This window comes from Sciurus carolinensis, chromosome 5 (assembly GCF_902686445.1).
Source record: "Sciurus carolinensis chromosome 5, mSciCar1.2, whole genome shotgun sequence".
Taxonomy (NCBI): domain Eukaryota; kingdom Metazoa; phylum Chordata; class Mammalia; order Rodentia; family Sciuridae; genus Sciurus; species Sciurus carolinensis.
In genome coordinates this window covers 111391618-111679975 of record NC_062217.1, presented here as the reverse complement: position 1 = coordinate 111679975, position 288358 = coordinate 111391618, and the positions used below count along the sequence as shown (strand labels likewise).

Sequence of the window (288358 nt, the reverse complement as noted above, 5' to 3'; positions counted from 1 at the left end):
TCCCATCCAGTTAGGTCTTCTTTTGGTTGTGGCAGTTTTTCATAATTTTCGTGTTTTGGATGACTGTGATAGTTCTGAGGAGCACTGGGCAAGCATTTGCTAGGAGGATCTACTGTTATTCATTTGTCTAAGAAGAGGAAGCCCATAGAGTGACATTTAGTCACATCTTATCAAGAGTACCTATGGTCAACATGACTTCTTGTTGTTGATACTGACCTTGGTCACCTGACTGATGTCATGTTTTTTAGGCATCTCCACTGTAGAGATAATATTTTCCTGTGTCTTATTTTTAGAGTAGGTTTCTTACAGACAGTATATAGTTGAGTCTTATTATTTTTACCAACTCATGATTATCTTTGACTTTTAATACAGTGTTTAGAACATTCACCTTTAACATACTATTTATGTAATAAAACTAATATGAACCATTTTGGAATTATATTCTATTTGTTACACTGTGACTTCTTTTTTTTCCCTTCCATTCTTTTTCTACCTTCCTCAGTTTTACTTGGATATTTTATGTAATTCCTCTTTCACCATATTAATTATACTTTTCAAAAAATTATTTGTTATTGCTCTAAAGTTTGCAATATAATTTGCAACTTTTGAATGACACTGAACCAATCCTCAGGTAGTATAGGTGTCTTAGAATATCCCCAACTTATATTTTCTGTCCTTTATAAAATCACTATCATTTATTTCACTTATACATATATAATAATTACCCAATACTGTGTTACTATTATTACTTTGAAGCAATAAATTTTATCTATTTGATCAACTAAGAATGAGAAACATAAGTTATTTTTATTATTTCCTTTTTTGATGCTTTACTTTGATAAATGTAGATTTAAGTTTCTGATCAATATCATTTTACCTCTCTGAAGATTTTTTTTTAAATTTCTTGCAAAGCAGATCTGTCAGTGATAAATTCTCTCAATTTCTTTGTTTTGTCTGTGGAAATATTTTTCCTTTACTTTCGAAAACTAATTTTGCAAGATATATAATTCTGGGGACATGGTTTTTCCTCTCATTCAATGTTTTAAATATTTTCCTCTACTCTCTTCTTGCTTGCATGACTATTGAAGAAACTGTTCCTACAAAATTCTTAACTTTTTAATTGGTAGGGAAGGTTTCATTCTCCTCTAACTTCCTTCAGGATTTTCTATTTGTCTTGGTTTTCTGATTTGGAAATGATATTTCTAATTATAGAGTTTTGATACTTATTTTCTTGGTGTTTCTGATTCATAGATATGTGGTTTGTTATCTTTCATTAAATTTGAAAAGTCATATCAAATATCTTTTTTTAATATTCTGTTGTCTCTTTCTTCTTCTTCCTGTATTCCATTTATGCATGGTACAGCTTCTGAAACTGCCCCACCATTCTTGGATATAATTTTTTACTTTTATATTGAAAAGTTTCTATTAACATATCCTCCAGTTCAATTGATTCTTTCATCAGCTGTGTACATCAGAGTTACTCTTAACTTTTGTTACAGTATTTTTTTATTTTTAGCACTTTTTTCTTCTTTCTTAGAGTTTTCATCTCAGTGTTTATGTCCCTCTGCTGTTGCAGGTTGTCTCCCTTCTATATTAGAGCCCTTAACATATCAGTCAGAGTTATTTTAAATTGCAGGTCTGTTAATTCCAAAGTCTGTGTTCTGATGCTTGCTTTGTCTCCTCAGAGTTCCTTTTTGTATTCCTTCTAGGTTCTTTTGGTTTATCCCACTCCTCGGTTTATACCCAAAGGACTTAAAATTAGCATACTACAATAATGCAGTCACATCAATGTTTATAGCAGCTCAATTCACAATAGCTAGATTGTGGAACCAACCTAGATACCCTTCAACAGATGAATGGATAAAGAAACTGTGGTATATGTACACAAAGGAATGTTATTCAGCCATAAAGAATAATATTATGGTATTTTCAGATAAATGGATGGAACTGGAGAATATCATGCTAAGTGAAATAAACCAATCCCAAAAAACCAGAGGCTGAATGTTTTCCCTGATAGGTGGATAAGTGGGGGTGGGGGGATGGGGGGGTGAGAGAAGATTGGAGGAACTTTAGATTACATAGAGGGAAATGAGAGGGAGGAGGGGGCGGGGGTATGAAGGATGGTAGCATGAGACAGACTTCATGGTCCTATGTACATGTATGATTACATGAATGGTATGAATCTACATTGCGCACAACCATAGAAATGAAAAGTTGTACCCTCATTTGTGTACAGTGAATCAAAATGCAGTCTGTAAAAGTAAAAACAATAATAAAAAAGAAAATTAGCCTCACATAGCCCTGCCTGTGAGCTGGGCTATATTTAATGTCTTTTGTAGCCTTAGGTTCCATGGACTTCAAATTTCTCTAGTGGACTTGTTTTTGTTCCCATAGCTATCTTTGAGTTTCTCTAAGAACTCCTTCTTAAAGGAGTTGAAACTCTTGAAGTTGCCACCCACCATTATACTGAGGGCTATGTTAAGGAGTGGGTGAGGCTATACTCTGCAGTCTTATCTCAGTTTTTGGTGGGTCTCTATCTGTGGGTTGTGAGTTCCTTAAGAGTTTCTTATATTTTTTCCTCTCTCTGCTCCTCATGTGAGACAAGAGGCTAAGAGGATTAGAGTTCAACAATTGCTTTTCTGCCTAGGTTAGATAAAGCTCATTTTTCCCCCCAGTGGAGTGTAGTATTTGGTTATAGAGAACATACTGAATGTATTTCAAAATGATTATTTTCCCCTCATCCTTGTCAAAGACATAAGGTGATTTTTCTTAGTTCTAGTTTCTGAGAACCTGTCAAAGTTCCTGGAGGTAAAATCCTCATTAGCTTATATTGGTGAGTTCTCTAACACAGGAGTCTCCAGGATATTTTCCTTCTTATGTTAGGCTACACTCAGCATATAGCAACTCACCCAAACCATTACTTAAGTGTTCCCACCAACTTATGGCTCAGGAGGCCTCTGTTTGGGTTAAGCTAATCTTACCCATGTTTTTCTCTGTCTCTCCAGATGTTACAGTGACTGTCTACTCTGCAACCTCAGTTCTCTGGTGGTCCATGAAGCCACCAGTTTGTTCAGCTCTTTTTGTCCTAAGGATAGGATTGACAACATAGAAACACTTTACCTGTGTGAATTATACCTAAAAGACTCTTTACATTCACTTTGTAGCATTCAAAAACTTCTTCAAACAAGAGTCCTTGACAAATGATCCTCTGTAAATCTAAGGTACAATTATTGTTAAAATTTTGTGAATTTGATAGACTGTTGGCATCTTGATAAAGGAGGAAAGGGTTTACATCATTTTGCATGATGAAAGAAGAGATTGCTTCTGCTCTCTGGTGGACTGGCTGAAGATGTGCTCCCAGTATAGATGACTTTTAGGTCTTCTGAATCTGAACTAAAGCAAATTGGGAACATATACTGTTTTGTCACAATTAGAGTGTAAATGTAGCTACATGGGTCATTTATTCTCCCCTGCTTGCAGAGACAGGTCATTAAAAAAAATCTTCCACTTTTGAAAAAATGCACAGCAAATAAAATGACATTTGCCTGGCCCTTCCCCAATATGCAGGCATCAAATCAAAGGCAGTGAAAATGGAAAATCACAGCATATCTGAACTCAAGGAAATACACTCAAGTTTACTGGCTGGAAAATTACCACAAGTGTGCATATGCAGCCCTAGACAGGACTTTAACAGGAGAAAGGACCAATGTAATTTGTTTCAAAGTGTGTCTTCAGTCCTATCAGTGAGACATTAAGCATGTCCACATGATGTGATTAGTGGATATTCAACTAGGCTGTGATATAGCCATGAAATTTCAGACTGAAGATCTATTGGGGAATATGGCTCTGATTTCTTCCATTAGATTTTATCAGAAGCAGCCAGAGGGCAGCACAGCAATTTGATTTTAAATGCCAAAGAGCTCTCTAAACAGATCTTTATGCCAAAGAAATGAACCGCAGATGGTGTTTCTTATTCAAGGTTCACAGACGCCTCCCACAAACACCAGACAAAGATATAGTCAGGCATTCAAATGAGTATAAGAATAAACATCTAGAATTTAGAGAATCTGTTTGAAAAATGGCAGCAAAACCTGTATCCACTAATTGTAGCAGGCAAGAAAAAGATGGGCATACACAAGGTACAGAGATTTATTGTGTAACACCCTTTTATAAAGAATCTCTAATTGTGAGCAGAATTGGAATCCTTTTGGAGGAAAGATAAATAACAAAGTACTTCACAACATGTGTATAGTTTTTTTCTTTTTCTTCTTCTTTTTTTTTTTTTTAGAGAATAAAACAAAACCCTCACTATCCCAAACACCTTTAAGATATTGTTTTAAAGTCAGGCCAGCTTTAGTCCAAAGACTTTCACTGACTGTCTATTTTCAGAAATGGCCCCTGAAATGTTAAATTACAGAATGATGACCCCAAACCCACAGAGACAGATGTATTTCCATTCATCATACTCTAAAGAATGACTCATATATTTCAAGAAACTTGTTTCTGCAAGTTATTTTTTCTTAATCTCTAGGTAATCAGAAAATTCGATTGAGAAGAAAATTCTATTATTGTTAAGTATTGTAGCTAATGCATTCCTTTTATCTATTATTCTTTAGTATAGACCATAGTCTGTTCTATTCAAGGGCATTTAAGATGTAACATTCTTTCTATGAAACGAAGTGAGTTAGCACCAAGATTAATTCTCCTTACTTTACAGCAATATCATAAATTTAAACTAAGCTAACAATCTTATTTCTCATTCTATAGTTATGAGTTCTTGTCCAGAGCTCCTGGTCCACAATACATGGCCCATTTTTCTTCTGAATCCTAAATCAATATACACGAAAAATGAAAATTCTTTTGTGGATTGATGATAGATTATTTAAATGTTAGGTTTTTCTAATAATTTCCAGAGGGAGTCACTTGATTCTCCATTGTTCTTTTCCATCGGATTGGAAAAGTTTGGAGACCTTTCTAAGAGACCACCACATCCACTTGTTCATCTGAGCTTCAGTTCTTACAGCTAACAATGCATTCGAATACAGCAGAATGTCATCTGGTTTGAGTTGCTTGGTTTTCTGCAAAATACATGCGCAAAGCATTTTTTCTGAATAGAATATGTGGCTTTTTAATACTATGTGATGGAGCGGTATGTTTTTCCTTTTCTGACAGATCCCTCTCTTAAGTCAGGGTCATAGACTTTCCACCCACTGGCCTTGCCTCAAATGAAGTTTTTGACCCGTCCAGAATCTATAATTAACAAAAACAAAAAGCCTTGATTGCTTCTGATTCATGTTAAGGTCAATCAGTGGAAATAATAGTTACAAGCCAATTTATAAAGGCCCAGAATGTCAGTAGTTACTCATTTTAGAAAAGGGAGTAGATAAAAATAACACAGATAGAGGTGAGGGTTCAAGACTTGGTATTTTGATTTGTTTCTAAGACTTTTTTTCCTCTTTAAGACAAGCTAGTGTGTTTGGTACTCTTTCAAAACATAAAACACAGATAATAGTGTGTTTGATTTAACGTTATATGGAAAATTGCTTATGGAATTTTATCCTTTTTTACTTTAAATTTGCTATGGCTATTATTACTAATATTATCAGTCTGGCATCATTTTTTCACTTATTCAATTCTTTCATTCAATACCTATTCCTTAAGCATCTTTAAAAAGAATGGACAACATGATTTCTCTCTTCTTCCCCTGCACCCCTATTTTACTGTCTTTTTTTTTTTTTTAAGAGAGTCAACTCCTTTTTATTTTTTATTTTACAGACTGCATTTTCCTATGTTCCCTTTTCAAGTAAATTTTAATAACCACTGATCATTTTTGGCATTCACTATTAGCTATTAGATAACAAATGTTTTCTGGTAAAGTAGAAGGGAATGTAAGAGACCTTTCAGTCTCCAGTCAGTCCTGGGCATAATCCTGAGCAGGGGTGGAGTGTGTCTGTACCCGTATGTGCATTTGCATCAGTCCCCCTTTGCTTTCAGCATCCCCATGTAAACCTTTTGCTACCCCATTTCTTCTTTCTTTCTTCCAAGTAGTTTCATGTGTTTATATGTCAGGCAGAAACCAAGCAACTTGAACTATATGACCTTCTGTTCTATTTGAATGCATGGACATCTGAGAATACTGAACTTCAAATGAATGAATGAATGGATCTGGTGGTCTCTTAGTGAGATATCCAGACTTTCCAAGCCAATGGAAAAGAACAATGGTGGATATAGGGAGTATCCATCCTGAATTCCTAAGGAAAACCTAACATTTTAAACAATCTGTCTTTAACCCACAGAAGTATTTTCACACTAATCATATACCATAATTTAGAAAATGGCCCAAGTATTTACATCTTTTCAAGACTTAAGCTAATAGTAGCTTACCTATTGTCACTGAAAGAATGTTTTCCTCTTCATAGGAAGAATTGAAGGGTAAAACTTCTTCAAGATCCAAAGCAATAAATCTTTAGTACTGAATTTCGGGTTACTTGAGGTCTTGGTGGAGATAAGATTTCTTTTTGGCCTGAGGATGGCCTGGCACACCTCATTTCACACGAAGCAATCCATCACTCATTCTGCCTGCAGTTAAGGTACAACTGGTCCTCTTTGTTTACAGTGCTTGACAGCTGATCATTTCTTCAGACTCTGGCAAGTACACTCCTGGGCACAGTATATTCAATGGAGGTAGAAGGAGAACAGAAGAATTGCTAAAGTTGTAAGCTACTTAAGAGTCCAGGTGATCTTTTGGGAGTAGATCCTCTTGGGTTAGATTCTGCCCCAGGAAGTCTATATAGTACTTACAGAGAAGAGGCTCTCTTATGAAACTAAGTATCCTTCAATGCACCTTATATACACTGGTGCTCACTAATGTGTTAGTGATGGGAAGTTATAAAAACAGTGGTCGCTTTGTTCATACATATCTGTTCATATTTTTGACTCTGTGAATCTAAATATCAGGGAGGGTAAGGATTATTTGGGTTAAGGTCTTGAACATTCAAATAGAGTATATCAAGATAGACACAAATAAATGCATTAAAATAAAACAATTTTTATTTTTATACTTTTGGTAAAACATAAATAAAAACAAAAGTAGAAAACTGTGCAATACTAGTGTTGATATAATAGGATCTATATACTATTTTTTTTCCTGACTGTAGAAATAGCACATTCATTGGAAAAAAAATTTTGTAATGCAGGATAAAATTTTTAAAAATTACTATCTAGAAATAACCACCATTGACATTTTGGTAAAGAGTCTTTTTTTCCCCAATGAATATTAACATATAAATTTTTGTTTGTTTTGTATATAGATGGAAACATACAGTTTTGTAACTGCCTGACCTGACCTTGGCATCCCATGTTAATATATAACAATCTAATGTCCATGTAAAAAATTCCATGCCACAAATTCACTAGGGCTGATAGACATTTCTGCTGTTACTATAGTTTTGCTACCACAAACTTAACAATGTTGAAATTGCTTACATTCCACCAGTTTTCTAGAATATACTTTCAGCCTCTGAAGTGAGGATGTGAACTTGAGTGATTGCCACGTAGGTTGGGCCTGAGCTGCTGCTGAAATCTGTCTCCCTATCTTTAGGAGGGAATATGCTATCCCTTGTAAATGGGGCAATGCTCTATGAGAAACAGAAAGAAGCTTCTTAGGCAGCTTGAGAAAGTATATATCTTACTTACTACCTCCTTGCTTCATATCTTCATTACCCTGAAGGATGTGGAAACATTTTTACCTTTATCTGTATAGCTCTTACTTTTCCTATAGAAACACAGCACTTTCCAGAAATACTAAATAAATATTTGTTTACATCCATGTTGTGATGAGTTTTCTGTGTACTAATAATATTATCTTATGTGCAGTAGGAGTGGGATACTTCAAATTTAGGAACAAGGATTTTTCTGCAGGAGAACTTGCCACGTGGGTTTGGCTTGTGGGTTGTTCTTCAATTATCTTTTTTTGGAAATAAATCCATTTACTGATTTAATTCCAACTTGCATTACTCTGATTTTGCTGCTGAAGCAGGAAGAAAACTGGTTTCTCTAAATATCATCATAAATACTTTACTTGATTCCTTTTAGACATCACAAAAACTCTAGCATTCTGGAATTTGAAGGAATTTAGAGACTACATAACTGTGGGTCCTTAACCTGAGATACTTGAATGAATGTAAGGAGTCCATCGATCCTTAGAAATAATCTGCAGCTGTATGTGTGTTTAAGTGTTTGTATCCATTTTTCTTGAGGACTAAACGTCCTAAGTTTTCATTAGATTCTCAAAAGAATCTATGATGGAAAAAAATGGCTAAAAATTATTCAGAAGTTCTCATTTTGAAACAAATTCAGAAACTTCACCCAAGATCAGATCTATAACTATTCAAATTACTTACATAACCAAACTAAATATAAATTCAATGCTCTTAAAGCAGATCAACACGATTTTAGACCATTTTTGTTGTGCTAGAAGGATAACTGAGGTTGGAATAAGAAATCCTATGTTTGTACTCTGGTTCTGCTATGTAACTTGCCAAATATTTGAATTTGCTTCCTCATCTATAAAATGGAAGTTAAAAATATCTCTTATAGAGTTGTTTTAAAGTCATAAGGAGTTTGTGGGATATAAGCTTGCCTAGAATATGAATAGAAAAGACCTAAGTGTTGGGAATGAAACCTTGCAATGGACTATTAAGGCATCGTTAAGAGAGTCTTATTTTAGCAAGTAGGCAGTCCTTGCATGTCAGTTTCCATTTCCTTGGTTATAAATTAGGCCTAAGCAACAGAACCTGCCTTATAGGGGTTATTCATCACCTTTTTGTCATTATAATGAAGACTAGTTATAGTTTGTACACAGCTACTTATAAAGAAAGGAAGTTTAATTTGCTCATAGTTTTGGAGGTGTAAAGTTCAAGATTTGGTGACCCAATCGGTATGGCTTCTGATGGGATCCTAACCATAGATGGCATCACATCATGACAGGAATACAAGGAGGGCCAGAGATCACACTCTATAAGAAACCAGAGAGAGAGAGGGGGAGAAGCTAGGCTTGCTCTTTCTGAAACCACCCTTTGATGAGAATTATCAAGGGATTGCACAGAACTACCTTAATCCCTTTCAAGGGTGGTCCCCAGTGACACAAGGACCTCCCACCATGTGTTAAAGTTTCCATCATCTCCCAGTGCTACCACACTGAAGACCAAACCTTTAACATATGGACCTTGAGGGCTAAGCAATAGCAGGGTTGTTATGAGGTTACACTAGACAATCATTCATATCACTGGGGACAGATCAATGTTTTAGTATTTAATAAATGTTAGCTATAACTATTAATATTTTCTCATCAAGAATTTTGTAGCATTATCACTGTAGTATATTATTTTGGATCATAATAATGACCTTATGAGATATTAAATAACTATACACATAAACACATGCATAAAAAACTGTGAAATAAGCACATTCATTGTAAAGGATTAGATAAAATTATTTTCTTCTTTTGCATTTTCCAACCTTATACATGGCACATGTACAATTTCATAATGAAAAGTCACATTAACTTTTATTTAAAAATCAATAAACACAGTTTTATAGTCTACTCTTTTCTGACAGGATACTGTTTTAGTCAGATGTTTCATCACTGTGACCAAAAGATGTGTCAAGAGCAATGTAGAAGAAATAAATATTTAATTGGGGCTCACAGTTTCAGAGGTCTCAGTCCATAGATGGACTTCATTGCTCTGGCCCCAAGATGAGGCAGAATATCATGGCAGAAGGGCATGGCAGAGGAAAAGCAGTTCAGGACAAGACAATCAAGAAGCAGAGAAAAAAAGAGAGAAAGAAATAGAGGGAGAGAGCTCTGCTCACCAGGCACAAAATATAAACCCAAAAGGCACACCCCCAGTGACCTACCTTCTCCAGCCACATTCTGCCTGCCCACAGTTACTGCCCAGTTAATCCACGTTAGTGTATTAATTTCACCTCTGAAAATTCTTGCATTGTCTAATATATGAGCTTTTGGGGGATACCTCATATCTAAATTATAACAGGTGCCAGGACAAATCAGCAAGGGAAAGAATTATTGTAAAATAAATAGTCCTGGAAAAATTGAGGGTCCACATACAAAGGAATGAGGTAGAACTCTCCATACAAGCATGTAAAATTAACTAAAAATGGATCAAAGACCTAGACATGAGAGCCAAAGCACTTCCCTACCCCACTTGTATTCTTATGGTACTGTAGGAGCTAAGCCCTGTTTTCAGCAATGAGATAATGCAGAAGACAGCCACCACCACACATGATTCCTGAAAGACCTTTTGGTTTTCTTTTGATCATCCTCTTTCCCTATGACCCAATCGGATTGTTTACCACTATTTCTACCATTGGAAAGAAGAAACAAGGAGAAAAACCTGAAAGTCCAGAATCTTATGGACGCTCCCCACTTCCACTGTTACCAACCTCTTTCACCTGGACTATTGTGCCAACTTCCCATCTGATTTCTTTGCGAGGCTCCCACACATTATGCCACAGCCTCCAGTGTTTCCTTTAAATGTAAAATCCTGTCATTTCTTCCCTAGAAACTATCCAAGACTTCCCATCTTAGAATAAATGCTCAGGCCTTCAGGGCTTAAAGGTCTACATTATACTCACCCCACCTTTCTAACCCCTCCCCCAACAATTTCTCCCTCGCTTTCTCCAGTCCCACTAGACTGGCCAAGATTCCATCTTCTTCCTGGAATATTTGCTCCCCAGATATCATCTCCGAACTTCATTCGAGTCCCTGTCACCTTTTCAGAGAGATCACAAACACACCTTGCCACCATCACTCTCCATTCTCTTTGCTTTATTTTTCTTCAAAGCATTTATACAACCTGAATTACCACATACTTGTTTCTTTTATTGCTTATCTCTTTTCAAGTGAAAGGAAGTACAGTAAGATCAGGAATTTCAGATAGTACCCAGTTTACAATATTTCAACTTAAGATTTTTTGACATTTTGATAGAGCAAAAGCAGTAGACGTTAAAGTGAGGAGACTTACAAGCTTATAAATTTTTGTGTCCTAAATTCCTGTTCTTTCAGAATTCCTTTTCTTTGCACAAAAAGAAAAATCCAACTTTTTAGCAAAGAGAAGCCAAGGTCAAATAAATGATCCAATAGAGGCAAGTTTGACAAAGGAAGATTCAGAATTGATTGCATATCAGAAAAGAAGAGTGCTTCTTGCAAAGAGGAGCAAGGGAACCAGACAGTACGCATTCAAAGGCAGAAACCCAAGATCTCAAAGGTCACTAATTTATAATGGTTCGAACATGTTGGGAAAAAAACCAGAAAACTTTTGCAATTATTATAACCATAAAGACCAGGCTATTTCTTCAGACATCAGATTGTTTTCTTAAACAGGAAATGTTCAATGCTTCATTCATTTTAGTGAGCAGGACTCGACAAGCTGACCTGTTATTTTTGATCTATTCCAGTGTTCTGTGTGTGTGTGTTTCCCTTCTGTAGGTGGATCATGACATACATACTTTTTTATAATGGCAGTAGGGTAGTGTGCCTGTTTTGCTTCCATCCAACTGAACAAACAACTCAGAACAATTGATTGTAAAAGAATAGCAAAGAACAGCAACTGCAAATCAAAGCAAACCACCTGTCACCTTATGAATATCAGAAAATGTTTGATTCAAACGTATGCTGATACTGGCTATTGATCAAACAAAATGGGAGAACAAATTAAAACCCTCAGAAAATGTTCTTCTGATATAAACCAACTCTTCAGAAAGGATTAGATTTTGTTAATTATTAATTATGACTTTGATTCAATCGTTACCTTTTACAGAGTTCAGATTTCAATAATCGAAGGAGGTAAAACATTTGTTAAACTTGGACATAATTTAAGTATTAGAGTATTTGGTAAACTGAAAAATTTCTTTAAAACAGTCCTAAACCTTTCTGCATAATACATGTTAGTATTTTGGCACTTATCCTGTTGCATTTATTGTTTTCTAAATGGTGAAAAAGGTTCAGAAAGGAAAATAATGTTGAGCAATTTGTAATTATAAAAGCTTGACCAAGAGTTGCCAGTATCATTACTCTGGTGCTCTGGGGCCATTATTAAGGCACAAAGTGCCTTAGTTAGTTTTCTCTTGTGGTGACAAGATACCTGAAACAACTTAAAAAGAGGAAAGATTATGGTTCCCAGTTTCAGAGGTTTTAGTTCATGGTTGCTTAAGTCCATTATTCCTGGGCCTATAGTGGGATGGAACACCATGGCAGGGAGCACGTGGTATAGCAAAACTGCTCACTTCATGGTGGCCAGAATGTAGAAAGGAAAAGAAAATGGAAAGTGTCAGGGACATATAGAGCCTTCGAGGCTCCACCCCCAAAGATCTACTTCCTGCAAGTAGGCCCCACTTCCTAAGTTAATTCCATCTTCTAATAGCACATTAAATTAATACTCCACCAATAAATTAATCCTTTGATGGAGTTAGAGCCCTCATGATCTAATCACCTTTCAAAGGCCCCACCTCTGAACACTGCTACCTTGGGGCACAAGCCTTGCTCTCATGAGCTTTTGGGTGATTTTCAAATCCAAACCATAACTAAGGATTACTTGAACACAAGCACTACAATACCATAACAGTTGATCTGCTATCTGGGTTGGCTACTAAGTGACTAATGGGGGTGGTGTATACAGCGTGGATGTGCTGGACAAGAGGATAATTTATGTCCCAGGTGGTTAGAGCAGAATGATGGGAGATTTCTTCATGCTATCCAGAACAGTGTGCCATTTAAAACTTATTAATTATTCATTTATGAAATTTTCTATTTAATTTTTGGACCTTGGTTAACTATGGATAACTGAAACCAAGGAAAGGAAAACTGCAGGTTGTGGGCACAACTCTACTGGATTATTCTCACCTGTGCTCATCTCTGGGAGAACCATGACTGACTCTTAGCTTAACCTAAGTGAAATATGCTCTATCTCCCATGTTGGTGTCCAAGACAGACTGGGAAAACCTGCAGCAGTTTATCAGCCTTATTTATAGAAAATGTATGCAGGGATTATTTGCACCTGGTTTATAATTTATAAATATATATATATATATATATATTTGTTTTTTTTTTTTCTTTCTACCATTGAGTCTTTGTCAATGGGCAGGATTTGATCAAAGGATTATAAAAGACTCATCTTTGAACAAGTGATTCTTCTGAAACCAAGTGGTTCCTTATGTATATCTTCATGATCTGAACCTAAAGATAGAAGACATCCTATGAAACTGAGAAAGGACGAAGGAATCTGTGCCTAAAAGTATCATTCCTCTCTGATATTTTCTATTTCTTTATTATAACCCCTTATCATCATTAACCTATTAAATCTGTTTTAAATTCTTTGAGCATTTCAATGAAATTAACATAAGTGCATTAAAATAGATTGAAAATCATAATCTAGAGCTTATCCATTATTATGTTAATTAACATTTATTGACAATAATATACCTATATAATTACATTACAGGTTATATATTATATACTATATACTTTCTTTGATATTTTTATAGGTGCTCCACATCTGGAATAATAGGACAGAATGAGTTAAGGCCTTTCATCAGTGCCACCTCAGGAAGCCACACGTCTTTTCATTTGTTTGCTTCTGCATAACTGCTGCAGCAATGCATCAGTTTTTCTAAACAGAATGCCTCAGAAAGATTAATTGTTAAAGAATAGGCAAAGATACATCTGGCAACTGCAAACACAAAGGCAAGAGGCATCACATGATTAATATCAGCCCCTGATTCATGAAGAAAAACATTTAATGGGATAGAGATGAGTTTATAATGAAGAATAGCACAATTCACAATGGCAGTGTAACTGTGAACCTTTTTGAAAAATAACATCTTTATGTGAACATGAGTCAAACACAAAACTTGGAACTAGGACGGAAGATGGCATGTGATCACTGGACACGCAGCTCTCAATGTGTCCTCTCTTGGTCCTCATGCAATTGTGGCACAGAGTGATTGTGTGCTCAGGCTCTGGAGAAGAAAGTCAGGCTTCACATTCTAGCTTTTTATTCTCACCTGTATGATGCTACTCTGGTTAACTAATCTAATTTTGCTTCCATATAGATAAAACATGAATGATAATATTATACACCTCACTGGTTATTATTTGGGTTTAATGAGGCCAGTGAGGCACTTACATATAAAAGTGCCTGAAATTTTATTAAAGTCAAATAATGGATACCATTATCATAATCAATCATTATCATCATCATTATCACTTTAACAGCCTAGTTCACAGGGTAGCATCTTATCCCCCACAATCTTTTAGGTTATGTTTGCCATTGGGATTGAGGAAACATCCCTGTGTTAGTCTGCTTTTCATTTATGTGATGAAAATACCTGACTAGAACAACTTAGAGGAGGAAATGTTTATTTTGGACTCACAGTTTCAGACGTTCATCCTGTGGTCATTTAATTCCATATCTCAGGGTCCCAAGCAAGGCAGAGTATCATGGTAGAAGGACAAGGTTGGGTTGTAGGGCATGCCCCAGTGACCCACCTCTTCCATCCATGCCCTACCTGCCTACATTACCATCCAATTAATCCATTTAAATGAGGATGGACTAATTAGGTTGCAGATCTCATAATCCAGTCATTTCATCTTTGAATATTCCTGCCTTAACACAGAAGCTATTGGAGGACACCTTATATCCAAAACAAAAATCCCATAATCTATAATTTAAGAATTCCATCTCATAAAGGGAGTTTCCAATAAAAGCAATTTGTGACTCTTTGACTGCATGATTAAAAAACAAAAATTATAGAAACTTTGTACCTGAGAATGATGGTCACCCAAAGATAATTTCTTCTGTCATATTTCCATTCTCCTTTTTAAAAGGACTAATAATAATATTTTACATAAAAATATCTGTGGAGCAGAGTAACTTGATTCCTTTGACCTTTTCCACTTTCTGCCACCTAGTTAACAGAAACAATTAAAAACCAATTATGAGTATTTAACAATTCAAATTCTGGAGTTGGACTCAAGGCAAAATATCAAAGGCCATAATTTATTACCCAGATATTTTCATAATCTCATTCACAACTGTTTTATTGAACAAAAGTATTCTGCTATGAAAATGTAATACTACTTTTAAATGTTTCCTTAGAGTAGAAAACGCTAACCTCTTCTACTTCGCCCTAGTATTTTATTTGCTTGTTTGCAGTATGAGAAAAATGCTTACCACTGAGCTACCTCCTTAGCCCTAGCACTAGTAATTTGAAACTCCATCTACAAATCATTTCCAAGTGAATTCATTAATTTTGGAGAACCACATATGTAAATTAAATGCCATCATTCCATTTTGCTACATATAATGTTGTTGCCTCTTTCATTTTTCTTTGGAGACCTATTAAGCAAAGTCTTTGGGGGAAATTTTTAATTTGAGATAAAGCTTGTATTTCCATTCACACACAAAAAATAATTTTATGCTGACTATGTCTCAGAGGAACTAGAATAGGCTTAAAATCATTATAGGAAAAGCAGTGTTTGATTTTTATGTGAACTTGATTTTTTATGCCAAAAAATGGCAAGAACTCTGGGGAACTGATATCATAAAATATTTAGAAATATTTTAAATTAGCATAGCAGAGTCATACAAATTAAAATGTCAATGGGTTGACATCGATCCATCATTTTATCCTTTTTTACTTTTGGAGGCACATGAGTGAAATAAGGACACTTTATTTTACAAAAGTCATCATTAAGTAAGTTAGTATTTGTAGCGCTTCAAACAGGTAAAGTTCTTCAATAGATTGAGTAGTTTCTGATAAAAATACCATATGTAGGATGAAGTGAAAGGAAGAAAGATGTAAGAGGTAAGGAAGTGTTCAGGACAGTTAAGAACTTTATGCAGTTAGAATAAGCAAGACCTTGTATTATGAAGGTCAAATGAGGAGTTAAAAAGTATAAATGAGGTTATATTTTATATAAATTTGAAAATGAAAAATTCAAAGTTATTACTAACACTCATGTTTTGCCCTCGACATTATAAAAATTGTCCAAATATCACAACCAGCCATCTGAGTGTGTTGTAAATTGTGTTTCCACTGTGGGAAAATGTTGGTACCACTTTAGCTAGTAAACAGAATTGCCCAATGTTCTTTGTCAGAATTACTTACTATTGTTTATATACATGTGATTTTAATGACTGTTGAGCTATTATTTTAAGACTCCTTATTATTATAATTTAAATGTTTTTTTTCCTGTACAAAATCATCTAAGTATTCATTACGTGGTAGTGCTGGGATAAATACTAATGCTGATGTTAAAAATCATGCCCGGAAACCAAGAACTCTGGTAAACAACGTAGAAATGTTGAATAAAATACAGAAAACTCAGTAAAGTAGTCAGTACCCCTCAAGAATTTCTGCTAAAGATTAGGGACAATGTTGAAAAATAAAAATAAAAGCCATTTACAGTAGTTATAGATTTACACAACAAAAAAGTATTTCTCCTCTATGAGGATATCCCTATGAAAATATATCAGCTTTTAATTTTATGAGGTCCTCAAATAAGTTCTCTTGAAGAATGACATGCCTAGAAAAGGCATATCCGTAGAGATGGAAAGTAGAGTGGTGGTTGTCTAGAGTAGGAGCTAACAATAGGAATTAACTATTGTAAGCAGGATGAGGAATTTTATTGGGGCAAGGAAATGTTCTAAAACTGGATTGTAGTGATGATTTAGCAACCTGGTATATCACTAAAAATTATAGAACTGACCTCTTAAAACAGGCAAATTTTGTGCTATGTAGAAAAATTATTTATAGGAAGGGAAATGACCATGGCATTAATTTATTGGCACAGCTAGCCATGTGATGAAGTCGATTTCATTTGAGTCCTGAAGAATGATAAGGAATTAGATAATGTATTGATTTTCTATTGTTGCTGTAACAGATTTCTTCAAACTTGGCAATTTAAGATACAAATGTATTATCTTACAATTCTGGAGGTGAGAAGTCTAAAATGAGACCTATGGGGCTAAAATCAGGATGTTCCCAAGACTTTCCTTCTGTAGGCTCTAGGAGCAAGGCTTTTCCTTGCCTTTTTCCAGTTTCCAGAGGTTTCCAGTCTTATCTGGCTTTTAACATTTACAGTATCACTCCAACCTGTTTTCATCGTCACACCATCATGCTGTGTCTCATTGGCCCTCCTGCCTCCCTCTTATAAAGATCTTTGTGATTACATTTAGGGCTTCCCAAGTAATCCAGGATAATCTCCTCAAATCAAGATGCTTATCTTAATCACATCTGCGAAGACGCTCTTGCCATATAGGGTAACACATTCACACGTTCTGAGATTAGGACATGAACATCTCTGGGGCTATTATTCAGCCTGCAACAGATGGGTAGAAAAAAGAAGACAGGAACTTTGATGTATCATCTTTGTTCTTTGCATGATTAGTACTATACCTGGCCCATGGCCAGTATATGCTTTCCAAAGCAAGGTAAGATACAAAGATGGGCATGAACAATACGTGTCCCAGTGACTCTGTCTGGATTGTTAGATGTGGACTAGGGGACCACAGCATCTAGAATGGTAGCAAGTGGAGGGGAAAGGCAGTTTGAGGCCACATTACTGAGTGTCCTAAATATCAGACCATGTTGTAGACTTAAACTAGTGAGGAACTATTATTTTGGTTTGAAAATCATTAGGAAGAAATGATTGCAGGGGGTTTTGCTAAAAGATTAACCTGAGAGGAAATACTGGAGGTGGATGCACATTAGGAAGCTATTTCAGATTTCCAGCTATGAAATGATAGAGCACAAGCTTTAGTTGTGATGGTTATTTAAAAAGGAAGGCAGAAGAAAGAATAACCAGTTCTTAATAGCCAAGTTATAAGGAGGGGGTATATATGTAAGATTGTGTTAGTGCTGCAAGGAATTAAGATAATTAAATAAAAATTGTTTATTTTCTCAAATAACATAGAGAATGAAGGTAGGTGGCTATAAATTTACATAAAGTAACTTTCCCTATGATCTTGTAGCAAAATCCACATGGGAATTAGCTCTGTTTTCAAAATAAACAAGTGAGAGACATGAAGACAAATAACGTTTTCCTTCCAAAAGGGAAGGGTCTGACAGAATACTTTTCTTAGAAAATTTTCAGAGTTTCTCAACAATAAGTAACATGTGGCTAGAAGTTCACTCTCCCTTGAAAGACCTTGAGAGAGGTCAAACAATCAAGTCAGGTCCTGCATAAACCTCTCAGCCTCAGCCCACTACAGATCCTTTGTTATCTATTGATTATATCTGCAATTGAAGTTGGAGAGTATGAAGAATAGGAAATGTATTTTGTAATGACTACTTAATGCCTTAAAATAATGATTTTTGGCAATGTTTATTTCTCCCTTCTTACTGCTATCTTAAGAAAAAATACAAGAGATTGTTAGGTCATCTTTGGTGGTCACAAATAGGCAGGAAGCAAAGTAAAAAGCTCTTTGATATCAATTTCCTTCCTTTATAATTACACACAGCTATCTGAAAATCTTTTAAAGTTCTTATTGCAGCAGAAATGACATTGAAGATAGACTGAACTAAGCAGTTCATGGATAACGAGAGAATATTTGAAAACTGGCAATTATCAAGGAATAGGAAGATATAAACCAATAATCCTAAAATTAACCAAATAGCAGTTTGTAAAATGAGGCTAAATGACCTTCAAGATATTCCAGGATTATATGTATTGTAACAATAAACATTAATGCCACTTTTTATGATTACTTTTAAAAAGGAAGCTTCCCAGAGTGGCACTTGCTTCTTTTTTGTGACATTCACTCTGGTCCAAAACTTCTCAATCAATCTCTTCTGTCATTATGGTTTTTATAATTTTATGAGGGAAGAAGTCATGTGTTATGGTTTGGATCTGAAATATCCCTCAAAGGCTCATATGTTGAGGGCCAGTCTCCAGTGCAATATTGTTCACAGGTGGGGCTTTGGAAAGTGACTGAATCATAAGGGTTCAGCCCTCAGGGTTAATCCACTGATAGCTGAATGGGCTACTAGGAGTCAGGGGAGGCTGTGGGAGATGGGACATAGCTGAATGAGTGAGTCCTTGGGGACATGTCCTGGGGGACTATAACTTGTCCCTGACCCCCTTTCCCCACCTCTGCTTCCTGGCTTCTAGGAGTTGAGCAGCTTTCCTCTGCCTTGCCCTTCCACTCTGAAGGTCTGCTTCACCTCAGGCCCATAGCAATAGAGTCAGCAGGCTATGGACTGAAATCACTGAAACCTTAAGCCAGAGAAATCTTTCTGTCCTCTAAATTATTTGGTAGATATTTTGGTCACAGCAATGACAAGCTAACACAAAATGAAAGTCTCAGTTATTAACACACTTTTAAGAAAACTTTTTAAAATGTTGATTGTCGAACTTATCAATGGGGTGGCAAAATCAAATAAATTGATTGTCACACAGGGGCTCAGCCTTTTTAAATTCTGCAACATTTCCCCAACACCACACATGGGCTCTTTTTTCAGGAAGAAGCGGTTTTTTTATCTTACAATTATCAAGCCACATTTGCCAGAAGTTGGCTATTTTGCATGCTCTTACTCTTCCCTCTTCTCCATGTGGATGTGCCATGGGTGAGTTGAGAGGTTTTGTCCTCCAGACTTTAACACTTCTTTTTGGGCCATGTGGGCCCAGGGCATATCCTAGAAACTGACTCTCTGCACATGGGTGTTAGAGAACTCAGGATTGAATAACAGAGCAGTGGAATTGTTCCAATTCTGTTTCCCCACCTCGGCCTCAGATGTCATCAGACGCTGACTCCAAGGATACATTTTTAAGTTCCATTTCCACTTTTGTTCTTTGAGTAGGGACTTGTAAGTGCAGGAGGGAACTGTTGATCCATAAAGCATCGGTATGTTCCTGGATGCACTACCATGGAATACCTTCCAATTTAATTATCCTCTGTACAATTTGAAATGAGCAGTTTGGAGAGTCATGTGACAACATTGAATAAAGAGAAATGTGCACATAGCTTCTGGCCAGCAATTTCACTCTAGATAAAGAGCTAGAGAAGCTTTCTCAAGTACCACAAGAAGACATTTTTGGGAAAGATTGTTGCAACCTTGAAATCACAAAATAATGAAAGCAATCTAAATATCCATTGGTTGTAGAATGGAGAAACTGGCTAAAGCTGTGTAAGATGCAGAATAAAATATTTTTCAGTAATAAAAAAAAAATGAGCTAGGGATCCTCACTTTTCATGTATTAAAATGCTATGTATGTCATGAAAACCATGATATACATTGCAATGGGTGCATCCATATGATTTGAATTGAGTTAGAGCAAGAGATAGCAAGTTCTTGGTAGGGGTATGGAGAAACAGGATTGTGGAGAGGTACAAAAAGGCTTTAATTGCATTATTTTCATGTTTTAGGCCACATGTGAAAGGATATATGTGTTCATCAGATTATTCTATGTACTTTTCCACATGCTTGAAATATTTTATTTCTAAAAATCTTCCAAAAACCCTAGGAGAAGCCACTAACATCACATATTGACGTTTTGCAAAAAGAGAGGTTTATTTTAAAACTGAATGCAAGAAGTAACTTATTTCTCCTGAGAAACTCTTGCATGTATCACTTCATTAGCCAGGTAAATCAGTCACTGACAATACTTCACTTTTCCTTTGCGTACCTAGAGACTCAGAAGCAAATTTGAGGTTAGTAACCAAACAGAACCCTGTGTATCTGAACTTTTCTCCTTATATTAGATTTTCTATCAAATATGTATTTATTTGGGTCCTGCATTTATATATTCTATTTTTATGGTTTTATAAGCTGTTTTACATTGTTAAAGAACTAAAGAGTTATGAATAAATATTATTTTTTATGTTCTTGTTTTCTCTTTTGTTTATATAACTCCAGCATTTACACAAGGCAGGACTGTATGTTGGTTTTTTGTTTCACACAGTGTCTGGCACATGACAGACATTGTACTATTTGTTGATCAAATTAACTAAAAAAACCTGCAAATTTGTGCTTAAACATTGTGATTCTTGCACATATTGGAGATGTCCAATTTGTCTTATTGTAAATATAGTTTTAATAACCATGTTGATGAATATAGTTTTAGATTATTTCCTAAGGTTATTTTTCGAGGAGTAAAATTACATGGGTCAAAGGATATGAGCACTTAATGGCTATTGAAATGTTTTTCCAAACTGCTCTCCAAAAAAGCTTTTACCAGTTTCTACAGTTATGAGCAATGTATGAAGGTATTATTTCACTATAACATTGTGTTCAGAAAGTATTTTGTTTTGTTCTGTTTGCAGTTCAAAAGATGTAAAATTATAGCTTGATGTAGAGTTAACAATTTTTAAAATGTAGTTTACCTACCATTTGTATCATCTCCTATTTTAAGTCACTACTATTTTTATGGTAAATTTCCTGGTTCTGATAAATTAACTTGCTTGGCTTTTCCAGCCTAATCATAGATTTTCATTATTTAATATAACCCAGCAGAGAAAAATAACCCATGCAAACAACTGAAGCTTATTAATTTCTAAAAACTGCCTTTATAACTGGTAGTCACTATACTTCTTTGGACTTAAAATTCCTCACCTTTAAACTGGAGATAAGAATTCGTACATTGGATGCAAGCTGTAAAGATTGTGAATCATATAAAATGCTTATTACCATGTGACACATAAAAGATATCTGGTAAAATTATTACTTATAAAATTAGGTTCATAATCTATATGAACATTGACTTTACTTCCTGGTTTTTGTGCATAAGGAACAAATAATTATTTATGGACTCTTTTGGTAACTGCTCTGGTTTGGATATTGGTTTGAGTGTTCCATAATGGTCCATAATTGTAAGCTTTGTCTGTAGGATGACACTATTAGGGGGAGATTGTCCCTCTAGGAGGTGGGGCCTTGTGGGAGAATCTGAGGTCATTAGGGCATACTCCTGAAGGAGGTTGTGAGACCTGGATTGTCCTCTCTCACTCTGCTCTGGTGTGAGATTACTATAACTTTCTTGCTCCTAACACATGCACTCACCATTACCATCAGTGCAATGAGGTGATACAGTGAAGGTTCAGCCCTTGCCAGGCCTGTGTTATGCCATTTGGACTTGGGACTTCCAAAACTATGAGTTAAATAAACCTTTTCTTATTGTGAGTTAGTTGCCTCGGGTATTGCATTATAGTAATGCAAAGTTGGCTAACACAGTAGCCCATCTTGAATGACTTGAAGTAAAAAATGGAATTTACCTATAGAAAGGTAGAATATTCAGGAAGAGGAAAAGAACAGATATTCAGCTGGGTGCCAAATCAAAGAATTCCTCAACTCTGATTTTGCCAGAACATTCTCTTACCAACTTTAACCTCTAGTTCTCTCTGCACCTAAGCTCCATTCACTCTTTCTACAGGTGGACTTTCCCCACACAACTGTCAGAAGTGCTGAAGTTTTAGTTTTACTCTAATATCAGTTTCTGAGGAGAGCTTCTCTGGACCATCTTAGAACCTACTTTCAAATACTTTGGGGAAGTTGTTTTTTTTTTTTTTTCCATAACAGAGATTGAAGTCAGGGTAGCCTAACCACTGAGTCAAATCCCCAACCCTTTTTAGTTTTTATTTTGAGACAGGGTCACACTAAGTTGCTTAAGGTCTTGCTAAATTGCTGGGGCTGGCTTTGACCTTGGGGTCCTTCTGCCTCAGGCTCCTGAGCCACTGGGATTACAGGTATGCACCACCATGCCTGGCTAGGGGAAGATTTTTTTTGACCCAGTATGACTAGAGGGCCCCTTTCCCCAATTTCTGATCATCTCTGTCAAAGGGAGGATGTAGCTGAGTGACATGAGAATATGGCAGCTTCTATGGGAACTATCAAGAAAAAGGGGAGTAGTAGAGTAGTATTTCTAGAAGAAATGAGGGATGGACAGAACAGTTCATGCAAGAAACCCTTGCTAGGGAGCAATTGATTCTTTGGGGATCGATAAAACCCTTTTTTGGCAAATCCAAAAACTGGGTTAGTATGGAGCATAAAATTCTAAATGTGGAACACACCTAAGAAGTAGGAAGAGTTGGTGCTATGTCAGAAAAAAGCCTGATTTGTGTGTGTGTGTGTGTGTGTGTGTGTCTATGTATGTCTGTCTGTCTATTTCAATGTCTTTCAAGTTATCCTCCCTCAAGGTGCTCAATGAATAACTGGAATGAGGAAAAAATTGACAATTGCGAAACAATACCTAGGCCATAATAAGGGTTCAATGAATACTTGTTGAGTTAATGAATAACTAAAAACCTGGCTTACTCTCTGGGTATAATTCTAAAAACATAAGTGCAATAGTACCTTGATGATAACTAGAGGAGACAGTCCAAGAAATGCATACCATAGTAACCAATAGAATCTGGGCAAAAAACAATTCCAGTTAAAAGTTCTGTATGTGTTGAGACAGTGTAACAGAATAGGTAGAATCTAGTCTGGCAAGTCAGGAAGGACAGCAAGATAAACTCCTTGAGGTCATTTCATTATGTTGTTTCTAGAGACCTGAGAGTCCTGAACCTTGTAACCAGGAGAAACTCAGTAACAATGGATCCGCAGGTATTTACTTGCTATCATCAGTACTAAATACTTCCAATATCCCTATGAAGAAATATTAATAATAACAAAAAAGTCTGTATATTTGAGTGCTTTTTTCATTCCATCTCCCTAAACTTTTTTTTTCTATCTAGACTACATTGGCTACAATCCAGACTACACAAAATGTCACTTCACTGACTCATTTGTTCCCTTTGTCCTTCTGCCATTTCAACCTTACCATGTCCATCCCCAGACAAATTTTTAAAAACCATATTCTTTTTTCCATTCTGATGTGCAGGTGCTCTTAGGGAACATCACACAATGAAATTAGGGCACCCAAAAGTTAAGGGTTTTCAACTCTAGCTGACCCCACTGGTCTGTTTTACAGCCCTCTTATATTTGATTAGTTTCCTTTCCCATTTTCCTATAGTATTTTTCTTTTCCCATTCTCCTTCAGCACTGAATCCAAAGCTCACCCATGAGTCTCAACATGTGTCCTAGGCAAATAATTTCTACAAGAAAATGGCAGCCTTCTACTGTGAAATATCTACATATCCTGGCTTCCCCATTAACTTGCCTCCTCTTGTATCCATACTTGTTATCATGGAGTACACATTGAAATCACCTGGGGATTTGTTTTCAAATCTGTGTTTCATTCTGAGATTCAGAATTAATTTTCAGGGATGAGTACTGGTGTTTTTAGAAAAAGCTCCTCCAGTGATTCTGTGTTCAGCCAGTACTGAGAACCACTAACCTATGTTCATCCTTCCCTCATTTTTCCCAATCTCTGAAAAAAAACATATCTTACCAGGTCCAACCAACTTCTTAAACTGTGTTTTCAGTCCATCTTTTCTCTGTTTGGGCTCCTGAAAGGAAATCCCTGACAGGAATACAGGAATACTAGACCCACAGGCTTGTACTTATCCGGTCTTAGGAGCCACTAAGATGAGTAACCTGAAGAAAATATGACTAGCTGTAGATGAAAATTGTTCCAGAGAAGGGAAGTTGCGGTACACAAGTGCAATCTAGGATTCAAGATCACTCAGAGTTAGGAGCACTGACTTAAGAGTCCCTCAATGTTTCTTTGGTTCCTGTTCAGCAGCACACCAGCTGTGAGACCTTTGTGAATTCTTAAAGCTCTAAGCCTAGGTTTCCTTCTATGTAAAATAGCAATATCTTCTTCACTGGTGCTATGGGTATAATTGAGATAATGAGAATAAAATTCTTCACATGGAGTTCATGGGACGTGCTCCATTAGTGTTTGATGATTATGGACAGATTTGTTGGCATTAAATCATCTTTAAAAATTTTTTCACTTTCAGAGCATTCCATAGGTGAGTTTATCTGCTTCCAGGGTTTCCCAAATACAGATGGTGCCTGACTTATAATAGTTCAATTATGGTCTCTTGACTTTAATCATGTGAAAATAATAATTGAAAAGAAATCATACTTTGTCATCTTTTCCTGGGCTAACTATATTCAGTACAATACTCTAACGTAATGCTGAGCAGTGGCAACGACATACAACTCCCAGTTTACCACGTGATCATGAGAGTAAATGACTGATATTCTACAGTGTACTGTGCTGTCAGTACTTTTAATATTCTATTATGTTTTAACATTCCATTGTGTCTACTAAACCATTTGTATATGTATATCAAATATTAAATACTTTATTACAAAATGGGCTTTGATAAGGAGTTGTGACTCTCAGGCAGCCACGTGGACCAAGGGACAGACATTCCGAGGGTCTCCAGCCATCCTAGGAGATGGCCCCCAAATTTGCAATTCTTTCCCCTCCCTTAGAAAGAAGGTGACTGGAGGCATCCCCTTCACAGACACAAGCACATTAGCAAACCCATAAAGCAGAACTTTTTAGCAAAATAAACTTGTTTGTTTTATCTGTTTTCTGTGATTTTTGCTAAATACTTTACACATCTTTTGAATTTAAAAAGCTGTGACACCTTCCAGCATCCCTTACTCCCAGTATGATGTCTCCTACCAGCATCCCTTACCCCCAGTATGAATGTGTTTACTTCACATTGCATATCCTTCCATCCCCTGGCTGCCTAGATCAGTAAATAAAATTGATGTTATATTAAAATAAAATAAAATAAAATGGTTTTGCCCAACTGTAGGCTAATGTAAGTGTTCTGAACATTTTTAAAGGTAGTCTAGTCTAAGCTATGATGTTTAGTAGGTTCGTTGCATTAAATGTGTTTTCCATTTACAATAGGTGTTTTGGGATATAATACTATTATAAGTCAAGAGAATCTGTATATATCTCTTGTCTAAATTTAAGTTTCAACTCTCTACCAACCTATGTAATTCAATATATGTTTCTAATCTCTCAACTAGAGCATGTAATCAACCAACAAGTGACACATTCACTAATTCATTTGCCAATTTCTATTGATAAACTACTGTATACCAGACACTTTTTTTTTTTACCACCAGAGGTTTGAAAATTAATAAAGTAAAATATATGCCCTCAAGTATTTATAGTTTACTGCTTCCATCTTCATAGCTATTGTGTTATCCAAATCCATGGTACCAGTTGAACCTCATAGATTCCTAACTAGCTTTCCTGCCCTTAATATTGCTTTCTTATAAACTCTTCAGTATGCAGCAGTATAATAGTAATTCTGAACTAAATTTTTCCTAGCTAATCTCTTGCTTAAAACTCTTCAGAACTTGCAGGATTTAGTTTAAACTCCTTTGAAAGAATTGATTCCTTTCCAATTTGCTTATTTAACTTCATCTCTTTCTTGACTCCCTTACAAACTTTACACCCCACAAGTACACCTAAACCTTTCTGGTTCCCTAAATATTTCATGCTTCTTCATATGTCTGCATAGACTTCCCTTTCCATAGATCTGGCAAAGTTCTATCAACTTGTCAGATATCCTGCTTTCCCTGACTCTGAAAGAATTAGTCATTAATTCCTTTCTATAGTTTTGTGTCTTCTAAAACTCTACTCTTGTGTATTTCCTGTGACACTATATTAATTTATTTATGTGTGTGTCTTCTACTAAATTAGGGCAAGAATGCAGTCCTCCACTCAACTGAGTATAGTGCTTATACAAAATATGGGCTTAACCCTTACTGAACTTTATAAAAATATAATGATAATAATGTAAATAATAGAATGTTCAAATGAGGTTTGTTCTGTCCCCAGTTTTTGTTGAGTCTCCAAAGCAATAACTGTCAAGAACTTCCATTACTGATTTATGGAACACTAGACTTGGACATGAAAAGTGTAGAAAATCAGTTTTGGAACCCAAGGAAACTCATTCCCACGAAGGTACACACAGGTACAGATAAAGTATCAAAGCGATTGGAAATTAGAGAGAAGACATCTTCAGAGGGAAATACATTGTGTTTCTATGAGAAGGAAGAGGAGAATGAGGCTCTCATAATAAACAAACTTAAAGGATTAGATTTTAAGGAGATAAAATGAAAATCTTGACCTATGGTCTGTGGAGGCTGTAGGACAACAGTGTGATGGAAATCTCTTGGTAGGAAAAATCTACAAAACAGAAAGCAATGCTGTCCAGCAAAAAAAGATTGTTCCTTAGGAATGACCTGCACTCCCAGGGCTCATCAGAGTGAAAAATGCATGAGGAAGCCACTTCAAGGAACAATGGATTTTTAACTTTTTCATGATGTAGAAGACAAAAAAAAAAAAAAAAAAAAAAAAAAAAAAAAAAAAAAAAAAGACTGATATTCATAAGCAGCCAGCTGTAGGATAATATCACCCAAGTATAGTAACCTAAGTAAAAGATGAGATAGCTCCAAAAATGGAGGACTCTGAAGAACCTGTATCCTGCCCCAAGAAAGAGAATTCTTTTAAGAATCCAGAAAGCTCATAGAATGAGAGCTTACACTGCCTGCTACAGTCAGAGGAAACCAATGTCAGGTATATCTTTGTTTTACAAATAACATAGTGCCTGCTCTTTTCCTCTTAAGTTTGGGTTCCCATGGGAGCAGACTCTAAACACAGATATGAGGGTAAATATTTTACTGCACTTAGAGATGATCTCCAGAAGCACAGGCATGAGAATAGTTAGAAAGAAAGGGAAGGAAGCTAGGAGCATGCAAGCAACTGAGTAGATTGAAGCTATGGGAACTGGAGTGTCAGCCTCTGTTCTGGGACACAGTAAAGAACGTGCCATGGAGTGATTCCAGCTGAAGGAGCTGGGCCTTCTTCAATTCTTGTCAACCATCGGTGGAGAGCTCCTTCTGGGAGGATTAATTCCTCAGCAGTTCTGGCCTGCTACGGATGCAAAAGGAAGGAGCTCCATGGGTCAAAGAAAGCTCTCAGCTGGAGTCCTGGCATTGCAGGTGGCAACCTTGGGTACCCTGGGCTGAACGTGATGGGTTGTGGGCAGGGCAATGACCGCAGTTGCTGGACCTCTCTTTCCTCTTCCTACTTAAATCCTAGAGGTGTCAAAAGCAGCTTTGTAAGTGGGAAGAGAGGAGTAGAAACACCATCTTGGAAAATAAAGAAGAATCCCACTGGGTCCTTTCCATTGAGGCTTCCCATCTGTAGAAACCTCAAGTTGAGGGAGGAGAGAAGTAAAATCTCATAACTCTATACGTTAAAACAGAGTTTTGATTTTTTACTTTTGGGTGATGCCTGAAGTGAGTATTCTTAACACTAAAAGTAACCAGAAAACCAGAGGGTGATTTGTTATCTGATATTCACCAGGAGTCATGGGACCTGCCCAAGATTTTATTGAATAAATGGGGAAGAACTCTTTGTAGAGAAAAGCTGATCAGAAAAAATTAATATGTCATTCTCATTGTACAACTACTCATCATTGTATTTACTACTCATCTGAAGAAATGAAGAGCAAATATTCCTAATAATCTTACTCCAATTAGAATGGCTATTATCAAGAACAGAAACAATAATAGTGTTGGCATGGATGTGGGGGGAAAAGGCACACAAAAGCAATGTAAAAACATTGCTGGTGGAGTTGCAAATTGGTGCAGCCACTCTGGAAAGCAGTGTGGAGAATCCTTAGAAAACTTGGAATGGACCCACCTTTTGACCCAGTTTTATACCCAAAGGACTTAAAATCATCATACTACAGTAACGCAACCACATCAATGTTTATAGCAGCTCAGTTCACAATAACTAGATTGTGGAACCAACCTAGATGCCCTTCAACAGATGAATGAATAAAGAAACTGTGGTATTTATACGCAATGGAATATTACTCACCATAAAAAATAATAATAATATTATGGCATTTGCAGATAAATGAATGGAATTGGAGAATATCATGCTAAGTGAAATAAGCCAATCCTAAAATACCAAAGGTTGAATGTTTTCCCTGATAAGTGGATGATGATATATAATGATGGAGTGCAGATGTGGGTGAGAGAAGAATGGAGGAACTTTAGATTATGTAGAGGGAAATGAAAGGGAGGAGGGTATAAAAATGGTGGAATAAGATAAAAATGGTAGAATAAGATCATTACCCTATGTACATGTATGATTACATGAATGGTATGAATCTACATTGTGCACAACCATAGAAATGAAATGGTGTCCCCATTTGTGTACAATGAATCAAAATGCAGTCTGTAAAAATAAAAAATAAAAAGCATTAAGTATAAAATTTCTGTGCAGCTAACTCTATGCTAAGAACTATAAGGGGTATTGTATAGTCTCAATCCTGGTCCCTAAGTAGAACTTTCTACAGTTTAGATAGTTGGCATAATTTTTCAGCAATGACTGAGCAATTTTATGATCTCATGACTAATTTTTCCATTTACAGCTTGCATATTTTATCTTTTATAATTATTAGTCATCTTCAAATAGTACCTTTACTCCCTTTTAATTCACCTAAACATTTTTTTATTATACTTTTTATTGACTTCTTAGGGGAAAGAGGCTTGAGATGAAATAAAATCACAAATACATATGTAAAGTTGTGCCAAGTACTGGATATATTAATTGACTAATTTAAGTTTATGGTGCCCTTACATCATTATATAGCTCAAAATTCCAAAAGCAACTGAGATGTCTGTTAGCCCCAAAAGTATCATGAGGTCAATGCATGCAAAGATTATAGACGTTTTTTCTTTTATTTTCTTTTATTTATTTTATTTTATTCTTAGTTCTGGGATTGAACATAGGGGCATTTAACCACTGAGTCATATCCCCATCCTTTTTTATTTTTTATTTTAAGACAGGGTCTTGCTGAGTTGCTGAGATTGGCTTTGAACTTGCAATCCTACTGCCTCTGCCTCCAGAGTCATTGGAGTTACAGGTGTGAGCCACCATGCCCAACTACAGCCTTTTAAATATTTTTTTCTTAAAATTAATGTCAACACAACTTTAATTAAAACAAAAGTCATTGACCTTAAGAGCTTGTTTGGAGGTTCTAGCAGGGGAGTGCATCTACCCATGTACCCTTGATAGAAGAAAGGTCCTCCTCTACGTAGTTTCAGGAGGGACATACATGGTGAGGTGAGGGAGGAAGGAGGGACACCAGTATAGTCAACCTGATCAGCCAAAGCAACCCTGGTGATCAGTGGGTTTACAGATGTCACAACCAGACCACCCTCACATACAAAAACAAGTCACTGAAGTTAAAGAATGAAAATGAGACAAAATACTATTCTTCGAACTTATTAGACCAACAGATACTAAAGTGTCCATTAGAAAAACAATCCTGATTATACGTGTGGAGGTCCTTGAGAAAAATCTGTGGGACAACATAGCCCTTTTCAGTGGCTGCTTCAGAATGTTCCGACATTTTCCTCAACAGTCTTGAGACCACATTGGTAATCCATGGTGGTAACAAGTGGGAATTAGGCACAGGAGAAACAACTTCTCAGCCCTCCCAGGTCAAATGCCTTGTCTGGAAGAAAGGCTTCTGACATTTTCATACAATATAGGAAAGAGGAGGGATTTGCAACTTGACAATCTGAGTTTGAGCCCTACTTTCATCTTGTTCTTTATCCAATCTTAGAAAATTCACTTAACATCTCTTTTTCCAGTTCCACACCTGTAAAGTAGAGTTAATAGTAATAAAACCAAAAGCAATGCTGTAGGTTCTGGTTCATGGGCTTAATGTACTTGTCAAATTGGGTAATAGGGAATAAATAGGTATTTGATCTGAAGGGATGAGAAGTATATCCTGAATCATTCATGAACTAAAAATCTGGATTGTGCATGGTTGCCCCACTTTGAGAGACCCTCATGTAGTAGGTTGGGAAAGGAATCCAAAGTCCATGGTAATTTCTGATACACAACTTTTGAAAACCTCTGAGTTGGGGGATAGAGCAACTAGGAAAGGTCCTTCGAACAAGTTTCAGAATTTGACATGAAAGCAGTGTAAATATTTAGCTCTGATATCAAGGAAGCAGAGAGTATAATTCCATTAGTGTAAGAGGTTCACTCAAATCTTTAGTAACTATGACCATATGACCTAACTGATAAATCCGACTGCACATTTAGAAGATATACTCTCGCTTCCTTTCGGCTGGAACCCCCATCTTCCAATTCACCAAAATGACGAACACAGAGGGAAAGAGGAGAGGAACCTGGTATATGTTCTCTAGGCCTTTTAGAAAACATGGAGTTGTTCCTTTGGCCACATACATGCAAATCTACAAGAAAGGTGATACTGTAGACATTAAGGGAATGGGTACTGTTCAAAAAGGAATGCCCCATAAATGTTATCATGGCAAAACTGGAAGTCTACAATGTTACCCAGCATGCTGTTGGCATTGTTGTGAAAAAGCAAGTTAAGGGCAAGATTCTTGCCAAGAGAATTAACATTAGTATTGAGCATATTCAGCATGCTAAGAGCGAGACAGCTTCCTGAAACGTGTGAAGGAAAATAATCTGAAAAAGAAGGAAGCCAAAGAGAAAGTTACCTGGGTTCAGCTGAAATGCCAGCATGCTCCACCCAGAGGAGCACATTTTGTGAGAACAAATGGAAAGGACCCTGAGCTGCTGGAACCTATTCCCTATGAATTCATGGCATAATAAATGTAAAAAAATAAAAGCCTGTGGACTTAAAAAAAAAAAAAAAAGAAAGAAAGAAGAAGAAGAAGAAGATATACTCTCTCATGCCAAACAGTTTTTCTGAAATATTCTCAAAGTTTTTGGAAGGTAAATATAATGAGTAAGAGAGTTACCATGTCACCAATAGTTCCTCCTGTGTGGAAATGTCTCTGGAAGTTTTAATGAATAGTGAAGTTTTGCACAGTTGCAGGTGGAAGGATCAGCCCCCTGCAGAGCGTAATGCACTGGATGTTAGTATCTATCAACAAGTTATTGTTATGCAATATGTTATATTTTAATTTTACTGAACAATCAACTTTGCTATCAGCTGAATAACATTGTTATGCTCGTTTTCTATGTGAGGAAACTGAAATCCAATGAAGTCAAGGTCTTGCTTAATGTCACAAAACCATTGGTAACAGAATCCATGCCAGGATCAGGATTTAATTCTGTTTGTCTCAAATCTCGTGCTCTTCCCTTTGTATGAGCATTTTCTTTGGAAAGGGATTTGGACATATCCAAAAGCAAAGTCAGGATCTTACTCAGGACAGCACAAATAACTCCATGTGACTCTGGGTATTAAACTTGATATTGTAGAAGATCCTCACCTTCACCTAACAATCCACCTAACAAAAATTTGCTACCTAATCATGGTTACTATAGCTAAATTCACTGCATTATAGAAAAAGGACAGTCACTCTATTGAATAGAAATTATGTAGAAAAGTTTGATTACCTGATTTTTTTCACTTTTAAATTAAATGCTTGGTGTTATGCAGACAAAGCCTATAGTTCAATATATGTCACTGTCTTATTATTCAGCTCCTTAGGAAGTAATATTTAAGTACATAATCTTAATCAAAAAATAAATAAACCATATCCATTAGCTATATGATTTTGTCATGGATATGATCTGAGTTCAGTGTAGATTTTGGTCCTGTATCACATTCACAGAAAAATGAAGTCCCAAGATATTCAGCAATCTATTCAGAACCAAGAGTTGAACCTATAATTCCAGGCTCTCCATGTTAACTGGTCTTTTATTCTTCCATGTCAATTAAATAAGTCCTTCAGAAAAATAGATAGGTTATTGTTGGAGTTTTGGATTATTTTAAGAAATTCTTCTTGATGTAAGTAAAACATGCAACTGAAGACAACCTTATTATAAATGTGTTCTCTGTTGGGGATAGTGATTCATAGGTTCATTTTGCTTCATGACTCATAGCTCTTAGAAAAGAACAAGATTCCAAGGAAATATTGGTTCTTATTCAAAACTGGTCCCTCTCAATAACAACAACAAAAATAAATCACTGTAGATAGACCAGTAGAGCTCTTAATAAAGTATCAACAAGTTAATCTTTATTACTAAATTACATGGTAGTGGAATTTCTTTGCTGTGCTCATATGTGTAAGAAAATTGATAATAGTTATCTATAAAGGATAACTATAGATGAAAGGCTTTAAAAAAAGAATTAGGGGCATATTGTAATAGATCACCATTACCCATGAGCTTTCTCTTGCTATGATTCAGTCTTAACTCAGGTGTTGTTCAGAACCTACAGTATATTTTGAAGATGAGACTGTCATGACATAAATTGAAGTGGGCATCTTAAAGTATTAGAATTCGTTCAAACTGAGATGTACTAGATGATGGGATGAGTAATAAAATGTGCAGGAGTAAATTCTTTTGAGATAATCATCTTCCCCCAACAGCATCAAGGGAAAGAAAAACAACTTGCTATTTAAAAAAATACATCTGCACTTGGTTTCCCAAGTAGGAGATGATTTGAAGGATTCCTGGTATTTGACACCAATGTAACACCTCTCCTAAGCCTTTTCCTATATTTTTCCTTGTGTCACATTCCTATTGTAATCCAGGGTAACAGTGAAAATAGATATTGTATATAAGTAGGATCAGTTGAAAGAAATTAAGTAAAAAAAAGAAGTCAATAAAAACTCAGGTCAGGCTAGATTACAAAGTAGAGAATGTTTTAAAGGTTTATATAATTAGGACATCCCAGAGAAACCAGGCATGGTTTGGTTCAGAGACTCAAAGAACACTAGTATCTTTATGTGCCTATGAGTGCCAGTCACTCAGGTCTATTTTCTCCCTATCATATTGGTCTCTTTCTGAAGTAGCTTCTTCCATGAAAGTAAGAAAGTTTACTGCATCTAACCTCAAGTCTACCAGCTTACCCATCTGAAGAAAAATAGGGACAGATTTTTTTGGACCTTTTCTAGTAAGTAGACCCAAGAAAGCACTGAGGCATCTTTGAAATGTCTTGGATTGCAGTCCAGCCCTGATAATTCAGTGAAGCTAAGTGAATAGATTCTGTTAAGGGTCAGACCTGGAGGGTCACATGACCATAATGATGTGTGGGAGGTGGGACAGGGAGGTAAGATCAGCCCTATGTGATCCATGTGGACTGAAAGCAGGGGAGGAGAACCACATTGGAAGAAGAGATGGGCAGGCAAACACAATAAACATCAATTGCATAGCTTGCTGATTGTCATCATTTGAGTCCCAGAATGCTCCCTGGTGCCTAGAGCAAACCTTCTTTGATATGGTATTGCTCCTGAGGCACACAATATATCCTAGAGGAGCTCTTTCTCTTCCTTTCAGCAATCCTTTTTGTCTCTCTCTTAATTAGGTCTTAGACTCATATTCCCCCTGATTTTCTTGCTTCTTGCTGATTTCATCTTAGTCCATTCAGTCTACAGAGAAACTATTTACTCTAACCTAGGGTGTGCCACCATTAAATTTGAGAGGAAAGAACCTAAGCAAAGAGTGAAGCAGAAAAATGATTTTTCTTGCCAAGACATAACAGGAATTCATGTTGATTGCATTTCCTTTTCTCAGAGTCTAATTCCTTCATCAGTGTGGAGCACAAATACAAGCGTAAGAAACTGTAAGTAGCTGAAGGATTAGATACAGGGCTCCAGATGACTTACCTTGTTTACAATGCCAAGGAGCCAGACTTTTCTCATAGGTCTTAAAATAATTTTCTTAGATTTAAAAGAATTACATTCTTTTAAGAAATGTCAGAGCTCAAATCCAAACGAGACAAGTGGAAGAACTGAATTAATAAAAGCTCTGTTTATGGTTATACTTTTATTCCTAATGAATTTATGTGGCACTGAAATTCTGGAGTCTGGAAATTGGAAACACATTGATGACAATTGGCATTTATTTAAAATCTAGTTCGTGTTTTCTGTACAAACCAGAATCGAGTTCACTGTTCAGCTAAATGTCTGCTTTGTTACATCCCTGCTGTTTTAAATGTTTAGGAATTGGAGTGAATTCACAATGAAGGTGCTAAGGCATTTTGCTCATCTGGAAACTGAATACAAAACTATGCAGATGACAATTTTGAATTTATTTTGGATCTAACTCCCAAGGTTGTCATGTTCTATGCATACAGATGTCAAGTACCTTCTCCCAAAGTAAAGGATGAACTCGGCAGGTGGCCAGCGGGTTGAGCTGAAGATTCTTTCTGAGTGGAGCTAAGGCCCCAATCACTGGCATGACATTGACACTTGATTTGAGTGATAACTCATAAAGAGACAGCATTATGCAACCGACTCACAAAGTGAGTCACCCTTGCTGAACTGTGCACTTTCATTATTCTCAGAATTCTATATAGAAATCCTCTCATTGCTTGCCCAATGCAAATGGAAATGCCTGGCGTATTGAGTCTACTCTCTGTTCATACTTTGGACAGAGATCAGTCTACACCTGGGAAATGTGCAGGTATCCTACTGGTAGCACAATTGTGAAAAGGCAGAAATTGTCTTCCAGCCCCTCTTCTCAAGTCCTCTTTTAGTATATTTTTCCCCCTATCTTGAAGGCTAAGCATTCCCTCCCTCCTCTTCTCCTCTTCTCCTGATTTGTCCTCCCTTCTCTCCTTTTCTGCTCTTCCTTGTCTTCTTTCCTGCTCCCACCATACACATATATGTGTACATGATCACCCATGATCCCAATCACTTTCTGGGCCCTGATGGTGAGACATTCTCTCTCACTAGGGGACACCTGCTCTGAAGTTTTCTCCCTACTTTTCTGCCTTCTAACACTAAACTAATCTGCTCTCTAACTTCCTCTTCCTTGGGTCTTGCTAAATGGTTGAAGTTAGTTTGACAAAGATGGAATCAAGATGACTTTGAGGATTATGGAAGGCTCTAAATTTTCCATCAGGTTGGTGTACATACACACTTGGGACCTCAGGAACTACTATTTGGAAAGATATTTTAGTGCACTAGAAAGTATCAGCAAGATGTTAGACAAATCATGTTCACCATCCAGGAAATTTAATCCTTTAGCTTTTTTGAGATTAGGTATTATTACCTCTACAATTGAAGTGACAAATTAATACCTTCCTTTCTTTCTACAGTGGTCATCTACTGGCCTTGTGTGCTACGCAACCATATCTCCTCCTTCCTAATTTTTTGTTTCAAAAACAACCTTACCCACACTTAGCCCATGTATATTGTTTTGTGGTACCAAGGGCTATACTCAATCCAAAACAGGCAGAGATAGCTGCCTGCAAGAGCCCAAACTTAAATCTGGTCATGTCTGTTACTAGATCTACTCCTAAGCTACATGATTCAATAAATTCTCCTACTTGCTTTATATATGTGTACACACACACACACACACACACACATACACACAAATATATGTATATTCATATATTCATTCTGGCAAACTTTTTCTCTAAAGGATCAAATAGTAATTATTCAGAATTTATTGACTACAGGTTCTGTTACAGTCACCCAACTCTCCCACTGTAGTAAGAAACAGAGACAATATATAGATGACTAAGTGGCTATATTCTAATAAATCCTTATTTATGAGCAGTGAAATTTAAATTTCTTATGGTTTTATTATGTTTTGAAACATTCTGCTGTATTTTTCAACTACTTAAAAATGTACAAATCACTCTATACAAAAACAAAAGGCTCATCCTACAGAATGGGAGAAAAATCTGCCAGCTACTCTTCTGACAGGAGATTAATATGCAGAATATAGAAAGAATTCAAAATATTCAACACCAAAAAAACTAATAGCCCAATCAGCAAATGAGCAAAATATATAAATAAACATTTCTCAAAAGAAAAAATACTAATAACCAACAAACACCTAAAGAAAATGCTTAACATCCTTAACAATCAGGGAAATGTGAATCAAAACTACACTAAGGTTTCATCTCACTAGTACAATGGCAATCATCAAGAATTCAAATAACACCAATTGCAGGTGGGGATGTTGGGAAAAAGATATACTTACATATTATTGGTGGGAATTCAAATTAGTACAACCGCATTAGAAAGAAGGATGGGAATGGAACCTCCTTATGACCCAGCTATGCCACTCCTTGATATTTATCCAAAAGATCTAAAATCCTCATACTGTAGCAATATCTGATATATACATACATACATTCCATCAAATGTTACTCAACCATAAAGAAGAATGAAATTATATCATTTGTGGGTAACTGGATGAAATAGGAGAATATTATGCTAAATAGAATAAACCAAACTCAGATAGTAAAGGGTCAAATATTTTCTCTCCTATGAGGAAGTTAGAAAAAGAGAGAATGAGAAAGGGAATATTTTAAATGGGGTGGGGGATCTCACAAAAATAGAAGGAAGGTAAATAGAGTAGAGGAAGGGGATTGAGAGGAAGAGAGGAGAGGAGGGAAAGGGAAGGTACTAGGGAAAGAGAGTCATCAAATTATGTTAGGTGCATGTAATATTGTGGCATAATGAATCCCACAATTATGTATAATTATAATGTAACAATTGAAATATAAGAAAAAATAAAATGCTTATAGTGATTTGCTCACTTGGTCTACAGGAATACTTAACCAAGAATCCTGCCAACTCTCTTTCTGGAGATAAAAATTTCAATTAATAAAGAACATTTAGAGCCTATTTGCAATCACTGACTCAATCATTTTTCAGTGACTATTTTTTTGGCCATCTTTACAGATAATGTCTGCTCAGTTAATAGGACTGGCTACACAGTGAATTTGATTTGAATGTTAAATGACCCAACCATTAGGTTTCTATGTAGTTGTTGAATAATATTTTCCCCTAAGGAGACTTTTAAATTATATAATCTACCTAGACAGTGAATTGAAGAGATCCACAGTTAGAGAATTGATCAATGTGGTAAATAAGAAATAAAGATTCACTATTAGAGAATGCATTATCTTAGCCATAGAGAGGAATGATTTATAATTTATGTCTATGATCTAAAGAGCAAAGAGAGTGGCTAAAAAAGGAAGGCAAAATGTAGGAGAAACTTCAAATACCAGCTAAGTATCAGATATACCAATGTGAAGTGTCCACTGTCATTAACTCTCTTATCTTGCAGGCAAGGTTATATGCTAGCATCTATTTGCTACTGTCTGTGTCTATCCACCTCTGTATCCATCATTATCTATTAATATCTATTGATTCATAAATACAAATTGATTGATATATATATAGATAGTGATGGATACATTGGTAGGTATATGTTCATGGTACGTGTTAAAAAACTATTTATTCTTTCTATCCATTTGGAAATCAATATAGAAGTTACAAAACAAATTATGTGAATAGTTTTATGTGTTAGTAAATCAATGCCAGTTGAAGATTGTTCAGGGACTTAATATGGGGAGAAAGAAATACATTAAGATTTCCAGATAACATTCAGATATATGAGAGTCTGAATTTCATAATAAAGTAAGTAATTCAACATTTTATTAGCTCTCTTTTCAAATAGTTCAATGATTATTTTAATACTTATATAGAAGATTACCCCCAAACAATCATTGCTCATGGGTTACTAAACAAATCTGAATAAAATTAATTGAAGCTACAGAAAATACTTGAAATGACTTAGAAATAATCTTCAAGACCCTAAGGTCTTCCTTTCATAGAGATGAGTTCCTTAGCTAAAATATATCTTTAGAATGACCCGTGAGAAGTGAGAGGTGCACAAATACCTGAATGTCCAAACACCCTGGCGCCAGAATAAAAAGCATTTCCATTTAAAAGTAAATGCTCTTTTTCTTCTGTACAACAATTGAATTTTATGGAGATAAAGATATTTTGCACACTAAACCCACCTTAATTCCATAAATAAAGCAGTGTGTGAACAGATTCTGTTTTCTTTTGTTGCAGAAAAAAAGACTGATTCCTGAGAAATTGGTGGGTTTTCCTCTTCTTTTGATTTGGTTTTTCCTGTTAGAGGAGCAGAGTTTTTAGGCGCTCAAGCCTACATGCCTTAATTCCTGTTGGGGCAGAGGGGCTTAGGTCAGACAGCAGATCAATAATACCAGCATTAAGCTGTAGTGTCTCTAAGTGAAGATGGCTTACAGTTCTTTGATGCATGGTAAAAAAAAAAAAAAGTCATGCCCTTTCTTAGCAAATAGGATGAAAACAGAGTGATAAAATAATTCCCAATACCAACATTTTTTTCAACTATTTTTCTATCATTTATAGATCTAACTGCCAAAATTGTTTTTTCAAGAAAAGAAGCTTACCTGAAGTTGCCTTCTCTATTTTCAATTTACTTGTGTTTTTCTATTCTACTACTCAGACCTTATTACTTCCCTGTTGAAAAGCTCTCAGAGTCTCCCCAAGGCTACAGGGCACTGAAAGTTCAAATTCCCAGCAATGTTACAAGGCTCTCCACAAGAAATGAGAACCTGCCTTCCCATGCAATCCCACCAGTGCTGTCCAGATATTAAGAAAGCCAATCAGAAAATTTCACAATTTCTGGTTCATAACTTTTCTTTACTTTTCTCCACACTTTTTTCCCAAACTGTTTCCTTCTAATACCATATGTTAAAATTCTACTTCTTCAAATTTAGTCACTTCTCCAAGAAACACACAGAGACTCCAAACAAGACTTCTCTGTGGTCTCAGTGCACTTTCTTTTTTTTTTTTTTAATTATTTATTTTTAAATTTTTTACAGATTGCGTTTTGATTCATTGTACACAAATGGGATACATCATTTCATTTCTATGGTTGTACATGATGTAGATTCATACCATTTGTGTAATCATACATGTACATAGGGTAATGTTGTCTGTCTCATTCCACCATTTTTCATACCCCACCTTGTTTCCTTCCACATAATCTAAAATTCCTCCAATCTTCTCTCACTCCCTACCCCCCCACCCCCAATATATATCATTCTCCGCTTATCAGGGGAAAAATTGGGCCTTTGGTTTTTTGGGATTGGCTTATTTCACTTAGCATGATATTCTCCAATTCCATTCATTTATTTGCAAATGCCATAATATTATTATTCTTTATGGCTGAATAATATTCCATTGTGTATATATACCACAGTTTCTTTATCCATTCATCTTTTGAAGGGTATCTAGGATGGTTCCACAATCTAGCTATTGTGAACTGAGCTGCTATAAACATTGATGTGGCTGTATTACTGTAGTATGCTGATTTTAAGTCCTTTGGGTATAAACCGAGGAGTGGGATAACTGGGTCAAAAGGTGGAACCATTCCAAGTTTTCTCAGAATTCTCCACACTGCTTTCCAGAGTGGCTGCACCAACTTGCAACTCCACCAGCAATGTAAAAGTGTGCCTTTTCCCCAACATCCACGCCAACATCTATTATTGTTTATGTTCTTGATAATAGCCATTCTAATTGGAGTAAGATAGCACTCGTTACAATCTACATTGGATTATATTTATGCATATATTTTATATGACATTTCTCTTTCTAGAGGACAAAAGTTTTTGAGAATAAGCAGATTTTTTTTGCCATTGTAGTTCTAGAATTTTTTGCCATAAAGTAAAGAGCCAGGACACAACATGTTTGCTGCATTGGAGACTAAAATAATACTTCTCTTGTCTCTTTCCTTCTTCCTTTTCTTTATTTTCTTCATTTATTCTCAGTTTTCTCTTGAGTCTCTTTTTCCCTTTTGCAATTCTGTGACTGACCTTTCCCCCTATTTTTTCCTTTCTTCACTTCCTGTCCATTTCTTCTTCATTCAAGTTTTTACTCCTTCACTTCTTTGCCTCTTTTTTCTTCATTCAATGACACCATCCAGCAGAGTCAATTTGGCGTGGGAGATAAACGAATAGCAAGGCTCTTGAATTCCGAATGGTTTATTGTAGATTCAGGAAACCCAGGAACCGGAACCTGGAACCTGGAACCCTGGCGCTCGAGGAGAACTGTCTTATATCCCTCCAGGAGGTGAAGGGTAGGGCTGACGCCAATTATGCGAAGATCAGGTGAGGAGCCAGCTGCCCAATCATGGCAAAGGTCAAAACGAGCAGGCGGCCAATGACAAATCACCTGAGTGAACTTATGTTAATTAATCTCCTCACTGTCATGTGACCAAAACAACTTCTGGCTGGCTGCCAGGCACCATCTTGGCATAGTCCACATGGCATAGCCCCCAACAATTCAATACTGTGGTTTTATCATAAAATTTCTACCATTTAGTCAACTATCCTTTTTTATTTTTATTGTAAAATGTTTAACATGTTCAGAAGCAAATTCTGGCAATGCATATTCAATAACTCATTCATTTGTTTTATTTCATTTCGCTAAATAAATATTTATTGCTGAATCACTAGTATAAGGCACTTTTCTAAGCAATAGAAACTCAATTTGAGTAAGACCGATAGAGTTGCTGTTCTTTTATAAAAGTTATTGTGGAGGCATCCAGAGAATTAAAAAAAAAAAAAAAAGAAACAAAAATAATTCTAGAATGATGGGTATTAGATACAGAATTTTAAAATAGACCTAAAATGACAAATTCCTAATCTAAGCATTGACAAAGTTATAACTATCAAAGTTACCTTCATTCATAAACAAAGGTAAAATTTAAAAAAATAGTAACTGTTTTCAGACATCTAAGATTAGACTACAGGACTGTTATCCTTCAAAGAAAAGAAAAACATGAAGTGAGCAAACCATTTGCTCTAGCTTTTGAATTAGGAGTGCAGTGAAATAGAACCCCAGACAGAGATCAAAGATGTCCAAAGTAGGAATTAAGAGAGTCGTGGCAACTGGAATATGTGAAGCAAGTTAGTAGAAAGGAAGTAACTGTTTAGAGACTAAGCCTCAGAAATCTTCACCAAGGTTCCCTTGGGTCACTACTAGGCCCTACGCTTTCAGGGTAAGACTCCATGAGGCTCAGAAGAGAGAGCTTGATGGGTAAAATGAACAGAGATTTGAGTGGTTGAATTGTACTGACACACACTGGAAGTTGATGAGCACAAGAAGTGGGATATTGCTGACACGGGGAGTGTTGGACATTCAGCTGAGATGCCAAACAACCATCATCTTTGGTGTAATCCTAAGGCCAACCCTCAAGAGGATCAGGTACAGCTACTAGTGAGGTAACTCCCTGCCAGAAAAAAAAAAAAAAAATTCTAAAAAAAAACAGAGAGAGAACTTTTTTAAAAACCACAATTAAAAAGACATAGAAATTTTACCATCTTAAACATCTTCACATGTGTGATTAAATTGTGTTTACTATATTCACATTGCTATGCAAAAAATACCTCTAGAACTTTTCTATCTTGCAAAACTGAAATGTTGCACTAATGAAATAGCAATTTATTTCCACCTCCCCCAGCTCCTGACAAATACCGGTATATATTGCATAAAAGTGGACTCATACAGTATTTAGTTTTTGTGGCTACCATCTATCTTATCTCTTAGCATAATGTTCTTAAGGTTCATCTATTTTGTAACATGTGATGAGACTTCTTGCTCTTTTTAAAAGTGTATAAAATTGTATTATATGTGCATACCACGTTTGGTTTGTCTACTGATCCATAGGCAGACATTTTGGTAGCTTGCACCTATTGGCTATTTTAAATAATACTGCAGTGTGTTCACATCTCTTCCAGATCCTGCTTTCAGTTCTTTTGAATGTACAGTCAGAAATGGAATTGCTGGATCACATGGTAATTCTATTTTTAATTGAGAAATCTCCATACTATTTCATAGTGGCTATACTATTTTACATTAAAAAAAAATAGTGCCCAAGAGTAATAATTTCTCCACATCTTTAATCAACATTTCTTATTTCCTGCTTTTTGATAGTGACTGTCCTAATGGGTATGAGATGATATCTTATTGCTATTTTGATTTGCATTTTTCTAATGGTTAACGATATTGAGCATCTTTTCATATCTTCATTGGCTATTTGTATTTATTTATTCTTTGGAAAAAATGTCTGTTCAAGTTCTTTGTTCTTCTTTCAATTGGATTATTGATTGTTTTTGTTATTGTTATGTTAGAAGAGTTCTTTACATATTCTGCATATTAATCTCTTATCAGTCATATGATTTGCAAATATTTCTTTCAGGAGGAAATACACAATTTAAGTAGATAAATTTCAAGTAATGGAATAGAAGAAGTCATCAAAAGCCTACCAACAAAGAAAAGTATGGGACCAGATGGGTTCTCAGCCGAGTTCTACAAAACCTTTAAAGAAGAGCTCATTCCAATACTTCTCAAAGTATTCCATGAAATCGAAGAGGAGGGAACCCTCCCAAACTCATTCTATGAAGCCAATACCACCCTGATATCTAAACCAAGCAAAGACAAATAGAGGAAAGAAAATTTCAGACCAATATCCTTAATGAACATTGATGCAAAAATTCTCAACAAAATTTTAGCAAATCGCATCTAAAAACTGATTTTTATTATGTCCACTGCTTCCTTTAATGTATGGAAGTTTAAAAGTTTGATGTAAACCAATTTACCTATTTTTTTGCCTATGTTTTTGATATCATATCTAAGAAATAATTGCCATATTCAAAATCCTGAAGATTTTCATCTAGGAGTTTTATAGTTTTAGGTCTTATATGTAGGTCCTTAATCTATTTTCAGTTAATTTTTTGTATATGGTGTGACATAAGAGCTAAACTCCATTCTTTGGTATTTGAGTATCCAGTTTTTCCAACACTATTTGTTGAATAAACTGTCCTTTGCCTAATGTATGGTTTTGGCACTCTTGTCAAAGATCGTTTGGCTAAAATGCATAGGTGTTTACTTCCGGGCCCTCTATTCTGCTCCCTTGGTCTATATATTTGACTTTTTACCAGTCAATACTGTTTTGATTACTATGACTTTGTGATATGTTTTTAAATTAGGAAACATGAGGCTTCCAACTTTGTTCTTTTTCAAGATTAATTTGTCATTTTGGGGTCTCTTGAGATGCTATTTGAATGAATTTTTGAATTGTTTGCTATTTATGCACACATAAAAAATGTCCTTGGAATTTTGATACAGATTTCACTGAAGCTTTAAAAGATAATATTGACATTTTAACAATTTTAGGCTTTCCACTGCACATGGTATTACTTCCATTCATTGGTATATTCTTTGATTTCTTTCAGCAATGTTTATAGTTTTCAGTGTACAAATCTAAGTATTTTATTATCTGTGATGATATTTTAAGTGGGATTATTTTCTTAATTTTCTTTTCATATTGTTCATTGTTACTGTATAAAAACACAACAATTTTTGAATTGATTTTATATCCCATGACATTGCTGAATTGATTTATTAATTCTGTTTTTTCGTGTGTGGAATAGTGTTTTCTACTTGATTTCTACTTTACTATGTAATGACATCTATGTACAGACATAAGTTTACTTTTTCCTTTCTGATTTGTATGTCCTTTATTTATTTATTTATTTATTTGTATCTAATTGGCAGGAACTCCTAGTACTATATTACATAGAAACGTTGAGAATGGGCATCTTTACATTTTTCATGACCATAGAGAAAAACCTTTGTCTTTTACCTTTGAATGTGATGGTAGCTGTGGACTTTTCAAATATGGCCTTTATTGTATTGAAGTAATTTCTTTCTAGTTCATTAAATTGTATTAAATGCTTTTTTCTGCATCAATTAAGATGATACAAAAGGGGTTTTCTCCCTTCCTTCTGTTAATTTGGTGTATAACATTGATTTTAATATGTGCAACTATTCTTGCATTGAAATAAAAATTAATCCCACTTTCTCAATGTATGATCTTTTTATTGTGCTGATGAATTCTGTTTAGTTGTATGAACTTTCCATTGATAGTACAAAATACCTAAGAAAATCAACTTAGAGGAGGAAATGTTTATTTTGGATCATGGTTTCAGAGGTTTCAGGTCATGGTTGCCTGGGTCCATTGTTTCTGGGTTTGTGATGGCAGGGGGCATGGTGGGGCAAAACCACCCACCTTGTGGCACTCAGGAAGGAGAGGAAGAAGAGAGGGAGGAGGAAGAGGAGGTTTTGGCAGCCAGATACAAAATATAGTGCCCTAAGAACATGCCCTCAAGGATATATTCCTTCAACTAGATCCCATGTCCCACAGTTTCTACTACTTTCCAAAAATGCTATTAAATTATTAACCCACTAATGAGGCTAGAGCTCTCAAGATCCAATAACTTTCCCAAAGTCCCACTCTTGGGAAGCAAGTCTCCAGCACATGAAACTTTGAGGGATATTCTAGATCCAAATCATAACATTAGTATATTGTTGGAAATTGTTTACATCAAATATTCATGCAGGATACTACTCTCTGATTTCCTTTTTTGTAGTATCTTCATCTAACTTTAGCATGGGGTTGGAAACTTTTTTTGTCCTCTTCAATTTTTTGTAATACTTTGAGAATGGTCTTAATTCTTCATTAAATATTTGATGAAAAATTTCCTGTGAAAAATTTCCTGTGAAAACTTTGGTGCTGGCCTTTTTTCTTTTCTTCTTAAAATTTCTTCTATGTAGTTATACATGACAATAGAATGCATTCTGACACATTGTACACAAATGGAGCACAACTCTCATTTCTCTGGCTGCACATGGTACGGAGTCACATTGGTAGTGTAATCATACACGTATATAGGGTAATGATGTCCATCTCATTCCACTATCCTTCCCACCCCCACACCTCCTCCTCTCCCCTCATTCCCCTCTGCGCAATCCAAAGTTCCTCCATTCTTCCCTATCCCCACCCCGCCCCCATTATGGATCAGCATCCACTTGTCAGAGAAAACATTTGGACTTTGGTATTTTGGATTTAGCTTATTTTGCTTAGCATGATATTCTCTAGCTCCATTGCAGGTAGGACTGCAAATTGGTGCAACCACTCCAGAAAGCAGTGTGGAGATTTCTCAGAAAACCTGGAATGGAACCACCATTTGACCCAGCTATCCCACTCCTTCGCTTATACCCAAAGGACTTAAAATCTGCATACTACAGTGACACAGCCATAGCAGTGTTTACAGCAGCTTAATTTACAGTAGCTAAACTATGGAACCAACCTAAATGCCCTTCAGTGGATGAATGGACAAAGAAAATGTGATATATATATATATATATATATATATATATATATATATATATACACACACACACACAGAATGGAACATTCATTACTGGGCTTTTCTTTGTTAGTAAGTTTTTCTTGTTGTTTTGCCACACTTTTTATAAGTGCATTATATTGTACATAACAATGGGATTTGTTTTGTTGTCACATATTCATATATGCACATAATATAACAATATAATTTGGCCAATATCACCATTGGCAGGTTTTTACTTACTAATTTAATCTCTTTACTAGTTATAGATATATTTTGATGTTATATTTCTTTGTTATTCCATCTTGATATGTTTGTTGTATGTTAGAATGCAGTTGTTCATACTACTCTCTTAACATTTTTTTTTAACTTTCCGTGACACCAGATGTAATGTCTCCTCTTTCATTACTGTTTCTATTTGTGTTTTTTCTTTTTTTCTGTAGTCTAAGAGTTTATCAATGTTACTGATCTTGATAAAGAGCTAGCTTTTTATTTTGTTGATGTTCTATAGCTTTTTTTGGTATTCTTTGTTATTTCCACCTTGCTCTTTTAAATTTCCTTCCTTCTTTGAACTTTTAGTTTAGTTGTCACTGCATCCTGCAGAATGAGGATTCAGTAAACCCAATGGAGGTGTGAACCAGCTGAAAAATTAGAAGTCTGAAATCATTAGTAAGAAACAAAAGATAAAAGACATAGAAAAATCATTTCGCAGTGGGAACCGATGGGTGGAATGGGCTCTGGGTCTATTCCCTAACAGAGCAAGAGGCTCTGTGTGCTTCGCTTATAGGGAGACACATCAAAGGAATTTATGGTGAAAAAAAGTTTTTTAAGATAAACAAAAATCAAGAGGTGGTGGGGAAGTTGGTCTGATTGGAGGCTTACCACCTGCGCAATAATTCTTCCTCTCCAGGCCGATGGCACCTCAAGGCTATTTGGGCACACTGGTATTTCTTTCCACCTCTGGGGAGTTGTTTTTGAACCTAGGGCTGTCTGAACCAATGAATTCCACGGTACCACACAATTCTCTTTGAGCAGGAAGTGGACAAGGGAACGGAGCAGTTTCAGATCGTTGAGATGATACCCAGAGTTCTCGGAGGGGCACACCTCCGCTTAGAGATGCTCAGACAAGCCCACAATTCATTCCTGGATCCCAACATTAGTTTTCTCTTTTGTTTCTAGTTTCTTGAAGTTACATGGTTTCTTGGAGGACAGGTATAGTGGTGATGACCTTCGTTTCTCCCTCAGCTTTTTGTTTATCAGGGAGAGTTTTAATTAAACCTTCATTTTTGAAGGATGATTTTTCTGGATAGTTTGTTGGAAGTTTTTTCTTTGGGCACTTTGAACATATAATTTCACTACTTTCTGACCTGTAAGATTTCTACTGCTAATCTAACAGCTCCTTTTCATGTGACAAGTGACTTTCCTCTTGCCTTTTCAAGGTTTTTTTTAATCTATGAATTTTGACAGATTATAACAGTGCCTTAGCATACACTATTTGGGTTTTTCCTAGTTGTGGTTCATTGAGCATCTTGAATTTGTATGTCCATTTACTTCCTGAAAATTATGTATTTGGCCATTATTTTTTGTACATATTCTTTATCCCTTTCTCTCTCTCTTTCCTCATTCATCAACTCTTTATTCCTATATTGTTCTGCTTGATAATGTCAATGTCCCATAAGTACTTTAGGGTCTCTTCACTTTTCTTTATCCCCTTCTTTTTTTGTCCCCCAACAAGATAATTTTAATGAGTTTTCTCCAATTTGCTCATTCTTTTTTCTGCTTGGCTGAGTCTTCTATTGAACCCCCTAGTGAAGTTTTCAATTAAGTTATTGTATTCTTCAGCTTCAGAATTTGTTTGGTTCTTTTAAAGAGTTTTTAATCCCTTTGTTAACATTCACATTTTCTTCATGTATTTTTTCCATTTTCTTAATTAGTTGTCTATCTGTGTTTTTTTTGTTTTGTTTTGTTTTGTGGTGCTGGGGATTGAACCCAGGGCCTTGTGCTTGCAAGGCAAGCACTCTACCAACTGGCTATATCCCCAGCCCTATCTGTGTTCTCTTTTTATATTCATTAAGCTTTTTCAACTGGTTATTTTAAACTCTTTGTAATGTATTTTATAGATCTCTGATTTTTTTAGTTTTTTTTCTGGGTTTATTTAGGTCTTTTGATCGGGCCTTGTTTCCCTGTTTGTTGAATGTATTGTGATCTTTCATTGACACTTGGGCAATTGAAAAAATAACCATCACTCCCGGCCTTCATGGACCAGCTACATACAAGGGAAGAGTTGGCTAGAGATTATGGGGACTTCTCAAACCTTTTCCTGTATGCATCAATTCTGAACTTGTATGTGTGAATTACCTGTTAGAAAGGTCTGCCATGTTTTATCTGAAGAGTCCTGTGATGGCTAATTTCTGAGTCACATATGCTTAAATGTTCAGTCAAACATTGCTCTAAATGTTTCCTTGGTGAGTGATTTTTGGTGAGATTAAGGTCTAAATCAGTAAACAGAATAAAACAAATGGCCCTTCCTAACGTGGCCGAGCCTCATCTACTCAGTTTAAAGTCTCAATAAAACAAAAAGGTTAATCTTCCCCTGAGTAAGAGAGAACTTTTCCAGCCTTACTGCCTTTTAGCTCATCTAATCAGCTCAAGGTCTTAATAAAACAAAAGGCTGACCTTCCCCTGAGTAAGAGAGAATTTTTCCAGCCTGATTGGCTTTGAACTAGAACATTGACTTTTTCCTGCCTTTGGATTCAAGGTGAAACATCAGCTCTTCCTGGCTTTTGAGCCTGCTGCTCTTCAGACCAAAACCATATCACTGGCTCTCTGATTCTCAGGTCTTCAAACTCAGGCTGGAACCATATAATCAGGAATCAGACATTCCAATGAAAAGTTGTAAATTTTGACTGCATAAAAAAGCAAGATTTAGTTGTGTTCTGTTTAGAAGAAAGAAATACGGAAAAATAATTTTTTTTAGAATGATATATCATGGAAACACTAATAACCGAAAAACTATATTTGCTAAATTAACATCAGACACATTATTTGATGGCAAGGAGTATTACCACAGAAAAAACCAGTATTTCATAATGAGAGCAGGGTGGATTCATGAAGAAGACACAATAATACTTTGTACATGAAATAAACCTACTAGCAAAACTTCAAACTTTCTGAAATAAAAATTAAGAGAACTAGGCCTGGGGTATAGCTCAGTGGTAGAGCTTGCCTAGCATGCATGAGGCCCTATATTTGATTCCCAGCATCCCAAAAGAAAGAATAAATTGAGAGAACTAGAGAGAGACACATTAATACCATGGATACGTCATAAGATAATTATGCTAAATAAAGTAACAAGTAGTAATTATTTCACCCATTAAATTCTAGGAAATGTTTATAGCCTATATTGACAAAAAGCAGAACCTTAGTATGAGGAGTCTGGAAAGGGAGCAAGAGATTTCATAGGGCACAGGGGTTTAGTGATTATTATGTTGATTATAGTATTGGTTTTATGAGTAGGCACATACATAAGCAATTTACAAATTTTAGACTTTGAATATGTGCAGAGTACTGTATGTTCATTATACATCAATAAAACTGATAAACATAAACAAAAATAACTTATTTTCAAAGAGTCTTTATTTCTCTTTAATCCCTGACAGATGGTTACACTGGGTATAGAATTCTAGATTTACATTATTTTCATTTAGTTTGATCGTTTCTATTGATGGGTCAGGTGAAACCATTATAACTGGTCCTTCAGAAGGTGATCTTTTTCTTTGTCCAATTTATAATGTCTTCTTATCGTTAGTATCAGAAGTTTACTTATTACTTTTGTACATTTCTCATTTTAATTACTTGGATGTATTTACCTTGTGTAAAGTTAATAGTATGTTTTGAATCTGTGTCTTAATATCTTTTACTTTTGCAGGAAAATTCTCATGGTTATCTCTTAAAACATTCCTTTTGCTTCATCTGCTTTATCCTTTTCTTCTGGTACTACAATTACAGGTATGCTTTCAATTTATCCCATTGTGTATTACTGTTCTTTCCTGAATTTCCCATTCTTTTATCAAAATCCATACTTAATCCTAGATATTTTTCTACTGATCTATATTTTCTTCCATTAGTCTTTCCTCTGAAATATAAATTTTAGGAACTACTTGACTGTTTCTACAAAGCTTGCTGGGATTATGTTTGTGATTGTGGTTCTGACTTATCAGTTTGATACATTGAGCATTTCAATCTATAAATCTGATAAATTTTCACTTATTTAGGTCTTCTTTAATTTCTCTCAGCAATGTTTTAATGCTTTAGCAATTCTTATCAAAGATATCTTAGCCAATTTATATTAGGTTTATTTCCAGAGTTTTAAAATGTTGATTTCAGTAGAATTTTCTTAATTTATACACACACACACACACACACACACACACACAAACAAATATAATTGTTTTTGTGTGTAACTCTGTATCCTGTGATCTTGCTAAATTCATTTGCTAATTTTGTTAGTTTTTTTTTTTTTTTTTTGTAAATTCCTTGAAACTTTCTCTGTAAGCAATCATTATCAACTGCAAATGGGGGTAGTTTTAATTCTTCTTTTCCAAACTTACTCTTTTCCCCTTTACCTTATTGCAATGCCTAGCATGCTAATCAGTGTCAAATAGAAACCCTCAATAGGCATTCTCGTTTCACTTCAGTTTTAAGGTAGTGAATGTTAACAAAATGTTATTAACTGGAGAAGTTTCTTACCATTTCAAATGTGCTGGAAGTTTTCATTATGTAAAATCAAATTTTTTCACATAATACTTTTTCTTACTCTATTGAAATGATCATATGATTTTTTTGCCCTTTATTATATTATTATAAACAATTACAGTGATTTAGTTTTAAGTAATATAAACCAAATGTGCATGCATAGGATAAATCCTGCTTGGTCATGATATAGTATACTTTCTCTGTATTGAGGAATTTGATTTTTTAATACCTGATTAATTCCTTGTTTTTCAGTGTCTTTATGAGCTTATAGTGAAATGGCTTCTCCATAAAATGTTCTTTTGATATCATTATAAAATGTGTCTCTTTTATGTTTTTACTTTTAGTTGATACATAGTTATCATACTTTTTTAGGGTACAGTGTGGCATTTTAATCTATGAATACAATGTGTAAAGATCAGAAGAGGGTAGCAGGGTAACTGGTATATGTATATGACCTCAGACATATATCATTTCTTTGTGTTGGGACTATTCAAAATTCTATCTACTAGCAATTTTGAAGTAATTACTGTCAACCATAATTATTATTCTTACATATACTAATATGTTAATTAGTATATAAATAAATATATAAAATATACTTTATATGTAAAATAATATATACATGTGTATAAATAATATCAAATTGTCCCACAGGTTTTTATTGTTTTATTTTTTTAAAAATCTGTTTTTCATATCAAATAGCTCATACTAATTTCTATTAATTTATTTTCACCATTCTATTTCCTGTGTTGAACAATCTGCTAGTAAGTCCATCCAGTGAATTTTAAAAGTGGTGAGATGTACATTTAATTCTAAAAGTTTCATTTAGTTCCTTCTAATATTTTGAATTTTTTGTAAAGGTAATCCTACCTTTTACTCTAATTGTGTTTTCCTTTACCATATGAGCATATTTATGATCAGTTCTGTAGAGTATTTATATAATTATTTTGATAAATAGGTCACCTTAGTTTTTGTTGATTGTATTTTCCCTTGAGAATTGTTTATATTTACGTAGACTTTGAATTTTAGTTAATTTTTAATTGAGTTTAAACATTGTTAATGTTATGTGACATAGACTTCGGGTCCTGTTATAATTATTTGGGGAATGTTGTTTTTGACATAGCAGGAAATAATTATGGTTAAATCTATACCACAAGTTCTATCTTCTGTTTTTTGGAAGAAGTTTAAAATCTTAGTTAAATTCTCCAAGACTGCTTTGGTGGTCTGTCTCACACATTCAAAACTTAAGAGAACCTAAGATTTGTGTAGGTCTATAAAAAATATTAATTAGGGGATCCCTTTTTCTGATTCTCTCCTCTTCTCTCTCCTAAGTAGTTTTCCTTCAGTCCTTCAATAAGGCTCTATTCCATGATGAAGATGGAGCCTTCATGACTTAATCACCCTGAAAGGCCCTACATCTTAGTACCATCACTTAGGATTAAGTTTTAACATGAATTTTGGAAGAAACACCATCATTCAAAACATAACAACACATTTCTCTTAGTTTCTCAGAAATTTTCCTACATAGCTTAGGGACCAGTTCTGTGCCACTTTCAGTGGACAAACTAGAGAAGACAGGATTAAGTTTGGGGACTTTGGCTGGGGATGGGTGGGAAGGCACAAAATAAGGATACAGAAAAAGGAAGTGTAAAGCTTAGGATAAATTTCTTTCATGCGAATGAGGACAACATTTTCTCTGGGCTATTTTGGCACTCTGGATAAAAGGGAGATTGCCAATGACTGGGTTGCTCAATTATCAAAGACATTACAGATTGCTCTGTTTTCCCTATCTTGGCTACTCCTGTGTCTTTGGCTTATCCAATTTTCCCTCATGAAATGAGGAAATGTGTTCTCATGAAATTTATTTACTGAGAACAAACTCTTAGAGGAAATGTAAACAATTATGTAAAAGCACTTAGAAGACCTGGAACAAAAGAGAAGCCCAATAAATGTCATTTTTCTTAATCCCACTCTCTCTTGAGTTATACCAGAGTCACGTATTAACTAGCACTTTTGTTTTGTTTGAACCATAATGTTGTTGCTATTATTATTATTATTATTATTTTTAATTTATTATATTAGAAATCTACTTTCCTTAATTCTCTTCTTAAAGAAAGGGAGTTGAAGAGACCTGGAAACCTGGATGTGCTTTCTCACATGCCAATAACTGGCTGGGAGTGGAACAGGGTCTGCCCATATGCCAAATTACAGGCACTCTAATTCATCAACTCCTCACTACTTCTTACTATCTCTTATCAAGACAGTTTCACTAAAACCAGCTTGATTTCTGTAGGCTTTTCTTGCCAACTAGTGATGTATATTTCAAACACAGATTTGGCTCCAAATTCCCTCATCACCAGCTGTCATTATCTATTATGGACATTAACCACAGGAGAAACTATAAACCAATACAGAATATTGATTTCAAATTTATACTCATTGAGTCGGGCATGGTGGCCCATGCCTGTAGTCCCAGCTGCTCGGGAGGCTGAAGCAGGAGGACCAAGAGTGCAAAAAGCCAGCCTCAGCAACTTAGCAAGAACTTAAGCAACTCAGTGAGACCCTGTCTCTAAATAAAATACAAAAAAGGACTGGGGATGTGGCTCAGTGGTTAAGTGCCCCTGGTTTCAATCCCCCATACCAAAAAAAAAAAAAAATTATACTCATTGAGATATGCCTCGAATACTATTGACATCTCAAAATGTGGAATTTGTAGTGAAACTTTTAATGGAAGCAGTTTCAGCACTTGGAAAGAGTCTTGGAGATTCAGGTAGTTTTGCTCAGGCCCACCTCTCTGACAATGGCAGTTTGAATCCAGTAGGTGGGTTTCTTAGCTTTCTGTTATACTTCACTGCCACTATTTAAAAATGATGATTTTAAGACTTCTCTAAGTGTCTACAATTTTTACATAACAGTGATTTAGTTGGAATTTTGGACAGTTTTAGCAATGATTTTCAAACTCAGAGGCAACATGAACAGTGGCTTGAGTAAAAGCTATTGATTCATATTACCTGCATTAGAATCACTGCTACATCACTTATATGCTGGGTGCTCCTTGGCATGTTATTTAACTTCTCTACTATTTTATTTCTGCATGTATAAGATAGGATAATACTAATAATACTGACCTTACAGAATTGTTGTGAAGAATAATTAGTTAATATATGTAAAGTACGTAAAACAGTTTCTAATACTTCATAAATGCTTTATAAGGATTAGTAATCATTATTTTTAGTGACTTATAGTCACACATTTATTATATTAATAATAATTAATTTTTGAACAAAAATCTTCTCTTTGGAGTTTGTTTTACAATGTAAATTTTTAGGCCTCACACCATTGATTTTCATATCCTAGGTCTGTGTCAATCTTTTTATTATGTCACAGAATGGTTTAGGCTTCAAATAACTTTCCTTTTATTTATTTATTTTTATTTTTATTTTTTTTTTTGTGGTACTAGGGATCGAACTCAGGGCCTTGTGCTTGCGAGGCAAGCACTCTACCAGCTGAGCTATCTCCCCAGCCCTCCTTTTATTAAGATAGTGTGATTTTTTTAAATTTGAGACAGAAGAAAATAAGGAGTCAGATTTTTTAAAGATATTAACGTAAAATTTTAAAAATTATTATTTTTTGCTTGCGGAATTTATCATTCATCAATCTGAGTAGCAAAATGACAAAATCAAGCATATTATATATGTTTGATTGAATCTAAGTCATCAATTGTAAGAACATTATTTTATATACCTTTAAAAAGGAAAAATTTCTTAATTCTAATACTCACTGCTTCTTTAGTTTCTTTTAAATTTATACTATTTTTAATTTACAAATAAAAATTGCATTACATTTATGGAGTACAATGTGATGTTTTCATACATGTGTATGATGTGGAGTGATTAAATCAAGCTAATTACAACTCCATCGACTCACTTGCTTGGCGTTCTTTTGTGGTGAGGCATTTGAAATTTACCCTCTTAATTATTTTGAAATATATAATGCCTTATATTGACAGCAATCCCTCTTCTGTTCAAAAGTTCACAAACTTACTCCTTCTGTGTAGCGCAGTAACTCATTTCTCACTCTCCCCAAGGCCTCTAGTAAACATCATTCTACTCGTTTCAATAAATTCAGTTTCTTAGATTCTACGTATAATGAAGATCACACAGTATTTGTCTTTCTACACCTAACTTATTTCACTTAGTATAATGACCTCTGCATGGATCCATGTTGTCCCAAATAAAAGTTTCATTATATTTTCAAAATTTAAAATTCATTGTGTGCCTGTGCCACATTTTCTTTGTCCACTCATCTATTGGAAACTTAGATTGATTCCATATCTTGACTATTGCAAATAATACTATAATGAAGGTGGGAGTACAGATATGTCTTCAATATATTGATTACAATTTCTTTGAATGTATTCCCAGAGATATGATTACTAGATTATATGGTAGCTCTATTTTTAGTTTTTTTGTGGAAAATTCATACCATTTTCTATAACGGCTATACTAATTTACATTCCCAAAAATAGCCCACAAATGTTCCTTTTTTTCTTTACCTTCATCATAACATATCTTTTTGATTAAAAATAATTCTAAAGTTTGAGTGATGTCTCATTGTGATTTTCATTTCTCTAATGCTTAGTGATACTTAGCATTTGTTCATGAGTCTATTGGTCATTGGTATAATCTCCTTTTGAGAAGCGTCTATAAAGAACAAAGCTAGCAGTATCATAGAATATCCAAAAATAAACTCATGCATTTATAGTTAAATTGTTATTTGATGAAAGTTCCAAGAATATACAAGGGGAAAAAGACAGTCTTGTCAATAAATGACATTGACAAAACTGAATTTTCACCTGCAGAGGAGTAAAACTAGACCCTTATCTTATACCTTGCACAAAAGTCAACCCAACATAGATTAGAGACTTAAATGTGAGAGCTCAAACTCCAAAAGTGCTAAAAGAAAACATAGGCAGGAAGCTCCAAAATATTGGTTTGGGCAGTGATTTTTTTTTTTTTATCTCACCCTGAAAAGCTCAGGTTTGAAATAAAAAATAGACAAATGGGATTTTTTTTATTAAAATATTTTTTTATTTTTACAGACACATTTTGATTCATTGTACACAAATGGGGTACAACTTTTCATTTCTATGGTTGCACACAATGTATATTCACACCATTCATGTAATCATACATATATATAGGGTAATGCTGTCTGTTTCATTCTACTGTTTTTCCATTCCCACCCCTCCCACACCTTTTTCCTCTATACCATCCAAAGTTCCTTCATTCTTCTCTTCTCCCTGTCACCCCCCATTGTTATATATTGTCATGCACTTATCAGAGAAAACTTTCAGCCTTTGGGTTTTGGGGCTTGGCTTCTTAGCATGGTATTTTCCAACTTCATCTATTTACCAGCAAATGCCATAATTTTACTCTTCTTTATGGCTGAGTAATATTCCATTGTGTATATATGCCACAGTTTCTTCAGCCATTCATCAATTGAAGGGCATCTAGGTTGGTTCCACAATCTAGCTATTGTGAATTGAGCTGCTATGAACATTGATGTGGCTGCATCACTGTAGTATGCTGATTTTAAGTCTTTTGGGTATAAACCGAGGAGTGGGATAACTAGGTCAAAAGGTGGGTCCTTTCCAAGTTTTCTGAGGAATCTTCATACTGCTTTCCAGAGTGGCTGTACCAGTTTGCAACTCCACCAGCAATGTATGAATGTGCCTTTTCCCCCACATCCATGCCAACACTTTTTATTGCTTGAGTTCTTAATAACAACCATTCTAATTGGAGTTAGATGAAATCTTAGGGTGGTTTTAATTTGCATTTCTCTAATTACTAGGGATGATGAGCACTTTTTCATATATTTCATATATTCACCTGTATATCTTCTTCTGTGAAGTGTCTGCCCATTTCCTTAGCCCATTTATTGATTGGGTTCTTTGTATTTTGGGTGTGAAATATTTTAAGTTCTTTATAAACTTTGGAGATGTGTGCACTGCCTGAAGTGTGTGTGTAAAAGATTTTATCCCACTCTGTAGTCTCTCTTTTCACATTATTGATTGTTTCCTGTACTGAGAAAAAAAAAAAAAACCTTTTTAGTTTGAATCTATCCCATTTATTGATTCTTGCTTTTATTTCTTGTGCTATGGGGGTCTTGTTAAGGAAGTCTGGTCCTAAGCCAACATGATGGAGATTCGGGCCTAATTTTTCTTCTATTTGGTGAAGGGTCTCAGGTCTAATTCCTAGATCCTTGATCCATTTTGAGTAGAGTTTTGTACAGGGTGAGAAATAGGGGTTTAATTTCATTTTACTGCATATGGATTTCCAGTTTTCCCAACACCATTTGTTGAAGAGACTATGTTTTCTCCATTTTAAGTTTTTGGCACCCTTGTCTAGTATGAGGTTACTGTACTTATGTATGTCTCATGTCTTCTATCCTGTACCATTGATCAAACTGTCTATTTTGGTACCAGTACCATGCCATTTTTGCTACTATTGCCCTATAGTAGAGTGTAAGGTCTGGTATAGTGATACCTCCTGCATCACTCCTCCTGCCTAGGATTGTGTTGGCTATTCTGGATCTTTTGTTCTTTCAGATGAATTTCATGATTTCTTTTTCTGTTTCTAGGAGAAACGTCATAGGGATTTTAATTGGAATCATATATAAACTTCCGAACAGCAAAAAAAAGAGAGAGACAACCCACGAAGTGGGAAAACATATTTATAAACCATATATCTGATAGGTTATTAACCAAAATTTCTGAGGAACTCAATAACTGGAGGGGAAAATGGACTTTAAGATTGGGTAAAGAGTGTGAATTTTCTTCAGACACCTCAGTTGATACAGAGGCAGGTGATCTTTCCATGACTTGAAAATCCTTAACCAACTTCTGCATTCAGGAATTGACTTAGGGTCATTTTGCTGACACTAAGATATTTTCCAAAATAAGTTGATGAAGAATCAATCAAATGAGAAACCTCCATATGGGTGACTAGGAATACTCAGTTGAAAATAAAATTTCTCATGAATTTTATAGTAAAATCAGATTAACAATTGGTCTACTTTTGCTACTGAGCATTCTGGCAGGCCCTTTTTTCACTGAAACCCCTTTCCTCTTCTTCCTGTCTGACTTGGAGTACCTCCAATAGTAGAATGGCATCTTTACCTGCAAAGACTGACATTTTCCACATAAAGTCCTTAGTTCTTTAGTCTGATGACCTATAAAAAGGAAAGTTAGCTAGTCCAGACCTGAGGTCCTGAAGGAAATAAGTAAAGATCTTTATTTAAAAAGAACATTGTAGGTTTACAGTCATCAGATATAAGAAAGCATGAAGAAAGAAATTCCGAGAGACAATTGAAAGATAAAGTTAATATGGCAAATGCTAATGGAACATCTTGTTTTGGATAGAGTTTCTAAATTTTTTTTTAAATCCCTGAGTTCAACAAACATGCAAATCATATTGCTGTCTTTGATAAACATAAAAGTCCAACCAAATGGAGAAACAAGGTTCAAAGTTTCCTTCCTTCCTGAAACAACCAAAATTTAGTATAAAATATGTGAATGGTTTCTAAGTTTGGGACTCAGTGAATGAAGGCCAGTGATTCTCCAGAGACAGAAGATAAATGAGGTAAACTCCTAGGATGCCCCATTCTGCTAACACATTTAGAGAATTTCTAGACTTATATGCAGGCAGGGGATCCTATGTGAAGCCTGTGGACTCCATGAGTTGAGAAGTCAGAACTGGGGATCTTGGGAGGTCAAGACGCTTTGCAAGTCAAAGAACTAGAAAGAAGAAAATTACATAAAAAGAAAAATCAAAAGATCTACAGATTCTCTCTTCTAGGAATTAGCAATATACTAGTAAGTATGCACATTCTAAAGAGACTACCTGAGTTTGGGAAAGGAAATACCTTGAATAATTAGAAAATATTAACTAATTTTCTTACAGGGCAAGTAATAGTGCCTATTCCCCCAAGCCAACTGGAAAACTCAAAATTTGTGGGTCATTGCTTATAATACTCAGAAGGATATTTGTTGGGACTAATGACATGTTAACTAACTCAGGCTGACTCCTTACTCCCTGGCGAGTGAGCAAGATCAAGGCCTCAAAGGCAGTTTCAAAAGTTAATGACGATAACTCAGACCACGGTCAGGGATTGGTTAACAACAGTTCCACAAACGTGATCAGCTCGTGCTTGCCATATAGTCCTATGGGACTCTCACCTGTGTGAACCCACCCCCTCCTTGCCGACCTTTAAGCTGATTGGTTCCCGCCTAGCCCCCACCCTACATAAAAGTTGTGTGACTTCCTCAATAAATGAGTTCCTGCTGTGACTGGTCTCCCTGACACGTCTGATTGTCCTCCACCCGGAGGGCTGGGTGCGGGCAGTCAGTCGGCCCTACCTTTCCGGGACTGACCTTGTTGGGGAGTGCTCCCTTCCCTTGTCGCTGGTCAAGAAGAGCAAGGGGGTCTAAGACCCTGACGAATATTGCCTTAGTCATGAGGAATAATTAGCTATGAGATAAACACTCCTCTGATCCCTGCCTAACAAATATTAAAACCAAGATCCAAAATTATCAGACTATTTCTAAGTCAATCAACAGTATCTCAGAACAAAGTTCAAGCATTTTAATAATAAAAAAAATAATCAAGCACGCAACAAGGTAACATTCCCAGTGTTTGGTAAATAATCTAAAACTACCAAGTATGAACAGAAGCAGAAAAATATAAACCATAATGATAGCAAAATTAAGCAACTGAAACTGGTGTAAATGTTAGAATTAGTAAAAAAAAAGTCAGTAAAACATTTATGACAACTATGGTTTATATGTTTAAAAAATAGGTAGAAATGTGGAAATTTAAAACCGAACTGCTTTTTGAAAACTACCCTTTTTCCACCCTTTCCTTTTCATATTGAATGTTCTAGGACTATCTCACCCTCCTAGATTCAAATAACTCACTGATCTACACCAATCTGGTACAACCTGTCTTCTCCTATCTCCTCTCCATAGTTTTACATAATGTGTAATCACATCAATTACCCCTTCCTCTATTCCGTTTTAGTTAGTTGAGAGTGTTTCTTCTATTTCCTTGTTGATCTTTTGCCTATAATTTGAAAAATAATAACTGGAGACTTCAAAACCCCACTTTCAGTAGTGAAAGTTCCAAATTATTATTGTTCAACATCTATTTTTAATCTTCAATTCTGTGTTTTCATTTTGAATATTTGGGGTTCTTTTTGTTATACATCTGTAATTGTATCATTTTGATGAGGTGACCCATTTATCATTATAAAATATCTTACTTTGTCATTTAACATTTTTGTCTTAAATTCTATCTAAATTACCTTCTTCAACTTTTGCTTGGGATTATATAAAAGTAATCTGTGTTCAGTGACCTCACAGTGTTTCCTCTTCTTCTAGCAGAGTATCATCTTCTCACCTACTCTTAGGAGAAGTGAAGAGGTAAAACATGGAAGATTATTCCAAGTGATTTAATAAAATAGAGAAGAAAAAAATTACAAAAAATAAATCAAAATTTGATTCCTTGAAAAGATCAACAACATTGCCAAACCTTTGGGTTAGTGCAGATTGATCAAGAAAAAAGAGAAAAGGCCCCAAATTACCAAAATCAGAAATGGAAAAGGAGACATTACTTCTGATCTTACAGGAATAAATATAGTGATCAGAGAAATGAAGCTTCCATAAGTTCACTTCTGTGGTGGGCCACAGCTGCTTAGTTAAGACCTGCCCTGGGTATAGTAACTAAGGCATTACAGATCAGTGAGTTGTGAACAGTGTTCCACAGACCAAACTAAATAGGCAGATGTTTTTCAGTCATCTCACCTAGTACTTTTATAATCTTTAAATAAGTTAATGATATTTGATCATCAAGGAATTTTACTTTTAAATTTTTCTGACTTCTCTAGAAAAATCTGAATATTTGCCTGCCTATATACCAACGGGACAGCATCAGTATAACAGAGATGTACCATTCTCTTGAGAGGAGACACATATTTTCAATTATTGACAGTATCATCAGCCCCTGTTGTTTTATGCCTGGCCATTTCTCTCATTTATTCAACTTTCCAGTTCTTCTAAGCATTTTATCTTTAATTCCTGTTTACAGACCCAGATCCATGACCCATTCAGCTTATGACAGTGTATGACAGAAGCTCATTTTTCCTAATATCATGTTCAAGTGTTAGTTTCAGGGAATATCAAACTCTACCCTTTTTATTCCTCTTACATATGCATGTACAAAGTAATATGCAAAATCATCAAATGCTTTCCTGATGTCACACAGCCTGCTTATGGTAGAGCTGAATATTAAGAACCCAGGTGAGCTTGCCAATCCTTTTCCACTATGTGTGCTAACTTTACATGTCTTCTAAATTTCTTTGACAACATTTCAAGTATTATATATACCAATTCTCTGAGCTGTTTTTTCCATTTTCATTAACCTCTGTGTGATAATGCCTTTCAGTAAAAAGGTCCTAAATTTGCCACTTTCCCATGGATAGTATGAGATTTGGTTCAAATAATAATCCATATTCACCCCTTCTGTATGGCCTCCCGTTTCTTAGACTTTAGTAATTTCTCCCTTAACCTTTGTCTTTTGGAACAAAGAATGCTAACTTCTCTGTGGGACTTGGCTTAGAAGTGTTGAGAGGCCAATTGATTACAGATTTTTCTGTTTTCTGTTTTAGGGAGATACAAGGGATATAAGTTGTAAGAGTCCTCTCCAGTCTTAGTGCCCCACCTGCACTTACAGGTAAGTCCCTTATGAGGGAAAGAGGTTCAGACCCAGAGCTGTTGACCCGGTCATATCACCCTCCACTGTAGCCCACCTGAATGTCCTACTATTGTTTTCAATTATTCTCTAAAGTTTAACTTTTCATTTTTAGACCCTTAAACCTAATTTTCTTTAATTCTCCTTATATTGATTTTTTCATATATGTTTTACTTTACCTGTTTATCCCTTAATTCCTGCTCTTAATCCTTGATCTCTTATATTTACATGGGTTTTACCTAAAATTTTATTTCATGGAGGTTTATCCTTTATCTCTTTTGCTTTTAGGTTTTTAGTGTTTAATCTCATTGACCTCTAGGCTTTTATACTTTATTTTAAATGTCACATATATTCTTTCATTATTTTAACTGTTCATCTCTTGTCTTCTTTGGCATATTTATTCTTCCATTTAAATCTGTGCTTCATTCTTTTTACCATTTTACTCCCTTAATTTTAGTATTTTTATGTTACTTCCTAATCTCCTATTCTTCCTCAATATTCTTGTTCTTCTTTCATTAACTTTTATCATGACTGACAAGGAATGTGATCACAAGGCAAGTAGCCACAGAGGGGAGCTGTGCTAGGAACGGGAGGAAGTGGAAGATTTCTTCTCTGCACATCCTGTCTTCACAGACCCTCTGGTAGTTCTGTTATTTGTCCATCTTTCAACTGAACTGTTTATATTTTTGTTCTGATGATTTTATGACAGTATTTAACATTTATTTAAACATTTACCAAAGTGGGGTTATTTATCTTTGAGGACTTGAGTTTGGGGCTTAGCAATGGTCTGAGGGGTCCCGCCCAAAACCAAGAAGATAAAATAGATCAGTTATGAAATATTATTTAAATGAAAATTGTCTCACAAGAGATGTACTTATGAACTCGGATGATGCTGGTTGGTGTATATGGTGGCTTAAAAAATATTCAAGAGAATTTCACTCCAGGGTCTATGCTGCAGAACCTTTCAGGGTGAGTCAGTCACACAGGCTATTTACGATGTCAATTATGCCTCCTAGGTTTACGCAATTCCTATAATCAGTCTAACTTCCTTTATTAAGATTACTTCTCTAAGTATCACCATCCTCAGTATAGTTTATTTGTTTTCCATTGAACAATAAATACACCATTTTAATATGTAGCCTAGTTGTCCTATAGTCCATTACTCATCCCCAGACCAGGAGCTTATCGAGCTCAGAGAAGCTTTAAAATCCTGTCGTGATCTACTGTTATTCAAAACCTGTTTAAAACTCTGTGTCTGATGCCCCAGTAGAAAATTTATCCCTCCCTCTTTTATCAATGTTTTATTGGAGCTTAAAATAAAAACATTTTTAGTGTGTCATAGCAACTGTGAGGCTCATGCAAGGGCTTGTTTCAAAATAAACCTTTGTCAGTTTAGAAAAAATCCAAGTTTTTGCTTTAAATCAAGTTTCAATAATTTTTTGTAAATTTTTATCATCCTAAAAAATTCCTCTAAACTATTGACTTAGGAAGAAATGAATTTGAATAGCATATATGATCATGAAGGTAGTGTATGTGGAGAAGGTTCTGGGATGTGAGGCTAAATCTTAAGGGCCAGGAGGGAGTTCAGTCTCTTAGTTTTAAAATTAAGACTTATCACTCCAAAATTGCTTTGATAATTTGAAGCTGCTTGTGAATCAGCTCTTTTGGTACATAGATGATCAAATGAACAAGTGAATAAACAGAAAATCTTGCAACCTAGATAAAACACCTGGGATAAAACACATGCTGTGCCAATGAACTCACATTTATCAATGTAATGGCAGAGTATTGTTTGACTAAATCCAGAATGTGGATTACTTCAGTGTTTCTCAAACCACACCCAGAAGCATAATCTAGGTTTATAATTTTACTGTGAGAACTTAAAGTACTTTATTTAAATTAAAATCTTTAAAACATAAAATTAAATAAACTCTCAACATAAGCCCTATCTGGATTGTCAGAATGATATCCTGAAACGGAAGATTTCCAGCAGAGTCAGTGGTCGTATTGGCATTTGTATTCACGTCCTTGTGGAAGGATATTAAATTGGGAATTTACATGGAAATATCAATAGGTGATAAAATCAGATTTTAAAAAAGGTATAAGAGGGGTGAATCACCAGGATTCAAATTTTCAAAGACAATATTTGAGAATTGGTTATGACTTTAGGGTCTTTCATACAGATGGAGAACACCAGTGGATAGAAAGAATGGAAATTCAGTGAGACTATTTTGAGTCTTCATTTGGAATAAACTGAGCTGAGAAACAGTGGGGAAGGGAGAGAGGGAGAGAGGGAGCAAGAGCTGCTTCTTTCATCACTACAAGCATTTTGAAGAATTGGGGGGTGCTATAAAAGCTTATGTAGCTAACTAAATATTACAAGATGGATGCAAAGTAGGCTGATATATGTCTCATACCCAAGACAGCCCATTAAACAATTTTTCTTTAATAAAGAACACATCTATTAAGTAAGCTATTTGGTAATAGTATTTAATTTTGAAAGGACATAATTCTGTAAAAATTAAAAATACTTATTACCTTATTTTACTTATTTGTGTAAAATATGTATTTCTTGATTGCAAGCTTTTGGGGCCAGGATTCTAATCAAGGTACAAGTAAATACTGTTTTACTCATCATCGTCTGGAGGAGGATTTTATTAGAATGAACTGAAGTAAGTTCAATGCTTTTATCTATTTTTTCCAAGTGTTTGATTCAAGGCAACAGATATCAGGTATGGACTGAGTTGATGAGCTTAAAATAAACCCTTGTTTTTGTTACTTATATAGACTTCATATGACTGTAAGTATCAAGATTTATTGTTATATTATTCTGATTAATCACAAAGCAATTTTCATCTCAGGACTGTTTTCTGTCCATTTTCCTTTTAAATCAGACTTCCTGACCTGAATTTCCTTTAGGTGAGATAGAAACACACTGTCTTGTTTTCATAGAATGCAGAAAGATAAACATTTTTGAAATGCAAATGTCATTATTTTATTATCACAAACCAACAGTTTTCCTGATGGATAACAAAACCAGTTCTGTAATTACTGCCAAAAAAGAAGGGATTCAAATAAAATATTTTAATATCAAAAATATCATATTGGAAGGTTGAGATTTATCCTAATGTTTGTATTCTAGCCAACATTTCTATATGGCAAGTTTTAACTCTTCAATTATGTTGTATTATATTTTTAACTGATTTATTTTGAAGGGTATACCAAAGTACACAATGAAGAATATTATCTGGCTTTTCTTATGGTTATATTTTTAGTGGCACAGGTGGGTATTTGATGCCATACACATTCTCCAGTCTAAAACTACTTTGGCTATACTCTGTGGTTTAGAATATGTGGCTCAACAACTTTTCATGTGTGTACTAAATGTGAACTAAAACCATCTCCTGAGTAGCCACACAGTGATTGCAAAGGCAGCCTCTCCACTCCAACATAGAATGGTGTATTGTCAGACTCCACATTTTTAGTGAGAAAATATTAACCCCACCTTATTTCTGTTGGTTGTTGAAATACACATCTGCACATTTAACTAGAAATGTAGCAACTACAATTCAGGTCTTGATAGTGAGTATTCAGTCCATCTATTGCTTTGTCCAGCATTGCTCCCTATCCTGGTAGGAGTAACTTTTGTCATTAGATAATGGCCAACCTTCCTTGTTATAGATTGAATGTTGTGTCCTCTTAAAATTCATGGTTTGAATCCCTGTGTAGCTGTATTTGTAGATGGGTCCTATGAGGGAGGAATTAAGGTAAAGTGAGTCATAAAGGTGGTGCCCTGATCCTGTAGGATTTGTGTCTTTGTAAGAGGAGACACCAGAGAGCAGCTCATTCCCTCCCTCTCCATACACAGGCCCTGAGGAGAGGCCATGTGAGGACATAGCAACATGGCGGCTGTCTATAAGCTAGGAAGAGAGCCCTTGCCAGAAATACAAACTGGGTATCTCTACCCTTCAGAACTATGAGAAATAAATTTCTGCTGTTCAATCCTCACAGCCTGTGGTAGTTTGCTACATCAGCCTGAACCAACTAGTGCAGATCTCTTACTCCTTAGTTTTTCTAGTGGGCACTCCCTTGTAAAATGCCCTCCCATCCTGACCAAAATCCTAGCCATTACTCAAACTAAGCCATCCAGAGTTTCTCTTAAGATGTTTCTCATTGAGAGAAAAGGGAAGAAGGTATGGGGTAGTTGAAGATGCCATTCTCAGAGTTGCCAGTGGTCAGGATCTGAGTAGTGCCAAAGAAGTCAGTCTAAGAGAATGAAGAGAATATCCAAGAAAATATCCAAGAGAAGCAGAGTCTTAACAGGGGGAGTCCTGCTTGTAGTCTAGGCATTGATTATAGTTGTTGGTTGTAGGTAAGTTGCTTTTTGGTAATTTTAAGCTAAACCTGTTAATTCCTTTCAACCAAAGTAGCTAAATTGGGTCTCTCAGTCATTCACAACTTCCAGTGATTCTTAATGCAGGTAGCATGACTTTCAAGCTTAATGTAACTCAAGACTCAGAAAAATTTGGTGGGACAAGAAAATTGCCCCATGGACATTCAGCCCATTCATCCTCCCAGAAAGCTGCTTGCATGAAATCATGCTTCAGTATGGCATTAGCATTCTGTATTGATACTTAATATTAGAAGCAGCCCTATAACACTATTACAGTTTTCTTAAGAATTTGGGGATGTTGTAACATAGTTTCTTCTTTTTAAAGATGAATAAAATAAATATATGTCCAGTTGGAGGCACTTTTTAACTCATGAACTAATACAGTTTTTGAGGGATAATAGTATGCATAGGGTTGGATTCACTCTGCTGAAGTTCAAGTCAGGTTCAGCCACTCAGAAAAGCTGTGAGGACTCAGGAAAAGCAAGTACGTTTGCAAAGTGAGTAAATAATGCATGTCATACACATCTCATATTGCGGTTGTGTAGGACAGTGCATGTGAAAAGTGCTTTGTAAAGTAGGAACCCTAAGTCATAAATCATAAATGTGATACATCCATTTCAATCCTACTTTTATGAGAATTTCAAAGTAACTTGTTTAAATCTCCTTTTCCTTGCTGAACTGGAACTCTGAATATTGCTTCCTGGAGAAATCTGCACATTGAGAACTGCATTTGGTTGTGGGAAAAGGCAAGAATATCTGTGAGATGGGTCAACACTGTTGGCCTGAGATGATGCAAATCTTTTATCTGCCATGTAGCACCAAGCACGGAGCTCTGAGTCTTCTGTGTAGATAAAAGGTCAGCCAAGGGTTTGACTGTTTACAGCAGACTCATCTAATTTGGCTCCCCCAAAGGTTTATTTGGTTATCAGCATGTTTTCTGCTCCTATGTCAAATCTATTTTGATTCAAACCTTGGATTTCTTCCTTCGTGTGTGTGTGTGTGTGTGTGTGTGTGTGTGTGTGTGTGTAGGAAGAAGCTGGAGGAAAAAGGTTTTTAAATTTTTATTTTTCCATCTGATGAATGCTCATTGAAAAAATTATAGGACATAGAGAAAACGTGCATACAAATAAAAATTTATTCCATAAGTCATTTATGCAGAAATATTGTTAGGGGTTTCTTTTCTGTGCATAATATATTTTTATCATTGAGTTTATGCATATGTGCACTTCTGCATCCTGGCTTTTGTATGTATGAGTTCTTTTTAAAAATTAAATTAATTTTTAATTGGCGAATAGTAATCATGTATATTTATGGGTTTAATGCAGTATTTATTCATGTATATAATATAGAAAGATTTAATCATGCTAATTAACTTATGTCATCTCACCAGTTTATCCTTTTTTTGGTGTTGAAAATATACCCTCTTAACAAATTTCCAGAACATGTAGGTATTAACCACAGTTACCATGTTGTACAATAGATCTCCTGAACATACTCCTTTTGTCTACCTGAAGTCCTGCGTCCTTTGCCTAAAGTCCTTTGACTTCTCCTGTCCCCTACCATCCTAGCCAATGGTTATCATTATTTTTCTCTTTGCTCCTTTATGTTCAGCATTTTCAGATTTCATATGTGAGAATTTGTCTTACTGTATCTGACTTATTTCACTTAGAATAAAGTCTTCCATTTTCACCCATGTTGTCACAATTGACAGGATTACCTTCTTTTTACAATTGAATAGTACTGCATTGTTTGTGTGTGTGTGTGTGTGTGTGTGTGTGTGTATCTCACATTTAACTGTCCTCTGATGGACAGTTAGGTTGCTTTAATAGCTATTGTGAATATTGCTTAAATGGACATGGTAGTGAAGATATTTCTTTGACATATTGGTTTGAATTTCTTTGCATATATACCTAGTAGAAGGATTGTCAGATTATATTGCAGAACTTCTTTTAGGTTATTTTTTATTTGTACTGATTGCATTCCTACCAACAGGGTACGAGAGTTCCATTTTCTCCATGTCCTTGCCAATGTGTTATCATTCATCATTATTGATAATAACCATTCTAAGAAGTGAGATGGTGTCTCATTATGGATTTTAATATGCATTTCTTTGATGATTGGAGATGAGCATTTTTAAAATATCTGTAGGCCGCTCATATTTCTTCCATTTCCTGAACAAAGAATTATCTGTTCAAATTCTTTGCCCATTTTGTAATTGGGTTTTTTACTTTCTTGCTATTGAGTTGAGTTCCTTATAATATTTGAATATTAGCCCCTTATAAGATGCATGGTTTATAAATATTTTTTACAATCTGTTGGTTATCTCTTTGTTAATTATTTCCTTTGTTGTGCAGAGAACTTTTAGTTTTATATAATCCTATTTATCTATGTTTGCTTTTGTTGCTTGTGCTTTTTAATTTCTAGCCAGATTAATGTCATGGAGCTTCCCTCCTATATTTTCCTCTAGTAGATTTATAAATTCCAGTCTTATATTTAAGTCTTTTATCCATTTTTGGTTGATTTTTTTCTATGGTGTGAGGTAAGTGTCCAATCAATATATGTGGATATTCACCTTTTCTGATATCATTTATTGAATTGTATAGTTTTGGAAACTTTGTTAAAAATTAATTGACCATAGATAATGTGATTTTATTTTTGAGGATTCTACCCTATTCCACTGACTGATGTGTCTGTTTTCGTGCTAGTACCATGCAGTTTTAATCACTAAATTCTTGTACTACATTTTGAAATCAGGGAGTGCAATGCTTCCAGCTATGTTCTTTTTACTCAAGATTGTTTTGGTTGCTTGAGATCTTTTATGAGTCCCTAAAAATTTAGAATTATTTTTTTAATTTTTGTTTGAAGAATGATAGTGGAATTTTGATAGCAATGACATTGAATCTGGAGATTGCCTTGGATAGCATGAACATTTAAAAAAAAATTCTTCCAACCCATGAATATGAGTTTGTTGTGTCTTCTTAAAATCTGTTATCAATATGTTATGATTTTTAGCATACCAATATTTCGAGTCATTGGTTAAATTGAATGCTAAAAGTATTTTGTTCTTTTTGACACTACTGTAAATGAAATTGTTTTCTTAATATCTTTCTTTTTTATAGCTCATTGTTAGTGTATAGAAATGCTTTTGATATATGTTTACTTTTAATTTGCTATTTTGCTGAATTTGTTTATCACTTTTAACAGCTTTTTGGTGGATTCTTTATGTTTTTCTATAAAATCATGTTATCAGCAAACAATTTCATTTCTTTCTTTATTGATGCCTTTTTATTACTTCTTCTTGTACAATTGCTCAGGGTAGAACTTCTAGAATAGTGATGAATAAAAGTGGTGAGAATGGGCATCTTTGTCTTGTTCCTGACTTTAGAATAAAGCTTTTAACTTTTCATTGAGCATGACACTACCTGTGAATTTTTCATATATGGTCTTTATTGTATTGAGGTACATTCCTCCAATAATTATATTTTGAGAATTTTTAGTATAAACACGTTGAATTTTGTAAAATGCTCTTTTTATACTTATTGAGATGATTATATAGCTTTTGACTTTGATTTAATTAATATAGGGTATCATATTTATTAACTTAGGTATATTGAAATATCCTTGCATCTCTCGGATGAACCCCACTTGATTTTGGTAAATGATCATTTTAACATGCTGTTGAAGATTGCTGTTATTTTATTTCAGATTTTTGCATCTGTGTTAACCAGGGATATTGGCCAATAGTTTTCTTTCCTTGTAGTGTCTTTGTCTAGTTTTGGTATTAAAGTAACATTGGTAATGAATTTATATAATGCAAAAAGGGCAAATTCATCAAGAAGATACATTTTAAATATATATGCATCCAACACCAGAGCATCTAAATATTAAAGTAAACATTAATAGATTTGAATGGAGAAAAAAATTGCAATACAATAATAGTAGAAGATTTCAATACCCTATTGTCTACACAGGACAGTTCATCTAGACAGAAAATCACCAAGAAGACAATATATTTCAATTATACTTTATACCAAATGGACCTAACATATTTACAGAACATTCCTTCCAACAGTAGAATACACATTTTCTCAGGGATTCACATAACATTCTCCAGAATAGATCATATGTTAAATGGCAAATGATCCTTAAATTTAAGATTGAAATCATATACAAAGTATCTTTTCTGACAACAGTGGCATAACACTAGAAATTGATAATAGAAATAAACTTGGAAAACTCACAAATATGTGTAAATTAAACAACATGTTCCTGAACAATCAATGTGTCAAATAAGAAATTAAAAAGGAGATTTAAAAATACCCTGAGACAAATAAAAATGGAAACCAACTTACCAAAACCTATGGGATACAGCAAAAGCAGTTCTGAGAGTGAAGTTTATAGCAGTAGACATCAACCTTAAAAAAAGAAGAAAGATCTCAAATAAACAACTTCACATTATATCTCAGGGAACTAGAAAATGAAGAACAAGGTAAGCCCATGCTTAGCCACTTAGCAGTTTGGCAGAAGGAAGAAAATAGCAAAGATCAGAGCAGAACCAAGGAGAGTAGAGATTAGGAAAACAATAGAAAAGATCGACAGAATTAAAACTTGTTTTCTTTGAAAAGCTAAAGAAAGTTGACAAATCTTAATGTAGAGTAAGAAAGAAAAAAGCAAGAACATGCAAACAAAATGAGAAAGAAAAGAAAACACATTACAGCTGATACCACAGAGATACAAAGGATCATAGGAGAACACAATGTTCATATCAACAACTAAACACTAACACACTATAACCTAAAAGGAATGAATGAATGTTCAGAAACATGCAAATGACCAACACTGAATCAGAAACAAACCCATAAAGAGGATGGTGATTGAATGCTGAATAATAATTCTATCAAAGAAAATTCTAGGATCTGATCACTTTGCTGCTGAATTCTACCAAACATTTCAGAAAGAACTAATACGAAATTCAAATTCTGCCAAAAATTGAATCCAGGCTTTTTAAAATAACTTCACACATTGATAATTTCCCCAAATCTTTAGAGTTCTGTGTAAATATAACCAATAGCTTGGGAGTAATCCATTATACAGATGTACTGTTTAGGTCTCATTAGTACCCCACTTGTACATATTTAGCTGAATTCCAAACTTTTACTATTATGAATAATGCTGCAATTAATATATTTGTTTATATAAAACAGAACTCTTTAAAAAGAACTTCCCATTTATCTGTGGTATTTCTTTCACTATGTGTTCTCTGCATACTAATAGTTTAGTTCTGAAGATTAGGTGTAAGTTCATTTGTTTCTAAGTCTAAAAGAACCAGGAAGTCTGATTTCATTTATTAGTGGTGGAAGAAGATGAAGGGCCATTATCATTACCTAGGTCTCTAAGTTGAAAATTTATAAGAAGATGAATTCCTGGGCTAAATTCTTAGATGCTGGATCTATTTATAATCTATTACACAGAGCTATTCATTTGTCCAATTTTATATCTAGTATTTTTTTAAAACATATATTGTTCTCATTATATGTATTTGTTGTAAAAATATGAAATACATAGGAATTTATGAAGAAGAAAAAGTTACAATGATATACAACTGTACTGTGCAACTGTACTTTAGCATATATATTTTTTTTCAATGTATGATTTCATGTGTTACCCACTCCCATAATTAAGCTTATACTATACATGCATGTTTTATGCATATCTCCCTGTGAATCAGTCCTGATGGTGCACATTTCAAATCTGGGTGTTTGAGTCACTCTTTAGTTTTCTGTGGGTCATTTTGTACACTGTATTCTCTTACCTTACCCGGTTCTATGACTGAATAGTAATAATAATGAACTTACTGGTATATCAAGTACATTTTGTGGTCCTGGCGGAAAGTAGAAATGAGGTCAAACTTCATCCCATGTCTACTAACCCTTAGCAAAACTTATCTTCTCTTATTTTTTAGACTTATAAAGCAAAACTGATAGTATACCTACTTCACAGTATGAGGCTCAAATGAAATAACATGAAAATCAATGTGTATTATCTCAATAGATGCAGAAAAAGCATTTGACAAAACACAGCATCCATTCATGCTTTAAACACTAGAAAAACTAGGGATAGGAGAAACATACGTCAACATTGTAAAAGCTGTATGTGATAAACCTGAGGCCAACATCATTCTACATGGGAAAAAATTGAAAACTTTCCATCTAAAAACTGGAACAAGGCAAGAATGCCCTCTTTCACCACTTCTATTCAATATAGTCCTGGAAACCCTAGCCAGAGCAATTACACAGAAGAAATTAAATAGATACAAATAGGAAAAGAAGAACTCAAAAAACTATCACTATTTGCTGATGCTATGATTCTATATTTAGAAGACCTGAAAAACTCCACCAAAAACCTTCTAAAACTCATAAATTAATTCAGAAAAATAGCAGGATATACAATTAACACACATAAATCAATTATGTTCCTATATATCAGTGATGAATCAACTGAAAAAGAAATTTGGAAAACTATTCCATTCACAATACCCTCAAAAAATATTTGGGAATCAATCTAGCAAAATAGGTGAAGACCTCCTCAATGAAAACTACAGAACACTAAAGGAAGAAATTGAAGAAGACCTTAGAAGATGGAAAGATCTCCCATGTTATTGATAGGCCGAATTAATATTGTCAAACTAAAAAAAGTGTCATACAGATTTCATTCAATTCCTAGTAAGTCTTCAATGACATTCTTCATATAAATAGAAAAGACCCAAATGAAATTTGTTTGGAAAAATAAAATACCCAAAATAACCAAAGCAATCCTCAGTGAGAAAAGTGAAGCAGGAAGCATCACAATACCAGAACTTAAACTATACTAAAGAGCTACAGTAACAAAATCGGCATGGTATTGACACCAAAACAGACATGAAGACCAATGGAACACAATGAAAACACAGAGACAAACCCACATAAAAACAGTTATCTCATACTAGACAAAAGGGTCATTAACATACATTGGAGAAAAAAGAGCCTCCTCAACAAGTGGTACTGGGAAAACTGGAAATCCACATGCAGCAAAATGAAATTAAACCTCTATCTCTCACCCTGCACAAAACTCAACTCAAAGTGGATCAAGGACCTAGGCATTAGACCAGAGACTCTATGCCTACTAGAAGAAAAAGTAGGCCCAACTCTCCATCATGTTGGCTTAGGAGCTGAATTCCTCAACAAGACTCCCAAAGCACAATGAGTAAAATCAAGAATCAGTAAATGGGATGGTATTAAATGAAAAACCTTCTTCACAGCAAAGGAAACAATCAAAAACACAAAGAGAAAGTCTACAGAATGGGAGAAAATCTTTGCCACCTACACCTCAGATAGAGCATTAATCTCCAGGATATTTAAAGATTGAAAAAAAAAAAAAAATAAATAAACACCAAAAAATCTTCAAATAACTCAGTCAATAAATGGGCAAGGTAACTGAGCAGACACTTCACAGAAGTAATTCAATTGGTCAACAAACATATGAAAAAATGTTCAACATCGCTAGCAATTAGAGAAATGCAAATTAAAACTACACTCAGATTTTATCTCACTCCAGTCAGAATGGAAATTATCAAGAATACAAATAGCAATAAATGTTGGTGAGGTTGTGGGGGGAAAGGTACACTCATACATTGCTGGTAGGACTGCAAATTGGGACACCACTCTGGAAAGCAGTAAGGAGATTCCTCAGAAAAATTGGAATGAAACCACCATTTGACCCAGTTATCCCCCACCTTGGCAAACATTGAAAGAACTTAAAATCAGCACACTACAATGATACGGCCACATGAATGTTTATAGCAGCTCAATTCACAATAGCTAAACTATGGAACCAACCTTGGTGACCTTCAACAGATGAATGGATAGAGAAAACGTGGCATACATACACAATGGAATATTACTCAACAATAAAGAAGAATGAAATTATGACATTTGCTGGTGAATGGATGGAACTGGAAACTCATGTTAAGTGAAATGTCAATCCCCAAAAACCAAAGGTGAATATTCTCTCTGATAAGCAGATGCTGATTCTCAATAGGCAGAAGGGTGGGGAGGGAGGAGTGGAGATTCACCAGATTGGACAGAGTTGAGCAGGGGGAAGTGAGAGGGGATGAGAATGAAAAAGACAGTAGAATGAACTGCACATAACTTTCTTATATTCATATATATATATGAATATATATAACTCCACATTAGGTATAACCAAAAGAATGGGAAGTTGTACTATATGTATGTATGATATGTCAAAATACATTCTACTATCATGTATAACTAAAAAGAACAAATAAATGTTTTTAAAAAACATCAAAATGTGACCTAAATACTATATCATTGTTTACAAACATTAAAAATGAAAAAAAAATGATGAATGGGACATCTGAAAAGACCTATCTATCCAGTTTTGTATTACAAAGCCTAAAATCCAATACTATGTTCCATTTTGGAAATTATGTTTGCTTTTACATCTTGCCAGATCAGCACTGGCATAGAATCTTGTGGAAAACTTACCTTTTTTAAGTCATGGCAATGGATTTATACAGTTATACATTTACTCATTACTTCATTAATTAAATAAAATGTTAGTAAATATTCTACTGTATGTCAAGTATTATATAAAATCCTATGGTTAAGATGTAAATAAGGTGTAAAAATTGAACTCAAGGGCACACAGTCGGTGTGGAAAATAGAGGTATAAGCACAACCTTCCAACCACTGTGCATACAACTTACTGAGGGAACACAGAAAGGAGCAGTTGATTCTGTCTGGTTTAGGTGGTGAGTTGGATCACAGAAGATTACAAAAAAGTGGTACTCAAATAAGTCTAAATAACAAAGGATAGGGAATGTTCCTTCTCATCAAGAAGAACAATATATTCAGAGGCCAGAGAAAGTTGGCTTAGAGAAGAAAGAGGGAGTCATGGGTAAAGCTGGAGCAGGGCAGATAAAAAGGGAGTTTGTAGAAAATGAGGGAATTTAGAACAGGATCTGTGGGCTTTGTTTTTGTTTTCCTTCACCTAACCAAGTGAGAACTTCCCCTCTCCCTTTTTATTACAAGTCACTTTAAATAGAGTTGACCCTACCTTCTGCCTTGAATGTCAATAGACATCACTAATAATTGGAAAAAATAAATATTTCATGAATATATCTTTTTGATTCAAGTATTTTATTTTTAAAATTAATGGACTTTAATTTTCTCAGTTGTTTTAGGTTTATAGAAAAAGGAATGGAAAGTACAGTTTCCATATGCTTCCTCTCCCTGTTTTATTCTAATATTAGTGTCTCACATTAGTGAAGTATATTCCATTATAATTTATGAACCAAGATTAAAAATAGCTTGTTGGATTGACAAAATCTTGCAAGATGTAAGTCTTATGGACAAAATTAATGAAAGGAACTCCTGTCCTTGACCAAGTTTGGAAAGCAATAATCCATACAAAGTGGAACACACCTCCAACTCTAATTTCAGTTCAGTCACATATGAATTAGGAAATGCATGCACTCCTAGCAGCAAATGTAAGATATTTATTTATAAAAGAAGGAGCATAAATTCATGTAGACTAGATAATTAGAGCATTTGGTCCTGTGTGAAGAAGTCTTCAAAAAATTAGGCCAACCCATGGCAAGTGTGTGGTTCTCAAAGATTATGTATTTATATTGGCTGTCAACTGTTTAAAGAATTTGGGTTAGAATAATTCCTTTTCCTGGAATATTTGTGCCCTAGAGTAAAATACAATTCTTTAGTCTTTGCTTTATTTTGTGGTAGTAGACAGCTGGTTAGTAATTAATTGACAATGTAATTAGGAATGGGGAAATATATTTCTAACAAGTATTCCTAGATTCACTTAGTTTGACTAGTCCTTCAAACTCTGGTTCTAACAATTGTGAAATAGGGAAATTGCAAAATTTTAGAAACCCTTCAGTATTTTGATGCCATCTTAGAAGCGAACAAGATTGGGTAGTACTTTCTTAGCTTTGCCATTCACATTAAAATGTAAAATCATTTTCTCACCTTACAACAAGGACAGAACAATGGAAAGAACAGAGGCCAAAATAACATCAGCAGCTTCTGAACGGAGGGAAGTATTTTGAGGCACAGAGTCCAAGCTAGATGGGAACATCCAATGCATTACATAAAAGAGTAAAGAGCTTCTGGCCTGGAAAACTTGCTTTTTCGTTAATAAGGTAAGTTCTGATGTCATCATTGTCACTCCTTTGGCCATGGTTATTAATCTTAAGGTTCCTCAACCATAGACTGGAAGTGAAAAAATAAATGCAATGGTTCTTTTTGTGTGGGATTGAATATAGGACTTAGTTCAGAAGAACCATTTCTAATGACATCAATCTGAAGTCAAGATGAAAGATTGTCTAGGCATCTCACCCAGCAGCTACATGGCACTAGAAATGTTTTAGTGAGGAGAGATGTGAAGCTAGAAAAAAAATGTATAGGTATAAAAAAGTACTTTGTTAGAGATTTGGATGGGAGAAAGAGATGCTCTGTGTTTGTGTGAGTCACACTATTCTGCTGAAAATGGGACATTCTAGCCTGACACAAGTGATGTGAAATCAGCTTGATCCAGCTGTCTGAAGCATCAGAAATGATTGCAGCTGGTTAACATCTAATTATAGAATCTCTATTATTGGTGACGTAAGTGGTTGAATTTGTGGTTTGACTTCTATGATCCCTAGCTTTGTGAAAAGCTGGGATTTTTAGGTAATGTTTTTTCCCTCTGCATAATAAACTAAACAAATTTAAATTAATTCTTAGGGCAAATATAATTAAGGAGCTGCAGATGGTATTTTTGTTCCTTTTGCTGACCAGAATATGCCCTAACTGTGATTTTGGATGAAACTATTAAATCCCGTTTCCATGGGACTCAATCCAGAATGTTCAGTTCTGACGTACTAAGGTATTTGGAAAGGGCAAGGTCAACATCAGCAACTCTGAGTTTCAGAGAAAGTTTATTTCTTTAGTGGTTTGTGTTTAGAGAAGATTTCAGACAGAATTATTACATTTCAACTTTACTCTGAACTCTTTATTGATCTTCCTTTCTCGTTCTCACTCTCTCCACTAATTCTGCTTTTGCTGACTGGTTTAGATAGAAAAAAAGTGTCAAGCTTGAATCTAAGTAAGTTATCAGTGCCGACGTATTAGTCTGTAGTCTACTATAAGGAAACACTATAGACTGGGTGACTGAAACACAAACACCTATATTTTGTAATTCTGGTGACTGAAAAGTCAAAGATCAAGGTGCTAGCCAATTCTGCCAATTCTGTTTCTAGTGAAGGCCCTCTTCCTGGCTTGCAGACAGCCAGTTTCTTGCTATGCCTTCACCTTACATGGCAGAAAAAGAGTGGATAGCATTCTGGTCTCTTCCTGTACAAGCACTAACTCATTCATAAGGACCCACCAGCAAAGCCTCACCTAAACCTCATGACATATAAAGGCTCCTTCTCCAAATACCATCACTTTGGAGATTAGGGCTTTAACATATGAATTTGCTGGGAAGGGAGAGGAAAACAAGCATTCAGTCTATAATGGTCAGGAAAAGCTTTGGTTAATTGGGATTTATCAGACTATAATCCTGAACTTGTCTTTTTAAGAAAAAGAGGCAGATCATAAGATGTGTTTGTTTAAAGGGATCCTAAGCAGTCCCAGAATGGTCATTCACACAGTCTCTTATATTGTTTCTGAGCTTGATATGCCTCATGATTTATATTGGGAATATTAAAAAAAAAAACACTAAAAATCTTTAGATACCAGAGTCAATATACACCATTCATTTATAAACCTGTGAATTAAGGTTTTCATTTATTTCAAAGTAAAAAGATTTGAATGAGAAGAAAGCTGGGAAGTTCATGTAATTGGTATTCTCCATCCCCTAAATATTTTAGCATGTTATTCTCTATTATAAAAATAAATAATACAACTTCTATTTTGATTTTTACATAGACAATTGTGGGATGAATTTAACTATCCTTCGCTTCCTAAGTCTATCCTTTATTAAGCTATCAGCAATCCTAACTCAGAAAGAATGCCTTTTTTTTTTTTTTTTCCTTTCCACGCCCACTAGAAAGCAAAGATTAAAATGCTGCAGCTTGCAGCCGGGCATGGTGGCACACTCCTGTACTCCCGGCAGCTCAGCAGGCAGAGGTACCAGGATTGCCAGTCCAAGGTCAGTCTCACCCATTTAGCGAGAACCTGTCTCAAAGTAAAAAGATTTGGTAGAGAACCCATGGGTTCAATCCCTCAGCATGCCTTCCCTCCCACACAATGAAGTTTTATTTGAGAGGTTTGGCCATGGGTAGGTAAGGTAGGAAAGAGGAAGGTGAGTCAAAGAAAAATGAAATGCTAAGTGATGTGATATGTTCCCATGCTGGTTAACATATCCCAATGAAGCACAAAGAGAAATACCTAGTTATTCTAGAGTAAGGTTCACTAGCATGAAGGACTCTCCAGAAGGGCTTTGAGGAGGACATATCCTTCAGTGCAGCACATGGATGTGGGAACTTCCTGTTTCCTCCATTTCTTATTGGTCAAGCCTAACTGCCATAAGAACCCCTTTCCCCAACACTTCTGGATTGTGTCTTCAGGCCTGGCCCCTTGGCAGTTTAGAGAGTCACTTCAGTATCTGAGTCCTGAAGCACAGGGTGATTTGGCATGAGAGACATGGGGGCCACAGAGACCTGAGAATTTGTCTCATGCCTTCCATCTTGGAGATCCTTGTGAAGGCAGCAGCACTGTTGTCCAGAAACCATAAGTTGCCTTAGAAAGCAGAAGGCAGTTGAGCCAGTCCTAGCTGACCAAAAAGGTTCAATGTGATACAAAATACAATTCAGAACTTTGTAATATCAGAAATATAGAAAAAGTAAAAAAGAAAAAAGGAGTATTTGAATAATTATTGTATAGGAAAACTGATCTAATATTTGTGTGAAGAAGGTTGTATTAGGGCTCTTCAGAGAAATAGGAACACAGATTTATTATAAGGCCTTAGTTCACACAATCATGGAGGCTGGTAAGTCTAAGGTCTGCAGTGTGAGCCAGTAGCACAGAGTGCCTACAGAAAGCTGATATTCCACTTTAAAGTTCATAAGGCAGGAAAGGCTGATGTTGCAAAGTCTGAAAGCAATCTGCTGGGAAATTCTCTCTTACCTTTGTGAGGGTTAGTCTTTTGTTGCATCTAGACCTTCAACCAATGGAATGAGGCCCACCACATATGGAAGGCAGTCTACTTACTCCACTGATTTAAATGTTAATTTAATCTAGTGTTCAAGTCTACCAATTTAAGTGTTAATGTCATCCAAAAACACTTCCATAAAATCATCCAGAATAATGTTTGACCAAATATCTGAGTATTCAATGGCCCAGTCAAGTTGACACAAAAATTAATTTTCACAAGGATTGCCTTCCATAACGTAGTGGGCCTCATTAAATCAACTGAAAGTCTGGTTACTACAAAAAGACTGAGCCAGTCACAGGTAAGAGAGAATTTCCCAGCACAAAAAAGTTTCTGTCTTGCATGAAAATTTGATTTGAAATAATAGGAAGTTTCAAAAGCTAAGAAGGTCTGAATCCAAGCCCAGGCCCTGCCAATTTTTAGCTTTTTGATCCTAAGTAAGTAAATCAATTGATATATGTGGGCCTTGGGCTCCTCATTTATAAACCATGAAGGGTTAGATGTCTAAAGATTTTACAGGGCTAAAATTCACTGTTTATATAATTCTTTAAACCCACTTACCAAAAGTATATTATAGAGAAATGACAGGTCATTCTCTAGATGAAGTTGAATTTTAGAAGCTAATTTACAGCAAGATTGATTGATGACAGACATATAGAAAATTTTCCTGATTTACTGCAGGAGATGAGGGAGGTTGAAAAAATGGTTAACTGGTTAAGATTATGGAAACAATGATACCCCTGTTTTCTGATTTCATATACTTTTTACTTAAAGTAAGGCCCAACTTTTTGGGCTTGCAGTTCAAGATAGCACCGCAATTCCTCATGAATAATTACACAAATTGTATATTTGGGGTTGCAATGTTTGCTGTTTTGATTATTGTTTGACATTTTAAATATCTAATCTGTGAATAGTTGCTTAGAACAAAGAAATGGAACTCCTACAATAAAAATAAAGGTTTCTGAGAACAAATTGGAGAGACCAGTTTGGAAAGGTCAATTTCTGGAACATCAAGCAAAATGCAGTTTTCCAATCCTGTACAGTCTTTTGTGACTACCCTGTAAGACCAGTGGTGTTTAGCTTGCCAATTCTCTTACTGGGTTCTCTGTTATGATTTATTTAGCATCCTTGTCTTCTTGCCCCAGTTATTTTCTATCCCAGTGCTTTGTGTGGGAATAGAAGTGTTAACACACAGAGTCCAGCTCTAAATGTACTCAACCCTGCCAGGTATAAACATGGAAAGTTTATTAAACTCTGATAATTATAATCTGGTTTATCATGCACCAGTTATGACTGAATTATAATATATAGTCTGTGTACAAATGAATAATTATAACTATTATTAACATCCCAAATGGACTTTTGTTATTCCAATATGAGGGTGTGTGAGGTTGAAAAGTTTGGCAATGTTCTATATGAAACAGGAACTATTTGGTCACTTGGTATAAAATATTCCTTCAATTTTTGCCCAAATATGCTTCCTCAAGTAGTTTAATGTTGAATTAGTCAACTTGCCATCACTGGGGGATGCCTATGGTGCTCAACCATATTCTCCAGGAACTCCTTCTCCTGTTCAAAGGCAGGTGGTGTGAGAGACTCTCCCTTAGCTAGGCGGTTTCTAATTGGTGGTGGTAGCTATGATTCACCATGAGAATGTACTTTTGAGAGTGAAGTGGGAGAGGGAAAGAGATGAGAGGGAAGAAGGCAAGGAAAGAATGGCAGATGAGGAAAGGAAGAGGGAGTAGTGGAGGAGGAAAGAAAAGGAAATAAAAGAAGACAATAGATACCCTTGGAGGAGAGCTAATGAGAGATGCAGAGGAGTACAACATGTATTAGTCCATGCTCTTGTTACCTTAGAGAATGCAAAATGGCATTTTATTGGTTTAATCTGCCCCACAGACACATTCAACCCATGTAGTTAAAAAAATCATGTCAAACTGAAAAATTTTATGTAATCAATATGCATATTTCCAGCTTCTCATTTTAAAAGTATAAACTGGCAATCCTTAATCCACATTCTCACATGGCAACAATAGCTGAACCTAAGCAGTGGGTATCCCCTCTAGACACAGCATTAACTCTGCCCATTGTGTCCAAGTCTCCACCACTCCACACTACCTTCCTTCCCATTGATTTCACTTGTTTATGACATCTGTCTGTGGTTTATTGAGTAAAGGAGCTTTTCCCATGGTCTAATCACCTTCACATATGTATCTTCTTCAATTTACTTATTACATCATTGGTGCCAATCACTAATTGTGATCAGTGAATAAAGATATTTCTGGAAACAGACCTGCCCTGATTTCTGAGAGGCTTAGGACAAGGGTAGACAAGGGTAGACATATAGGGTAAAAAGCAAGTCAACAAAATCTTAAGTAAAATTTTTTCTATCTTACTGCTGTGGCAAATACATCTTTATAACATAAAAAAGCATCAAGAATGTCTTTGAAGCTGTAGTTTTAATAGAATTACAATATATATTAATATATATATTACTGGCAAAGTGTCATAAATTACTGAATTGATTTTTGGATATGTGAGGTTTGTTTTTTGAACAGGCTACTGATGTTTATACAAGTAGTAAAATAAAGACCTACATAATTTATAAAATGTTATATATTTAAAATGTATGTTTCTTGTTTGTATTTTAGCCAAATAAATGTTAATACAATCAAGATTTTCAAAGAAAATTTTCTGCAATGCCACCCTTGTGTGTTATTGTAGTTTTTACATAGTTTTTTAAATTGATTTAATTTCAGATAAACTTTACTCTCCCAAAACAAAAGCAAACTGAATTATTAAAAAAAAAGAAAAAAATTCTTAAGAGCTGGTGATATAATTTGATGGTAGAGTCCTGACCTACAGTGTAAGAGGCCCTGGGTTCAACCCCCAGTATCACAAAATAAATAAATAAATAAATAAATAAATAAATAAATAAATAAATAAAAATTTAAAAGCAATATTTTGATTTGAAAACAATCATGCGCTTTCTATATTATATCAAAATCATCAATGTGCTTTCTATATTATATCAAAATCATCAATATATGTATCATATCTAAAAACCATAATAGGATTGCATATGGTAAAATATGATCACAAAATATATTGCAAAATAATTTCATTATATAAGTCTATGGCACACACTCCTCAGTTTTCACCATCTCTTAAACCAATTTTAGATCCATACAAGAATATAAAAACAGTGTTACCATGCTTAACATGTTACTCCTTTAGGCATAGGGGTGTGTGTGTGTGTGTGACCCATAAAAGCTATCCTACAATGAAAGGGCAGCTTTATATCATTCAACTTAATTCATATTTTAGAGTTAAATGAATTGAATCATATTGTAAACTATTCCTCAGCTGCCAACACCTCACTAATTTGTGAGGGTCTCCAGAACTCAGAATAGGAAAGAAGAAAGAAACACAAAACAAATACTCAGCACTCTGGGGTATACTTCATAATGCAAGAGCCTAGTATATTTATGCTCTCTGAGAGGGAAGATTGACAAGTTAACTAATTTGTCTTTTTACTTCCTCAAGCTGTTTTGTCAATCAGATCCTCCCAGCATTCTGGAGCATTGTGGAGAAACACTAAACCACGAGGGCATTTGGACACAGTTGTCTTTCTTTCTGAGAACACAAGGCAAGCCTTAGGAAGACTGTGTCCCTGGAACCAAGACAGTATTAGACACAGAAGTTGAGGGCCACACTCTGCCAGTCCTTAGACCAGGTCCTAAAAGCAAGCATCTCCACCAGTTTGCTAATGATCTTTTAAAGGTTGGTGCCAAGCAAAAAAGAGGCCCTTTTTTTGAGCGAAGGGTGACATGGGCTATGAAATTCATATTGCTAAAGTATGGTTCTAATCATTCCAGGAAATATTCATTCATGCACAGACTACAGTTAAATATGGCATTGTGGACCACAGATGATCAGACCCCAACATAACTCACTGTCCTTCGCTCCTACTCTTTAACAGTTTCCTCAAGGGCAAATTGCAATAGAAATATTAGCACATTCGAGATATCAGACTTTACAAGTACATGACTTATTCCTGACTTTAAAAGCTTGAAAGATCTTGTATAGTAGATTTTGAAACTTAAGAGACGTTAAGAAATTAGATACTAAATAATTCTTTAAGGATTCCCACCCAGGTAAACTCCCAAGGTTGTGTTTTCTCACCGAGGCAAGCTTTTCCCTTCTGCACAGGCTCTCCTTGCCGTGCATTTAAAACAGATCCAATTAATGTTTGTGGCCTGAATTCATTTAAGATTTACCAGAACCTCAAAGGAGCAGAGTTCAAAAGCTATCAATTTACTATTCCACTGCTTTCATTAGTGGACTTTGCTATTCCTTAGTATGCTTGCCCAGGAGATAAACATTGTCAAAAGTTTATCTTTCTGTTAAGGCTGTTTTCCTCTTTAGAACAATGCTTAATTTACTAAAAGGGGGCTGACTTCACCCGGCACGCTGCCTACAAAGTCCACATTGAATTGGTGCTGGCTGGTTCTCTCTGCTCCTGGTATCATGGCTTAGCCTGGCTGTTTGCCTAATAAGGCAAGGATTTCTGTTTAGAGCTTTTTGAGATTCTGAATAGTCTTCAGAATTTTTATGCCAGAGTGTGACAGTGAACTTCTAGCATGAGAATTATTTCCTTGGACTTTCTGATAAACCTAAGAATAGAACAACTGGGAGAAAAAAAGCAAGTATGTAAGGTTCTGGATATTAGAGATTTTATGTAATTATGGAGTATGTACAAGAGTTGGATTTCACTGGCAACTTAAAAAAATAGACAAACAATAATTATATATATTCTGGTAAAGAACAATAAAAGAGAGGAGAGGCTAGATGATACTGAGCACCCAAACACATCACCCATGGAATGAATGTGTACATTAATAGGATGTTAGCTGAAAAACGAATATGATTTTACTATTCCATTGCCTTCATGGATCTGATCTCACTATCTGAGGGTACCCTTGCCAGGGAAGATAAACATTGCAAATAAATGTTTTGTTTGTTTCAGGAACTTCCCATAAAACTCTCCAACTCTTCAATACCTAGTGCCAAGACACTGTTTGTGCTTCAAGACTCTTTGAACCCTTCGCTTCAAAATCCTACTCTTGTTGTGTCTACAGATCATCCATTATCATATCATGATCTGTATTTAATCCTAATTGTGCTCCCTTTAATTGATTCACCTTAAAGCAGACTCCGCAACTTCATAAATATCCCAAGTTTGCCATATTCACTTCAAGAGGGTGCTAAGTCTCTGGCAAGATAGCATCTAATCAGTTGAGAATAAACTCAACTTTCTGTTGTCAATAGTTTTTTTTTTTTTAAAGACATTTTGAGGGAGCTGGCATTTGGCATAAGAGGAATGGCTAAATGCAGATAACCATTGAAGCTGAGTGATGAGCACATGAGGGCTTATCATACTAGTCTTCCTACTTTTGTGAATGATGGAAAAAAATTTAAAAAAAAAAGAAAGAAAAAAAGCAGCCCCAAATCCTTGAGTTAAAACCTCTCTGGGCTGGAGGCCAAGGAAGGGAGCTTCGGTGATGCTCTCATCACTCAAGACAATGTGATAAGTTGACTGGGAAACAGCCCTATCAGCTCTCTGTGGTTTCCCTCACTTTAACAACTCATTTTTAACTATATACAGAACAAAAACTCCTCCTTGCCCACTGGCCAGTGCCACAAGGTGAACCCCAGCCTGCAGCACCGTTCCTAGGAGATCATGTTATCACTCAGTGGGTCATGTTCATGCCAGCCCCTAGAGAGTGTGAAGTGAATCCCTTTCTACTGTGTCACTTCTCATAATATTAGGAAGAAGGTAGATTTATATACACAAGATGGGGGTCCTTCGAGTGTGAAATAACACAGGAGTCAGGCAGTTGGAATAATCCCAGGGCCTGACTGAAAATCCAGATATCCCCATTGTCTCATAATATCCATGCATCCTTTGCCAGCCACTTCTTCCCTCATGCCCTTTGGTACTTCTCATTACCCTTAGTTTTCTCCTTCTGAACCTTCTTCTTGACCTCAGTATCCTCTAAGTTCTCTGCCTCCTCTCCTTCTACTCCTAGACCTTTAGTGACTCTAATGGAGGGAGATGTCATCTCAGTCCCCTCATCTTCCACTGAAACAACGTCATGAATGGTAGAATCTTAGCTGGCCAGGCCAGTCCACTGAAGACAATTTACCCATCATGTTGCAAAAATTCAAGTCATTTTTCGGTGGAAAACTGAAGCAAACATTACTGAAGTAGTCCTGTTTTATTTTGAAAAATAGGATTCAATTTTCTGATTAGGTTTTTGTGGCTTCTTAGAAGTCTATAAATAGAACCCACAAGTTAACAGTCTGTCTATTGAGCCGATAATGTTTAGCAGTGCTTCCATTACTTCAAATTTGTAACCACTGACCAGTTCTTTACCATGATAGTTTAAGCTATTAATTGTGTTAATATCATTACCTAGATAGAGTTTTAATTTTAAAGTTTCCCCATATATAGTTTTCTTTTATTTCTCCTTCATTCCTTTTTCCTTCCTCCATCCCTTCTTTTCCTCTTTCCCTTCCTCTTTTCTTTCTCTTTCAAACATGGGTCATACAACTCCATTTTTACATTTCTCCAAGAATCACAGAAATTTTAAAGCTATTAAAAGCCATCAAGTCTAGCTGTCCCATATCTAGTGTCTCCTAAGACACTAATGTCCAGAAAGGTTTTAGACATTCACCACTCAAGGGTGAGGGTGTGAATGGTAGAACCAAGACAGCTTCCAGATCCCAGAATGCTCTCTGTTGTATGCTTTTTCTTGTATTATGCTGCCCTTTCAGGATTTTAAGTTTTCAGCATTGTAGAGATCAGATGAAAAGTATTTCTAACAGATGATGCACATTTCAAAATTTGTATTTCTTTATAAGCTAATTCTAAATATTTAGTTTTGCTCACTAGATTGACCATTTCTAATCAATTTTGTGGCAGTAATTTATATTCTACTGACTCTAGGACATGCTATTTGCTATTGGGTTGAAGTCATAACATTGCACATGAAGTTTCAATTACTTCTTGAGGAACATTAAGAAGCTAGTTGGTTTCTGTGGAAAGAGAAACTGAGTGAAAACAGGCCTAGCAGTGATCTGAGTTGAATCCTGCACTGAGGGATTGGTAGGTACCAAATATAGAAGCACGGTTGCCCAGAGTGCCCCAGGGCCCGAGGGAATGCTGCTGTCTGTGGATGCACATAAACCACCTACATGTCGAGCAGCTTGCAAGGCCATGGAAGACAAAGCAAAGTCATTATCTCAAGGAAGTGATAGGAAAATTATTTTGTATAAAAATATACTTAGTAAATAGAAATAGTTGCAGAATAAGACATTATGCTTTTGGAACTGTATTTTGTTGTATTTAATACAGTATTCCTGACCCAATTTTTCCAAAGTATGACACTGAGTTATTTTTGCAATATGGTTGGTAGCTCATACATTTTACCAAGTCTTGTTAGTCCACATTTGTGACCCCTTAAAGTAAAAGGATAGGAAAAGAGGAGAAAGGCTAAAAAGAGAAGGGAGGACAAAACTATGTTTCTCTTTAACAAACTTCAAAGCTACTTCATATTTGGATTTGATACAGCTTTTATTTAGCTAGTTAATACTGGCTCTGTAAGTAAAATGCTCTAAAGTAGGATTTTCAATCTTTTTTTTTTTTTCTTCTCCAAGTCAGGTTTGATGGATGATGGATGTGGTGTAGAACTTTCCCATCGGTTTACCAGGGTATTTTAGTCAGCTTTTTCATTACTCCATCCAAAAGACCTGACAAGAACAATTAGGGAAGGAAAAGTTTATTTGGGGGCTCATTGTTTCAAATGTCTCAGTCCATAGACAGTAGGCTTCATTCCTTGGGGCTTGAGGTGAGGCAGAAATCATGGGTGAAGAGTGTGGTGGAGGGAAGTGCTCACATAATGATCAGAAAGCAGAGAGAGATTCCACTTGCCAAAGGCAGGGCTCCAGCGCCCACCTCCTCCAGTCACACCCTACCTGCGTTCAGTTACCACTCAGTTAATTCCCATTAGGGGATTAATTCAATAACTGCATTAAGGCCATCATAACCCAATCATTTCTTCTCTGAATGTTCTTGCATTGTTTCATGCATGAGATTTGGGGGGGGGGGCTCTTGATACCTAAACCATAACATGGGGTTATGAGCATTTCCCAGAGGAAGAGCTGTAGTTAGTCTCCATTGAATGCATGTGTGTGAAAGAGTGATGTTATTATAGAGAAAAACTTGGACCTGTTCTAATTTATTATTTAGAAATTGAATTATTCACAAATGTCAATATTTGACAAATGACTTCTAAGTGGCAATATACCTTACAACTAATCATTGTGTACCAAAGTGTTAAACCAACACTGTCAAGGACTATTGCTTGAGTTAGCTAAATATAATAGCCAGACTTTTTGTTCTTTGAAAACATCATAAATTATGTCTCTCTTTTTACTAGCCATTTCTCACATCCATCCTTCTCTCTGTTCATACATATGTACCTATATATATTGTAGTCCCAGAAAGGAAGATTAATTGTCTGCTGAAATGAGAAATATAGCTCTCTGATGTCATGACCCAAAGGATAAGAAACCAAGAATTATTCCTAGACACATCACTGCAAACTTCTATGAAAGATTAAAGATTGTCATAAGGGTTGATGTTGTGGCTCAGTGGTAGAGCACTTGCCTAGCAAGTGTGAGGCATTGGGTTGGATCCTCAGCACCACATAATAATAAATAAATAAAATAAAGGTATTGTACCCATCTACAACTAAAAATAAAAATAAAAAAAAAATTTAAAAATTATCATAAATTCTGACTCTCCTCCCAGAAGGGGATAGGGTCTTCTCCTTTTCGTTAATTCTAGGCCAAGCCTTTAAATTGACTACTAGTTTCTGCTTTGGTGTCTTGGAAGCCAGCTGTTGTGTAAGATAGATTACCCTAAAACCATTAAATTTTAAGAAGTTCAAGATACATGAATAATAAGATGATACATGGAGAAGGTGGGGAGCACTGAGTGATTATGTGAGTGAAGAAGCTATTTGGAAGGTGATCCTTCAGCTCCCCCTGCGCCAGCTGACACCACATGGATGAATAGCCCAGCTGAACAGTACGGGAATTTCCAACCTCAAAATCATTAACAAAGTACAATACTTGTTTTAGGTTATTAAAACAATAGAGAACCAGAATAATATTCATGGCTTGAGAATTTTAAAGAGATTGGATTATATGGTAGTCAGTAGACAAAGGTATTTATGTGAAGAGATTACTAGTGGAAATGTGGACACATTCACCTGGGGCAAAATTGAGATGGCATGGATAAAGAAAGTACACATCATGATTGAAATAAAGAGGAGAGTTAAATGCTATGTGGGAGGAGACAGCAAAACAGAAACTTTTCTTTGAAGACACAGGAGGAATCTGGGGGAGAAAATACCCTTTTAACCTTCATAGACTGGGGAGATTTCTCTGGATGGAGCCCCCACATTTCAGATGTGTCCTGACTTATGTGTACTCGAGGAAACACAAGGCTGTCCTTCAATAGGATAACTCATTAAATTGCCCTCTGTGACTAGAGTTTCAGCTATACCACCTTACTGGGAGGAAGAGAATACAGAAAGGGTTAGAAATGCCACTGTCTCCTTGCATGGGTTTGTGCCTCCTTGCTGCCTGTCCCCTGGTAACTCTGGTAACTTGGTTTCCTCTCACCCTGGCAGCTCCTCAACTATTAGGTCCAAGCCCCATTTTCCATTTCTTCTCATTCTACCTACTATCTCTAAAGAAATAATATCAACAGTTAAATTTTTAATACACTGCTATTATTCAATAATTTCCCCTGATTTATAAAAGTAAGAAAACATGAATTTAATGAAAATATATTAATTACATGCTATAAATTTTTGGAAGGACTGTGTCCACAAAGAACTGATCATATGAAACTGGAAGGGATAGACACTATAATTTTTGCTAAAATGTATATATCCTCGAAGACTTGAAATGTTGAATTTAAGGATACAAAATGACCAATCAAACAATTTAGAATTTCATGGAATATACACAAAGATGGTACTTATGTTCAACAAACTAATTGCTCTCCTGAATGGCACAGATACAGCTCTGGTGTGTGTATTCAATCATATGTGTCTGAAGTGCAATGTAACTGCCAAAACCACTCTTGGAGATCTTGGGCCACATGCAAGGGTACAATGATAAGGAGAGGTAGGCACAGTCACATTTCATTCTTCACTAAACAGACTACACTTGGAGTTATATATCCAGTGTAAGGGGCTGCACTTCAAGAGGAAATAATTACACTTCATCTAGTACTACACAGGATACCAAAGGATTCTGTCATGTCATCTGGGATTCTATTGTAGGAACTTGGAACATTTGGTTAGGAGATGAGAAGACTCATTCTGAGGGTCATTCAGCTATGGGCAGAAATAACATGGAGCAAAGGACTCAAGTGAATACTTTTTTATTTTTCCTCAAGAACTGGAGGATCCAATAAAGGAGCTCTGTGAAGTATGAATTTCTGGGTCCTGAAGATTTTCAGCAGTAGTTAGAGACTGTTCTGGAAATTTAGGTATTAAAAAAAGAATTAGAGCTGGGTGCAATGGTGCATATAATCCCAATAGCTCAGGAGGCTGAGGCAGGAGGATCAGAAGTTCAAAGCTAGCCTCAGCAGTTTAGCAATGCCCTAAGCAACTTAGGGAGACCCTGTCTCAAAACAAAAATATAAAAGGGTCAGGGAAGTGACTCAATGTTTAAGTACCCCTGGGTTCAATTCCCAGTACCAAAAACAAAAACAAACAAAAGAAAGAATAAGACCAGATCATTTTTGAGGCTCCACATCAATAGCAGGAATACATTTGATCATCTAAAAATGAACTCAAAATAAGGTGTTAAAAATAAAATGTGCTTTTCCCAAGTAAATTTCTATTTCAATAGGTTCCTAGGTTGATACCTCCACTACCATGCCCACCTTCTGCTCCCACAGCAAACATTACTGAGTAAGTAATCCCAGGGTTCTGCTGGGTAGAGTGGGACCACACCTCAGAACAGCCAATACCAGCAACTGGATGCATTATGGAAAGAAAGCTGTTTATCATCCTTGCAAAGTGAAGGAAAGAATGTCTGATAGAGGAGAGTCTCATCACTTGAAGATAACTTATCATGGAAAATCCTGCTTAAATTGAATCTCTTAAAACAGAGACTAGTCCTTCACACTAAATAGAAAAAGGGAAAAAAATGATGGGGAGTTCAATGGAGCATTACCTTGAAAAAAATGGAACTGTTTATTAATTTCATTCCACAAGAATTTATTGGGTGACTACCACCGTAGATACTACTTTTGGCCCTAGAGATTTAGTAATGAATAAGATCCAATAGTCTTTGTTCCCACTGGGGGGAGGCAATTACAAAACATTAGACAAATGAATATTAAATATAAGATACTTACAGGTTCTATGAAGGAAATAAAGCACAAAGAGTGACAGACAATGCTACTCTAGTAATGGTGGTCAGGGAAGCTCTCCTTGAGGAAGCACATTTCAGCATATTTCAGCTGATGTTCCCAGCAAAGAAATGACAGGTGCAAAGGTCTAGGGCAGGATCAAGTTCACCTGTTGTCATAATAGCAATGGGACCAGTGTGGCTAGAAAAAAGTTCAGTTGTCCCTAGGTGGAGTACATTTGTCCATTAGTGGAGACATACATAATTTTTCAGAAAAAAATGAATTACTCAAAATGATAAACTTCACCTCACCTGTGATAATCATTGCATAATTGTAAAAAGGTAACATTTGCAAAATTAATTAAGGGTTTCATAAATTTTTATACTCGATGCATTTCTTCCCTTACTGATATGTCACCAACCTTGTCAATTTTTTATTTTTTGATCACTACTGTCAAAACCTTTCTTGTAATTAGTTTTGAATGTGATTCAAGCTGTTCACAAATATCACTTTCACTGACTTCACATAGTCCTGAATCTTTGTAAAAACTGAAATTTCACTTAGTAATCAGTTTACATGGTATCTGCATTTTATTGTCAGATGACTCAGAGAGAGATTGGCAAACAAAGGTGGACTTGACAAACACTAGCATTAATTAGGGAGGAATGGAGACCAACACTATAAACAGTCTGTCCCCAGTACAGATATTTTTTGGTATCACGACTTTGCTTTACTGGGCACCTTTGACTCCTAGGGAGTTCAAATACTGACCGCTCAGATAACGAGGCCCCTTTTGTTATGGTGTCAGGTATTGGGGTTGGCAAAGGACAGGATTAGAGGAGAGGGAGTCATGGAGAGTTTTGATTTTTTTTATTAGAAAATTATTGTTTCAGGCAAGCATCCTCTTTTTCACAGGGAGGCCTGGTCATTCCCAAGGGTACGGGCAGGAAGCTACAAGTCACTATGTCCAGGCCAATAGAGCAGGCCTCTGTTGACTTCCTGTCATTGTGAAGGTTCTGGCTCCTTGCCCCAGCATCTTGCAGAAAATGATTTCTCAGAATTGTCTGTTCCTCCAGGGATGTGCAAGTATTTTAAATTGAAGAAGTCATAAAATGAACATACGGTCATTCTGGGTAAGCTCATTTAATAAAGTTTGAAGATTTATGACTCTTAAAAATTAAAAAAAAAAAAAAAGCTATGGAGGGACTGAGCCATCACAGGAAGTAAAAAGAAAATATCATCTGTAAGTCTACTACTGAAGCACAGCAGTTACGTTCATCTTCTTTGTATATATACTATTTATTATAAGAATAACAATGAGAATAATGATGACAAAGCTAGCATTAATCAACTGTTATTTTTTTTTTGCTTCCAAGAATGTAAGAACCCACAAGCAGGCAATTATTATCTCTGTTTTACATATCAGAAGATTGAAGCACATAGTGGTTTCCAAATTTAAGCTCCTAATAAGTAGTGTCTTGAGCTCTAGCAACTATGGAATTTCTTTCTTGATCACTAGCCTATTGTTTTACTTTTGCATATGACCACGTTGATACATAAGGATTTAAAATTTTCCAATTATAATAAAGATAGTATTTATATTAAATCTGAAATTCAGATGTTGGTTTTGTTTATTTAGTTGGTTGGTTGGTTGGTTTTGGTCCCAGGGATTGAACCCAGGAGCACTTAACTACTGAGTCACATTCCCAGCCCTTTTTATTTATTTTTTATTTTGAGATGCTCTTGCTAAGTTGCTGAGGCTGACTTTGAACTTGTGATCCTCCCAAGCCTCTGGGATTACAGGTATGTGCCACCACGCCTGGCAAGATGTTGGTTTTATGAGCATTGACAGAAAAAGTAAAACATTGAACATTTTAATATGTAAGTGAGTTAATCATATTTAAATCTGGCATCTCCATTCCCCCTTTATACACTTATCTTGTCTAAAATATATTTGTACATATAATACCTAAGCTGTGTATTTTATGCATATATATACATATACAACATATATCTACACTAGAAACTTTATGATAACAATAGCTTTGTCTTATTCATTACTGTGGGACAGATCTAAACATGTAATATCATTTGTTTGTTCGTTAATTTGTTGAATAAATAACTCTTCTGCTTTTGTCCCCTGATATACACAGAAACTGTTTTCTCAAAATTCCCAGTTACATATGATGTTAACTGATATGTTTAAGCAAAATGTTATTTGAATCTTCAATGAATTCAAGAAGCACTGTTTAAATAGATGAAATGCTTTTCTTTTCTGCCAAGTGTACTTTGTGAATTTATAACATGTCGCCTTTCAAAAACGTATTTTTGACCATGTAACTTAAAAAAAAATTCCTGAACCATTTAGGAGACTAGAATTCCATTGCTACTTTGGGAAATACTGGTCTAGAACTTACTGCTCCACATATTCCTATATTAATATTTCTGCTTCTCCTTTTTAACACTCCCAACTGCTATTTAGAAAAGCCAAGGGATTTAAAAATAACTGTATGCTGTATGACATTCATCAGTACTATCCTATGTTGAATAGTATAAAACTTTTTTTAAATGTGATTAAAAAGACATTTTATAAAGACAATTTTAAAACTGATTTAAGATGAAACCAAATATACGAGTTGGGTGAGGTGTGAGTAGTAGAGATTAAAGTGGTTTCTTACAAATTGCCAAATGACAGGATATTCTGGAACGTTTTTAATTTTTAACCATAATATACTATACCAATCAATTGTTTTCATTGTACAAGTAGTACTTAAAACTTAATTGGTTCCTTCTATTCATGATTTTCTGAGAATTCTCATTTCTTTTTTTTTTTTTTTTTTGTGGACCTTTTTGAATACTTGCATTTATTGAATACATTTGTTATTTCATTTCCAAAATGTGTGCATTATTTTATATACTTGTCCAAGTCCTGGTTTAAAGTTCAAAGCATTATAGTTTTCTATCTCAAATGGATTACTGGGAATGTTTACATGAGAAAAGTATGCACTTTCTCCATACTGGAACAGTTGGAATCAGCAGGATAGCCAATGAGTAAAAGGGTTTTTGGGAAACTGACAACTTCTTGAATCTGGAAACAAGAAGACTGAAATAGACTTACCTTTATCAGTTTCAATACACAGAACAGACCTCACTTTGTGATGAATATAGTGAAGAGGCTGTATGGGTCACTTTCAAACCTAGCTCATCTAGGTAAACCAATGTAGGTGGTTTAAGAACAAATGTGTACAATATACTTATACATTCAGGGGATTAATATTTCTAAACTAATTTAATCTATAGAATTCAAGTCAAAAACCACATTAGGCTTTTATTCAACAGATTTAAAGAATATTTAGAGAAAGGGAAGGTTACAAAGAACTTTATTGAAACCTGTTTTTCTTTAAAATTTCAGTTTTGATTTTTCAATGTATAACTTTAAAAAGTTACAAACAGGACTCTTACACAAATATAGGCATGTGCTAGAGATCTATTCATTTATTAATGAAGGAAACTGTAGTATGGTGAAGTTGCTTCCTAAAGCATTTTGAGGATCTAAATATTTGTAGACATTTATAAAGAACGTTAGTTTGGTTAAATGCAAAATTGGTTAAATCCTGCAGTGCAATAAAACCTTAAACATTGACATTATCTTTTCTTGTGGATAGGCTCAACAAAATGTGCAAGTTAACATGTGACTTCACCATGACTGGGATATAATTAGTAACTAGTAGCAAAGTAAAAAAACAAATGTTTTCCTATAGAATTAACTAGTCTGGGCTTCTTAAACAATGTCTTGGTATAACATAGTCATGTTCTTTATTTCCAAGTTTGGGGTAATTTTTCTAATTAGTTTTTTTTTTTTTTTTTTTTTTTTTTTTTTTTTTAATCTGAGTTTGTCTTGTTGCTATTATAATTTAACTCACTGGGTTGACTATTTGGACAAAAGACGACCATCTCAACAGCTTTTGGTAGTGAAAATATTTTAAAAAGAGGGTTGGAAATCTTATTTAAAAATTCAAATAAGCATCTGTCACGTGTGTTTCATTACATATCAAGGTCAACATGGCAGGAGAAATGAACAATGGAAAGAAGGCAGAACAAATATCCTCATGGGGTGAGGCAAGTGGGAACGGTCTTCCCTTCCCCCAGCAGGGCTGCCTTTATCCAAAGGGATAGCCTTTGTGGATTCGATCTCTCCAGCCTTTGTAGAGGTGCTAGGCAGCGGAGCTTAGCAGGCTGTTCTGGGCGCAGCAAGCCCCACCCCTTGCCCAGTGTCCTAGTCACTAGCTAATGCCTGGAATAAATTCGCCACTCGCCCTGCGTGGGCTCATTCACAGCTCTGTCGTCCGGGGCTGGGCGCTTCCTCTTTGGGACTGAAATAACAGAACACAGACAGATCGGGCGTGATGCCGGAGCTCTCCTTCTGAGGCTCTTCTTTTTCCTAGGCAATAAAAAAAAAAAAAAAAAAAAAAAAAAAAAAAAAAAAAAAAAAAAAAACTCGTAATAAAATAAAACAAAAACCTGCCAGCAATGTCTCTCCCCCCCTTCTCGTTCCCTCCTGGCTTTTTCTGAACGATGGGTGAATCTTTGCAAGCCTCCATCCTTGGAGGATGGGGTGGGGGTGGGGGAGGTAGCTCAGTAAAACTGGTAGGAGCCGACTGGAAGAAAGCAAGTCTCCCGGGTATTTCAGCACCTAGGCACAAACGGTGGGGCAGTCTACTGACAGCCCTGGAGTGGTGGGCCTGGCAAGCGGTGAATTCAACGCAGCCCTGGGCCAGGCAGGTTGGGGTCGTGGGGTAACTCTTCAGGTGCTCTTTGCTGGATCCTGGGGTCTGGGACGCCAGCGCGCCCCGCCCGGCTCTGTCCCCGCAGCCTCGCGGGCTGCTGGGCTTTGTGGTTCGCTCGTGCGGCTGGGCCCCTGCTGGGGGTGTCGTTACGAGCATGTGCAGACAGCAGCCCAAGGTAGAGCGAGCGTGCCGGGCAAGCCCTGAGACTTGCCTTGCAATGCCATGTTTGTGTATGTGCTCTAACTCCCGGAGAGCAATCAGGGAGACGGCTCCCCCGCCGGACTTGGCTCATGTTTTCTTGTTTCTGTTTCAGCCTTCAGGATAATTCCTTCAGCAGCACCGCTGTAACAGAGTAAGTGATTCTTGCCATTAAAAATTAGACTTGCATGCCTTTCTTTAGGAGCAACTATCATAAGGTATTCACCGTCCCCAGCCCCTCTTCGTATTAGATGCATTGTCTCCTGTAATCTGCGAAGATCGCCAGACATGCTGACTGATGGGGCCCAGAAATCTTTACAGGTTGAAATCAGCATTTTAGCAGCTGCAGGAGAAATATTAAAACCAGCTGATTGCTTGCAGGAGCTCCATGCTCCAAGATGAGTTCTTGGAGCTTGGATTTAAAAAAAAAAAAAAAAAAAATCTATCTGACATGTCAGAAAGGGAGCTTGGTTGTATTTTGCCAACATTAGTGTCAGTTTCATGGAGTGCAAGCTGTGTACATTTACCGCAAATAGGAGATGGATGCGAAATGACTTAATTCCAGCATGTAATAAACAGCTAAACTTACCCTTATTCTCTTGTGTCTACAGATTTTTAAGACACAGTGGAGTAAACTTTTCTTGCTTGCCCTTTGTCATTTTTGTTTTCTGACCTCAAAGATGTGGCTATAGGAGAAATGAGTTATCTGGTCCTATGGTTAAAGCTGTTGACTAGAGCAACTAACACTATTTAAACATGGAATGAAGGAGTACAGTGTTTTACTCAAGTCCAGCAGACAGTATTTTTATTAGATATTAATAGTTCATCATTTTCAATCTTATCATCCCTTCCTTAATGTGTGCCCAATATTATACTATATACATTAAAAATTAATAGGTAGCTTATTTTGCTAATACTGCATGTAATTCATGTAGACATATGTGTACAAACTATATGTACATCATTTTGCAGTCATTTTCTAGGCTAATTTATGTTGTTAACTTCTGGGACCTTTTGTTAGAAGTCACTCCTAACAGCTTTTTAGGAACAAGACATGTATGAAGTTGTATTCTTTAACATTATTTTAAAATATGTTAGGAGTTTGACACAGAAACCCCAACTAAGTCGGATGTTGCTTACTGAAATTCTCTAAAAAGCAAATAAATGTAGAAATGAACATCATTTGAGTTTCAGGTCCCACCACTGTAACGATGACTTGGCGATAGAGGTGTAAGATTCTATAGTGCTTCCTAGGCCCTCTATTTCCCACATCATCATTATTATTATTACTATTATTATTATTATTATTATTATTAAATTTCTCTCTATTTGGATTGCTACTCTCTTAATGTCCAGCTTTGAACTCATTTAAATAGAGTGAAAAAAAGAAGAAGGCATGGTTGACTTTAGAAGATGCTCCTGTTAATGAGTTTGCTTAGTAACCTGTGCTGCCACTTTGCTTTTCTAAAAGCATGGATAAGAGGAGAGATGTATGCCAAAGTTCGCAGAGTGAAGATGAGCTCTTTACTTTCCGGTTCAGGTGCACAGGTACTGCCCTCCTCCCTTTGCTGTGCTTGTAAGCACCAAGTGCTTTCAGGACTTGATTCTCCAGAACACTATATGATCAAATTCCTAGAATCAGCTGTAGGCTTAACAATTTCAAAATGGAAACACTTAGTTACATATTTCACATGTATTTTTTTTTCTTTTTTAAAATTTTGGTAAAGGTTTTGTGGTTAAATGCTGGGGAGAGTGTGGTGCCTTGTCTTTGGATACTCCCCAAGGAGTACTGATTGCATAAGATCATGTTGTTACTTTCAGAGAAGTGACAGTGATTTATTTTAAAAGACTCTGAGTGATAATTGGGAAACCATCTGGCTAATATAAGAATCTAAGGAACATATTTGAAAACATACCAAAAGCTTCATAGGTGTAACACAGCACAGACTAGAGTCATTTAAAACTAGTCATTGTCTAACATGATTCCCTCCACCTGCCTCAATAATCTGAACCATGCTCCTTACTTCTTTGGGAATGCTCCCTCAGCTAGAAGGATTGGGGGACACTGTCCTAAGACATAGACATAGCAGGTGCTCAGTGAATATTTCCTTGAGGTCTTGCACTGAGGAGACAATTTCCTCTCATATGTTTCAGAGAAAAGAAAAGATCTTCTTCCTCCTGTCCCCGTTCCATTTCTACTTTCTCCTTACACCCCCTGAAATTGTACCTGGGGATGACTTCTTTTGGATTAAGGCCTCTAGTAGTGACCCTTATTAAAATGAAAATATAAGTCTGTGCTTCTGGGAGGTGGAATCAAGTTGTCATTAATACTTAAATATGTGTTATTTTATCAGATATTCTGAAGGGTTTCACTTGACCAGTTGGAGATCTCATAAAAGTCAAAAGGAAGTAGAATTGGGAGGGACATAGAACAGATTTTATTCTCTTCTTGTTTTTCCTCAGGCTTAGCACTATCTGTGTGGCTCTGGACCAATTCAATTTATTTTTCTATTCAGGTTCTTTCAATACCAGAATGGGCTTGGCCATTTCTTCTGTATCTGCAGCATCTTTATGTCTATCATTTTTCCATGGTCAATTTCCTGTGTTGCCCTAGATAACTTTGTATTTGAAATGAAGTGTGGCCTGGCTGGCAATTATTCTGACTGGTTATCATTCAAAACATTTGTTCTCAAAACCTACTGATCATTACTATATATTGGGGAATAAGACTGGAGCTTGTAGACAATACAGACTCCCAGGCTTCATCTCCAGGGGGAACTCAGAATGGGTGGTTGTGTTGGAATCAGCCCAGTACTGATCTGGGTTTTGGAAATCTTGAGGTCATAACTTTATAGAAGCTTACTAGTTAAGCAGGTGGGCAATCTGGTTAAAATTTGCATTTCTAAGAGAATTGCAGTGAGGCAGAGGTGGGGGTGGAGCTGGTATTAGCTGTTTTAATCAGGTACTCCAGGTAGGGCTAATTCAGGTGGTTCCAGGGCCATACTTTGAGAAACCTGACAGGAAGCTATACCGCTGCAACTTTGCCTTCAGGGAACATGGTACAGGGTGAATGGGAAACCCTTTCTAGCCCAACTACATTTTATCTACCAGCCAATCTTCTCTTCCTGTTTAGTCAGAAAAGAGAAATTTTCATGGACATTTCTTTCACTACAATTATTCTAAGAAATGTCCTTCTCCCTTTCTCCTGAGCCTCTGGGAATACAGACTAAGGAAGCCATTTGACTTCTGCCTTGTGATTTTGTATGTGTAGAGGAGAAACAACCCTGGCCCACTGCTTTAGACCTTGGAATTCTAGGCAATAACACCCTGTGAGTGATGGTAATTTCTACCTTATAGCATAGTCAGGTTAAATTGACATAGTGTGAAAGAACAGGTGAAACGTGAAGTGCCATATACCTTTACCAATAAGCCACATCTCCAAACCTTTTTATTTTTGTTTTGAGACAAGATCTCACTAAGTTGCCTAGGTTGACCTTGAATTTGTGATCCTCTTGACTTAGCACCCTGAGTCACTAGAATTACAGGCAGTCATCACTGAGCCTGACTCACAATTTTCTTTTTACTATGAACAAACATAAGAAAAACATTCTATATGTCAATCCAGTGCACATATATGTAACTTAAATAAGTTCATCAAAACAGCAGTTGACACTCTGCTGACATTTTCTACTCTAACAACACACCAAAAAAAAGTGCTGGTAGATGTTGTGCAATTTTATAATTCACTAACAGGTCATAGCACACAATTTGAAAAATATTTCATTACAATATACTCAGTATATTTTATATTATACTCTGCAAAAGATCATGCAAGGGATTTGGCTTAAAATTCCTGTGTAGGGCTATAAGGTAGAAGAGAATGCCATGCCTCACATGGTTGACCTCCTGGTTTGAGTTGATTTTTTTCCAGGAATGGGGATATCTGGGTATGGGTTCCCATTGTGGAATCTAATTTTATAAATGGACTGGTATTATAAATCCATTTACAGAGTACTCCTGACCAAGAACAGAAAGGAGTTTCTAAATTAATGGAAGCAGATGGTCTTTATTAATGTAACCAAAAACTCCATGGAACTCAAAGGGTCTGTGTACATGTGCCTTGTAAACTGGTAGGGAGGTCTCCATCAATTGCTAAACTATGGATTTTAGAGCTATGCTTCTTTGAGTGACAACTGGAGTTATTCACTTGGTATCAAAATTAGATCCGTTAATTAGATCCAACCTTGTGCTTCAGAAAACGTCTACAGTTTTGTTTGTTCTGCTGGTCAGTTTCTATTTTTAACTGATTATACTTTTGAGAAAGAGTAATAAATCAAATGAGGGAAAAAATAAGTTTTTGCCAAATCCCAAAACAATTGATATTGTTGAGTTCCAGAGGGTTAATCTCAGATTGAGTCTTAGAAGCAGCAATTCTAGATGCCTATTCTTCATAGATTTTGCTACTTTGTTAATGGAAAACATTATTATTCACATTATAAAGCACTGTTGATCTAGTAGGTGAATGCTGCTAATGGACAAAGCAATACTTGTGAATTCAATATTGTTTTCTATGAGATGGACAGAATTGGTTATTAGTGGTCAAAAATAAGAGAAAGTAAGATAAGTTAGATCATTTGGTTAAAAGGAGTGTTTAATTATTTTATTTTATTTTATTTTGTTTGGACAGAGGGAACAAACTATTTCAGCAGGTAAAGAGGGTTAGAATTCTGTAGGTGTTTTTGTTTAACTCACTGTGAAAGCCATAATTTAAAAGATTGTAAGGGAAGCTAACTGAAGCTTTTATTAATTCATTTTGTGGGTTATTTATTCACAATTGCCAGTTAAGACTGTTTAAAAATTTAAAGTTTTTTTTTTATTGTAAACAAATGGGATACATGTTGTTTCTCTGTTTGTACATGAAGTAAAGGCATACCATTTGTGTAATCATAAATTTACATAGGGTAATGTTGTTTCATTCTGTTATTTTTTCCTTTCCCCCCTACCCCTCCCACCCCTCTTTTCCCTCTATACAGTCCTTCCTTCCTCCATTCTTGCCACCCTCCTTAACCCTAACCCTAAACCTAACCCTAACCCTAACACTAACCCCTCCCTTCCATCCCCCCCATTATGTGTCATCATCCGCTTGCTTATCAGCGAGATCATTCGTCCTTTGGTTTTTTGAGATTGACTTATCTCACTTAGCATGATATTCTCCAATTTCATCCATTTGCCTGCAAATGCCATAATTTTATCATTCTTTATGGCGGAGTAATGTTCCATTGTATATATATGCCACAGTTTCTTTTAAAGTTATTTAATACAGTACAAGTATTATAAATATGGTCATGTTTATATGTATAGATATTTATTTTTTTTTTTGTCAACTCATTCTCCAAATTCCTCATAACAGGGACCAAATCTTCTTAAAATTTTGTGTCCTTTAGAAGCAATGTTTCTCAAACTGTAGGTATCCAAATTGTTTGTAACTTGTATGAGACAAGCAAAGAATAGAAATAGGGAGTAAACACTAAATAACTTTAATAGAAGTTTGACATTGCTGTGACATTCTTACTACAGTATTTGTACAAGGGGGGATAGATTATATAAAACAAACAACAAACAAAAAACTGTTCAGTCCCAAACTCCAGAAAGTTTTAGAAGCACAGCTACAATGCCTAATTCAGCACCTGGGGTCAGTAATGCTCAATGAATATTTGTTAAATAATTTCAGGGATTAGATCTGCTGAAGGAAGAGAATTAATATTTTAATTCAAGTAGTTTTTGAGTGTCAACTCTGAAATAGCACTCTATCAGTGTATCTTGAAAAAGAAATTATAGTTATTTCTTCTCACAGAATGAGTAACCCATTAAATCTCAGAGGTGGAAAGGATTACATAGCATTGTGAAGCAAGAAATAGTTTGTTACCTGAGAATGAGGAGAAAACATTGTCAAGGTTAATGCAGGAACATGGCAGGTGTGTGAACTTGCTGGGAAGGTTCTCAGAGCTGGCAAGATGATTTGGGCAGTGGAGGAGGAGTAACCATTGAAGATGGAAAAAGCATTCCAGCATGGGGTGAGGCAGGGTGAGAAAGTCTGAGAATAGGAACATGGATTCCCTTGTACCCTAGAGTCAGAGAATGGTCCTACTCCAGATTTTCCTAGGTAGTGTGAAGCACCAGAGATTTTTCAGTATGAAAGAGCAAAAAAACTCTTTCATAAGAGTAATTTAGAAGTTTCCTTTTCACAAGATCAAAAAAGTCTGAGGCTAATGGGAGCAGGCATGGTTTGGGACTACTTGATGCAGAGAAAATTCAAAGAGGTATGTGATTGAATCTCTCTTGAGTTAACAACCATCCACTCATCATGGTGCCTGAAATCCCTACGCTATGAACACCTAGGGGCTTGGTAAGATCTTGTTATCTTAGGTGATGTCTGTTCAGCATGGCGGCAAAAAGGAAAGTCACATCTGGTACTGAGCTTTTAAGCTTACATGCTGTGATGACACTAGCAATACTGTGACAATACAGGCATCATTATCTGATGACATGTTAGGAATCAGTTGGTTTGGGAGAGATTGTGGAGGATTGTTACATTTTGTAGTTTATATGTTGATCTTGATATAATTCTAGATCATCGCTGCTCCTGCTATGGCAGACAGTTGGATCTGATGTGCTTTTCTCCCCCTTTCTTTAGGTGTGACGAAGACATCGTCTCTTTACATGAAGTTCAGAGTGACTGCTCCAGTCTCAGGTATGGCCCATGATTGCTTGGTTCTTATTTGTGAGAATCAGAAACCATCTAGATCTGGTGTCTCTTTGAATTCTGGTCTCTTCTTTATACTGAAATTATTTGTTTTCATCTCTTATATTAGATTATCAGTTTTTTGGTGGGGGGCATCAGGGATTGAATCCAGGGGCACTTAACTATGAAAGCCTCATCCCCAACCCTTTTTCAAATTTTTTTCATTTTTAGACAGGGTCTCACTAAGTTGCTTAGGGCCTCACTAAGTTGCTGAGCCTGGCTTGCGGTCCTCCTATTTTAGCCTCCCAAGTCACTGGGATTATAGGTACGCACCCCTATACTTGGCTAGATTTTTAACTCTTAGAGGAAGTTTTGTCCTGTCTACTTTTGTATACCCACCTTGTACCCAGGACAATGACCTCTATTTGGGAAATGCTCAATAAATGCCTATTAAATTGAACATAGATTAGCCTATCTCAAGGTACCCATGGTGTGCTCTTAGGAAGAAGTTCTAGATTAGTCACCAAACATGTTATTTGGGGCATGGTCTTGGCCATTAGGGGCCTCATGGTACAGCAGTAAAACATTTCTGGTCTACTATTTTTTCAACATTTGCTTTGAGCATTTTCATGAACATTTTCTTATTTAACCTAAACAACTAAAAGGAAACTGATGTTTTCTTCTTCATCCTGTAGATGGAGAAACTGAGGCTCGAAGGGATTATAGTTCATCCAAATAACATGTCTCTCTGAGGCAGAATTTGGATCCAAGTTTGTCAAATTCTACAGTTCAGTTATTGGATAACATTTGTTGAGGGCCTATTTTGTATGTCAGAAATGAGTCAATATTTAGGATAAAGTCAAACCAATCCCTATTTCTCTAGCAGAAGTTGATTGGCTAGAGGAGATAGGCAAGAACATAGATGAAGATACTAAAGTGCATTCAGTGCTAATATGCTAGAGGTAAGAACAGAATTCACCTAAGACTATGTTAGTCAGTTTTTTGTCGCTGTGACTAAAATATCTGACATGAACAATTTAGAAGAGCAAAAGTTTATTTTTGACTCAAAGCTTCAGAGATTTCAGTTCATGGTGATTTACTCTATTGCTCTGGGCCTGAGGTGATGCAGAACATCATGGTGGAAAAGCCTGGTGGAGGAAGGGTGCCCACCTCATGTCAGCCAAGAAGCAGAGAGAATGCTAGGAGCCACAGACAAAATATATACTTCCCAAGACATGCTCACAGTGACCTGCTTCCTCTAGCCACATCCCACCTACCTACCTCCACCAGTAATCCATTCAAATTAGTAATCAAATATATTAATCCACTCCTTGGGTTACAACTCTCATAACCTGATCATTTCACCCCCTGTATTAACATGGGAGCTTTTAGGGGACACTATATATACAAAACATAATAAGGACCAAATAGCTCAGGCAGGATTCTGGGATAGATTCCTAAAAAAAATTACACATGGCAGAAACCTTTTTTTTTTTTTTTTTTTTTTTTTTTTGTGGGTCTAAGGCCAAGAAAAATTTGATGCCAAGTAAAAGGAGCAGCTTAATGGAAAGCTTGTTTGAACTGGGGGAATAACAAGAATATTTTGAACTGGGGTAGAGAGAATTGTTTGAACTGGGGGATGGGGTAGAGAGAATTGTTTGAACTGGGGGAATAACAAGCAGTTCGGGGTAGCAGGAATTCTAAGAAGTCGAGGTGAAGAGGCAAGGGGTGGTAAGAAATGAAGTTCTCGAGATAAGCAAAGATCAGATTTCATAGGGTTTGTGTACTCTGCTGAGGAGTTTGGAATTTATGTTGGAGGTGTTAAGGAAACTAAAAAGAACACGTGTGTGTGCGCCCGCGCGCGCAAATAATCAGTTGGCCAAGCCCCTGCCTGAGAGACACAATAGCTCTCATTTATTGGGTTGTGGCCTTGAGCCAGCGTTCTGTGGTAGGCATTTTTCAGAGACCATACAATGCTACAAGGTGGAGATAATGTCTATTTTATGTATGAGGATCGTAGAGCTGAAGTGATGTGGCCCAGACTGCACAACTAAATGGAAGGATTTTTTGAACTCTTATCTTTTCTGGACGTCATGCCCCTGTCAGTTATGACTTATTCCAAAAGTAGTGGCATAAAATACATAACCTATACTTTTTTGTTTTGGGGATCCTAAGGAACTAATAATATGGTAAAAGTATATTTCTGAAGGTGACTTTGTAATCAGGTCTTACCTGTGTGTATAGGTGAAAGGTGTCTTTTGCTCCTTTCCTGCTTTCTTTCCCTTCCAAGTCAATATGTGATCATATTTATAAATTTTGGGCAACTTGGAAATATGATGTAAAACTAACTTCAGGTATTTTGGGGGGAATGAATCCATCCAAGGAGTCATTTTAGATTTGAAAAATTACCCTTTTTTCCCCCTCTTATTCCCAAGTGTTCTGGAATTTTACTTGAATGAGGAACATTAATTGTAAACTTTTCTTTCTCCCACAGGAACATAAAGTAGATGAGTATTATTCCACTATTTCCTAGTGAAAAACAAATGCACTTCAAATGAACTAGTATTATTTCCAATTCGTGATTTGATGTTAATTTCTAAACTTGTTAGTGACTTAGATTTTTTTTTTTCAGGGACTTAGTGCAAGGCAATTGCTCTACCACTAAGCTATCTCCTCAGACTGAAAAAAAAAATTAATTGTAAATGATCTTAAGATCAGTGCCATTGGCATTTTTTTTTCCCAGTTACTAATAATGAAGAATTATTTCACTTATTGGGTTCTCTTTTATCAGGCAGCAGTAAGTTTGTCCTGAGACTTAAGCTTGCCTGTTAAATTCATTGTTATATTTATATCTCTTGCCCACTGCACAGGGCCCCTACTCCTAATCACCTATCCCAATCTTTGCTTTCATCTTTTCCAGAGACTAATGAAAGCTCATTCTACCCTGAGATGTCTTCAGCAGAAAGCATAGAAATCCATCCTTTGCTGGTCTTGCCTTTTGGCTTTATGTGTCCTAAAGCAGAGAGAAATAACTTCCCAGATCTTGCCAAAACTCTTTTATGGGTGATTCCAATAAGGGAGCATAAGGCAAAAACACCTGAAGATAGTGACTACTCCTAATGAATTGTTTGACCTGGTCTAAGTGATTTCCAGAGGATTAAGGTTGATATTATTGATCCTATATTTGGTCATCTCCATAGTGTTTCCTTGATTCTTAGCAAAATGAAAAAAAAAAAAAATTCATCTATGTTTAAGTGAAACCAATGGCTTCAAATAGGAGTGTTACCATGTCAGTATTTCTGAGAAGACTAGAACCGAAGGGGTGGGGGAATGTTGTGTTGAATTCGTTGAGTGAAAAATGCAAGCACCATTCCTCGCACCTTTAGTGTATGGTGGTAATGCTAGGCTTTATGTTCTTCAGTGACTTGGCACTGATAGAACTCACACAACATCTTTGACTTTGCATTTAAGGCTTTGTTCAGATGGCCTGGTTAAGTAAAATCAGGCTCTTACCTTATATTTGACCTTGGTGACTTGTATCTTATCAAAATAGGTCCTATTAAACTCTTAAATGCCTCGAAAGTTGTAGGGAGATGATTGTAAACTGGGGAGGCATCCCATCTTGAATATAGGCTTGAGAAACTGAGATCTTCCTGACCACCCTGAATCCGGGTGAATTGGTCCTTCCATTACGCATTTTATTTGATCGAGGCATCTTGATCTATAACTTTGGGATTACAATGTCTCCCCTGAATAGCTCACATTATTATGAGAGAAAAACATGATATATATGAAAGCATCTTCAAGTGAAAAATTAAAAACAAATGATGGGGGGCTGGGCTTGTGGCTCAGTGGTAGAGAGCTTGCCTTGCACCTGTGAAGGTCAATCCTCAGCACCATATAAAAATAATTAATTAAATAAAGGTATTGTGTCCATCTACAACTAAAAAATTTTTAAACAATGATGGTATGTACATAGTTGCAACTATAAAAGTATGTATCCACTTGAAAGTACGTATCCAACTTGAAGAATGAAAGGGAGAGTAGAGCAGTAAAAAGTGTGTAATTCGGTTACTTAAGTTGTTCCTGTAAATTTATCTGAGCCTGCACTAAAAAATTTGCTAGGTATTCTACATGTATAGCAGCAATGAGTGTCTATCGTCAGTGCCTCTTTTGTCCCACAGCTGATTCAGTTTTGGGTGCTTTCTAAATTGGGGCTCTCCTCTTGTAGAGATGAAAACAATAAAGAGAATTACCCAGACGCCCGGGCTCGTGTAGAAGAGCACGCGCCGTCCTCTGGTGAGGTGCCCCAGCATGTAGAACAGTCCGTGCCGGTGGACTGCGTATTGCGACCAAGCATGGGCAACTTCAAGTCCAGGAAGCCCAAATCCATCTTCAGAACTGAGAGTGGGAGGAGCCACGGAGAAAATCAGGTATGGCTAACATTTTGCTAGGTACCTTGGTCAAGATGAGTGCCCCTTAGGTGAGGCACAGACTGCAGGACAATTTGAGGGCACTGCCAGTCCAAGACACATGGATGCACTTGTGTGTTAGAAATTGGTCACTCTGGGCAGGCTAATAATTTAGTGTCCTTTCAAACTGGCATTCTTAAATACTGGATTTTGACTGAAAGTGACGGTTTCACTCTTTTCGGGGAGAAGGAATACCTCTTTTTCCTTCCTTCATTCAGAATAATCTAGCTCTTTTTCCAAACTTGGAGATTCTATTCAGCAAAATCAAAAGTCCCAGCTTGACTTGGAGCCATTATCCTTAGGCTGCAGTTTAACGGCCTTGAGTAAACACTTGGGTGTGTATGTGTGTTTCTGTGTGCTGGTGGTATTTGGTTCTTTGGAGCCAATCAGTATCTAAATGAATGAATATAGCATCTTTATAATTAATGATTCTGGTTATCAGTTGACATTTTATAATGTTTTCCTAGTTGTCTAGAATGTAGCAAAGAATGTGATTTAAAAAGATCTATAAATCCCTCATAATTTATGATGTTTTTAAAAGAGATTAAATAAATGTTTTATCGTACTAGGAAGTTAATATTGCCAACATTGAGATTATACTTATAATGCACTTAACATAGTTTTGGGGACATGGATATTCCACAAATGTAAGCTTAATTTTTGTTAACATTTAAAGGTTAACCTTAAAAATAATGCAGGAGACTCTAAGTGGAATAGGTTAATTATGTAGGAACTTTTAAGTACAATCCTGTTTAGCAAATGGGCACCAGGTGATCTTCCTGTAGGAACAATTTTTGCTGAGCAGTTTATTTGGCCTTGCAGTTTTGTTTTGTGCCTTGCGGTCTTTATCTCTCTTCTTCCTTGGCACTGTGGCCTCTTAATTAATTTTGCAGTGAAATGTAAATGCCCTCTGCGTTCATGGAACAGTGTTGTGATGATCTCATTCTGTGTATAACTCCCATTGCAGAGAGGAGAGCATGAAATACCGATAGTTTGTGATGAGCCTGACACCCTGCATGTTACTGAACTTACCCCAGCATCTGTCTCCTTAGAGTTGCACTGGGGAGGCACAGGTTCCCAAAGGGCTGCCTTAAGTCTGAGTGATTTCAGGGAGGCTGTGACCTTGAATCTCCTACCAGGAGTCACCTGTGACAACCTGAGCAACCAGCCATCTCTTCTCAGAATACCCTCCTTTTTGTTATTCCGTTGTGTGGTCTCACAGAAATTACATAAGTGTTGCTTGTAATAAGGTGGCAATGGTATATGTAAATCCCAGCCTGTTGCTCCTATATAGGAAGATTAGAGGAGAAAGACATGTTTGCATAGACTTTGCATATCATACCACATAGGAATCCTGATGGGATTTGAGTGACAGATTCTATCTGATTTGTGGAACTTTATTTTCAAGTATAATATTGTGTAGTTAACATATTGGTTGTATTGTGACTTTTCCCAATTATATCTGGTTAAAAGGAAGATTATTATTGAATGTATGCAAACAACCCTATTTCCTGAAATAGTAAGGACACTTGGAATGAATTTCTGAACTCTGGGGGTTAGTGAGACTCCAATATCATTTTAAAATGTTTCATCTTAGTTCACATGAGCAGTGTGGGCTATAGATAGTTGAAATAGAAGACTTATTTTCAGAAAATAGAACATTAAAAATACACTGAGGGCTGGGGAGATAGTTCAGTTGGTAGAGTGCTTGCCTTGCAAGCACAAGACCCTGGGTTCGATCCCCAGCACCGCAAAAAAAAAAAAAAAAAAAAAAAAAAAAAACTGAACAAATAACTATAATAAGTTTTCTTAGAGGTCCATTCTGTCTTACATAACTAATTCTTTTTTCCCTTGACCTGGGCTTAGTGGTATCATGAAGCTATCTACTTCTTTACCAGCATCCTGCAAATCCTGATAGTCCTCTGGTGTCACAAGATGTCTGTCCAAGGCTCAGTTCTTTGAACTGTCAACTGTTTAAAGGTTGTGGTGCTTTTCCATGGGCTGCTTGAGGTTCTTTGTCAAAGACACAAACCCTGGCCTAAAGCTGGGTAAAGCCTCAAGCAAACATTGGAGGAAAACAAAACTGTAGATAGAAACTGAAATGGCTGTGATTAATTTACTACTGATAATTTTCAAATGTGAAACACCTGATGAGCATCATAATAGAATAATGCAAAATGTGAAGTGCAAAACAATAAAATCATTCCTCCACAATTAAACAATATCTTGAAGGATAATGACTAAGTCAATGACTAAGCCTATTTTCAAATAAGGGAATATTATTTCCTGTATTATAAAAATGGATGAATATAGTTTTTACAGAGGGAAAAAACCCTTTATGTAAAACATAATTATTCTAGGACTTTACCAAGAATATCAAGTAAAAAAGATGCATTAAGTTGAGTGTAGGTCCTAGGCATCTGTATTTTTATTAAACTCCATAGTTTAATCTTTCTTCCTTTTAACCAGGATTTAATTGAGAAAAATCTATTATGCAACCAACATCTCGTGTACAGTGTTATTTTGAGAAGGAACTGAATTAGAATAGGCCACCTAAATTTCACTGGAAACTTCTGTTGTGTATACTAGGTTGAAAACCAGGGCTTAGATGGTTCAAGTGATGGCTGTGGACAGGTCAACATTTTAAATAATAAATACAGTTATCACTAATAACACTATAGTGTTAGAGTTGTGTTAGAGTTTATAGAGTTGTATGATAGCAGGTAAAGTTTCACCAGTACTTGGGCAAATATAGGAGAATCTGATAGAATTATTTCACAAAAATTTTGATCACAGGGCAAATATTATATTCATTAGATTTACCATGCAGAGTGGTAGAGAATCATTCTCTATAAAACTGGATTCACTTGGGGGAAACCAAGCTGAAACTTCAGGTGTGAATCCTGCCTGATGCTTGTTGCCACTATTAAAACATTAAGTTCTCATATGTTGCGGGATCATCATTGCCTGAGGGCACCTATAAAGAACCTATACATTTATAAACAACCCTCTTTGACACTGAAGAGCACCATTGCATGTGTTGAGCTATTGACATTGTTGGGTTTTCTTTTCACAAAATTTGTATGCAGGACTGGAGAGTAGCTCTTCATTCTGATCCAAATCAGGGTGTGGGAAAGGCAGAAGAAGCCAGATGGTAACCATTGAAAGTTTGGTCTGATGCCCATCTTTTTTACTTTTAAAATTCAAAATTAGCAGTTCTACTTCTAGTGGGTCAGATTAGGATTTTACTTTGAGCAACTTTTCTTTAATCTTGGCCTTGACCACCTCTCTGATAAGGGTAGCAGAATCTGAGCTTTCGTGTGCATTTGGGAATGACTAATGCCAGTTTTGCATCCACTTTGAATGATTTTAAAATGGGAAAGTTTAGTATATTTACAATCAAAAAGAAAACCAGGAACCATGAAGATAATGCAAGAATGTCCTCCAAGAAATTAAAATGTTTGGGATTAGGAGAAGGTTTATTTGAACCAGAATCAATTTTCCTTTCTGCTTGTTTATCCCTTTCTTTCTTACACAATGAACTTTAGAAAAGAATGGCTTGGATTAGAATCATTTAATGACCTGTCTCCTGAAAGGCTGGGTTTTCATTGATATGTTGAAGCTAAAACAAGATGTATGAGTCCCTGCTAAGCATAAACTCTTTTATAAAATCTTTTTTAAAATTTGTTCTAATTAGTTATACATGACAGTAGAATGTACTTTGATACAACATACATAGATGGAGTATAATTTCTCATTCTTCTGGTTGTACATGATGTGGAATCTCACTGGTCATATAGTTATATGTGTACATACGGTAATAATGCCTGATTCATTCTATCCTTCCTACCCTCCATACCTCCTTCCCTCCCTTCACCCCCTCTACTTAACCTAAAGTAACCCTATTCCCTAGCACCCCCTACTTATTGTGAATTAGCTTCTGAATACCAGAAAACATTCAGCCTTTGGTTTTTAGAGATTGGTTTATTTTGCTTAGCATAATATTCTCCAGCTCCATCCATTTATCAGCAAATACCACAATTTTATTCTTCTTTAAGACTGAGTAGTATTCCATTGTGTGTGTGTGTGTGTGTATATATATATATGTATATATATATTTATATATGTAACCACATTTTCTTTATTCATCTTTTTGAAGGGCACCTAAGTTGGTTCTGTAGCTTAGCTATTGTGAGTTGAGCTGGTATAAACATTGATGTGGCTGCATTACTGTAATATGCTGATCTTAAGTCCTTTGGGTATAAACCAAGGAGTGGATCCAGTTTACCCTTGTGGAATGTCTAGTCAAATAGTTCTTATCCTTCCAAGGAGAAGAACTGATTGAAGTCTTGGATTATGTGTTGTAATGTTGTGTGGAAAAATTAAAAGCAGTTCTGTATTGATTGCCATGTAAGTTGTGATATTCCTGAGAGTCTGATTTGAAACAGATTTGGCTAACAGAAACAACTTCCTGTATTGGACCTTAATACTGTCCAGAGGGCATTCATTTTTAGCATTGGTAGATGGAGTCTTGTCATCCTCACTCCCTGCCATCTGGCATCATGCTATGCATCATCCTTCTGTCCTCCCCTCTGGTGGCTATTTTAGCAAAATACAAAAAGTACGAAGCTATATAGAGAGCTTTTCTGCAATGAGCTGTGTACTGTGATCCTTCTGCTAATCCACTTCCTTGGGGAGACCAGCTGTTTGGTCTGTTGTACATCAGCATCAGGTTTCTTCCACTTGGCTCCAGTAGATATGTTAAGAAGCTGGAAAGAAATCCACTGTCTGTAAAATTTTCATTTTAATGTTTCTGCAGAAATAAAAAACTTCTAAATAATTTCAAGCAAAGTAACTCAATTATGAAATATTATATTTCTTTGTAGAGAATATTATTGCAATAGACTCTGAATTAAAAGAAAGATAATAGCTAATTCTGGGTCCTTCCCCCAATCTTGACAAGATTCTATTTCCAAGTATTAATCTATTTTATATATTGTTTGCCTTTTGTACGGTGTTGACAGTATGAATTAACTGATTCTAATAATGGGAAGGTAATTGTTTTGATCATCAATTTGTGACCTATTATTTCATGCACGATTTTTACAGCTCCAGTGTGGATCTTTTACTTTAATTTCTGTTTATGTATGAATTTTCTGAAAGATTTTACTGGTCAGGAAGAAAAGTGATCCTCTAGTATGTATTCTTAGTTTTCTTCAATTATCGCAAGAGTAAAGCAATAGAGATTCAGGAGAACAGAGTTCTAAAAATGCAGGGTTTTTGAAAGTAAGGCCAGCTAAGTCAATGTTTGAATTTAATGGTTTCTCATGGCCTATAAGATTTGATACTCCTCTTTGAATTTAGCTACCAACCTGTTCTTAAACAATGAATCTAGAGAAGAAAGATGTTTAGAAAGAAACATGGATGTCTTTAACATAACTTTATCACTGTTTTCAATTATGCAAATATATTTAGCTTACAGACTGACATAAAGGAATCTCAAAGAGATGTGCTTTGCTTCGGTATTTAATGTGAGAAGTGTAACAAATTGATATTTGGATGGAATTTGCATTCAAAAAACTGAGATATTAAGTTTTTAAGGAATGGGAAGCTTGAAAATTCTACCTTACAGTGCTCAGGGCTATGTTATCTAATTGATAGTCCATCTATTCTAGAAATTACAAAAGGATTATTTTTAAAATGATCAAGGGCACTGGGGATGTAGCTCAGTGGTAGAGTGCCAACTTAGCCAGGGAGAGGCCCTAGGTTCAATCCCTAGCACTACCCAAAACATAAACCAAGCAAAATAATAATTAAGTATTGATGCTATTGGTTGAGTGTAGCAATGGAGGATGGCAAGGACTTATCTCTAGTTACCACTGCCTATGATACTAAACAGATACAGCCTGCTTCTGTATAGGATATTAAAATGGTCTGTTTTGCTTCTTCCTTTGCATCTTTTGCATATACAAATTCTTAAACCATTTCTGATTTTTTTTTTTCCTATAGAGTTCCAAAGATGGTTTCTAACACAGCCATATAAATTCAGACCATAGTCAAGATGTACCAATGCATGGGAAGAACATCATCCTTGGGACAATTTCCTTCTCAGCTATTTTCTTTCCATTACTTTAAACATCAGTCAGCGAGATCTTTAAGTTCCATTTTTTTATTTCTATAAATGGAGATAATTGTTTCTATTTTAAGATAGCTATCAATCTTAAGAGTTTGTTGAGAACTAAAAGGGAATGATATAAACTTAAATGTTCAGCAAATTTTAGGGGACTAAAAGTATTTTGTAGAATGTTTTATACCCATTTGGTTGGATATATACTAAATCTTTGTATGTCTCCTGAGTTGTACTAAGCTGGTAGTCCCCCAAATAATCCAGAACTTTCATGATTTAAGCCACTAAAGTGCATTTTTCACACATACTAGCAACCCATCATTGGTCAATAGGAGGTATCTGTTCACACAGTTTGTTAAGGAACATGGTTAATGAAGCATTTTCAGTCTTGAATGTTTCTGGTTTCTGACTTAGAAAAAATATTTCTGAAGGATCCTGTACTAACTATTAGAAATGCCAGTCTTGAAGTTGTATAAAGGATTTCCATTCTCTACTCATTGACCAGTTGGTCATATGCTTCCCCCATTAACACAACCCCATAATATACTAGACCAGGAAGTACAATCCTAACAACACTTCCTAAGGGGGAGAATAAAATAATGACCAACAATGCTAATGATTTCCACATTCTTTATTCAAAATAGCAGGTAACTGAAAACAAAATTAAATTTTTCTTCTGGCCCTTAAATTACTAAAATATCAATGTCATTTATATGAAGGACTAGAAGAAGAAAAAAATACCAGGTTGTTTCTGAAGACTATGTTATTGTTTTGAATAGGAGCTAGAGTTTTGTATAAGCACCCCTTCAATTAAACACCTGCCTTATTATTATGTGGAACAATGAAGTAGGTCTAGTGTTGATTTCTTCCCAATTGCTAAATGAAACTTTAGAGCTCACTAATTTTGCTGTTTTGTTAGGAATAATTGGGGTCTTACTCTTATCAGAAGATTGTAGTGTCTTTGGGTTATGTCATCTAAGCCTGTGATGGAGTGATTTGGAGGCATTTTAAATTTTGATCCAAAAATACTTCCTGTAGAAAGTGTATTTGACAATTTGAATATTGTTAGATGTGGGAGCTGGGTTTCTGCCTTCACATACATATGCAAATTCACATCCTCACGTACTTGGTGATATTTATCCAAGAGCAGAGTGTTCTTTAGGCAAAGAAAACAGCTTAGCAAGGACTTTGACAGCCTGTTTTGGAGCTTGGAAGTAAAGCTGTTTGGAAGGTCTGGATAGTAGAAACATAATGAACTGACATTTTGGGTAACTGAGAACCACCAATCTAAACTTTATCAAACATGGTTAAATATCACTCTGGGACTGAGACATAACATCAACCTCAAGCCTACGATTTTGGGCCACATATTTTGCAAAAGAAATAGTTGCCAGTTACAATATGGGATGCCCAGTTAAAATTTGAATTTCAGATAAACAATATTTTTAGAGTAGGTTTGTTCCAAATATTACATGAGATATACTTAACATAAATTACATATTCAACAAATTTATTGTTTATCTGAAATTCAAGTGTAACTAGGCATCCTGTATTTTTATTTGCTAACTCTGGTGACCCTATTAAGAATGAGCAACAGGAGCATTTAATCAAATTCATTGTCCCCTCTCAAGTTAGAAATAACCCATTGTATCCCTGTAAATTTGAACTGCTGTTTTGTTTTGTTTTGCTGTTGTCTTGTTTCCCTGTCCTTCAAGAATAGTTAAAGATGGCCTAGGAAAGGAGGTCTGCAACCTGTCTAAATGGAGGAGACTTCTTGCAGTATTTGTTTTATCTTTAGTGTTCAAATAGCATGAAACATTTTGGAAAAAGCTGCCCACTCTCTTGGGATAATAAAGCCTTAAAAACTGGATAGAAGCACTCATATTTTGAAAATTTGCCCTCAAAGTTCGTAGACCTCTCCCATAGGATCCTGAATGCCATGAGCAATGGCCGTAATCAAGTCAATAGGAAGACTGACTTTCATGATGCAACTTCTGCATTAAAATGACCAAAAGTGACATAGCTTTTACTATAAGCAGACAGAACAGTACTGCCATGTTTTGAGCATTAATTACTGAAGATAAGTGGCCAGCCAGAGCATTATAATTTTGAAAAGTGCTGCTCTGCACTGAGGCTAGTGTTGCAAATATGTGTACACAGGCATGTGAGGATAGTTAGGTATTTTAAGCGTAATGTTATTACATATATGCCTCTAAGCACAGGTAACTGACATTTTTTGATCATGATGAAACTTTATCTTCCCATCATGGGTGTAGATTTTGTCCTGAATCTTTATTTAGATGAACCTCTACAGCTTTATTGTTCAATAAGTTGTAGTCACAATTAGAGGACTTTATGCAGAAACAGATGTCTGCCACTACTCCTTTTGTGCTTTAACATGCTGAACTATAGCGTTATGATTGCTTGACTTGGTAATGTTGTGTGCCTGAGAAATTTTCAATAGGAAAGGTCATTTCAATGTTAGATTTGGGGGCTTCTTAGCTGTAAATAACATTAAATACCCAAGGTTTAAAGCTAAGTCAGTTTGCCAGCATGGTAGGGGGTCATGGTCGTCTTTCATTGTGTTTTAATCAGGAAACACTGATTATGTGAAAGGTGTGACTTACCAGATGTAAAATCCACCAGGGGAAACTGTCAAATGCTGCACTTATTGATCCACAGGAGGGCATCCTGCTTTCCCATCTCTTTCTTCTGTCAGCTTATCCCTGTTGCCTACATTTCTCAGGACTATTGAAGCTGACATTTGATTTAGAAATACAGCCTGACCTTGTGAAGACCTTGATACTGCTCTCTGAAAAACAAAAGGATTGAATAAAAGCCTGAATTAGACGAGTTCTAAATATAAAATAGGAAAATATTAAGGATTTAAAGCTATTTCTTTAAAAAAATTGTTGAGTTTTTTACTGGTTACTTTGGTAGTTGTGACCCTTTCTACCTGATGTGAAGCAGCATGATGGATGTGTAGGGGGCAGGGAAATCTATTAAATCTCCCATTTTTTTCCTTCCAACTTATGCTAAAAATCAGAATGGGAACTCAGTGATTGATTCCTGAAGAAGTATCTGGAGGTCAGAATCCTAATGGGCCATGTGCTAGGTAAGGATCTTTGGAGTGCTGTTCCAGTCAATGTAGCTTTGATGGTTTCAGGCTTTGCTGTCAAGTGAGGGGCTCAAGCCCAGTTCACCAAGAAGTCACCACCCCTATGCAGAGACTGTGGTGCACTCAACATAGGCATCAAGATGAGGGACTGCAGAGAATTCATACTGGATTGGGCAGAAGATTCTGACCTCTGGGAAATGGAGACAAAATTTTAATATAAGAAATAATGAAGGTCTTTGCAGTCTGTTTTGTAAAAGGATATTTTTAATAGAAAAAAATGAAGTAGGTACAATAATATTTGAGTATTTTACTTTCCTGTCATTGAAATTTTCATTATTTGGTTAAAATTTTAGAACTGATACACCCAGAATTTATTAGGGTGTCTGACTGTAATGCCATACCTGTGAATACATTTTGTTGTTGACTAAGGTTTTTTTGAAGTTGGTTCATTTTGGGTGCTTCTTACTCATAAGCTAGCTGCTGTGGTTTGTCCCAGAGACTTTAATATTGTGTCCTTTAAAAGGAATCCTTTTTATTGTTATTAAGACTAAAGAATATTCCTTTAATGTGTATGCCCTCACACACACAAAAATAAACAGTTGTCTTCTTATTTTGAAATGGATGATTTTAATCAGTCACCTTTTTTCTCTTATCTACATTCTATTTCAGATGGTCCACCTCAAACACCCTAGCTTGACATTTTCCTTTTCAGTGTCAATTTTACTTATGATTCCTTCCTGGGCAAAGCCTCTAGTCAGTTTTGCTTTATTTGATAAATTGGGCTCAATAACATAGTCTTTCATCAGTGATGCTGGATTAAGTGTGTCTGAAAGGACTTCAAGGGCTACTGGATTAATAGTGTTCCTCCAACATTCATGTCTACTTGGAACCTCGGGATGTGACCCTACTTGCAAATGGATTTGATTGTTGCATCAAAGATGGAGAATTGTCTACAGAGTAATTGGCAACGAGATAGAATAGACAATCTTAAGTTCTAACTTTCTTAAAATCACAGATACAGTTGATGTGGTGGTCTGGGTGTTGCTTTTATTATCAGCTGAGGCCATGGTTGGATGGCAAGATGCAGAGCTTGTTGACCTTCAGATCAGGTTCCTAACTCATAGGAATACTAAAGACCTTTGTCTATGTATCTGTAACAGTGGGCATTTGAGGATGCCTCTACATAAGAAGCCTTGGACCACTGTAGTTGTGTGGCCACAAAGATAGATGAGATCTGGTGTTTGTGGCAGGCATACTGTCTATCACAGGGGAGACAGGTGGCAAGTCAGTGGAGTCCTCATGTGCCGGTGAGAAAACAGTGTTGTCATGGTTTGCACGTGGATCCCAGTGAAGCACCTAAGGTGACCGAGGGATGACAGTACCTACCTATACATTCGTTTGAAGGATAGAGATAATCCTTTTAAAATATTTGCTATAGTTCCTTGTACATAAACATGTACTAAATAAATGATAATATTATAATGTTAAATGAATGCTCATTAACTATTAACTAGTATAGTTAATATATCCTCATATGTTGTCATTATAGTGATAATGAAAATAAATTCCTTTTCTCTTTGGAAAAGACTGATTTTTTTTTTTTTTTCCCCTCCCACTGTGGCCGTGGTGACCAGTAACCATCAGAACCTGTCTTATCCCTGTCTAGATGGATCAGTAACAACTTGCTTCTGCAATTTTTCATGCTTCTGTAAGCTAGCCAGTCCGGGCATCTGCCAGCACACACAACTGTAAAGCCCGAAAATTAGCAACAGCTTAACTGTAGTACCTATGCTTCTGCGAATCAGTCAGTCAACAACATTCTTACTCCAGCTTTGCTTCTGCAGCTGAAGGTCACCTAATGCCTGAGCACATTCTGAAGTCTGCCAGTCCCTAACTTCTAAGGGTCTTTCCTGTGTAAGATGAGTTCTGTGCTTTGTTCAGGTATACTCTCTTAAAATGCAGCTGTCTCTTGGTTTAGCAAGCAAGAAATTCCACTTTTAGTTCAGATATTAAATCGGAACCCTTTTCTTCAATGGTCTTTGTCAGCATAAAGTGATAAGGGGGCCATAAAGATGGGTGATGGAGCCATAGGGAGGAGTTCATACAAGAGGTGATTTTTGGTCTAAGTTGTACAGTGGGCATCATCTAAGTAGAGAAAATGATAAGGAGGTTTCCTAGGTGGAAGAACTATCCCATGAGTGAAGATATGAGGGATAATGGCAGTTCAAGAGCTGCCACCTAATTTGCCATGCCTACACTGTGAGATGTGGTGAGGGAAGATAGACTAGAGAAATTTGTTGTGGCTAGATCGTAAGGGCTTTGGATTCCATTCTAAGGAGATTTCTTGTTCTGGTTTTGCTCAAACATTTGTTACTAACAGTAGAGGAGACCTAACTTTTACCATAAGAGGGAGATTCTTTGAAATCTTTCTATAGAGGATATTTTCCATTCCATTTTGATTGCCAAGCATCTGAATTCTGTTCTTGTGCTCAGAGAATTTCCCACAGGAGAAAATAAAAGCTGACTCCTTCATCCTTTTTTTTTTTTTCCTTTGTAGAAATGGAAAAAGCCAATATTTGTTTTTCCATTCCCCCCCGCCCCCTCGCTTTCAGGTAGATGGCCCAAAGAAACTCCAGAGTTGGGGATATTTGCTGCAAGAAACAAGATCTGGCTGGGTGCAGTTGGCACACATTGGAATCCATTGTTTAGTGTGTGGTGAGCACTGCACACTATAGAATTAACTGTTTTCCATCAATCCTAAAATTCACATATTACCAACATTTTAATATCATTGAAATCAGAAAGCCCCTTACAATCAATGTGGTGATACAGTTGATAATGTTATGATGAGTTGACAATAATGTTCATAAGCAGCATTATTTACTTAAAAATAATAGCAAAATGGTCTTAAGATTAATCATTAGAAATACAGTGTCCGAGTTAGATTAGTTCTGAGCATAATTAGTTTTTTTTCCCTAGCCTAGCAGCTCTATGGGTTGGTTCTCTAGCCCTTTGGGTCATTCTGTAAGTTTCCCAATAAATTCACTCTTTGTTTAAATTATTTAGTTTGTTAGTCATTTTTTCATTACTGTGACCAAAATACCCAAGAAGAACCACTTAGAGGAGGAAATATGTATTTGAGGCTCATGATTTCAGAGGTTCAGTCCATAGCTGGCCAACTCCATCACTCTGGGTCTGAGGTTAAGTGAAACATTATGATGTAAGGGAATGACTTAAGAGCAGAACGAACTCATGGCAGAGGGGAAGCAGAAAGAAGGCAAGGAGCCAGGGTGACAAGATATATTCCCCAAAGGCATGCCCACAGTGACCTACTTCCTTTAGCCTATGGTTATCACCTGCCTACCCAACAGTCCATGCAAACTGTTAATTCATCATATGGATTAATCTATTGATTAGGTTATAGTTTCCATAATCTAATCATTGCATCTCTGAATATTCCTGCATCATGTATTATGTGAGCTTACTGGGGGACTCCTCATATCCAAATTGTAAGAGTTCCTTTCTGTCCTTTGGAGCTAAGGATCCTGATTGATACATGCATGCCATCTTAAAATGTTTGAGAACACCACAGTTTATTAATGTTTTTAAATGAAAAAAACTTTCTAAGTTATATTTGTCTCAGAAAATTGTCATGTTAATAACACATTCAACAAATATTTATTGAGTATCTGTGTAATATTAATGAAGAAATGAGTTCTGTAATAGAGCAACTCCCATGGAAATTTCATTCCAACACACATCTTGTGGGGTTAAAGCCCTCTGGCACAGCACCCAGTGCATGCAACAAAACACTTAGGTACCTTAACACAGGGAAATGATGTGACCTAATTTTAGAATCTCTTCTATGGCCTTTCTTCAGTTATTCTTAGTATAATTTCCTTGGTGGAATCCTTTCTCCCTTCAGGGTTTTCTGTATCTTCAAGCTGTAGAGAAGATAGTTTGTAGTATGGATGTGTGGCCTTTAAATTAGAGATGCTGGATTATCTGTCAGCCCAACTTCAAATGTTACTGAATTTAAATGTTCTGATATTAAGCTCTTTTTCTTCATTCCAGATAACCTCTAGGTTTCCAAATAAAAACCTCTTCAGAATAAGCAGTGCTCATTCAAATTAGTTTTTAAATCTAATAATCCCCTCTTATACTTTTATCAGGTTCATATAAAAACTTTTCCATAGGGTACCTTTATTTAGAATACGCAATTCAATCCAAATGTGTCGTCTGACCCTATTGTGTAAATGGAACCCCTTTTGAAACAAAAGTTCTGCATAGTCTACTTGTGGCTAAAGAGTCTGTATTAATCAGCTTTCTGTCACTAAAAATACCTGGATATCTGTCAGCCCAGCTCCAAATGCTGAACATTCCCCCTACTTTTGAATTAAAGAAAAGATTATTTAGCTTTCGATTTTGGAACTTCAAAGTCCCAGATTGGGCATCGTGGGTGTAGGTTTTGTCCTCTGGTGATAGTGGTGGATGTAAGCACATCATGGTAGGAGTGTGTAGGAGCAAACTGTTGCTTCTTGAACTGGAGCAGAGAGAATGGGCAGGGTCCCTCATTCCTTTTGAGGATATGCACCCAAAAACTTCCCATAAGACCCTACTTTGAAAGGTCTAAAACCCTGCAGACCACACCCTGGTGACCAAGACTTTATATATCTTTATTATTTATACACACATATGTATATACATATATATACATATGTGTGTGTGTGTATATATATATGTGTATATCCCTTTGGGAGATGCTCAACAAGCAAACCATAAAAGAGCATGATAGAAGACTTAAAGACAAACAGTCCTAATGACTGTTAATTGGGGAATCGGACATAGAGGTTAAGAAGGTTGGCTCCTGTAGGACTGGTCTTTCTTTGTGCTAATATTCAGATGGAGAAGTTACTATCTTGTACTTTTCTAGAACTTCTTCCCCAAAGTCTAGCATCTTGGGTTCTGAGGGTATAAATGGTGTATTACTGTTTACTTAACATTAAAGACTGGGCATCTTTTAATTACTGTTAAAATGGATGTGAAACCATAATTGAATACTTGCGACTGGTAAGATACCACTATTTTCAATATGTCTATTCTTTTTTTATATCTTAGAATAATTTTTTTGTTTAATTTTTTTAATTGTAAACAAATGGGGTACAACTTGTTTCTCTGTACATGAAGTAGAGGCATACCATTTGTGTAATCATACATTTACATAGGGTAATGGTGTTCAATTCATTCTGTTATTTTTTCCTTCCCCCCCCACCCCTTCTCCCTCTATACAGTCCCTCCTTCCTCCATTCTTGCCTCCTTCCCACCCCCCATTATGTATCATCATCCGCTTATCAGCGAGATCATTTGTCCTTTGATTTTTTTGAGACTGGCTTATCTCACTTAGCATGATATTCTCCAATTTCATCCATTTGCCTGCAAATGCCATAATTTTTTTATTCTTTGTGACTGAGTAATATTCCATTGTATATATGTACCACAGTTTCTTTATCCATTCATCAATTGAGGGGCATCTAGGTTGGTTCCACAATCTGGCTATTGTGAATTGAGCAGCTATGAACATTGATGTGGCTGCATCACTATAGTATGCTGATTTTAAGTCCTTTGGGTTTAGGCCAAGGAGTGGGATAGCTGGGTCAAATGTTGGTTCCATTCCAGGTTTTCTAAGGAATCTCCACACTGCTTTCCAGAGTGACTGCACCAATTTGCAACCCCATCAGCAACGTATGAGTGTACCTTTTTCCCCACATCCTCACCAATACCTATTGTTGCTTGTATTCTTGATAATTGCCATTCTAATTAGAGTGAGATACTCTAATTTATTTTTAGTTTAAGATGGTATGGTACATAGAATTTCATTTCTACCTTAGTTTATTTTCATCCTAGTTATTTAGGTTTATTTTCAAACCTAGTTCTGGTTTCTGAGTTAATACTATCTCTCCTCTTCCCCTATGTTCTGAAAAAAGAAAAAAAAAAAAAACTCAAAAAATTAAGAAAAAAACAAAACCATGTATTATAATACTGGGAAGTATCTGATGTTCCACAATATTTGTAAGGGAGTTGTTGGAATGGCATGATTCTCCTTTATGTTAACTGATCTATATTTCAGAAGAACAGTTAAACTTGTCTTGATACAGTAATGTATTTAGAGCCCAGTACTGAAAACTGTCAAATGTCCCTGCCTAATGCCGTGTTTTATTCAGCACTTGGATGGATTTCAGTGCGATATAAGAAAACCTAAAACTGTCGGATTTAAATTTGCTTAGAACTTGTAAGAAAAATGTCTGGTTTGACTTTTACACAACCACCATTTATGAAAAATTGTTAGGCATAATACTGATGCCGGCAGAAAAATACACTTAAAACTAATACTTTCCAAGTACCTAAGTGCCCTGATTTAAAAACATACTTGATAAGTTATGCTAATGGATGGGAAAGCAGTTTTAAAAGTTTACATAGTGCCAATGAAAGCTGCTGTTAGTGTTTGGCAGTTTCTTATTTATTCAGTAAAACAGCTGTTCAAGGCCCTTCCTTAGGCCAAACTCTCTTAGCCTCATTCCAGTTACAGAAATGAGCAGGCAAGCAATGAGAAACTGGCATTTCAGTAAAGATATTTCGTAGTTCCTACTTTCCAGAAATAATTCAACTGGCATTTTCCTTAGATAAATCCCAATTTTTAGAGATGTGTGTGTGTGTGTGTGTGTGTGTGTGTGTGTGTATTTTATGTTTCTCAAACATATAAATGGCAGTGCCAGTCACTGGTGCTCAGTGAACCTGTTATGACTGACTGACTGACTGAATCATCAAATATTTTGTAGGATACTGAAGAACTCTGAGGGAGTGAAAGAAATGTAGGTGCTTTGGGGTGCTTATGGTTTTTAGCACAGGGAACATACTCCAAGCACACGGATTCTGTATAGATTGCAAAATATAGTTGTATAGGATTCAACGACACAGAAAATGAGAGGAGAATCCAGAAGGAGAGAGACAGGACTGATCCTGTGGCTTCAGGTCATGGGGGAGGTAGGACATGGAGTGGACCATCCAGGATCCCTGGGGTAAAACTACAACAGGAGTAAGGCAGACCCCTGGAATGAGGAAACGGCATTGAGATAGCAAAGGGTGTGGATTGAGGGGATGCTCAGGGTGTGGGGTCCTCCTCAAAGGATATTTTACATCTTGCCGTGTTAGGCTTATTGGTTTAATCATTCATTATTATAAAAGGTAGGAAATGGGGGGCCACATCTTCACTGATTCTGCAAAACCCTAGAACCTTACTCTTGTTTTTTGGTGGTGGTTGTTGATTCCCGAGTTGTGATCTATTTTGTTTGCTACTGTAGTTCATGGCTGTATTTGTCCCTGGAAGAGTAGAAAGTATTTCATAAATTTTTAAATAAGGAACCACCCTAAAAGCACAGATTTTATTCACAACTAGAATTGGAAAATTCCTTTTGCCACCCGCTCGTTGAGTATGGAATTTCTCTGAAGGTCCCCAGTTCTCCTTGTGCTTAGCCCTAGTCGGGGAGCTTGAGCAACTGGGATAATTGTTGTGGTGATAATTTTTGATTTTTCTCATGACTATTTTGGGAATAGAAGAATAATTTGACTTTTTTGCTGAACTAAACAAAATAAACAAGGGAGCTTGTGAAATGAAGCATGAGAGATTTTTTTAAAGGCAAGGAATAAACAACATATTTAATAATTTCAGAAAATTACATGGTAGAGATTTCAAACAGGCTGTTTGCCTTCTCTGGCAAAAGATGTTTTTCCTGGGGAAGGTAATGCTCTGGAGTAAGAGGTATGTATGGGAACTTTAAACATCAACTAAAAGGGAGATTATTTTAAAATATGTTTTTAATTTATATTAAGATCAGAAATGAGTGTTTCCTATTTTTTAAATTGATATTCTTTTAAAGTCCAAAGAATTCACTAGTTTCTGTAATAGGCCTGAGAGGCCATGTGGCCTAGAAGGAAATGCACACTTGTCAAAAGGACCTTTTTTCTTTTCTTTGATATCTCTGCACTGTGACTATGACACAGTGATAGGAAGGCTTGAGCTTGTGTTGCCATATTTATCGGCACTGACTCAGTCGCAAGTTGTCCCATTTAGCCATGAATTTTGATTCATTGCTTTGAAAAATGAATGTCTTTTTAAAAATTCAACAGACTGTGAGAAACAGTGACACCTATTTTGAAACTTTATAACATCTTAAGACAAGTTGTATTGCTGCATGCACTTTTACTGATATTTAAAGTTTTTTTATTTTTTTTAATTTCTTTACCCTGATTTTTCTAGTAGACCTGAAATTCTTTAGCATTTCCTTAAATTATGAAAGAGGTAGGGTCAGACAATAAACCGCCTCCTTAAACCTTCCATGACAACACACTTCTGCATTTTCTTTCCATCTGTCTTTCTGGGTCTTTGCAGTCTCCTTTTCTTCTGCCTATCTCTTAAATTTTTTTAAAAAGTCAGTGTTTTTTATTTTAAATTATAAAAGCATTAAACAGGTCAAGCATCTGAGTAATTTATGAATCAACACATTCCACATTTAAAAACCCCCATAAATATACAGTCATATCCACATCCTCTTCACCCCACCCCACACACGCATTTGATCTTCCCCTCTACCTTTCCTCATGGGATCTTACTGTCCACTCTTTTACAGCTGTACTTTTAATATGGCAATATGTCATCAATCCCATAAATGTTGGCATTCCTCAGGGGTTTCTCCTGAACATTCTCCCTGTTTTTATCTTCCCTCTCTACACACCGACTAGTGGTACCCCACTTGTGGTTTTAGTCACTCTCACACTCATTCCCAAGTTTGTAATCCCAACTTTGCTCTAAAATTCTAGTTTACCTAGAATGGCCTATTGGATTCATTATAGGTACCTCATACTCCAATGTCCCTGAAGATGTTTCTTTCTGTGTCCCTCTAAGTGAGTGACTGTAAGTCATTCCATTTTCCTAACTAGAGCATTTAGCATCACCTTTGGTCTTTCCTGTTTTTCATTCAGTCACATCTTGTCAATCAACAAGACCTATCTTTCTACCTCTTTAATCTTTCATACTACTACCTCAGTGATCAAAGTAATGGCCATTTCTTTCTCGAAAAGCTATAATTGTCTAACCATCCTCCTTCTTCCTACTCTTCTCTTCACCTTGAAATTCACTAATGCACAAACCTGAAATGATCTTCCTCCTGTGTAAATTCCAATATATCTTTCTTCTAATATTAAGTGACTTGCTATTGCTTTTAGAAGAAACCCCAGACCCTTCAGGTCTTAAAGGATTTAATAATCGTAGGATTCATGCGATGTGTGCTCTGACTGTGCCCCACCTGCCTCATTGATCACCTTGTCCCCCTTCGGCTAGCAAAGATAGTTGCACACTCTGAGGTCCTTGAACACACTGCGCTCTCAATTTCATGTGTTTGTCCTGTAGCATTCTTTCTTCCCATCTCTGTTTCTTCCAGGGATGTTGCTTCATCCTAGTGGCCACTTCTCTGATACTTCTCCTAAGAACTGGGCTTGGTGTCATTCCTCCATGTTCTCAAAGCATCTCTCACTCCTTCATTCTACATGACCTCGATCATATTATACTATAGTAGCCTGTTTATGGTTTGTGTCACCTACCTTTAGTGCCATTCCTATCACCACTACTAGACTGTGAACTTCCTGAGGGCAGAACTAGGAAAAGAACAGAATAATGGTATTGCATAGGAACCAACTATTTGAATGATGAATAAATATAGTCAGAAACCCAGAAGGCCCATAAATCTGCAAGGATGGCCAGTTCCTGAATTCTTAGAGTTATAGCAATCAAGTCTAGGAAGGCTTATTAGCTTCAAGGGATCAGTTGGATTCAAAGGTCAATGTAAGCACATTTCAGGGCTCGAGCACGGCAGTTATACACACCAGCACTCTCTGGGAATGAAGCAATGTGATCCTGACCACAACCTGTTGCCTTTTTCTTTACTTCATGATTCATTCTATTTGGGGCATTCTGTAGACTTGGTGAGGTATTATAATTGCAGAGGTTTGTACAGGTTTAATTCCCCTGTGGGGTAGAAGCAGAAATGTAATTATTCTAGGAAAGAGGTAGCAAGACTTTGAGTAGCCCATTATCAGAACACCCAAGGAGGTTAATCTTGCTTTTCATTTAGCTGATAAATCCTGTCCCTGACCCTATTTGTGTAAACTCATTAAAGAGAAGACCTTAGTTTCTTTATGAATCTCCCTCATTTATGAGTCTGCATCTTTAGCCACATGATGCAGAGCAGAAGAAACAAATACCATTGACAATTCTTATTGATTTTTATACTAGAGTACCACCAGCCCCACCTGTTATATTTTGTTAACTGTAACTGTGTTTACAATTATTTACTTGCAATACCTCTCATTTCTTTTGTAAACCTGGGTCATTGAAACAGGTAGTGGGAAGAGATCCGAAACTGGGTTTAGGAGATTAGGGTTTGGAACTGGACTGTTTAGCTCAGTTAAGCAACACAGTATGATCCTAACTTATGAAATTTTTAAATTAAGTTTGAGGTTTAAAGTGATTATCTCTTTTAATGTAAACTACTTGAAATAATGGAGCTCCCCTCAACTTAATCAAAAATGGTAGAATTTCAAAGCTAATGGAACTATTGAATGATAAGCTGTGTTTCATTGAAGTATTTCTACTTCACCCAGTAAACAGAAATACCTACTCTCTTCTGTCATAGGAGTAGTTTTAAAATACATGAATGTTAGTCATAGTTTGGACGTTCTTCCAGAAACATGTCTTGCATATAAGGCCATCTTTCTGGCCTAGAGATCTCATCTCTCTTCATTTTTCTTACTGGAGAAAACCAGGAGACTAAAACACACTCCTAGTTTTCTTCTGTTTCTTTACCCTGATTTTTCTAATGGAGCTAAAATTCTTTAGCATTTCATTGAAATATGAAAGTGGTAGGGTCAGGCATTAAATCTCCTTCTTGAACCTTCCATGCAACATACTGAGTTTTCTTTCTGTCTGTCTTTTTGGGTCTTCTTTGCAGTCTCCTTTTCATCTGCCTGTCTCTCTAAAATAGTGGATAGTAAGATCCTGTAAGGAAAGGTAGAAGGGAAGATCAAATGTGTGTAGAGGGTAGGGTGATGAGGATGTGGATATTACTGTGTTTTTATGGGTTTTTAAAATATGGAATGTGTTGATTCATAAATTACTCAGTTGCTTAACCTGTTTAAGTATGTGTTGCTTTTATAATTTAAAATAAGAATACTGACTTTTTTAAAGTTTAAGGAAATTTAGGTAAAGCGCCTGGTTTAGTTTGGGCACTCAGTGAATGGGAATTGGATAAAATTGACACTTTGTTTTCTACTAGAAATTCTTACAATAGAGCAATACCTGGTTATTACCTCTATATTATAGATACATCTATATTATAAATTACAAGGAGATCCTACCTTGTGGACATTATGGATTTTGAAACTATTCCTTCCTTCAGGATTTATTTATTGAAATAATGACTAAGGTAACTAGAAATTATTTTTAAAACTAGACCTGAAGAAACTGTTCATACTGGTCAGAACATTTTAAATAATGGATACACATTTCTGAAATTAGCTCTTTAAGGGTCTCCTTTATCCAATTATGGCATGAATGCAATAATCCAGTAGCTCTTTTAATCAGGAGATAAAAATTTCTAAACTTCCCCAGTCATTCCACAGAATATTAAGTCACTTTCACAGATATATGCAGGTTTGATGTAAGGAGAAAGATAAGGTGATATAGGATAGGGTAGCTATATAGCCCTTTCACTTCTTTGTTTTAAGGTTGACTGTACACACTTTTCCAAACAGTTGAGCTATTGGCTATCTTCGTAGTGGTAAGAATAGAGCTCTTGGGAATCACATGCTTTGAAAATGCAAAGCATTGCTATTAGCATGGAATGATTAGCTATCAAACATTTACATTAAAATATAAGACAGCAGTTAAAGAAAATAAGTATTATCAGTTTCAGAATAGAATGGACAAAGAAAAAACCCTCAAGTGTGAGAAGATAAAAAGATTTGTTTTGATCTGCCACATCTCGGAAGATTTAGAAGATACCTATGTCTCGAGACCCAAAGGTACCATTTTGACTTGTCAAGCAGCTGGGCAAGAACTGGGATGAGTATGTAGAATTCTTTTTTTCTTTGTTATGCATTTGTACAAGCTGGGGATCCTGGGAGGTTCTGAAGCAATAGCCATGCCATTGAAATAAAACTAGATTCTCCCAAGTTCTACAAGGAGTCAGCTGAACTCATTAAAATCTCAACAAGGATGAAATATATTTCATCATTCCTGCTTTGGGAAAGCTAATTATTCCTTAACTAAGCTGGGATTTTGAGCCTCTCCAGTTAATACCTTTTCTGTTGTCATTGTGCACACTAGTCTCTCCTCTGTGCCTGGATCAGAAAATAACCTAAATGATGTCTGTTTCATAGGCAGCATTCTTTTTTTTTTTTTTTTCCCCTCATGTTACATGTCAATTTACTTACAACTTACCAGCTATCATGAATACTATGCCTGTATAAATTCATATGCAGACCTTTATATGCACATATACTTTTAAATCTCTTGGTTTTATACCTAGGAGTAAAATTACTAGTTCATATTTTTTTCTTTGTCATTAAACTTCTTTTTATTATTTATTTTTTATTGTAAACAAATGGGGGGTACAACTTGTTTCTCTGTACATGTAGAGGCATACCATTTGTGTAATCATACATTTACATAGGGTAATAGTGTTTGATTCATGGTTATTTTTTTTTCTTTTCCCTTTTTCCCCCAACCCTCCCACACCTCTTTTCCCTCTATACAGTCCCTCCTTCCTCCATTCTTGCCTCCCTACCACCCCCCATTATGTATCATCATCCTCTTACCAGCAAGATCATTCGTCCTTTGGTTTTTTGGGTTTGGCTTATGGTTTATCTCACTTAGCATGATATTCTCCAATTTCATCCATTTGCCTGCAAATGCCATAATTTTATTATTCTTTGTGACTGAGTAATATTCCATTGTGTGTGTGTGTGTGTGTGTGTGTGTGTGTATATATGTGTATATATATATATATATATATCACAGTTTCTTTATCCATTCATCAATTGAAGGACATCTAGGTTGGTTCCACAATCTGGCTATTGTGAATTGAGCAGCTATGAACATTGATGAGGCTACATCACTATAGTATGATGATTTTAAGTCCTTTGGGTTTAGGCCAAGGAGTGGGATAGCTGGGTCAAATGGTGGTTCCATTCCAAGTTTTCTAAGGAATCTCCACACTGCTTTCCAGAGTGGCTGCACTAATTTGCAACCCCAGCAATGTATGAGTATACCCTTTTCCCCACATCCTCACCAACACCTATTGTTGCTGTATTCTTGATAATCGCCTTTCTAATTGGGGTGAGTTGGAATCTTAGGGTAGTTTTGATTTGCATTTCTCTTATTACTAGAGATGTGGAACATTTTTTCATATATCTGTTGGTTACTTGTAGATCTTCTATGAAGTGTCTGTTCATTTCCTTAGCCCATTTGTTGACTGGGTTGTTTGTATTCTTGGTGTAGTTTTTTGAGTTCTTTATATATTCTGGAGATTAGTGCTCTATCTGAAGTATGAGTGGTAAAAATTTTCTCCCACTCTGTAGCCTCTCTCTTCACATTGCTGCTAGTTTCCTTTGCTGAGAGAAAGCTTTTTAGTTTGAATCTATCCCAGTTATTGATTCTTCCTTTTATTTTGTGCTATGGGAGTCCTGTTAAGGAAGTCTGATCCTAAGTCGACATGTTGAAGATTTGGACCTACTTTTTCTTCTGTAAGATGCAGGTCTCTGGTCTGATTCCAAGGTCCTTGATCCATTTTGAGTTGATTTTTGTGCAGGGTGAGATAGGGGTTTAGTTTCATTCTGTTGCATATGGATTTCCAGTTTTCCCAGCTCCATTTGTTGAAGAGGCTATCTTTTCTCCATTGCATATTTTTGGACCCTTTGTCTAGTATGAGAAAACTGTATTTATTTGGGTTTGTGTCCATGTCCTCTATTCTGTACCATTGATCTACCTGTCTATTTTGGTACCAATACCATGCCGTTTTTGTTACTATTGCTTTGTAGTAGAGTTGAAGTTCTGGTATTGCAATACCCCCTGGTTCACTCTTCCTGCTAAGGATTGCTTTAGCTATTCTGGGTTTCTTATTCTTCCAGCTGAATATCATGATTGCTTGCTCTATTTCTGTAAGGTATGTCATTGGGATTTTAATTGGAATTGCATTGAATCTGTATAGCACTTTTGGTAGTATGGCCATTTTGACAATATTAATTCTGCCTATCCAAGAACATGGGAGATCTTTCAATCTTCTAAGGTTTTCTTTAATTTCTTTCTTTAGTGTTCTGTAGTTCTCATTGTAGAGGTCTTTCACCTCTTTTGTTAGATTGATTCCCAAGCATTTTATTTTTTCGAGGCTATTGTGAATGGGGTAGTTTTCCTAAATTCTCTTTCTGAAGATTTATCACTTATGTATAAAAATGCATTAGATTTATGAGCATTGATCTTATATCCTGCTACTTTACTGAATTCACTTATGAGTTCTAAAAGTTTTCTGGTGGAATTTCCTGATTCCTCTAAATATATAATCATGTCATCAGCAAATAGGGTTAGTTTGAGTTCTTCTTTTCCTATTCGTATCCCTTTAATTTCTTTGGTCTGTCTAATTGCTCTGGCTAGAGTTTCAAGGACAATGTTGAATAGAAGTGGTGAAAGAGGGCATCCCTGCCTTGTTCCAGTTTTTAGGGGGATCATAGGCAGCATTCTAATGGAGTATCGCAGAGCTTAGTCAATTTGATGACTTCTGAATATAGCAGAAAACCACAGAATCCCTTGGTTGAGGCTGGACTTGAGATATATTGGGAGTGAAGGAGAGGAAGATGACTAGGAGCAGGAAAAGATATAGGATGACTCTTTTTCCAAGTGCCCATCCAAACATTCCCTGCCCAGGTGGCAGGCAGGAAGACAAGCATAGAAGAGAGGGACTAGACTTCTCCTCCCCTTCTTATTCATAGTCAGCTTCAACCTGACTACTTTAAAAACATAAATACAGAAGTAAGAAAATTAGAGCGTGCCATCTTACACTTCAGTCTTTGCCAAGTAGTGGATTTTAGAATTCTTTGGAAGCAAGGATGTCTTATTCACCTTTAGGTAACCACCTCAACTATCAAAATGCTTGGTACGCCATAGTGAATTTTTTTAAGTAAAAAAAAAAAAAAAAAGTATCAATTATTTCAGAATAAACACTCTAGTGTTCTAGAATTTTTGAGCTAGGCATTGCACCTAGTTCTGAACAAAGATGTGATGCAGCTTAAATGGGGAAGGTAACCAAATGCATTATTTCTTGTTCAGATGTTGTCACCTTTGGAGGAGAGATAGGACTGGGGACAAAATGTTAACTCTTAATCATCTCAAAGTGTACTATCAGAGGGCTTTGTTTGATAGCCCTCGTTAACCTTGGCACTGGCCAAACCATGGTGTTCATCTGGAACAGAGAAGTGGACTAACCAAGGGAGTGGTTAGTCTCTCCTAACTGGTCTCTCCTATGTGGAGCTAAAGCTCTTTCATGGAAGCAGATAAATTTGAGTACTATTGTTCTTGTTGTGTGTTTTTTTTTTTTTCCTTTCTCTCTCTATGAATAAATTATGACTGGTAGCACAATACCTTTGAAAGCTATTCTGTTAATTCAGTAAAATGATATTCCCCTTTTCTTCTGCTTTCTCCTTTGACCAAAAATGTGAAATTAATTTTAGAAACTAGCACAACTAAGGATTGGGTTTTCTTCCTCTATTCCTTATGAGATCCTCAAGGCTTCCAGATTAGACTCCTGGAATCACTTTCTCTGGGTTTGTTTTTCTGAGAAAACTCCCTGTGTCGTTCACATGCCAGGCTCTGCCAGGCAGGCTTCGTGGTTTCTTGATGCCAACATACATACACATCCTTTCAGACTTTCACCTTTTTCTTAGCTGTAACTTAAAATATACAGGTGCATTTAATGTGGCATTATTTTCTGCTAAAAATATTTAATCAAATAGATGTGGCTTTTATCATTAATGGTATCCTAGAGGAAAGATCTGCTATGTGACAAATAACTCTTAAATTTAAAATAATAATCACTTATTCCATCTCATAATTTCTGTTGGTCAGCAACTCACTTAGGACACAGGGAAGTATTATTTCTGCTCTGTCATGTCTGAGACCTTAGCTGGAAGACTTAGGGCCTTAAATTATAATCACTTAAAGGCTCATTGATTTGGGTGTGAGATTGTCTCACACAGGGACATTTCATGAAGAGAGAATGGAGCATAGGGACTAAATGGAAATCTTTATTTATTTTTTCTTATAAACAGAAGATTTTCCAAGCACATTAAGGGCTTTGAAGGAACAACTCACTCGTCATTTTCTGAGAGGCTACACTTGAGTTTCTGATTGGAGGGGATTTTGGAGATCAGAATTTTGGGGTGTGATCTTTTGACATTGGAAAGGGCAACCTGTCTTTACCATCAGGCATCTGTTTCACCTCAGAGCCTACTTCTTTCTTCATGTTCATGATGAGTTTTAGTAAACTCCTTACTTTTTTCCCATCTCCACACACACTGAGATTTGAACTTCTTAGTGCCTAAGGAAGCATCACAAATCCACTTTTTTCTACATTTGAATTGGGGACTTGTCACTATCTTCAAGTGCTCCTTATTCACCCATTTCTGAGAAGAGTTCTTCTCTTGCAATACTTTGAGGACTCTGACCAAAGAGTACTCTCTTCAAAGTCCCTCTTATTCATCTAGGAAATAAATTTGTTAGATCTAAGGGAATCTAGCAGCATGTGACCTTTCCCACCCTTCTCAACCATTAAAGGTTCAAAGAATTAGGTAAAATACTGTCTTTGGAAAAACGAGCTGTTCTTCCCTAAAAGAGGAAAGTTTTAATAAAATGTGAATTTTGGGTTGAAACTTTTTTTAGAAACTAGAAGGACAATTTCTTAAGGCCTACAAGTCATTGAGGTTTAAAATATGATGTGTAAAATAATGATGTCAATATAGAAACCCAAAAATTCCACAACAAAAATAAGTTTTATTTTGTTTATCTCATTTGGGTTAAGGATTTCCTTAACACTAGTTTCAAAATGTTGAGTTTTAGGGGAAATTTTATAAAAGAAATATTGTCATCATCAATAGTTTTGATCTGCTGTATGCTCTATTTGTCATACATTAAAGAGTTGTCCATAGCATCTTGTTTAACAACCTGTGAGATTGAAGGTATAATTCCCATTTCACAGACAAGGAAACTGAGGGCTAGGCCATTTAAATAACTTGGCCAATGTCACATACCTAGCAAGTAGTAAGCAAAGTCATCTTACTTGAAATCATTGGGTCAGAGAAGTTGACCAGTGTTGGTGTAGCTATAGAATTTGTCACAAACTACTAGAAGTCTAGAAAACTATTGCACGCTTGTGGAACATTTCATGTGAAGGGTCTTCTTCCTGAACAGGAAGACTTAGAAGAATTAAAGTTCCTCATAGATCTAATTCATTCCTTTCCCTCAGCTCTTCTCCCCAATACCACCATTCGAATGAAGGCATTTGTGGGTGCTTTTTGTTGTTGTTGTTTGTCTTTTTTGTTTTATTTTGTTTTGTTTTAGAAGCTTGTGATGATGGCTTGGCAAACAGCCCCACCGGAGTATTTTAGTATTGTAGAAAAATGACTTCTTAGACACTTGACACACTGACACTTGTACAGACTTCAATGCAACCTTCAGTAGAAGAGCTGGGTCTCTGTCAACACAAGATACTACACAGTCGGACACAAAATCTCTGCCCTTGTTGAACATTTTGACTGCATGGTGATAGCCATCTGGATTTATGGAATTTCTCATGAATTTTATTTTAGTATCTCATTTACTAGATAAAGAAAGAGGGGCTGTCTTATTCTGAGAATTGGTTGGAGGATTGTTAAGGTTCAAAGGTTATAGTAGTCAAACTGCTAGAATTTTATATCTTTCATTTTGTTTATGTCTTTGTATTAAATCCAAATTAGTTTTAGCTGGGAATGTTTATGATATTCTCTAGAGTTTAGCACTCTGGAGTTTTTCTAAATTAACATGTGAATTGCATCATGGATGCTCAATGTTACGGTTTATTTGAATAAAGTGTAGCCAATGGCAATAGTTACGTGTGGAAAGGGGAGATATCTATCATTCTTGGGATTTAGATTTTATGAAATGGGTTGTCCTTAGTTTTCAGATTAAATTTCTTATTGTAGAAAATTTATAAAGAACTTACAAAACTTTACACCAAAAATACAAAGAACCCAATCAATAAATGGGCCAAGGAACTAGACAGACACTTTACAGAAGAAGACACACAGGCAATTAATAAATGTATGAAAAAGTGTTCAACATCTCTAGTAATTAGAGAAATGCAAATTAAAACCACCCTAAGATTTCATCTTAATTCCAATTAGAATGGCTGTTATCAAGAACCCAAACATTAATAGGTGTTGGCATGGATGTGGGAAAAAAGGCACACTTTTACTTTGCTGGTGGAGTTGCAAATTGGTGCAGCCACTCTGGAAAGCAGTGTGGAGATTCCTCAGAAAACTTGGAATGGACCCACCTTTTGACCCAGTTATCCCACTCCTTGGTTTATACCCAAAGGAGTAGTATTAGCATACTACAGTAACATGACCACATCGATGTTTACAGCAGTTCAGTTCACCATAGCTAGATTGTGGAATCATCCTAGATGCCCTTCAACAGATGAATGGATAAAGAAAATGTGGTATATGTACACAATGAAATATTATTCAGCCATAAAGAATAATATGGCATTTGCTGGTAAATGGATGGAATTGGAGAATATCATGCTAAGTGAAATAAGCCAATCCCAAAAAACCAAAGGCTGAATGTTTTCTCTGATAAGTGGATGATGATACATAATGGGGGGGTGGGGGGTAAGAAAAGAATGGAGAAATTTTAGATTACATAGAGGGACATGAGAGGGAGGAAGGGGCAGGAGTATGAAAGATGGTGGAATGAGACAGACATCATTATCCTATGTATATGTATGTTTACATAAATGGTGTGAATCTACATTGTATACAACCATAGAAACAAAAAATTGTACGCTATTTGTGTATAATGAATCAAAATGCAGTCTGGAAAAAGAAAAGAAAAAGTCTAGAAAATCCATATTGGCCCCCAAAAGAAACAAAAATGACATCTCCAGAATTAATCATTGTTAATATTTTCATTTAGTTTATCCCTGTGTGTATGTGTGTGTGTGTGTGTGTGTACATTCAATTTTGTTGCAAATATCAGCTTATGCTACAAGTATTTTATAAATTATATTTCCATATATAACTATTCATTAAATTGTCTCCTATAACATCATTTTTAATGTCTGTGAAATTCTCATTGGGTGGCTACCTCATAGCTTTTGGACACTGGATTTTTTTTTCTTTTATCCTATAATCTGCAGCAACTGAGTGATAGACTTTTAAAATTTTGGACCACTGAATTTCTCCCTTCCCACATTATAGACAGTAGAGCGTGTGATGTGTTGCTGCTCCCCCACCCTGAGACAGCCCCCAGTTACAGCACACTGGGGAACTGATAGCTGCTGACAGCTCATCTACATTTGCTGTTTCTTGTAGGAGACAGAACAGGTGGTGCCCAGCCAGCTGGAGTGCCAGGGCAGAACGGGAACGCCAGTTCACGAGAGTCCACAGAACAACACCTTCAGGTGCCAAGAAGCAGTGCGACTTCAACCAAGGTGGGCCCTTTGTCAGAAGCTGCACTGTGCCTGGAGTTTGCTTTCCAGAAGTACTGACTTGTGTGATGCCACCCCGATATAGTTGAGGCTTTCTAATCTTTGTTGGCATTCCTTATAGCCTGAGAAGGGGCAAAGAGAAATGTAAAGACCTATTTTCCCCTGTCTTCTGTTTGAAGATAATCAGCTTTAAGACTCATGGAAGAGTGGAGATAGGTCCGGCTTTTCGGGAGAAATACTGATTTCATTTATTCTGCCCCTTTCACTTCATGGCAGAGGGGATTAGATTTTCCTCTGGTATGATGACAAATTATGACGACTGTATACACATGGTGGCAGTTACTTTTCAACTCTGATCTCATTTAGCCTTCCCTACTTGCTGAGAAAGCTGGTTACTCAGTTCTGGGAGGGGGTTGAAACTGAAAGACATTAAGGCACTTGCCTTACGTTGCACAAGAAAAAAGACTGAGCCAGAAGCAGGAGGATCACAGGTTCAAGGCCAGCCTCAGAAACTTAGAGACCCTGTCTCAAAATAAAATAACTCAGTGGTAGAGTGCCCTTGGGTTTAATTCTTAATACTGTGCCCCTCTCCAAGAAAAAAGGTTGAGTCAGGATTGGAACCTGAAAATGTCTGAGTATGGCATGGCAGGTAGGTACAGCTTCTGTGCTGACCCAAGTGTCCAGTGACCTTAGCCCTGAAGTACCCCCAGCTGTCCTCTGTAACCTTCCAGACCTGCTGGACCCAGGGCAAGGATGTGGGTGGAAATCTGCCTGCAGAAAGGTTGGCATGACATTCTGATGGGAGACTGGCACTGCAGCTGTCTATGGAAAGTCTCTTCTGGAAATAAACAGAAGAAAAAATTCCACTGCAAGTTGTGTCAGCTGTCTTTGTAGGATCTTGTGTGTGGTGTAATCATAACCCTCACTCAGAGGAAAGGGAGTGCTGTGCCTCTGAGCTTGACCTTTAGAATTTTTTTCTAAGGCAGCACAGTCTAAATGAATCAACTACAGGGAGATTGGCTGTGCTCTATAATCATGCTTTAAAATGGTCAGCATACTAAATTTAGAATCCTAGAACCCTAGAGGGCTGGAGGGGACCCACAGGGAAAAGTGACCAACTGTCCAAGTGAATTCATGAGCATCTTCTGAACTCTCCTCACTAGTTGCCATCTCTTACTTGTTTATTCTTATGTGACCTTAGATAATACCTGTTGGACTCAAACTTATAATTTTCTCATGGATAAGAACATCCTCCCTACTATTTGAGGCCTTTTTTGTAATTAAAATACTTGTAGCTGGCTAGAATCAATTTAGGCAGTGACCCTGTCTAAGGACTGCATCTCAGCACGAATAAGGTCAACTAGTTCCCATGCATATTTCAAAATAGTATAAAAGCAAAACAAACAAGACACAAAACTAAATTCTTGCTTGTGTGTGGAATGTATGGCAGTCTCTTGGGTATGGACACTCAGCAGAGGCTGATAGGAAAAAATGGTATTAACAATTAACTTTCTCAAGTTTGGCAGACTTCAAACTATTTTATATCCTATTGATGGCAGAGATGCTAACTGATAATTTTATTCTTGTCAGAGGTCAAGTCAGAAATTTATTAGGATTCTGTGGTGGTGACCATTCATATCCTTAGCTCTTAACTACTCATATTGATTTAAAATAATTCTTTGAGTGAACATACAGCATAGCAATTCTTCCATTGTTGTGGGGGGGGGGAGTTGTACTTCATTCAGATCCTCAGATTTATGGTAATCTGTCACAGAAAAAAAATATGCACACACAGAGTTTATGTAAAATTTTAGGAGCTTCCTGGACCTTCTTTACATTCTCTACATAACAGGGATAACAATCAGGTATGGAGTCACCAGTTAGCCTTTCTCATTTTGTAATTTTTTTTTTCTCTTCTAGCTCCCATGCCCTACTTTTACTGTTTTCACAGACTCTAGCAGTACTCCAGAATCTTCAGTGCATTGGCGTCAGTAGTTATGGGATCTAATGTTAATTTAACACTAACATAGATAGGGAGTAATGTTAGGCCAGTTCTGTCTAGAACTATTAGGTTTAGTATTTAGATTAGGTTGGTAACCTTTAAACAACAGAGTTACTCATCACAACCATGATGGCATCACCCTAGGACCTTCTAATGGATTAAAAAAAAATACATACCTCAAAATATTACTAGGATTGTGAAATTTGATGAACTGGTGAAAGGAGATCTGAGGCTAAAAACAACTTTGAGTCAGGTAGCTCACATTCCTGATAACATTCCTCTTCTGTCTTGAACCAGCATATGGCCAGGTTCAGACACATCATGCCCAGTAAAATCTTGATAGAGACCTGATACTGTAACAGGACACGCCAGACCTTGGTCTGGCTGAAAGTGAGGGAAGAAGCCAGGCTAAATCTCAGCAGGTGTAAAATGCCACCTTCTTGAGGTGGTGGGTAGGGAGAAAGTTATTGACATAACCAACCCTGCAAGTAAGGAGGGAAAGATCGTTCTGTAGCAAGGAGCCACCAAGGGTTCACATGTCACTTGGCTGAGACTTGAAGGAGCAGCCTTTCAGAAAATTAATTCATCCTTTAAAAAAAAAAAAAAAAGATGGGATTTCAGAGCTTTTAAAGGCCATGGGGTTGTAGGTATTGATCTTTCTACACAAACCTACAGCTTATTTAGCTTGTTGTATCTTGGGCTCTTTCCAGCATGAGGAGGTCGTGTCTTTGTAGATGAGTTTCATGAAGATGTAGAAATGTTTTTGCCCAAGTTTGAGTGATGTTGATTTTCTAATGTTACTGTAGTAAGTGACCACAACTTGTAACTTAAAACAAAACAAACTTATTATCTTATAGTTTTGTAGGATGAAAGTCCAACATGGCCCCAAAGTTGTCAGCAGGACTATATTCCTTTTTAGAGGCTCTGAAGAGAATCATCCATTTCCTTGCTTTTTCAGTTTTTGGAGGCTGCCCATATTCCATGGACTGTGGTCCCTTCCTCTGTCTTCAAAGCCAGTCACATAGCAGCTCTCTGGCCTTTCTCCCATAATCGCATCTCCCTCTGACAAGGGCCAGGACAGATTTTCTGGTTTTAGGGATTCATGTGATTAGATTGGGCTCATTAGAATAACCCAGGATAATCTCTCTATCAAGATCTTTAATCATATTTACAAAATCTTTTGTTTGGTGAAGTAACGTGGTGAGGAGAGAAAGGGACCAGGGATGAGGACATGAACATCTTTGGGCAGTCCTTATATGACCTACTACATTTAATTTTTCCACAGAAAATCGAGAAAATCAAATGGAGTTCATCACTCCAAAAAGCTTTAAAACCACTGATCTGATCTCTTCTACCCCCAAGTCTGCTTGCTCTTTTGAATTTCCTAGCAGAGCCAAACTCACATCATTTTAGCCCCTTTGTCCTCCTTCCTTGCATCCCTTCTCCCATTCACCATACCTCCCCACATCCCGCTTCTGGGTTCTGTCCCTCCCTATGGTATGTTCTTTTGTACAGTATGCTACCTCCAAACTCTCAGGTGTACTTTGGTGTGGTGACGTATTTGGCTTATACAGTGTTTTAAAATATTTTGAGCCAGTATTTTAAAATTGAGAGCTTTTACAGATTTTCAGCCTTATTTGGAAAAATCTGAAGATGGGATAACCCCAGAGCCTCAATTCCTCCAGGCAGCAATCAGTTAGAGCTGAGGACCCGCTCTCCATTTTTTTTTTCACACTCCTGCTTGACTCTTCCCATTTTTTTTTCTTTTTCTTTTTCTTTTTTTTTTTTTGTGCTCCTAGCCTGTCTCCTACAGGCATTTGATTTATAATGCCTGCTTCAATCTTTTTCTTCCCAGCAACTGCTCATCCTGGGAATTATGACTGCCTGAAGCTAACTCCTAATATGGTGCTGGTTGATGGTCTTAATGCCACTTTCCCCAGATGGCATGTTTACATGTTAACATGGACTTTCTGTGCATAAAAGTTCAGAGTATTACATTACTGCATCTATTCAATTTCTGGTGCTTTTCAAAACATGTAAAATCATAGAACTGCATTTAGTTACAGCTAGAAGAAGCCTTAGTAATAGTTTAATACTACTCTCTCATTTTCTAGTTTGGCACCCAGTGAAGCTGTGATTTGCTTAAGTTCCCACTCCTCTTAGTCATAGAATCAAGAAAATCACCATCAATCTGTTTATAGCAGCTACTTGATGCAGTATACATCTGTTTGACTGAGTTTTAGCTAAAGCCAATACTAATTCTGTAAACCCTTATATATGACAAAGGGGAATTTGTGAATGTCAGAGAATTCTAATGAATTCCAATGCAGTTGGGGATTTCTTACCCAGCTATATTTATTTCTGAGAGTGATTAATAACTCATATTTAAAATATTGTATTAAAATTTGTGATAGAATTAAACCTTTAATGCCATTGAAGACTTTGTGTAAACAGGCACTATTCCATAGTGCTGTATTACTGCTAATTAGGTTGGTGGTTACTTTTACGAGTTCCCGTTTATTGATTTCTTTATCTGGAAGTCTTCTGTTAAAGAAGAGGTCAAATTCTTTAATAGTAGTCTTAATAATAGTCTCTTATGGTTTCCACTATTTTTGTAATATCCAGATAAAAGAAAAAACTGGAAAACTTTGTTGCTTTTTAGAAAGAGGAAGTTTTGTTGGCAGTAACTTTTCCATGGGGGATATTCTTTCATCTTTTGTTTTTGAGATAGACACACACACACTTTAATAGTTAATTGTTTCTTTTGTAAATGCTTTTCTTAGAAGCAGATTCTCTCTGCCTCCTCTCCTCCCTGGATTGAACCAGGGGGGCTCTACTGCCAAGCAACATCCCCAGCCCTTTCTTATTCGTTTGAGACAGGGTCTCACTAAGTTGTCCAGGCCAACCTGAAACTTGTGATCCTCCTGTCTTAGCTCCCTAAGTAGCTGGGATTACAGGTGCATACCTCTACGCCCACCTAAGCACAGTCTTGATCAGTTGTGCTAAAAAGGGAAAGAATGAGAACGAGAATAAACCCTCAGATTTTTAAGAATACAGAGGACATGATCCTCCTTCTTGGACTGCACCAGAGCCGGAACTCTGCATGTTTCTGGCATGCTGTTCCTTGTTAGTGTGATCCTAGTATTTGGTTTTGTTTTCCTTTTTATGAGAGGGACAGGGATGAGATAGAGATAAGAAAAATATAGCCTGTATTGATAATATTTATGGTTGACAACGGTTGGGTAATGATTGGGTCCTAACATACTTTATGCTGAGAAGGAAGGTGATCACGGAGCTGTCATTCACTGCCCTTTCCCGCTACCCCCACCTGTGGGCACAGAAGCAGTCTGGTAGAATGAAAAGGATATTTGAATTAAATTCAGGGTCTTATGTCTGTCAGGTGATCTTGGTTACTTCACTTTAGTTCTTTGTCCCCCCTTCTAATATAAGGAATTTGGTTTAATGATTACTAAGGCCCCTTCTATCTCTAACACTGAAAATACTCAACACTCTTAGTGTTCAGAGGGTTAGATACGAACAGAGTTTAGTTTAAGAATACAAGATCTTGCGGACGCAGATAAAAATAATTCCCCACTCCCTGCTATAGAGCACATATACGCACAAATCCCACACCCAACCCTTAAACTGCTGATCAAAAAGAACCCACACTTGATTATTTTGGGAATGAACCCCGCACCACCCCCTGTGACACACCCACTTTCTCCTCTCTCCTCATTTTAAAGGATTTTGCCCTTGCTCATTTGATAAATTGTCAGCGCTTTCATCACACAATAATTAAACATCAGGATAAAAGGGAAACTCCAAAGTGTTCTCATTAATAACAGCAATAATGAAATATTGAAAAATACAGAAAATCCCAAGGACATAAAAATGTTTTATAATCCTGCCACCCATAAATAACCACTGTTAGTATTGTGTAAATTTTTATATTTTTACTACTATTTTAACACTAGCATGAAAAGGAAATGTGTATGAAAGGAGCTCCCTGGTGCATTGGGATTTGAATCTACTAGAAGCACTGTTGATTTCAAATAGGGACAAGAGTAGAAAGACCAGAATGAATTCTGACCACATGATATTTATATATGTAAGACCGTAAGTTGAATAGTAGACAAGTAGGTTCATCATCACAAGGTAAGCTCATTATGGCTAAAGTGAACAAATTTAGTTTTCCATAATAAGCATGCTAATATACAATTCCTATAATGAACATGTTTTACAAGCTTTGGTGTCATTATAGCCCTGTGTTAGAAATATTTCTAGGAGACAAAACAGAAAACTTTGTCTTTAACATCTGAACATCTTGGAAAGCCTCATGGTTTAACTTGGAATAGATTTAAGAGAAATTTTAGCAATGATGGTAGACTTAATCTGAATTTAGAACTTTGATCACCTGCTTAAGTATTCAGTGCTCATGAGGCCACTAGCATGAGGCTGTTCTTTTACTTACTCTTTATCTTCTCAATGGGGCACTGGCTACTACTATATTTCAGTTATAGTATTTGTCAACAAAGTTATTCTTTTCAGGATTTATGTTAAATACCATAACTTCCAGCCACCCCTTCCACATGTATTTTTTTTTCTCTCTATCCTTAACTAATACTGGATTTAAAATTTGGAGGAATTCATATACACATGAATATTTTCTATATATAAAATAGAAACCAATTGCTATTATATAACTTATACCACTTGATATTTTTCATATAATAAAATACTCTGGGATATTTTATAGTCATTAAATGATATTCTGTGATATGCCATCATTTATTTAACTAATTCTAGACTTTTTGATATTTTGGTTATTTCTAGGAGTTATTATAGATATTTCTAATAGAAAACATCTTTTTAAAATCATCTTTCATCTATTATAGTTTCCTTCATTTGTGCTCAAAGGTCAAGCTGTCTAGGCATAGGATTTGAATTGGTGAACTGAAATATGATTTAGGATATAAATTTTTCAGTTGTCTGATCATGGAAGAAGATAAGAATGTAATGGATAAATGATAACTTTTGAAAGTCATGTGAAAGTCATGTGACTGGATTTCTGAAATCCTAACTTGAGGCTCTGGGTAGAACATTTGAGACAATTCAATCCAATCCCTTCTCTCCTTTTTTGTACATTTACTAGATATTTCTATTTCATCCACTGGTCTCATCGTCTCCTAGTTCAGATTTTGCTAAGGGCAAAATGCTTCTGGCTTTAAATTCCCATAGGCCATTGGAAAGTCATGCAAGAGATGGATCAGTTCTTTGTGTGGAATGTCCCCAGACATATCAGAGACTCTGGCATCTTTGGTTCCAGCCCACAGAGTGCCAAAGGGTCTCTGTAGCCACTGTGACATTCACAAATAACCTTCAAATTTTCCTCCTTTTCCTGAGGCTATACCAACCATCCTATTAAGCACCAATTTGCATGATTGGCATTTAAAACCTTATTTAAGAGTATGTTTTATGCTAAAGAAAGAAATTGAAGAAGGCACTAGAAAATGCAAAGTCATGTTTTTGGATTGGGAGAATTAATGTTGTTAAAATCACCATACTACCCAAAGTGATCTGATTCAATGCAATTGCTATCAAAGAAGCAATGATTTTCTTCATAGAACTGAAAAAACAACCCCTGAATTTGTATGGACACACAAAAAGACCCTGAAAACTCAATGCAATTCTGAGTAAAAAGACCAGTGCTGGTTATGGTTATGGTTATGGTTATGGTTATATGAATGGATAAATATGGTTATGGTTATGGTTATATGAATGGATAAATAAGATGTGATATGGGCTGGAGCTGGAGCTCAGTGGCAGAGTGCTCCGCCTAGCATGTGTAAAGCACTGGGTTCAATTCTCAGCACCACATAAAAATAAAATGTATTTTGTCTATGTACAACTACAAAAAAAATTGTTTTAGACAAAAAAGATGTGATGTATATTCATATATACATACACACACATTCACCATATATACACACATGGAGTTTGGTTCAGACATGAATGGGAACAAAATTATGTCATTGGCAGAAAAATGAAAGGAACTGAAGAACTTCATGCTAAGTGAGATCAACCAGATCCAGAATGTTAAGAATCATATGTTCTCTCTCATGGAAACTAGAGAGAAATAAAAGAAAAGGGACTTCATGAAAAAGATCAATAGAAGAAAGGGATCAGGGGAACGGGAGAGGAGAAAGGGGTGGTTAGTGAAACAGACCAGTTTATACCTCGTGTATGTATGACTATATCACGGTGAATCTCATTATGTATAATAAAGACCAATGCTGGGGAGGCATCACAGTACCCAATTTCAAAATATACTTCAGAGCCATACTGACACAAACTACATGGTACTTGCATATAAACAGACATGTAGACCAATGGAAGACATTAGAAAACCCAGAATTATATCCACACATTTACAGTTAACTGATTCTCAACAAAGGTGCCCAAAACATAGGTTGTAGAAAAGGCAGCCTCTTTAACAAATGGTGCTAAGAAAGCTAGATATCCATATGTAAGAGATTGAAACTAGACCATTCTCTCACCTTGTATAAAATTCAACTTACAAGGGATCAAAGACCTTAATGTTAAACCTGAATCACTGAAACTACTAGAAGAAAATATAGGGAAACACTCCAAAATATTGGCAGTGGCAATAATTTCCTAAATAACTCAGAAAACAAAAAGCAAGACTTGACAAATGGAATTTCATCAAACTAAAAAGCTTCCGCACAGCAAACTAAGAGTACAGTAAGAGAACCTACAGAATGAGAGAAAAATCTTTGCAGCTATTTATCTGACAGAAGATTTATATTCAGAATATATAAAGAAATCTAAAAACAAAATCCAATCAAAAAATGGGCAAATGAACATACACTTCTCAAAAGTAGTACAAATGAAAATAAAACTATGAAAACAAGCTCTGTGTCTACAGCCATCAGGGAAATACAAATCCAAATTACGTTGAGATTCCATTTCACCCTTGTCGGAACGGCTATTATACAAAATAACAAATGTTGGTGAGAATGGAGAAATAGGAACCCTTATTTTTGGTGGGAATGTAAATTAGTGTAGTCACTCTGTAAAACAGTATGGAGGTTCCTAAACTAAAAATTGAACTACCATATGATCCAGCTACACTAACTGGGTTCATACTCAAAGGAAATGAAATCGGTATATAAAGGGATACCTGCATGTTTACTGCGGCAGTTTTCACAGTAACTGAGAGATGAAACCAGCCTTGCTGTTCCTCAACAGATAAATGGATAAAGACAATATGTAGATAAACACAGTGGAATATTAGCCACAAGGAAGAATGATATCCTGTCATTCTCAGGAAAATGAATGGGAACTAGAGAACATTATGTTAAGCAAAATGAGCCAGACACAAAAAGACAAGTATCACATGTTTTCTCTCCTATATGGAAACCAAAAAAGATGAAGTAGATCAGAGACTTTTAAGGAAGAGGATCGTGAGAGGGGGAGTCCAGAGAGGGGGGAGGACAAAGGAGAAAAGGGAAGGAGGATATGATCAAGACACAGTATGTGCATGCATATAAATGTCCAATGAAATTAATTTGTACAATTGTGTCAATTATAATTAAAAGTAAACCATGTTTTAGGAGTATTAAAGTAGGTACATGTTCATCTCAAATAGAAAAAACAATTATGTAACAGTATTACACAATCCATTTTTATATAATTATGTACAGAAACGAACTGAAAAAAGACATAAATCAATATTTTATTGGTGATGACTTGGGTGGGATGATTGTGGGTGATTTTAAAAAATACCTCTTTTTCAAGTTTTCCCCCTTAAGCCCCTACTAATTTTAGAATTGGGGAAAGTGATAAATTAATCCAAGAAAAACAATAGTACATATTATTTCTATGAACTTCCTTATTTGATTTGTTATTTTATCTTACTTTGGGGGTAGACAAGAATATTAAAAAGTATTGGGAAAGAATGGACTTATTTTTTTAATTTTTATATTATCTGGGAGAATCTTGAAAGGAACTTTCTGTGGTACTTGTGGCTTTTATGATTTGAATTAGTTGGTATCAGAAAGCAAATATTAAAGATGATTTCCTGGCCTCAGATGATGTTTAGAACTAGAATTTGTGGACCTCTTCTTTCCCTGAATGCTTGACTCTGGATGAAAACAGAAGAAAGTCTCCTTCTAAGCCCTTCAGCAGCTCTAAGCCTCTCAGGGGTCCAGTAACAGTTCTTACCAAACACCCCATCACCATCAGATGCCAGGAACAAAGGAAATTCCAAGGCCCTTTCAAGTAGGGTGGGGTTCAAAAGGAGAAAGGTTGAGAAGCAATAGAAGCAGGAGCCAGATATTAGAGGCTTGTTAGACAATGCCTTGAACTTAGCACCAACACAAGAAAACAATTTTGGTCACACCCAGTCTATTGAATAAACCCAAACACACGTAATAGAGCCTCTGGGAAGGGCCTAGAAGTGTATCCAAGATGCTGTAATGTGAAAAGGAAGGGACTCTGCCGTATGCAGTACTGGATACCAACTCCAGCTTTCCTATTTTCTTGAACAAATTTGCTAACCTCTAGACTTTGACGTCTTCAGATGTACATGGAAAGGAAAATACTTATTGCTCAGAGCTTCTGTTGTAAGGACTAAAGGGGAGATATGAGTTCAGCTTCCTTCAGGGTCTGGCCTGCAGCATGTGCTTTAAGCACGTTGATGTTGCTGGTCCTCAGGAGACCAGTCCCTCCCCTTCATGCAGGTCTCCATCTGGCTTCATAGTACTGATATATGCACTGCCGACATGTCCCTCTTGTCTCTGGTGGTCTCCTTCCTCTTGTCCATTTATCCAAATTCCAATCCCATCTCAGAGCCCAGCTCACTACCAGCTTCTCCTGTACTTTGTCTTTTCCCAACAGATCACATTAATCTCTATAGTTGGACAATGTTCAATTGAACTAGGCACATGAGTTGAAACAAGAGTCCTTTGCTTTTTCTTTTCAAATAATATATATGGTTATTTTTCTATAATTCTTTTGAATGCACTGTTTTCACCATTGTGATGAATTCAGAAAAGTTTCTACTTATTGATTTGTAGGTCAACAAAATTCTTGGAATTCTAGGTTGCCCTCCACAGACCCATGCTCTTTATGACCTTCGTAATAACAGGTCCTTTGCAAACTCTAGTTGTTTTTATGTGTACTGCCTGTATTTGCCAAGCTTCCATGTCTCTTCCCCACAGAATTCAGATGACCTCCATGTCCTGCTCTTCTGCACATCTTTTAGTTAGGCCTTATCTTCTTGCTGGTTGAATCAAAAACATTTATGTACCTTGAAACCAACTGATTTTCCTGAATTGTCTATTGAGACCCCAATGATTTGAGCTTTTTTGCTCAACTTAGACATTGGATTAATATAATTTCAAAGAAACTTACGTAGGTGCTATACATGGCCATGTGGTCCTAGGTGGCCATGGACAGAGGAAGTTGGGAACATGGGCATCAAGAAGGTGATTCTATTCATCATAAAGTTCCTGACAACTTTATTGATCTTACTTGTGTGCAGCAAAGGAGACCTAGGCTATTATTGCATGTCCAGTGACTATTTCTTGGTAAGGGTAGCATTTGTAAGAGGAAGGAGGTTTGGTGTTCTTTGTAAACAGTGGAAACTCGGGCAAGGAAAGAGGATATGGAAGGTTATGGGGTTAGCTTACAAAATTGAATTAAGGGCAACCATTCTAGTCATGGGAAGAAAAGGGTTCAGGCCTAGCGAATGGATTTCTAGAATCTCAATGACGGGGATTTATCCTCCTGGGGTATCACCATTAGATGAGCCCAGGCTAATAGCTTTCCATTCCTGATCAGATTTCAACTTCCAAGGAGAAGTAACTAATGCACACAGCTCAGGCCAGTGTTCACTGTTACATGTGGAATAATAAAGGGCTGATTCCTCAAAGGAAAGGGAGGAGATTGGTGTCAGTAAAAGTGGATTGGGGATGAAAAGTGCTGGGCAGATAAAATTAGTGTTGGGTGACTTAGGGGAATGGGAAGAACCTGAAACTAATGGAAGAAAAGAATTGGAACTAATTTTAAGAAAACCGCAAAAAAGAGTCTGATGTACCTCATTAACCTTGAGAGCAACAAAGGCATGGGGAGACCCAGGCTGCTCTGACTTGCCTCTCAGACTGACCCTAGTCTAGATGCTGTTTACCTTGCACTATGTCCACATTGGCAAGGACAAGGAAGGCTGGAGTGTAGTGAACTTCAGGGAGAATGTTTTGGATGATATCAGAAAGATTGACAGCAGCCAGTCTGCACAGGACCTAGTAGTCCTGTATGGGTTTCAGATTTATCCAAGTCCAGAGGGGAGTTATTGGAGGGTATAGAAAAGGGAACGACTTACTCAGATTTACTACTTTAAAAATCCACTCTGGGTACTGTCTGGTACTTGAGAGACATCTTATAAACTAATAGGTCATCCATGTGGGAGGAGATGCTGCTAATGAAGATGGTAAGTGAAGGTTATAGACTCAAGATTCTCTCCTTTTGGGAGAGAAAGAAAAACTTTAACAGGGAACAGGTAAAACTTAGGCTGCTTAATATCAATACCTCCTCAAATCCCCTATAGCTTTTCTTTTTAAAGTTCTTCAATTTTGGAGTTATTCTGGCTCATACTTTAGATGTCATAGTTTGAAAGTCTGAGCTTAGCTGTAATATCACAGTGCCAATACAATGAGTATTTATACCTTTGCAGCCAGTATTCATCTGTGATCCTCTGTGCCCTTCACTACAGCTGCCCCTGAAATAAGTCTTTGTGTGATTGCTTTGTTTTCTCTTTTCCTGGCTGTAAGCTCCAGAAGCACAGGAAATGTGTCTGCTTTGTCATGTTGTCCTCTGTCTTACTCTAGTTTTCTCCTGAAGCAGAGCCTGTGAGGGAGGAGGACCTAGGAAATAGAGTAGGTGGAAGAGCCCACACAGTTGTGTAGTCAGTAGGTTACCACTCTGGTGCCCCTCTGAGAAGTCCCTCATTTACCCTCTGAAAGTTGGCGTTGTGCTGCATTCCTCTTTCCACTGGCTATGGCCTCCAGGAGAGTTGGCTGTAACACTCACAGGTTTGAGGAGCAAGCTCTGCCTTGCAAAAAAAAAAAAAAAAAAAAAAAGTTGGGGGGGGAGACTTGACTGGTGCTTGAGGTGAGGAGAAGCAGATGAACAGAACTGTCCACAGAGCTGATGCATCAGCTGCAACCACTTGTTTCTCCTGGACTGCGTGCTGTCTGGCACAGGGAGTAGATGTCTGATAATTACTTACTAATTAATGCAATGAATGAGGCAATGTATATGTAGTGCTTTGTGGTCTGCTCAACAAACCAGGCACTGCTATATTGCTGCTACTAAGAAAGCATCACTTGGGGCCTCTTCTCTCACCTGGTCCCCGAAAACAAATCAGCTGGACCCCAATGTCCTCGGTATCCCATCCCAGTCTTCCTTTCTGGTTCATAGGATGTTTTCATCCACACCCCCCCCCCCCCCGACTACTCTGCTGTCCTCCCTCTGCCAGTCCCGATCCTGGCTTGGTGGTTCTGATGCACTGCTCACATATTTTCCAGGTATTGGGGCATGGATCCAGGCTGTTTCTGGCTGTGTCGGCCAAACAAATTGAGAAGTGGTACCTATTCCATAAAAACTGGGCTAATTTGGGTTTGGGATTTCTCTTAGTGTCCCCAGGGACACAGTCTTTTCTTCTCTGGTTATGTGTCCCCCATGAGGCCAGGCCAGAAAAACCAGATCATTCCTGCACTTCAACAAGTTCCTCACCTGTGCCCCTTAGCCACTGGTCTCCTCCCAGGGTATTGCACTTGAACCTTTGGGATAATGTTTCCCAATTAGAATCCCCTGGAGTGCTTCTTAACTATATCTTGCCATTCTGCTTCTCTGGAAATTCTGATTCAGTAAGTCTGGATTTGGGCCCAGGAATTTCTGTTTTAATAGTACTGATTGATTCTAATCTCTAAAGAAGTGTAAGGTGGGAGGTATTGGGTGGGTTGAGGCTTTGGCCCCAACTGTTAGGAGTGTGTGTAACTGGGGATTGGTCTACTTCTACCCATGGCCCCTGTCCCCTCTGCAAGAGGTCATTGACAAGTGGATATATGAGTTGGACAGTCAGTTCATGCTTATCTGTTGATTCCAGTTTGTTTTCTGTTAGTGGTAGTCTCTGGGAATAATTTCAAACTCTGTGCCTCAGTGTTAGAATCTTTGAAGTTAGTGCTCCAATATTTGACCTCAGTCATTTAGCACAGAAAATTGATCCTTAACCACAAAGAAAATGTTTTCAGTGTGGGTTAGACTCCCATAGAAAGGCACTTTATATTAACTAGTATTGAGGGTTGTTATTGTTACTAATAATATTACTAGAATTTATTGGCGTCTTCTCTGTGTCTGCATATAGAGCTATTGTTTTTATATAAAGAATGTTTTGCTCAGACAGTTGTCCTCTTGGGATATACCTTTTGTTTGCAAAAGAGTTTCAGGAAGCAACAATCAAACAGCCAGCCAGCAGTCATCCGGGTATACATTAGTGTATCCCAAGTGTTGCTTTCTAATACAGAGGCTCAACTTAATGCAATGGATTATCTTAAATCCTAAGAAGTGATCTGAGGTTGGCACTGTTCCGTCCTAAGGCTCTGATTCTACATGAAGCATTCTGAAAAGTGTGCTGTGGTGCTCTCTGGTTACTCTTACTGCCCAAGTTTTCAAAATTATGGATTAGAAAGCCACTTGCTAAACTTTAGTAGGTCTTCTTGGGGGCAGAAACGTATTTGTTTATGGTAGCATGCCGCGGGTGTAGGAAGGAGCGTGAGCTGCGTTGCAGTCATTGCGCACGCTCAGGGCTATTCTGCCGGTAACCCAGGGATGAGTACTTCAGTAACAAAGAGATGTGGGCTCAGAATAAGCACTAAAAATAAAATGTTAAACAAGACTCATATGGTCCCTGCCTCATAGAGCCTACCATTATTAGAAAGATTCAATCAATTTAAATATATGATTGGAAACCAAGATATAGTTTTCTATATCTACAGAGCAGAAGTAGGAAATCAGAATATAGTAAGAACACATGAAAGTGAGACCCACTTAGGAGCTACCTGGTATTTAAAGGATAAATTATTTCATTAGAAGAGTCAGTTGCCTGGGAAGGGCTTTATGGGCACAAGGACAGCCCATCTGCAGAAATAAGCTGTGAAGAAGCATGGTGCATCCAAGGAACTGAAAGAATGTCATTGTAGCCAGATCACAGAGAAGGGAGTAGGACATAGGGTATGGTTGAAGAGGTGTGCAGGAGCCAAATCCTTCAGGATGTCGTCAGGTACTTTCAGAAATTTGGTCTTTATTTTAAATGCAGTGCACTAAGGTTAGTGACAAGATCTCAAGTGGGAAATTGGGGAGTGTAGAGGGAAAGACGGGAAACCAGAGAAACAGAAACTTTGTCACTCGGTAGTCCAGATGAGAGATGGGACAGACGCAAAGTTATTTAGGTTAAGAAATTGAAGGACTAATAATGAACTAGCTGTTGGACTTGTAGGAGAGGAATGTTTCATGTGACTCTCAAGTATCTTCCATAACCACTGGCTAGATGGTTAGCTTTTCACTGAGAAAGGGAATGTGTTCCAATATTAATTTAATTATAAAATGTTGCTATAAATATAAAATCCTAAGCTAAAATGTGACTTTTTCACAAATTATCACATCCTGTGGTTTGATGCTGTCCTTAGGCCAAGAAAAATAGTTTAATGCTTAGTTGATTTGGCTGCTTTGAATTCCATTACTCCTCCAAAGAGAGATCCACTGCAGGGTGACTCAGCACATGCTGTAGGTTTCTGGAGAAACAGAAACACCACCGAGTTTTAGAAAAGTTGCACTTCAAGAGTCCACAAATTTGTAGTCATAGACTCCAGGAATAAACTCTTTAATATCAGAGCACAATTAAGTTCATTTCACAGCTGAAAAGTTTTCATTTTGAATGACACAGTGGTAATGGTCATGGTGCCGGTGCTGTTGGCTGTACTAAAGGTGATGGTGACAGTGGTGTTGGTATTGGTGATGGTGATGGCATGGTTGATGAGGAAAGTGACCAGAAGGTTGTGGTTGATGCTGATAATTTTGCTGATGATGGCCTCATTGGTGTGAATGACCGCAGGCTTGAAGGTGATGATGGTGGCAATAGGAGCCATTACGCTCTCATCAGTACCAAGGACTACAGCTGGACCCCGAGAAGCAGACTAAATTTCCCATTGCCAAGACCTGGGCTAGAAGGCAAGATTATAGTGGAGTGGCCAGTACTGACTAATTTACTCATCTCTGCCCCTTCCAGAAGCATAATTTGATAGAGATATGCTAACCACTTTTTCTTTTGGGTGAATGGAAGCAAGATAATTTGGGGCGGGGTGTTTCAGCGTGATAGTTTTTTGTTTGTTTGTTTTTTGTTTTTGTTTTGTTTTGTTTTTGAGTAGACTATATTCCTGGCAGGATTGTGCATGGTTTGAGCAATATCCTTAAAAATAGAATTGGAGACAGCTAGCTACTGTACTAGTTCTCCTCTTTTCATTGCTGTACTTCTCCAGTGAGAAACCTTCTTTCTCCTCTTCTACCACGCCCTTTATCTTTTTCAATCCAGTGCTTTCATTCTCATGGTCTCTGGATGACTGACACTTTCTGGCAGCATGAGCTTGGACAGTTCTTCTACAAGTCCTGTCTTCCATGCCTTGCTTTCTCTTCCCCTGTAAAGCTGAGCATTTGGTGCCCCATATATCATTACTGGTTTATTTCTTTATATTCTCTCTTCTCTCATGGGAATAAACATTCCATGAGGACAGGCTGTTGTGTCCACTGCTTTATTTCCAACACTAGAATAGTACCTGGCATGTAGTCAGGGCTTAAGACATATTTTTTTTTCAGTGAAGTTATTTAACTGTCCTTTCTCCTGTGAAGTCAAATGGATGCAATAATGCAAATCATATGGTTACCATGGGCATTAAATGAAATTATGTAAGTAAACTGGCACTCCCAGCTTGGCATACATAGTAAGCGCTGGTGAATTGTTAGGACCTCCTTGATGCTCCCTGTTGTAGTCAGCATTTTTGCTGCTGTGACCAAAAGACCAGATAAAAGCAAGGTAGAGGAGGGACAGTTTATTTGGGGCTTACAGTTTCAGCGGTCCCAACTCCATTGCTCTGGGCTCCAGGTGAGACATAACATCATAGTGGAAGGATGTGGTGGAGGAAAGTGGTTCCGGACATGGCAACAAGGAAGGAGAGAGAGGATGTTCCTCACCAGGGACAAAATATAAACCCTAAGGGCACACCCCCTTTGACCCACCTCCTCCAATCACCATACCTGCCATAGTTACCTCCCAGCTAATTCATATAAGTGGATGAGTCCACTGATTAGGTTTAGGGCTCATAGTCCAAGCATTTCACCTCTAAACTTTCTTGCATTATCTCACACATGAACTTTGGGGGAACACCTCATCTCTAAATGATAACACTCCCCTTTCTTATAACTTCCTTCTCTGGTATTTAGAACGCTAATTCACGTTAACTTCTTGCCTCCTTCATGATGCTTCTGAATTTTCTTCATGACTTGTCTTTTGTTTTCTAAATGGCCTTGATTGCTTCTCTTCTTCAGCTTATTACTCAAAATTTAATATTCTTAATTGAATATATCATTAGTTATAATTGTGATAATTCTGATATGGAATTTTTATGATTATGGAATTCATGTGTTACATTTAATATAGCTAACAGCAATAGAAAGTATTATTCACAAACTATCCTTCACATCATGAGTTAACCCATGAAGTAGCTATCATTATCTTCGTTTTACAGGTGAGGAAGCAAGCTTAGGTGTACACCCCAGGAGTACACACGTAGTAAGTGATAGATCAAAAATTATTCTTGGGTTGGGTTTTTTGTTTCTTCACCTATGAATCTAAAATGATACGTGTACTGACACTGCACCATATGTCAGGAACAAAGCTAGGTTCTGTCTACACTGTGTGGAAAAACCTGGCATAGGACCTCTCCACGTGCCCTCACCTGTGGCCACAGTGATCGTGGTCATCATCACTCATACTCTGCTGAACATGCTGTGGGGTGCCCTGGTGCTCAGGTCTCCTGTGAACCCTGACCAGCTGTTTTTACTTCTCTATTTCAGTCTTATCTTAACTTTGAATATCTAAATCTGAACTTATTACCTCTGTCTCCAAATTACATATTTTTCTAATAGTACATTATAAAATAAAATCACCCATCATTTTCCTTGCCACATAGGCTCACAACTTTGGAATGAGTTTGATCTCTTCATTCCATGTTTTAAATTCATACCCAAGATCTCTTGGTTGCTTTATCTTTGAAAATGGCTTTTGCTTGTCTCTACCTCTCTAATTCCTCTGCACTGTTCGAACTTCAGGTACCATGCTCTGATCCTTAAGGGATTTGCTAAAATATCCTCAAGGCTATGTCTGCTCATTAGTTTTATCCTTCGTTTAAGGTTCCAATAGATTTTAAGATTCCTTAAGGCATGGACTGTGCTTCTTTTTGTTGTTGATATGTTACTTCTCCAACAAAGAGAAAGGTTTATCCCCATCCAGGTACCAAGCACGAAGTAGACATTCAGATGATTAGTAAATTAAAGTACTTCGATATTTCAGACTGTGGTTCTCAAACTCGTTTTGGAGGTTTACGTAATGGTTAGTTGGGTTATGGGAGATTATGTGGTATTACACACAGGCTGTTCTCTGCATCTCCATAACATACACTGTATTTTTTGCACAGTAGGTTTCTGACTTCCTCCATTAGCTTTCGCTATTTCTTTTGCCATCTTCCTGTCACTCATCAACAGGGAGCTTAGACCAAAGCCCCATAAAAATTTATGTTTAAAAAGTGTAAACCGGGAAATATTCCTCCCGACCCAGAAATAGCTCTTCTGTTTTTCTGGTGCTACCATAATTGTTATAAACACAGTTTGAGAACCACTGGCCAACCATGGGTCTGCTGGTTTGTGTAGGTGTGAAGACATCAGGTTGGTCATCACAATTTTTTTTTTTTTTCCATCTCCTTACTTTTCTCCCTGGGAGCAGATAGCTTGAATCCGGCATGGTGATGCATGCCAAGGTGGGGCTCCCAGCTACTTGGGAGTCTAAGGAAGAGGGGTGCAGACCTGCCTGGGCAGCATAGCAAGACCTCATCTCCCTGTATTTAAAAAAAAAAAAAATTAAAAAGTGCACAGTTAGCAACACCCGAAGTCTGAAAGAATTCTCATTCTTAATAACATTTGGGGTTGGTCTTATGGCATCTCTAAATGACAGTTCTAAGTGCATTATGATACTTAGAAATCATTAATCCTGTTGACCATTTGGAGAATAAATATGCTTTCTTTAAGATTCAAATTGGGAAGAATAATAACAAGAATTAATTACATCCCCAAATAAATCTTTTTTTTTATAAATAACTTTCTGACTAAATCTCTTATTCATTAAGATAGCTGGCCTTTTTATAAGGATAATAACTATAATTTAATGTGTTTATTATATAACGTCTTGCATACTGCTGCAGAAAAAAACTAGAATGCTGTGTAGCAGATGCTGTTGGGACCTAGAATTTGCCAAATCATGATTTGAACCTAAGCATCTGTCAGCCCTATCGACAGTAAGATTTTTTTTTTTTAACTAAAGAAAATTGACTAAAAGTGATATGACTTCCTTTAAGTAGTTTTTTCTTCTCCTGGGAACTATGTAGTGACAAAGCCCAGCTTTACATGTAACCTAGTACTGATTGTAATATTTATTGTATAAGTTAGAAGATGGGATAAAATATCTAAAAACCTGACTTCAGTGGATAAATAGTATTTTTCTGTAGCAACTGTATCAAGTAATATTCATTCACTCAAAAATACTTATTGAACTTGCACCATGTATTGAGGACTTAGCAGTGTAGAAAATGAACATAATTAATGCTTTCTTGTACATTTTAGTGCAGAAATGCCAATAAACACATAATTTCAGATAGTAAGACACACTAAGAATAACATGTGCAGGACAATGCTGGGGAGTGAGGAGGAGGGCTGCTACTTGTTAGGGAGGTCAAAGGCTTCCTTGGGGAGGTGACGTGTGAGCTGAGCTGATTCTTAGGTGATGAGGAAAGTCAATTGTGTGCAGACCTCAGGGTGAGCAGCCTGGGCCCAGGGACAGCAAGTCCTATGTGTTCAAGAAACAGAAGGCCAGGGTGGCTGGGGTGTGTGGACAGGGTGAGCCTGGTAGGAGCTGGGGTCAGGAAGACTGGCAGGATTCAAACACTATAATGTGTCCCAGGCTACGGTAAGAAGTCTAGATTTTATTCTTTAGTCAATGGGATACCACTAAGGGATTTTAACAGAGGTGTGGCCAGATCCGTAGCTACCAGCTTCAAATTTATATTGTTCAAAGCTTTCTTTTAAGTGAACATAATTTTCCTTTGTATCTTACAGAATAGACCAGAGGGCTACCAATTGGCCAAAGGATGCTTTTGAAACTCGGCAGGACTTAAATGAGGTAGGTGCAATTGTTGCTGGTTATGTGAACATGACTTAGACCATTGTGAAATTTACTGTTCTCTTTTAACAGTACTGGAAATTATTTCTGATTAAAACTACAAGCATTTCTTGCTCTTTTGTGAAGTTGTCATGCTGGTACCCCATTGTTCAGTTGGTAATGCTTTTGTTTTTGCTATGGAGAAAACACATGTGAAGTGTTATTTTTGAGATTGTTCACAATCTCTTGGACCTAACCCCAGACAAGTAGTCATTTCATTATAGGCTATTCAAGTTTGCTTTAGGATTGTATAACCATGACTGTGCAATTAACGTTTGTAAAATTCTCTCCTAATTTTATTTATCTGCATCTCCCTCTGTTTTTCCCATTGACCCTTGCAGTCTCAAACATGATTGTGCTTATTCTTTATTCACTGAGCCTCATGTAGCTTGGTGCTTGCAGTATGGTCTTCTAAGTATGCTTTCAGATCAAAACCATGTTTCCTAATCCAGATGGTTTCCCACTGAACTGGACATCACAACATTAGCTTATTCTAGATTTTCTTTGAGATATATCATTGAATTCTAATGTTGGAAATCAAAATAATTAGGACACCTACTTTTATGAATTCCTTGACTTAAAACATTGGTTTGGAATACCTGGTCTGGTTTTTCTTGTCTTCATTAAATTAGAGCAGTGCACAGTATGTGGCATGTCTAATTAGGATTATAGAAAAGAAAATAAAAAGACTTGACATTCAGATGCCTAGATGAGAAATGATGGGATTCAGGCAAATTGTCAATTTGGCAGTTTGAAGATGCACCTCTTTCTCTGCCCCTCAACACCCCCATAAAAAGCACTTTTATATATATATGTGCTTTTCAGTAAAACTTGGCAAAATGAATAGTCAAAGGTAAACCAGCTATCTGGTTAAGCCAAGTTAAATAGCTAAAGTTGTGAAAAATGTACTAAAGATAAGGTTATTTTTGTGTATGTACATAAGGATGGCCCTTAAATTTTACAACCTTACTCATGGTTACAAAAGTGCAAAGAATTTCAAAGAAAATGCAAGAGCTTGGATCGTGAATGCTGCCGTCTCCCCAATTGTGAACAAGTGCCCTGCTAATTGTAAAGAAGTAGCGATTGGTTTTAACATAGGTGACTAGAAAAATGAGGTGATTGTTAACAGTCAATCTATGATAACTTTCAAGTGCTTGGAAGAAAATGTTTTTTTTCTTTAATTTTTTTAGACTGCATTTTGATTCGTTGTACACAAATGGACTACATCTTTTTGTTTCTCTGGTGTACACGATGTAGACTCATACCATTCATGTAGTCATACATGTACATAGGGTAATACTGTCTGTCTCATTCCACCAGTTTTCATACCCCCACCCTCTTATTTCCTTCTACATAATCTAAAGTTCTATTCTTCTCTCACCCCCCACCCCCAGTTATCCCACTCCTCGGTTTATACCCAAAGGACTTAAAAATTAGCAAACTACAGTAACACAGCCACATCAACTTTTTTAGCAACTCAATTCACAATAGCTAGGTTATGGAATCAACCTAGATGTGCTTCAGCAGATGAATGGATAGAGAAACCGTGGTATATATACACAATGGAATATTATTCAGTCATAAAGAAGAATACAATTATGGCATTTGCAGGTAAATTAATGGAATTGGACAATATCATGCTAAGTGAAATAAGCCAAGCCCAAAAAAACCAAAGGCGGAAGAAAATTATTTTTAAGCTGGAAACCCACAAGAATTCTGGGGTTACTTGAGCATTCTTAAAATCAGTTGCAAAAAGCTTTACTGGAAAATCTGCTTTTCTGTATTCCTTCACTGTGTTGTATTTGCCAGTGACGTTAACTGTGCCTACTCCTGGAGTAGCACGTGGGCTCAAGAGCACTGAGTGGAACTGGACATTCTGAAGGGCAGGGGGTGCTGGGTTTTCCTTGTGCCTGCCTACAGGCAAAGGTTGTGCTGCAGACGGTGGAACAGTGAGCGTGCGCTCCATCCGGAGGGTTTGGTTCCAGCCATGGTGTAAACTGTATGTACAAACCCGTATTCTTCCACAGAGCCTCCACTGTGACCAAAATTTGGGGTACTGAAAGAGAGCTTAAAGAAGCTGGAACGGGGAGACAGCATGAGTAGAAAAGAAGTCTTGGGGTTAGGGTCAGTAGGGTCACATTCATTGCATAGTGGACATCTAGAATGTGTAAATCTAAAGCATTTCTCAAACTTAATGCTTTTTTTTTTTTTTTTTTTTTTTTTTTTTGGTACCAGGGATTGAGCCCAAGTGAGTTTCACCACTGAGCCATGTCACCAGCCCCTTTAAATATTTATTTAGAGAAGGGTCTGACTGAGTGGCTTAGGGCCTCGCTACGTTGCTGAGACTGGCTTTGGTCCTCCTGCCTCAGCCTCCAGAGCCTCTGGGATTAGGGTGGGCACCACCACTCTCTTATGGAAGAACTGCTGAATAATATTTTTTTAGGAGATGAAGTCCTGTGGAACATGGATGGGAGTCTTTGCTTTGATATTTTTAATGGAAATAGAAAATACATAAGGGAAAGTGCATAGATAATCAGCACGCAGGTAGATGGATTCTTAGGAAATGGGAAACCAACACCTAGATCAAGACAGAGACCACTACCAGCAACACCGATGTCTCTGATTCCTTCAAGTTAATACTCCCCTTTTAGAATAATGGCTATTCAGAGTAACCTGATTTATTTGGCCTGTTTTTGAGTCTTTTACATATGAACTACATAAAATCTTTGGTGTGCCTGGCTTCATTTGTTCAGTGTTATGTTTGTGAGATTTGTTCATGATTTGTTTGTTGTAGTTTCCATTTGCCTTGCTGTAACCAACTGCATGGTTGTTTGTACTTTGTCTTTTAACTCTTATGATGGAGTGTTACTTATTGTAATTTTCTTATTATGAGCTGTTTTCTTTTCGTTTTTCTACATTTAAACATTTATTGGTTTAAAAATAATTTCCAGTTTCTTTATCCATTCATCAATTGAAGGGCATCTAGGTTGGTTTCACAATCTAGCTATTGTGGATTCAGCTGCTACAAAGATTGATGTGGCTGCATCACTGTAGTATGCTGATTTTGAGAAACTGTAATATATATACATAATAAAATATCACTCAGTCATAAAGAAGAATAAAATTATGGAATTTGCTGGTAAATGGATAAAGTTGGAAAATATCAAGCGAAGTGAAATAGACCAAGTCACAAAAACCAAAGGCCAAATGTTTCTTCTGAAAAGTACATGACAATATTTAACATGGGGAGTTGGTGGGGAGAAGAAGAGAATGAAAGAACTTTGGATGGTGTAGAGGAAAATGGGATGGGAGAGGGTGGAGGACAGAAAGACAGTAGAATAAAACAGACAGTGTTACCCTGTGTATATGTATGATTTCACAAATGGTGTGAATCTACACCAAAGAAATGAAAAGTTGTACCCCATTTGTGTACAATAAATCAAAATGCAGTCTGTAAAAATAAAAAAGATTTTAAAATGTCAAAAAATAATAATAATTTCCACAATTTGGGGGAGAGTTTTGTTTTTTGTTTTTATTTGTTCTTTTTAGTTATACATGACAGTATATTTTGCCATATTTATACAAACATGGGGTGCATCTTATTCTAACTAGGATCCCAGTCTTGTGACTGTATGATATGGAGATTCACTGTATTGTATTTATATATGTACATAGGAAAGTAAAGTCAGATTCATTCCACTGTCTTTCCTATTTCCATCCCCCTTCCCTTCATTCCCATTTGTCTAATCTACTGAACTTCTATTCTGTTCCTTCCTTGCCTTGTTGTGTGTTAACATCCACATTATTAGAGAGAACATTCAACCTTAAGTTTTTGGAGTTTGGCTTATTTCACTTAGCATTATAGTCCTCAGATCCATCCATTTATAATGGCAAATGTCATAAAGTCATTCTTTTTATGGCTGAGTAATATTCCATTGTGAGCACATACCACATTTTCTTTATCCATACATCTGTTGAAGGACACCTAAGTTGAATCTATACCTTAGCTATTGTGAATTGAGCTGTTGTAAATATTGATGTGGCTGTGTCATTATAGTATGCTGATTTTAAGTCCTTTGGGTATGTGACAAGGAGTGGGATAACTGGATCAAATGATGGTTCCATTCCAAGTTTTTTGATGAATCTCTATACTGCTTTCCAGAGTACTTGCATCAATTTTCAGTCCCACCAGCAATGTATGAGTGTACCCTTTTCGCCAAATTCTCACCAGCATTGTTATTTCTATTCTTTTTAAGTGTTGTTTTTGTTTTTGTATTATTTGTTCTTTTTAGTTATACATGAAAGTAGAATGTATTTTGACATATCATACACACATAGAATATAACTTCCTATTTTTGTGGTTGTGCATTATGTGGAGTTACACGGTTGTGTATTCATATATGAACATAGGAAAGTTATGTCCAATTCATTCTATTGTCTTTCCCATTCCCATCCCTCTACCACTCCCCTCACTCTGCCCTGTCCAATCTGCTGAACTTCCACTCCTTCCTTCCCCCCACCTATTGTGAGTCAGCATCTGAACAGTTGGCCTTTGGTTTTTTGGAATTTGTTTATTTCATAAACCATGATAGCCTCCAGTTCCATCCATTTAACATCAAATGTTGTAATTTCATTCTTCATGGCCTACTAATATTCCATTGTGTGTGTATATCACATTTTCTTCATTCATCTGTTGAAGGGCACCTAGGTTGGATCCATACCTTGGCTATTGTAAATTGAGCTGCTATAGTAGGAGATAACTGTATTTACGTGGGTTTGTTTCTGTGTCTTCTATTCTGATCCATTGGTCTTTGTCTGTTTTGGTACCAAAACCATGCTGGTTTTGTTACTATAGTTCTGTAGTATAATTAGGAGCTATTTTCTAGCCTCTTTATACAGCTGATTTTTTTATAGGAGTGTTCTTTCCATCTTTAAGTGGACACATAATGTAGACTCTCATGTTTGCTCTCTTCATTTCATTGCTCTTTGTTTCTTTTATTTATTTACCAACTCCCCTCCCAGCCTTAAAAAAGTACTAGTACCAAGTCATCACTTTCTTCCACACCACCCTGCAAGTCTAAAGTAAAAAATAGAAACAGAAAAACATTTTCTTGAATCTCATAAGAGGATGGTCCACAAGTGTTTTCATAGATGTTTCCATCTACAAAATATTATATGTAAATAAATCATAACACTCATAAGACACTAGATTTGTCTCTTATACTTTAACTTCTACGATGGTAATTTGTTAATCCATTTTCTCTACTAAAGATAAATAGGGCTTACCTGTAAATTAGCTCTGGGGCTTGTCTTTGACCTGCTGCTTCTTATACCCATCATGGTGATTTATGGTATGACATATCTATGTATGTCCTCTTTCTGAGTTTTCCATACCATTGACTCTATCAATATCACTTTTCTTCTGTAGTCTAGAGTTTCCAGTTTTTGACCTTGGGTCTCCTGATAGGATTTGGGTCTTCATTTCTGCCTGTGTGCGTGCATGCGTGTGTGTCCATCTGTCTATGCTATTGGAATTTGTCTTTAAAAACTATTAAATCCCCCTCCTACCATTCACGGGAGCCATCTGACTGCCTCTCAAAGACATCTGGAGATTTTATTTGTTGAGGGTCTTCTGAATGTTGATTAGAAAATATTCTAGACTGGACATTTGTAAATTTCTCATCCACCTTAATCCTTGGTCTTAGTTATTCCACCATATTCATATAATGGATAAGCATTCAGTTCAGTAGATCCAAAAGGTTCTTGAAAGAGAAGTTGAGGAAAAATGACTGTTTTCTCTGTCTGAACCCTTGTAGATTCCATTCCTGACTTCAGTTGTAATTAAGAAAAGTAATGGATGTATAAACTAACTTCTGAATCTCCCTTTCCCTCAGCAAACATGCCTAATTTGACTCCCGAACCAACTCCTGACTACTCAGCATGTATCACATCAACTGTTTATATTTGTAAAATTGGGGAAGAGATTATGAATTAGGTTAACTCCAAGAGCGCTTTCAGATTTAATACTTTTTGTTTGTACTCCTTTTTTCATTTTCTCCATTTTGTAGAATTTAGTCATATGTTCCCATCTGGGAAGGGATGAGTCACATAGTCCCAGAGTTACTCAGGATAAGGCTACCTGGAGTTCAGTCTTATGAAGGTCTCATTGGGGGAAGTGAATAGTAAATAGGGCTATAAAAACTACCTGTGCTTGCATAATTATTTATCAGAGAAAGGAAAAGAGAGAGAAGGAGGGAGGGGCAACTCACATTTTCATAAATGAAGAACTGGGAGGGATTGATTTGAAACAAGCTCTGGGCAATTGAAGCTTTGTTTCTGATTCTGCCATTATATTTGCTTAGTTCTTAGGTTATCCCATAAAAAGAGATGATCACCTCAGAAATGTGATCAGGCCCCTATGCTCATTTTCTGTCTCATAGATATACTACAAAGTTGTTCTTCACTTAACTTTTGGATAAAGCAAGTGTAAGTTGGAGCGTAGTTTGTTTCCATATCACTTTTCCATACAAAATTTCAGGATCCTGAAGATAAGGTCATCCATAAGCTAACTGATCCCTAAAGAGAAGTTTGTCTTTGGTGCCCTTACAAGGATTCTTTATTCACCACCCCTCTGAGGCTTGTTGTCTGGCATGGACATTTTATCTTCTCCAGGCATACAAAGTTGACTTATAAATCTGAAGAAATATTTTTCCATGGTTTAATGGACTTACCCAAGAGACATGTGTCAAACACAAAGAAGCAGATGCTTAGTCTTGGAATGGGCAAATGAATAAACTCTGCATTAGTCTGATGCCTGACAGTACACCTTTCACCTCTACTGGTGATGATTTCAGGGTAGCCACAACCTAAGATGTCCTGGAGGAAAATACTTTTAGGTGAGCATACTGTCATTTTGTGTCCCCAGAATAAAACTGTGATAATAACTGCCTATTTCCCCACATGTGGTTCCCCCTCTAGTTTGTAAGTCTGAGGTAATCGATCTTAAGAACATAGAGGAAACCAGAACTTTAATGTAATTAGAAGGACAGAATAAGTTATCTTACAGGGTATGATAAGAAGAGATGGGAAAGATGGGGTTTCTATTTAGAAACTGAGATTCTGGAAGTTCACAGCAACCTGCTGAGGTAGCTAGACATAGTTAGGTGAAGTACCATTGATATTGAGGAATTATGTGACCTGATATTAGCGTGGTCATCAGTGTGGATGTTAAAGTAACTAAATAGGGAAGGAGCTGCAGGTGGAGAGGAAGAAAGCAATCCAGATGGAACTTACTGAGTCATATACATCCAGGCCATAGAAAACAATGTCTTTACTAGAGAAGGAGAAATTGGTGGACTCAGCAGCTAGGATCAAAAGGTAATGGTTATAACCTGTCCTTCCTGCTGTTTTTTTCCATTTTCCTCACTTTGTGAAGTAGAGAGGAGGAAAACAAAATGGCTTGTGAAGGTGAAGAAAATTTTAGTTACATTTACCCTTCCTGAAAAAAAGCTGACAGTCACATCAGCTATGCTACTTCACCTGGTCACGAGGGTTTTTTTTTGTTTTGTTTTGTTTTGTGTGTGTGTGTGTGTGTGTGTTTTAATTAGTTACACATGATAGTAGAATGTATTTTGACATCTTGCACATATATGGAGTTTGAATTCTCATTCTGATTGCACATGAATACGTTGGTCATGTAATCATATATGCACATAGGATAGTAATGTCTGATTCATTCTGTCTATCCTATTTTCATTCCCCTTCTCTTCCCTTCATTCCCCTTTGTCTAATTCAAAGTACTTCTATTCTTCCCTAATCCACCCCCCTTATTATGGATTAGCATCTGCATATCAGAGAAAACATTTGGTCTTTGGTTTTGGGGTTTGGCTTATTTCACTTAACATGGTATTCTCCAGTTTCATCCATTTACCAGCAAATGCCATAATTTTATTCTTCTTTATGCCTAACTAATATTCCATTGTGTGTGTATATACCACATTTTATTTATTCATTCATCTGTTGAAGGACACCTAGGTTGGTTCCATAGTTTAGCTATTGTTAATTGAGTTGCTATAAACATTGATGTGGCTGTGTCACTGCAGTATGCTAATTTTAAGTCCTTTGAGTAAAAGTTCGATACCATGTTGTGCTCTTTTTCTGAATGCTTAGAGCAGGAGGCTAGTATTCTCTCTTGAATGGGAAGACTATTAGTGTAACTTTATTCTGAGGACTCCATTATGGGTCCTTTGAGTTTATAGAGTTTAAACCTTTTGGGTGTTAATGATCTTATAGGGCATCCTAGAGAAATATTATGCTTTTATGGCAGCTTTGAAGTTTGACTTTATAAAAAATAAGTGGGAGATTTCCAGGTTTGTATGTGGAATCCTCACTCGTTATTTGGTGAAAAACCATAAAAAGATGTTTACTATGAGAGTATGCTGGGCAATATTTTCATTGAGCTTCTACCAGAAGATGGCAAAACTACTAGGCATTTTCAGAAATGGTCTATGTTATAAAAAGCAAAATACTTACAAATAAAAATACTTAATGATGGCCTAATATTAATCACCAGTTTAACCTTGAGTCTGTAATCGTACTACTTTTCATACAAAGACAGCATTTGTTTGATGTTATAAGAGAGATCATTTTTTCACCAAACATGAAAAATTAATCTTTTCTTTACATACTACTGTTTCCCCTTATTTTTTAATTATGCAGGCATAAATAGCTCAACATTAGCCTCAATATTAGATATCTTCTTCCTCTTAAAACTATAAAGAATCTTTTAATATTTTTGTTGAATAGAACAATCTACACATCTGTAGATCCCATTTGAGTCAGTATACATGTGTCTATCCATGTATGTCTCCATGTGGTAGACAGGGTTGTCTTTTTCATCAAGCGATATCAGACCTTGAGATGATACAGTCATCCCTCAGTATCCTTGAGGTTTTTTATTTTTTAAGAACCCCTTATAGATGCCAAAATCCATGGATGCCCAAGTCTGTTATGTAAAATGGAGTAGTATTTGGGAATTAACATTCATATACTCCTGCATACTATAAATCATGTCCAGATTACTTATAATCAGCTAATACAGGAAAATGCTATTTAAATATTCTTATACTGTACTGCTAATATAACAATAAAATTGTATCTAGACTGTACCTGTTCAGTCTAGATACAATATTTTTTAACATATTCAATTTGCAGTTGGTTGTGAAACCTACAGATATGGAGAACTGGTTGTGCTTAATATTTTGATTGAAATGTTTTTCTCCCTAAAAATATTTTAGTTTTGGGAAAATCATATATCTAGAGTCTTCTCTAGGCATTTGACACTCCCAAGTTGGCCGAATGGTATTATTTCTATAAGAATAGACAGCTAGTTTTTTGCTTTCATTATTTTCTTAATGCATACACAGTCTATAGGATTGGGTCTTAGTACAGAATTGAGTTTCTTTTGTGTTTTCATATCTCAGATTCTTTCCATGTGACTGAAAATCAATTCAACCTTGTTTTAATAATAATAAGATTTTATTCCAATAGTATTGGAATAGTTTCCACACATGGCTAGAACCAGGGATTAAAAACTTGTTATGAAGATCCTTCTCTATCTCTGGACACTTTCCTTAAATGAGAAAGTTGGCCCCTCTCTACCCACTATGTTGGAGGTCAGCCCTTCTAGTGACACATTATTGTTTTATTCAGTAATTCCAGCATGTATGAGTTTTCGATTGCTGTATAACAAATTACCAAAAACTTAGTAGCTTTAAACACCCATGTATTGGCTCACAGTTACGTATGTAAAAATTCTGGGTGCCCTCAACTGTGTTCTCTGCTTAGAGTCTCATGAAATTGAAATCAAAGCATCGTCTGACATGATTCCTTATTTGGAGGATCTGGCGAAGGGTCCGTGTCCGAGCTCATTGGAGTTGTTGCCTCAGTGTAGTTTCTTGTGGTTGTAGGAGTGTGGCCCCTGTCCCCTAGCTGCTTATCAGCCGGGTCACTCTCAGCTTTCAGAGGCTGCCACATTTTTACTCACATGGCCACTGAAACTTGAGTCAGCTACAGCTCATCAAAGCCTTCTCTTGTTTTGACTCTCTCTGATGTTGTCTTCTGCTTCCAGTTAGAAAACCTCTGCTTTCAAAGAGCTCATCTTATTGGGCCAGGCTCACCTAAATAATCTCTGTATTGGATCAAATGATTTAGGACTTAATTAGATCTTCAAAATTCCTTCAGAATAGTACCTAGCTTAGTATTTGATTGAATAACTAGGTATAGAAATCATGGGGCCTATCTTTAGGATCCTGCTTACCACACAGTGGAATTAGAGACTGTTCATTTTAGTTCTAAAATTAAAGTATTCTTAAAGAGTCCTTCTTGAGTCTCATTTACCTAGCTTGGGGCCTTATCCTCTCCTGAACTATTCACCATGAGCTTGGGGTTTATAAGATTATTGGCTAGACATGGGTCATATTTTCCACCTTGAAACTGGGAATCCTGTTCACAGAAGATGAGTAATTGGATACTGGTCCCTGGTAATATGATCTCCTGGTAATTTTCTTCTCTGCTGGACCAATGCAGGATGCAAGTTGGCATTTACTTGTATGATTTTTGAAGTTGAGATAAAGTAACCTTATTTCCTTACCAAGGTTTTCCTCAGTTAGAACAGTATCCTTATGATTCATTTAATTTTAGCCACCTTTGGTTGTCAGTGTCAACAAGGATGTCCCGTAGCCAACAGTCATGGGGAGAGCCCTGGTTCTCATTTTCAGTTGAATGAACTACCCAGCAAAGAAATCTTAACTGCTTCCAGGCCTGGTTTATTCTGCCCCATCATTCAGAAGCAACTATCTATCCACTGACCTTGTTTCCAAGGGAACCAGGTCTGTAGTCCTCGCTCCCGGGAGATTCCTTAGAGAAGTAAGTGTTGGCATAAAAGGTGGAAGCCCTGCCGGCTGCTGCCCATAGTCTTCCTTGCCTGAGAATTAAGTTGGAGAAACATCACAGGTGTTGGATTGAGCAGAGAAGATGTGGAAAGACATGCCATGCCAAGTCACCTATGTTTATCTTCTGCTTGCCATTACCCTTCTACCCAGCTCCACTCTGACTCTGTCTCAGTGGCCCCTCTTTGCTCTTCTGCATGAAATCTTGGTCCTTTCTCTTGTTTCTCATTCTTTTATTTGTCCCTCTTTGTGCTATGGATTTCCTGCTCTCTCATGGAAAGCTGGAAAGGGCTCTATCCAGCTCCCTGGCTCTCAGGGATCAGCCTGTGTTGCAGTTTTCATGACTTTGTAGCAAAAGGATAAACATAAGAACAATAAGATTTTTGAAAGATTTTTCATTTTGTGATGAAATGACCAGGAGAGATTGTCTTTCCACAAGCTCTCATGTGGTGAAATATTTTTCCATATGTTGATGCATTATAATTATAAATAATAGTGGGATTCATTGTTACATATTTATTTACACACATAATAGAATAGTATAATTTGGCCAATATTATTCCCTAGAATGTCCCCTTTTCCTCTTCTCCCTCTCCCTGGTCCTTTGCCTCTACTCTAGGTGATCTACTGATCTCCCTTAAATTTTTGTGACGGACTCCCACCCTGCCTTTTCTTCTTTCCTCTCTAACTTCCATATATGAGAGAAAACATACAAACCTTGACTTTGTGAGTTTGGCTTATTTCACTTAATATAGTGCTCTCAAGTTCCTTCACATTTTCCTGCCAATGACATAATTTCATTCTTTTTTATAGCTGAGTCAAACCCCAGTGTGTGTATATGCCCCATTTTCTCTATCCAGTCATACATTGATGGACATCTAAGTTGCTATTGTGGATTATACTGCTATAAACATGGATAAACATGTATCACTATATCATGCTGACATGTAGTTCTTCAGAATAAATATTGATATGCATGGTATGTGTGGGCCATATGGTGGTTCCATTCCTAGCCTTTTGAGGAACCAACATGGTGATTTCCATAGTAATTTTACTGATTAACAGTCATACTTTTTCTTTACACCCTCTCCATGATTTATTATTGTTTTTATTCTTGATGGGTATCATTTTTACTGGAGTGAGATGAAATCTCAGTGTCATTTGGATTTGCATTTACCTAATTGCTACAGTTGTTGAACATTTCACTTGGTAAGATATAAAGATGACACACATATATTCCACTTTCCCCAGTCCCCAGTTTTAAAAGTTTTTTAACTTTTAAAAAATTTTACTGCTAGTCCCAAGACCAAATTTTGCCTGGGAGCTGTGACTTTTTGGATGTTTTATCTAATAAGCAATTCTTTCAACAGTATTTATTGAGAAGCAAATACATACCCAACTCCAGTTTTGGCACAGAAGTGAGGAACAGGGGTGGCAATAGAATGAGTTCTGTCATCCCTACTTTCCAGAGTTTTATAGGGACACATGTCAATTGTGGACTTACTATCCTAGAGTCTGACTGTCTTTGCATTGGCACATTTTGCCCTTTATAGGATGGTGTTGGCTTTCTGAGGACTCTAAAACTCATGTTTTAAGGCAGGAAAAAACGGAATTTTCTTATTTTCTAACAAAATATTGGTATTTGAGGAAATGGCTAATGCTTTTCAGTGTGGCCTGTCGTTATTATAGACATAAGTACATCATGTATTTCATGACATGCAACTTTATGATTTCCAGTAGGAGAGTTACCAATTTCTAATTTTATTGAAAATTAGAAATTGAAAGGGTTAAAGTAGTGATGTCATCAGAAACAATAAAAGTCCTGTGGGTCAGCACAGTTAGGTGATTTTCCCAGTGATACAGAATGAGTCAGAATAAGGGTTCAGTGGTTCTCTGTGTGTACATTGTACTGTTCAGTTTTTAAACAGAATATTTTGCAGGGCTAAAAATAGCTACAAAGGAGCCACATGAGTAACAACACAGAGTAGCTTTGAGGACTTCAGTCCATGAGATACAATAAATGTTTTGGAAAAAACATTAGCTAGGGGGTATAGCCATTATAACACCTGTGCCACTGGACAGGTAAGGACCAGTAACTGGTGAGAAACTACTGAAGTTCATTCTACAAGTTGCAAATGAGACACATTATATTTTTAGAAAAATAAATCCATGTCTTATCTAGAAAACATTATCTTAGATTTAAAATGTGCAATTATTAAACTATTTATCTTTCCAAAATGTCTTGCTTTTATTATTTAATATGGTGAACATAGAAAGGATATCATAATGAGGTGAAACTAAGTATAGGACTCCCTTCCTAGACTGAATCTTTTGACTGACAGGAAATGTGATTGTGTTATTGTGTTGTGGTTAGGTTGTCTTTGTTTAAAAAAAAAAAAAAGTGCAGATAGGATTCAAATTGGACTTGGATCATTTTGTCAGCAGTGGGATGCTTTAAATGAATAGTGCTTTTCTTTTACATTGAATTTCCCTGTTGGCAAGTGCCAGAATGTGAGGGCTAAGCCTTCTGCACCAAAGGAAGCTGGAGTGTGTTGAGCTAAGGTATGTCATGCTGAAAAGCATGCTGGTACATAAGCCACGCCATCCCCAGAGGGATTAGTCAAAAGCCCAGTACCTCTAGGTGAAGAATGAATTAGACTTTTCCTAATAGCCAAGAAATTGGAAGAAGTTCCACTTTGTTTGGGAAGAGGGTTCAGCAGCAGTCAGTAGGCAACCCTGTCTTGATTCTGAGCACTTTGTACTTCCTGGTGTGGAGGTTCAGCTCTCAAAAGGAAGCCAGAGCAAGAGAAAACAGAGTTACAGCAGGAAACCAAGGTAGCATTTAAAGTGGGTCAAGGCCCAAGAGAATAGGGCAGTATTTTTCAAAGCATAGACCTTGGATGTCTTGCATCAAGATGACCTCTGCTTCAGACCTACTGAGTCAGAGTCTTTGGGGGTGGTGGTCCCTCCCTAAGAATCCACATCTTTTATAAACTCCCCATTAATTAAAAAAAAAAAATTAAATTTCTAAACCAGGACACTAGGGAGCTTGAAATTGGATACTCAGAGCCTCTGCCTGAAGTACCAGTTTTAAAATATAAAACTATAATGACAAGTCTTTTTTTATTGATTAGCTCTTTTTTTTTTTTTTTTTTCCATGCATTATGTTCAGATACAGCAGTGAGCAGTGGGTCCATGGTTTTAGCCCTTATGTAGCTGGAAATAGCCCATAAATAGGTAGACAAAGAAATAAAATCACACATTGTCATGACTTGTGAGGAAGGAAATAAACATGGTGCTAAGAGATAAATTAGGAGGAGCACTGTTTAGATAAGGTAATCAGAACTGGCTCAATGATTAGATGAAAATTGGGCTCTGAAGCAAGTAGGATCTGAGGGTCTAGGGTTTTGTGTGTATATGGGAGTTGGGTGGGGGAAGTTTATAACTTGGGGAACATGAGTAAGAATGATAGGTAGATGCTTGGGGACTCAGTTGTATCCCCAATTTTTTTTTAGCAGATTTCCTGTTTGATTTGTTTTCATATCACCATAGAGAATCTACATACAGTTCTTAGAAAGACAAAGGAATGGGAGAGGGGCACTGACCCCCTTTATAGAAACTAATTGGAAAGTGGCCCTGCTCTACAATTGGTGAATTACAGACAAATGCACCCTAAAATAGTTTTTAACCATCCGACTGGTTGTGGGTGTTCTCTATCCCACCCCAACTAAAGTGGGACCTGGGTAATTGTAGAGAAGAGAAAATGAGTATTTTCTAAATCAAGAAGCATATTCTCCATTATGTAAAAGAGAAAAATTAGCTTTTATAAAACCACACGTAGGCTTCACGGACTCCTCTCTAGTTTTTGTTACCCAGATGGGATAGTTAGAAAGCAGAGATAGTCATCATTCTTCAGAGGATCCATGAGCCCTTACCCAATTTTTCTGAAGATTCTAGGTATACATCCATGGAGACTTTGCATGTAAACCTGGAAGCACATTAGCAGGCTGGCTCTGAATGAATGGTTGGGGCAGTTAGTCTCACAAGGAATAAAGTCCCAGGAGAGAAGGGATGGATTGAGGTAGCACTAGGATCACTGTGAGGTAGGCACTTCTTCATGCTTCTCTTGAGGGGAAAGCACGTTCCTGCATTAAAGGTCAGTAGTTAGGCATGACAGAATAATGAAATGCAGGTTTGTCAATCTTCCTGGGCTTACCTTGTCTTTATAGTGCTATAAAAATGATAACTGTCATCATTGCTCATTTGCTTATTTATTTCTCCACTGGACTAATAGCACCATAAGGAGAGGGCTGATGTCCGTTTCATACTCTAGAGCCTAGTAAGGCTCTTTGCGCATTGAAAGCTGCCTGAGCATGAGAGCTGCTCCATGCTCACCATGTAGCACCATGTCTGCCAGAGGGACACGAGCTCCACCTGTGTCCTGACAGCTGCCTATCGACCTTCTTGGTGTGACTTTATGGGGCTCAGCCCTGATACTACAGGCTGGAAGTCTCCTGTTGTCCACTGAAAAGACATGTATGCAACATTGCCATAGACTCTCATAGGTAAGTCTCCCCTACCCCTCTTCTAGGGTTACTTGACCCTAGAAGTCATCAAGAAAAGTACCCCATTTTGGACCTTACCCACATGGGGTGTCCCAGTGCCTACCCTCTGTTCAGAAGGACTTTAGAACATCCTGTAGAGCCAAAGGACTCATTGTTTTCAGGTTATGGGACAGTACAGGGTTGGGGTGAGATGATGATCTGCAGTTTCTTCCATTCTGTTTTCTTGTCCTCTATTTATAGCAGTAATGTTGAAGATCTTTTTGACTCTTGAGACCTTCATCTTCTCTTTCCTGTTCCATTTGCCTGTTCTTTTCTTTCCCCATTCCTTTAAACAAACCAGTCATGCAAATGTATCCCTTGTGGCACTCAGAATCCTGTTTAGATGAGTATAAGTGAGGGAGAAGCAGGGAGATGGATGAGGGCAACTGGTTAATATTCCTATCATTATGGGGTCATAGCACTACACTCACTCTCTATGGGGGTCCAGAAGCTTCTGAATATGAAGTATAATTTACTGTTATGCAGTGAGTTGTTTGGCTGTTCATGTTGCATGAACCCTTGGTTCCATTCCACTGTCTGGTTCCAGATTCTGGGCCTCAATTTTTAGTACATTTGCTTTTCCCTCCCTTCAAGGTATAAGGGAACTTAGAAGTCATCTAGTCTGAGCTCCTTGCTGTGCAGGTACAGAAGTGAGGCCTGAGAGTTGGAGCGATGGGTGGAGGTTTCAGAGTCGGTGGGGAGTATGGCCTCACCATATGGTCAGGGCTTTCCCAGTGGTGCCTAGGATTTGGAGATGCTCCTATTGACCCCCTCAGTGCTGGAGGATGGGCCTCATGCTGGTGGCTCTGCAAAGTGCCTGCCTTCCCTCATTACATTTGTAGAGCAGCCCTCATAGCAAATGCCACCGTTACTGGTATCTTTGCCTCTTTTTACAGATGAAAAATCAGGACTTGGAATAGTCAGGATGCTTGCCCAAAGTCGGCCACATTACACAGCAGAGCTGTTGTTCCTCCTGGTTCTTTGGGAACATGAAAGCTGTGCCCTCTTTTGCTTTGCAGGAATATAAAGAGCACATATGAATTTGAGACAGGCTGCTGGTACCATTTTTTTTTTTTTTCTCAAAGAATTACAGGTAAAAGGTCTATCCTCTTGTTGGGAGGGAGGCAAGAATGCAGGAAGGATGGATTGTATAGAGGAAAAAGAGGGATGTAAAGAGCGTGGGGGGAGGAAAAATAACAGAATGAGACAAACATCATTGCCCTATATATGTGAATGATTACACAGATGGTGGAACTCCGTGTACAACCAGAGAAGCAACAGTTGCACCCCATTTGTATACAATGAATCAAAATAGATAAAAAAAAGGTCTATCCCCTTTTATCCCTCATTCGTTTTGTTAATGCTATAAAATACATACAGTATAAAACTTGACATTTTAACCACTTTAAATGTACATTTTTAGTAGGGTTAAGTACATTCATATTGATGGCAACCATCTTCACCATTCATCTCCAGATCTCTCTTCATACCACCGAAGCTCTGTGCCCATTAAAAAACTACTCCCTCTTCTCCCTCACTGCCAACCCTGAGCAACTGCTATTCTGCTTTGTCTCTATGAACTTCACTATTTTAAGTATCTTACATAAGTGGAATTATACAATATTTATCCTTTTGTGACTGGCTTATTTCACTTAGTATAATGTCCTCAGAGTACATCCTTGTGTCAGAATTTTCTTTTTAATACTGAATGATGTTCCATTGCATGTATATCCCACATTTTGTTTATTCACTCATCTTTCCATGGACATTTGGGTTGCTTCCACATTGTCTTAGTTTTTGAAGGCTGCCTTAATAAAAATATTACAGATGGGATGACTTACACAACAGAAATTTATTTTCTTACAGTTCTGAAGGCTAGAGATACAAGATCAGAGTGTCAGCAATGTTGGTTTCTGCCAAGACGTCTGTCCTTGACTTGTAGATGGTTGCTTTGAGAGGGTCCTCATGTGGCCTTCTCTCTGTGGGAGCATCCCTGTGTCTTTTCCTCTTCTTGTGAGGACACTAGTTATATTGGATTAGGCCCCCACCCTTATGACCTCATTTAAACTTAATTACCTCTTTAAAGTTCTTGTCTTGAAATATAATCATATTTGAAATCATAACGAGCTTCAGCTTATGAATTTTGGAGAGAAACAATTTAGTTCATAATATACCTATTGACTGTTGAAATGCTTTGAACATGGGTATACAAATAACTGTCCGAGTCCCTGCTTCAATTAATTTGGGTATACCCAGCAACAGAATTGCTGGATTATATGATAATTCTAGTTGTAATATTTTCAGGGTCCACCATACTATTTTTCATAGTGACTGCACCATTTTATACTCCCATGCCATTATTTCTGAATTTTCAGAGTAGATTTGCTCTTTTTTGAGAAGTTGCTCTAATTCTAAGGCCCCTCAGTAAGAATTTTACTGGAAATCAGCCCACCAGCTGGTTGGTTTACTAACTACTAAATCCTCCAGAAATCAGTGCTCTTACTCCTTCCGCACCTCCTGTTAACAATCTTGAGCTCTTGCTCCTATACTCAGCTTCTGGAAAAATTTCCAGGAAGGAGGAGGGAGTCATAAAATGTCTGGTCTCAGGCAGGTGCTTCATATGAGTTGTGCTCTCTCAGCCTCCGAGCACTAGAAAAGTTTCTTTCAGATCCTGCCCCATATTTGGCAGGCAGAGGACATGCTCACTTTTTCCCAAATGGCAGAGGAACTAATATTTAAGACATTGCTTGGTGAACAGCTTTTAAAACACTGCTACAGATTCATAGCTACTCATGTCAACAGAAGGGTTAAGGCTGTCTGTGTGGGAGTTGGTATTGTGTGGAAGGCAGTAGTTGTGGTGTGAGGAGATTTGAGATGTGTGTTTACATGAGGTAAGGTATGAGGATGTGTGTGGGGTAGGGGTGTGTGTGTGTGTCTGGGGTAAGGTATGAAGTAATAGTGGTTGGTGTGGGGTACTGGGTGTTGTGAGGGAGAAGTAGGTATGTGGGGCAGTCATGAATGGAGTGTATATGTGTAACAGGGTAAGAGTGTGGGGTTGGTATGAGAGTATGTGGTAGGCAGGGTATGGATGTGTGAGGTGTTTTTTGTGTGTAGACTGTGGTGTGAGAGTGTGACAGTTGAGTGTGCAGGTGTTTATGGGATAGGGTATGAGGAGTAGGGGTGAGGGTGTGTAGGAGATAGAAGAGGGGAACATGTGTGGGTTAGGGTGTTTATGTATGGAGTAGAGGGTGTGGGTGTGTGAGGTTGGGTATGGAGGGGCTCTCTACGTGTGTGTGGAGTAGGGTATATGGGTGAGGGGTAGGGAGTAAGGGCATCAAGGAGGTATGGGGTAAAGTCGTGGAGGAGGGTGCTTGGGTGTGTGGAGGGTAGTATGAGTAGGAGCTTGTGTTGGAAGGTTATAGAAGGAAAAGGATCATTTTCTTTGCTCCCTATGGCTGCCCTTGCTGGAACTGGAACCAGGTGGGCGGAAGAGCTCCTGAGACCTGCAGGGCTTTCCCATTGTCAGGGAGCAGCACTCAGCCAGAGCCTTGTAGGCATGACTCACTTTCACCTGGTTAGGGGAATTAATTGGCTGGGCATCTGCATCATGGCAGGATATGTGCGTCAGTCTGTATGACTTGTTCTTAGTAAGAACATGGGAGAAATTTAAAATGAGAAATGAAGATGAAGCAAGTGGGTGGGAGGTTGTACTGGGGGCTAGGAAAGATAAATCGCTTCTCCCCTCTGACTGAGTGAAGCTGAGGGACCAAGATTGTCTCCCTCACACTGTTCTTTATACAAGACAGCTGCAGCCATCCCATGCAAGAGAAGTAACTTTAGAAGGTACACATGCAGCCACAGTCTGGATGAGGGAGCCCGAAGCCCCTCCCAGATGCCAGGGAGCCTCTGCAGCAGTAACTCTTTGTGCACTGCGGTTTGCTGCAGTCTTTGCATTGGAGGGACATTGGCTTTTATGAATGGTAACCTGGGAGGGGCCTAATGTCATCGACTCCTGATGTCAGCACAATGAATGAAACACTTGCAAAGCGTAAAGGCTCAGCACTCAGGAAGCAGATATCTTCTGAGATTGGCTCTCCAGATGCAGCGTCTCTTGCTGACGAAATCAGTCGCCAGTCCCATGGGTCACAGATAATCCATATACGTTAGGATTTAAATGAGGCAGGAACTGAGGCTGCATGTGGAATAATGCGCATCTGATTCAGGCACAACCAGCTCTGTTCTTGAAGCAGCTATTCCCCGACACCCTCCTGCCAGGCACTGGAGAAAGGTGCCTGCAGGAGCTGCAGACCCACCGTTGTGTGTTAGGCATCTACATAACTGGCCTGATGTTCTGTTTTTGCTGGCAGAATTCCTTGCTGAAGCTCCAAGCTCTCGAATCTGATCTGTGCTCTGCATTTTTGATAAACCAGGAAGAAGCTGCCCAGGTGCATGGAATCAAGGAACCAGCCCCGGTGTCGACCCAGAGTGTGCCTGCGGATGGGGCAGATTCTGCAGGTAAGAGGCAGGGTTTGGGGATGTCCCAGATCATACTCTCCAAGATAGTTCATCCTCTTGCTGCTTCATCTTGCACCTGGGTCCCTGAAAGAAATGGTGATACACGAAAGCCCAAGTGTTGCACAGGGAGCCGAGAGGAAACAGGAGGAATTAAGATCTCTTGTAACATAAATCTCTCTGATTGAGACTAAAAGTCAGACTTTTAAATGGGTGTTGGGTGAAATCACTCACATACCTTTTCATCTTCATTTTCCTATGTGCTCTCTTATAACAAAGGGGAGTGGTGTGTTGTTTTATATCACTGAACCTAGATACTCTGTGCTGTTTGTCTTTGAACCCCTGATATATTTGAGGGACCAGGGAGTTTCAACATTGCTATTTCCATTTTTCTTGTTAAATGCTTATAAGATGATCCATCAAGACAGGGAAAGTGGAGGTGAGTGTTCCACTGTCCACTTATTCTGCTCCTTTATTCATATTCTGTCTCGATATTTTTTGTATTAATTTATGTGTCAAAAAGTCTCAAAATCAAGTCTGTTAGTTTTTTGTTGTTGTTGTTAGTTTCTGTAGTTTTAATCCTGAGGATAATACATTGGTTAGTAAATTAAAGCTCCCAGGAAGACTTAGAGTAGAAAGAAGCACTAATTTACATGAGTAAAAATGAGAGCCAGGCTTGTTTTTTCTAAAACAAATGGGTCAGAGTCTTGCAGACTGCTTTCTGGATAGATAGTAGAAATAGACTGAGGTGAGCTTGTTCATAAGACATCTTTAATCTCCAGGAGTTGAAGGAAGAGATCTACAAAGGTAATCTATTTCAGTACCTTTAGCAATAGTATGTTTAAAATACTACTGTTTAAAACAGTAAGCAGGTAAAACAGTCATTTCCAGTGTTGGAATGTGTATTCTTAATTAGTGGCTAATAGGAACTACCAAGAAAAACTACTATTATTATTTAAAACTTTTTATGATCTAGGAACTCCTTAAGCACTTTGTTATATTAAATCTTTGAAGTGACTTGTGAAATAATACTAGTTATAGTAAGGACACTGAGGCCTCCTAGTATGACATTACTGCAAGTGGGAGATTATTTCCCTATGGATACACATTGTTGGCCAGTTGGCTGTCCTTGTTGTATTGTGAATACTGTTGTTTTGCTGGCCACTCTGTTTGGATGAGATGCAAACATTGGGTGGGAGCCTGATTAGGGATTTAAGTCAGGGTATTTGACAGTGTCCTTTTTCTTCCCCCAAACCCATATCCTACCCTCTCTAAACAAATAACATACAAAACACATAAAGAAGTCTCAAGCCAGATGCACATTAACTTTAGAATTATCTGACATTTTGGATTAGCTATACTAGTACCAAGCAAAGAGGGTTCCATATTTGTTGCATGTTGGATATATTTTTCTTTCTTTTTTAAATCATGACTTTTATTTCTAAATATCAAGAACAGTTTTATGTTTTCTCATTCTGGCTCGACAGGATATTAAACAAGCTTATTGACACTCCTTATAAAATGAAAATAAATACCAGTTTGTGGTGAGATTGCTAACATGAAGGGGCCAGCCATAAGTTCCATGTTAAGTATCAAATGTCAGAAATGGGCAGAAGGCTCCTTACAGAGGAGGCTTGTGATTTGGATGCTGGACTTTCCAAAATTTAGATAAATTTGAGATATCTCAGAGCCCTCCTAAGAAAACTAGATGTTTTCAGGGACCTAAGGAATCTGTCATTTGTCAGGGACATTGGCAGAGTGACAGGCATCTGTAAGATGCTTGCATGACTGAAAATATGGAATAGTTTGGTCTCACTGGTTTCTAATAAGTGTGCATTTTTATAGGAAGTCCATACATTTTCTAATCCATGTGTGTTTCAACGGGAAGAAATGTATACTCAGATCAGCTGTTCCTAACTTGGGGTCTCTGAACAGTTTTGTGGAGTGATTTTTTTTTTTTTTTAAATACCTTGAAACTGTAGTTTTTTTTTTTTTTTGGTGGGTAAGTCCCTGGTGAGAAGATGTTCATATAAGATTAGCACAAATGACCATAAGTCTATAATAGATTATAGTATAGTAACTTAAAAATTGTTCTCGTCATAGCACCCGCTAGGGACCTTGTGTTCTTGATAATGTTCTAGAACTTTCTTACCCATCATATTGGAAAGGCTTTTTGGTGATTGTGGAGATTCTCAGGTTTCATTAACAGTCAGAGATGAAAGTTCTGGACTCTTCAAGTTTCATAAACACTCCTGAGTATTGGGATCCACTGTTAAATGGTTGCAAAGCACATACTGTGAGATAGAAACTATTAGACTGAACAGGTGTCTCCACAAAATTCATTTGTTGAAATTCAGTTCCCAATATGATAGTACTTAGATGTGGGGCCTTGGGGCTATAATTAGGTCATGAGAATAGAACCCTCATAGGTGGGAATAGTGCCATTAAAAACAGTCCTGAACACTAGCTCGAGCTCTTTCTGACATGTGAAGATACAACAAGAAGTCAGCCATCTGCAAGCTGGAAGAAAATCTTCAGCAAAAGTTGACCATGCTGGCACACTGACCGAAGACTTCCAGCCTCCAGAAATGTGAAAAGTAAATTTCTCCTATGTATAAACTACCCAGCCTATGGTAGTTTGTTACAGTAACCTGACTAAAACATAAGTCCACATAATAGGCTGAAAAATCCCTCTAACTGAATCAACAGCCTCTTACAGCCGAAATAAATGTTTCCTCCATGGCATTAGTAAGCATCTAGTCTGGTGTCATTGAATGGAAATGGAATGAGGATTGTCTTTAGTTGCCTGTCATTTTCAAAGTACACAGAAGGACTGTTTGACATTCCACATGACTAAGCATAACTCTTACTCTGTCTCACCAAGGATAATTGATGGTATGAAGGTTTTAGCAAAAACTGTCACCAGAGATAACTTGAGACCTATTACTGGAAGCAATAGTTTTACAGCAGTTCCTAATTAATTCCTTTTGGCTAAAATTTGATTTTCAAATTGAATTTTGATAGGTTAAGATACTACTAATATAGCATACCCATTTACAGTTGACAATTATTCTAATAAAGAGATCTGCATAATTTGTCTCATCCTAATGTTGACTTTGAGGTGGGGCACAGTCAAAGAAAACTTGACCTTCTCTCTCACATATTTCAAGAAACTTCCCACTTGACCAGGAGTCTCCAATTAATTGGGAATGTACTTTAATTTTACTTTTAACAAAGTAAAGATTAGCACAAATGATCTTAAGTTTATAATAGATTATTGTAACTTAAAAATAGTTCTCTTCATGGCACCTATAATAATCAATATTATTATTAAATTATTTATAAATTACTAATTAGAAATGAATTTTAATTTTACTTTCTAAGGTGGGGAGCAGTTCCACTTTATAAAGTAAATTTAAAGTGGAGAGCTGAGGGCTGAGAATCTCTATGTTGGAAAAGCTCCCCTGGTGATCCTGACATGTAAGGAGGTTCAGGCACACTCTCCAGAACACAGTGCTAGTCCAGGGGTGACATGAAATGTGCTCTTGTTGCAGGAAAGTTTATAATTGGATTTCTAGAGCAGGAAAGCGTCTCGGGCATCCTACTGGGTGGGGCTGATTATCCATACCTTGGTTATTCATCCTCTTGCTGGGCACCCCCTAGGGACCTCGTGTTCTTGAAAATGTTCTAGAACCTTCTTACCCATCATGTTGGAAAGCCAGTCAGGCTTTGAGTCTGTAAGAAAGAGGTCCCCAACCTCAGAAGTGCACAGAATCCCCAAATATAGTTTAGAAACTTTATTCTTTATTGGACTGTTTGTGTGTGGGTTTGTGTGTGGATGTGATTTCAAACCCTTCTTGAACCTTTCTGTATTTTCAGTATGTACCACTTATTATTTTAGTAAAAACTGGCCACTACTGTAAGTAGTAGTTCATTTGTTTGTCCTAAGTTGTTCCTTTAAAATGTCGACTTTCAATTCGGGTCTATAGTTTGTTATTGTTGTTGTTTTCCCTTCTGTGAAGACAGTCTGTAATTATCTGGTAAGAATATTTGTCACAACTGAGGGGGTGGGCATTATTGGCTGATTCTAGTAAGTAGAGGCTGGAGATTCTGCTAGCTATCCTACGATGCACAAGACTACCCCAGCCCCCAGGGAGGAATTATCAGATCTCAAATGTCAGTTGTGCCAATGTTTAGAAACACCACATTAACAGCTTTTAAATGAATGACATCAGATGACCTCTTGGGTTGTGTCAGAAATTATTGCATGTATTTTCTTACTTTATTCTCACAAGAATCCTATGAGGTAGGTTTCATTATTATCCTCAGATTAAAGAAGACGAAATACACTTGGAAAGTTAATGCAATTTGCTTAAGGTGCCATGAATACTGAGTAGTGAGGGGGTTGGAGGAAAGGGGAGAGGTCCAAGTGGGGAATTCCCCTTTCTGACTGCTTAGTCTCAACGCTTTACCACTAGCTGTTTCACCATCCAGCCTGTGTTAAGTTCCCATATTTCTAGTATTTTAGAATTTGAAAGTATGTCAATATATGGACTATATACACTTCATATAATTAATGTTTTGAAAGTTATTTTTTAAATTCATTCCTGGGCCATAGAGACCTTGATTCATATTTGATCAGCCTATTGCCGCACCATTGTTCCCATTGTCATTTCAGCTCCTCTGATTTAAACTATCCCTAGGCCTCTGCACCTGTTTTGATGGTATTACCTGACTTGCAAGAGCATTCCAGATGGAGTCTGTTAGTAGACTTTGATTCCTAAATATGTCAGAAGTTATATAGTTTTGCAAAATGTTACCTCTGGGGAAAATTACACCCAAGTGGCAAAAGTGGACAAGGAATCTGTAACTTCTTATGATAGCATGCGGATCTATAATGATCTCAAAGTTAATATTTTTAAAAAGTACAGTCATGGAGATGTTTTATAAACTAATTGCAAGATAGTTACTCTAATACCTTCCTAAAGTTGCACATTATTTTCTTGGCTTTTCTGTTCAATCAGGATATTCTCTACAGCTGCAAAAATGCCATCCACTATCAAACTAGTATTTTAGTGCTTATTGTTCGTTAAGAGTAATTTTATCTAGAAAAGAAGGGTTGAAGATTACTTTTCTCTAACTCCATTACCTCCTGAACCACAGTGTAGGTCATCTGCAACCGCTGAGCTTCCTCATGGTCTGTGAGTTGGCTCTGTGGTTGCTTAGTGTTTTACTCACTGGAAAATATCAACATCATCTGCAAACTTAGGCTTATCACTTAGTACTTCCTCTTCTGTGTCATTTCTGAAATAAGATTAATCCAGGATCTGTTTGCAAGGATTGGTACTGACTTGTCCACCAAAAAGATATTAATTCAACTATGGCCTTTGGTACACATACTGTTAAGTGAATTTTATATTCATAGCCCAATCATTGGTTTTATTTTACACTTGATTTTAGCCAAAAGACCAAGACATGATTGGTTGGTTTTGTTTTTAAATTCAATATGAAAACTATGCTATAGACCTTAAATCCCAAATATGTTATACTTATTGACTGTTTTGTTCTGAAACATTACTCCTTGAAGAACTTCATGTGTTAGTTGGGTGATCTTGGACAAGTTATTTAATATTTCTATGCTTCAGTCTTGTTTTCTTTTAAATGGGAGAAAGCATATTATTCTTTTGTTGTGAGGATTATATCATATAATGTATATGAAGTTTCTCACACCTTGCCCATGGTGAATATGCAATAAATGTTAGCTTTCACTATTTAAAAAGCTGGGTGTTCTTGCCTTATTCAAAATTTTTGTTGCCTTTCCTCCAGTTAATATTGTTTAGACTGTCTTCAAATTCCTACTCTTCCATAATTTCTGATTACTTTCAGGGCATAGAAATGACATTTCATACTCTTTACTTCCTAGATTTCCTCTAGTCTTGCATATCATTGACATTATACTAGTTCCCTTAAGCAAAAGGTATTTATGACAGCGATAATCTAGAGAGCTGATGGTTAAATAATTACCACCTATTAAAGTCAAAACTACATTTGTTATAGTAAAATCTGTCCTGTGCTATTCCTATAAGTTGGCTAGAAAAGTTCTATTAATTTTTTATGTGAGGTCTTTATGACCATTTTCATAGTTTCTAAAGGACGGAGTGTTATGTTAACTTCTTGTTTTCCAAAGAAAGTATTTTTTAAATTATTGCAAAATTTATAGATGACAGCGTAATTTCGAGGCCATTTCTGCAGCTGACTTATAGGAAGGAAAATAATTAATTGCACAGTGTAAATTGTGGATTGCTTTAAAAATTCAGTTTTAAAGTCAGGACAAATACTGTGTTAACATACATTATCTTGTTTTATCTTTACTACGATCCTACTGAATTGAAGAGGTTTGCCTAACCAAAGGTAACAACTCTGATCAAGTGGTGTCATAGACCAAGCCCACAACTCTGGCTCCAGAGCCCAGGATTTTAGCCAGTAGACTTATATTCATTTACAAAAAATTAATAGACTTAAAAAAAAGTTTAAGGTTTATAGAATATGTAGAAGGAAAAGAGAAGGAAGGGGGTATGAAAAATGGTGGAATGAGACAGACATCATTACCCTATGTACATGTATGATTACACAAATGGTATGAATCTACATTGTGCACAACCATAGAAATGAAATGATGTACCCCATTTGTGTACAATGAATCAAAATGCAGTCTGTAAAAAATTAAAAACTAAATAAAAATAATAATAATAAAATTGAGGAGATAATACAGTTCTCATTTACCACCTTTCCTCTGTGTGGAGTTTTCCCACATATTATAGTTATTTTAAAATACCTTTTCTTTGTTATTTTGGTTGTTCTTCCATGCTTATAATATTTATAGCCTAGAAGTAACCCGATGGCGTATGTAGAAGCTTAGTGTCTGGCCCAGGCCTAGGGCCCAGATGGGTAACCTCTCCCATATCTTCTGATTCTCTAAGAATCATCTTTTCCTGGGGCCCTGTCTCAGTGGAGCTGCTCATCCAACTTCTTTGATCAAATTGACCAATTCAACCAAAGTAATAGACTCTTGAAATTAATAGTAGTTATGCTTCCTAACTGACTTTGGATAAGCCTAGAAAAGGTACAGCTCACAATTAAGGTTGAATTTCCTTCAGCAGTTTTCCTGTCTGCTTTGTGTATTTAATTTTCCTTGTGTTTTTTAAAGCATTTCTGCTCATAAATTTTCTTCTTAAAATGACTTCTGTCATCTTAACAGATTTTTATCAGCTGTACCACTGAGATGGTCAGTCGTGCAGGAATTGACTAGAAGACCTGGGGAGTCAATTAGGCTGGAAACTGAAGAGCATCACAATGCCCAGCTCCCTCTGTGCTCTTAGAGGGTGCTTCTAGATGATTAGCACTATCATGGATGATGCTTACTCCTTCCCCGGCTCCACAGTTCCTGTACCTGGCAGGGCAGCCTGATCCTTATATGAGTAATCGGCTTCACTTTGGTGACATGAGGAGGGAAAATGATGTTCTCAGAAATCAGACATTGCTCACTGGCCATTTTCTTTAATAATCTTTCAAATCCAGAAAGAGACAAATATTAAGTAATGTGTCCCAGATCACATGGGTGACAAAACTGGAACTTGATTCTAGATTTTTCTGAGCTTGCAGCCCATGCTTTTACCTGTGATGGTAAACTGCCTTTTGCGATCTACAGGGTTCCTGTCATAAAGCCCAGCCCTGCTTTTATGGTTGACAAATTTTCCTGTCTGCTTGGAGTGCATGCCTCTCTCTGCTAGGTCAGCTAGCCCAACCCAGAATTCCGTTTCATCTACTTCATTCTCATTGCCTTGATAACATGGTGATGCCTCTTCTCTCTCAGTGCTCTCTAACAACCATGTTCATGTTTCCCTAGTGGTGGCTATACTGGGATGACTGCAGGTTCTTTCTCTTCTGACCCTGTAGCTAACCATTATTAGCACCTCTGACACTTAAATTCAGTGTACTGAAAACTGAATCCATCACATATCCATCAGATGTTTTTCGATTGTTTCTTGTTTTTGCAGCTCTCTTTGTGAGTGTGACACTATTATCCTCCCTTCTATCTGTCTTTAGACGTACTGGGTAAGAACTCTGATGCTCGAACCTCATTAGAATCATGAACATGTTTTTGGCTCATTTCGTTTTTAAAACCAACACAGGCTGATATCTGGCATTTTGGGACTATATTTGAATGCTACCTATGAGCCCACCACAATGAGCAAATCTGAGAGTGCAAATTAACAAATCTACAAGACTATAGCTGATTTATTACTGAGTTAAGTCTCATCAGTCCCTCTCAAGTTATTACAGATAGAGATTTATTTCAATTTTGAATTGCTTTAAAAACTCACATTAGAAAGATATATTTTAAAATCTGTCTGAGTCATTGAACAGCTGTAATAGAGCATCTGCTTCTGCCTGGGGTAGCAGCCAGAGCAGAAATGGTCTCTTGGCCTTCACACACTGATGATAATTATTTCTCTTCTCTGTGTTCCCTACTGCTCAGTGAGTGGGCTGCCAGAAATATTCCAGCTTCCAGAGTTAGAGTTATGGAGTCTTCAACCCCAGGCACTGGTCAAACCCTCCCTGAATGGAATTAGCATAGTACACAACTTTCCCTACTGAATTTAAAGTGGGAATCATATTACTACTAGCCTCACATGGTTGTTATGAAGATTAAATACATGCAAAAACTTTGAGAACAAGCTCGAGGACATAATGAGTCACTCCACAAATATTAGATATTATTAGGTTATTCTTAGTTATTTATAAACAAGGATTGATAGGAGGTAGGAATGAGATACTGAGGGATATATTGATCCTCACTTCCCATTTAACCCCATAAGGACTCCTGTAAGGTGCTTAGTAAAACAATATTTAACAGTCTTATTTTGGTAATGATGGTTCTCACAGATAATTGTGTTTACAAGTTTCTATGCCTTATCCTGTTTTTCACTAAGTGTGCTACAGAAAGGATGCATGGACACACATAATTAGTTTTAAGAGATTATTTTAATGTGGGTATGAGTTTGAGAAAAATGTAACTAGCACATAAAATTCATGACTTCTTAGTCATTGTTTATGATGAAGCTGAAATATTTAAATATGTCAAAATTATGTATTTGCATATATATAAATTATGTGTATAAATAGTGTAAACAGATTTATATGGTATGGCAAAATTTTTATAGGGACACAGTTTTATTCCATCCTTAGTTTTGTGAGGCAGGCATCATTAATCTCCCCCAATTTAACAGATTAAGAAATTGAGGTTGCAAAAGGATCATCATTTCCAAAGTCTCTTAGCCAGTGGTCAGCTAAGTCTTTGCTCTCTGTTATGCTTCAGCTCAGTTGCTTTCTCACTTTCCTTCTCAGGAAAACTTTTTTCCTCCCCAAATTTTTTATTAAATTATATTTTCTTTCCTATAAAATTAAGATATATTCATTACAGAAATTTTTAAAAATAGAAGAAAAATTTTATGGTAGTAAAAACCCTCAACACAGATCTATTCTTTTAACAAGACTTTAAGTGTACAATAGAGTATTATTGACTATAGGTACAATGTTCAACAGCAGATCTCATTTTTCTTATCACAGCCCTATGAGAAAGAAACTGAGAGAGGTTGGGAAAATGACTGGAGCCCCATAAAAAGTACAGGCACACCAGACTCTTGGCTTCCAGACCCCTTCTTCTAAACCATAATGTATCACAGCATGGGCTCTGGAAGAAAAAATAATGTGTCCCCAGGGAATCTTCAGAAGCTTAGTATGTTTAATATCATAAGCCCTTCCCCATTAGGAGCAGGGTCTGGAAGTGGTGGCCTGGGCTGTTTTCCCAGGAGGATAGTAGCACTGGCTTTGAATCTACATTTGCCTCTTCTGAGCAAAGAGCTCAATAGTTCTGTCTGCACAAGTGCACACACAAATACACTTGCCAGCTGATTTAATTAAACCCCTTCTAAACTCAAATGGTGAGTTTGGACAAAGAACTGAAGCTTTACCAAATTACCAGTTTAGTTTGTTACTTTTCAACTGGTTGCTTTTGGGATCTTTCTGGCTCCTAACTTCCTTCCGTAGTTTGGAGGGAAAGGTAGGTTTGGATGTTAATTAGGCAGCACTGGTAAATTATGCAAGTACCTATAGAAAGCAGATACAGATAAATGGAGTCTTATAATCACTATTGCAATACAGTTCAAAAAAAGCCATTGAAAGTGATCTGTGATTCTGTGAAGTCCTATCTGAGAACTCTGTGGGTTTCATAAACTGAGCTCTCCTCCCAGCTCTACTTCACAGTCTTGTGTCTAGGAACCCAAGGGCTTCCATTTGGATATTATAAAATGACAAGAGACCTATGTTAATTTTGGCCCCAGGGCCAAAGCTGAGCTGAATAGTTGAAGGTGTCAGACCTTATCCCATTTCAATTAAAAACATGCTGATCCCAGGTGCTTGTTAAAGATTATTTTCTCCTCCATTATCATTACCAGAAAGTAATTACAAGAAATAAGTAACATGAATAAAATACATTTCTTCCTAGCGCCTGATGGTTTAAGGGAAGGATTTGGTAGGATCTTCTGGAGGTTTCTGAAGGTGACTGTATTGTATGTGCCATGACTTACTGGTGAGTAGGTCTTGGTCCTCATGTCTCCTGCCCAGCCTCAGTGCAGGCACTGCCCTTCTTTCACCTGACTCCACTCTGCCCTCACCAGCTCCAGCTGCTGACAAATGTGCTGTCAGTGAACTTCAAAGGTACAATGGGAGGTGTTATCTACCCTTCCAGTGTACAACTCACCAGGAGAGAAGCCAACTTGAAAACACATCAGGACCTAATCAGACCTTTGATGTTACACAAAGCAAATTGCATTTCAAGCTCTAGAGAACAAGGAGTCATTCTAAATCTGATTAAGATTCATCCGGTAACAAATTCTGATAAATGTTTATTTTGGAAAAGTGAATTGTCAGTATTTTCTGATTCTGCTTATTCACCCAGAAAATGTTTTCCACTTTCTTTTCAGAAGGAGGCTTAAGAAAAGCTTTGAGTTGTCCTGACTTGTCTGCTAGGGGAAATTGAGAAGTTCATTTGGGCTGCCTCCAGAGCCCTAGATGGAGAGTCTCTTATCCTGGCCACCTGGTTCAGGATCCTAAAGACCCTTCACTGACACATCTCACTCCTTACCCTCCATAGCACAGGTGTACACACCTTCCAGTCTGACCCTGGGGTGGGGAGCTAATGGGCTAACTTAAAAGAATGGCCATAGCAAGAATTCAAACATGGAGCTGGCTAGCTGGGGAGAGGAGATCTCATTTTCATTTTTTATTTTATCTGAAATAAAATGTTACATACAATATCAAGGAAGGAAACAGGATCATTCTTAATCCTACCATGTTTTGCAGTTACTTCATAACTTCTTTGATATTTTGGTACATTTATTTGTACACATATATATGAAATGGAACCATTACTGCTCAGTTTTGAAATCTGTGGTTTCCATTTTGCATATTGTAAACATCATTCCATGCTGATGAACAAAGATCTCCATTTTTGAGGACTGCTGGATAATTTTCACTCTGGGGACTCCCCTTCCATCTCTTCCTTTTTTGTTTTCTTCCTCCCTACTCCCTTTGCTGGCAATTCTGTTATCCCTTTCTTCTTCATAATCTATAATCTTTTGCTACAGTTCCATTTTATTATTCTTTTTATTCACCCTACTGCTTTGTCATATATCCTCCAACATATGCAAATACTATGAAATAAAAATATTTTTTGTAGTTTTGGGCTATGCTGACTGAATAACTCATACAGAAATAATGTTTCCTTTTTTATTATTGTTGGCGGCTTCCATGTTCTGTGAGAAAAAAAAAAATGACAGTATTTTGAAAGCTTTTCATATCCCCAGAAGGAAGAAATGACAAAGAGGCAAGCCATTATAATGAATGTTTATGATCTTTATTTAGGAACATGACAGTTTCAAGCCCTCTGTCACTTCTAAGTGTTGATCATTTATCTTGTTTCTCCAGACCCCATGCCAGTCCCCAAAGATGGGCAGAATGAAGCTGACAGCACACCAGAAGATCTCCAGTCTGTCGGGACTAGCAGGCTGCTCTATCACATCACTGATGGTGACAACCCACTGCTATCACCACGATGCTCCATCTTTAGCCAAAGCCAGAGATTCAACTTAGATCCTGAGTCAGCCCCTTCTCCACCCAGCACTCAGCAGTTCATGATGTAAGAAAACCTTGGTTTATAATCATCTTCATTTCATATGGTTTTTCAAATGCCACATTTACAAACTACAGTGAACTATTATGCCTCTGGAATAGTGCAAACAGCCTGACAAATGCAACTATGAGACCTGAATGATAAAGCAAAAATTGTCGTACTTTCTAGTTGGGAATGCTGTTTCAGGCCTTAATGCCTGAGGAGGAAATGGTCATGAGAGATGAGCTAACCAGGAGCATGCATGTTTGAATGTTTTTGGTGAAATCAACAGAATCCTAATTATATGTATATGCAAGTATCAGAAATATCATTCTTGATTAGCTCAATATATTTTTCCATGTCCAACAGTGGCATCAATGGATGAATTATGGGACCCCTAGAGAATTTTCTACCTCAGTTTCTTCTTAGATTCTACAAAATTGGTAACTTACAATTGGTATTCCCCAAATTTAGATACAGATATCTAAATAGATGCTATGTCCCTCAATCCACTCCACTTGGAATTTATATTTGACACTGGAATAAGATAGAAGAAAAATATATGTTATTTGGGGATTTCACAAATCATCTTGATGCACAGCTAACATTGAGAATCCCTTGGCAGAAAATATACCCAGGAAATCCTTATATTTTCCCCCATAACTCATTCTTAATTGATCTAAACTGAATCCTTGGACTATCTATTTGAAATTGAGTTAGTGAATTACTATTGCATGTAAATTATGTGTCATGTGAGAGTATACACATTTTCTGGGGAGGATGCCCTTTCTTTTCATATTTGAAAAGAGTTTTTTTATGTCAAGAAAAGTTAACCAGTAATGTAAATCTTCCTTGAAAATGTTGATAGGTGTGGCTCATGCAACCAATTGAAGATAACGCCTGAATATGGGTGTCTCTTCTGAGCCTTAAATTGGCCTCTATGGGTTTTAAGAAATGTGTTTCCTAGGCTAATATTCTGACATCATGTATACTAAAGACCTTAAGGACATCTGCTCATAATGCAGTTCTGTTATCAGGGCTGTCTGACTATTAGTGAGCAAATGGTTGACTCATCAAATTATGAACTGCACTCTAGACTTCTCTGATAACCTTCGTTTGTAGACCAAGCAGCAGTGTTTATTGGGGGACCATTGTTTTTCATGCTCCTTCCCTCCTTGTAATCATGGCAGGCCCCGAAGTTCTTCACGGTGCAGCTGTGGTGATGGCAAGGAGCCACAGACCATTACCCAGCTCACCAAGCACATCCAGAGCCTCAAGCGGAAAATTCGGAAATTTGAAGAAAAATTTGAACAAGAAAAGAAATACCGGGTAAGGACTCTAGGTTTTAACATAAGAGTAGATTGTGTGAGGCTGAGGTGGGTGAACATTCCTGAGTCTCTGTCCTTCCTTTTTGGGTACGCCCCTTTGCCAGGGGACAGTTCTGTTCCCACTGGCAAATCTAGACTTTTTGAGTTCCCATTCTGACTCTGTCTTGTTCTCCTGTGCCACCAGTTTATCTCATCTAAGATACTTCCTAGTGATGGATTTTAACTCTTGTTTCTGAACTCATTTGAGTATTCATTCCCCCCTATACCACCATTTTTTCCTCTGAGGAATCTTATTATCACTAGATTATCTAGGATCAAAATTTGGAAAGCTTTTGAATTATGGTCTTTTGTTTTCTTTAACCTTTTCCCATTTGCATTTTAATAAGAACCTATTACAACTTGAAGGGTAGAATCTCTAAGTGTGCAGCACAATGACGGGGAGATGGTTTTGACATTAAAGTATTTCCTGGTTAATAAGTGGAAACTTCTCAAGTGAGCTATTTTCAGGCCCCTCATAAGAACAAACTTAGGCCATCATTTCCAATCAGACACCAGTCTTCATGCTGGCTGTACAATGCTGTAAATGTAAGTCTTATCTATTCTCAATAAAAGAAACAATTAGAGCCATAGGTAAGTGTCTTGATGGCCAATGCTACTTTTATTTGTTTTTCTCTCATGGTGACCATGACATAGAGAAAAAATCATATTCATGCAGAACAGCACAAAGATAGTGGGTCTTTGGCAGAAGGCCCAGAACAGCTTGTTATTAGAATAAAAGAGAACAAGGAATAATCTCTCATACATCTTAAAATATTTAAAGCTCACTAAGTACTTGGTACAGAGGCAAGTGGAACTGTGAGTATGTTATAAGTTCTGGGGAGAGAGCTGAGAATAGGTAGATTCCACTCTTCTGTTCTTCTTGTCTTCAAAATCACTAAGAGAAGTTTTAAGGAATGATTTTTAGTTTTGCAAAATTAAAACAAAACAAAACAAAAAACCCAGATTGGTTTTCAAGACAATCTCAGGTTGTTGCAGGTTCTTCTCTGGTGTCAGGCAGTCACAGCTACTTATTATAGTTTTTCACAGAGCAGGAGGGAATGTTAAGCCTTTAAAAAAAAAAGATAAGGAAACTGAGGACTAGTGAAGGTTTATAACTTACCTAAGGTAGTTGTGTTCCAACAGCTCAGGTTTGGAGTAGTGAATTAAAGGTGAGTGGGCTTTGCAACATAGGAGTAGAAGTAAAATTCTTTAGGGTCCATATTTTGCCTTTTCTGGGTTTTTTTGTTTGTTTGTTTATGTTTCTGTTTTTGTTTTTGCAATGGGTCTGGTGTACAAACTAAGGTATTTGACATACTATGCAAGTGTTCTTTCACTGAGTTACATCCATAACCCCTCAAGTATCTATATTTTGAAAAGTCCAGATATCCTGAGATAAGCTGATTTCACCTGTTTGATGCTGGAGTGTTCTTGGATCTTTGATGTCCTCACATTAGACTCTGTAGAGTAACAACTAGGAACTCCATTCCTGGGCCCTGTTGATACTTCTGACCTGAGTCAGACTCTTCTAGATTTGAATTCAACTAGACACTTAAGAAATTTGCAACTTTGGATTGTTGCTTGACCTTTCTGTTTGTCCATCTGTAAAGTTATTATCAATTGTAACTTGAGCTAAGGGTATTAAAATGAGGGAACACATGTATAATGTTTATTATAGTGTTTGCATAAAGGGAGTGACCCTAGATTTTGTTAACTTTTTAAGCTGTTTGAGCAGTCTGTACCTTGTCAGAAAATGAAAGGAAATCGAATACATTAATTCTTCACTGATTTTTCTACCTGCAGCCACAGATCCTGAATTATTTCTCTTGACTACAGCAATCACCCAACAGTTGCCTGTTTTGGAACAGAAGTTCTCCAAGCACCTTCCTGCTTTTGTTTAGAGAAGGTTTAGAGCCAGAGCAGGTAGACACACATAAATACTTATGCACAAGAATGGATGCAGAAGCAGTAGTAGGAGGAAAAGGTTCAAGGTGACCATTGCTTCAGTGTCTAACTATCTTTGATGTAATCAGACCCTTACATGTCCTAGGAAACAGGGCTTCCCCTTGCCCTTTCTATCAGGATGCCAGGCTATGGTTAGAGGTTTGATATGTCAATGGACTTTAATTGTTTGCTGTATATAAAACTTCCCTTCCTGGCAGCCTGACTGTGGAATTAATAGTACCCACTGCTAATTTTTGAACTCAAGTTCTTGCTGGGCTTCTGTGCTATTCTGATGTCTGGATCTAAACACATAGGTAGCCATTTCACATCTCTATTCAAAACTGTACTTATTCTCTACAACTGACATTTTATTCAATAAATGGGCTCATGGGTTTAGAAAAAGCTGCTTCCACCGATGTCTGCTTTCAGTGGAAAAAGAAAATGTTAGTTTTGGAAGGAGTCAACTAACCTGTTTTACTATCTGATGATTGAAGGAATTGAGACCCAGAGAGGGGAAGTAAATTTCTGAGAAGCACACAGCAAAGAATTGATCTAATCAAGACAATAACATAGGTCTTTTCACTACCAATCCAGAGATCCTTCTCATATGTCTTATGAACCATTTTTGGCAGACAACAAAACTTCTCCAATAAGTAATGTGATTTGGGGGTCCCATTTTAATTGCATTGAACAAAGCCAAACCTCTGTAAATTCTAAGTATATGACTATTAGTGTCTATTAAGTCAGATTATTTCAGTTCTAAGGTTAGTGACTTTTATATCACTTGAGAGCTTCCACCCATGTGAGCTTGATTTAACCTTTCTTAAAAGCTCCCCAAAGGGTGGGGAATTTAAAAATTCATTTCTGAGACTGATTTCAGGCTTTAAATTACTTTGCCTAAAAATTGAGCTTTAAATTCTCTTAAGTCTGGTGTGCAGTGGTGAAAACTCATTTCTTTATTGGTAAATGGCTTAGGATATTTTGTTTTTCTTTATTTTTTATCATATTTCAAAGGATGGAATTAACAGTATAGAGTAGATCTAGTTAAGCACTGTTCAACAAGATGTGTTCTTAGATAAAGTGGAAAATTCTCTGAGGATTCTGAGAAACCAAATGTAAAACATTGGCTGTCCACATAACCAGACTGCTACCCAAAGCCAAAATGCTAGACTATATGGCAGGGAATTTGTAAAAGCATCATTCAGCAGACCCTAAACTGGTTTTGGGGGGCAGATTAGTGACCTACGTGGCACTGTCCATGGTCCTAAAATTAGGGCCTCTTTATGGAAATCGGTCCATCCAAGTTCCCTTAGGAAAGAATCATCATCAATTTCCTTCCTCCTCTTTCCATCTTGGTTTTAAAAATGAGGATTTTATATCACTCAAGAACTGACAGGACCATGTCATGTGTGCCACAATGAAACATACTTAATCCCATGTACATTTGATCCTGTCATAAAAGTACTGTTTTTTTTTTTTTTTTTGAACTTAGATGTGTTCTCCATCTTCTTGCACCTCCCCCTTATTAAGGACTTTCTTGTGTTATATGGATTTTGGGGATCTTTAAGAAAACAAGACAGTTCCTAAATTTAGTCACTGAAAGCACACACATTCCAGGCCATTATGTTTATGATCATCCTTTTTGAGCATTACTATATAGTTCTTTATATATACTTAGAGTAACTCATCATTCCTACTTTCTTTTCTGTAGAAAGTTCACTTCTGTGTTCTGAGAAGGAAACCAGAAGTCAAGTAAATGATTTGTATTGACAAGAGAATATTCTTTTAAAAATGTTAATGTCACATCTAAGGTGTGATTAGCTACGCATAGGACCTACATAGCCTTCCGTGTGTATTTGCCAGTGAAAACATTCAGTATTTCTTTGAAGGTTTAGAGGTAACACTACTACTATCACTGCTGCTAGGGAAAATAAGTAATGGTAATTGCAGCTAACACTTCTACAGTGTTTGTCATCCACCTAGATCCGTTTTCAGTGCTTTATAGATATTAACTCACTCCTTGGATCAACCCTACAAGGGAGACACTGTTATAATGCTTATTTAATAGATGAGACCATGAAATGCAGAGAAGCTAAATAATTGCCCATGGTCACACACATACAATTAAGTTTCACTTTAAGGCTAGCCCCATTAGGATATTGAGGTTAGAAATATAGCTACCATCTCTGACAGTCTGACTTCTAGCTATTGTCAGGTTTTAGACCCTGGTATCTTCTTTCTTAAGCTTGGAGGATATGAGCCAAACTCCCAGTTTGTCGGTATCCTCCATCAGGTATGGTCACAAGCTGGGTATGTGAGCCATAGGCAAGGTAGTAAGCACTGGTCTGCATTATCATCTACAGTGATACAGAGAGTGGCCTGGCAACATTATATGGGGTACAGGGGGCCTCAAAGGTGATTTGAAGATTTGAAAGTAGAGGGGCAATGGCATGGTTAGGACTGTGAAAATGCTGGGTGATCTGGCATGTTTAGAAATAATACCCGTGGCAAGGGTGAGAGTGGAGGAGGTCAAGAACATTTGCTGTTTTCCAGAAGCAACTCCATGGGATGGAGTTTTCATGCCTGGATGTCTCTCCCAGGTTTGTATGTTCCTGAACTAACTTCATGATGCTCAGTTGTTTAAAATTTTGCTTTTGTTTTCTCTCTTCCTTCCTCCTTCCTTCTTTCCCTTCCACCTTTCTTTTCTCTCCTTTGGTAGCCTTCACATGGTGACAAGACTTCTAATCCTGAAGTCCTGAAGTGGATGAACGATTTGGCTAAAGGTCGAAAACAGCTCAAAGGTAAATGCTGGCCAAAGGTTTCTTTTCTCAGAAAGAAGAAGATAAAATAGTACAAAGTACTCCAGGTTATTTTCGATTCATTTCCACCTGTGCCTTCTTGAACTTAGTTTTTCACTTAGATTGGAGGCCCCATTTGAAATAGAGAGTCCTCAATCTTCTTCCCTGGTTAGCCCCACTTGATAAACCTCCTTACAGAGACTGGGGACCTCCAGCCTCCCAGTGGAATGATTCACTTCAATACTAGGAGCATTTCAACCTGTGGAGCTATAGACTCCCTGGTTATTGGAGGTTTCCAACATCTAAGATAATAATAATGAGGATTTATTTTACGTACCCAGCTGCATAGATGAGCATGTTTATGCCCAGAAAGGTAACACAGCTTGGAGATGGTAAAGCAGGTGTAAGACTTGGTTCTCCTGTATTCTAGTTTAGAGCTTATGTTTCTTTATCCCTCTCTGGAGATGATGGTATATTAATTAGTTCTAAAATCCATTGAAAAAGGACTGTTATTATTTACCAATAAAATTTTTCTTGTCTGCACATTCCAATTTCAATTCTTATATATGGGAGTTCTTCCAAATTTCTGGAAGTATAGTGATTAAGAACTAATAGGGAATATTAATTAATTGGTATTAAACTATAATAATGTAGCATATTTAGAGGATGTACAGTGTTGACACGCCATACTGAGTCTAACTAAAAAGTAAACATCAAAGAAAATGAACTATGGAATTGAGAAATCAATATAAATGGTCTCATTCAAACCACTAGTCCCCTAGCATATTCTGAAATGCAATTCCTTGATAAGTCCCTGGTGGCTTTTTTATTTTTAATTATCTGTTTATATAAAGCCACAATTGCAATAATGGTGGTTCCTGGATTTTGAAAGCTGTACGTTGACAAATTTGCAAAATATGTCATTCTGGGACTGGCATTCCCATTTCCCCTTTTCCATCCTCTTCTGCATTTCCTTGGGTGTCTACATATGTAATGCCCTCTAGATGAACTAGTATTTCCACAGAAGCTACACTGATGAACATACAACTTTGAAAATTTATATCAGCAATCATTGGGTATAGAATTTCAGGAGCTGCAGTAACACGAACTCTGTGGTTTGGTATCAATGGTCTTCCTCCAGAATTCTGAAATCTAAACCAGAGTTACTACCACATATGATCCTCATCTTCATGAGGACGTAGCTATTAGGGCCCACTGTCTTCACACTTGCTTGGGTGCTTGTAAAATTAATTGTGGTTATTAGGGCTGCTCTTGCTGCATGGAAGGCTATCCTTAACATTGTTCATTTCTACCAATATGGCATCAGGGGAGGGAATTCCTGAAGCGCTCTCTGTTCTTATTAGGGATGGTGAGTCCTCTTTCTCATGGTAACTCATGGCATTTCTCTTAGAATTAAAGCTGAAGCTGTCCGAAGAACAGGGGAGTGCTCCCAAAGGCCCACCTCGAAATCTGTCCTGTGAGCAACCCACAGTCCCCAGAGAAAATGGGAAGCCAGAAGCTGCAGGTCCTGAGCCAAGCTCCTCTGGAGAGGAAACTTCAGATGCTGTGTTGACATGTCTGAAGGAGAAGAGAGAGCAGCTTCCTCCCCAGGAGGATTCTAAGGTACCTCACAATATCATCATGGGGCCCCAACATTCCACACAATGCCAGTAAGATCATGCTCTTTACAAATTTATCAGAACACTTTGCCACCACATAGACAACTTTAGGAGTCTGGCTCTAAAATTTCAGTCAAGTGTTTTCTGGTGGGTTACTGGGCATGACCTCTGGGCATTGCCCTATGATCGAAGGATGTGCTGTTGTTTTGGAGGTTAAAGTCTTGCATGGCAAATGGCAAAGACACAGGATATATCATATCCCTTTCCCCATAATTTCCTTCCTCATAAATTAGCACATGAACTCAAGACTTGGGAATTAGTATCTTGTCTGAAAGGACAGAGATCCAGTTATAGTCTCTTCCCCACATGTTGAAATATAATAAAACAGGAATAAGGCATAAATAGTAATGAAGAGTGTTTTGGTATTATATGTAATAAGGAGAGAAATGTTTTCTTCAGGAGTGTTAAGTTGGAAGTAAAGACTTCAGATTTAGACAAATTTGTTTTGAAATTTCTGAGACAACCAGATGGAGTTGTCAACTAGGCATTAGGTTAAATGAGCCTGGAGCTTAAAGAAAGGTCTTATTGTATTTAATAGAGAAGAAAATGATCAGCATTTACCTGGTTAATCCCTCCTCTTCCTACTTATCTTACTTCCATTTTGATTGTGACAAGGACACTTTCTGTGGTTCTTCTGTATCAACTCTAAGACTGGTATGGTTGCCTTTTAGCTATCCTGTCATAGATCCATGTCTTTTGCTGTCCCTAAACTTTAAACATGTTATACTTCATGATCCCATTGTGTCTGTACACGGGAGGTATCAAATACATGTGTGCTGAGTAAAAGGACAAATGGACAGGAACAAACTAGCATTTTTAACTTTGGTATGCATCTTTCAGGAGAATGATTCCTTTTTCTATTGTGTTGTACTTCATCTGGTCTTAATAAGGTGGTAACATATATCAAATCCCAGAAGGCTCACAGTATACCCCTGGGTTAGTCCTTTACATTGGACCTTTGTGATCTACACATAGAAATGGAGCTGTGGCCACTTCTATCTTTATGAAATACCTTTAGACTTAAAAAAAAGTGTTATTTTGTGAGTAATGAATGATTTTTCATTTGTGTGGTCAACCTATTCCATCTCCCACCAAAGATGCTAGACTTTGTGATAATGTCTGGGTATACAAACACATATACCCAGGTACATCTATTGTTTTCTATCACTTAGTACTTTTGAGGGTCTCTCTTGTATTTTATAGTTACCTTGACCATATTTACAATAGCATCTTGGTCAATACCCAAATCCTAATAGGACATAGGTCCTATTCAATTAGGGCAATGAAGGGAATGTTGTGGTTGGCATACCATACTTAGATTAGGTTTTAGTGCTTAACTAATCACTTGCTAATCATGTTTCATTTAGCAAGTGCACTAATTCTGAAATTCAACTGCCTAATATGTAAAGTACAGATAATACCAATATAATTATTTGGACAATAAAGGAGATGCCTGGTGACTGGTAGATAATTGCTCATTTGTAAACAAAAAAATGCTTGGTATAAAAAATAATAAGAAAAAAATAAGAGAAGTCATGATGGATTGCTGCCCTCATGGAGCTCATGTTCGGGGGGGGGGTGGTATACAAGAAATAACTCAATGAATGAAATCAATAAAGAGTTTGATAAGTACTGTGCATGAAATTAAACAGGTGTGAAGTGATAGAAAATAATGGGTATGTATTTCTTCTTTTTGATAGGGTGATTAGGAAGGCTAAGAACATGACATTTTTAGGTCACGATGGTAGCAAAGAGCATTCTTACCAAAATTGTAAGTATAATGGTCTTAAAGGAAGGAAGAGCTTGTTGTGTTCTTGGAATTCACAGGTCTGAGGGCTGGAACACAGGATGGTGTGAGAGAAAGGCATGAGATGAAATCGGAAAGGTAGATGGGGACCCATCACACAGAACCTTTTAGTCTATGGAAAGAATTAAGTTGCCAAAATGATTGTAAGCAGAAAAGTGACATGAGATGATTCACATTTAAGAGATATTTCTGATTGCTGGCTAAATCATGGGGGGAAAGTGAAAAAAGGGGAAATGAAATTGGTGGCTTCATTAGCATATGGCACTAGAGATGGAGAGAGGCGAACATATACAAAGTATACTTTGGTTAGAAACAAAAGAACTTGCTGAATCATTGGATGAGAGAGAAGAAAAGGAGGGATTCTGGATAGTGATGAGTCCAATTACTAGCATAAAAAAAACTAAAGAGCAGATTTTGGAGTGGGGATGAAAACTGAAAGGGGACTGTTTGGGACACATTAAATTTAAGATCTTTCAAGAATAGGGTAACCAACCATCCTGGTTTGTCTAGGACTTTCCTGGTTTTAATACTGAAAATCCCACATTCTGGGAAAAGCCTAGTACTTGGCTGAGAATGGTGGGTTATCCTTCTGAGGTGTCTAAGTCAGTAGGCACATGCACATGAATTCTGAAGACTAAACAAAAATCTGAGTGCTTCAGTAGTTATCTTTACATAAATGGCAGTTATTCCTATTCTACATAAAATATCTGTTATATGAAGACCCTTCAAACAAACATGGTAGCTCTACGATTAAGTGAAAGTTTGAGTCCTCTAGCTAGAGAATCTAAAGTTGAATATATAAGCTTACATACTCAGTATTATTCCTGAGAGCAAGACATAGTAAACCATGCTGTGGCTGATCAGCTGTAAGGTAGGTCCTAAGGGTGAGTCCAGAGGCCACAGCAAGACTCTAAGGCAGTATATATTTCCAAAGCAGCCATTCTTATCTCCGCTTCCTCAATAAACTCAGCAACATTTCAGATCATCTCAGTAGGTTCCATTTCTTTAAACTCAAAATGACAGATGACTTTCACCTGGGGTCCTTGCCTTATTGCTAAAAATACATTAAGTATTAAAATTTTTAAGGTGAAGATTGATTTCTTTTCTGGAGATACTTTTATTCTTCTTCTGAATTTTTATATTGGTGTCTAGTCAGAGCCTATACTGAAGCTGGTAATTCCTACAGCATTGCCTTCTTGGTTCAGATACAGCTATGGGAAATTTCCTTCCTCTTTTAGCTATGGATGATTTTTTAAAAATTACCACTTCTACATACAGGGCTTTTTAATGCACTGGAAATGAATTAATTATACTTCCTTCCTAACTGTATACTTTGCTAGCTCTCTCTGTAGTATGCCAGATGTATCTAACTTTTAAGTTTTGTTATGTGAATGGAGGAAACCATGTTGAGTAGCCAAATAGAGCTATACAGTGTACAAATGAATTGTGATATTTTCAAGGTAAGTATAAGCAGATAAACCCCAAAGGGCAAATATCCTTACTTCCTACATTTTTATAGAAGGGATAAAACTAAGAGGAGACTGAGGAAGAGAAAACTTGTATAAAATATAATTTGATAAATTTGTTGACAACTTTGCCTTACAAAAGCTCCTAGACCCTATTGTAGTAGGTAATTCAGTCATCAAGTTCTGGTATAGTAGCCTGAAAACAAGCTGGCTTTCCAAGAGGGAAGTGCTATTTAGTGGCCAGCCCAGATGTTTTTGGCTGGGTCCTGGTCAGTAAGTTGGAAAAAAACCTGCCATATTCCAGTACATTTACTAGTGTACTTATTTTCCTTAATTCCTATGAAACTGGTACCAGATATTCTTTTTAAGAAAACCACAGGAACTTATAAATAAAATCATTCCTGATAATCCTCATAAAGGAGTTCTCTCTTAAAAGACAGAAGTAAAACTGACATTCTCCTCTTTGGAGAGCAAATAATAGGAAACTTACTCTTTAGCTTTATAGATCAAGTTCCGCCAAGACTTCACTTTGTCTAAGAAACACATCTGAAGTTATCACTGAACCCTCATGTTTCTCTTTGGGGATCATTTCAGTAATGATCCTAAGAGCAAACTTATAGAATTATTAGAGTAAAAGGTGAGTACATACATTGTATGTGTACCCTAGTTTTAATCTCACATCTGTGGAAGTTTTTTTGTTTTTTTTTTTCCAAATGACATTTATCATTCTAACTTGCCTTTTGGTCATTCTTTTATTGTCATTTAGGAGAACTTTTAGTTTTTCTGTAATCTGGGTAACATACTAAGCCTAAAATCACAAAAATAAAATTTCAAAAGAGAAACCAATAATAGATGCATCATTTTCTTAAGTGTTTTCTCTGGAATAATATAATCCCAAATGAGATTTTAAAAAGCATTATTTCAGTATTTTCATAACTTAAAGATTGAGATTTTTTCTTCTTCTATCACCTCTTAAAATAACGTAAAATACATTTGGTAGGATTTCCATTTTCATGAAAAGGTGTATTATCACTAAGAAAATGTTTAAGGAGAGATTGGGCTAGAAAATTAAAGGCTTTAGGGGTTATTAACCCATACTTAAGAGGCTTCTACAGAGAGGTGATCTTTCTACTGAAAATAAAAATGAAAGAGATTAGGTTACAGTTACAGTTTGTGATATACATGTGTGAAAAAGGACTGTGATTTTTAAAGCATATAAACTTGTGTTGATAGTATTGGTAGTAGGAGTGGGACTGTTTTGGGTACTGAGAGAATTTTAATAGCTATGTGATATGATCTCAGTCCTCCAGAAACTTTGATTTGGGGTGATAAGACTAACCTTATCAAATAGTTAAGGTTCAGAAGTTCAAAGAAAAGAGAGATTAATATGGGATAGAATGGTTTGTAATGGAATGGGGATAGTGTATCATAACTGGGAAACTTAATACATGCTTAAGCCATTTTCTTTTCCCTCAAGAGTCTCTTTGGAAGGTCCAGAAGACAGGTAGTTGGCATTCTTGGGTGTGTGTACTTTGATAAGAGATATATGGATGATTATATTATGAGCTATTTCTATAATTCCCTTCCTATTACCTGCTGGGTACAAACCATTGGCCTAGAATGAAAAGAAGGCTCTATATAGTGGACATGTATTAAGGCAGGATACAAAGGAGAAAAACCAAGGTAAATAAAGTAGTAAAGTAGACAGAAAAAAAATGATACCTCTTTAAAATTTTGTATACAATGTGACTTGTGGACAGTAGTACCTAGGGATGAGTCATATGTAGAGGGGTACAAGAATCCATTAGAATACCAAGAGGCTATGGAATTTCTTAGTTGAAAGGAACTTTGGATAACCAATTAACTCACTACTTTAGGAGTGGTCTAGAAGAAACTTTTTATAACTATGACCTCTGTTGTGTGGGTAGGAAACTGAGGATTCAGAGAGATTAATTATTTTGTTCAAAATAACTTAGTTTAGTATCAGAGCTAACCAGTATGCTAGTATACTTCATGATGAAGACCTTCATACAGTTGGTGTTTGTGAATATAATCACTAAAGTCCAGATTAAATAGATGTTTCAGAAGAAAAAAAACAATGTCTTAATTGGTCACTCACTGTTAATTTTTTAAAGAATGAATAATATTAAAGAAGCTTCATACTGTTTATGCTTTGCAGACACCTTCAGAAGGTTTTAAGTTTAAAAACCATCTTTCTAGACTTGGGCCTAATTAAGAAACCTTTCCTAGGAAAAATTGATCTGTACAACATATAGTATCTTCTCATTTTCCTTTTTCTAATTAGAATTGCAATACAGGATTAAAATCTTAGAGGCTTTGAGACTTTTATTTTTGGTCAATAATATTGAAATGTTTTCATTCTTGTATGGAAAAGTAACAATAACTAATTTCATGTTTTTCAGGCCACTAAGCAAGACAAGAACCTCATAAAGCCTCTTTATGACAGATACAGAATTATCAAGCAAATCTTGTCAACACCTTCCCTTATTCCAACAATTGTAAGTCAGGATAACTATATTAACTGAAAACTTGTACTGGTGCTCTGTATTGATGTTTATTTAGTTGGCACTATGTCATAGCTAGCACTATAAGAATTGTAAAGCAGTCCTCTTGACTATATATACCACTCCACCATTGTTATTTCACAAAATAGGAATGTCATATTCCCTAGAACCAATACTATGACTGATAATTGGAGCTATTATGCAACAGGAATATATAGCATTTGTATATTTGAATCCAGTTCTAACATCTGCTTTCATTACCTTGGATGAGGAGAAAAAATGATAAATCTCAGTCTGGCATAATCTCATTTATAACATAGCTAGACAAACCAGAGCCCCTCTATTCTGCATGTGTTGGTTAATTTTTCTCTTTTAATAAGAAAATTGACAGTATATTCCTTCATACAGTGCAACATTTGTTACTGGTACAATTTGACCACACTATATGAGTAGATTTATTTTAATAGAAATAGAAGTACTGACATAGATTTAACTACTTTTAATAAAGAATGATATATGAGAAAACAGAACTAGAAAAGCACCACAAATCCTACTCCATCAACATCAAAATAGCCACTTGCTCAAGGTGTCAATATAAAAAGAATTGTTTACAAATATAAATTTTAGTATACTTAAGTACATTTACATATCTTTAAAGATAAGAGAATAATAATTTATAGCTTTTAAAGTTTTCCCATTAAGGAAGCATAACTTAAAGTGGAATATGATTTTCAGATTTCTTTGCAAGAAAATCTTTTGGTTGTGATAATTATTAGAATAGGTTAAGGAGAAAACCCACTTTACTTTGATCTCAAAGAGCTCTTCCTTGAATTTATCAATTTTGTAAGTGTCCTTGTATCTGAATGTGACCCACATTGGGACCTGACTTGGAGTATTTCTGGATGGCAAGGTGTCTGCAGACCATCTCATCCTAACTCCTCTCACTGGTGTGAAGCTGGAGCCCAGGTCTAGGTGAAAGGGAGGAACTATTTGGAGGTACTATCCAGATGGGGTCATATCCCATCTGTGCCTTCTATGGCCAAGCAAATACAAATGAACTTGGTAAGCATTTTCGATTAGCATGCATGCCTCTTTGTTCGTTAATTTCTCCAGGTCTGTTAATGCAACTGAGAAAGTCCTTGTTTACTTCCATTCCAGTTCTCAGTGGGCACATGGGTCACCTTCAGGTTTCCATAGTGTCTACTTGTGGTTTCCCTTCCCATTTTTGCATTCTCAAGAGGTAGTTAGCATTTTGTGACTTTCTTTCTTTAACTCTGCCTGTGACAAGCAGGAGGAAGAGGACTCTGATGAAGATTGTCCACAGGGAAGCCAACAACATTCTTTACCAGATCCAGCATCTTGCCTTCCTGTCAGTGAACACCTTACCTATTCCAATGAAACTGAGCCTGTGAGGGCCCTGTCACCAGATGAAAAAAAGGAAGTAAAACAACCAGCCCTCTCCATGTCCAATTTACATGAGGCAACCATGTGAGTGTGAATCTTAAGTAAGGAGTCTCTTTAACTCCTGGTTTGAGGTATTGTATTTGTACATAGGAAGTTTAGGAGAGCTGTTAGGACTCTGTAAAGGAATATCCAGCAGAGAGTAGCTCTAAAAGCCTAATCTGATTGTCCTCTTAAGTGGAGAAATCTAGAAGACAAAAGTTAGGAGCTGCAGTTCCCAGTAAAGTTCTGAAGATGCCATAATGTTAATATTCAATTTGCTTTAATCAGATCTCTTTTTAGCAGGCTTCTGGTACTAGTTTGATCGACCCTTGGCAGTATGTGAATCAGAGCTGGCCTTTGAAGATGCTGAACCCAACGGAGTTAAAATCCTATTGGGTCAACAATTATCAGAATCTGTATCCTAGCCCGTTAAATTTAGATGAGATGGTTTCTCCAGTGTAGGAATCCTCTTGGCCTTAAGTAAATAAGTTGTTCTTTGTCTCCTAATAGATCCTCAGTCAGGAGCTATTTGCATTTTCATTAATATATCATTATTCAGTAGCTGGTATTCTCTTGATCATTTGACCTTCTTTGGTTTATACATTACAGTCCAGATTATTAATTTTCTTTAGCATATTATATAGCCTGATGAGTTTCTATACCCAAATAGGGATGAGGTAAAACAAGAACCAAACAATTAAAAAGTAAGGTTTTAACCTGTTTGAAAATAGAAAATCCTTTTTTTTTTTTTGGTGGGGAGGAAGGGGGGTTGACTGTTTCTGAAATCAATGAAATTTTTTTAAGAAAATGCCCATATATAATTTCAGATTCTCCAAAACCATATATAAGTACTAGAATAAGAGAAGAATTTGCAATGGAACTACAGCTTTCTTCTGGGTCTTAGTTTCATTCCACAGAGTTCTGTCATTCTACCCATACTGTAGATTAAGGAGAGAATTTTCTTTAAAATCTTTTCCTCCTCTGTCTCTTGTTCAGTCTATCATCCCACTACTGATGAGTATTCCTTCAAAATATCTGTTTCCTGCCTTCATTGCACATTGCCACTGATCTCACCATTTCTTACAATGGACTCAATCCACTTGCCTCTTTTCTGTCCTTTCTCCTTTCCCACATCCTTTCACTCAGGTAATTTCCCATGCTTTTGGGTTGCCCCTGTAGTTAGGTTGTATGTATACCATACTTATTCAAGAGACGCTTTTATGATTACAACACTTTTCAATCATAATATATTTATTTTTGCTGAAGAGAGAAGTCTGCCCATGATATCTCAATTATGTCAGTGCTCATTAGTGGTAATATATATTTACCTGATATAGGCCTGTACTTCTTGATCATCTTCGAGAAACTAGGGCTGACAAGAAGAGACTGCGAAAAGCCCTAAGAGAATTTGAAGAACAGTTTTTTAAACAAACAGGAAGGTAAGTGTGGGGCAGATTTTTTTAAAGTTAAAATTTCCCAGATAACTACTGTTCAGAATGAGCTGCAATGTTTTGCAGACCAGTGATATACAAAATATAAATAATTTCCACACTGACTTAGACTTTGAATTTTTCCAATTCAACACTCCATTAATGCTGTTATTAGGGATGTTTTATGGGAGGTTGTAGCTTTCAAGTATGACGACAATCTTTAAGAAATAAATGAAGAACTGTAGGCAGGCGCGGTGGTGCATGACTATAATCCCAGCAGCTCGAGAGGCTAAGGCAAGAGGATCATGAGTTCAAAGCTATCCTCGGCAACTTAGGAGACCCTGTCTCTAATAAAAATACAAAAAAGGGCTAGGGATGTGGCTCAGTGGTTGAGTGCCCTTGGGTTCAATCCTTGGTACCAAAAAAAAAGAAAAGAAAGGATGAACTCTTAAAAAAAAAAAAAAAAAAAAAAACTCTAACTTTGCATAACCTTACTGTAACTGCTGAAACTTATTTAACTTAAAAAAAAAAAAACTTGATTTTTCAGCTCATATAACTTCCTCATTCATAGTTCTACAAGCCCTACTTATTTAATAATAATTCTTTCTTTACTTTAAAAATCTCCTTTAAATTCCAGGATGTACCCCTAATTATCATTTCAGGATTTGGTCAAAAGATCATAGCCAGTCTTTTGATCCCTTAAATATTTAGCTATATCCTCTATCTATACTCTATTTTTATGCCTCAACCTAAGTTGTCTTATACATTCCATTAGTTTGCTTTAATTTTTAGTTTATTGCTTTATCCACTTTTATAAGCTGAAATGATTTGACTCCTGAGATCATTTAGGAAGTTACAAAAGTCATAAGGGTCTAACTTTCCCAAAGGGATAAAGTTATTAAATGGAAGAGATGAGATTAAAATTATTCTTTTGTATTTTAGAGCATAAGCATTACAGTCAGTGCCCTGATGAAGAAGGGACTATTTTCCAAGCACACCTTGAAACATTCAAACTTGGTCTACTCACCTCTTAGTCCTTGGCAGCTTTTCCATTTCAGGTCATCAGTGGCCCTACTAAGCGAGAAACTTTTTGCATTCAGACTATACAATGTAATTCACTCAGGTGTCCACCTAAAATTGTTCTTTCCAGTGAATTGCTACAAGTCTAACATATCTTTCTGATTATGTTAACTATGTGAGAAATGTCATGTGTTAAATTTAGATGATTTGTTTTCTTCTTCCCTACTTTTTCTTTTATAAAACATTCATGCAACTTTCCTTTCAAAACATTCCTTGATATAAGTGGTTTTGTCTGGACTGTCGTTCTCTATTACGCTTTGAGGACATATGTGACTTGTATTAGAAATTCTGATCTATGCCTTTTTAAAGGCATTCTGTGTGAATTTTTCATTCAGGGAAATATCAAGGGAAATGTTTTTGTATTCTAAATAGTCACTGCATGACTAAATAGTCTAAACAGTCTTAAAATAAGTTCACTTTAAGATGTGCATACATGCTTTTCATAACTTTGAATTCCTAAAATAAATTTACATTTTTAGCTGTTTGAACCCAGGATTCTACCTTAAAGAGTTGGAAAATTCCCCATAGTATTGGTAACCCTACCTAGTAGATTTACAGTGTTACTTGGCATCCCCTTTGACATATTGGAAAGTTAAGTTTTGGGTTTTCATCTAGCATTCTATTGTGTATCTGAGTCTAAAACCCACTTCCGATATACCTGTATTTGGTTATGAAGTTGTATGCCCTCTTGTGGTGACAGCATTTCATCTAAATATAAAAGTGGTAATTTATCACAATTAAAATCAAACAGTTGAATGTCTAGGAAATATGGACTGTAATCTTGTTTTCCTAAGATATTTTATTGGGAAGGCTTAACCATCCATAAAGTAAAATAACAATGCAAATGATTACTAAAAGTTTTATGGCACTGTAAATGTTCTTGGTAATAGTAGTCTGCATATGTATAAAATGTATGCATTGTTACATATCTTAGTAGAATTAGTGTGAAGAAAACGACTGCAATTTAGACTCAAAATTATTTCAGTCAATGAATAGTTCAGTGATTCTACTACACATTAGCAGAGACATATTATTACAAGAACATTTGGAAATGTTTCAAGTTTATAAGGTAACCATTGAGTATATTTCTTGTCACCACAAATTTATGAATTATTTATGTGATAAAATTTCTCTAGGGTTTTCACGTTGACAATTTTAACAATTTTAAGACTGAACATTCTGCATTGGCATGGGACTGTGGAAAACAGTGGGAAATGACTAGGAAAGGACTAACCTTTGTTTTTTCTCAGATCTTTTCACTTACCCTACTGTTATACACCTAACCACTGGACAGAATACCTATGACATTCATATTCTCACAGGGAACATTTATCAACATGGAAGAGTAAGTGAATGAAGGTGAAGAATGGATAAAGAAGACAATGCAAAAACAAAGTGGAAGCTGCTACCCTGTACTTTCGTGTCTGAATTAAAGTATATGTAATGACTTGGTTCATTATGAATTAATAGATCATATTTTGTTTTGCAGAAGTCCACAAAAAGAAGACAGGATACCAATGGCAGACGAGTACTATGAATACAAGCACATAAAAGCCAAACTGAGATTATTAGAGGTCCTTATCAGCAAGCAAGATGTGGCCAAAACTATTTGAGGCTCAGGAAATGTCTATGAACACTTTCACCCAAGATAAAGTCAACCATATTTCCCTCTGCCACTCTTGCTAAGTAGTTCTGACATAATGAAAATGGAAGCACTTTAGTTTGTAGTATTAGCTATTTTTAAGATGGGATAAAGTGTAATTATATATGAGAAGGGATTTATGTGGGGGAAAATACAACGGATAACCATTTAACTGGGGAAAAAAGATATTGATTCTGAGGAGAACACGGTCAATATAATTATTTCAAAATGCATCTAATATTTTATCAAATCTAAATAGCATATAGTTGGGCCACATTTGGTAGGGAAAGTTTATTTAGTGTCCAAAGATTGTTTATATTGATGTATGGAAAACAGCATGTTTTTTTTTTCTTTTTTCTTCCTGAGGAAAGAAATTCTCCTTTTCATGAAAGACAACAGCTAGTACAGAAAATAATTTTAAATTTCTAATCAGCTTTTAAGTGATACAACATTGACTACCTTGTCCCTTACGTCTGTTAGACTTTCAATATCCTAGAATGTACTAGAGTGTGTCACTACTAATTTTTTATTCTATATAAAAATAGCACATTCTTTTATGTTATTTGAAATTTTACATTTCTGGTTACCAAAGTTCATTCTGAGAGCATGTTCTTTGTGAATTATCTTTTGTCTATAACTGACAGATGTTTATATTAAAATAAAATCTTAAAATTTTAAAATAGGTATTTTGGATAGATGTGTCTGCAGTATATAATCTAATGTGACCATAGTATTATTACTAATCTTTTTGTTTACAAAAACTAAAATTATATAACTATTTTTCCATTGGGAATATGCATTTTTCTTAATGTTCCAAGGTATATACTTTGTAATGTGAAAAAAAATTTTCTCATGCACTGTAGTTATTCATTCTATACAAAAATGGAAGGTTTGGAAACTGCTATGACACCTTGGGAAAGAAGCCAGACTATTTTATTTGCTTCATCAACATTAGTGTATATTGTTTGTTATTTTGTACTAAATTGCTTTTTTATAAAACAAGTAACAGGTTGACTTTTTCTCTCATTACCATCGTGTTTGTATTTCTATTTTCTGTACTGTTTAAAAATGATGAAGAAATTCACATTTTCAGAGTTTGGATGGGAAGATATTGATTTCAGAAGCAGGCTATTTCAGAGGCTCATTATTTTCTCTGTATTTACCTGATATAACTTTTATGAATCAGAATAATGTCCTTCATAACTTTGTTTAATTGAAGTCATCTACTTGTAACAGGACAAATACACAACTATTTGAGGTTTACAAATCACATCTTGATAAGGGAATGATTTCGTGACATGTATACAATTGCTATTAAAATGTAACTATATATTCTATATGATTGTAAATATTTTATACAACAATACAAATAAAATATTTTTCTATTATATTTATTATGTTGAAACACAGTAGTTGTTTCCTGTTAGCTAATATAAATAACATAAATAACACTGTCAAACAACAAGTTGGAAGTGCTGACAATTCTAGGCTTCAAGATTTAACTCATGCTGCAATTACACCCTTTCATGCGGTTTGGAGTTATCCCAATATTTGTTCAGTAGATTAAAATGAATGCATATTTAAACACCATTTATAAGCCATTATTTTGTATTTTGCTAAAGCGGTCTATAATTGTTTTGTTATGTTTGGCATAAAGTAAAAATAAAAGATTGCAGCATCTAGGCAAATAAAGTGTCAGAAGGAAAACATCATTGAAAGTAGTGGGAAAGGTGGGAATAGGAAACACTAAAACAGCTCTGAATGAAATTTGAAGTGGTAGTTTACTTTTGGTGATAGCGGCATGTGCATGCTTCAGTGGAAAAACATCTGATGATAAAAATGGACAACAGAGAATGCTCCTAAGGGAATAAAAGGGCTGAGTAGGAACAAGAAAAGTGGGCATTAACGTCCAACACTGATATTACAGGTTTTGCAGCTGGGATCTTTCTTTGCATTTGCAGTAGACAAACTCATGAGCTGATGACCAGTGATTTCTGCCACGGTGCCCAGAGAAAGATCCACAGGGTCAGTAAAAATGACTTCTAAAATGACATCCTGGGCATGGTGGTAAACCAGCACCCCATCTTCTTCTGTACAGGTCAAAAATTTATTATCCTTGGAATTTAGTTGTGGAAGGCGCAGCTTACAAAATTCATCTCCTGGTGATCCCACAGGGGCAATAACAAGAATCACATAATGATAAGCAGTGTACATACAGTAGAAGTCCCCAAAGTACAGGTTAGTGTTGGGGTTAAAAAGTTTTTCTGCTGCAATCTCAAACCTGTATCTTCCATAAGGTGAATCCTGGGGTGGCTTCCCAGTATTGAATTCAGTGCTGCAGCTGAAGAAGATGCCTTCTAATTTTCCACTGATAGGAGAGCCATGGCTACCACTGTTATCTTTGACAGAGGGTTGCATAGCATTCCCATGGTGTTCTCTGGAAGAAAAAAAATGGCCACTTTAGTATAGTAGTGGTAAACTTAACTGATGTTTACATATCTATGCCCAAATGTAAGTCTTCTACTGCTAAAGGTCTGAATGCTCATCCTCCTATCAGACCAAGGGAATGTATCTTTTGATATTACTATAATGGCTGAATTCTAGCCTTGAACTGAACTAAGGATCATCTACAAACCTTGGGAGGTTTTTTGACATAAATTTCCAGGACAGAAAAAAAAAAAAAACAAAAACTAAAAGCAAACAAGAATAGCTATATTCATATGAAGACTTAAAACTGTAAAGAGACAAATGAGGTCCTTATACATTGGTAAAACAATTTTGTAAGTTAATTGTAAAAATGCACCCAATATGGAACCACTCAAATATATAATGCAAATATTAGATCCAAGGGGAAATACAGATTCTAATATAGTAATAGTTGAGGACTTCAATATCCTACTTTCCTAAATGGTCAGATCTGACAAGAAGTCAACAAACAATTGAGATAAACCATAGTACAGAACCAACCTAACAGTTACAGAAATTTCATCCAACTGCAGCAGAATACACATTCTTCTCATCAGCACATATAAGATTTTCCAGGACAAATCATTATATAGAGAGAGAGGGAGAGAGAGTGCCACAAAACAAGTCTCAATAAATATAAAATATAATTCATATGTATTTTCTCAGACTACAACAGAATAAAATAACAAAAATAATGGAAAGTATTCAAATACATGGAAATTGAATAACATGTTTCTATATGGCCAATGGGTTGAAAGGGGAAAAAAATTCTGTGAGATACAGAAAAAGCAGTAGAGAGGGAAGTTTACAGCAACAATATATACATTAAAAAAAAGGACTCTCTAATAAACAACCTAACAGTTCACCTAAAGGACTTACAAAAGTAAGAACAAACTAAACCCAAATTAGTAGAAAGAAAAACAACCATCAGTGCAGAAAAAAAGATCAATGAAGCAGCAAGTAGGTTTTTTTTTGAAAGTATAAACAAAATTGAAAACCTTTAACTATAGTAAGCAAGAAAAAAAAAGACCCAAATAATTAAAACCAGAGATGGAAAAGGGGAGGATCATAAGGAAGAACTATGAGAAATTATGTGTAAACAAACCCTGATAAACCTAGAAGCAATGGATAAATACCTGAGCACATACAATCAACTAATATTGAATTAAAAAGAAACAAAATCTAAAGAGACCACTAATGAGATAGTGATCAAGATCTAATGAGACCACTAATGAGACAGAAGCAGTAATCAAAACCTCCCATCTAAACAAAGTTCAGGGTCTGATGGTTTTAATGCTGAAGAAGAATTAATTTCAATTCTTAAATTATTCAAAGAAAAAAAAAAAAACTTTGCCAGCTCTTCACAAGGCCAGCATTACCTTGATATCAAAAAGAAAGAAAATACAACAGAAAACTAGACTCCATCTCCCTAATGAACATACATGCAAAAATTCTCAATAAAATAACTACCAACTGAATTCAATAATACATTAAGCAGATAATACACCAGGATCAAGTCCAATTCATCCTAGGGATGCAAGGATGGTTGAACATATGCAAATTAACACACGTGATCAACACAACAGAATGAACAAAAAAACATGATTTCAAACGTGGAAATAACATTTGATAAGACTCAATGTCCCTTCATAGTAAAAACTCTCAAGTAAGGTATAGAAGGAACATACCTCAAAATACTAAACAGCATATATGAAAAACCCACAGTCAATATCACTGAATGGGGAAAAGCTGAAAGTGTTTCTTCAAAGATCAGGAAAATATAAGGCATTCACTTTCACTACCTATATAATATAGTACTGGAAATCTTAGAGTAATTATGCAAGAGAAGTAAAGGCCATTCAAATTAGAAAAGAAGTTAAATTATCCATGTTTGTAGATGACATGATTTTATACATAGAAAACCTAAATACTCCATCCAAAGCTGTTAGAACTTTTGAATGAATTCAATAAAGTTGCAGGATAAAAAATTAACATAAAACATGAACATTTTTATACCAATAATGAACTTGCTGAAAAAGGTAAAGCAATCATATTCACAGTTACAAAAAAATTTAGAAATAAATTTAATGAGGTAAATGATCTCTATAATGAAAATTATAAAACCTTGTGAAAGAAGGCTCAAAAAATGGAAAGATATCTAGTATTCATGGATTAGAATAATATTGTCAAAATGATCATAACTATCATAAAGCAATCTGTAGCTTCAATGCAATTTCCATCAAAATATCAAAGACTCTTAACAGAATCAGAAGAAAAAAATCCTAAAATTCATAGGGAACTACAAAAGACTGAAAACAATCTGGAGGGAGAAAAACCAATACCTTATTTTATAACATACTATGACAATATAGTAAGAAAACAATTGTCCTGGCATAAAAAATGATATAGACAAATAGAACAGAATTAGAGAACCCAGAAATTAAACCATGTTCACAAAGTCACCTGATTTTTGACAAAAGCACCAAGAACATATAGTGGAGAAAAGACTGTCTCTTCAATAAATAGTGCTGAAGAATGAAAACAAATCCCTTCCTCACACTCTACCCCAAAATTAACTCCAAATGGATCAAAGACCTAAATGTAAAACCTGAAACTATGAAATAAGAAACACAAGGGAAACACTTCAAAACATTAGTATAGGCAATGATTTTTCAGATAGGTACCCCAAAGGCACAGGCAACAAAGTGAAAATAGACTAATGTAATTATATTAAACTAAGAAGCTTCTGCACAGCAAAGGAAATAATCAACAGAATTAAGAAAACCTATAGAACAGGAGAAAGTATTTGCAAATGATTCATCTGATAAGAGATTAATATTCAGGATATATAAGGAACTAGAAAAAAACTAAAGACAAACCAAAACTTCCCCAAATAATCCAATTAAAAATGGGCAAAATAGCTAACAGATACTTCTCAAAAGAAGATATACAATGGTCAACAAACACATGAAAAAACACTCAATCCAGTTATCAGGGAAACACAAATCAAGACCACAATGAGATAATATCTTACCCTACTAAGAATGGCTATTGTCAAAAAGACAAAAACTAACAAATGCAGGCAAGAATGCAGGGAAAGGAGAAAGCTTATATACTGTTGGTGGGAATATAAATTAGTAGTCATTACTAAAAACGGTATGCAGATTCCTCAAAAAACTCAGAACTGGGATATGATTCAGCAATTTCAATACTGGATATATAGCCAAAGGAGATGAAATCATTCTATCAAAAAATACTTGCATCCCCATTTTTATGTATGTATGTATTTTGGAATTGGAGATTGAATGCAGGGGTGCTTTATCACTGAGTTACATCCCTAGCCCTTTTTATTTTGAGAAAGTATCTTACTAGTTGTCCAGGCAGGTAGAGAACTTATGATCCTCCTACCTTAGCCTCCTGAGTCGAGTAACTGGGATTACAGGCATGCACTGCACCATGGTCAATCCATGTATATTTTAAAAATATTTTATATTGAGGCATTAAAATTATACATATTCATGGGGTGCATTCAAAAAAAGAAGAAGAAATCAACAAATAAACGACTTAACACTACAGCTCAAAGTGCTAGAAAAAAGAAGAGCAGACCAATACCAAAAGTAGTAGAAGACAGGAAATACTTAAAATCAGAGCCGAAATCAACAAAATCGAAACAAAAGAAACATTGGAAAAATTAACAAATAAATAGTTGGTTCTTTGAAAAAATAAATAAAATTGATAAACCCTTAGCCACACTAACAAAGAGAAAGAGGGAGAAAACTCAAATTACTAAAATTCGGAATGACAAGAAAACATCACAACAGACACGAGTGAAATACAAAACATAATTAGAAGCTATTTCGAAAATCTATACTCTAACAAAACAGAAAACCTCGAAGACATCAACAAATTTCTAGAGACATATGAATTACCTAAACTGAACGAGGAGGACATACACAACTTAAATAAACCAATTCAAGCAATGAAATAGAAGAGGTCATCAAAAGCCTACCAACAAAGAAAAGTCCAGGACCAGATGGGTTCTCAGCCGAGTTCTACAAAACCTTTAAAGAAGAGCTCATTCCAATACTCCTCAAACTATTCCATGAAATAGAAGAGGAGGGAACCCTCCCAAACTCGTTCTATGAAGCCAATATCACCCTGATACCTAAACCAGACAGAGACACATCGAGGAAGAAAATTTCAGACCAATATCCTTAATGAACATCGACGCAAAAATTCTCAACAATATTTTAGCAAATCGCATACAAATATATATTAAAAAGATAGTGCACCACGATCAAGTGGGTTTTATCCCAGGGATGCAAGGTTGGTTCAACATTCGGAAATCAATAAATGTCATTCACCATATCAACAGACTTAAAGTTAAGAATCACATGATTATTTCAATAGATGCAGAAAAAGCATTCGATAAATACAGCATCCCTTCATGCTCAAAACACTAGAAAAAATTGGGGTAGTGGAACATTCCTTAACATTATAAAGGCAATCTACGCTAATCCCATGGCTAATATCATTCTAAATGGTGAAAAACTGAAAGCGTTCCCCTAAAAACTGGAGCAAGGCAGGGATGCCCTCTTCACCGCTTCTATTCAACATCGTCCTTGAGACTCTAACCAGAGCAATCAGACAAACCAAAGAAATTAAAGGGATACGAATAGGAAAAGAAGAACTCAAACTATCCTGTTCGCTGATGACATGATTATATATTTAGAGGAACCTGGAAATTCCACCAGAAAACTTTTAGAACTCATAAGTGAATTCAGCAAAGTAGCAGGTTACAAGATCAATGCTCATAAATCCAATGCATTTTTATACATAAGTGATGAATCTTCAGAAAGAGAAATTAGGAAAACTACCCCATTCACAATAGCATCAAAAAAAATAAAATACTTGGAAATCAATCTCACAAAAGAGGTGAAAGACCTCTACAATGAGAACTACAGAACACTAAAGAAAGAAATTCAAGAAAACCTTAGAAGATGGAAAGATCTCCCATGTTCCTGGATAGGCAGAATTAATATTGTCAAAATGGCTATACTACCTAAAGTGCTATACAGATTCAATGCAATTCCAATTAAAATCCCAATGATGTACCTTGCAGAAATAGAGCAAGCAATTATGAAATTCATCTGGAAGAATAAAAAAACCGAGAATAGCTAAAGCAATCCTCAGTAGCAAGAGCGAAGCAGGGGGTATTGCAATACCAGATCTTCAACTCTACTACAAAGCAATAGTAACAAAAACGGCATGGTATTGGGTACCAAAATAGACAGGTAGATCAATGGTACAGAATAGAGGACATGGACAAAAACCCAAATAAATACAATTTTCCTCATACTAGACAAATGTTCCAAAATATGCAATGGAGAAAAGATAGCCTCTTCAACAAATGGTGCTGGGAAAACTGGAAAACCATATGCAATAGAATGAAATTAAACCCCTATCTCTCACCCTACACAAAACTCAACTCAAATGGATCAAGGACCTGGGAATCAGACCAGAGACCCTGCATCTTATAGAAGAAAAAGTAGGTCCAATCTTCAACTTGTTGGCTTAGGATCAGACTTCCTTAACAGGACTCCCATAGCACAAGAAATAAAAGCAATAATCAACAACTGGGATAGATTCAAACTAAAAAGCTTTCTCTCAGCAAAGGAAACTATCAGAAATGTGAAGAGAGAGCCTACAGAGTGGGAGAATATCTTTGCCAACCATACCTCAGATAGAGCGCTAATTTCCAGAATCTATAAAGAACTCAAAAAACTCTACACCAAGAATACAAATAATCCAATCAACAAATGGGCTAAGGAAATGAACAGACACTTCACAGAAACTGTACAAGTAATCAACAGATATATGAAAAATGTTCAACATCCCTAGTAATAAGGGAAATGCAAATCAAAACTACCCTAAGATTTCATCTCACCCCATTAGAATGGCGATTATCAAGAATACAAGCAACAATAGGTGTTGGCGAGGATGTGGTGAAAAAGGAACAGTCATACATTGCTGGTGGGGTTGCAAATTAGTGCAGCCACTCTGGAAAGCAGTGTGGAGATTCCTCAGAAAGTTTGGAATGGAAACAGCATTTGACCCAGCTATCCCACTCCTTGGCCTATACCCAAAGGACTTAAAATCAGCATACTACAGAGATACAGCCACATCAATGTTCATTGCTGCTCAATTCACCATAGCCAGATTGTGGAACCAACCGAGATGCTCTTCAGTTGATGAATGGATAAAGAACTGTGGCATATTTATACAATGGAATATACTCCGCAATGAAGATGATAAAATTATGGCATTTGTAGGCAAATGGACGAAATTGGAGAATATCATGCTAAGTGAGATAAGCCATCTCAAAAAACTAAGGACGAATGATCTCACTGATAAGCGGATGAGGACATATAATGGGGGGTGGGAGGGGTTAGCATTAGGTTTAGGGTTAGGTTTAGGGTTAGGGATAAGGAGAGTGGTAAGAATGAAGGAAAGAAGGACTGTATAGAGGGAAAAGAGGGGTTGGAGGGGTGGGGGGAAGGGAAAAAAATAAACATCATTGCCCTATGTAAACGTATGATTACACAAATGGTATGCCTTGACTCTATGTACAAATAGAGAAACAACATGGTATCCCATTTGTATACAATTAAAAAAAAAGCCATATAATTAAACAAAATATTCTTTTACAAATTATTATTAGATACCTAAACACAATCTGGTTTGGAAAATGAGATAGAATGAAATCATATGTATATAGCTGTATTCATAAAATAAGTATGCTAAATCCAAAGCTGTACAACAAAGAGATACATTAGAAGACACTAATAAAAACAAAAACAAAAACAAAAAAAATTATACATATTCATTGTTACCTATTAATACATGCACACAACATAATTGGGGCAATTTCAGTTCTCAGTACCATCTCTTTTTCTCCCTTCCTCCCCCCACAACACTCTTGCCCTCCTCTACTCTATTGGTCTCCTTTCTATTTTTATGAAATTCTCTTCCACCCATACTTTTTTGCCCTTTTTTTAACCTCTCGAGCTTCCACAAATGAGAGAAAACATATGACCCTTAACTGAGTTTAGCTTATTTCACTTAACCTAATGTTCTCAAGTTCTATTTATTTTCCTATAAATGACAATTTCTTCTTCATGGTTGAATGAAGCTCCATTGTGTATATATATATCACATTTTCTTTATGAACACTGAGGCTGGTTCCATAACTTGTCTTTTCTGTGAACTGTGCTGTTATAACCATAGGTATGTATGTATCACTACAGTATGCTAATTTTCAATTCTTTAGGATAAATACCAAGGAGTGGTATAGCTGAGTCACATGGCAGTTCTATTCCTGATCTTTGAGAAACCTCCATACTGATTTTCACAATGGTTGTATTAATTTACAGTCTCATCAATGGCATATGAAAGCTTCTTTTACTTTTCCTATTCTCACCAGCATTCATTATTACTTATATTCTTGATCATCATCATTCTAACTAGAGTGAGATGAAATTTTAGTGTCATTTTGATTTGCATTTCCCTACTTGCAAAAGATGTTAAACATTTTCTCATATATTTGCTGGCTTTGCATTTCTTCTTTTGAGAAGTGTCTCTTTAGTTCATTTGACTATTTATCCATGATGATTTTTGGTGTTTTGAGTTCTTTATATATTTTTGATATTAATGCTGTGTCAGAAGAGTAGATAGCAAAGTTTCTCCCATTCTATAGGCTCTCTTTTCATGCTCTTAATCACTTCCTTTGCTGTACATAAGCATTTTAATTTGATGCCATTCTATTTGTTAACTTTTCACGTATTTCCTGAGCTTTAGGAGTCCCTACTGAGGAAGTCATTATCTATATGTTGGAGTGTTGACCCTACATTTTTTTCCAGCAGTTGCAAAGTTTTTAGTCTATTTCTAGCTTTTTGATCCATTTTAATTGACTTCTTGTAAGATGAGAGATAGGGATTTAGTTTCTCTTTTATACATATGGATATCCAATTTCTCCAGCACCATTTGTTTAAAGTCTGTCTTTTTTCCAACATTATATTTTTAGCACCTTTGCCAAGGATCTAAAGACTATATCTATGTCATTCCCATGCTTATTGCAGCATTATTCACAATAGCTAAAACATAGAATCAATCTAGATGCCCATCAGTGGATGTATGGACAGAGAAAGTAATGAATATTATTCAGCCATAAAAATAATAAAATTCTATCATTAGCAGCACATGGATGAACTGTAGGTCATTATGTTAAGTAAAAAAATAGACATAAAACAAATTCATGTACTCACTCATTTGGAGAAAAAAAAACTTAATCTTGTCAAAGAATGTAATGGAATAGTAGTCACTAGAGACTGGGAAGGCAGAAGGGAGGGAGAATGTAAAGAAGTTCAAGAAGAGAAACCAAAACACAGAAAAGAGGAATTAGGGTTTTTTTTTTTTTTCCTGTACACTACTAATCAATAGTGTAACTATTGATTAAAATAATCTATCTTATATTCCAAAGTGACTAGGAAAGTATGACATTCCAACATATGAAATGATTAATGCTGAGGAGATGGATATGCTTATTACCCTGATTTGAGTATTACACATGTATAAATGTATCAAATTCCCATAATATACCCCCATAAAGATGGATACATATATCTTAAAAAGGAATTTTAAAAGAAACAAAGGATTTTTATTATAGTTTGTAACAGAAAAATAAGATCACTTGATGGTACCTCCACTCTATAGAATATAAGGTAGTGATTAAAATAGTTAAGATATGCGTTTTAAAGCAAGTTATAAACCACATTTATAATGTCCACTTATATAGAAAGAGAACCCTAACCATTTACATTTAGCAAAAACCCTGGGAGTATTCCAAACACATTGTTCAGTGATTACCAAGGGGAAAAGAATGGGGAAGAAGTAGCTAAAGATAAGACTTTCATATTTAATCTCCATACGTCCGTCTAAAGAGCCTATGTAATTTAATAGTTGCATAATTTAAAAAGCAATTAAATAAAAAAGAAAAAAATAAGTGCTGTCCATTTATGTTGGCACAAAAGTGTTTTGTTTATTCTGTTGGCTTTTTTAACCATGCACCGTTTACAAATTAAGTAAATTTGCTTTAAACATTGATGGATATTTACTCTCTACCTCATTCCTAGATGCATCATTCACCTCTTTTGCGTTCCACTGTGGTCTGAGAATTTATCATCCAATTATTCTTTGTCCTTTGGCCTCTCCATTTTAGTTATACCAATGGGAGGGTACCAGCAGATCTAGTGTCTAAGGAGGTATATCCTTGAATGTGTCTCTCTTACTTCATGTTTCAGAGCCTTGTAGTTCTGGCATGGCTGGAGTCTTCTATAAACTACATGTCTCTGTCTACTGTTTTTGCTGGATTGACTCCCTGCTCTTTCTGTTCCCAAGAATGGTAAAACCCTTTAACTTCTGATTGTTTCTGTTGCTTTATTATGCCGTATTAGTTCTTAACCTTGCACCTTTGTGACTGGTGTTTTTGTTAAATTTCCGCCAGAAGTCCTTGAGCATGTCCTTTGTTTTCTTGCTGTCCCTATCAGCATGACTTGAAAAGTTCAAGCTACCAATGAGGCAAAGAAAGATTTCCCCAGTCACCATGCTTCTTAAAGAGTCTGTTAGTCAGTGAAATATGCTCAGGATCTGCCCATGACTTTAGAACAGCAACGGTCTCAATTCCATCACCTGAAAACTACCTAGGGAGCTTATTAAAAATGAAGATTCAAGAAAAGACCAAGACTCATGAATAGGAAAACAAGGAGACATAAGAAATCGCATCCTATGACATTTGCATCCTATGACAGTATGCATCCTATGTTTTACTCTAACTATTGTTCTGTCTTCTGATGTTTTGAGATTCCTCTTTAATTATTTTGTTCCTGTTTTAAGCAACTTCCTTTTGTCATTCTTTTAGGTTAGGTATGCTGGTAACAAATTCCCTTAGTTTTCTTATCTAAGTATGTCTAATTCCCCTTTACTCTTAAAGGGTATTTCACTTCAAATAGGAATTCTCGGTTAATATTAACAGTTCTCTTCAGCACTTGAAATACTCTGCTACTTTTTTTCTGGTTTCTATGGTTTCAGATGATGGTGTCACTCAATTTTCTTTTTTTAACTTACAGATAAGGTGCTTTTTTTTCCTATTACTACTATGAATTTTTTTTTTCTTTTTTCTTCAGTTTTCAGGCATTCTGGTATATCTTGGCATAGATTTCTTGGGTATATCTCATTTGGGGTTTTCTCAGTTTGAATCTGTAGGTTAGATTGTTGTTAAATTTTGGGGATATTCCAGGTATTTCAATGAATACTTTTTCAGTCCCATTCTCTTTCCTTTCTCAACACTGATGACATGAATATTAGATTTGCTATAGTTTTCACATGTCCATCATGTTCTGGTTATTTTTTTAAAAAATCAGTTTTATATCTGTAGCTTAATTTGGGTAATTTCTATTCTGTCTTCAAGTTTACTGATTTGTTTTTTCTTTTTGATTCTGCTGTTCAGTCTATCCACTTGGTTTTATATTTACTGTGTTTTTTCAGTTGTAAAAGTCTCATTCTTTGTATATTTTGTCAGTTCCATATTAGTTTCAATTTTGCAATTTCTTGTTGAAACATGTTTTATAGTGGCTGCTTAAATAACCTTACAGATAATTCCCAAGTCTGTGTTATCTTGGTGGTAATATCTTTGATGAGTTTTTCTCATTCTGGTTATGACTTTACTAATTTGTGGTATGATAAGTAAATTTCAATTGTATCCTGGAAATTTGAGGTATTACAGTGTTGTAAGGCTCTGGATCTTATTTAAATCTGGTACTTTAGCAGACCTCTCCTGACTATGTACCAGTAGGGGGAACAGAGAATACCATTTCACTGCTGTCAGATAAAATGAAAGTAGAAGTTTTCCAATTAGCCTCTAATGACATGAGGTGATGGAAGGCAATTACTACTAGAAGAAGGTGAAGTTTAGGTTCTTACTGGGCCTCAGCTAACTAGATCTAGCTGGGAAAGGGAGGATGAATATCATTACTACTCTCCATGTGGTCTTCACAAATAAGGTAGTGGTAAGCTTCATTGGCTCTGGGGAGTATTAGAAAGTCTAGGCTTCCAATTCATCATTCTCTGGCACTATTCTAGTGCGTGGGGTAGGGATTGGGTCCCCTCCTACCAGGTGTGAGAGAGTAGATGTTCTAGGTTCTCCACTGGGCCTTGGTTGGTAGGTATGTGATTCCATTTTGTTCTCCTCCACCCCCAGCACAATGTTTGGCTAAAACAGGGCAGTTACTATCTAGAAAGTTTCTGTATTCAAGGCAGCTGCTTTCCTGGTTCTTTGTATAAAATTAGCAACTGTTTTATTTTATTTTATTTTTTTTATTTTTGGTCTGTGTCCATTGGCATTCTAGATTGCCAGCTTCTCTAGAGCCAAGTCCAGAATATAAGAGGTAAAAAGAAAACCCAGTAGAGGCAGGAAGATGGCAGAATAGAGGAGTCACTTCTATGGCAGATCTGTGGTGAGAACCAAGAAAAGCAGACAGGCAGCTTTTCAACAATGCAGGCAAATTATCAAGAATTAGGGGGGACTAGCCGGGCATGATGGTGACACTTGTAATCCCAGTGGCTTGGGAGGCTGAGACAGGAGGATTGCGAGTTCAGCAATTTTATTTTGCTGGATTGCCAGTCTTAGCAAGGCAAGGCACTAAGCAAATCAGTAAGATCCTGTCTCTAAATAAAATACAAAATAGGGCTGGGGATGTGGCTCAGTGGTTGAGTGGTTCAATCACCAAGAATCGCCCTGCCCCCAAAAAAAAGAATTAGGAGGGACTTTACTGGAATTTAATTCTGGACACTAAAAACAGAGTCCCCAGGACTTATGAGGTCTTACATAATAAAATAAGAGGGAAAGATCCCCAGCCACACAGCTGCAATAGTGGCTGGAGGCACAAAGTAGAACAGTCACTATATGAATGCAGTAAAAGAAATAAAGGAATTAAGGAACTCCTTCTTGTGAGGAAGTGGTAGGGGTACAAAGAACTTGGAGATCAGAGACAATGATTGAAAAAACAGTAAGCTGTGCTGCACAGCATCCATGTATGGGAGGGAAACTGCCATATCTCTCCACGGCATGCAGAGGACAACAGAAGGAACCATTTTGCAATCAGGTGCAGGAGCTGGCAGCTGGGGAAGTAATTTACTGGCAGAGCCAAGACTGGTCCAAAAAATGAGCTGGGCAAATTCACACTATATGATAGAGAGTGTGCCTAAGTGACCAGAGAAAATCAACTGTGGAGAGAGGTTTAACACAGGGGTATGTTGGTTTTGGAAACCCACCTGTTCCCCACCCCCAATATGCCACAAAGTAACTATTAGTAAATATAAAAAAATGGCAATAATACCAGTAATATCCTGCATTCTATCAGATCATAATGGAACAAAATTAGAAATCAACAATAAAATAAAAAATAGAAGCTACTCTGACACAAAGAGACTAAATGATACACAATTGAATGGTGAATGGATAGTAGAAGAAATCAAGGATGAAATGAAAAAAATATTTAAAGGTAAATGAGAATCCATTACAACATATCAAAATCTCTGGGACACTATGAAGGCAGTACTAAGAGGAAAGTTCATTGCATTGAGCACATACATTAAAAGAATAAAAAGCCTACAACAAAATGGCCTAACATTACATCTCAAAGTCCTAGAAAAATAAATCAACATCAAAAGCAGCAGGAGACAGGAAATAATTAAAATCAGAGTTGAAATCAATGAAACTGAAACAAAAGAAACAATTGAAAAAACTGACAAAACAAAAAGTTGGTTCTTCAAAAAAAATCAATAAACTGATACACTCTTAGTGACATTAACAGAGAAAGAGAGAAAACTCAAATTAGTAAAATACTTGATGAAAAAGGAAATATCAATGGAAACAACTGAAATACAGAAGGTATTTAGGAACTATTTTGAAAATTTATACTAAAATAAAATAGAAAATATTGAAGACATTGACAAATTTCTAGAGACATATGACCTACCTAAACTGAATCAGGAGGTCATACATGATTTAAACAAACAATTCAAGTAATGAAACAGAAAATGCCATCAAAAGCCTACCAATTAAGAAAAGCCCAGGACCAAATGGATTCTCAATCGAGTTCTACAAGAAGAGTTAACACCAATACTCCTCAAATTATTCCATGAAATAGAAAAGGAGGTAATCTTTCCAACTCAATCTATGAGGCTAATATCACACTGATACCAAAACTAGACAAGACACATCAAGGAAAGAAAACTTTAGACAAGTATCACTGATGACATAGATGCAAAAATTCTCAATAAAATTCTGGCAAATCGCATACAAAAACATATTAAAAAGATAGTGCACCACAATTATTGGGGTTCATCCCAGGGATGCATGGATAGTTCAACATGTGGAAATCAATAAATGTAATTCATCACATCAATAGACTTAAAGACAAAAATCACATGCTTACAGATGCAAAAAAAAAAATTGACAAATGCAGCAGCCCTTCATGTTCAAACACTAGAAAAACTAGGAATAGTAGGAACATACCTCAATATTGTAAAAGCTTTCTATGCTTTACATAATAAAGCATAATAAATGAACTAATAAATGAATTCAGCAAAGAAGCAGGATATAAAATTACACCCATAAATCATATGTGTTCCTATACTTCCTATTGAATATGAAATAATAACACTAGCAAATATATAAACAGGAATTTAAGTTAGGAAATATAACCTACTACTAATGACAGAGCCTCAAGTTTAAGGATATACAATCTCACACAAAATACAAGAATTCCTAGACATATCTATAGGCCTTAGTGAATTCTGAAGAGAAAAATTTCAGATACAGCAAGGAGTTTGAAGGACAATTAAGCTACCTATTGAACATGAAAAGCGGTAAGAAAGAAAGCGGTATTTTCATTTAAAGGAAGGGAAAACAATATTCATTCTGGAATACTTTTTGAGACAAGAGATCTGAATGAGTTCATTCCTTATGGATTAAATCAGATTTTATGGTTTTTTCAAAACTTAAAATGATTTGAAAGTTTATCAGGTAATTCAAAGGTTCCTTCATAATTAAGCATTCTGAATAAGAATATGACATTTTAAAGGGACTCTAACTAAGGAAATGTGTCCTGACTAGAATTCATAGCATAAAAAGAAAACAAAGATCCACTGAGGTAAAGGTTTTTAATAAACCATTATTAAAAAGCAATGTTGAAAAATTCTACCAATTCCTTGGCAAGTACACTTGTTTATACTGCTTGAAAATATAATTTACATGGATTTACTACTTTTTCAGAAGGTCATCCTCTTCAACCGAGCATGTACCTTTGGGAGGGATGCACATGGAGCAGTGAGGGAGGAAGGGGACACCTGCCTAGCCAGCCAGACCAGCCAGATCAACCCTGGCAATCAATGGGGTGGCAGATGGGCAGATCACCCTCACATTCGAAATTTACTACTATCATTATGGCAAATTCAACAGGGGCAAATTTTCTTCTCAATAACACAGCTTTCATGCTACGATTTGGAATCATATGTATGCCATGTGTACAATAATTTATCCATTTTCCATGTGCTATGTACATTATCCCTTTTCTTCTTGGGAGAATCTTTGAAAACAGATGAAGCAAATATGGAAGACCAGTTCCCATCTGAAGGACAAATAAAATTGTAGAGAAATACTGACCTCCAGTGGCCACCTAAAATTGACATCAGCAATACTTCAGGAATATAAATCTAGTACAATTATCTTGATTTAAGACAAACAGAGAAGTATGAACAAATAAAAAGACCACCAAAGCTTCCTAAATAGTTTTCATATATAGTCCTGTCAACTTAAGAATGCTTTAAAGTCTAAAGTGAGACCAAGACTTTTAAAAATGACAAGATTATAGGGATTTCTGTGTAAAAGTTTTAGAACTAATATAGTTCGTCATTTTGAAACCCTCAGTATCACTTTAAAATATATATCTGCCTGTTTGTGCTCCTGATTTGTCTTCTACAAATATGAAAATGTTGCAAATATTAAAACTATCTATGGGATAGAGTTCTTTTAACTTCTTGAGAACTGCTTCAAGGGAGAAACACGGAATCCTTAAAAATCCAGTTGAAATCACTACAATTCAAAGTAAAATAAAAGACTGTTCTCATGAATAATTAATTTGATCTAATGGCTAAGAGCTTTCAATTTAGGCAAAAATCTGTAAATCCCACCTGAATTATTGTAATACTTCATGAAATAGTCATCTTTCTGATTCTCTCATTTTCAACGTCTTAAAGACATTCACAAAAAGGGAAGAACATTTAGTAGTGTGAGGCAGAGGAAATTTGAGTTAGTGAGAATCAGGAATATGTACAATAAATACTCATCAATCTAAGCACCAGAGATTTAACACATTCCAGTCTAACAGACATAAATCTGGAATTGCATTTTACAGAAGTAGAGTAATGGGAAGCATGAGCCTAGAATTTGAATCATTTTAGTTAAAAAAAAAACACTAAATTTTTTTATTCTTACCGAATATAGTCAAAATATTCTTTGTGCTGGTTACGATAAAAAACAGAAAATTTAAGCATACGTCCTGAAATCACTTCAGCCTTCTCCAACAGCTGTGTTAGATGAACTTTTGAATAGTCTGTAATATTTTTTAAAAAAAGTCTTGTTATTTAATATATATCACCAAAAGGATCAGCTACACACTTAATATATTGGATATTATTAATAATTAACTTTAGAGAATTCAACTAAGTAAGCAGTAAATTGCAATTTATAACAACAAACATACATTCATTCACTGTCTTCTGGCACATTTTCTTTAGACAAGTGAGCTACATCCCTAGCCCTTGGTAGGGTTTATTTTGTTTCTTAGAATATTCCTGTTTTTTAACATCTTTGAAATTAAAGAAACAAACATGTTCAATAACTCTTATTATCCAACGTCCATCAGTACTACAACATATTTTCTTCAATCAGTTGATAAATTGAATGAAAGAAAATTATAATCTGCAAGAAAAAGCAAAGCTGGAAGTAGAAATAATAATGCTTCATTTATTTTCTAAACCCCTGAGGTTCACAAGGTAGAGTAAATATGGCTGTTTTATTGACACAGAAATTGAATCTTGTCAAAGTTTAATGATTTTGCTCAGTGTTCACATAGCCAGTTACTTTGAGACTCTGTTTCTGGCTCATAGCTGATGGTCTCTAAGTACAAAAGACTCTTGAAAATCTAGTACAACTGTTAAAGTAATTTGATACTTTTAATAAACTTTTTGTTTTGAAAATTGAGAATTGTCGTCAAACTCTGCAGCAGAAACTAAGGAAAATTTTGGTCCATAAAGATTACTAAAAGACTTCCCAAACAGACCAACCTAGTTAAAGTGCTCATGGAAGCAGAGTTTGTTTACTTACCCTTTACCAGCTCAACCAGAATTTATTTATATTAGAGCATATTATATACAAAGCACTATACAAAATTAGATAATCAGATTAAAAGATAAAGAGATATTTCTTTCTTCAATGAACTGACAATGCATAGAAGGAGATATATATTGTCTATATAGACAAAAATGACACTATTATGGTGAGTATTGTTTATCTCTGTTGCAAACTAGAAGTAGATTAATCTGTGGCATTCTATTTTATGTTACTGTATCACATTGTATTTCCAATACCTTGTAGAGTGTCTAGTTCAAAATGTGGGCTCAATAAATGATATGTGAATTAGATGTCTAGATTAAAAGATAATTTATTCACAATAGTCTTCTCAAAATTTATAGAGGTCAAGTTATGAATAAAGTTTACATAAAATAGTCCCCAAATAATTCTGACAAACTCAAACTATAGCTCTGAACAGCTTAAGCTCCTCTTAGATTTTACTCATGAAAATAAAAGGTCAAATAATTTATGGAAAATGTTATGGTGCATTTATAAGTGGGCAGTTTGTCATTTTTAGTAGAATCACAGGATGTACATGATGAGCTACAGGGAGATTCCACTCTAAAAGAAAAGTAAAATAAGAAAGGATTTTCCTTCTTATACATAGATAACAACATGCACTTACATAGTTAAATAGATTATAGAATAGAATGAATACATGTACATGTGTGTGCCATGTGCTAGCTATTTCTGAAGTGAAAGGATCTTTCTTAAAAAAAAATAATACTTCAAACCTTCTCTAATGTCAAATGGGATTTTAGCAAGTAACTGTAGTTCCTTTTAGTGACAATACCATGATACTGTTTCATGTAGTCATAGAGAAAAACTATAGGCATTATAGTTTGAATATCACTTATCCAAAATGCTTGAGACCAGAGTATTCAAATTTCAGTTTTTGGATTTGGGAATATTTCCATATCACTGAAGTTGCATTCCCATTCCACAAACCTAAAATGCTCAAGAATTCAAAAAAATTTTAGAGCACCATGTTAATGTTAAAAAATGTTCCAAATTTCAGAGCATTTCAGATTTTATATTTTCATCCTTGGGATACTCAACCTGTGACACATGGAAGAAGAGATTGTGCCTTTTTGTCTTATTCAGATTGAACCTCCCCAGTAGGGCAGGCTCTTTATATCAGATTTCTCAATGCCAAATGGCTATTAAGGTACTTTTTAAGGAAGCAAAGACACACAAACAGGACACTAGTTTAGAGCTAGCTTTTTCTTAAGTTCCTGCAGCACTCAAGTGAAAAATCCAACAACATTTCTGCTAGTGATTGAGACCTGCCTCTATTCCCCTATATTAGAGAAGTATGTTATAATTCTATCTTCCTTCCTTCAATCTGTGAAAATGAAACAAATAGAAGAAAATGAAGCTCAAAATATGCTGAGTACATTATCAAACTGCATGAATTTTTATTTACAAAGCTTTCATTGTAAATAAAATCAAACTATGTATGTAGCAAAGAAGTAATTTGATGATATCACTCAAGTTTTACTACTGAGAACCCCAGTTCCCTCCAATCAATACAATATTATTCGATGTTACACAATGTCCCTGACATTCAAAACTAACCTATGCAATACCTATTTACTTTATAATTACAAAATCGAAATATTTCTTGGTAATTAGCTTTGTGGGAACAATTAAGGTTTCATTTCATTTTCCCTGTATTGTACCTAGTTCTCTTACCTGCTGTGCAGAATTCTATAATTTCACTCCATTCAGACACAACATAATCACCATCAACTGTTTTGAGGCAGTCTGCACTGCTACTGTATATTCAGTTCTTGGGCTCAAAAACCAATGTCCACGGACAGTCATGGGTAGGGAACAGCTTTTGCCACCAATTTTGTTGGAACATCCTAAGAAGGAAGAATAGGAAGGATAAGAAGGGAAGAAAGGGATAAAAAGGAAGGAAATAAAAAAGGTGGGAGGGAGGGAAGGACATTCAAGAGTAACTTAGTTAATTGTAAACAAGAGAATTCAAATTCCTAGCTAACAGAAGAATTTACCTATTTAAATATACTTTACATAAAGGTGAAATTCACTGTGGTATATTCATATATGTACGCAGACAAGTTTGGTTAGGTTCAATTCCACCATTCCTCCCTTTTTCCCATCTCCCCTCCCTGCCCCTCAAACCCCTTTCTCTACTCCACTGATCTCTCTTCTGTTTTCAAGGAATCCCCCCACTCACCTTTTTCTCTCCCCACCTCTTACTTTGGTTGAGCTTCCACATATGAGAAAAAAACACTTGACCCTTGAGTTTCTACCTCTGGCTTATTTCACTTAGCATGATATTCTCCAGTTCCAACAATTTACCAGTAAATAACATCAGTTCATTCTTCTTCAGGGCTGAGTAAAACTCCACTGTGTGTATAGTGTGTGTGTGTGTGTGTGTGTGTGTGTGTGTGTGTGTATCATATTTTCTTTATCCATTCATCTGTTGACTGACTCCTAAGTGGTTCCATAACTTGCTATTGTGAACTGTGCTGCTAGAGATACTGCAATGCCATAATGCCCATATCATTATGCTGATTTCAATTCTTTGGATACATATCAAGGAATGTAGTTGCATTCATTTAACAATAAGCAAAGCATTCATTTTCTTCCAAAATACATTAGAAGTACAGGGTTTTTAAATCACATACAATTTTTATTCTTACCAGTGCTAAGTTATCATTATTAGAACATTAGGTCCTTCTTTTAAAGTGTCCTCATACTTAGAAAGCATTTAAGATACAAACTAAATATTGTTAGATTTTTACCTTGTGTTTAAATTTGTTGGAGTTCTTGTTCTCTTTCTTGTTGAGGTCAATGAAATAGTGTGTAATTCGGGTCTTTGGATTTTGAATCCATTTCCCATGAAATCTGAATGAGTCACATGTAATATTGCTTATTTTGATGTTATGTGGTACAGGAAGGTCTTCCATCTCTGCTATGCACTGTCTTGTGATTTGTTACCTGCCACAAAAAAATACACAGAATCTAATTAATGGATTTTTCCAGTTTGGGAAATCTCTAGCAATGTACGTATTTCTGAACACAATTCTCTAATTACTAAATCTGGGATTTCATTTCTTCTTGAAATAATTGAATGATAATGATCATAAAGGATGTTTATAAGCTTGTTTTATGAATAAAAAGCACAATGACTTAATCCTTGTATTCTCTACATTTTCAATTTACTTGCTCAATTTCTGCTTTATACAGTAAAACCAAAAACACCAATGATTCATCTTTACAATCTATGAAAGATTAGTCTTAAGGTGGTTAGGTTTCTTCCAAAACGTACCAAGACCATTTTCCATACACGATCAATTCTGCCCTTAAGTAGTATTGGTTTGTTTTTAGCAAGATGACTTCATAAAGATGTTGATAATGAAGGGATCCAGTCAAAGGAAATATTTTTATAAAACTGTATGAAGTAGCAATAACAGACTATACAGTTGTTCCTCCTTTTCATTTTGGAAGTATTACATAGAAATAGCATGTAATGATTCTACTATATAACAAATAATATTGAAGACTATTTACTTACAATGTACTCTGTTAAGGATTACTCTAGGAATATTTTCCCTGTGGTATCCTAATAAATTTATTTTTGGGTGCTGAAACAATAGATAAGTTCAAAAGAAAAAACAAAAATATGATTGCCATTTTCACTAATAATCATTAAAATCTTGAAAAAACTGATCCAACATCTGGTAACTGTAAAGACTGTCTCTGTACTTTCACTTAAAGAAATTGTTATCACTTTGGCTGACAGTAGAGCAGGACATGACTGATGCATGACAAAAAAGAAAATTCAGATTTGCAGAGTTTATTTCATGTATAGGAAGACATACTGGAGTCAAATTCTACTCCATTTCTTCCTACATTCTCCTTCCCCAAGCTAATATAATATTCAATGCCCCCAAGAGGGGGGGAAAGGATTGTTAATAATGTGATAAAAATGATAGGTCATATATGAATCAGCCAATAATTTAACAGAATAAAATATCAAACCTTAATCAACAATAATTAAAAATAACAACAATGAAAGCTACTTTGCGGCAATACCTTCCACTTTCAGATGAGATTGTTCTCTCTCCTCTACACTTCCATGTCAATCACTGATATAAAATGTTAGACAATTCCCAACTGTATTAAATATTTGAACTACACTGTCTCATCTCAAATTTTATTGTGATCAGAGGAAATTGATGGCAGTTGAAAACTAATTTCAAAGCAACTTAAATTCTTCAATTTATTTCTTAAACAATAGCTGAAAAATCCCTTTCTTCTCTTACAAATTCCCTCACACTTTAGTTTCTTCACATTCCCTCTTCAAGAAACTGTCAGTAACTCCCCTACCTTTCATTTTCCTCCCCATCTAGTCTCATAGATAACCCAAATTTGCTTCTGGCCTAAAGTTTTTCAAAAAATAAAGGAATAGAAAAAGTCTAACTGGAATCCTTTCATCGGAGCTGGAAAATCAAACGTAATAACACTCAAACATAAGCAATTTTTCTCTTATTTTGAAAAGCTCACATTTCAACCTACTATTCTAACTGAAGTTATCTTTAAAACATCAGTAACATTAATGAAAAACTTTCTGGACTTGAATGGTAGAAATTCTATCTCTTCTGCATTACACTATGTCCATATAATTTCACAACTCAGTGAAAAAATAATTAAAATTGTTATTTAGGACCATATAGGGGAAAGTAAAGCTCTTGCTTTTGATCCAATTTAACAAAAATACAATTTCAGTATATAACACTATCAAAGATATCATATTTTTCCATTTAAATTTCCACTATTATCTTAGTCAACTTAAAGTAACAAATAATTGATATTTATTCATAAAATGCTTTGTTTTATACATTTTTCTTTAATTGTTAAGATTTGAGAAAAATTATTATCTTTATTAAAATGTGGAAATCTTTGCTCAAGTAATATTATTCCATTGGGGGCAATAAGAAGATTTTGTTATATCAATAATCTTCATCTTCCTGCTACTTATCATAGTCCCAATTCTTAACAAAACCATTAATTACTTCTATTGCAGCTTTCTTATGGGGTAGAGGAAGTAAATAATTTAAGGAAATCCTATGAGTAAACATGTAACTTGTTTCTTCCTCATACTCTGTAAATCAATTTTTATCTGACAGATTTGAAATAAGGGACAAAAAGCAATGACTATGTCTATAAAAACTAATGAAACAACAGTTAGCCATATCACACTTATATTCAATACCCAGTCCGTAATATCGTAGTTCTGTCAATCAAATAATACTTCCAAATGCAGCTCTCTATGTGTATCCCTAGGAAGATTTCATCTTAAGGATAATTCTAAATACCTTTCTCTACTCTACATTCTAAATTATTCTGATATCTGTGGTTACACTACTGATTAGTGATACTGAATGCAGAACAAATAAATGGCTTCATATACATTTATCTATCCAAACAAACTTTTCTTTTAAACATTTCATAAATAGTTTAAACTGCAGCAAATATGAAAATGAAAGATAAAAACACTGAGAATTACACTAATAATATTTTATATATGACTTTTTACTCGCTGAACTTAAAACACCTTACAAAATTATTATCAGATGAAAAAAACAGCTGTATTAAGATATAATTCATATACCATACATTCACTCATTTAAAGCACACAATTCAATGGCCTTTAATAGATTCACAGCTATGCATTCACTCCCATAATCAACTATAGAAAAATTCCCCTCCAAAGAAACTCTACATACTTTAGTCATTGTCCCCATCCATAAACATGCCCCTTTCCTTCAGCCCTAAGCAATCACTGCTTTATCATTTGTCTTCATAGATTACCTACTCTGTACATTTCACATGAATAGTATGATACCATATGTGCTCTTGTGACTGACTTGTTACATCATCCATATTACATACATCATGCCTCATTTGTTTTTATTGTTGAATAACAGTCCATTGTATGGATATGCCACCTGTTATTTATCTATTGATCAGTTGATGTACATCAGGTTTTTCCACATTTGTGCTGAAATAAATAAAGCTGCTATGTGTATACATGTCTCAACTCTCTTGGGAGTGGAAGTGCTGGGTCATGAGATAACTCTATGTTTAACCTACTGAAGAAATGACAAACTATTTTCCAAAACTGCTGCACCATTTGACATTCCCTCTAGCATTGTGTGAGGACTCTTACCAACACATAAATCTATCATTTTTATTACAGTCATCCTTTGCCCTTCAACCTTCTGACATGAGGATATACTGCTCATCTCCTCTAGAGGAATTGAAGCAGACACCATTTTAAAGCAGAAAGTAGTTTTCACTGTGTACTGAGGCAACTGGTGCCTTGTTTCTGGACTTTCCAACTTCCAAAACTGTGAGAAATTAATTTCTATTATATAAATTATTCAGCCTCAAGTATTTTTGTTATTGTAGCACAAGTGGACTAAGACAATCTGTTAAACTATTGTTATCTGTTACTAAACTTGCCTTACAGATAGCCAATAGAAAGAAGTCCTTCAAGTGGTTTCCTGTGTCCTTTAGGCATGGCCCCACTATTATATAAGTACCTTTTCACTTCTTCTTTTAACAAGGTGTTCTAGCATATTTTGTACTTCTCTGCCGAAATCAACCATTTCTCTAGGAGTTATGAGTCATTTTAGTAGAGAACAGCAGTCATTGCTTCTAGGGCCTCTCGATAGCTAGAAGAGCTAGAAAATATATGCATATGTATATTTCTAAACTTAAATAGAAGACTACTGCATAAGTCTATAGTGATACCTTCAATTCCAATCCAACAGCAGAGATTTCATTACATTCTTCCCCCTTATGACCTCTATAATTACTTCAACAGTATGAAAACTGGTTCAAAGGATTCACAATTTATTTACTTATTTGCTTAACAAAGAATGCATTGATTTCTGAATTGCCTAATTCATTTCATTATATACTAACTATAACTGGATCAATACCATTTACAATCATTTTTGTCTTTGGTCTGAGGATAAATAATCAAATTACTGTTTTCAAAAATTTGGAAAAATCTCAAAAATAGTTTTTAACCTCGAAAATATTAGTAAGTAATATGAATGTTGAAGGGTTGAGATAATTTTTCTGCTGTCCATTACTATGAAATTCTTCAACATTAAATGAATATGTGTAAATTAAATCAGTAAATGAAGAAGGGGTGTTAACTATATATTTTTTCACTTTTTCCGTACGTTAGAGAATTTCATCATATTAAAATAAAATATAAGATTTACTCTTTAGTGTCATTATTATTCACTTAAAATTCACTTAATAATAAGCATTTAAAATTAAGGAATAATTAAGTGTAAGTATAAATATATTTTAATAACTTCCATTACAAAGTCAGAGATAGTCTGCTGAAGGAAAACACCTTCCATTTCCTTAAAATAACTTTAAAATATTGCAGTACTTAGAAAATGTTTTTATTAGTGCATTATAATTATATATAATAGGTGGTTCACTGTGACATATTCATATATGCACATAACATAATTTGTTCAATTTCATTCCCCAGTACTCTCTTTATCCTTCCCCTGATCCCTTTCCTCTACTTTTCTGGTCTCTCTTCTTTCACTTTTAAAAATTTTTTTGCATTATACATACAAGTGGGATTCACTGTGATATATTCATATACAATAATGCAGTGATATATTCATGTATAATACTGTAGTACTTTTAAATTAATGAAAGAAAAACTCACAGTAATAAAATAATCAATTTGTAACCACAAAGAACTCTAAAACTCTCTAAATTAAAAATACTCAATATGTAGCAACAAATATTATCAGAACATTTAGGAAAAATATAAGAAGAAAATAAAAATCACTGATAAATTCTATACTAATAACATTTATGTGTCCTATTTTATAACCTGTTTTTGTTTTGTTTTGGGGGAGATATCAGGGATTGAACTCAGGTGCACTCACCACTGAGCCACATCCCCAGCCCTATTTTGTATTTTATTTGGAGACAGGGTCTGATTGAGTTGCTCTGTCTCACCATTGCTGAGGCTGGCTTTGAACTCAATGATCCTCCTGTTGGCCTCCCCATCTGCTGGGATTATAGGCAAGCAGTCACCATGTCCGGCTAATCTGTTTTTATGTTACAATATATTGTGAACATTTTTACATGACTAGAGGTAATTCTAATCTTGGTGTATTCCATTCAACTAATCAATCATGATAACACTGGACAATTATATTGTTTCCAAAGATTTCCTAGAATCACACTTCAGTCACCTTATTCTATGTAAATTTTTGATGATTATTTATCTTAGGTAAATCCTAAGAAGTGCAATTGTGGACAATCTTTCACACCCAGTCATAGACACAGGATTTGCTTGGTATACTTGATTGTAGTAGGTATCCTCTTCATACCGGATTTAGTACATACAGTCAGTAATTCCGTACAGTCAAGGACTCAGCACCTCCTCCCCTGCTACACACACACACACACCAACATACCAGTCATGCTCACAAACACAGTTGCATTCAAACCCCAGGTACCTTTCTAATTAGGCACCACCCCAAGACAGAAGGCACTTTTCTCCAGTTTAACTGCTCCTTGGTAATAATGGGATACCACCACCACCACTATGCCCATCTCTTGCCTAGGGTGGCTGGTGTGGGAAGAAATGGAACACTGGGGAACTAAGCCTTTTTTTGCCACTTGACAATACTGTTACAGTAATTAATAAAGATTTTGATTGGTATTTTGATTTTGGCTCTCAATCTTAATTGATCCCTTTGATAGGGGGCAGACAGTTGCAAGTGGTGGGAACACGAGATAAAGGGAAAAATTCTATAAAATGAGCCCACTAAGCTAAACTCCACATGCTTTCTTTTCTAAGAAGCAATTTGCCCTGCAGCCCTGACTGGCTTAAGTGGACAGGATATGTCACATTCCTCAGCAACTACCTGTTACTGGCAGGAGAAACGAAGGCCCCAAATAATGTTGGTAAGAGGAACCCAAGTTACCCTGAATGGGGGAACTTTTATGAACTCTTTCACAGACCAGATTCTGAAACTCAGGAAAATAAGGATAATTCCTCCTAACCATAGGAGTAACCTGTAAGAATTTGTGGTTAAGAATACAATTAGATTTGGTTAGCATGGGTCAAAGTGACCTAGAGTTGTCATGAAAGTGGGAACTTAAAAGTTTGATGTCATTTTGCTGTCCATCTAAAATCAAGAGGTGGACCTGGGTGGGATTCTCTGGAAACTTCTCTGGGATCCCCAAATAACTGGAGTGCAGGAGAGGCATATTGTCCCTCTCTGCTCTGAGAGGAGTGTCCCCTTTCTCTTTTCCTATCCATTCAATAAACTCATGCCTATTATCTTCAGTGACATGTCTGAAATCTTTCTGACCTGATCACAAGAACTGGGGTTTAAAGGGGAGAGTGTCTTTCCACTGCCTCAGTTTCCCAGAAGGTCCCAGTTCAGTAACACCTTCAGTATCTGGTTAAAAATAATTTTGGTGTTCAATTTATTCTTATCTCTTCCTTCCTGGTCCCGTAAGTATCAACATATTGAATATTTGCCCTCCATATATATCACCTACTTTTCCTTTACATTGTGAGAGAAAATTCTAAGTGCTTCCCCATATCTCTCATCTTTCTCCTTCAGTGTGGTTTCCACTCTTTGCTATGAATGGAATTTAAAAATTTACATATCATTATTAATTTTCTTATATCCTTTCTCATTCCAAATTATGTATTTTTAGATATAAGTTCATTACCTAAACTTTCATCTTTTGTTTCATTAAACCCAATCTTGAATTTTATGGAGAACACAAATCAGAATCTGAAAAATTTACAAAGTTTTACTATAAAAAAACCTAAAAATGTGTCATCTTTACGTCTCTCATTGACATTTTTCCTTCAGCTATTTCTTTGTAGAAGCTTTTCACAGACAGACCTCATTTGGTTTTTCTGCGTATTCCGGTTTTAACAAGACTTCTTTAGGTCTAACATACGACTGATAGATACTACTTATATCTAATTTTCTTATAAGAGCATGGTTTTAAGGTTTTCTTCTTAGATCTTAATTTGAAGGGTAGTTATGTAAGTTTATTTTTCAGATTTTGGTATCTGTATGAAAAGAAAAAGAAACTTAAAAAAATAGTGCTATGAATAATCTCAGCAAAGAAACCTCATTCCAGGTTTTTCTCTTGGTAATTCTACGAATTAGGTGCCCGTTTTCTACTGCTAGTATCCTATCTGGTCTACGTTCCTCCTTCAGGTACAATATGTAGTCAAGTTTGGATTCTTTCCTTCCATTTCAGATTTCTACATCAGAGTCTATAAAGAGATTAGCTTCCTTACCCACCAGGTGGTAGCAGAGTTCTGCTTTTTGTGGCCCCTAGTACACCTGCAATTCAAGAACTACAGATCTGTAGCCACAAAGGAAATTCTAAGTAAAGTTACTAGCTATCCATCCCTCTCTCCACAAGTCAGAGTATACTAGAAGAGTTCTTCTAAGAGTTTCTTACTATTTTCTCTATAACAACAAATGGTTTTCTAAGAAGAGGCAAAATTTTATGTGCTTTTTTAACAATAGTATTCTATGGGTAAATTCTATAACAGATTTCTCAGTAAGTACAATGCTGGTGAAAATAAAGCTTCATTGTTAAGAAAAGTTTTCCTCTATTTTCATTTTCTTTATTTTTGCCAAGATATTGTGAAGGTGTTAGTTTCATGCTGTGTTCAAAAGTCCCATCTTACCTGAAGGTTTTCTAAGGTTCATTTAAGAACACTAAGTTTTTATATAACTTTCTTTCATCCTATTTTTAATTTGAAAATTTTCGGGTAGTATGTGCCAAGTTATTCTTATGCAGCTAATTATATTATTGAACTAAAGTAAATAGCAGAGTTATGATTTTTATGTTCAGACATTCCTCTTTGTCCTATGGAACAAGGCCTTAGAGATCTAGCTAATACTTCTTAACCTTTTAATTCAACAGACTAGTATTGTTTTTTTAAATTGTTTTGATTTTATGAAGAGCAGAAAGAAAACCATATGCTCTAAAAATCAAAATTACAATATAAACAATTATATTTTAACATTAAGTATAGAAAAAAAGTCCTTCAAATCTATCAAATTTAACTTTATGAAGAACTCACTAAAATTTCTGCATCTGTCTCATTTAACAGAAGTCAAATGAAAACTTCTCCATGGCTTAACATTAGTTCCAAGAACTGATATTTAAAAACTGTTTGATATAGTTCAATTCTCCTCTTTACAGATAAATAAACTAGGGCAAGGGGGAAACTAAAAATCATTACTGAAGTCAAAGAATGAATAATTAAAATGCAAATCTATGCCTTTTTTTCCTCTAAGTCCACGGACTTTTTCATTACATGATGATTCGTCAGTTTAGTTTTGTGTTGGGTTTTCTATTTTGAATACTGCATTACAAGGGTGGAAAGATGCTAATGTTAAAAATAAATCAACAATTTGGGTATTTTAGATAAGTTATGTAAACCATAAAACACATCTTAGTCTTTAATATCCTTGCAGTCTAACTGAACAGCTTAATGATAATTTATATTCAAACTTTATAATTTCACAAGGTCTTATTTTTAATTCATTAATTCATGAAGTCTAGAATTAATGGAATGAGTTTCTAATACCTTTTCTGGTTTTCAAACTTATTATTCATACAGGGGACATCTGGAAATGTCTGGAGATGTTTTGAACATCATAAACTTGGGAAGGTACCACTGATATAAGTGTAAATTATCTTCATAGGGTCAATAAGTATAAGATGAGGTAATGTTAAAAGCAATTATTTATTTACTTTATCCTTTGGTCTAATTAATATATAACTTTTCTTTTTTCCAGTACTGGGTATTGAATCCCAGGGAGCTTTACCACTGAGCATACATCCCAGTCCTTTTTAAGTTTTCTTCTGAGGCAGGATTTCCATAAACTATTGAGGGCCTTGCTAAATTCCTGAGGCTGGCCTTAAACTTGTGATCCTCCTATCTCACTCTCCAGAGTCAAAGGGATTATAGGCATGGTATACTACCATACCCAGCCAATGCAAAACTTTTCTAATTCCTTCCAGAATGTCAGTACAGCCAGAAATCTTAAAATTGTTTTTTCTTTTGAAAAAGAAAAAAATCATTGCTGAAATTAGTATCTATATATATTCAAATGTTTTTAGTAAATTCATACATGTTAAGGAGGCTATAATTCCCTAGTTTTGATGTGATGTTTGAATATAAACAATCTCTAAATTTAATTTCATGCTTCTCTCAAAGGCTCTCTTCCCTTTTATTTTCTTTCACTCAATTGTGTTGCAGATCATATAACATTTCCTATCTTTAAGGTCTCATTTAATCTTAGTGCTTGCCATTCTAGTTGGTGCATTCTAGCTTTTATTTTTATGCAACATATTACTTTTATTGTCTCTTTTCTATGAACCTAACCTTGTAGTCCCTCTTTCTGAATTGTTTTTTTTTACATTTATGCTTATAATACCTTCTAATTATCCACACATTTTCCACAGTGATTTCACATCCAAATCATTAATACAGATTTTTAAGCATATTTTCCCCATAATTACAGTTTCCAAATAGCATTTCACCTCAATTTTGGATCTTAAATCTGATTATTTTGTGATTATCACTCTAGGATTTATTTTAAATACAGATAGCATTACTTTTTATTACAGAAATTCCAATTCATTTTTAATGAAGTTTTATGAATTACTATTTTGTTCTTCACCAATGATACAACTACATTTATTAAACCAGCTACAAGGTTCATAAAACCTGATACTAACACTTTCTCACAGTTTCTCAGTATTCCAAGTGTTAGGAGTTCCAAAGGAGGACATGGATATTCAGCTGTCACAATATTAGGAAAATAGTTCCATAGGGAATAATTTGATATCTGTATATTAAAAAAAAAATAAAAAATAAAAAAAAAAACCTTTACTCTCTACAAAGACAACATGTATGGTCAAAGCCAGGGAATATGATCATCCTCAGACACAGAAGCCCAACACACCAGTAGTCAAAGGTATCTGAAGTAGTTAATTACAATGCTCATGAATTTTAGTGTTTGCGGTGTTTCATGAGAAACCAGTAAAACCTGTTTACTTTGTAGTGCTGACCCTTCACATATAGCACTGGATTCTTCAATTCACAGAAGGAAAACAAATTTTTATCTTCACTGACATAAGAAGCAGTACAAGATAAATGTTTCACATTCTTTTCATAAGCTTATCTCTCTTAGTCATATCCAAAGTTAAATTTCAAGTTAAATTGCCTAATCAGTTTTAAAATGGATGCGATTGATACCCCTAAAGTTGAACTGAAGCACTAGGAAGCAAACAAGGGAAATTGAAACTTATTTAGAATCCACTATGCAGTTAAATTACTCAAAATACAGGTACATGGCCTAAAAGAATAAAATGAAATAAATAAAATGCAATGATTTTTTTTCACCTCTTATAAAAGCCAAAATAGCAAGTGCAATGATAAAGGGAGCATAATATTTTGCCAAATGTGTTTTAAAGATGAAGTAAATTTGTTTTTCAATTTTTCTCACTATTCAAAAGCATTAAAACAATTCAGTAAAAAAATATGGTAGACATTGGCATAATAAGACAGGACTAGATTTTTCTACAGTTAAAAAGAAATTTATAACAGACAATTTAATGTGATTTAAGAAACAATACTGTCTGGCAATTCTAACCCAGGTTTTCCTACTATCCGGGCAAATTAAGATATGAAGGTTTCTTAGTTAATCACAATAGACAATAATTAAATATAGCTCTGGATCAAAGTTTAGTAACAGAAAAATTAATTAAGCACTTATATTTGGGTAGGTAGTATTTTGAGTGTTTTACACATTTTATTTCTTATAAAATTCATGAATTACGTAGTGTCATTCTCATTGTAACAGATGATGAAATGAGGTACAAAGGTTATGTGACTTGCTCAATGCCAAATAACTAATGTAAAAGTCAAGATTCATCCAAGAGGCCTGGCAATGAAGTGTGTGTTCCAAATCACTGTATTATATAGCTGATTTATCATAGTTGCATTAAAACTATTTGTATTGTTGTAGGAAAATCACTTAACCTTCATTATCCTTAATTTATAAATCAGGAGAACCTATCTACAATGGAGTAACTCTAACATAACAACTTCAAAATTTAAAAAAATACTTTCTCTGAAGAACAATTTCCTTAAACCTCTATAATTATTAGTTAATAGTATTTTCCATCACCTTGTGATTTAATATATCTTTGCATTCAGTAACTCAATTCTTTTGATGATTTTTTTTTGCAATAGGACAACTGAGATACCATGATGTAATAAAGTTAGGAATAGAGGAGTTTAGTATCTAGTCCAAGTTCTTTCACTGAAATATTGTTCTGCCTTAGCTAAGGCACTTAACTTCTTATAAACTCTAGTTTCTTCTCTTAAAATTAAGGGAATATGCTAATGAACTCCATCATTTTCAGTAATATTTTGTCACTGTTCTTTATTTGAAAAACTTAAATGACCAAAAAGCAAAACAATCAAGTTTAATTTACTCAATAGTTGACTATGCCTGTCTTTGTTATTTTATAGTATTAAATCTTCAAAGACATCCAAGGGCAAATAAAAGTGGGAGTAGCAAATGGCTTCAGAAGGACTTGAATTTTGTGTTGAATATCTATAGTTTGTTTTGACCACTTTGTAGTCAACTAGAACTCAGAGAATACATATTTGAAGTGAAATTATTGTATGAATATAAACCTACCTTAGGGAAAATGGTATCTTGTCCATTACTGCTGCCAACTCAGAGTTCTTACTTTTTTCCCTTTCACTAATATTTGTTCACTCAGTGTATTGTCATATTAAAAAATTACTAATCTATAAGCAAATTCACTTAATTGACATGTGTGGGTACTTCCATGTAGTAACTAATGAACATCAATTTTCAAGTCTAAAAGTTCTTCCTGTAAAGAAATAGTCATTATTCATGCAAAATGAAAATAAATTCATAACTTTATCCATATATCTAATTAGCATAATGTGCTTTATAAAAATAATTATAGATAGAACAATTTGGGTATGAAATAAACAAGCTACATAAAATTCTACATATACAAACTTATTAGTGAGCCTCATTTTAATTTCTTTTTTCCTACCTGGGCAACTAAATACACTTTTATTGTAGAAAACATTTGGCATGGTGTGTACTGGGAATTAAATCCAGAGCTGCTTAACCACTTAGCCATATCATCAGTCCTTTTTTCTTGAGTCAGAGTCTTACTAACTTGCTTGGGGACTTGTTAAATTGCTGGGATTGGCCTCAAACTTGTGATCCTCCTGCCTCAGCCTCCTGAGTCACTCGGATTATAAACATGTACCACCACACCCAGCTTACAGTAGAAAAATTATTGATGGGTACTTCATTTTTACAAACCACATTACAGAATAAAACCATAGAACTATATAAAGATTAACTTCCATATGTAAGACATTAAACTACTAACACTACAATAATCTATTCTTATTTCTTGACCTTCCACTTTTCATCATTTTACATAGCACTTCCTTATGTTTTTTATGAGTACATACAGAAAACAGTCAAAGTATGATGAATGGATATCAAAAAGTCTCTCAAAATACTTAGAATATTATTTTTCTGCATGTGGTCAACATTGGCTTATTTCAAAGCAAACAATATAGTAAGAACATACTCTATATCTCACTCAAAAGAATAAATTTTGTATACAAATTGGTACTGCTACTTTGTAATAAGATGAAGATTACGGTGATATTAATGAAGCTTAATGTTTTGGATCTCTTGTTTGCATGGTCTATTTCTATAGCCCAACACAAAATTTACATTATTTTTATTTATTATATGTACTCTTTATTCAAAAGAGGGTCCCTCAAATTATATAAAGTTGAGGTGACACAATGTTTTCTGAATGAACATGACTCTAGTCCTATTTTTAATCTATTCCCTAAAATTGACCTCAAGTCTCACCTCCTGATGTCTGTGATATCGTCTCTCTCAGAAACTTTATGGCACTCTCTCAGTATCTGTATATGGGCTACAAATTCTTCACTACTCTATTCTTCTATATTGTATGGGTTCAGGAATAGGGCTTTAGGATAAAGAATCTCTTTATAAGTGGAGAGACTGGTGAAATTATTTTTACTCAAGGGGTTTACCTCAAAAATGGGGAGAATGATTTCTACTACACCATTAGAAGTAAATCTACCAAGAAGCTAATGAGGCTAAAGTTTTAAGGGACCTTCACTTGCACTTGCACCTGCTGCTTTATTATGTATTTGAATAATTTACATTGTTTTTCTCAATTAGGACACTCCAAATGCATAAACTTAGACACCATAAAATTGGATTCATTCATGCATTTAATAATTAATAAATATGTGAGCCTAACATGTTCAAAACAAGTATGGCTAGTTAACCAAAACTCCTTAGCTGAGGAACTTGGAAGACTCAGAGCACTGGCACTGGCACAGTCAAGTACCATTTCAATGAGACATATGTAAATAGAAAATTTTTATTTTCACTCAGAAAGTAATGAGTGAAAAAGAGTATAAAATATTTTATCTTAGTCCAAAGTTTGCATTGGCAGCATGCTTTAATCCCTGGATATAAAAGACAAAATGTTTATTCTAATAAGAATCATTAAAAAGAAATTTCTCAAGTGAAGGTAAGAATAATGGAATGGTATTACATCTATACAGCAAAAAGTGATTTACATTCAATTTTCCTTACTTTTTGGTTATGACTCATCCTAAGTACATTAAAGTTATCTAGATTTTATTTTAAAATTGAATGCTATATAAATATAATTCATTATGTGCCACATTTTAGGTATTTTCCCTACACTTACCCTGTCATTGTCAAACAATAAATTTATGCAAAAAAATTTTCACTGCAATACACATTAACAATATACTAACACCACAGGTATCAAAATGCACAAAAGCAGTTAAAACATTTCAGAGCAAGAATTTCTTTGAAATGCAAACACCACAATTGCATATTATAGAGAAAAATTAGGAAGATGTCTGCACTAGAAATTCAAAAATTTGCATTTTGTCTGCACTAGAAATTCAAAAATTTGCATCTTAAAAGTTTTTATTGAAAATTAGTCACTTTTTATATTATTTCAATTTTTACTAAAATTGCTTATAAACACAAGTCTACTGCATCGTTAGGCACTTTCCTTAAAACTAAGTCTCTATTTGTATTTAGAGAACTGTTTATAAACTTGATCAGCTCATGAAAATATACCCTCTTAAATAAAAGGATTATTGTTTATTGTTACTTCAAGTTCCCTTCAGTCCTCTGAAGACTAAAAAGGTATCTAGGATGCAAAATAAATATAGGCTATACTGTGCTTTTGTAAAAGATAGTCTAGTATACTAATACTTGCCACCCCAAGGTGGCAAAAGCAGGTCTCCAAAAGTAAATATATAAATTGTGGAGACTAGAATCTCACTTCAAGAATAGTAAAATAAATATTACAAATATTACAAATATGTTTCTCAGCTAGAAGATTGATTTACATGTTTAAAAGACATGCATTATTATTCAATGCATCCATGCAGGAGGATTAGAAGATGAATCCATAACACAGTAAATGTCAGTTTCATGGAACTTAAGTTACAATGTAGTAATCCACATATGTGTGTGCATAAATGCAAATTTTTAAAGCCCTTACTCCTGCATATTCTTTTAGATAATCCATTTCTTTGCTTCCCTTATAATTGAACTTCTCCAAATACATCAAAAGCTATCTCCATTTCTTCACCTACCATTCATTTTTTTTTTTTTTAATTGCAGTGGGGGTGGTACTCGGGATTGAACCCAGGGTTCCAGGGTGGCTTATCCACTGAGCATCATACCCAATCTTTTTTTTTTTTTTTTTTTTGAGACAGGGTCTTGATGAGTTGCTTTGAGCCTCACTAAGTTCCTGAGGCTGGTTTTGAATTCTCAATCTTCCTGACTCAGCCTTCCTATTCACTCTTAAATACAGTCAAATTAGTTTTCTATCTCTACCACTTCAACAAAAATCCTCTTGTCAAGTCACCTATGAGCTGCATGGAGGCAAGTCCAATCGATACTTTTCAGTTCTTTCCTGACTTTACCTCTAATGGGGTTTAGGACCTTAGTATTGGAGGAAACAGTTGAAGTAACATCCTTCCCTGAAGCAGGACATGAAAGAATTCTCTGATCTTACTGTGAAGTAGATAATAGGGCTCTCTTCCATAGGGATCTTCCCTCTTTCTAGAAGTAATATTGTTATTGTTTTAACACCAGGGACAGAGAAGAATCTGAACAAACAAGCTTTGCTAAGTTCCCCCCAGTTTAAAACCATCATGTCTCTTGGTACAATCACACCCCTCTACAAGTACCCACTGCTTCATAAGACTTAGCATAATATATATATATGTATAAATACACATACACACACACACACACACACACACACACACACACACACATATACAGATTCCCCTGTTTCTTTGGGTCTTCACTTCTAAAGGTTCTGTGTCACATAAAACATAAATAAATTTCTACATTTTTCTCTTGTTCATCGTCTTTGTTATATGAGTCTCTACCACAAATCTAGTGATGAGTGAGAAATTTTACTTCCCTCACATCTCTCAACAGCATTTAATACAGTTGACCATTTGCTGCTTCTTCAAACATTGTCTTAGTTTTCCTCCTATTTCACTAACTATTCCTTCATATTCTCTAGTTCTTTGCCTAATCAAAAATTAGTGTTTGTCAGTCAGGAGTCTAGACCAGCACTCTTTCTCAATGAGTGCTGTCTTTCTGAAATAGCACGGAATGTCCTTCAATGAAAGAAATGATTGTTATATGTACTGTTAATATAATCACCACTAACCATATATAGCTTTGAGCATATGAAAACAATTAGTACAACAGAAGAGCTAAATTTGATTGTAATTTTTATGAATTTAAATAACTATGACTCTAGTGGATACTGTATTGTAAAGTTCTATTTTTTTCTACTTCCTATAAGTGATCTATCATCCTCTTATTGATAATTTTCAAGTTTATATTTAAGGTCTGCAATATAGTCAATACTTCCCTTTGGGTATCTCAAAGACACCTCAAATTTTAAGTAATCAGAAATAAAACTTTTGATTTCCTTTCCAAAATGATTCCCAAATCCTGCACTCCCTCAATTTAGTAAGTGTCCTCAACATCCATCTGGATGCTCCATCCATAAATTTTAGACTTTAACAATTACTAGGTTAACTCATTCTTTGTTATTTCTTCAAAAACCCAAGTTATTGGCTGTAGCACCTACACATTTTTTAAACAACAAAAAAAAATTGTGTGCATCCCCTATCTTATGTTTTTATCTACAGTTTTTTTAAAGCTATTCCTCTCATTCCTCAGTTGGTTATAATAACATACAAAGCTAACTTTTAAAATATTGGCTTTCCATAAATATTTTGAAACTTTCAAAGATAGCATGGGATATTAGAAGCAATGCAAGCAGAATGATTTGATTAGAAAAAGATAGGGAGGAATGGTAGGAATACAACTCAACTAGGAGGAAGAGGCAAAAATCACAGAGAGCTTTTTAGTGTTAGAGAACGGCTATTTAGTACTAATAATTAGTAGTTAGTAAAAATATAGTCAAAAGGCAACTAATGAATGACATGACAAGATTTCTATATTAGAGCATCACTCTTGGCATTTCTGAAGAAAATGCAATGGAGGATATGTGATCAGTTTTTTTATGAAACAAAACCATTTTATCCGAATAGATTCAGGGCTTTACCACACAATATAAACACTTCTGTAAATTATTAGCCAAAAACGAAACTTTGGAACCACATAAGAATATGATTGCCAACTAATCTATGAAGGTTATAGTTACAAGCTAATAATAGTATGAATATAAAATTATTAACCAACTGTCACTTGAAAATGACACAGACAATAAATATGGTTCCTGGTGAGGTCAAATAAAGTCATTAACTGAATTACACTTTACCATTAATTTACTATCACTAATGCACAACTTGATAAGCAGATAAAATCCTACATTAGAAAATCTCTGCACAATTTGGAATGCATACCAGTTATATATCACATAATCTTAAATCCTAAAGTGGAGTGACTATCATTATTATACAAGGGTCCACAGCTACTCATGGATACCTTTCAATTACAGTTTGATTTTACTTGTATGAAAACACAATAATCCCCCTTCTCTGAAAAGAAAAATATAAAATTAGAAATTTCTCATTTTAAGGAATTAACTGGTACTGAAGAAAAATTATACAACAAAATCACTTGGCCTAAAAAGTACTTGGGTTTACTCAGATGTTATCTATAAGGCATCTAAATTTATCTTTTATAAACTAAACAAAGTATTTATTTGTGATATTCTTAAGGTAAATAGTTATGTTCTGTTCTTTAAGTCAAACATTGTGACTACCTATCATTTATTAAGGAAAAAACTCATATTATTTTACTAAAGAAGTTCATCTTTACTTACATGAAATGTTCAGTACTATGTTAATGAATCACACAGATACTTTCCGTAACTTCATAATGTGATAAAATCTGACTAGTATAGTACTTGTACTTAATCACTTAAAATGTAATAGTCATGAACTAACAGGAATTTTATTCTTTCCTTTTCTCTTTTGCTGTTAAGTGCTCCAAAAACTACCAAAAAATAAGCGAAATTAAAAATTAAAAATACCCAGGGGAGTTTTTACTTAGTCACTTTTACATTATTTTGTCTTCCTCATGTACAAGCACACAAGTTTGAATCAAATAACTGTGCTTCTGAATGTTTCTAAACCTAAATACAAAATGAAGTTGTAATCATCAGGTTTGGATTTCTAGAAATAGTCATTTTTCACACAGAATTTCTAGGTGACTACTGTAAAAGCAGAAAATCTCAGATTAAGGATGGGGTCCACTATTGATACTTGGTATGTAGTCTCAGAGATTGAACAGACCTATGAAGCGGATATACCAATTAGGCAAATTCTAGACAACAAGAAGGGAGATAAACCAGACAAAATATCAGGTAGCCTACAACTGGCAGAAGTCTCATTTGAAAGGTAAAGTATGACATGGAGTAAAAGAAAATAACTCTAATAGTAGGTAACAGGAAGAAGTTCAGGGGATCAGTCTGTTAAGGAGGCTTAACAGCAAGTTGTACAGTGTTACTCATGAGGAACCATGAAAGGTAAAATACAGATAATGGGCAATAAAATAAGGCATAGATTCATTTATAGATGAAAATTTAAGGATTCAGCTTTTAGAGATAAGACGGTTTTGATCAGAGAGGTCAAAATAAGAGCTTCATTACTAGAAACAAAACACCAAGATAAATTAATGTCAAAAATTAGTTGATGCTAAGATCATGAAGTCCAGATCTTGAGTTCCTTACAATATTTGTTCTCAGATACATAATTGTTTCAAAGGCTAAATTTACAAGTGTTATTAAGAAACTCAAGTTATGGAAGCCAGAACAATTATCAGGTTAAGACCTACACTAATTCAAATCTCTTGTTGTTGCTATCACCCCAAACTTTGAGCTTTCAGTGGGACTGTTGCTGAAAAAAAAATTAGTTGAAGCAGAACTGTATTCACAGGCTACTTATAAAACTGCAATTTTCTAGCATATTGCAAACTAGGATGTTATATCATTCTTTTAGCAGAACACTTACAAATATGTTGTTTATGGTATACTGACAAAGTGGGTGATTAAAGTCTTTTAAAGAACAAAATTTTAGAAAATATTAATAATGTGAATAATTGGGAAATTTCATGGTTGGTGACAGAAGAAAAATATGATTAGAAAAAAAATCAGAGAAAATTCTTCTGTGGAAAATGGATGAATTAACTATATCCCTTTAGGTCTTATGGCCAGAACACACAACATTCATGAAAATATCTGTCTAAAATGTCATATGGGCAAGGAAGAGTTCCTTTATCAGCATAATATGAATAAAATGTTCACAAGGAACTGGAATGATGTTATCTTTTTTGCAATCTAATTTTAAGTACATCAACTTGATAATCTTTAAACAACTTTATGAGACTCTTTTTTACAGTCTAACTGAGCACCTGGCCCTAATAAATATTTGCTGAATGATAAATGCATTAATGAATTGAAATATGAAAGAATGAAACACAATTACTGAAAGCATACTAGAGAAGGTAGTCCCTACCAAGGTTGGTAAAACTTAAAATATTAATTGCAAAAATTTCATATTAAAAAAACCAAAGTTAAAACATTATTGTTATGGTGTGGATATGAGGTGTCCCCCAAAACCTCCTATGTTAATGCAGGAATATTCAGAGAACAATGCGAAATGATTGGACTATCAGAGCTGTAAGCAAAGAAATCTATCCTAGCTTAAACAGACTGGCTGGTAACTGGAGGCAGGTTGGACATGGCTGACAAAGGTAGTGTGCCCTTAGAAGGGCTCATCTTTCCTATAGCCCCCTTCCCTCTCTCTGTTTCCTGGTGACCATGAAGTAAACTGCTCTCTTCGGCCCTGTCCTTTGATAATGATGCTCTGACTCACATTGGGCCCAGAGCAATGGAGTCAGCCATCTTATGGACTAAGATCTATGAAATCATGAACCCAAATAAACTTTCCCTCATCTAAGTTATTCGAGTCAGGTATTTTGATTATAATAACAAAAAGCTAACTAAAAGAGTTAGATATAAAATAAAAAAGACATACACTTAAAAGAGAAATGAACATAAACTGAGAATCTGGTCCTTGAGAGTTCCTTCAGTTGACATAAAAGGGAAAAAATTAAATTTGTACTAATTAAGGTTTTTGAAATTAAAGATCTTCTTCCTTCTCTTCATCTTCATCTTGCTTTCTGAAGTAAATAAATTCAATGACAAAAGAAATTTAAATCCCCCATTAAAAAAGTTTTTTAAAGTTATCATCTCTACACTCATTGTATAATAAAACATGACTTTAACATAAAATCACTACATTGACTGATATTGAACTTATTCCCTCGTATTATTAACATGTAGCCTAAGATAGTAATATGGAATATAAATGGCCAGAGTTAGTTGCCAATTTTCATGACATTTTAGCATTAATTTAAGATCCAGTATTCTAGCAAGATGGAACATTTTGAATTAATATTTGCACATCCTGAAAGCATATTTTATTATTGTTTTTTTTATTATTGCCTCACCAGAGGTTATATGGCTATAAATTGTGGGAGAAAAGTAAAAGCAGGTAATGTGAGCCTTGGCACAGAAGTACCACTTGTATATGGAAAATCAGCTCATTTCAAACTTTGTAACAAAACAAGATATTATAGTTTCAGATACAAAGTGTCCCCATTCCCCACAAGCTCACATGTGAGACAATGCAAGAACGTTTAGAGATAAAATGATTAGATTATGAGACTTTTAATATAATCACTGAGTTAATCCATTGCTATGGATTAACTAGGTGGTAACAGTAGGCAGGCAGGTTATATGGTTGGAAGAAGTAAGTCATTTGTTGTATGACTGAGGTTTATATATGTGTGTGTATAAATGCATATACGTGTGTGTGTGTGTGTGTATACTTTTTTGGTGGGGCCAGGGATCAAACTCAGAACTTTGTGTATGCTATGTAATACACAATGCTATGAAATCTCCAAGGATGCTACCACTGAGCTATATCTCCAGTGAGGATGTAGCTAGTAAGTGGACAGATATTCATATTTTCTCTCTCTCTCTCTCCCCTGCCCTTCCCTCCTTTCCTCTCTTGCTCTCTCCCTCTCCCTCATTCTCTCTCCTTTCTCCCTCCCTCTTTCCTTTCTGGTTGCCAAGTTATGAGTTGCTTTCCTCCACAAGGCCCTTCCATCTTGATATTCTGCATTGTCTCAGGACCAGAGCTATGGAGTTGGCCAAAATAAACTTTCATTCTTCTAGGTTCTTGTTGGGTCTTTTGGTCACAGCAATGCAAAATTGACTAAAATACATGGATTGTAGATGAAAAAAAAAAAAGAGTACAGTGGCCTAGTCATTCAGAATAGATCCCTATCTCTCATCCTGTACTAATTCCTAAATGAACCAAAGACAGGAATTAGCGCAGAAACTTTGCAACTGCTGGAAGAAAACAGAGGCAACAATCCAAAATACTGGCACAGGCAATGACTTTCTCAACAGGACTCCTAAAGCTCAGGAAATACCACCAAGAATTAACAAATGGGATGGCATCAAATTAAACAGCTTCTGTACTACAAAGGAAATGAGAGTAAAGAGAGTCTACAGAATGGATAAAATTTTGCCAGCTTCTGTTATGACACAGGATTAGTATTCAGAAAATTAAAAAAACTCAAAAACTTACAAAAAAACAAATCCCCCAATAAATAAATGGGAAAATGAATGAAATAGACAAAGAAGAAATTCAAATATCTAACAAATACATAAAAAATGCCAAATTTATCATTTAGGGAAATGTAAATCAAAACTACACTGAAATTTAATCTAATTCCAGTTAGAATGGCAATCATCAAGAATACCAATAACGAGCGCTGACAAGAATGTGGGGGAAGAGGGAACACTTAAGACACTACTGGTAGGATTATAAATTAATTAAACTACTATGGAAATCAGTTCCTCAAAAGATTATAAATGGAACCACCATGACCCTGCTATACCACTTCTCAGTATTTATCTAAAGTATTAAAGTCAGCATATTATACAATATAGGCACACCCATGTTTACAGCAGCACAATTCACAATAGCCAAATTATGGCATCAGTCTAGGTGTCCATCAACAGATGAATGAGTAAAGAAAATGTGGTGTATGTAAACGATGGGGTTTTATTCAGTCATAAAAAATAAAATCATACTATCTGCAGGAAAATGGATGGAACAGGAAAGCAACATGTTAAAAAAAAGATGCCAGGTTCAGAAAGTAAAGGTTTGATTTTTTTCCTCCTATGTGGAAACCAGAGAGAAAAAAGGGGGAAAAGGAGGATCACATGAAAACTGAAGTGAGATCAGTGGGAACAAGGAGGAGGAAGTAGTGGAGAATTCATTTGTTCAAATTACATTATGTACATAAATATATGTCACAATGAATCTCACTTTTACATATAATTATAATGCACAAATTAAAAAATTTAAAACTATATTTAAAACTGTATTAAGAAATATTTCTGGTGTTTTCCTCCGGTTGCCAGAGAGGTATTCTTGGGGCACAGCTGCTCCTGACACCACTGCCACAGGTACCCAGAGGTCTTTTCTCTGGGCACTGCTGCTGCTGTGAGGCTGTCGCGCTAACCCAGAGGTCTGCTGTCTCCACGATACCTCCCCTAGAGGTCCCCTTCTCTGGGCACAGCTGCCATCTATACTACTGTGGCCACAGCTACTGGTGACACTAATGCCACCAAGGCCTGTGCTACTCCCAGAGGTCACCAGGAGGTCTTCTCTCTGGGAGCCGCTACCACCACTGCTGCCACAGTCCCCACCTGCTTCCAACAACATCAATGACTGCAGTTGCTGCTGAACCACTGCCTGCTGCCACCAACCCCCACTACTACCACTTCCACTACTATCCAGATATCTACTACCAGGGAAACCCCAGGTTAGATTGCATGTGCCACATCCATTTTGAGATGTTGGCCAGAGCCTGGGGTTGGTTTGTTTGGGGTACTTGTGGGTTTGTTGTCACTGTCATCTTGGGGTGCAGCTGCCTTGTCTGGGGACACCAATCAGACCTGGAGGTTCAATGTCCGGGTGCCTGGGGTCTTCTCCTGGGAATTCGGGTCTCCACCATCTACTTACCGTCTCTGAGGATTGCTCATCCCTGGTGGTCTCTCTCCAAATTCAAGAGGCATTGAGATCTTGGGCTGCATCATGGCTGAAACCAGGACATCTGAGGCCCGATTGGTGAGACAGTGACTGGGTCTGACAGGCCTGTCTGGACAGGTTGTCTTATGGGCAGTCAGCACAGGGCTGAGAGCTTTTAGATGCTGGCAGAGACAGTTGTTCAATTTTCCCACAGATTTATTTATTATTATTTTTCTTCTCTTGCATCTCCATCATATTTGAAGCAGGTATTTTTGGGGACATCAGTTTGTTGAGGATGGTGATATATCCATGGTGTTGTAACAGTTCTGTTGTATATTCTTATACATATTTTTTCTCTTTATATGCATTCTTCCTCTAGCTAATCTGTCTTCCTGGATTCCCTTTTCTCCACCTAACAGTCAGTTTCTGTGGTTCCTCCTCCACTCGTCCTGTGGATTTTGCATCTGGTTTCTCTCTTTAATCCCTCATTAACACCATAACCTGCATTGTTTCTGTTCTTTTTGGTCCACTATTTTGACACTATAAATCTGTTTGGCAAAATTTTCTCTTTTTATTGTGGACAGTGATTGAACTCATCACTCGTTTATAGAGAGAGAGCAGTGGATGCCTTGTGGGAGCTACTAGATTTGAGGCTGTATATATTGAACTGGGTGCTATTGATATTGGTCTCCCTCTTAAGGTGGGACACTGGAAATCTTCAGTGACAATATAGGTCTACAGGGGTAGAAGCCGTACTGCCTCAGATCTATACAACTAGATAGGAAAACACACAAGTCACATGAAAAAGGGGAACAAAATGCCACTAACCAAGATGCCCCAATAAGAGAATCCACTGACAACAGAGTAGAAGAAATGTTCAAGAAGTAGTTTAGAATATACATAATCTGATCTGTGAAGTAAAGGATGGTATAGAGAAATCAAAGAGAAAATACAGGAAGTGAAAGATCACTTCAATAAGAGTTAGAGATTGTGAAGAAAAACCCAAGCGAAATTCTCAAAATGAAGAATAAATAAATAACCACATGATAAATTCGATGAAAAGTATCATGAACAGACTAGACCATTTGGAAGACAGAATCTCAGAAAATGAAGAAAAAATATTAAATATTGAAAATTAAAGTTGACCATGCAGCAGAAAGATAGTAAGAATTATGGGATAACATGAAAAGACCAAATTTAAGAGTTATCAGGATAGATGAAGGAGCAGAGACACAAACCAAAGGAATGCACAATCTTTTCAATGACATATCAGAAAATTTCCCAAACCTACAGAATGAAATGGAAAATCAAATGCAGGAAGCTTACAGGATGCCAAAAGTACAAAATTACAGCAGACCCACACCAAGACACATGATAATAAAAATTTCTAACACACAGAATAAGAATAGAATCTTAAAGACTATGAGAGGAAAAAATATCACATTATGTATAGGGAGAAACCAATTCGGATCTCACCTGATTTCTCAACCCAGACCCTCAAAGCTAGCAGGAGTCACAGAACACATATTTCAAGCTCTGAAAGAAAACAGATGACAACCAAGAATTTCATATCCAGCAAAATTGTTTCAAATGTCAAGATGAAATAAAAACCTTCCATATAAACAAAAGCTAAAAGAATTCACAAATAAAAAGTATACACTACAGAATATTCTCAATAAAATATTCAATGAGGACAAGTGAAAAACAGTGAGAAATCAGCAATGGGAGTAACTACACTAACGGAATAATCAAAGGAGAAACTAAATCAAATTAAAAGCCAGAAATAAACCAAAATGATCAGGAATACAAGTCATATCTCAGTGATAACCTTGACTATTAATTGCCTACATTTATCAATCAAAAGAAACAGACTTGCAGATTGGATTAAAAAACAAGACCAACAATATGCTGTGTCCAAGAGACTCACCTCATAGGCAAAGACATCCACAGACTGAAGGTAATGCATGGAAAATACGTATCACTCATATAATTGCATAAACAAGCAGGGGTTTCCATCCACATATCAGATAAGTGGACTTCAAGTCAAAGTTAATCAGAAGAAGGTCATTTCATTCAACTGAAGGGAATTACACAGCAGCAAGACATAAATAACAATTGTAAATATTTATGCCCCAAACAATGCAGGATCTATGTATGTCAAACAAGTCGTTCTCAATTTCAAGAATCAAATAGACCACAACACAATAATACTAGTGATTTTAACACACCTCTCTCATACTGGAGGGATCTCTAAACAGAAACTAAGTAAAGAAACTATAGAATTAAATAATGTGACCAATAATTTAGACTTAACACATATATTGAACATTTCATCCATCAATGAGCAAATACACTTTTTTTTGGCAGCACATGGCTCCTTCTCTAAAACAGACTATATAATATGCCACAAAGCAACTCTTAGTAAATACAAAAAAATGGAGATAATACCAATAATAGCCTGCATTCTATCAGATCATAATGGAATGAAATTAGTAATCAACAATAAAATAAAAAATAGAAGCTACTCTAACACATGGAGACTAATAATACACCATTAAGTGGTGAATGCATAGTAGAAGAAATCAGATGAAATGAAAAAAAATATTTAAAGGTAAATGAGAATCTGTTACAACATACCAAAATCTCTGGGACACTAAGAAGGCAGTACTAAGAGTAAGTCTCATTGCACTGAGTGCATACATTAAAAGAATAAAAAGCCTACAAACAATGACCTGACATTACATCTCAAAGTCCTAGAAAAAGAAAAACAAATCAATATCAAAAGCAGCAGAAGACAGGAAATAATTAAAATCAGAGCTGAAATCAATGAAATTGAAACCAAAGAACAAGTGAAAAAACTGACAAAAGTTGGTCTTCGGAAAAAAAAAAATCAATAAAACAGATACACCCTAGTGACATTAACAGAGAAAAAAAGAGAAAACTCAAATTAGTAAAATACTTGATGAAAAAGGAAATATCATAACAGAAACAACTGAAATACGAAAGATAATTAGGAACTATTTTGAAAAGTTATACTAAATAAAATAGAAAATATTGAAAACATTGACAAATTTCTAGAGATGTATGACCTACCTAAAACTGAATCAGGAGGGTCACACATGATTTAAACAGAACAATTTCAAGTAATGAAGTAGAAAATGCCATCAAAAGCCTACCAATTAAAAAAAGCGTAGGACCAGATAGATTCTCAACCGAGTTCTACAAGACCTTCAAAGAAGAATAAACACAATACTCCTCAAATAATTCCATGAAATAGAAAAGGAGACAACCCTCCGAACTCATTCTATGAGGCCAATATCATGCTAATACCAAAACCAAACAAAGAACACATCAAGAAATCTTTAGACCAATATCACTAATGAACATAGATGCAAAAATTCTCACAAAAAGCATACAAAAATATGTTGAAAAGATAGTGCACCACAATCAATTGGGGTTCATCCCAGGCATGAATGGTTAGTTTGACATATGGAAATCAATAAATGTAATTCATCACATCAATAGACTTAAGACAAGAATCACATGATTACCCTCAACAGATACAAAAAAAAAAAAAATAATTTGACAAAATGCAGCAACCCTTCATGTTCAAAACACTAGAAGAACTAGGGATAGTAGGAACATACCTCAACTTTGTAAAGGTCATATATGCTCAATTCTAAATGGAGAAAAATAGAAAGCATTCCCTCTAAGAACTGGGACAAGACAAGGATGCCCTCTATCACCACTTTTATTCAACTGTCCTTGAACTCTAGCCAGAGGAATTAGAAGAAAGAAATTAAAGGTATATGAATAGGTAAAGAAGAACTCAAACTATCATTATTTGCCAATGACATGATTCTATATTTAGAAGATCAAAAAAAATCCACCAAAAAACTTCTAGAATAAATGAATTCAGCAATGTAGTAGGATATTAAATTAATACCCATATATTAAATGCATTCCTATACATCAGTAAGGAATCCATTTAAAGAGAAAGAACACTACTCCATTCATAATCATCTCAAAAAAAAATAAAATATTTGGGAATCAATCTAACAAAAGAGGTGAAAGACCTCTACAATGAAAACCATAGAAACACTAAAGAAAGAAATCAAAGAAGACCTTAGAAGACCTCTCATGTTCCTGGATAGGCAGAATTGATTTTGTCAAAATGGCCATTCTACCAAAAGCAGTATATAAATTTAATGTGAATTCGTATTAAAATTCCAATGACATTCCTCATAGAACTAGAAAAAGCAATCGTGGAATTCATTCAGAAATAACAGAGTAGCCAGAATAGCCAAAGCAATCCTTAGCAAGAAAAGTGAAGCAGGAGACCTCAAAACACCAGATCTCAAACTATACTACAGAGCTGTAGTAATAAACAGCATGGCATTGGCACAAAAACAGACATAGAGACCAATGGTATAGAGTAGAAGACACAGAGAAAAACCCACATAAATACAGTTATCTCATACTAGACAAAGGTGCCGAAAACACTCAGTGGAGAAAGATAGACTATTCAACAAATGGTGCTGGCAAAATTAGAAAGCCACATGTAACAAAATGAAATTAAACCTTTCTCTCTCACCCTGGACAAAACTTAATTCACAGTGGATTGAAGACTTATGCACTAGAACAGACACACTGCAACTACTAGAAGAAAAAGTAGGCCCAAATTTGCACCATGTTGGCCTCGGATCTGACTTCCTCAACAAGACTCCTAAAGCACAAAAAGTTAAATCAAGAATCAATAAATAGGACGGACTTAAATTAAAAAGCTTCTTTTCTGCAAAAGCAATAATCGATAATGTAAAGAGAGCCAACAGATTGAGAGAAAATTTTTATCACATGCACCTGAGATAAAGCATTAATCTCTAAGATATATAAAGAACTCAAAAAACTTAAAAAACTAATAATCCAACCATTAAATGGACTAAGGAACTGAACACTTAACAGAAGTTATTCAATTGATCAACAAATCCATGAAAAATTGTTTAACTTCTGAAGCAATTAGAGAAAGCTAATCAAAACTAAGATTTCATCTCACCAATCAGAATGACAATTATCCAAAATACAAGCAATAAAAAATGTTGGCAGGATGTGGAGAAAAAGATACACTCATACATTGCTGGTGGGAATGCCAAAATGGTGCAACCATTATGGAAAGAAGTATGGAGATCCCTCAGAAAACTTGGAATGGAACCACCATTTACCCAGTTATCCCACTCCTTGGTTTATACCCAAAGAACTTAAAATCAACATACTACAGTGACACAGCCCCATCAATGTTACAGCAGCCTGATTCACCATAGCTAAATATGGAACCAACCTAGATGCCAGTCAACAGATGAATGGATAAAGAAAATGTGGTATATATTTACAATGGAATATTACTGAGTTTTAAATAAGAATGAAATTATAACATTTGATGGTAAGTAGATGGGAGTTGGAAACTATCATGCTAAGTGAAATAAGCCAAACCAAAACAACAAAAGTCAAATATTTTCTCTGATATGTGTATGCTAATTCACAATAAGAGGGAGAGGGATAGGGAAGAATAGAGTTAGTTTGTTTATATTAGCTAGAGGGGAGTGGAGGTAGGGGAAAGGGTATGGGGGTAGGAATGATGTAGTAGAGTGAAACAGACATTATTACCTCATGTACGTATATGACTGCATGACCGATGTGATCCTACAGTAGGTACAATCAGAAAACGAGAGAGATTACACTCCATTTATGTATGACCAATCATAATGTATCAATGCATCTACTGTCATATACAACAAATTAGAACAAATTTTAAAAATTAATTAAAAAAAAGAACAAGCCTGCTTGTATATTACTAGATTCTATTCTTGGTGTCTGGCACACTGTAAGTAATTAATAAACATTTCTTCAAATCTGAAAAAAAAAGAAATATTTCTGATAATAAAGGGTAATAATTATGTAACCATGATATCCACCTTTTAATATACTGGATGGTTTTATTTATCACAGATATACCTTGCTATATAAAATAAATGTGCCAAAGTGGGATGAGCATAATAAAATCTTGTTTTTAAAACTTTTGCATCATATACCCTTATAAAAGAAAATGTAATGAACATGTTGTGTCCTCATATGTGCAGTCACTTCCTTATAAAATTGAACATATATTATGTACTAATATGAAAATTGTAAACTATAGTCAAAACATGACTTAAATGATAAATGCATAATATTTATAAAATAATTTATCACAATACTATGTCTTAGTGAATTAGTCCATGGGCCTTGAGGCTGAAATCTTCACTCCCATTTTATCATGGGGCAGAGACTCTCTATATGTCATTGGTTTGTGTGCACTTGGTGGTTGTTACAAAGATGCACACAACAATAATGATGTTGAATGAGGAAATAAAGATGTTGAATGAGGGAAAAAACACTAATATTCTTCATTTTTTAATTTTGTACTCCAATTATACAAAGATATTTTGTATGTGTTATACATGATAGTTTGATTTATCAAGTATTGATCTATATACATATTAATACAATTTCCTTTTTCTTTTAGATAAGATAACACTAAATATTAACAGAGTTCTATTACTTTCATCCACACCCCAATTGATTATCCACTATATCTTCTGGGGTTCACTTGAAGATCATTACATAAACCATGGCATTTGCAAATGACAATTCTGAAGGTCTCGATAACATCAATTAAAGCCTATAATTTCCCAAGCAGGAAAATACAACAGAAAAATGTTAATAAGTGCTCCACAAACTATACTAAGCTGAAAAATTTGAGAAAACAGCTGAAGAAAGTCATGCTTTGATCTTCTCTTACCCTTCTTCCAAAACAGATCATAAGACTTTTGCTGAGCAGGTGCTCTTCCTATACTCAGAGGAAAAGAACATCCTTAACTCTGAAGACAAGAATACAGAGGAGAAGTTAAGCAACAGGCCTTGATAAGTTCCCCTAGTTTATTATCAATAGATCAGACCCCTTTTACTTTCATCATATTTCTCCAAATCTAGGGAAGAAAATTTACTCATTTCTTTGAATCTTCATTTCCTTAAGGTGGCTTCTGGGTCACATAAAACTTATGTTAAATCAATTTATATGCTTTTCTTTTGTTAATCCATCTTTACTATAGGGGCCTAAGACATGAACCTAAGATGAGTAACTAAAATATTTTCATCTCCTACAAAGGTCACAAACCCTTAATGATAATACAAGACAATAAAAAAACCACTTTAAAAGGAATTAAATTACAACACCAAAATAAACCATACAATGCCATAAGTTACATTATTAATAAATATTATTCAATGTAAAAATTTTGCAAAATACTTTGAATTTCACTAAAACTATCCTGGTTAAAATCCTTTCTCCCTTTCTGCTTTCTTACATCACCACACTTAAAGATAATATTTTTGACAGTTTATAAGCATTCTGTGGACTACAAGAAAAAAAGGAATACTGACAGAAACATTGGATAAGCTTGGCAAATTTACAGGTAAATGACACAAATTCAGTCATCTAGAGTAAATTTGTCAGCACAATTATAATTTATCTAGGACATGGCTTAAATACAGATAAAGTGAAAAATGCTAAATCTATTAATTTCCAGTTTAGTATATACTTCCTTTCATAAAAATTTCAGATATAATTTAAGAAATCATTACTTAAGAGATTTATTTGTTTTCACTTTTTGCCATTTTACCTTTCTGTCAAATTCTTCTTAAAGAACTAATGGCGAATACTATTTATAGGGAAAATATTGCCTGATTAATGTATTTTATAAGTTTAGATTTCATATTTCAGACTTTCTTAAAATATGGTATATCTGAATTTAAAGTACAATGAAATCAATGAATTTAAAGTACAATAACACATACCAACACATGATTTGTGCTAAACAGCATTATGAATGTTTACCAGGAAATTATTTAAAACTTTCATTTCAATATTATTATATCATAAGGAAACCAGGCAGTCATTGTATTTTAGAAAATTAAAATTAATATTAATATTAATATTACAGGAAAAATATTTTCAAGCTATTAAAAGACAAAGAAAAAGTTCAATAGTTGATCCACATAAAATTCAGAAATATATACAAAGTTCTTAGAAATATTTATATAACTGAAGATCCACTTCTACATATATGGTACAAAATGAGAGTTCTTGTATATTAAAAGTGGCTAGATTCTATTTGGAACATTTATCATTACTGCAAGTTCAATTTTGTTAGTGTCAAATTTACCTTTAGAATTTAAATAAGTGAGTTTTTAGCAAATAAGTAATATGAAGAATAAATTCCATTGCTTTTTAGTCACTGCAGTAAACATAACCAAAAGAGTATAACAAGATATTAAAACCTAGAAAAATATTGGATATAATGAACTGAACCAGAATACAAAAATAGGGTAAAATACCCACATTGAAAATGTTAGAGAAAAGCTATAAAATGAAAGTATCTAAAAAGAAAGAATCTGCAAATAAACACAATTTAAGTTATGTAAAAACAAAGGTCTCATTTACAAATACCATAGTAAACATTAAATTAGTAGGCTCAAGGTCAAAACTGTCAGCAAAATTATAATTAGTTACCTACGACATGGCTTATAAATAAAACTAAAAATGCGAAACCTTTGCATTTTCTGTTTAGTATATGCTTCCTCTCATAAAAAATTCAGAGATAATTTAAAAATATATGTTCACTATGAAACCAAAAAATAGGTTTGGTGAAGATTTGTTTTTCTTTGGGCTCCCATGTAATTTGAGCTCCAACAATTCATTATTTTATGAATATTTATTTACATTACAGTAGAATATATTGCTAAGAAGGAAAAATTAATCCAGTGTATTTCCACAGTAAACAAGATAATCATATACAGTCAAAATTAGGGAGCGAAATATTCCAGTACAGTGCTTACTTAGGTCAACTGTATTTCTTCCTTGTTTAACTGCCTAAAATGACTCTACCCTACTAAGTCTAGTAATATTTTTTAAAAAAACGAATTTTCAAACGATACTTTCCATACCACAAAAACAAACATAGCACCAGTATTCTAATTTATTCACTCTAATGAGCAGTTCAACACCTGACACGGATCTCAAACACTGACTAGAAGATAAAGGAATAAACACTTGAAAAAGGAAAAATAAGGGCAACTGAGAAGCAGTCTGGACTACCAAATTTTCAAATTTAAACTGACCCAGAGATGACTTTAATAGATTATTGCCAAGTCGTCTTCTTCACATCCCCTCCATCCAATAATTCCTATTTAATTTTATTATTTATTTATTTATTTTGGGGACGCTGGGGATTGAACCCAGGGCCTTGTGCTTGTGAGGCAAGTACTCTACCAACTAAGCTATATCCCCAGCCCCCTATTTTATTTTTGTAGTGTAAAAATACACCCAACTTCCCAATCTAGCAAATTAAGCCATCCTCAACAACTCCTTTTTCGTATCTCATGCTTCCAGTTTAATTACAAATTTACAGATTTTTACCTTAGAATGTTTGCTAATTCACCACTAATTTTTACCTGTCTTGTTTTAGCAATCCTATTACATATAGTTGTTATTAACTGGTTAAACTCCTAGAGTTCAATATCCCAATTAACTCATCAAAGGAATGCCAGAATACATTTCTAAAAACCAAAATTTAATCTCTTCCTAATATGGTTTGGATGTAGTCTGTCCCCTAAGGGTTTGTGTGTTGAAAGCATGGCCCCAGTATGGCAATATTAAGAGATGTTGGGATCATTAAAAGGCAAAGCTTGGCCAGGTGTAGGGGTGAATGCTTGTAATCACAGTGATTTCCTGAGGCAGGAAAATTATAAGTTCAAAACTAGCCTCAGCAATTTGGTAAGACACTGCCTCAAAATAAAAAAAACAAAGAACGAGTGGGGATGTACCTCAAGTGTGACTACCCCTGTACCCCACCAATTGAATTTGTAAAACAAAAGAAAGAAAGAAAGAAAGAAAGAAGTGAGGCTTGGTAAGAGGTCATTAGCTCATTAGGGAGGGGCACTATCCTTGGATGGGATTTAAGGTAGTTCATATAGGATCATGGTTGGCTCTGGCAAGAGCATTATAAAAAAGTCGGACAAGGTCGTCCCTGGTCTCTTTCTAGCTTCCTGAACCACTATGTGATCTCTCACTCTCACAGGTGCTTTTACCATAATAAGGTAGCCAGGGGGCCATTGCTAGACAGGGGTCCTTACTAGAACCAGTGCCATGCTGTTTGAACTTTTAATCTCCAAAATTGTTAACTAAATGAACCTATTTTCTTTTGCAAATTACCCAGCCTCCAATATATCCTTATAGCAATGGAAAATGGAGTAATAAACTTCCCTAAGAACTTATTTGGCCATGCTACCTACAGCATTGTTTCTCCAATGGATCACTGACATCAGCATCATCTGGAAACCTGTTAGAAAAGAAAATTCTTGGGCTCCACTTCAGACTTAATTAATCTTAAACTCAAGGGATGGGGCTCAGCAATCTGTGCTCTAAGAAGTCCTCTAGGATAAATTGTGAGAACTACTGAAAACTGATTTAATATTATTACTAAAGAGGCAAGTTCAGCAAACATCATAATTTAACTTCCTTTGTAATTATTTTGAAACTAATTTTAAAATAGTAATACAAATGGCATACATTAAATTGTGCTATATTATGTAATTTTGGGTAAGCAGCAAAATAAAATTTTGCCTGCTACTAAGTGCTCAAAAATGACACAACATTATAAAAATGCGGTTCTATTTCCTGTTTGTTGAAATTCAAGCCACCAAATGTATGATTAATTAAAACATTATAAACATCATGTATTACATGTAGCATTAAATTAGTTGCAGAGAAGGTTGATGTGTATCTGTTTGAATTTTCCTCTCATGATAATTTTAACAGTTAAGGAATTAGTTTGAGTTTTGTGTACTTCTACTCTAATTAATTACTAATGAAGTTACTTTAAATTTGGGATACAATTATACTTTTTCCAGTAAAAGGTAATGAAATAATTACCTATAAAACCAGAAACGGGCTGGGCGTGTTGGCACGCCTATAATCCCAGTGGCTCAGGAGGCTGAGGCAGGAAGATCGCCAGTTCAAAACCACCTCAGCAAAAGGGTGCTAAGCTACTCAGTGAGACCCTGTTTCTAAATAAGAGAAAATAGGGCTCAGTGGTCGAGTGACCCTGAGTTCACTCCCTGATATCCCCGCAACCCACCTCCAATAAAGAACTAGAAAAGGATTCCTAGATATACAAAAAATATTAACCAAGTTTAACATGAATATACTGTTCAAAGTGAAATAAATCTGCTAGAAGCTCTAAGAAATACTCAAAAATACAAAGATAGTCATTTGTCATTAGGACTTAATTTATAGTGATAAAATCTGACAAGTTTTCAATGGGTTTCACATGAAAAGATTTTGCAAAATAGCAATATAGTCTCTGATGAATTCCATAATTTTGCAACAAAATAGTAACTGAAGTTGTAAATTTGACAATGTACTTGGAACAAATTGTGCCACTTACCAAAAACAAAAAAAAAAAAAGCATACACAATTGGAAAAAATAAAAACTCATTAAATCCTGCTTTTCTCACATTGCAAACCAATATGTTCAATGAGTAAACTATTTTTTTAAAAAAGACATGTACCTTGATACATGTCTTAAAATGCAGAGAATACAAAAATTATTCAATACATACACCTAATTAATTCAAATACTGACATTATATGAAATCTTTCCAATTTAACTGAATGAGAAATATGAATGTGGCAGACTTCATTTGCTTTTGTAGTTTTCTAAATAGGTAAATTCAAAGACAGTAAAATAATGGAGAAGAAAATATATTGTCTATATCAATTTTCAAAACACCATCCACTAAATTGTCAGAAATGTTGAAACAACTATATTAAGGGAAATGGATATTATAAAAAAAAAAACTTCAGGAGTGGCAGTTCCTACAAAAGCTATTACCAGATTTCATAAAGTAGTAACTGTGCACTAATAGGATTAGACATGGAAGTATTTCAAAATAATTTTGGATAATCACATATAAACTGTCCTTTAAAGTTGTAGTTTTTTTTTCTGTAAGTTAACTGTAATATTATAGACAGAATATTTCAAAAACTCATTAGCTGAGTGTCCTGAAGCAAGGCACAAATGTTTCAAAAATATTTTTATTACATAAACTTTTGCTAAATCCTTTGAATATAAATAACTTGAGCAAACCAACTTATCTAGCTTTCTAATAAGACCAAGAAAATCAATTTGATAATATACTCAGAATGTTACTAAGTTTATAAATGTAGATAAGTTTTCAGTAAAAAAATTGAAACTTACAGATAAAATTCATCATACATAATTGTCTAAACTTAATAAACATCAGCATGAAGGAATGATTTTTTAAAAAAATATTATCCACAAATATCTCAGAATGTTACAAGATATACTATTTTATTATCAATCAATGGAAAAATGAAATGACTGGTAAATGCATTCTATTACTTGTCTCCAAACAAAATATTTACTCTTTCATGATTCAAATTTGAAAAAGAATCTTACTATTTCTCATTATGTCTGGATCAATTTATTTGAAGAATATCTTGAGATTGTAAATGAGTTTAAAACATTAGTTTGCCACTAATTGTATGAACTATAATTTTCAACACATAGTACATAAAAACAAAATAAATAAAATGAATGTTAAGGCTGATATAAAATAGAAACTTTCAAGGATAACTACTAATTTAAATTTTCTACTATGTTTTAGATTAACTGTATTTTGTTTTATTTTTCTGTTAAGCTTAGAATTACAGGATAAATGTACCCTAATGAAATGCTATCTTCATTTGTTAAATGGACTACTATGAAATGTTTTTTTAAGTAAAGGTTCGCTACAAACTAGAAAGTCTGCAATGTACTGACCTATACTCATCACTGCATACCTTAGCTAGCACTAATTAGTTTTCTGTTTAATTTCCCACCAGGTATATTTCTTCCCTCCAGTAATACAAAAAGCTATACATTCCCATACATAGAAAATACATGATTTTAGGCTTTTAGATATGCTCCTATCTCTACCAGATTTCCCCCTTCTGGCAAAATTTACTTTAATATCCAGAAAAATGCTGATTCCCAAACTTAGAATTAATCACTTTCTATCCTACACTCCATTACAGTACATATCACATATTAATATTTATATATTTAAATATATTATCTTCCCAAATAAATTGCATCTCTAAATCTTTTGAAGTAAGGATCCAAGTTCTTAGATCCTTCTCCCAACCCCCTCACTTGTTCTTTACATAGAACCTACAGTTGGAATGCATATACAGACAAATACCAAAAATTCCAGTTAAGGGTTAGGGTTGTAGCTCGGTGGTAGAGTGCTTGCCTAGCATGTGTGAGACACTGATTTCGATTCCCAGCACCACACATAAATTAATGAATAAAATAAAGGTCTATCAACATCTAAAAAAAATAGCAGTTAACTAAGGGAACAAAAGGAAACAAAATGTGAATCTTAACTCATTAAGATTAGTACCTATAAATTAATTATTGAAGAACAGAGTGACACCATCCTCTAGCTAGTGCTACTTAAGTATGTTCTACTCAAAAGTGATGGTCTGCAAACCATCAGTCTGCAGTCAGATAAATATAAAAAAGACACTTTTACAGGAATTTAACTGATTTATGTCTGTTGAAACTTATGTTGAGAGCTTTCCACAGCTCTCTGCAAGACCTGTATAATCTTAAAATTCTAATATGTAAATCAAAAATGAGTACACAATTTTCTTTCAGAAATTCTTTCAATATCTTTATTTCTTTCAAGAGACATTAACTTGCATTCCTCAATTTTCTATCTAACATGTTAGTAGACTTTTACAATAAAGGGTCAGACAATAAATATTTTAAGGCTTGTAGGCTATGGAGTCTATCACAGCTACTCATCTCTGCTGCTGTGGCAGAGTAGACACAGACAACATGCAAACACATGTGTATGGCTGCATTCCAATAAAATTTTAGGTTGCAGAAAAGATAGGTTAGTAATCTGGCCCAAAGAACATAACTTGCTGATTTCTAGTTACATCATAGATACAACTCCAAAATGTAACCATTAAGAACCTATCACATAGTAGATCAAGATTATTTTGATTCTTGTTGGCATTAGTAACCAGTTTTAAAATGTTAAAGACTGAGAAATTTACCAACATTTGGGTTCGCAGACAATAAAACAAAAGCATATAGAAAAAAATTTTATGCCTTGTCTTAATGGCATATGTCTGGAAATGCTACAAATCTTTCATTCTATAATTAGATAGCAACACTCCCACAGGCTATAGAAAACAAAAGGACAGATTTTATTTACTAAAGTTGCCACAATCACTACAACAAATAGTGTATATGCAAAATTCTCAGAGAAGTCTCTTCTTTAAATGAATCACAAATTGGCCTGAATCAGTCATAATATGACAGAGTGTGATGCTCTTTGTTCAATTCCCATCTATAGAGCAACTTCAAAATGTAGTTTTTGTTAGCATTTTTAACAAACCTGATTGTAGATTTATTTCATCTTTGGGGTTCAAAGTTGACCTTCCCCAGGATATGATCACTCTTTTCCTTCAAGAATTAAGATACAAACCTCATTAGGGACTACTCTAACACCAAAGTCAAATCCTAAACTTCCTGTTTCACCTAAGTTCTAGAATTCTCAGTGGAACATGTATTTCTATGAGCAATTCTCCACATTCTAGAATTTTTCTTCCCAGAATACAAGAATTGCTGAATATTTATTGTAACCTTCCAAGGTGACTCTTAATGTTATATTTCAAATGTTTTAACATAACTCAAATGTTCTTTTTGCTTTATACTAATCCCTCTAAAAAGTCAGTCAGGACTCAAACTCGAGACTGTATCTTTAGATGATTCAAAAATGTCTATTTCAAAATCTTCTCTAAATTTCCAAATGGTTGGTTTTAGATAGTAATGATTCTGAAAGTTCTATAATCAGACTGTAAACAGTTTTTGAGGAGTGGGAATGAAGAAAAAGAACTTATAAAGAATGTGAGTTCTCTTTATTCACACTGAAAACAAAAACAAAGCATTATATAATATTGTTCTGGCAATATCTATGAGGAAGGGAAGTGCCCCTGAAAAGACCTTAGGACACACTTGGATGATCACTGAGACCTAAAATTTGAAACGTAAAACCTGATGTCATTATGATGTCTAAATATTATTTCCTTTCTCCTTATTTTCTTTCTATCAATGATTCTTCCGATTTTTAGAACTTTTCAGACTAAAATTCTAACATTACTCCTTATCGCATTTCATTTTGCCTAAAAATTCAATCATCAGTTCTAGTAGTTACTTCGTGAATTTCTTTAACCCTATTGCTACTCATTATTCTTACACAAAACACTGTATAGTTTTCTAATTTTTTTCAGCCCAACTCTTCTACAGATTTCTGTGAGAAGCCTTCCCAAACACTGATTTTACTTCTCAAATATATGTATATGAAACATTACCTGCTCAGTAAGATATTTAACTACTGTCTGGTAATAACAAAATATTTTAAACAGTTAAGCAATGAGGCATGTGTTCTAGAGTGGTAACAACCGAATTTAAATAATAAAGGATAGATAAAAAGATTCTTACAGAGGAATTTAACAGAAATGGAAAATAAACCCAAGGAAGAGCATATTCTACAAGGCAAAACTTAAACTATGCATTTACTAAGGACAAAGAAGAGAAACCAGAAACCAGAAGGATCATGCTTGCTGCAATAATCAATGTAACTGTTGATATTAGTGAAGTCCAGGATACAATATAAAACAGGGAAAGTGTACTTACATTAGAGAAAAAAAGCAAAATTGGATATACATGAGGTGGAAATATTAGAGGAGTAGACTGGGACACTGTCTAGATACTGTTCTTTATAGACTGAATTTCTGACCAGCCGACCTGGGCAACAGATCAAGTTGCCAGTTTTAATACTTATGACACATCAGTCATTCTACCACTGGAGGGAGTCTGGCCACATATCCTTTGATGTGACTTTTACTTTAATAACTTCTTGGTCTTCCAGCAGCATGAAGGAGAATCCCTCCAAGAATATAAACTGGTTTAACATAATTCTGATGGGTTTCAATTTTTTGTTTCAGTTTTTATTTTATTTGTGTTTTTTCCATATTCGCTAATGAGAATTTGCAGCATCTTGATAGTCATACCTGAGTAAAAGAAATGGATACAAAGGTCATATGACCTAGTATAGGATCTATCCTTAGAAAAACTATAAAGAAAAATTACTGAAAAGGAAGACAAAGAAGGTCTCTGATACAAACACCTACTCAAAGCAGGTATGAAGGTCACAAGGCACATGAAAAGCAGCAAAAAGATTTGAACTAGAAGTTGAAAACAGATTTAGTCTAAGGCTGACAAAGATATTATTGATGGGATGGTAAAATAAAAGCAAGGGATAAGACTACTGTAACTGTTATTTTTAAATTTACGGTTCTTTTAAAATCCAGAATTTAGCTTGCATTAATTACTCATGAAGTAGATTTCCTAACTAAACAATACACAACTGAAATTATGAAAAACAAAGACCTAAACATTAGCACAAAAAAAAAAAAGAGATAAAGCAGTAGTTTAACTCAAGAACAACTGTGTAGAACAATATTTGTATGCTACATACTTCACTTTATTCTTTCAACAATTCTTTAAAACTGATGTTAAATGACATTATTATGCCCACTTTATGTGAAAAGGTTAAGTAACTTGCCTAAGGTTGCACAGCTATCAAGTCAATATTCTAACCAAAGTCATCTATTATGGTATTATACACACACACACACACCCCCATTGCATGTCAGTGAGACTGAGTAATTACATTATTGTAATAACGATATTAAAGAGTTATGAGTACTTTTCATAGATGTTTGTTTCAAAAAAGTTGAGGATTATCTAACAGGGCACTGTGCTTCCCAGCATGTGGATTAGTTTGTTTCCAGTCCAAATTTGTTTAATTCACACATCCATGAGCATAAATAATGAAGTTCAACAGATTTATAATTTAAATAGATATGATAAAGTCCACATTTAAAGAAATCTATTTTTTAAACATACAAAAGGGAGAAAACTGGGTATTTTTCTCAATAGAACTACTGTTAGAGACAAAAAGGGAAACCTGTCAGCTTCTGTGTAATTCTTTAAAATGTGTTCCCAACAGGTCAATGAACATCTCAAATTCCAACAAGAAACAAACTAAAATGAGTTCCCATATTGCTGATGTAACCAAGTGAAAAATTATTTTTCCTTCCATTTTTTGAGAAGTCATAATGAAATTAAATCATGTTTGCAACCTGAGTATATTTCAGCACAGCAGAAATGGAAAAACCAACAAAATCTCATATTTACAATATAGGAACCCCTCGATCTACAGTGCATCTTCCAAGATTTCCTAATGCTAATCTATCCACAATCCTCATTTTGAACTTCAAGTTACTTCACACCTGGGCAGGGACCAAGTACTAGCAACCAAAGCACACGTGCATAAGAAAGACTATCCATAATGTGTATATTTCTGTGTGTTTGTGTGTTTATAAGAATCCTCTTGCTTAATTAAAAATCCAATTGCATTACCACTTTAACTCTAATTTATATTCTTTCAAGACTACTGCATATTTTTAGAAGGTAGGGGAAAACCATTGTGAATTGATGCTAATAATGTAAATATCAATGTGTAATAAAGTAGGCAAGTAACAAACCATAAAATGGGAGAGCCAAGGGAACATAAAGAGAGACATAAAGTTATGTTCCTGAGATGCTATAGCTTTTAGTTCATACAATATGCAAAACATTATAAAATTTAAACATGTATGAGTGGAGAGGGGAAAGAAATGTACATTTAACAATCATACTATACTTTCAACTTATATATTATTCTATTTTTAAGGAATGAATGTTTCATTTTTTCATTATCAAATTAACAGTGGAGTAAAATGAGAAAAGAATGAACAAATCTATTTCTATGATCATAAATTATGAAAATATAGCTCTTATTATGTACTTAAGCACATAAATATATCTTCTGCTACATACTTCCCTTTCTACACTATATAGTTAGAGAAGTAAAAGAAGCAGAGCTGAGAGGGAGGAAAGTTAATGAAGCAAAAGGAACAAATCCTACCAAGCTGAAAATTTTTCAGTATAAAGTGTTGCTAAATAAGGTCTGGTTGACAAATTTAATGCAACACTTTATAAACTATTTTGTATAAATAAATACATTATCCCCTCTAAATTATTCCCATCAAGCCAACTTAATATTTTTGTAATTGATACATAAGGTAGGATCATAAAGAAAAAAATTAGCCATTTAACAACCACCTACACTAGTCATTCCAATTTTTGTAAATCTAGTAGTTAGTTCTTTGTATTAATTGGTATAAGCTATTTTACCTACTGAAGCCCAATTAGTCTGTATTAAATCAATCAGAGGTCTGCAAATAGTAATTTTCAGATACTGCTTATTGCCAACATTGCCAATTAAATGTTACAGATTTTGCTCAATTTGCAAAATTTACAATGCGAACAGAAACAGCTACAAAATGTTACCAGAACAAAATAGTTACTACTCTAAAAGAGACGACAATAAATGTAGCATTAATTTTTGTACTCTACATTAACTCAGTAAACTTCGTTTTAAAAAGCCTCTAAACTTTATTTTCCCTGATATCTTTGAAACATGATGATTCACTTAAATATTGAGATTACTGGGACCTGAGGAACAATGAATTACCCAACTACTGACATCTACTTTTTATTTGCTTCTTCATTTCCTCTGAAAACACTTTAATAAAAATATTCACATTTAAAATGATAACATTACAAAATCACTTGGTGAAAGTATAAATTAAAACTCGAATGACTTTCTATGCGATATATTTAAAATAACCTTTAGTCAAATCATGCAAGCTTATACATGGCATTCCAAAAAGACTTTTTAAATGCCCTACATATGTACACTTAACCATCTATGAATAAAGAAAATATAAGCAGCCCTGTTAAGAATACTTATTTATTAATACTACACCTGTTTCAGATATTATTCAGTGTCATTGGTTTCAAAGAGTTTGAATTTTGGTTTCAAAATTAGTAAATATTAACAGAAGTAAATTAAACTTTGATGCTTATTTAACCTAAGTATACCAAACAGCAACACCAAAACAAAGTTATTACCATTTAAGTGACTTTGCAAACAAGATTCTGCTCCCTATCTGGCCTATATTGATATATTTTATGGTCTTATTGTGACCATATTAGTATCTCTACATAACTTTGGTTTAAAATTGTTTTACAAGCATTAGCTCTCTATATAGTTAAATTCGTTTATAGTCAGAAGTATTCGGGGTCCTCTTGACAACATGCAAATTGGTTTTCTGTTGTCAGATGTAGAATTTTACAATTGTTTGGCCAACCAATTACTAATCAGATGACTTCTTTACAAATGAAGTTTTATTCCACATTACTGCAAAAGCACTGACTCTCCAACTAATCCAACTAACAGACGCCCCGTAACCCACACTGCACACAGTACTAGTTTATCCCTTTAACGCTCAATTTCCTTCTTTCGGAGACTGCCAACTTTAACAATAGAATAAACAATACAATATCGGCACACAATGGTGCGTCGCTGGCACATTTTCTGAATCACAGCGGCTATATTAAGCCAATTCCTTTACAGATATTTGACAAGAGAATCACAGCCCTGAACCCTGAAGCCAGTGCCTGTCCGTGGTGCTGAAGTGCTTGGGATTTCCAACCCAGGCCACCCCCTGCCCCTTCACTAAAAAACACGGGGTCATGCTCATCTCAGTTTGAGAGGATAAAAGGACTTAATTTCGGGAGTCTGAAGATGGGAGGTTTAAAAAGCATTGTCTGATAAGTTTCTAGGCAGGGAATGCTAACTAGTGTGTGCGTGCGTGGTGGAAGTGGGTGACAGAAACCCCCAAAGGGCATTTCCCCTCCGTGCCAAGAGACCCGGGAAATCCGGACTGCGGCAAAGATCGGAAACGCCTGGTCCGGGCAGGAGCCGCGGGCGCCAACGGCGCCCTCCCCAGGCCAGGCAGGCGAAGGCGGCGACCCAACCGTGGACGAGGTTGACTTTCCGCGCCAAGACACAAGCCCCGGGGTCCTTTTGTGTCTGGGTTGAGAGGGGAAGAAGGGGACCTCGCACCTGTATTTATTGGCACCCTGGGGGACAACAAAAGACGCTGCCGCCCGAGCGGGCGGCGTCAACGGGGCCCGGGCAGCCGCAGCGCCTTGGAGCGGGCTCGGCCCCCTCTCCTCTGGGTCCAGACCGCTCTTACCGTCCCGGTCGCACAGCTGAATGGCCTCCAGGCTAAGGTTTTTGATCACCTCCTCACAGGGGCTGGTGGGGCTGTTGAGGGCATGATCCAGGCGCGGCACCTCCATTTTTCCAACCCCTTCTCAAGCCCGCCTGCTTCGTATCCAGGCTCTCTCTCGGCGGGCCGGGTGGGTCAGAGGGGCGGGAAAGGGAAGGTAGTGGCAAAGCCGGGAGGAGGTCTGACACACGGCGCCAAGGGGCCGAGGCTGAGCCGCCGGGCGGGAGAACCGCGGCCGAGGCGATGGCCGTGGCAGAAGCTCCAGGGAGTGTGCGGCTGACAGACTGAGCGGGACCCGGCGCGAGGGCGGAAGGCGCGCGCTCTCGGCGGGGAGGGGACGGAGACGCACCGGGAACGTGAGGAAGAGACCGCGCGCGCGTGCGGGAGGACGCGCCCACCTGCTGGCGCGCGACGCCTCCTCCCCCGCCCTTACGCGCGCACGCGCCCCCGGCTGCCCTTGCGCCGCGGCCCCAGCAACCTCGGCGGCGGTCGAAGAAGCACTGGAACCACGGGCACCTGGGGGCGCCGCTCTTCGCGTGCTGCACTCGCCTCGCTTCCACTCCTAGCGGTGGTGGCTTGCTGTTTTCTCTCTTCTCACCGTGTCAGGCGGAGCTGGTGTTGGCACCAAGGCGTCTACTTGGGGAGGTGAGGGCGAGCAGGTTGGTTGTTTATCATGGTTTGGAAAAACGAGGGCCCAGACTCTGTATGGGGAATTGGAGCCAGCGGGCTGCGTTGGGTCTGCTGGCTACCCACACCGGGCTAAGCCAGACAAATCTCAGAAACAGCTGCAGCAGTGTGAGAAATTAGCGGGTTACCTAAGGAGTGTGCGGATGTAGGGACAGCATTTTGGTCACCCTAAGGGTGACGAGATAAGAAGATGCCAGCTAGCCTGCAGAAAAGATTGCAGACGTGCTTCAGGGCGACATCCATTTCCCAGCCTATAGGGGAAAGATACTTGTGTCTTTCTTTTGTCCAAATAAATATTAAGTGCTCATTTTGGACTAGGCATTGTTCTGGACGCTAATGGGGCTGCGGGGACAGCATCTGCACTTATGTATGGAAGGAACCTTTTCTACAATAGAAAATGAAGATTGACGTGTGCTTCCTCAAGTTACCTTAAACTTATATGCCCATTGTTTTTAATAGCATTTAAAATTCTTCAGTGCACTTTAGTAAATACACAGACGTTTTAAAAATGAATGATATAAGTCACAGCCTATTGACCTCTTCCCTTTTGGTATTTTGAAATAGTATTTAGTTTTTTGCTATCTTGGAATCAAAAAGTGACACCTGACCCCGTTTTTGTAGTGGGTGGTTGTTGGAAATTAATTTAATTTCCTTTTAATTGATTTTCCAATTTCAAACATAAATGTTAACCAATGAGAAATAATTTACATATAGATTGCTATATGCTACCCTTTCTAGTCACATCTATTTAGCCATGACGCCTCTAAATCTAGTTAATTGAAGTCTCATAAAATGGAAGGACCGGCCTGTGAAAAAACTTGGCACAATTGCAGGTTGATAAAGTCTGCGAAAGGTAATTGGATATGGTAAAGTGAAGCGCCCTCTTTATAAACTTAGGTATTAATGAAGATGGATCTCCTTTTTAAAGTTTGAAAAAAATACTGTATTATGGTAGGGGTGTCCCTAAGGAAGGGGTAAATTATTACCTGTCAAAAGATATGACAAGACAATACTTAATTTGAATTTCTTGTATTCAGAAGTCTAGCTCTGTAGAATTAGAAACAGATAGCCTAACCAAAATGGGTTTATCCTTCAGAGTATTCTCAAAAAGAACTATAAACTGGGATAATAATTTACTAATTTACAACTGAGAAATATACATGCATATAGGTAGGACTATAACTCTTAGAGATATTTGTTAATCACCTACTATGTCCAGGACAATATCTAGGTGTGGAAATGTGGAGTTCAAATCTATCAGGAAAGAGAGAGATTTTAAAAGGTAAAGAGTGACAGATGTGAAAAAAGAAGTATGGGAACTTTTGCAAATGCATGCAGGGGTTACAACCCAGTCTGAATTGTCATGGAAAACTCTAAAATAATTTTATCTTAAGGAAATGATATATTATTAAAAGACTTGAAATAGGAAATTAGCACAATTGCATTTGTAGGCTAGACTTTTGTATAATCAGGAAAGGGTTAATCCTTTGAGAGTTATTAATGTGACTTTCTGAGACCTATTCCATGCAAGGCACATATTTCTGCGTAGGATTAATACAAAGAAGATGGAATGAGATAATGCACATAAACACTATGAACTGTAAAGTACACTATAAAATTAGGATATTATGGGACACTAAGAACCTCTTTAAGAAAGGATAGCTGGTCAATTTTACAATACAAAGTTCTGGAAGTATTTTTAGTAACTTAAAACCCTGAGAACTTCTGTATTTATTATAACTTTATGGTTTTTGTGTTGAGGCTTTTAAAACAGGAGTATGTTCGACATATATAAATCAATGAATGTGATGTGATGCACCACATTAACATAATGAAAGACAAAACCATATAATTATCTCAGTAAATACAGAAAAAGCATTCAGAAACATAATGGCACACATCTGTAATCTCAGCAACCGGAAAACTGAGGCAAGAGTATTGCAAATTCAAGACCAGCCCCAGCAACTTTATGAGAACCTATCTCAAAAAATAATAAGGGCTGGGGGTGTAGCTCAGTGGTAAAGTGCCACTGAGTTCAATCCCCAGTATAAAAGAAAAAAAGAACATTAAATATTCAACATACTTTCATGACAAAACCTTCAACAAATTAGGTATAGATTAAATGTACCTGAATATAATAAAGGCCATATTGGACAAGCCCATAGCTAGTATTTGAAGCCAAAATTATAGGTGATTGGGTGAATTGAGGAAATGGAAGCCAGTTTGGATCCTGGAAGTTGGAGACCACCCCTGGGAGATTGGAATGTCATCGTCTCCAGAGCCCCTTGATCACCAAGTTTACCTGCCTATACTATCCCTCTCAAAAGGTTGCAGGCAGGAAATTGCTCATTAATGCCCCCTGGGCTGTTACCTGCCTGAATCACTCCTTTTTGCCCTTCTGCCTGCCCATCTGTTTCTCATCTTTTTGCCATCTCACCAGTATCTCCTGGGCCTAGTCACATAGGCAGGAAGGAGAGATAAGTGGGGAGAGAGCAGGAGAACAAAGGAAACTTTAGTCTGTAAAAGATGCAGGGTGCCCTGGTCCCCTGCTTCCTCCCAGGAGAAGTCTGTGTTACTACCTTTAAATAAAACCTGCTTCATATTCTTGCCTTGGCATCCTTCTTTAATGTTCATACTGCAACATTTGCGGAAACAGAACTTGTCACCGATAACCAGCAGTATCAATTTCATACTCAACAGTGAAAACTTGAAATATTTAAATCAGGAATTAGACACGATTCACACTACTTCTATTCACCAGATTACTGGAAGTCTTAACCAGAAGAATTACTTAAGAATAATAATTAGGCAAGAAAAAGAAAAGGCATTCAAATTGGAAAGGAAGATGTTAAATTATCTGTTTATATATGACATGATCTTTTCTATTAAAAGCCCTAAAGATTCCACCAAAAACAAATTAGAACAAGAAGAAATGCATACAAAAAAATCTTAGAACTAATAAACTGAGTAAAGTTGTAGGATATAAAATCAAACTACAAAATCAGTTGTGTTTCTATAAACTACTAATGAACCATCCATAAAAGAAATCAAGGAAACAATCCTATATCCTCAATAGCATCAGACAAAATAAAATACTTAGGAATAAATGGAACCAGTGAAGTAAAATATCTGTATGATGAAAACTGAATGAAAGAAACTGTAGAAGCCACAAATGTTCATAGATTGGAAAATTAGTGGTGTTAAATTTTCTACACTAACCAATGTTATCTACAAATTCAGATAATCCCTATGAAAATTTTAATATTGTTTTTCATAGAAGTTGAAAACAAATTTAACCTCATTAGAAACCACACACATACACACAAACACACAAACACACAATCCCAAAGAACTAAAGTAATCTTGAGCAAGAACAAAACTGGGAGTTATCAGATTTCCTGATTTCAAATTATATTAAAAAGCTATAGTAACACTGTGGTAGTTGCATAAAATGGACACATGGACCAAAGAAATAGAAAACAGTTGAGATATAAACTCTTATCTCCAGTCAACTTATTTTCTACAAAAATGTCAAGAATACACAATGGGAAAATAATAGACTCATCAATAAATGGTGTGGGAAAACTTTATATCCAAATAAAATGAATTTGGATCTTCTCTTATACCATACACAAAAATCAAAGCGATTAAGGACTTAAATTTAAGACCCGAAGCCAAAATCTCTTAGAAGAAAACATGGAGAAAAGCTGCTTGACATAGATTTTAGCAATGATTTTTTTTTTGGGGGGGGGGGGGGTTGACACCAAAAGCACAGGCAACCAAAGAAAAAATGGACAAGTGAGACTACCTCAAACTAAGAAGTGTCTGCACATAAAGGAAATAGTCAACAAAATGAAAAGACAGAATGGGAGAAAATATTAACCTTATATTCAAAAAGGAGCTAATATCCAAAACATATAAGAAGCTCATGCAACTCAATAGCAAAATATACATAACCCAATTAAAATATGGGCAAAGGACCTGAAAAGAATTTTCCAAAGAAGACATACAGATTGCCAACAAATATATGAAAAGATGTTCAGTATTAATTTTAGGGATATAAAACCACAATGAGATATCACCTAATGTCTGTTTGAATGACTTACCAAAAATTCAAAAGATAAGTTCTAGCAAGAATATAGAGAAAAGGAAAACTTTTTGATGGAATATAAATTGGTGCTGTCACTATGGAAAACAGTATGGAGGTTCCTCAAAACATTAGAAATAGAACTAAGAAATGATCCAACAATTCTGTTGGGTATATGCCCAAAGGAAATTAAATCATAGAGATATCTGCACTCCCATTTCAACAGCATTTTTCACAATAGCCAAAATGTGGAAACAACCTAAAACCTGTTGGTAGATGAATGGAAAAGGAAAATATGATACTTATATACACACACTAGACTATTATTCAGCCTTTACAAAGTAGATAATCACGTTTGAATCAACATGGCTAGCTCTTAATGACTATTATACTACATAAAATAAGCCAGACCCAAAAAGTTAAGTGCTACATGATATCACTTATAAGTGAAATCTAAAATAAAAGTCAAACTTAGAGTGGTTTTCTCTAAATTAAATCTTTCCAAATACTGCAGCTCCATCTCAAGGTTATGATGTCCTTGTTGTCCTCTGAGTGTACTTTAAAATTTCATATTTCTTCTTAGAATACAATGTTCAAAATTTATAAACACATTATAATGAGTGTTGTCTGATAACTATAGTTCTATAGCTATCTGACCTATAGAACATACAAGTAAGTACTTTTAAATAAATTACCAGTTTATTCACATTTAAAAAGTTCTTTAGTTTTTTCATTATATGGCTATTCATATGCATAAAGTCCTTCACAAAAAAATTTTATTATTCCACACAATAGTCTTCTTGAAGTTTTGTATTTCTCAGCTGAAAAAAAATTCTTATAGGTTTCATTTTACAAATCATAGATCATATTAAAGGTAATTATGCATAGCATATAAAAAGGAAATAGCTGCAATGTAGGTACATTTTATGTAGTCTTTTGGTTACTGTATGATCTCTAAAACTTTTAAATCAGGACATGTCATAAAGCTTTACAATAAGATTCTCTATAAGTATCATATAACCACAAAGTATCTGTGGTTTCAAACATTTGTGGAACAGATCATGAGCTAATCGTCCATGGTGTGGAAGGTGTTGACAGTCCATGAAATGTAACAAAGTCTTATTTCAGATATTCACAGAGCAAACCTGACAGCCTTGTATGGACTTAGTTGATGCTTCAGCAGTGATAAAGGAGATTATTTCTTTGCTCTCTCATGTGATACTTCACTTATGATAGCACAGTACTACATCGCATTTAATTTTTCCTCCACAAAAAAAGGTTGTGCATCTAAAACAGTGATTTGATTTTTTAAGACATCACAAAACTTAACATAACCAACGACTAAATCTATAGCAATACTATGTGGACACTAAGTCTACAAAAACGGTCCAAGTACTCCAAGAAATCTAATACAAATTGTCCATCATCTTGCAAAATTGAGTATTACAGGCCAACCAAACATATTAGTTTGTTCTTGCCACATAAATGCATTACTATAGTCTATTGCCCTGGTTTCTGTTCAGTATTATTTCACTGTCTTACATTCATGAATCAATCATTTCTTTCTAGATCATTTTCTTTTTTTTGTTTTCCTCATAGTCAAATGCCCTTTTGGGTGGCAGGGAAGAAAAGAGAACAAAACAAAGCAGGTATTATACTCAATAGAACTTAAGGGCCCTTAGTGGTAAACTTATCTATTTCTCTTTTAAGGTTATCTTTATACATGTGAGCCCAAACAAATGTCATTTTAGGGTATGTATCAGTATATATTCAATCAAATAAATCTGTCTATGTCACATGAACAAATCAAACACTAATTTGTTTTGTACCTACTTACATTTTCACTATTATGTATGATCATAATGCATGTATACATTTTTAAAAGAAAAATAAATAAAATGTAATACATTTTCAGTTCTTGTTGAAACTATACATGAACTTTTTAGAACAACTCATGATGACTTTGTCCTTTGCCTTCCTTCAAAGGGAGCTGAAGCTGTGAATCTACAGTAGTAGATGATACAAATGTTACTTACTGTTCTCACCTATGGTTGAGCAGCAAAATCAATACTGGCCATAACCTATGATTAACTTCCTTTTCCTGCCATTTCACAGGAAGGCTTAATTTGGATATGTTAAGTTTCTGTTTCAAGGCTCTTGTCTTTTCTTTCTCTGAAGGCCTCAATGCCTTTGTCAAGACAGTGGTTTCTAAATGAAGTAAAAGGGTAAACTTGTGAAACATTTTTTTGTATCTGAATTATAGTTTAAAGCTTTCAGTTTCCTCCTTGACCAGATCTGTTTACTCTTCCTCAACTCTTCAGCTCCCCAGACTACAAAGACAGCTAAAGCTAAATAAGTTAAATTCTCTCATTCTTCCCCTCTCCCTCTCATCCTTTCTCTCACTTTCTCTCCTCGCCCCCTATGGCAATGGGCTATGGACAGTGAGTAGTGGAGAGAGGTTTGCCTTAAAGGCTAGAATCAACAAATGTAAACTCCATTGATTTAACGCACTTTTAACAGAGAATGTTAGTGCTTCCTATAGTAAGGCACTAAGTGCTAGGATACAGAGAAGTATAAGACATTTATTCAGAAAGTGAACTTAGGAAGAAATAAAAGTCTGCTTGGCATCAGCCACCATCAGCCAACACAAATTATCTGCTTTTCATGATTTGGTATACACTACAAACATATCTTAGTCAAAAACAGACAGTGACAGTTTTCTGGCATACCAATATCTAGATTAAAAGTATATAAAATCATGGTACCTTCATTCTAGTTCACTCTACTATTTCATTTCAATGTTGTTTCTCTTATAAAGGTACTAATACTTTGAACTCTGCATAGAAAACATGTGCTTTGGAGGAGAAGGGTTTAGAGGAGAAGGGTAAATTGGGAGAGAATAAACAGAAAAAACATTAAGATTTGTATCAAGATATTTGTGAATATTAATGTTTTGCCTTTTACATAAAAATGTAGAGCTTAGAATGAGGCAACATGTAGCAAAGACTATAGGAGAGAAAGGAATCATGTGCTGTGTAAGCACAAAAAAGAGAGGAATTGATTTCTCAGCTAGGGTAATCTATGTGAATAAAACACTTGTCCTGAGTACTGTAAGTATAATAGACTAAAGTGCCATCAGGTTGCTTCTCCGGGATCTACATTGTACTTCAAGTGCTGCTGAGTCAACCATTTTAATCTATAGAGGGATACACAAAAGCATTCATCTTATCCCTAAAAACACTTTGTAAAAAATTTTTTCTGTAGATTTATCAGAAAAAGGTTATGTTCTTTAAAGAAAAGGGGAGATTGAGTGTTTTCTGTGCCATGGCCATTTAACAATGATGAATAAAGAATAAAGACCAGGTATGTAGGCAACTTGATTTCATGTAATGAAAGTGTATGTATAGATTATAAAATACCTACATATTCTTTTAAAGATTAGTACTAAGTCTTCTTTATTTCTCATTTGATCTAAATATGAGAATCACTCAGGTTGATCTGGCAGTGGTATTTTTTGAATATCTGGGCTTCTTATTGATTTGGGTTTCTGATTGGGGCTCTAGATGACTCTGAAACATCATAAATTTTAGTTTCAAAATAATTACAATTAGAGTTATGGATGTTCAGTAGTAGAGCAGTTGCCTAGCATGTATGAAGCCCTGTGTTTCATTCCTAGGACCTCAAAAAAATGTTACATAGTAGTTTCCTTATAATATATTCCAAGACTATTATATTGAAAGTGTCTAAGACTATTTGGTCTTTTATAGATATAAGAATAAATTTTCTGTTAATCAGACACATGGTAATTTTCACATTTATATCCTCAATATTTCTGTTCTCATGTCTTCAAATAAAGCTTGGAAAAGAAACTGAACTTGTTTCATAGATTCTGCCTAATATTGTCACAGCATGTTATTTCCCAAACAGATATGCAAATAAGATAGTTACTCTATATCTATTTTGCTCTGCAGATAAACATTGTGTAATAAAAACATTTTAAATAACTTTTATTGTCAAATATTACTTAACTGGACTTTTTCATTGAGACATGCATGGACTTGTCTATATATGTAAGATTTCCAATTATCTATGTTGTATAATTAAGCTCCATGTGTACAACATATAAAAAGTCTTTGTATCTCAGCTTAGTACATTATGAAAATATCATTCATTTTTATGATACTTCATATATCATTACTAGGATCATTTACTCTTCCCTTTTCTGATTATATCTTATGGACTTATGCTAGTTATATGCCATCAAGACATAACTCACACTTTTTCTTTGACCCCAGTGTGAAGTTTAACTATTAAAAGAAAAATGCAAGTAAATATTTCTAACACACTAATGATTTCCTGTAGCTGAAAAATATCTAAGCAAGGATAATTATGAAGCATACTTTGGACTATTCTATCATATGCTGACTATCAGGGATATGGAATTAAAGTTGGCATACATACTTGTTTTCATAAGACCTCTTTTTTTTTTTACTGATATTTCTATATAAATTAATGTATACACAGCCTTCAAAGCTGAAATGACCCTGCCCCTGGACTGCTAATTCCCTCCTCTGTGTATATGTACTCCTTAGCATAGCTAAATATGATACACAAATCTTTGCACATTAAAGTGATATTTTAAACAACAACAACTAATATGATGAAACTTTCTGATTTAACTGATGAGTTTTAAAAAACTGAGATGGAACTGGCTTGGGTATCATATAATACTTGCAGGTAACCATTTATTTACTGAAAATTAATAGACATTTATTCTAAGTACTTTATAACTCATTTAATAGTCATAACAACCCTGTGAATTTGATACTATTTTTATCCACACTTTACAGATGAAAAAATGAACACAGTTTAAATGTTCACTCAATGTCACAGAGCTTGGATTTGAACTGAAATAGTGTGACTTCAGATAGAGTCTTTATATTTATAAATATACTTTGTGATATAAATATCACAAAAAGGAGAAAGGGGGAGATGATACATGTGTATAAATTCTGGATTCAGTATTTTCATTTCTAATAAGAGATAATGGGTACAGTTTACAATTTCTACAGTTAAAATTTTCACAAAGAATCACTTTATACTTTGCTTACCTTCTAAGGAAAAAACCCACAGATACACAATAATTTTCAACTTTTTCCAGTATTACATAATTTCTTGAATTAGGAGCTGATGGTAACTTTTTACTTTTTTCTTTTTTGACAGTGGCTAGTGTCAGACTAGAGATTTGATGAATGGGACAAAGGTTAGAAAGTTACATTTCTTGCATCTGTAGGTTCATCACATACAGGGTTTTATGAAACATATGTACTTCTTTTCAAAATAGAATTGATTTCTATTTTATTTTTGCAATGCAACTATACTCCTCAATTTTTTTTGAATGGTAAAAAGAACCCCAAAGATGTGTTTTTCTAGGTCAACCTAACTTACAGCTTTAACTGTCAATAGGTAAAAATTTATAGTTACTGCAGCCTGGTTTTGCCTCTGAGATTATCTACAGCAAATTTATGGAAAACTCAGAATGAAAGAAAATTGAAATACCCTTAAACATAGCAAGGTGTAATCTTTAGACTCAAGTAATTTATTTGATGATGTTTACTTAATTACTGTTACACTGTACAAGTCAAGAAATGATGAGCTATCTATCTTTAGACCAATTAATTTTAGGTCATTTGCATATGCACAAGGTAATTAAGGAAAAGAAAACAAAATTGCAATCTGATAATTATCTCTATATTTTCTTTGATATAAAATAGAAACGTAACTTGATCACATAATCACTTGGAATTTTCTATACATAGGAGAATCATTAGATTGAAAGTTTTTAAATGAATATAAAATGTATGCTGGATAACTGACTCCACAAAGTTCTGATTTATAGTGTTGGCCAGGTTTTTGTTGTAAATATTCCCATACAATGATTTAAAACTACCAGATCTTTCCAAAAATTTAGCAATAGCTCTCATATGCAACTGAATACATGCTCATGTGCCTTAGTTATTTAGTCCCAACAATGATGAAAGTAGTAGATTGACTGCATTAATGGTCCTAGTTCTTCATACCTCATATATCCACATACACATTTGATGCCAAGTAAAATTGCAGTGTCTTCCTACTGATTTTCTGGACCCAGCCAAGTGACTTGCTTTGACCAATGGGATGTTAGCATTTGTAACAAAAATGGAAGCTCAAAAAGATCCTTCATATTTTTACTTTTTCTCTTAAACTTCTGCTATTGCTATATGTACATACATGGAAAAGCAAAGCCAAATTGCTCATGTCATTACAATTAATGCCATCCTAAATCAGTTGACAGTTAACTAATCCCAAGACAATGCAGCCAGGATCAGGAAATTTGTGATCGGTTGAACACAGATGCAAAAGGAAACCCAGTTAAACTCAGACAAGTCAAGCCCAAGTAAAGCAAACTACACAGATATGTGAGGTAAACACATTTTAATAAATGTATTATTTGTTAAAGTTCTGAGGTTGTTCATTATGTAGGATTATTTTGTCACTAGATAACTGGTACAATGATACAATTCTATGGCAAGCTTTAATTAGGATTAAAAGAATTTATACAGAAGGCAATGTGATTTGTAAGAGGAGAAGAAGCTTTGGAGTCAGTCAAGTCTGGATTTGAATCCAGTATCTGCTACATACTGGAAATTTATTTAGCTCCTTTGTGTCTAAGTTTTTTCATTTCAGAATTGTAATTGACCTTACAGTTATATAAAGATATATATATATATATATATATATATATGTATATGTATACACACACACACATATCTCCTTATATATATAAAGGTATATATATATAATTTTGTATGATAATATATACAAATTTGTTGGGACTAATGACACACTTTAACTAACTCAGGCTGACTCCTTACTCCCTGGCGGGTGAGCAAGATCAAGGCCTCAAAGGCGGTTTCAAAGGTTGATGATAAATCGGACCACCTTCAGGGATTGGTTAACAACAGTTCCGCAAACGTGATTAACTTGTGCTTGCCATATAGTCCTATGGGACTCTTGCCTGCGTGAACCCCCCATGCCTTGCTGACCTTTAAGCTGATTGGTTCCTGCCTAACCCCCACCCTACATAAAAATTGTGTGATTTGTGTGAGTTCCTCAATAAAGGAGTTCCTGCTGTGACTGGTCTCCCTGATGCATCTGATTGTCCTCCGCCCAGAGGGCTGTGTGTGGGCTGTGTGCCAGTGGTCAGTCGGCCCTACCTATCCGGGTCTGACCTTGTTGGGGAGTGTCCCCTTCCCTTGCCGCTGGTCCAGAAGAGCAAGGGGGCTTAAGGTCCCAACACAAATTGTGTATATATGCATGTGTGTGTGTGTGTGTGTGTGTGTGTGTGTATCAGTGATTAAAAATGAAAATATGGAAGTAGATTTCCTGGGATTGATTCCCAACTACCCCATTTTAATATTTGAAATCACTTGAAATCCTCTATTTTGCACTTAGACCCTATATTAGAGTAGCTATTTATACTGGAATTTGATAAAATAAAGCACCTTCACACATAGGAATCCATTAAATATAATATGTAACATAGCTGCTCGTTTACTAAGGAAAAGCAGACTTGATAATCTGGTAAAGTTGGCTCCGCTAATTATTTTTTAATGCTATCAGAAATTATCTGGGAGAAGAGCTAAGTGGTCATCAAGGTAAAGGCAGTATTTGTAGAGGACCATATAATTTCCACAAAATGGGCCCATCAAATCATTCTGACAACTTCCAAGAAGAACCTTAATTTCAACTCGAAAGTCATTGGTATGAATTTGGGTAGTCTGTTTAAATTGCAAGCAGGAATAAGATATTTTTGCCTTCCTTTTTTTTTTTAATAGAATTTTTAATAGTAAAGAAAAACAAAGTTCAAATGCCCAACAATAGTTATGTTTAACATTTGGTATACATATGAATAAAGATAAAAGGCTGCTGAGTAAACACTGGAATTAAATAAAGGTATATACATTAACTATAATTTATTTTATGAATAAATAAGAAAAAGTCACTGGCTAAAAAGGATTTGGTTTCTAATATTATTTAACTTGGTGTCCCCCACTCCCCAGCAAATTTCCCATTAGGCCAAAATGACAACTTTCCCTGCCAGGCATCACAACAAACCATATCATTGGCCCCTCAGATTTGGAGGAACATGTTTGGTCTGTGGGTCTACAATCTTCATTCTAACTTAGTTCCAACTTGAGGAGCAAATTCTTGCTTTTGGTCACCTGACTTTTTCTGGTACTGGTGATTAAATCCAGGGGTTCTTAACCACTGAGCCACACCCCTAGTCCTTTTCAAATTTCGAGGCAGGGTCTCACACTAAGTTACTGAGGCTGGTCTCAAACTTGTGATTCTCCTGCCTCAGTCTGCTGGATCACTGGGATTACAGGCTTGAGCCAATGAGACCAGCTTGTTTTTCAATTTAAAAGAGAGAGGGAGGGAGAGAAGAAACTTATCAGAATTAAGGCCACCCTAGGAATGTTCTTAACCTCTTTATTCAGCTTTTGGCTGATGTATGCAACCACAGAATAAATATAACCTTTCCACAAAATGGCAGGCTAAACCAGCAGGTTCTGGAAAGATGTGTTGCCTAAAGGGTAGGGCTAGTGATGTGGCTCCAGTGGTCTCTGCAAATGAGGCCTTGCCAACAACCAGTGGGTCCTTCTCCTGATTTTCATGGGCAGGACCTGTGTGAGGGGAGTAACCCATACTTCTGTTGGAGAATGGCTGTAGTGCTTTCCGGGGCACAGCCTGGACGAATTATGCCAAACTTTCCAGACACAGATAAGTCCACCACAGTAGAACCGAGGCAACACTCAGGGCTCTGACCATCCCCAATTGGTCCCCCATCAATGACTAGGGACAAATGAGGCCAGAGATCTTGGAACTCCTCAAGATTCAGAGAACTGGCTTGGAAGCTAAGGTTGGCACTGTTGAGAGCAAGAGGTTCCCCAAACATCTGGGTCAAGTCCTGCATGAAGGCATGGTCAGGAATCCGGATACCTATAGACGTCGGCCACACAGCCCAAGCATACGGCCAGTGGCTTGGCCTCGCTGCGGCCCTTGAGGCGGTACACTGCGTCCACTGCCCTCGAACAGCTCGGGGAGCAGGCCAGGCGGTACAACGTGTGGGTGGGGACAGCCACCACGGCGCCGGCCCGCAGCGCCTGGGTCCAGCCAGCGTGCTCTGGGCTTGCGGCTTGCATGGCCCGGTTCCCCGGAAGCCGCAACAGCTGGGCCTGGTCGGCCCCTCGCCCAACCCTATGCTGGCAGCCAGTGCGGCCCTCAGCCCCGTCTATTTTTGCCTTCCTATCCAGCATACTCAGGCAAGTTAGCTATTCTGTTAGTGGGCAAAATGAAGGAATTGAAGAACAGTCATCAAAATCCTGGCTTGTACATCAAGATAAAGGCTTCTTAAATTAAGATGAAAAAAGTAGTCAGAAAGCAAGTCAAAAAGAAAAAATGTTCAATAAATAAAAAGCAATCATAACCAATGCCAAGAGGTTAACATGTAATAAAACCTGCCTCAGGGTACAGAAAGAGGAGTAGAAATTCAACAATTAATTGCAAATCTGTGCATTCTCTAGATGACTCAACATTCCTTATTTCACAGGTCTATGAGTTAGGGGAGATCATGGACAGTAATTGGTGTTTATAGTCAAGATATCACTTCTTGGAGTATATGTTCTACATGTAATGAGTGACTTAATATCAGGCCTAAGTAATTTAGTAGACTTTTATATGTTGACATTATGGCCTACAAAGCCATCTAAACTTTTTTTTTTGGTAGTGGAATACTCCAGTCAGCTCAATTTGGCTCACAAAAGCCAAATGTTAAATTTTCAGGAATTCTGCAAGCCAGTTGCTATTAATACATATTAATACAAACATTACTAAAAATTAAATTATATACCATACAAATAAACCAGATTATAAGTACTTAATGCATCATTTTCTAATTATTTTACTATTATATATGTTCTTGAGGTTATTTACGTCTATTTTATCTATATGGAAAAAATACTATATAATAGTGTGCTGTTATTCATCACTTCCAAACTTTGTGTTCAGTGATGTCAGGTTGGTAACTTGAAATTGGCCATAATGGGAAATCCATTAGCTAATGCTACAACTCAGAAAGCCCCCTGACCTGTAACTAGTTGTTAAGCCTTTATCACTTTATCACTGGAAAACTTATAAATTCTATCCTACTGCAAATCCTATACCTTAGCACTC

General features: G+C 35.9%; 2 protein-coding genes, 1 non-coding gene and 2 pseudogenes across 7 annotated transcripts; 2 read left to right on the top strand and 3 right to left on the bottom strand.

Moving 5' to 3' along the window:
- The first annotated feature begins 31129 nt into the window (after positions 1 to 31129).
- LOC124985952 (60S ribosomal protein L21-like) lies at positions 31130 to 31609 on the top strand (annotated as a pseudogene).
- Positions 31610 to 95412: 63803 nt separating this feature from the next.
- Positions 95413 to 209959, top strand: Fam13c (family with sequence similarity 13 member C). 5 transcript variants are annotated; one of them, XM_047552303.1, is made up of 15 exons: positions 95413 to 95601; positions 95740 to 95778; positions 102319 to 102375; positions 106598 to 106799; positions 135812 to 135930; positions 156446 to 156509; positions 176469 to 176616; positions 188662 to 188872; positions 190036 to 190174; positions 194873 to 194954; positions 196363 to 196574; positions 202327 to 202422; positions 203717 to 203916; positions 205209 to 205310; positions 207871 to 209958. In XM_047552303.1, exons 4-15 carry the CDS (start codon positions 106725 to 106727, stop codon positions 207992 to 207994), a joined length of 1572 nt encoding a protein of 523 aa, XP_047408259.1. In that variant the 5' UTR covers positions 95413 to 95601; positions 95740 to 95778; positions 102319 to 102375; positions 106598 to 106724; the 3' UTR covers positions 207995 to 209958. The 5 variants fall into 5 exon arrangements, with proteins under 5 accessions (XP_047408259.1, XP_047408256.1, XP_047408255.1 ...); XM_047552300.1 differs by lacking the exon at positions 95413 to 95601 and having other exon boundaries at positions 95613 to 95778; positions 203720 to 203916; positions 207871 to 209959; XM_047552299.1 differs by lacking the exon at positions 95413 to 95601 and having other exon boundaries at positions 95613 to 95778.
- On the bottom strand, positions 208342 to 273783 carry Phyhipl (phytanoyl-CoA 2-hydroxylase interacting protein like). Its single transcript, XM_047552304.1, is given in 8 exon segments — positions 208342 to 210460; positions 226103 to 226220; positions 228716 to 228772; positions 228775 to 228852; positions 228855 to 228888; positions 229795 to 229970; positions 229973 to 229990; positions 273274 to 273783. Coding segments are annotated over 8 exon segments (1122 nt in total). The 5' UTR covers positions 273380 to 273783; the 3' UTR covers positions 208342 to 209925.
- On the bottom strand, positions 262197 to 262269 carry Trnav-cac (transfer RNA valine (anticodon CAC)). Its single transcript has one exon. It is a non-coding gene; the product is annotated as a tRNA-Val (tRNA).
- A 13013-nt stretch (positions 273784 to 286796) lies between the features above and the next one.
- Positions 286797 to 287442, bottom strand: LOC124985716 (yrdC domain-containing protein, mitochondrial-like; annotated as a pseudogene).
- Between the last annotated feature and the right edge of the window lie 916 nt (positions 287443 to 288358).

Bases quoted from the DNA above. Each gene is read 5' to 3' on its own strand.
- Fam13c (XM_047552299.1), top strand. From the start codon at position 95,717: ATGTTTTCTTGTTTCTGTTTCAGCCTTCAGGATAATTCCTTCAGCAGC. The intron at 156,510-176,468 runs GTAGGTGCAATT...TTTTGCTGGCAG, and splicing joins CTCGGCAGGACTTAAATGAG to AATTCCTTGCTGAAGCTCCA. The intron at 205,311-207,870 runs GTAAGTGTGGGG...TTTGTTTTGCAG, and splicing joins TTTTTTAAACAAACAGGAAG to AAGTCCACAAAAAGAAGACA.